Here is a 288,358-nt window from a genome sequence, read left to right as displayed (position 1 = left end):
CCCTGTAAATCAAAGGAACATTTCTCTACCTCATACTCTCAATATGTGTCTTTGAGAGAAGCCCATGTGTGAGAGAAAACTTGAGTTCTTGTACAAGAGGGTTAACAAACAGGTGTGAGGTATGCAGCCAGTATCAGAAGGCCTGAAATTTCATCTCGGTTTTACCAGTAACAGCTGTGTGGAGTATGAGGCCTATTATTTCGCCACCCTGAACTTCCATTTCCCCAGTTGTAAAACAGAAAATCGAAAGCCTAACTATAGCATCATGGTCAAATTTAAACAAACAAGAAAAAAAAAAAACCTGAACATACTCATAATCTCACAAGGCAATGTGAGTGCAAGGTTTGAGTTTTGTGAGCAAGTGCGTAGAAGGTGAAACTGGAGCTCTCACCTGTCTAAAGTGAAACTTCTGTCAAGTGAGATCTACAGTGATTCATTCCCGCCACACTGAGTCAGATCTAACAATGAACAACAAATCAGAGGGGCCTCCCCCCTGAATGCTAGCTGCTTAGTTCCCAAGATCAGATGCATAAATAAGAGAAAGAACCAAAGGGGATAGAAATCAGAAGGGGAGAAATCAAAGTACCTCTCTTTTGCAGGTGGCATGATCCTATCCTTGAAAGACCACAAATGACTTCACCAGAAAATTCTTACATCTTACAAGCCTGTTCAGCTAAGTAGTAGAATACGAAACCAACATGTGAAAGAGCAGGTTTGTTTCTATATAACAAAGATGATCTTGCTGAGAATAAAATAAAAAGGAAATCCTCACTCACATTACCTTCAAATAAATAATAAAGTGCCTAGGAATAAACCCAACCAAGGAGATGAAAGGGCTCTATCATGAAAACTTAAAAACACTGAAAAGAGAAACTGAAGAAGACACCAGAAGGTGGTAAGACCTCCATGCACCTGGGTTGACAGAATTAATATTGTTAAGATGACTGCATTACCAAGAGAGATTTACAAATTCAGTGCAGTCTCATGTATATTCCAATGGCATTCCTCATAAGAAATAGAAAATAAACTCCAAAATTTATATGAAGCACAGAAGTTCTGAAACAGCCTAAGCAGAAAGAGTGATGCTGGAAGTCACAATGCCTGATTTCAAGTCATACAACAGATCCATAGTAAGAAAAGCTATATGATATTAGTCCAAAATAGAGCATTTGGGTCAACTGAATAGAATAAAGACCCAGAAAAAACCCACATAGCCACAAAAAGTGCCTAAAACACATTCTGGGAGGAAAATCCTCTTCAGTGCATGGTATCACCAAAGGGAATTTCCTACAGGTATCAGGGAAACTGGTACCCAAAGAAGAATAAAATGAGAAACATCACTTTCATCCTGCACAAAACTTAGTTCAAAATAGATCAAAGAATTTAATGTAAGACCAGAAACTTCAAAACTACTGGTGGAAAATACTTTGAGATACAGCCATATTCAAGGGCTTTGTGAAAAAGACTCCCATAACCCAGGCAATAATCCCAGGAGTTGACCAATAGGATGACCTTGAAGCATTTCTATACAGCAAAGGTAGCATTCACCAGACTAAAGAGACAGTCTACAGACTGTGAATAAGTCTTTGCCCACCACATCTTAGACAGAGGACTAATACCTAAGATATATAAAGAACTACAAAATTAAGCACCAAAGAATTCTAAATCATCCAAATAGTGAATGACCTGATGAACTGAATAGACAGTTCTCAAAAGAATAAATGTAAGTGGCCAAAAATATCTAAAATTATGTTCAAACTAATGATTCCTTGAAATCTCAATTCACCCCAGTCAAAATGGCTAATGTCAAGTGTCAAGGAAATAAGGACTACAGAGGGAAAAGGTAAACTCTTACAGAGTGTTGGTGGGAATGTAAACAAACATAGCCACTAGGGAAGTGAGCATAGAGATTCCACAAAAACTAAAACTAGAGCTCTCTATAAGCCAGCTACCCCACATCTGGAAATATACCCCAAGGACTCTTAAGCCAACATATCAGGAATATTGTACATTTATGTTCATTGTTGCATTCTTCACAATAGCTAAGAAACAGAAGCAGCCCAGATGTCCATAAACAGAGGAATGGATAAAGGAACATCTAGACAATGCAATATTAATCAACTGTGAAGGACAATTATATCATAACATTTACAGAAGAATAGATGTGATGGATCATTATGTTAAGTAAAATAATCCAGACCCTGAAAGACAGATATCTCATTCTTTCAACTGTATCTGAAATATAAAAATGTCTGTGTGTGTGTGCGTGTGTGTGTGTGTGTGTGTGTGTGTGTGTGTGTGTGAGAGAGAGAGAGAGAGAGAGAGAGAGAGAGAGAGAGAGAGAGAGAGAGAGAATAAGAAAGGAGATCATGAAAACAGACAAAGAGAAGAGAAGAGTTATAGGAAAGAGAAGGCAATGGAATGCATGTGACATCAAAGTTGAAGGGGGCTCTTCTGGGGGCAAGAAATGAGACCAGCAAAAGAAAATCTGGGCAAAAGGGTGAGGGGCAGCAGGTCTGAGAGATAGATCATAGTCCATTGGCTTTTATGCATGAGAATGCCATAAGGAAGCATAACGTCTGTGACCCATTTTGAATTAATTTTTGTGCAGGATGGAAGTGACAGTCAAGGTATTTCACAGACAGGCAAGACATTAAGTCCCAGAGAGGTGTGGTGGGGACCCCTCTGAGGCCAGGCATCATCAGGTGCTGAGTGTTAGACCATCAAGGCACTCACATGCAAGCCAAGAATGGACTTTGCTGAGTATGACCTTGCTTCTAGGTACACAGAGACAAAAACACTAAGTCAAAAGCCAAGGTACAAGACAAGAGGCAAAGGCCTGTTACCAGAGGTCAGGTACAAGGAGGCAAGTACTATGATGAACACGGAAGGAGTTTTGACATTGAGCAACTATTTAGAGGTACCTCAGGCAACCTTGAGCAAATACAGCTCCAAGCTGTGTACACTTATGATGATATCTGTGCTGAAATGTGATTCTATTTGTATGTTAAGAAATAAAGTTGCCTGTGGGTCAGAGCTAATAGCAAGCCATAGCAGAAGCCAGGCAGTGGTGGTGCACACCTTTAATCCCGATCACATGACAAGCAGATCTCTGTATGTTCAAGGATACAGCCAGCATGGAGACACACACCTTTAATCTCAATACCAACCATAGAGACCAAGAGGTCTGTATAGACAGGCAGTGACAAGGAGGTTATGTGGTTGGGTTTACAACCAATGAGAAGGCAGAACAGAAAGTCAATAAAAAGACAGACACACAGGAAGTAGGCCTCTTTCTGAGGGGAAGGACGGCAGCGGCAGGAAGGGTAAGAAAGGGTTTTTAGTATCAGCTCTTAGCTGCTGCTCTGACCTCTTGGGCTTTTAACTCTGCATTTGGCTCTGTATTTCTTATTTAATAAGACTGTTACCTCAACATGCACTACTATCTTGGAACACTGAACTCTCCTTCTGGTACAGTTGTCTTTCCTAATCTTAGGTGCCAGAGGTTATGTTTTTATGTATTAAATATCATCTTGTTTGGGGGAGGACAATCAATCCAGCCTTGTCAGCGTCTCTTTGAGTCCTGAGTCTCTCATCCAATTAATTAGTCATTGCCCCCAGCTCCATGTCACCCTCAGGTTTGATGAGTGTGCTTTGTAAGCTTTGCCACAGGTTGATTCAAATTTGCTCAGAAGCCCCTGGCACATGCCTAAAAAGTGCTCCTAGGAGACAACTTGCTTCAAAGCCACTTCATACGTCCTCGGGGTGTCCTTCTTCTACAAGGGCAGCAAGATAAGTACTGCCATCAAATCAGATGTCTTTGCCAAAAGTGGGAACATACTTAAAGCCACAGTACTGCTCCTTGTTGTTGGGGGATTTTACTCTTTTGAGAGGCCTGCCACCAAGCTCCCCAATAAATCATACACAGAGGCTTATTTTTAATTATTGGCTTAGTTTCTAGCCAGCTTTTCTTAAATTAAATTATCCTATCATTTGCCTCTGGGATTTTCCTGTTCTCTTACTTCTGTAAATCTTACTCTTATTCCATGGCTTGCTGTGTAGCTGGGTGGCTGGCCCCTGGAGTCCTCCTCCTTCTCTGGCTACTAGACATTTTCTCTCAGATTTCTTTCTCTACATTTTCTCTCTGCCTGCCAGCCTTATCTTTTCTGCTGTTTTGCTATTGGCTGTTCAGTTCTTTATTAGACCATCAGATGTTTTAGATAGGCACAGTAACACAGCTTCACAGAGTTAAACAAATGCAACATAAACAAAAGTAACACACCTCAAAATAATGTTCTACTACAGCTCCTTTTCCACTGCATTCACCTTTCTTACATGCTTGCAAATATTTGCCTTCTCCTCTCCCCTTTGAGATGTAAATACAACCTCCTGGGTTCATTTAGTGTCACTCATATGTATATGCTCTTAGGATTGCCCACTTGGTATTAGACAATCAGTTTAGGAGGTTCATGCCTGGAGAAGACCAATTGCCCCTCTCTTTACCATCATTAGTTGCCTATAACTCTTGATCTAGAAGTGAGGCCCAGTGAGCCTTCCCCTATCCATGTTAGTATTCTCATTTTTCATATTTCTCAATAATATTCTTGAGAGTTCATGGATGCAAGTTCCCCACCATATATAGAAGGGACAATCTCACAGAAGATATCTTGGTCCTCTGGCTCTTACAGTCTTTCTGACACTCCCCCCATGATGTTTTCCAAGCCTTAGGTATAGGGGTCGTGTTTAGATTTATCAACTGGGGCTAGGCACACCAAAGTCAATTGTCTTCTGTATTTTGATCAGTGGTAGCTTTCTCTACTGGTTTGTATCAATTGCAAAAGGAAGCTTCTTTGATTAGCTACAAAAGATACATGCATTTGTGAGTATAATCATGAGTACTGAGAACAGAATTAGAGATTATAATGGTTTGGGAAAGTGGCAATGGTGGGTTCTCCTCAAGGTCCCATGGCCTCACCAGCCATGGGGAGTTAGCTAGATTTACAGCACCAGGCTGGTATTAAGTTTGATTAGATAGCTGTTGGTTACCTAAATCTATAGTAGTGCAGATGTCATTTCCCTTTCAAAATCTTATCTTCAAATGTATACCTCTGAAATATACTTTCTCTCCTGACTATTAACTGGGACATTTGCCTGTCCCAGGCTTGCTGCATCTCTCTTCATAAATCCTCCAAAGCCCAAAGTAGCTTGCCTATGATACTGCCAAGTGCTAAGATCCTTCTAGAATACAGTTTGCCCAAGTTTTAACCAACTCTAGGGACAGCTTGGTGTTTTCTCATTATGATTTCTCTACCTGGGTTCCTGTGCCTTCTTCACTGTGTGTTGCACTTGGTCATTTGAAGATCATTCTTCCTGATGGAAATACCAGGTGAATCCAAAGCTGGGTGGTTGTTTTCTGTCATAGACGATATTTGCCGCTGCTCCATCAAGTCTTATCCTCACCTTGTCCTTTCCACTTACTGTAAGCATTTTGAGGTTTAGAGTTTCTGTTTCCATCTCTCTCCACTATAATATCCCCAGCCCGGCTAACAAGCCCCTCTTCAGTCTTGTATCCCAGCCCACAGAAAAGCAGTGAAAGTACAGAAGAACAGAGAAAGCTAGGCTGTCCTGTCCTGTCCTTGTGCAGTCCAAACAGAAGAAGCAAGACAGGTATCAGCAGGACTCAAAATCTGAGCACGGGGTCTCAGTTGCTGGAGAAGGCAAGACCCAAGGTTGTTGACCGTCCCCTGTTGAACCACAGAGATGAGTATTTAACTACTTACCTGATACAGGAACACTTGGATTTTATTTTATTTTCATTTTAGAGTTGCCTTATCTTAATTCCCAATTGTTATTTCATCAACAGTGGTTTGGAACACTTCAGCTTCTAGTTACTCAGTAAGTTAAATATTTAATGAACTATAAACAAACACTTGAGAAGATGCTACTTAAAGGAACAAATCCCTCTGTCCTTCATAATGTGAATGAACTCACCCTTGAGATTTTATTGCAATTTTCAGCTAAGGGCTCTGCTAATGTGAGGAAACAGGAGTAAGGGAAGGAGGCATCACTACAGATCACACTGGGGATTTTAACCAGGGCCTCTACTGGAGCACAGGCTCTCTGGCCATTGTAACTGGGATGCACAGTTAGAGAGTAGGAAGAAGAAATAAATGAGGTATGTATGGGAAAATAACTAAACCACCTGCAAATGTGGACTGAAATAGGTTGGAATCCAGCCAGAGAAAAGCCAGGGTAGGAGGGAGCCAGACACATAAGGGAATTTGTAAGCAGAAGATCACAAATAGAGCAAGCACTAGAGGCAAGTGAGGGAAACAGGACAAGACTGAGTTAAACACCTACACACCCTTGTCACGTTCCAGATTCCATGGCCACGCTTGTTTTCTGAAGGTTCCTGTGTTGGAGTGCATCCTTTAAAATGAGGTTTCACTGGAGAGCTCACTGTTTGATTAGATGACTACCTTTTCTCCCTCATTAGGAAGTCACTCTCCAGCATGCCAGAACATCCTTCTTGTCTCTTTAGGTTTGGGATTTGTTTGTTTGTTTGTTTGTGAGCCACCTCTGCTTCTTATATCTTTTGTGGAATATTGGCTTTAAGAATTAAGATACTGAGAAATCTACCTCTTCCTAGGAGTCAGTGTTCTTTTCCCTGGCCTTGAATATACTGACAAATGTGACTTTCACTTCAGCAATTCCGTGGCCTACATTCATTGGAACTGGGTTAAAAGTGGCAGCTCCCACTGTCATGAAAGCAAATCAAATATTTCTCCAGTGTCCTTCTTCCAATTTGTTGTTATCTTGGATTATTATCTCATCATGTTTGAATAAATCTTAAAATCAAGGTTCGCATCCTCTCCCTCAACAATTATTCCAGGTCATTCTTACCTTGAGATCAGGAAGGTAACCACAGTTGTATCAAATCCAAGCAGACTCTGTGGTCAACGAAACCATCTCCGCATCTGCACAGATAGCACCATGAATTTCCAGGCGTCTCTATACCTGTCAGGGAGCCAGAAGGTAGAAACTGGTAGGTAAGGCTGGGGAGACGATTTAGCAGTTAAGAGGACCTGAATTTGGTTCCCAGATCACAATCGCTTGCAACTCTAGCCTCCAGGGGAATCCAAAATGATTTTCTGTTCTCCAAGGGCACCAGCATGCATGCACGCACACACGCCTCCCATACACATGTAAACATACTTTTAAAACAAACAAAACAAATCTTTTTTTTTTTTTAAATGAATGAGAGAAACAAGCAGACCACTTGTGGTTGAGGTCACTGGGAAGCAGTCCAAACCCAAAGTGACGATGGAAGGAGAGACAAGTGATGAAAGGTGGAGCAAAGTCAACAGTGCTGATGTGCAAAGATCCAGATGCCTACAGCAGAGACTGGAAAAGCATGAAGCAGGGTGTGGTTCCCAAATGGTGGTGCGGAGGGGAATGTTTAGATTGGGAACTGGCAATTCATGGGGGTAGGGTGTACAAAAATATTTGGAGCAAGCCAAAAGAGTTTGCTTTGAGACTCAGCTTTGATCCTTCTCGGTCTGTCATTTTTACATTCATGAGAGCAAGTTTTTCTCTTTGTTCACTGCTTCATCCCTAAGGGCTTTGCACAGTCCCTGAATGTGGGAAATTAATTACTAGAAATTAGTATGGAATCACTCATACATTAGTGTGTTCCTGAATCTTTAACAGATCAGCATGGGTGTGGTACACCATATTAAGAAATGATTTGAGAAAAGCTAACACCAGAGCACGAGTTATAATGCAATACTGAGTCAGCCCTTTGTGGAGGAGGCTGTCCTTCATCAATTACATCAATAGGTAACTTGCCTTCTCATTCAATATTGCTCACAGACACAAGCAAAAGAACTGGGTGTAGCTATGGGTTTGACATTGAAACAGCTCCCGTTAGAAGGAAGAAACAGTTCAAAGGCACGGTGCTTGCCTAGCATGCATGTGTCCAGTCCCCAACACCACAAAATAAAACAAAAGCTAGAAACTAACATTGACTACAGAGTATGGGAGGAGGAATACTAATCAGATGTGGTCTTACTAAGGTAATACCTTTAGGAGTTAAAACAAGTTTTGAATCAACCAGAAGCTTCCAAAGAATACTTTTCTGAAAGGTTTTTCCCAAGCAAATCAATCTGAAAGCTTAGATGACACAATTAAGCACATTTTACCTCGGTTAAAACTGTTATTAGTGATAATGCTTAGGGAGGCGATAATGGATTCTTTTTGGTTCCCATGCTGCAAAAATGAGTGGATTCCATTTCTATGTACACTATGTAACAACAGTTGCTAGATTTTTTTTTAAAGCCCAAACTATCAGGCAATGGTTACATTGTCAGTGTTTATGTTGAAATTTTCCCAGTAAATACAAAAGATTACAGCTTGTTATAACATTGCCAAAAGCAACAAGTTTTGTTGCTTCATCTTGGAAGAAATAGAATGCTAAAAGTCAAATCCTCGGTAACAATGGCACATGCTGCCCGAATCCCCACTTTCATGGCAACCTGTGGGCATTTTTTGTGCTTCTTTGCCTATCTCCTGGACTCCACGAATATAGGACTCAAGAGAGCATGGCATGGTGGGGGCACTTTGTAAATCTCTAGAGGATGCGGCATGCAGCCTGACCTATCTGCACATCTCCATTGAACAGTTTACCTGAGCTCCGCTCTCAACTCTTAACATCAGAGAGCTTTAGAGTTGATAATCAGGTGACTAAGCCCAGAGGAGGTCAGCGAGGGTCAAGGGTATGACCTTAGATCACCAGTCTTACACATATTATCAGCAGGGATGCTGAAGCCACAGACACATGGAGGAGTGGGTGAAAGGTCAGTGCATGGATATCATCATGGAGAGTTCTAATTTCATGGGGTGAGAGGGAAAGGCCTTCAAGCGGGTCTTCGGACACTGTCCCCTCTAAATTTTTCTTGTTAGGCTCATACAAACTGCTGGGATTCCATGTGTAGCTCACAGATGCTCATGGCCATTGATTTCCCCCACAGCCTCCCTTCCTAGATCTCTGACCTGCCAAGGTCTCCTGAAGATGTGGCGGTTATTGGTGTAGCAGCAGTTAGCTAGGTGTTGCTTGAGGAGCAATGAGGAGTGAGACCTGAAGCCTTGCAAGGGGGGAGACAGGAGTGCTAATCAAAGAGGCAGTCACCTTCTACCTGAGCAGGCAGGAAAGTAGGCCGACTTTAAATGTTCCAAGGCCAACGCTGAGAAGAAACATGAGCGCTGATGCTCAGGTCCTAAAGACTGTGAACAGGAAAAACTCAAAAAGAGAGCTGAGGATATCCAGACCAAATTGTCCCTTGACACAAGTCTACAGGGAAAGACTATGATAATCCATGTCTCCATTTCCATAGGAAGAAGACTAAGTGGGAGCACATAAGGACACCATGATTCTGAGGGAGATTCAAGGACTGAATGTTTGTACTCTTCAGGTATAGGACCATCATCAACTACTCTCTGCCTGCCTGCCTGCCTGCCTATCTGTCTGTCTGTCTTGTCTCTTCTTTCTCTCTCTCCTCTCTCCCTCTGTCTGTCTGTCTGTCTGTAGATGGTTTGTGCCAGGACTTTTAGGCCTCAGAAAGACAATCAACACTTTGTCCAAGTGGGCAAGTCACTCACTTTACTATCTTAAGCATGTGTAGGATCTAGAGTTTGGGCGGGGGAAAAAAAATGCTACTCTTTAGTGTCTCTGATCTGTGTTCAAAGAAGTTTTTGTTCTAAGCAAGAACAGAGAAGTGAGCTAAATGAAGAATTTTTATCTCTCTGTGGAGTTTATGACATTTGAAGACTTATGTAGGTTATTGCTAATGCTGCACAAGCGCTCTGAGAAAAATGCCCCGAAGAGAGCTGCATTTCATGTGCATGAAGACTCCCAACTTCTGCCTTGCAGATCTGAGTCATGGGCAAAGGATAATTGTGGAAGTAGAGCAGGAAACAGGAGAAAGCACTTACGACATCAGAGAGTGTCAGAGCTGGAAGGTTTCTGAGCATGGGAAATAGCCAAACAAAGGTGGATTAGTGTCTAAAACTCCCAGCGAATTATTCATAAACCACTCCAGCCTTGGAGATGTTCTGTCAAGGTTCCTGCCTCATGGGTTATGTGCCAAGTGATTGTCCAGTTGCAAGTTAACAGTGCTAAAAGGCTATCGAGAAGATGAGTGAGGATATAAAATATATTCTGTCCTATTCTCCACTTTGAATATATCTCTGGAACAAAACTCGTACTTGAAATGAAATGGAGAAATATGATTTTATATGAGTTATAGAGTTCGGTTTTTTTCTCTTTCACACCACTCACAAAACAAAAGCATTTAGAGAAAGACAGCTCAATGCCATGTGCATACTTGCATTTGTTTTCACTGCGGTACATAAGAGACATAGCTAACCCCCTCCCTGACTAAAAGCAGGACATTATTTAAGCTCTGCCAACACACTCCAATGCTTTTGAATGGCTAAAAGAATTTTGCATTCCTTCCCACAGGACCTGTAAATGCAAAAGGAAGGATTCTCCCTCAACATGCTCTATCCATAAATTGTGTCCACTTTGCTTCTGAAGTAGTACCCTTTAAAATATGTACGCTTAGAAAAAGTGAAAGAATGGAAGGAGGGCCCCCATTCATAAACTGTGCTCTTTTTATTCATACGATTTCTGAGACCAGGAAAATTATCATAATCTTCCTGACAGAGATTCACAATTCCACCTAAGAAGTGCCATTTCCCCAGACATCTGAAAAGCAAAGTTTCTGTTAGATGTAGAGATGAACCATTTGTATGTGCTCACGTGTGCTCCCAGGCCATTCCTTGTCAATCAAGGTTATAAATCATTCCCGAATTCAAGTTTGTGCCGGTATTCTAATATGGATGATTTGTACTCTTCGGCTGGTGTCTGTCCCTTAATTTAATCATTGCCCCATACAGGCTGGCATTAGTCCATTCAGAACATTGAGAGGTCCAAGCCACCATCCCAGCAAAGAATATCAATTATGTTTTGAAAGCAGACAATTTGATTGGTGTACAAACCACTGTATGCGACTTGTGGTGTTTTCATAAATAAACCCCTCTTATTTACTCTAAACAATGTCATGCCTTTTGATGTCAGATCTGACAGGAAATGTTTAACCTTTTAAAGTCTTTTCTAGAAACATTAAAGAAGAAAAGAGAAATTTGGCTTCAAAATGTGTTTCTATCAAAAAGAAAACTTCAGCTCCTCCATGAAGGTAAACTGAGGCAAAGCTTCAGTGCTGTTCTGAGGGCAATAAGTACTGGGCCATGTCAGATTCAGAAATAACTTTCCACCAGCTGAGTGGATGCTTCCCAACATTTCCCCTTTGTCCAAGTCTGAAAATGGTAATAGACTAGAACAGTGCAATTTTCTTACCTGAGGCCTGTTTGCAAGAATGTGCCCCAATGTTAGCTGGATGCTTGCTCAGTTCTCCTCTTTCACTCACTCAGAACCCTGAAGGGCTAGCTCTGGACCCATGGGGCTCCCTATGCTGCCTGATTTTTGGATGTTCACAGAGGCTTAAACGGATCCATCATTAGCTCCACCTCCAGGGACAAAGCAGCCTGCCTTTGTTACCTATTATGTTTAAGCCATTTGATCCTGAACCAAATCATTACAATTTATTTACTCAGACCTCTGAGAGCACCCATGAAACCAAGTCTACACAGAGATCAAGTCTCTACGCACACACAAAGAGAGATTCCTGTCCTAGCCACAGTGATGCTGAGAAGGGCCACCCTTCCTTCCATATGCCCAAATGCCATGTGACAAAGACAGCAGCAGGGGAAAAAAAATATTCACCCTCTCCCCAAATTGGTCCTCATCCCTCCCTCCAGTGAAAATGGCACGTGCTTTTGCCCTGGGGATTTCCACATAGAAACCCAGAGAGCCGCTTTCCCCAGATACACACCCATCTGCAAATAATGAGCAAACTGTACTGGGGAGAAGACAGACAATCAAAGTGCAATTAGAAAACAATGCCGTGAGAACTCATCCCCCACGGGTACCATGCTCTGCCAGGGTCGGTGTAGCTGAGGGCCGGTCGCTTGCTGCCAGTCTCCCAAGACCAGTAGAGTCAATAAATACAGAAAATTCCTCCTCACATGTAACCAAAAGCAGAAACTGATCCACCCATGAGAGAAGATTGAGAAAATGTTCATTCTGGTAGCCATCCCTAGGAGCCCCACATGGAGAGATTACACACAGCTTCTTCCTGTCCTCTTAGGGTGGATTTTGAAACATTTTCAAATGGTATGAACCATTTCCCCCCTCACTTGCACTCTTCAAAGTAAACAACTATCTATCTTTATAAACCTTTCTCCAAAATTTTATAGGACTGTGCTTCTTTTAAAATTAAGATAGAAATATTTATGCTTTTACAATTTTTTCACTTCAATATTTTATGTTTCTATGAAATACATTTTAGTAAGAATTTTCTTAAATATTTTGACAGTTTTTCTCACATTTATTAACTTAAACATTAAACACGATTGTGCAGCCTAGAGACAAAGTTACGTCTGGTGTGAATCTGGTCAAGTTTGTATAAGTCTAGTACCCAACCAGCACCTGTGAGACTCATCTTTCTCGGTTTTACAAACCGTGCTTAATATACGTTCTGTTTTTCTCATTAATGATTCTCAGTTCTTGAAACGTATTAATTGGTATTCATTAAGTCTAGGTGTGATTCTAGCAGACTGGGCATGAAGGATTGACCTCATTCTTAAAGAGAAATAGACCTTTATTTTTTAAGAATTACAGTCACATTTTTATACAACCCTTGTGAGCACTTTCTCCTATGAATGTTAAGTTAAAAGGCATGAATAGAGCTTTTGCCTATTTCACTGTTAAACTCTCACCCTCTTGCAAAAACATCCTTCATGACAAAAGGAAAAGCATTAACCATAGTCATTCTGTTTTGACTACTTTTCCTTGGCCTTTACCTCTGTGGCCAGGGGTCATCCATTAAGTGGCACGTCCCCAAGCTGGAAATTCCCGTACAACACCATCCCTTTAACATCACCATGAGAATTGAAATAATTATAAAGTTTTCTAAAAGGCTGAGCCACACTTTAAACGTCTCTTATACATATGCATTAATGAAGTAAAACCATGCTAGGACATCTGAAAGCATATTCTCCTATAAAAGAAAAACTTTCCCTGCCATGTATAGATGGTAGTTTTATTGCCATGAACTAATGGCAGAAATAGACAAGGAATTAGTTCGGCCATTTCGGCATTAGGAAGAATGGGTTAAAACCAGTCTTTCTAAAGATAAAAAGTCATTATTTTTTCAGCTTGTGTCTAGTTCAGTTGGTCTGTGTTTAATCATTGTATTTAATATATTTAATAAACCATTTTTGTGGGTGCTTAAGACCTTGGGAATTTTACTTGGAAGTTCTGCTGGTCAATTTCACCAAGCCAGGTTTTTCTTGAAAAAAAAAAAAAGTACAAAGGACTCACTGTGACTATGACAAGCAGAGAGCAACTTTTTCCTTAAAAACAATATGTGGGTCACCGTGTGTGTGTGTGTGTATGTGTGTGTGTGTGTGCGCGCGCACACACACGTTCGCACATGCACCATTCCGTAATATAAAGTTCTGAGATATTGATAATTCTTCTGTTGTTGTTCATAGCCCAGATATACAGTGATCTATAGAAAATTCTACACCTCACTCATATATCATCTCAGTATACGGTTTTTTTAGCAGCCATCCATTGAGTTTTAAGTTTTAGAAGAACCATAAATAAGCCTGGCTGATGATAGGGTTGAAGCATGAGACAGGGAGACACCAGGAGAGAAGGAATCCTCACATCCTGAAGTCACTCAAGTTGGAGCTTCTGGGATAAAGAGACAAATGGTGTCCCAGGCAGAGGGATAGTGTGTGGAAACGACACAAGGATTAATTAATGGAGAAGCAACTTTCTGTTGTTGATAGGAGGGCAATGAGGGAGATGGGGTAAAGACAGCAGGAGAAGGGCCTGAGACATAGAGGAATAAGTCCTAAAGACATCTGATTTGTATTCTCAAGAACAGACAAGCTTATCCAAGGATCGCAAAACAGGGTCATACCTTCATATGATTCACCTAGTTCAAAGGTTACTTTAGAAAGCATGTGGACAGTGCAGCTGGCTGAACAGGAAGCAGGGAGAAAAGAGTTGAAGCTCTTAAAGCAATACCAATGAGAAAAGACAGGGTAAGCTGGGATAATGGGAACAAGGGTGCGATGAGAGGCGAAGGGTGGAATTACCAGAACAAGAACAGCATCAGGAGCAAATTTCTAGCTTAGGATGATGCGTGAGCGGTGTTACCAGTATGTAAAATAGGGAATAGGGTTAAAATCAGAATCTTTAATTTATATGAGAAGTCAAACTTGGCCATGATTAATTTGAGATACAAGCAGGATTTATGGATAGAGCTATGCTGTAGACAAATGGGTTATATTAATATGGTGCCTGTAAGAGAGGGCTAGGATATGGACATAGACCTAAGAACTGTCCACAAATGACAGATAAAGATGCTGGTTGAAAAAAAGGGATGGAAATCATGATTGATTAAAAAATCCCCAGGAATGATAAAGACTACATTGGGATACTTGGAACTAGGAGCCCATAGTTGTAAGTTAAGTGGTACATGGCAGATAAGAAAATTGCCAAGGCTTGGGGAATGCGTTGGTACAAACAAGCAATGCAGAAATGGGGCATCTGCATCTTAGCAGGTTTTTAATTATTGATACAGAACCTAGACATCTAGAAAATGAGTCAGGAAAATAAGTGTCATTGTAGATTACAGCTTGAAAAGTAGAAATTATTACATTGTCATTACTGAACTCAGTACTGGGGTACAGTACCTCAAAGAATAGCTTACTGGCCTTTAAAAATTGAGTTCATTTTCCCTCACTGGTGTAAAGAACAACGACAACGAGGACGACGACGACTACTGGAAATCTTAAGATAAATAGGGAATCAAAGAATCAGTGGTATTTTTATAACAACTTTACCATCAATGTGTTGGGCTCTGTGAAAACTGAAGAACGTGGTGGAATATCCTTGCCACCTACATTTTTGTAATTTTAATTTTTTTTACTTTTTAAAATTAAAATATCATTACAGTTACACCATTTTTCTCTTCTCTTTGCTCCTTTCACCCCTCTCACATACCCTTCCCCTTGCTCTTTCTCAAATTCATGGCCTCTTTTTCTTTACTTGATGTGCACGCACGCACGTGCACATGCATGTGCGTGCACACATACACACACACACACACACACCCCACATTCCTATACATATAAGTATGACCTGCTCAGCCTGCATAATGTTACTTTTATGCATATGATTTCAGAACTGACCTCTTATGACCTTAGACAAAGAACTACAGGTGCTGTGGGATGGTCTGTGTCAAATTGCTCTGATTGGCCAATGGCTAGGCAGGAAGTATAGGCGGGACTAACAGAGAGGAGAAAAGAAAGAACAGGAAGGCAGAAGGAGTCACTGCCAGCCGCCACCAGGACAAGCAGCATGTGAAGATACCGGTAAGCCACAAGCCACGTGGCAAGGTATAGATTTATGGAAATGGATTAATTTAATCTATAAGAACAGTTAACAAGAAGCCTGCCACGGCCATACAGTTTGTAAGCAATATAAGTCTCTGTGTTTACTTGGTTGGGTCTGAGCAGCTGTGGGACTGGTGGGTGACAGAAATTTGTCCTGACTGTGGGCAAGGCAGGAAAACTCTTGCTACATACAGGCATCTGAGAACAGGAGAAATAGTCTTCTCTAAGGAAGACGCCCCCCCCCATTGGTTATCCATTGCCACCACTTCTAATTTAAAACAGGCAGGCTTTCAAGACAAGGCTGATCTATTCCATTCTTCATGAAGCACAGCAATTTGAAACTGAAGATAATCAAAGCATGGAACTGTCTCTAGAAGCGGGTCCCTCCAGAACCTAGGCTTTTCCCTGCCTGGGATGTGCTTGCTGCCCTGAAGCAGAAAGGAAGAAGAAAGTAACCATGTCCTTTGTGTATGCCCATGAGGCAAGGCTGGCAATGAAAAGGATGGGGCATAGCTGTTCATTACCTTTGAAATCAATGGCCCCTGCCACTGTGAGAACTTTCACCCAAAGGTTGTTGGATTCCCAACCACTTGGTCAGCTGTAACTTTTCTTTCCAGAAAAAGAAGTGTGGATTGGAAGCAAAGTGCTCAAACCTATCATCTTTCCATGAGAAAGAAATAGAAAGGCCCATTTGTGGAAATAAGCGTTCCAAGGCTATGTCATGGAGCAAGAGGAATGTGCCTTAAGTGTGTCAATATGGGTGCCATTTGGAAGACAAAAATAGCATATCTTTGTGTAACCCAGGATGGAAAGTAAGGCCAGAGAACACAATTGCAATCAGTGATAAACTGCACTGACTTGCTCTGGGCTCAGATTCGCCCCAGGATGCAGATATTTTACTGTTAAAAACAGAACAGTCCTGGGCAAAGCAGAGTGGTCACTTGTTATGACAGATTTCAGGGCAATTGAAGAAGGCAGGAGTCAGAAAGCTCTCCAGAGACAGGAGACAATTTTACTAATGATGGAGATGCTCAAAAACAGGTGGTCCTCAGTGAAGGTGCCAGGAGGAAGGCCGTGGAGAGCCTTAACTTTCAAAGCCCATCTTGCCTGTGGATGCCAGTCCTTCTTACATGTATGAGCAGTTTTGAAATGATGAGATACGTTTCATGAGCCACCTCAGAAATGAGATTTCTTCCAAGCATCCTCAAACTGTCAGTATTCATAGCTTTTTTTCTCACAGTTGACTGCTCACAACTTAAAGCCATTACAGAAAGTAATACTGACATTCCAGCCCAGGGCCAGCCTCAGGATTGCACTGGAAAGGTCATAATCAGGGTCAACTCACAGAATCTGCCCCAAAGAAGTGAGAGTCACCTGCTGTCCTGCTCTTTAAAAAAAAAAAAAAATCTTATCAGAAATAAGGGAGTGAGTATAATGTGTTATAAACATATGAAAATACCACAATGAAACCCATTATTTTGCACAACTGATACATGGTAACAAAAAAAAAAAGCAAAAATCCCATATCCGAATAGAAAGATTACCAGATTGATTATGGGTCTGCTTAACCTTCCTCTTATAAATGTATTGGTTCATATGTTCCTTCCGTTGTGTATCTGCTATAGATGAAAGACAGATAGATTGATAGATGATAGATGAGATACATAGATGTGAGAATGTATGGTTAGCGTGCATGAGATACATATCACAGAGCAGAGAATATACTTTTAGCTCTACTTTCAACCCAATTTCTTTTCCACTCTATGCACCCCACTATGGGGTGCACAAACTTACATTCTTCTCATAGAAACTACAAATACATTTCGAGCAAAGTGTCCTCTGAGGGTGACTTGATTATTACTTGCAAGTGCAGACTGTGGGTTGAATTGAACTGTGGTTGGACTGACTAAAGAGAACTATGCTCACGCAAGTCTCTCTCAGTTCCTAGTAAGAGTGGCTTATTAAGTGTCTACTTCAATGTGTGAACAGTGGGATGGAAAACATCCCAAATTACACGGTCCTGTAGTCACACACTTGTGAGAAGATGGCTAAAATATATTTTTCAGAAATTGGGTAAATCTTATTTGGTGGCTAATAATTTCATCTGGTCACTGTTAATTAAGCCTGTGCACCAGAGGTGTGCTGGCTAGTTTTTTACGTCAGCTTGACACAGTTAGAGTCATTTGAGAAGAGGGAACCCCACTTGGGAAATTGTTCCCACCAAATTGTCCTGTATGTAGGCCTTCATTTATGATTGAGGTGGGAGGGCCCATCCCATTGAGGGTGGTTCCACTGGTGACCATGGGTGCTATAGAAAGCAGGCTGAGTAAGCCACAAGGAGCAAGCCAGTAAACAGCACTTATCCATGCCCTGTGCATCAGCTCCTGTTCTGCGTGAGTTCCTATCCTGACTTCCCTCAGTGACGGATTGTGATGTGGAAGTGAAAGAAGGAAATAAACCCTTTCCTTCCCACCTTGCTTATGGCCATGGTACTTTATCAGAGCAACAGAAATCCTAACTAAGACAAAAGGCAGGCCTTTTTTATTTTTTTTTCCCTGAAGAAGGTGATGTGTTCCCACTTATCAGCCACATTCTGGTTAGAATGACCACATGCTTCCCTTTACTCGGAATGGCCCCGGCTTACTCACAGTATCCGGGCATAATTACTGATAGTGCCCCTGTTGCAATGATAAATTACTCCATCACCCAGATATGGTAGTGAACACGGGCAGACTAGGGCCTAAAACTGGACATCCAGCAATACTTAATTACCCCTCAGGACCTTTCCTCTCTATTAGATTTCTTGGGTATAGACGTGACTAATCCAAGTCTCAAGGAGGCGTGTATGCCTCTGTGTGTACTGGAATATTTTCATTATCACTCAATCATAGTTAAAAGAAATATATGACTGCTTAAAGAGAGCCTCTTAAAATATAATTCAGACTCCTTTCTTCCATTGTGCCTTTCTGGGCTTTTCTCATTGTTATGCTTGTTTACCAATAGTAAGATAGAAGAAGATGCTGTGTGGCTGTGCTAGTGACTGCTGAAATTGGATATTCCTTTTGGCTCTGAAGCTGCCTGGCCCTGCCAGACTGGCCAAACGGACCTCAGAAAGTCCTGCAGGTTGGACTTCTTACAGAGACTCTCCTAATTTCCACTGTCAGTGTGGTTCACGGGGTAATGAGGGTAGTTTAGTGGCTAGATAACAGAAGTCAGGGCTACAAGTAACTTTGACCCAGATCTCAGAGACAGGAGACAAGCTCTGGAGCTTGGCCAGTTGGCCCCACAGCAAGGATGTTTGTGCAGACCAGAGAGCAACCGTAAAGCTGCTACTTGAGCTGCTAGTGGAAGTGTGTACCAATCACCATCAAGCCAGCAGCCTGCAATTAGCATTTAGGAGGGTTCTATAACTCAAACTCTTGAAATGCATGGCCTTAATGGCTTAGGTGTGGGAGCAGGATAACAGGAGAGGAACCTCAAACCAAAACTGTGGTTGGTCTGACATGAGATCTGGGCCTAGGCAATCATGAGCACACCCGGATGTCTCCTTTATAAGAAGCGGGGGGAGCTTTGAGAGAGCAAGCTCCTCCTGATGTTAGGGAGAGGCAGGCAGATGAACATCATCCAGTTAACAAAAGCCTAGTTGTAAAAGAGGAGATTATTCTAAATATAGCCATGGCCCTGACAGTCAACCGATCCTTATTGAGACAGTAAGTGAGCGAATGCATGAACAAGATAGATTCACACAACAGACCCTATGAATGAAACAGATCCAAGTAATGTCATAGAGCCACTGTCAGGGAAGGGAGGAGCTGCTTAGATTGAGTCAGAAGGACGGTCTCTGCAAAGCAACATGATGCTGCGTGAGAAGGTACAGCCATCACACTGGAGCCTGGATAGCATCCTTTGGGAGAGGCAGAACAGGGAACATCAGCTACTTTAGCAACAAAAGCAGTTTAGTGGAGTAGTGACAGAGAAGCCAAATAAGAATGGGTTGTTGATGTGGGGGACAGAGTAATGTGGAGGGAAGAAGTGGGGAACAGAAGCAAGCTGACCGTTTCAGATCCAAGGTTCTTGGAATTGGAATGGGTGGCCTCAGAGGCAGGGGCTCGGCCAGTTTGATGATGGACTATCCAAGAGCCCTGCCCAATGCTGAAGGAAGAACCTCATTGAAAAGGAGTGTTGGACATGCACAAGAGGCCTTGGGGCGGTGAGGACTCACATCCAGATCACAAGCAAAGCCTGGCTTTAATGTGAAAAGGGGCACTTCCTCTTCAGAGACAGAAAGCAAGGGTCAACTTTGACAAAACAAACAGTTCCTCCACAGGAGCAGCAATCAGGGGAGGGGCAGGAGCAAATAGAGAGTAGCTCTGTCGGCCCAACAGTGGAGAGATGGAGTCCCCATCTAACTGGTGTGTTTGCATTTTCTTAATGATACAACAAACAAGGTCATCAGCAAGAGTATACAAGACAAGAGTGGAGAGAGGAAATATCAAATAGTTCTCTTGAGAATGGTTGAGTTTAGTAAGGGAAACACTGTCAGGCAATGCCAAGAATCTTGAAGAACATTAAATAGGGTGATCAATTTATTTGATGTAACAATTAAACAGTCTGGGTTTCAGCTTTCCTCCATCCATCCACCATTGTCCAGTTTCAGGCCAGCTCCAAGAGAGCTAGCTAGTTCCAATGGGGGAGGGTAAGACAACATTGGAGGGGTGAATAAAGGAGCCACGAGTGTTTACAAGGATAAGAGTGTGGCTTGAATATAAACGCAAACTGCCAGCATGTGAGCTGGTATAATAATAAAATGGTGATGGCATTGATGGAGCCAGCATCTCAGTGAAGATGATGATCGTGGCAAAGAGTGTTAGGCTGCACTTTGAGAGTGAGATGGGACTCTGAAATTTTAGGGGTAGTGAGCTAACAGCATAAAAGGAAAAAGTTGCAAAGAATGGGATGAAGAAAGAGCAAGAGACGCTGTAGAACAGAATCATTCAGAGGAACTTAAGAGTTGAGTTCATTTCTGGGCTGTGAATCAGAGACCTCTTATCTGATATCAGAGGAATGTCGTCTGGCCATGCTTCGTGACTAAAGGTAGGCATTCCACAGCCAGACCTCCAGGCTTTAAATCCGAAGTTCCTACCTTTGTACAAGGCTATCGGGAGCAACAGCAACAGTAAACACTCAGGCGTGTTTAGTAAGCACTTCCCGTGTACCAATAGCTCACAACAACTCAAGTAGCTACGCTCTCTTCTGTTCATGTTACACAGATAAAAACAAGTTTCTTGGCCTCCGTAAACCTCATAAGGGTGTGATAATAATAGATACTGTCTTACAGGGTTATTGAGAATTTTCAAAGAAACAGCCTGTTAAAAATGATTAGCACATTGCCTGGCTCAGCAGAAGTGTTCAATAAATGCTAGCCGAGGTTATTAGATTAGAAGGCAAGGGTCAGCCTCAAAGGAACAGGATTTTTTCACGAGTAGGAGTGATGGCGTGGAAGCAACATTTGGAGGCTCAGGGGGCCCTCTCTCCACTTAGAAAGAATGGAATGAGAAATAAATAAATGAATGATTAAAAACTATCATGTTTTAAAAATAAACGCTGTGCCTGAAACCCATCGTGGTTTCTAAGAAAGAAACTGGAGAAACCATGGGGTGTCTGCTGATCTAGAGCCAGGAGCAGAGGAACAGGGAGAGGGGAAGGAGGCTGGGGAAAGCAGGCTAGGTGGCGGAGAGTCCCCTGGGTCTGCTCACACCCACACGTACCTGACAGGCTGACTGTGCATGCTCACCCTCAAGGAAGTGTGACTCACTGAATGGTCATGACTACAGCAGTTGCTTAGAGAGGAAGAGCAACTCGGAGAAACAGGAAACAGATGGCCTAATTTCAGAAACAGCGTAAGTGTTCATCTGACCAGGCAAGATTTGCCTCCACTAAAGAGGCGATGGCTGAAGCATCTACCAATGGTGTACGGTGATGCCTAAGCTTGCCATACTCATGAAGCATTACCTCATTAATTGTTACGAGCATAAATCAAACCATATAGGTACTCAGATTGCAAAAGCTTAATATTAAAACAGTGAAGTAATCAGCAGTCAAGCTGAAATACTTCAAGCTGCTTATTACTGGAAACATAATGGTTATGTTGGAGAGAGGACACACATAACACACACACACACACACACACACACACACACACACACACACACACACCCCTTCCCGTCTCTCATTTGTTTCTTTCATAAGTCCACATCCGGCTTTTCCAGAATTGCTGAATGGAGGCATATCTTCAAAACCATACCCACTGTGCTTTGTGGATAAATGAGAGAATTTTCTTAAGCAAAGAGGAACCACATTACCAAACACTCATAGAAGATGTGATTTTTTTCTATTCAAGAATGTGTGAGCTGTATTAAAGTGGCTCAGAAGTTAAAGGTACTTTTTTTTGCTGTTGCAGAGGACCCAGGTTCAGTCCCCAGAACTCACATGATGGCTCACTACTATCATTAACTCTAGTTCCATTGGATCTGATGTCTTCCTCTCACCTCTGTGGGGACCAGGTACATACGTGTTGCACATAATACATGCAGGCAAAACACTCATAGACATGAATTAAAGTAAACTTAAAAATTAAGTTATGAATGCATAGGGAAACCTTCCAATATTAAATTGGGGCTAAAGGCCAGCAGCAATGCCTTATAAACCATCTGCCCTAAAATAACTTTAGACATTAGTGCATGAAACAGTGATGCTTTGACTGTTTTTTAACTGATTTCTGTAACACACTAGAGGGTCTATTTCCTCACACTGCCTCAGACAGCACAAATCTGGGGTGCAAGTTTGAGCTAGGAAGGATGATGGGGCAGGGGAGGGGCCAGGAAATGGAGGAGGAACTGACTTGGCAATTGCTGAGTCTTGTTTGTGAGTATATCTGTGAGGATTTCCAGAAATTCCTGTGGAGAAGGGCTGGAGAAATGGCCCAGTCCCAAAGAGTGCACACTGCTCTTGTAGAGGGAGAGGAACTGGGTTTGTCTCTAGCCTCACGTGGTGGCTCATGATCATCTGTAACCCAGTTCAAAGGAATTGGATGGCCTCTTCTGACCTCCTTGGTCCCTGCATGTATGGGTGCACCTTCATGCTTTCAGGGTAAACACTCATATGCCTAAAATAATATGAATCAATCTGAATAAAAGTCAAAAGATTCACTGCAAAGAGTCAACATTTAGATACACTACTCCCTGAAAATGCATTCATAAGCAATATTGCTTCATGAGTAACGATCAGCTTTTACATCACATCTGTTAATGATGTTGACAGGCTCACATGGTAGGCATTATAAAATCTGAAATGCGTGTGGCGGACAAATATAGCCTTAATTTATAAAGTCTTCTGATCCTAAAATTCTGTACTGAGGAAACTCTACTTTCAATACCTGCCAGGAGGGAACATACAAATCATTTTCACAATTGATTCTGTCTCCTGGCTAACAAAATTGAATGCTTTACTAACTCACAATATGAGGAGAATGGGATGTCAGAGTTCTTTCTTTGACTCCAACACAACAGCTAATTTTCTCACCGTCTCTATTTATTCTTTTTTCCATTTATTGAGCAGCAACCCCCCTATCAGTTATTGTGTTTCCAGTCACAGGAATCGGAGATAAAGGTCTCTGTGCTCTAGGGGTTGGAAGGAAGGAAATCCTTTCAACAAAAAATGAAAAGCACTGCACACTAAGCCCAGGTTTTAAAATAAACTCATAAGAACAACAACAAACCAACGCGGATATTTCCCTAAGGAGCTCATGGCCAGGCTAAGATCTGCAGGAGGCACAGACGCACCACCAGGTAGTGAACAGAATGTGCAAAGACACAGAGGGAGGTCAGGACTGACCCTTCCACTAGCCCCACTGTTTTAATGCAGTTTGAGTGAAGTCTTCAAGGAAAAAATTGCCAGAATACAGTAAGAGTGGAGTGCAACTCTATGAACTTTTCCTGAATACCAAATGACTAAGAGTAGGTTTGTTTCCTCCTTTTTAGATTCCTTTTTTGTATTATGTGTATGAATAGTTTATCTGCATGTATGTATATGCACTACATGTGTATCTAGTGCCCAAAGAAGTAAAGAGGTGTCTGATTCTCTGGAACTGGAGTTATGGGTGGTTCTGACTTATGATGTGGGTGCTGGAAACTTAATGCAAGTCCCCCTCAAGAGCAACAAGTGCTCTGAACTGCTGCTAAGTCATCTCTCCAGCCCCATGTTAAGGTTTATCTTAAAAGATAATGAAGAACTATTGACAGTGTACACTGGAAACTTAACAGCATTGCTTGAAAAGTATTTTAGAAAAATTATGAATTCATGTGTGTGTGTGTGTGTGTGTGTGTGTGTGTGTGTGTGTTCAGGATGTGGGGTGCATGTGTGATGGTTAGCTTTAAATGTCAACATTAACATAATCTAGAGTCACCTGGGGAGAGTGTCTTCATGAGAGAATGTCTGGCTTGGCCTGTAGGGTTGTCTTGATTGCTTTGAAGTGGAAGATAAGCCCATTGTGGGCAGCACCATTCCCTAGCAAGGGTTCCTGGACTATATAAAGCTGGAGAAATCGAGCTGAGCATAGGCAACTAAGTGAGCATCTATACATTTATTTCACTCTGGTCTTAATTGTGGTTCTGGAATGATTACCTGCAGAAACTCTTGCCTTGGCATCTTCGTGATGATGAGCTACAGCCTGGAATTGTATGCTTACGTAGTAAACTCCTCTGTCCACTAAGTGACTTTTTATCATGGTATTTTATCACAGCAACAGGAATGAGATAAGACAGTATAGGGAAAGAGGAGCATATATGTCTTTCTGTGTGCTGGTCCATGTAGAGGCCAGAGGTCCATCACAGGTGTCATTTCTCAGGTGCCCTCTATGTTGAATTTTGAGGCAGGATCTCTCACCAGCCTACAGTTGGCCAAACAGGGAGACTGACTGGCCAGCAAGTTTTAAGGATCCACCTGTCTCTGCCTTTCCAGTTCTGGGATTACAAGTGTAGGTCCCCACAACCATCTTCTCTACATAAGTTCTGGGGAGCAAACTCAGGTCCTCACACTTTCAAGGCCAGGACTTAACTTACTAAGCTCTCTCTTCAGCCCCAATTATTACCTTTTAAGGTGAAGAATGTGTTAGGAGATCAGGTCTGGTCAAAACAGTAATAGAGTGACTGCTGATAATTGAGCCAATGACAAGAGAAAGGAATGAATTGAGAAGTTATTAAAGATATAAGGAGTCAGGACCAGGCATTGACTGGACCAAATGTGAAAGGAGAAAGGGAAGTTCAGGACTGACATGTACATTGAACTGGAGAGCACACAGAAGATGGTCAGGATCACTGAAGACTCCAATCTTGGGCAAGATGGGCCTGACATGCCTGAGATGTAGTCATGGGCAGCCTGGGAGGCGCAGCTGAGATTTAAATGTACATTTGAGTTGTGCAGGCATGCAGGGCTCACCTGAAGCCATCAAAATAAATTAGGCCGTTCACAGGAAGTTGAACATTGCAAGTAGAGGGTTTAGTACAGACTGCCAATCATTCAGAAGACAGGGGAAGGAGGAATGAGCCAAACACTCTGACATCCACAAAGCTTACCCAGTGAAATACAGGCAACAATGTTTCCTAGACAAAATGGTCAATAATGCCACACATGGAGAAAATGCCCGAAGAACAAAAGCTGAAAACTATCTTACTTAGCCTAGATGACCTTAATGGTTTGAGAAAAGATTTTACTGTGCTAAAGAACAAAAGTATGATGGTTATAGATTTCAGTCCGTAGTGTAGAATGAGAGCCTTTCAGCTGGGGATGGCAATGCATGGCTGTAATCCCAGCCCTGAGAAAGCTGAGGAGGCAGAGGGAGCCTGATTTCCAGAACAGCCTGAGCTGCATAGCCAGACCCTGTATCTCAAGGAGATTAGAAAGAGAGATAGACAAAGTGAGAGAAAGATAGATAAGGGAGAGAGAGTGTGTGTAAAGAAGAGCTCCAATGATAGTGCAGACAATTGAAGGCTTCAAGAAAGTGGAAACAAAAGCAAAACACAATTGGTCACTTCAACGTGCGCCAAGCACGTAGTGGCACACATTTAGAGTCTCAGTCACCTGGGAAGCTGAGTGGGGAAGACCACTTGAGGTCGGGAGTTTGAGAAAAGCCAGAACAGCAGTACGTGCAATGTAACCCTGTCATAAAAAGAACAATTACTCTCTCAGGGACATGGAGAAACAGACAAGGCAATAGAGACATAACTTAGCAGTCAGCACAGATTTCAGGTTACCTTTTCTGTGTAAGGATTAATGCTTGCACGGAATCCTCGTTGTATCAATTAAAACAAGACGGCTGGTTGCTTCTAGCTCTCAGCAGTTGATATCTCAGCTCAGGTCAATAGGCTGGTGGACTTTAGCAGAGTTAGCTCTGTTTTAATGTTTAGCTTGGTCATCTGGGGTCTAATGGTGAATCTTAGCCCAAAACAATGATTTTTGTCATTTCAACCTAACAAGTTATGTGATGACAGCAGATGGCATTAAGTTTCAGATGATGAAGTTGGGCAGAGAAAGTCTCCTTGGCAGGATTTCCAGTTTAAATGAGTTAGAAAAACAGAGTAGTGGGCAGAAAGGACTGAAGTCCATGGAGTCTATGGGGTATGTGTCTTTCCTTGACATACTTACATGCATTTACTCAGAGGAGTAAACTGAGAGGACAGAGGTCCCAGACACAGAGGCTGACGAGTGGTACACAATACTCAGACTCACATCTCACATATCTCGCTTGAGTTTTCTTTTACCATAAATGGCATGATTTTCCAAGACAATGGGATTCTTTTAAAATACTACAGATGGAAGACAGACCCAAGACTGTGAACAAGAAAACTATCTATTTGGTTTTTATTTTTATTTTTATTTTTTATTTTTATTTTATTTTATTTATTTATTTTTATTATTTTATTTTATTTTATTTTTGGTTTTTCGAGACAGGGTTTCTCTGTGTAGCTTTGCGCCTTTCCTGGGACTCACTTGGTAGCCCAGGCTGGCCTCGAACTCACAGAGATCCACCTGGCTCTGCCTTTCGAGTGCTGGTATTAAAGGCGTGCGCCACTACCGAAGGCAGTACAGCATAACCAACACAGTGCCCAAGTTTTTAAGAAAGACTTGCATTACAACACACTTCCACTTGTCCTTTTTCTCTTAACCTTTTCCTTTGCTTAATTCTCCTTTAATTGAACTTTGGTTATGTAAAAAGGAAGAGTAAAATAAAAGACAGAATGATTTAGATATGGCAGTAATGTAGCCCAGATTCAAGATAGATGGTATACAACTGAGGTCACTGTAGTATGCTACATGGTGATATGTTTTTAAAGGGAAAAAAAACTGCTTTGTATTTCCTCCATGTCTGTTGTTGGGTTCCTAGGGAACCACATTCCTCTGTGAAAACAATGATCTGAATCAGAGGGAAAAAAAATTCGGGTGAAACTTTCCCAAGAATTCATTGACAATATAATGTAATAAACTGCAGATTAATTTTGCCTACAAAAGAAATGAAACTGGACATCTCACCAAGAGATAAATTTGCTCAATATATTTTTAATGTTTCATTCCATAAATTACATGTGGCTACTTCAACTGGGCAAAAGATTAGTCAGAGTAACACTGGTACAAAATAATAGGAGCACACCAATAGGACCTGGCATGCTGTTAAGTATATACCATCTTGAGGTTGGTACTTTTTCGCCAAGGCACTTCTACAACTGGACTGTTTCAAGCTTGGATCCAAACCATTCTCTTTTTTACAACAGGCAAGAATTAGTCACGGAGAAAAATTTCTAAACATTTAACCTAATACCTCTTTCTAGTGTTTACAAGAGCTCTACCAGATTCACAAACAGAAAGCCTACACATATAATCTCCTAATTATAGTGTAATCCCTGGTAATAGAAAAAGAACCAGTAATTGTAAAATGGGCAGTCTATTGATGAACTTTACCCTCTAAAAACTAATGCCCATTTAAAGCAAAATATTTAGTTACACCTAAAATTCTCTTTTAATTACATTGCATTGGTGTTTATAAATGCAATGCATTTCTTTAAAATGAAAAATTATCTTGAAACTTTGAAAACAAGCATGAAAGGAGAATGGGGTATTTGTTATCTGATGTTTTCTTAAAATGATTGAATAGTTGTGCTTCTGTGCCATGAAGCAATAATTGTGTGTGCTTTAGTAAAAGTGAGTTGTCCTTTGTAAGCACATGCTGGCTACACTCTCAGCACAGTCCACAGTGTCATGAAACACTGGACAAGGGGAGAACTGGCCAGCCTAAGGGATGAAGTAACAGAACATGTCACAGAGGGAAACAAAGAGGCTTAAAGAAAGACAATTGATAGTAAGCTGTTATGTTAAAATTGAAGTTGGCTCTCTCTCTCTCTCTCTCTCTCTCTCTCTCTCTCTCTCTCTCTCTCTCTCTCTCTCTCTCCTCCATACATACACATGAGTTATGTTGAAGACAAAGGACAATCTTGACTTCCATATTGTTTAAAAGGGGGCCTCTGTGTTGGCTATGTGTACCAGGCCAGCTGGGATACAAGCTTCAAGGATTCTCCTATCACTGTCTCCCATCTTTGCCATGGGAATGCTGGGTTGCGAATGTGTGCTACAGCATCTGCCTGTACTTGGGTTCTCATGCTTATGCAGCAAGCGCTTTACCTCCTGAGTTACCTCCTCAGCCTGGGACTTCACTTTCATTGGCTTCTCTCAATCAACAAGCTAAATAAGCTAAGTAAACACTAATCATATAGTATTTGCTTTTTAATTGTTGAATTATAGTGAAAAGTATAAGCATTACCCCTAGCACCTCAACCGTCTTTAGGTATACAGTTTAGAAGCATCAACTATACTTTCGTTGCTCTATCACAGCCCTGTAGAACCTTCCTCATCCTGCTATGTACCTAATGAACAACCATTCCCTTTTCTGAGCCCACCCCCCCGCCCATCCCTGAAAACTACCATTCTACCTTCTATTTCATGAGTACATCTCACCTGAGTGGAACTCTACGGCATTTGGTTTTCACGTCATTTAATACCATGTCCTAAAGTTTACTCATATTGCACCATGTAGCCTCTTTAAAGCTGAATATTATTCCATTGCATGGAGCCTACTGTGGTGGCGCAAGCCTATCATCCCCAGCAGAGGAGGTCTAAGGCCAGATTGGACTACATCAGATCATATCTCAAAAACAACCAAATGTGTGAGTTGGTGGGGAGGGTTGACATCATGTTCCCTTGATCCTGTCAACCATGGATGGATCTGCCAGTCCTCTTTCTCACTGTCCTGAACAACACTCGAGTGCCTGTGGTTGGGCAGACACCTCTTCAGACCCAACGCACGATGACATTTTTTCACCAAATCATTACTAACAACATCAAATCTGTTTACAGGGAATGTCAAATGGACTCTATAATCATCCAACAGATGTTTTATAGAGAATAAGACATAAACTAAATTAGGAATGAGTATATGCACACACCATTTTATGACGACTGTTCAGCGACACTGGAAACAAATGAAAAGCATGACCTAGACATTGGTGAGGTTTGGCTTCTTTTATATCTTTTACACCCCTTTTGGTGCCACTGAAATTTAACAATTAAGGAGATTACTACAGCTTCGTTTATTAGCCCAAAGCAGAACATTTGCCGGAAGCGCACTCTCGGAGAGGCTGGGTTAAGTTCAGGCTCAAGCTGATTAGCTACACCAGACCTGAGCAGCTGAATTATCCCCGGAAGCCTGGAGGCAAAGGAACCAGGAGGGGAACGCAGAGGGACGAGAAGCAGCTTTCAGGAAGTTAGATTGTTTATCTGTTGAGTCAGACTTAGTTGTTTCTCATCACTCTCTAAAAACTTACTAATTTTATTTAGTTATCAAATGCAATCGAATTTTCAGATTAAAAAAGCTTATTTAATAAAAACCCAAATTTCATCTCAAAATATTTTAATTTTAAACCGAGACTCGTGTAATGAAAGGAAATCGACAGAAGCAAATTTTCTGAGCTGCAGCACTGCTAATTAACTTCCAAGAAACTATCTGTATATTTAAATTCAATGAAGACAACTATTCACTAAGAGTCAGAAAAAGATGTGTCTTTGTCCAATCGTACAGGCTTTCCCTCCACCTTGAATTTCAGAAGGAAGAAATACATAAACATTATTTTTAGGTATACAAAAAAAGCAGAAAACCATGTAAAACAGTGTATTGAACAAAGAAATATGAAAACAGGTTTAAAAATGGGTAGTGGTCACAGCCCGAATTTTTTCAAAGAAAAAGGACACTTCAAGCCTTGACATCAAAGAGAGGCCTAGCCAGGCAGGTGGAGGGCTTTCTGGTCCAGATGTACATCCTTGCTCCTGTGGAGCTAGTGAAAATGTGATGTTCACTGTGTGAAAACTGGGTCCTCCTGATGCACTATCATGACTTGCTCATAATAAACATTTAATGCTACAATCTTAGAGCAGCTAATACTAGTTTATTTTCACAGAAACACACACACACACACACACACACACACACACACACACACACTGTCCAGCAAGGACATCCAGAACAGATACTTGCTTGACTTTATGGCCTCCCAGAGCCAGGCTCATAACTGTGATGAAGCCACCTAGACATGGGTGGTCTTTCCTGTCTAGGCTCTAGTTTGGAATAAAACCAAAACACTGTGTCTACATGAAGGACCGTCAAGGACCATTCTTAAATACTTACAGGAATGCACTAATCATCTTTTCTGACTTTCTAGGCTGTGGAACTCTTTTCAGAACCACTTTGCCTTTTAACAGGTCTCAAAGTTAACAGAGAGGTGACACTTGCTTTGCTTTGCGGTAAACCAAGTAAATATAAATAAAGATGTAAGTAAAGCAAGCTAGGAACAAAAAGTGTGAGAATCCTCAGCTGAACAATTTAAGCTTATTTCTAAATATTTACCTTGGCAGTAAGGAAAGTCCTAATGTATTCCACATAAAGCATTCTTAGTGACTCTTCCCACCTTCTCTACACACATACTTGAGACCAAAGCCAAGATTTCTGTTTTAAATCTTTCATCAAAGAAAGATGTCAAAACATTGGATATTGTAGCGCTCCATCCCAGGGTTCTCAAGTTCTGCAAACGGTGTGAGAACTAATGGCATGGTTTTTCAAATGCTGCTTCACAGGGCTAGCCCTCAGGATCTAATGCAACAGAAATCCAATATGCATTAGTGCACCAAGTCATTCTCAGGCAAACATCTGGGGTACGGGACTGGTGTCACAAGCTGCAGAAAACGAGAAGGTAGGCCCATCCTTTAATAACAGCAGGAATTTCACAATGGTGGCAGCAGAAGAGGGAATGAGGCCCTATGTGACAGCACAGGACACAAGCCTGGAAAGCCTGCTGACCTGAGTGCGTTAGTTGGAATGTTCTTTGGACCACAAACCAGCTCCCAAATAAAGACATGGAGACTTATGATCAATTATGAATGCTCACCCTTAGCTTAGGCTTATTTTAGCCAGCTTTTTTCTTTGACCTAAACTAACCCATTTCTATTAATCTATGTGCTACCTACCCCACGGCTCGTTTACCTCTTCTATGTACTGTCCACTTTGCTTTGCTGCTTCCTCCATGTCTGTCTGTCTGTCTGGCCCCTGATGGGCTGGGCCCAGGCTGGCTGGTTCCCCTTTTCTCTCTGACAGCCAGATCCACCTATCACTCCTCTGCCTAATTATTAGACCAATCAGGTGCCTTAGGCAGGCAAGGTGAAACAGCAATACATCTTTACATAGTTAAGCAATTATTCTGCAACAAAACAAATGTAACACATCTTTACTTAGTTAAACAAATATTCCATTCCACAAGAGTTTAGAAATGCCACTCCAAGTAAGAAGTTAGACAATCCTGTAAGCTTTGGATGCTGAACTCAAGAGGAAGCTCCCCAAGGCCCTAAGAGCCTTTATCTATACAGAGAGAGAAGCCTAGCATGCTGTTTCTCTCTGATAAATCCTTGAAGTCTTAGGACCCTCTTCTAGATATGAATGGAAAATTCCTCCTTCATTATCTACTTAATTAAAATTTAAAAGTTGTGCAAAACAGTAGGTTTCATCATGGTATTCTCATACACGCACATAATTTGCTATGATCATATCCACATCGTTTCTGCTCCATAAGAGCCAAATAGTCACTTTTAAGGATATTTTCTAAAAACACGTTAGAGGGCCTGGAGAGATGGATTAATAGGTAATGTTCTTTCGGCACAAACGTGAGGATCTGAGTGTGGATTCCCAGCACCCATATAAAAGCCGGGTGCCGTGCATGAGGGAGGACATGGGGTTTAAAGGTCAAGAGCCCTTCCTGCTCTTCCAGAGGAACTTAGGCTTCCCAGGACTCATATCAGACAATTCACAGCCTGTAACTCCACCTTTAGGGGAATTTTGACTGGCCTGTGAGGCCACCTATACATACACACAAGTCCTACATTCATACAAACACAGACATATAAATACAAATAAATTCTTCTGGTGGTATTGACCTTTTGCCTGCATGCACATGCATTCTACACATACACATATATACATAAACAAACATACGTACACAAAAAATTACTTGGAAAAATGCATTGAAGAGTAGTGTGTCAGGAGCCAAAGTCTAGGCTGTGGCTGTGGCTGCTCATTTTTCTATGTGCTAGTGATTCTGTAGTTCTGCCTCATAAATGAGACATTACGAAATGTAAAGAGGAGACAGAGGATTGAAAAATTATATGCTGTGAAGTCTTTCTCTACCCACACACAGCCTTAACTACAAACTCACACAGTTAAATCCTCCTTGCCATATGTGAAAGGGAGGACAGGCTGGAAATGGCTGACTGGGATGGCCATGTTTCCTCAAGGACAGTCCATCTGGTGGCATTGAAAGACACATTAGGACAGAACTGGACAGTCCATGCTAAGATGTCAGTATTTTCCAACTGAATCACTCAGTCAAAATTGCAGTAATGATGTGGGTTACCAGAACATCATATGACCAGACAAGTCACCAAAGCCTTAGGCCAAGAGGCCTTAGGCTAGTGTCTGAGCACACAGAAAAATGCACGTATTTAGGTTACACTGCTCAACACAGAACAAGTGTGAGCAAAATGAAACTCAGCACAAGCCCCCCAGGACCTTGAACAGAGAGTCTAGAAGTTGTCGCTGGCAAAGAAATAAGATCCTTGTACTAAACCAGTCACGAAGGCAAAAGCCATGAGATGAACTCAAACTCTGTCAATGGTGAGGAGTGGGTGGAAATCAGAAAGAAACAAAGACGACGGCAACATGTCAGAACTGGCCTTTAGTCACAGAACGAGAAACATGGACGACAAAGAAAGGGAATGACGAATAAAAAGATAGAATGTAGAAAGACGAAGGGGAATTAGGGAGAAAGGGAGGGGGAAGGGAAAAAGCAGGGAGGAAAAAGAGGGAAGGAAGGAAGGAAGGAGGAACTGACCACATACATACAGATAAACATACATCTTGCTTTCTCTTGAGATAATAATAAATAAGGCATTGTTCTCATACTACAATTTCTCAAATAATTTCTTTCCTTTTCTAATTCCTTGAACATAAAAGGAAAAAATTCCCAGGAATTACAACTGACTATATTGAACCCAAATTAACCCAACACAGTATATTGAAGAATTTTTGTTTGTTTGTTTGTTTGTTTTTGTTTTTCAAGATAGGGTTTCTCTGTGTAGTCCTGGCTGTCCTGGATCTCACTCTGTAGACCGGGCTGGCCTCAGATTCACAGAGATCTGCCTGCCTCTGCCTCCCAAGTGCTGGGATTGAAGGCATGTGCCACCACTGCCCGGGGAAGAATTTATTTATTCTGAGCCCAAAGTACACCCCTGCATACTCCCAACCAGCATCAAGTGTGTCGCCCTGACAGACCACCAAGCTGTTTTCTTTTGTAAATGGTGTAAACAAAGAATATCTGAGCCGAGGTTTAGCAAGACAAATCTGTGAAATGTCGATGAAGTAATCCATAATCTGAATGCATCGTCAGTTAATGTCAGGGGTGGTGAATTTACAGAAGGACAGAAAAGTATGATAGTCATTTTGGAATATGAATGGGAAAATACGTATGATAGAAACAATTCCATATGGTTCTACCTGAATTATGAGCTTCAAAGCACGTGCTTATTTCTGCTCATTAGCAGCAACTGTTGAAGGTTTTTGTGAGTCCGTGGTCAAGTCAGGTCATTTCTCTGAACTTTGGTCTCATCCTTTATAAAATGGGAATAGCTTTGTGGCATTATCAAGATTACATTAGATATTATGATTATTTTTTAGGCCTTTTTGACTGCCAAGGAAAAGGAGATACACCTGATCACTTCTCTCTCAACAGCTACAATGTAAGCCTCTTAGATGAAAAAGCAACCAACCCCTACAAAGACAGCAGCTCCCTGCCTAGCAATCTTGATATTATTAGCCTTACTGGGTCTCTCAAGCCTCCCTTTTCTCATCCTCTGCCTCCTCCCTTTATACCAATTCCCTCCATTGATTCATGGCTTCTGCTTCCCTCTTTTGTATTCATGTGTTCCAAATCCCTCTCTCCATCTAGGTAGACATTCAATTTTTCCATTCAGTTTCTCCAGAGACAGGCACTGTTGGGGGATCATTAGAACCCACCCAAGGAGCATTTCTGTCAGGTCACTGGGTGTTTTATAGATGGTGCCTTCAGACCAGCATTTATTAGATAGATAGATCCAATTATTTATTAGATAAATGAGAGGCTACAATAATGTTCACTGGAAGAGACAGTTGCTGGGCAGGGACTTGGGCACCATGTCTCCCTAGCCTACAGAATGGGTAAGTTCTTAGCTCTGGAAGGAAAAACTAGTCAAAATGTGGGTCCTGAGCTTTGCAATAGTACAAATTAAAGGAGTGATGCTAGGAACTAGACATTCTCAGCTCTCCATTTTCAAATGGTACACCCAAAATCCTAAGGAGTATTAGCCATAGTGGATAATGTAAAGCAAATTTAAAAAAAAAAATGTGAATGATCTTCAAAGGCTATAAGAATGTAAGCAATTGGCCAAAAAAAAAATGTGAGCAGAACTAGATAAATAAATCCAGAACTAGACCAAGGTAAAACTTTCCTTGGGAAGGAAATATGAAACAGGACCCTAACGTCAAGGAGGAATGCCTCTCACAGCATCAGGCCAGACTACAAGACATCAGGAGCCTTGTTTTCGCCTTTGTCCCAATCAAATACACAGATGAATGGAGTAAGGAGCAGACAAGGGTCAACTGTGTCCCATTCCCCAGCCCTCCTTTGTTCTGGCCCCTCAACCTGCTTTTCTCTTCTGGTCTGAGTATTTCTCTGACAGAAGAACCACCTCCCCTATCAGCAGTTAATCAGGCAGAAACATTAGATTCTTGCTTCCAGTACACGTGGGAATCAAGGATATGATAAAGAGGCAGCTCAGAGAGTAAGAAAGGTGGATAAGTAAAGGCTGAGTCTTTCATCTTTTCTTTCTGCCTCAGCCCACATACCCACCTCGGCCCCTCACATTTAAGGGACATTGGTATGGAGAGATACATTGACCAGCTCCAAAGTGGAGGCATTCAATACCACCAGAACAAGACAGTGACTAATTGGAATAAGGCTAGGGCATTTGCCATCTTGCTTTACTTAAGGAAAGTTTTATATAGTATCCTATTTGTATTAGTCAGGGTTCCTCTAGAGAAACAGAGCTGATTGAGTGTGTGTGTGTGTGTGTGTGTGTGTGTGTGTGTGTGTGTGTGTGTGTGTGTGTGTGATTTCTTAGAGTGGCTCACAGGTCGTGACCCAACTTTTCCAACAATGGTTGTCTCCTGACAGAAAAGCCCATAAGTTTAATAGTTGGTCGTTCCACAAGGCTGGATGTCTCAGATGGTCTTTGATGTATACCAGAAACACCAGTGAAGGAATGTACTTGCCAGCAAGAACACGGGCAAGTAGGCAAGAGCAAGAGCTTCCTTCTTCTATGATCTAAGCCCTTTATATAGGCTTCCACTAGAAGGCGTGGCCAAGATTTGAGGTGGATCTTCCCACCTCAAAAGATTTGAATTTAGGTTGGGTCTTCCTACATGCAATAATCCATCAAGAAAATTCCCTCACACATGTATCCTGCAGCTTGGGTTTTAATTGATTCTAGGTGAAGTCAAGTTGACAACCAAGAACAGCCAACACATCATTCAAAAGATTCAACCTCTAAAAGTAAGTGGAATCAATTAAAGTGTTAAATGAATTCTTAAGGAGCCTATATCATTACATCTATGATACAGGGCACAGCTGGGAGTTGCCTACCACATATTTCTTAATGGTCCTCTGGGTATATGAAGCTCACCTGTTCATCTGGCCCTAAAAGTCCTATAAAAACTTCCCCTGAAAATTAGCCGTTTCTGAATCTCTGCTTTTTCCTTTTTCATCTTCCCTAGATTTAGACTTTTTGTTCCTTCTGAGGAACCATTTTGCTCTACCCAACTCAAATCAATCAAATCTACATAACCTCTTCCTTACACACTGTCCCAGCTCTGTACACTCAAGGATGACCTAGCCAAGGCTGTAAGGCAAGTTGTGGAGACTTAAGGGTCACATGCACACATCTATCATTTCATATAAGCCATCACATCTATTCCATTCTACATTGTGATTTAGGTTGCACTAGACAGGGGAAAATAAAACATCTGTCTCCAGTGATTCAGGCCCAAGGACCAAAAGTTCCCTAGACCCTTAGAAATTAAGCTTATAGAACCTTCTTTGGGCTCTTGGTTGGTGACGAGGAAATTTTGTTTCCCTCCTTACTTCAAGAGGGCACACCCAGTCAATCTTAACTCAAACTTTGCTTTGTTTTCATGTTTGAGAAACCTTACTATGCAAGGAGTTAATTTGAAGTAATGACTTTGCAGGGTGATGGTAACACATGCCTTTAAACAGAGCACTCAGGAGGCAGAGCCAGGTGGACCTCTGTGGAGTTCAAGGCCATCCTGGTCTACAGAGCAAGATCCAAGATAGGCACCAAAGCTACATGGAGAAACCCTGTCTCAAAAAAAAAATGAAGTAATGACTTCTGCCTTCTTTTCTACAGGAGTAAAATAGGAGGACTTGTCTGTCTGGTGTCTTGCATGAAAAGAAATAACAGCAAGCAGCCAGTCATGTCTTTAGCAAGCTTATCAACTAGCCTGCTGCCTCAACCAATATTCTCATTGAATTTTAAGGAAAAACAAACAAGAAACAAGCAGACAAAGCAAACTAAGCAGTCAGATGTACTAAGTGTGCTACAGAAAATCACAAAGTCTTTATGAACTTTTTACTTTACAGAGATGAATTGATGTCTAAACTTTATCAATCTAAATGTACTGAAACAATCATTTTACAAATATAGTTCTTGATTTTTTTTTTCTAAAAGACAAGAAAAGCCCCTCGTTTTTGTTCTGTTTGAGATTAGGTTTCAATATATATTCTAATCTGCCTTTTAACTAAGAGCAATCCTCCTGCATCTACAGAACAAGAGAGCTGTGGTTACATAAGCTACCATCCAGGCTAGGAGTGTCCACTTTGTTCTTGTATTCCACAATTGATCAGATGTATTACTTATGAAAAACACATCTGTTTCTAAAAAGAACATGGGGCATACAGCTTCATCAAGGTGCTGGGCTTTGAACATGGTTAGCATCCTCTAAAATGGCTGTCTGAGCCTGATACCCTGTGGGAAGAATTAAAAGGCTGGAAATGTAATCTTATTATGGCATTGAGAGGTGGTGTTCTAGGAGGTGGCTGAAATTAGCTGGAGTCATCAGGGTGGGGACCCATAACTAATTCTTAGTGGCCTTATAGGAAGCAGAGGCCTAGGTGAATCTTGATGATAGAACATTTGTCTAGTGTACATGATTGGTTCAATCTTCCATACACGGGCATTACCTGTCTCACCAGGAGATGGCTTATGCCAACCTAGGACTGCAGAAAGGGAAGCCTGCCACCAGTCTTGGCTCCTTGACCTTAACCCTCCAGCATGGTGAGCCAAAACTAACCTCTTTTCATTAAAACTTATTCAATTTGTCATTCTGTATAATGAGTAACAAAGTCCCAAAAGATCTGTCCTCTGTCCTTCTCTGACCTTGTCTCCCAGTGTTTGCACCTCAATCATTCCACACCTGTGCCACACAAACAGCTTGGTGTTCCTCTATAGTTCTTATGACTTGCCTGCCTTGGGCCTGCTGTACCCTGAACTGTGTCCTGTCCAAAACATACATGCTGAAGCTTTAATCCCAGTATGGCAGTATTTGAAGGCACAATATATAAAGTCAGAGTTTAAAGAGGTCTGTTGTAGACTATTATTTTAAGGTGTGTTACTTTTGTTTATGTTGCATTTGTTTAACTCTGTGAAGCTGTGTTATTGTACATGTCTAAAACAACTGATGGTCAAATAAAGAGCTGAACAACCAATAGCAAGGCAGGAGAGAGAAATAGGCAGGGCTGGCAAGCAGAAAGAATATATAAAAGGAGAAATTTGGGAGGAAATAAGAAAGAGCAAGAGAACAAGGAGAGGAGAATGCTAGGGGCCAGCCACACAGCCACACAGCCCCATAGCCAGTCACAGATAAGAAAGAATGATATACAGAAATAGAAAAAGGTAAAAGCCCAGAGGCAAAAGGTAGAAAGGATAATTTAAGAAAATCTGGCTAACAATAAGCCAAGTGAAGGCATTTATAATTAGGAATAAGCCTCTGTGTGTGATTTATTTGGGAGCTGGGTGGCGAGAGCCCTGTTTTAATATGATTAGTGTCCATATAAGAATTCTCTCAGTATCTACCCACCTCTCTCCCAGGTAGCAAGAAGGCAGCCATCCACAAGCCAGAAACAAGAGTTGTCACTAGACACCAAACTTACCACAGTCTTCACCTTGGACCTTCCAGTCTACAGAATTATGAGAAAATGAATATGTTTAATAATGCAGAGGCACAAGTCTATGGTGGTTTGTAGCCTCAAGTGACAGATTTTTGTAACCTGAAGTGGAACATTGTAACAAACGTGGAAACACAAAGGTAGCTCTGCAGCTGGGTAATTCTTAGCCTAGGCATCGAGGTTCATGCGTATAGGACAGAAGTTCTGAGGTCCATGGTTAGAAGCTAGGCACTCAGAGGTACATGTTAAAGGCTAGGAGTTCTGAGACACAGTCTAGAAAAAAAGCTGATGGTGCCATAATGATGCTGTTGATATACAGATATTAAAGGTGGTCTTGCTTAGAGTTTAGAAAGAGATTATATTCACAGCCTTATGAGCAGAATATCGGTGGGAATATGGATATCCAAGGCATTGTGCTGAGTTCTCATCAGGACAACAAGATAAGATTTTAATTTTTGAACTGATTCAGGCGTGTCCAATTCACAGCCCAGGGTCACAGGCAGCAGATGATTTCGTGAACTCGGCCTAACACCAAAACAATATGAAGCTCTCATGATTATTATTAACTCAATTGCATTGCACAGTTGACCATGTGCATGGTCAACATTCTTGACCATGAACTTTGTAGATAAGAATGTTATTTCTCAATGACAAAAGATTGGACACACCTTGGAACTCAAAACTTAACATATTTATGAGGTACAATGTGATGCTGAAATACATTTATGCAGTGTATAATGTTCAGAATATGGCAAACCTATTTATCTCCTCAAGTATGTATCTTTTCCCTATGGTGAAACATCCAAAATCCTTTCTTCTAGCTTCAAAAATAAACAATGCATTGTCTACTATGGTCACTTTATTATACAGTAGCACACCAGAACTTCTGTGTCCTAACATATTCTCTAGCCTTTCCCCCAAACTTCTCCTTTCTCCCAGCTTTGAGCAACTCTCCCACTTTCATTTTCCATGAGACCAACATTTTTGAGTCCACATACGAGTGCAACCATGTCTATGTGGCTTATTTCACTTAACATGGTGACCTATCATCTATTCATGTTGTTATACGTGATAGGATTGAATCCTTTTAATGACTGCATTATAGTCGTGTGTGTGTGTGTGTGTGTGTGTGTGTGTGTGTGTGTGTGTGTGTGTGCGTGTATCATTTTTTTCATAATCAATCAATCAATTGATAGAAACTTGGACTGTTTCCATTTGGGAGCTATTATGGATAAAGCTACAATAAACATGTGGTCTTTATGTGACACACTGGTTTCACTTCCTTTTGATTTATATCTATAGGTAGAACTGCTGAATTACAGGTAGTTTTTCTAAAAATTTTTACTTTGAAATTATTTTATTTTTCTTTGACAATTTCATAAGTGTATATAATGCATGTTAATTACATTCATCTCCTAGACCCTCTTAATTCCTTTCAACTTCTGTCTACTTTGTCCTCCCTTCCCTACAAATATGTTCCTATCATTCCTATCTCTTTTTTGTTTTGTGACCTAGTACATTTAACCAGAGCTATCTGTGCAACCGTAGGTTTGGAGGTATCCCTTGGAGACTGGTGGGTTCATCAATATGCGTACAACTGAAGAAAACCACTCACCCTTTCCCAGAATCTAATAGCCAACATTTCCTCATCCAGAGGTAGAGGCCTATGAGTCCCTCCCACAACAATGACTAATTGTTGGCAGGGCCTGTTTGTGCAGTGACCTCGGCTGCTGGGAGTTTATGCCTGCAATAGTGCCCTGCCTAAAGGATGGCATGTAATAGCAGTTCTCCCAGCTCTTATATACTTCCTGCTCCTTCTTCCACAATGTCCACTACATGTTAGATTAGTAGCATTATGAAGTGTGTGTGTGTGTGTGTCTGTGTGTGTGTCTGTGTGTCTGTGTGTCTGTGTGTGTCTGTGTATGCCTGTGTGTACTCACATGCCACAACACATGCATGGAGCTTAGAGGACAGCTTGTGGAGGTGGTCCTCCTTTCAGCATGTGCATCCTCGGGAGTAAAATTGGACTGTACAGCTTTTGATCAAGCATTCTTACCTACCGAGCCATCACACCAGCCCATCACTTGTAGTTCTGTATGTATTTATGTTTTGTTTTATAATACTGAAACTCAAACTCAGGTCCTTGTGGATACTACAAAAGCACGCTACCACTGGCTACATCCTCACCCTATCTTAAATTTTTAAGGAACTTATAAAGTTTTCCAAAATGGCTGCAATCATGTACATCTTCACCAACAGTGAGGAAAAGTTCTCTCTTCTCTGTCTTTGCTAGGACTTATCTGTTGCCATTTTGATATTATAATTCTTACTGGGGAATGAAGTGATATGCCATTGTGGTTTGTATTTGAAATTTCCTGATGATTAATATGCTGTTTTTCATAACCTGTAGGCCATTCATATATCTTACTTGGAAAAAGTATTTACTTAAAGATGGTGGCCAGTTCTTTATTTTGTGGAATTTTGTGCTGTTGAAAAGGGGTTTTTAAACAGTAAAGTGTTCAATGTGCAAACAGGAGTTCATGAGTTCAAATATTCAGCACCCAAGTCAAAAGCAGGGTGTGGCAGCAAGCTGGCTGGCCAGCAAGCTTCAGGGAGTGGGAGACAGAAAGATCCCTGAAGCCTGCTGGCCAGCCAGTGTTGCTGAATCAGTGAGCTCCCAACTCAGTGAGATACCCTGCCTCAAAAAATACGGTGGTGACTAATGAACAAGATACCCCCAAATGACCTTTTGTGTTCGGCTGAGTGCATAGCTATCCTTGGCTGCCTGTGCATCTGGGCTGTGAGTGGGACACACCCGAATCAATTCAAAATTTAAAGTCGTATCTTGTTGTCCTGATAGAAACATATACCGGTGAGACACTTCTGAGCAGTATTGGACGTTTGCTGAAAGAGAGGATAGTTATGAAGGGTTGAACTCTACAGTAAGGCAAGCTCCTGCTACAGCCCACAACTGCCTGAGGACTTTGCTCTACTAAATACCTAATTCCATCTCTTGATGGTCTTGCCTTCCACATAGCACTAGAATGAGAATAGAACTGCTCCAAGTTCTTTGCTGTTGTTGTGAGAACCACCTTCTCTCCACCTGAGAACTCAGCACAATGCCTTGGACATCCATCTTTCCACCAGTGTTCTGCTCATACAACCATATGTGCAATATTGTCTTTCTAAACTCTTAAAACAAGTAAATAAATAAGTAACACACTCTTACCAGAAACCTAAATCCCACCAGAATTTGACCTTGGACTTCTCAGCATATAGGACTATCAGAAATACATTTCTCTTCTCTTAAGTATCCAGTCCATGGCATTTTGTTACAGCAAACCCAATGGACCAAAACACTGAAAAAATGCTTTTTTCTCTTTGTAGGTGATAAGATTGATATAATTATTTATATATAATATTAATACGTATTTACTACATATATTTACCAATAATATATTTATATTTTTAGAAGATAAATATTATACGGGCGTGATATGTTATCATTTTTAAAAGTTGAGTATGAGTTAAAATTTTGCTAAGAATATTTTCATGATGGATAATATTGGTCTGTAATTTTCTTCTTTTATGGCTAATTTTGGCACCAAATGAAAAAGCATCTCAGAGAATAAAACAATAATTCCTTCTTAAGCTACTTTCTAGAAGAGCTAATGAAAAAATTGCATGACTATTTTCTTAAGTGTATGGTAAAATTTATTAATGAAAACATCTTGGAATGGAATTTTCCTCGAGAAAGTTACAAACTACAAATTCTTCTCTAAAATTAATTTCTATAAGCTCAAGCTATCTGTATTTTCCTGGCTAATCTGTATTGTTGGGATCTTTTAAGGAATTTGAACATCTCAATTAAATGGTCAACTGTATTAACATAAGTTTAAATCTGCAGATACAACTCCTTTAACTCATGCTACTGCTGTGTGTGTGTGTATGTGCTATTTCCTTTATTTTTTTCTTAATGACTGTGGATTTTCTTAATGACTGTGGATTGAAGAGTATCAGGTGTTTTATTTTGTTTTATTTCAAAGACGTGCTTTGGATTACAGTGGTTTTCACTGATAATTTTTATAATTTTTAACTCATTTATTCTTCCCATTTAAAAAAACTTACTTTGTCTTTTATTTATTTTTGAAGTCATTGCTTCCAGCCTTTTTTCTTATCTAACATAAAAACTTGTGCTAGACATATCCCTGTAAATCACATTAGTGCCTACCATAATTTTTATTCAATTCAGAACGCATAACATTTCTTCCTCCTCTTTTTCCCACTCCTCCTCCCTATCTCTCCTTCCCCCCTCCTCCTCCACTCCCTTCTCCTCCTCCTACCTGTTTAGGGGAGTGTTACTCAGTTTTCAAATATTTAAGAATTTCCCATATATCTTTCTATTATTAATTTAATTAATGCTATTGACATCATAAAATATACTTGGAGACTAGGGATGTTGCAGATGAATGGTCTTGCCCCACATTGGGCGCCAGGATGTGGCTCAGTTGGTAAAGTACTTGCCCAGCATGTACAGATCCCTATATTCAATTTCCAGCACAGGATAAAGGAGCGTGATGGCACACGCCTGTAATCCCAGAATTCTAGAGGTGCAGGCAGGTGATCAGAAGTTCATGATAATGATAATCCAGGGTCCTACAATTTCATTTCAGAAAAGAACTTGCAGTTTGCAACTTTTCACAAGAAAAGATACTCTCGATTTATTTTATTTACTGGCTCTTTCAGAAAATTGCTCAGGAAGAAATTATTCTTATGTTCTGAGATGATTAGTGTCCGATACCAAAATCAGACCATTAAGAGATAAAAATTGTACACCAGTATTATCCATCATGAACATAAGTGGAAATATTATTAGCAAAATGTAGCTAAAGTATTGAACAACCTATAAAATGATAATATATTTTTATATTTATTTTGTGTGCATCAGTGTTTTGCCTGTGTGTGTGTGTGTGTGTGTGTGTGTGTGTGTGTGTGTGTGTGTGGTGTGTGTGTGCCATGTGCATGCCTGGCACCTATGAAGGCCAGAAGAGGGTGTCATATCCATATTTCCTGGAACTGGAGTAAGGGACAGTGTGAGCCACCATGTGGGTGCTAGGAACAGAACTTGGGTCTTCTGCAAGAGAAGCAAGTGTTCTTACCAATGACCTGTCTCTCTAGTCCTAAATAGTACATTTCATACAACAAATTCAGCTGTGTAGTGAGTTCGAGGCCATCCTGAGATGACACAGGATCCTGTCTCAAAAACATGTGATAACTCTGCATTATTCTCACCTCTGTGTCTTTTAATGTTTTTTGCCCCAAATCTACTCTATCTGAAGCAACATAGCCAAATCTAACTTCTTTTAATTAGTGCTACTGTGTCCTCTCTTTTCTCACAACTTTCCTTCAAATCTCTCTGTGTCTTTAGATGTGACATTGTTTTATAAGGCAAAGATAATGAGGTCTTTTTATTTTTCTTCTACTGTGTAGATCTCTGCTTCTTCTTTTTTTTTTTTGTTTTTGTTTTTTGTTTTTTTTGTTTGTTTGTTTGTTTTTGATTTTCGAGACAGCGTTTCTCCATGTAGTTTTGGTGCCTTTCCTGGAACTCACTCTGTAGACCAGGCTGGCCTCGAACTCACAGAGATCAGCCTGGCTCTGTCTCCCGAGCACTGGGATTAAAGGCATGCACCACTACTGCCCAGCAGATCTCTGCTTTTTAACTTGGATAATCAAACCATTACATTTAACGGCTCTTGATGTGGCTGGTTTTAAACTGATCACACTGTTGTTTTCAATTTCTCCCTCGACTATTTACTCCCTTCTTCTTTCTCTCTCTTCTTTTGTATTTACTAAGTTTTTTTGGTTCCATTTTAATCTCCTTGGTTGATTTATCAGCCATAAGGTTTTGCTTTACTTTACTAGTGGCTTATGTTTTATAACATGTATCTATAAATTATCACTTCAAATATTTTACTATCTTGTCACCACATATGTTCTGATAATGTAATATACTTACGCTTCTTTTCTCCCTGTCTGCATGCCATACTTGATATCCATTTTATTTCTGTATATGCCATATGCCCTACAATATATAGCTATTATAATTGCTTTTAACAGTCAGACATTGTGTCAATATATAGAAGAAAACAAAAAAAATAAAGATTTTGTTTGGGGTAGATTATTTTATTTAGTTTTGAAAAAAAGTTTTATTTTGTTTGATCTAATCTAATTTTTTGAGACAGAGCCCCTTCATCTAGCTCAGGCTGGACTTGAACTCACAATCCTCTTGCCTCAGCTTTTCCAATGCTGGAATTATAGGAGTGTGTCATTTAACCAAGGGTTTTTCATTTTTCCACATAGCTAGCATTTCTAGTTTCCCTCTTATCATGTGATGAAAATTTTATCCAGTTCTTTTTTTTTTTCTGCCAGTAAGCTTCTTTTACAAATGTGTATGTTATTCTTCTACAATAGCTCTCCCTTTTTCATAGCCCAGCTCTGCTTTAGCCACACTGGCTTCCTGTCAGGTCAGCTCCTGTCAAAGTTTTGTACTTGATCTATTACTCTTTGCAGCCCTTCCCCAAAGTGTCGCTCATCTTGCTCTCTCATTTCATAGAAGTCTCTCCTCTAACATCACCTGATAAGAAGGGGCTCATACACACACATATAAACATGCATACACACAAACAAACACACACACATAAACAAACACACATGTACACACACCTTCATGCACTCACACATAAATTTTTATATTTAATTTTGTTTTCCTTCTGTTCCATGCACTTAAAGGTACTTGAAATCGTATTATGCTTTTATTGATTATCTATCATAATTTTTATGCTTTATCTTGCTTTGTTTCCTGACAGAGCACTTAAGGCTCTTCAAAATTGTATTATGCTTTTATTATATTTAACATTAGAATTAGACTCCAGAAAACATAAGGACTTTTTGTTGTTTTCACTCAGGTATTTCACACACCCTGAACCATGGCTAGTGTATAGAACTAGTTTAAAACTAAAGCTTCTAATAAGTTATCTGAGTTCATCCCGATGGCCCACATTATCTTATATTAAACAAATTTTGAAACAAGAAGATAAAATGCAAATTATATTCTGGATATGATTCAAGAATGATTGCAGTTGCACTTATTCTAAAAACAGCCATTCCTTTCCACCAGTCTAAATGAGTTGGCTTTGCATTTCAAAACTATAATCAAGCCTCTGCCTTTGGGACAATAGAGGGCAAAGAACAAAGGCCAGGAGAGGTTCTTTTCCATTGGGTTCTTCCTTCATCCTTCCCCGAGCTCCACGTGGATCTGGCACACAAAGGCATCAGGAAGGCAGAAGGGGAAGACAGGAGGAAGCGCAAAGAAGGTTCACTGGCAGAAGGAAGAACTTGCTTGTCCCTCCTCAGCCCTCAGGACCCAACAGGTCCAAGCCGATTTTAGAGACCAATGACTTTGGAGGAGGAGGAAGTCTGTGGAGCATGGAGTAGCTCCATCTTTGTTACTTTATCTACCCAACTGGCTAGTGTTGTGAGGAAATAAGCGGGAATGGAAGCCGAGCTTATTGGAAAGAAGCCAATGGAAGAAGCAGTGCTGTGCCCTGTGGTACCTCTGCTTATCTTCCCTGGGGTTTGCTACCGAAGACTCATTCCAAATGAGGGGTTCCTGGTTTACAGTTAATACTTCTAGCTTACATCACTTTCAGTCGCCATGTTCTTTGACTTATGGAGGTGACTTTATGCTATGTAAATTCCATCTAATGCAAATGACTTCCTCGTCTATATTTTTTATCCACAAAAATATTTATTTTCACAACCAAAGGAAAGCCCATTATAAACTGTTACAGCTGTGGGACAAAGTAAACAACGATTATTGTCCAAATTCCTTTTACCATGCTATATTTTCATAATTTATATTTTTCAGCAATAATATGCAAATTAACTACAAGAAATGAAGATACCAATGCCATAACACTTCATTTTTGAGATGGCGTCTTATTACATTGCCCAGGCTGAGTGTGAACTCATGATCATCATGCCTCAGCCTCCAAAGCTGCTGGGATTACAGGGTGCTTAACACCATGCCCAGCTCAAAATACATTTTTATGATCCAGGTCTATTCATTATAGTAGCAGTTTAGATAGTTTCACTATCCTAATTTGTAGTTGCTTATAAATTATCCCAAACAATTCAAATCCAACTCACAGTTTATCCTTAAAATTGCTTTGAAAACAAAAAAAATTATCTAAAGTACTTAACATATAACATATACCTAACATATGATGAACAGTTAATAAGTATTAGATATTATTATTGATTAGTTGTAATATTCAACTTACATAGACTGAAGAATACTGTAATGTGAATTCTCAAGATACTCATTACAGCTTTTACAAACTTAAATTACAGTGAATGGCTTGACCAAAACAATCCACAGTGGAAGACATGAAGTGATAGGCCTTTCTTTAGTTGCAACAATAATTTTAATATTCAAGATACTTTTATTCAGCCAACAATTATGAATTAAGCATCTGCTACAAACCAGGTTCAAAGGCATAGACAAGGACCCTAGCAGGTTCTCAGTTTCTTTTGAGTTTTCATACCACAAAAAGGGGTAAACGGTTGCCTTGTCACTGTAGTGAATATTGAGAAATGCAAACAACTAACAGGCCTCTGGACTCGGTGACAATCTTTGTCCAGAAGGGAATCAATGAGGAAGAAACAGTATGGTTTTGTCTTTTACCAAGTTATATAAAATGGCATTCTCTTAAAGAATTTGGAATATCAACAAGGAAATTTGCAAACAATGTATAGAAATAGTAATTATAAGACAGACATCTTGAACAGAAAGTAGATTCGGAAGTTCTTAGTTTTCACACATAGTTAAAATTGCCTTGGGGGAAAAATTGTAAGTTGGCAGAGCAGAACAGTCAACGCAGTAATATTTATATAATATTGACAAAGTTGAACTTGAGTTGGGACCTGTGCTCCAGAAGAACAGTGGAGGTTAAGAAGGCACCTCCCTTTTGTGCCCTGGTAAATGAGTGTCCTTTCTCATCCGACTTAGGTTAAGACCTCCAGCTCCCCTTATTCACCTTGTGTAGAGATGGGCAGAGACTTCCTAGCTTCTCTTTCTTCACCTCATAAATGATCAGCAAAACTGCTCATCCCACTGGTCAATGGAAACAAAATGTTGGCTGACCAGAGTTTGGATACCAAAGGTCCTTGAACTTTGGCTTGCCTTCAACCAGGACCAGCACACAGGCCCTTCAAAAAACCTCACAAGAAGACAGGCTGGTCTCCAGGTGAGAGCATCTCTGATACGCTGCCATGCCCTGCTACCCTTTCATCCCCCTCCCTCAGCCCACAGACACCCAGTTCTTTCTCACTTCCTCTCTTCAAGGACATCACTGCTTATTGCCAAGTCTTTTCCTCACATCATGACAATTCTTCCAGTAGACACCCTCTCCACCACACTATAATTTGTTTTCATACCGTATATAAAAACACAGCATCATTCAGTAAGACAACACAACTTGCCCCCTTCTGCATGCTATTTTTTATTTACCTTAGACTGAAGGAAAAGAGAGAATAGAAATTCCTATTATTTAGGACTCACTTGAAAGCATGTATCCTCAGTCTGAGAAAGGATGTAGGATCTTTTCTACATAGTTCATACACTTTGCTTTCGATCTTCTTGGTCCTCCCTTAAATGTCCAGGGATCTCTAATCATGAAGCCTATAGTGAGGGGAGTATGTTCTGAGAAAAATATGGTTAGGCAATTTTCTTGTACAAATATCACAGAATGTGTTTACATAAACTTGAATGGTACAGGTAGCTATTCAATGTGTATTCATAATATAATTTTAACGTAAGATGCACGAGGTTAATGGACATGGTGGTGCATATCTGTGCAATGTCTTGACATGACAGCACTTCTTTTTATATAAGAACATACTTTAAAAATAATCATAACACATATCATATATTAATATATATTAAACACAAAGACCAGTAACATAGCTGTTGTTTATCACTCCCAAATATTATGCATGGAACTTAAATGTAAGTACTGCACTCTGGTGATTACACAAGACCCATAGGTCTGTTTGCACCAGTATCCTCACAAACACATGAATAATGTGCTATGTGAAGACATTCGATGGCTACTGTGATGTCACCCAGTAACAAGAGTTCTTCAAATCCCTTATAATCTTCTGGGACAACGCTATTTGTCCTCCCCCCCCCTTTTGTCTTTAACTGTATTTCAAAACGATTATCTTGGAAAAGTATGATGTAGTAGTAAAGATGAAGGCCAACTTTTGGGGAATTGGAAGGATCAGGCTGACAAGCAATGTAGAAAGATTTGATGAGAAAGATCAGTTCTCTCACCACAATTTCCGGATTGCTCTATTTGTAACTAGGGAATGAGATCTCCAAGTGTTTCTTAATGAACATGACACCGGAGTTTAAAACAAAGTACTTGATTCAAAAGACCTGGAATGTATTAGCTGTATGACCTTGAACAGGTGATTGATTTACATATACTAATTTTTGATTTCTTACTATCAAGTGGAAGCAAGAATTCTTCCTCTGCCTACCTAACACTGTTGACATCAAAGAAAATAATATACCTTAGAAGAGGTATATAAACCTTACAAGTTAATAGTGAACAAACTACCTCAACACCAGGTCCCTTTCACATGCAGAGTATTTGCCTGCAAGCTTTCTACTTCTAAATAATAATTGTATATGTTTAGGCATAGAACATGATGTTTGACTACACACAGGCGTGAGATGACACACTAGTTAAGCAATTGAACCTGCCCATCTCACACAGTAGCAGCTTATATACACTTACAACTTTCCAATACATTACAGTATTTTAACCATAGTTTTTATGCTACACGTCAGGTCTCTATATTTATTCACACCACATCACTATATCTATTCCTTTTGACTGACATGTTCCTATTTGTCCCAATTCCCAGTCCTTGTTCTCTGATCCAGCTTTTAAAGATTTTTTTCATATATAATTGCAGTCACACATCCTTTCCTTGTGTGTGCCTATCTCATTTCATTCACAATAATGTTTTTCGGGCTCACCCATTATTTTACAAATCGCAAGATCTCCTTTTGAAAGACTGACTACTATTGCATTTTATCTACATCATAATTCTCCCAGTTTATCTGTGGACAGACCTTTGTTTCTATATGTGGGCTATTAAGAATAATGTTGTAATGAACACTCAAGGCCAGATGTCTCCATGAGATACTGACTTAATCTCTTGGAGATATATACATCAAGGCCATAGATTACTGAATCATATGGAAGCCCCACATTTTTGAGGACCCTTCAGATTGATTAGCATAAGGCTGCACCAATATGCACCAACAGTGTACTGCTGTTCACTTTGCTCTACCCTCTCACCAACATTTATTGTGGTCTCCTTCACAATAGCCATCCTATTGTGTGTCAAGTATTGTCTCCTTGTGTTACGATTTTTATTTCACTGATGTTCCGTGGCATTGCAGTTTTTTCATATGCTTCCTGGCCGTTTGCTTGTCTTCCCTAAATAAATGTCTTTTCAAGGAGCATTCTAAACAATTTTCTCCAAGCTGATGGAGAACTTTAGTCACATAGCCAGAAAGACAAAAAGATAGGAAGAGCTGGAGAGCAAAAGAAGAAGGAAGGGAAATAGAAAAGGGGGGGATTTTTAAGTCTTCATCTCATTTTAAGATTCGACCAGTTGCTGTTTTTCTATTTAGTTGTTAGAATGCTCTCATATTTTGGCTAGTAAACCTTTTTTATGGTTTGAGTGCGAAATGCCCCCAGAGGCTGTCTTTGAATAGTAGTCCACACAAGCTGCTTGGAGAGATTTTGTAACCTTTAAGGGCAGCCCCGCTGAAAGAAGTTGATGACTTTGGGAAGATGGGCCTGGAGCATTTAGTCCAGCTCTACCTTAAGTTGACCTCTCCGCTTCCTGAGGATCTCTGGGTTGGGGTCCTCATTCTGCCGTCCCGACCATGATGGCCCTTAACAGCCTGAACCATGAGCCAAAATAAGTCCCTTCCCTCGGAAGTTGCCTCTGTCGGGGGTTTACTCACAAGATGAGCACTGTAAGCAGCATACCACTCATGAGATAAGCAGCAGCATACAATTTCTCCCAGTCTGTCGTCAGTCTTTTCATTTTGTAGCCACGAGTTTCCTGCAACTCAGGTCTATCGCAATCATTCATGGCAGTACAGCGTCTATAAATTTTCAGGATGCAAAACACCTAGGGATGGATCCTCTCAAACATTAATCAGCACAGAATAGTGTGGAAACACTTGGCTAACCATAAATTCTGACTCAGGAGGTCTATGAAGATGCTTCCACATGGTGCCCAGGCTCTTCAAACGGCAGCCTGGGGCTACACATGGGGCAGCTTGCTAGAAATGCAAACCAGTGTCTCCCAGAGCTCCAGAATCAGAATCTACATCTTCACTGGGGACCTACATGACTGATCCACATGCATCGGTATAGTTTAAGAAGCACACTCCTAGCCCAGAGCCATGATTCTCTGGGTTAGAAATGCACACTCTGGAAGGCCACAGAGAGACTTGCTGAATTGAAACTGGAGGGAAGAGGGGAACAGCTTTTTGCATTCCCCTTCCCTGTTTTGTGACCTCCCCAACCACCACTGCCAGATAGTTATTGAGAACCACTGGCCTAGAGTATTAATTAAATGTACAGATTTCCATGTCATGTCTCTGGAAATTCTGACTTCACAGATCATGTGACATTAATCATCCATTCCTTATAAATCTTAAGTCCAAGCAAATTTAGGAAATACTGCATTAGCCCGAAGGTCTCACCCTCTGGGAATTTTCACACTGCTTTACATTAGCCTTGGTTTGGGGCCCCTGCTGTGAACTACCTGTTCTTCTCAGCAATCCTTTGTTGAGCATCTCCAAGTCAAATACCCGTCCCTGAGGCCTCAGTGCCAGTCCTAGGCCTCAGCAACCCTCCAGTCACCGGAAGAGAATCCCTTCCCAAGGAGACTTTGTAATCTTTCAGGGTCTTTAGCGGTGCTTCATCAAGACATTTGATGCTGCAGGGAGGCCCGGATTTATACCCTGGGCACAGCCTATTTGTGAGTGAAAAAGAAAAATTTTGCTCTCTTTCAGCTGATTACAGATTAACTTTCCCTTTAAGGTCAGAAGAATGAAATCAATCTACTCCCCACCTCAGACTATCCCCTGAGATGGTGAGCATTCCCTGATCTCTGTGTCCAGTCACCATCCTTCACACAGGTGTGGAGCAACTGTGAATGGCCAAGTGTTAGGCTTGGAAAATGCCATTGGCTTTTAAGACTCTAGTCTGAATTAGGTGGAGCTACAAACGTGCAGGTTGCACCCTATGAGTGTTTTGTCCTCTTCAGCTGGGACTACCTCTTCCTGTTCCATGGAGGGTCAACCAACATACTCTCAGAAAGTCCAAGCTTAAGAACTAACTAGAACAAGAGCTTACATCATGTTCATGACCATGCACACACTCCCTCTTATATCTCAGACAGCGGTCTTTGCAAATTAGCATCATGACAGAGAGAATCATTTTCTCTGGCAAAATTAGTAGCTTTTCAATTAGCATAATGGATATTTAAAATGGACATACATTAGTGAAATTCGAAGTGTGTGACTGGAATGGCATGTTCTGGAGCCCTCTCCTGAATCCCACCCTCCATGTTTGCATGAACAAAGCACACGGATCTGGCAAACAGCTCATCTTGACCCTTCTCTGTCACCCTTAGGTGATGCATGACACTGAAGACTCCATGTCCGGTTGGGCTTGAAGCTACTCATTGGTTCAGACTATGCCAACGTCTGACATCAATCATAAAGCTAAGCAAAACTCAACTCTGAAAGGATGCTGCCTCTTCTTTCAGTGAAAATGTCTTTCTGGGATGTAATTAGCGCACACGAGAAATTTCAAAACTGAGAGTTCTGATGAATTTACCAGAATGGGTGATCTATGCTGAGTTTTGACATACATGTTTCATTAATTACTGTTTGGGTGGCGATTTTTGTTTAAGGCGAGCTGTTGTCATCATACAGAGGAGAGATTAGGGGAACTCACAACCATCTCATTCTAGCCATCGGTTAGCTTCTCTTCCAGTCAAACATGAACTAACCATGATGCTTCTCCAGATTGGTTTAGAGCAATTCTTAATGGGAGTCATTGGCGAGCAAAGCTAAACAAAGCTCCGTCCACACGGAATCTACTCTCTGAGAAACAAGACATTCATCACACATCAAGCAAGCAAATGTTCAATGTGGCCATGAGTATCACAGATGGCTCGCTGTTTATAATGGTTTCCCTCAGGATTTTTCTACTTTTGGAAAAGTGTCAAGAGAAACACGTGCATTGGGAACCAGAACTTGAGATTTGAACTCAGACCATGTAAGAGAGCATCTCTCTGTGCTTGTACAATGCTGGGTACCTGTGAGCCAAGGCTCTCGGTCACCTGACCATGAGCATAGCCAACTGATACTTAACAGCATGCTAAGTGGCCAAGCTTGGCCATTTGGTCACTTAGGTAGAGCAAGTGAGTTCTTGTACGTACCACGCAGTTTAAGTGAGTGTACTGAGAAAGTACCCCTGTGATAAGGTTTTTAAGAAAGAACACAGGATGATGATATTATAAGAACATGTAATGGGAATTCTAATCCTTTCTGGGAGTCTGGTTGATCAATTACTAATGGATTACATTATATCCCCTCTAAAATTCTTAGCTTAAGTCTTAAAGCTCAATGTGATTCTATTTGGAGAGCACTGGGGTTAAATAAAGTTCTGTGAATCAGGCCCTAACCCTACAGGATTGATGGCTCTGTTAAAAAAGAAAAGCCTCTCTCCATTTCTTTCTTCTTTCCCTATGTTCTGTCCTCCTTAAGCATCACTAGAGAAAGACACAACTATGCTCCAGGGCACCATGAGAAGCTGGCCACATACAAGCCTGGCATCACCCAAAATGAAATTACAAGCTCCTTTCCAGCATCCAGGACTATGAAAAAATAAATTTACACTATTTCACCATTTTATCTCTGATTTTAAAGTTTTTAATTCATTTTTTTAAATTTTATGTGTATGAGTGTTTTATCGACATATATGTCTGTGAACCATGTGCATGTCCAGTGTTCACAGAGCACAGAAGAGAGCACATAGTCCCCTGGAACTGTAGTTACACATCATATGCAGGTCTTCCATTAAGTAAAGAGCAGATGGGGGAAGGTAAAAATGCAGGGTGACCAGACATTTTTTTCTAGTTCTGGTGGGTTAGCATAGTAGCCTGGGTCAGGAGGCTGGTACTGATGGTAATACAGAAGTAAACAGAGTCTAGCAACACTTAGGAGGGAAGCCAAGCAATTCAAACAATGAAACAGATTTCAGCATCCAGAATCGCTGAAGATCTAGTCTGGACTTATGAGTAGATGAATTATTTCACTATTGACCTAGAAAGAAGGTTTCCAGTGAGAACCAGAATTAGGAGCTGGTTTTAAATTCCATGCTCATTAGGTTGTAAGTAATATAAATTACCTCTAAATATCTCAAAATAAGGAATGCAAGTTAAAGACAGTCAAGAGCCAATTAATCAGCTCTGGAACATAAGGGCTGGGCCAGTAAAATCCAGATATCTAGCAAGCAGAAAGCATGTGAAACGCCCAGCCAGAACACACCCCTGGCCCTACAAAAACCATGTCACCAAAGATTAGGCCCAGTCCAACCTTCATCTTTATGTTCCCTAGTCAAGTGTCCTGTCCCTCACAATAGTTATTAAACAAATGGAATGCTTACTCCTTCACTCCAAGGGACAGGGAGGAGCGCGATGCTCTAACATCTTCAACATCAGCAGTGAGACATGGGGCATGAATCACCCACCAGACTATAATCATTAAAAAATACCACTAAATAGAAATGAGTTTAAATGCTGGATTAATAAAAACATGAAATGCCAACTATATGTCACCTTTTTGTAAACCAGCATGCGCTCTTTCGCAGACGTCTTCTCAAAATCACACTCCCCCAAAGTTGATTTTCCCTAAGAGAATGAATGTGTTGGTCATATTAGGAAACACAACCCTTTGGTGAGTGGAATGACCCAAATCCTATCAGTTACTACCTCTGGGCATAAATTTGCCCCCCACCCGCTCTGTCCACAGCAGTTTAGGTGTTCTAGCCACACTGCTATCAGTATATAGTCACTTTGTTTGAATTCTTCACTTGTTCCCACAAAATTATCTCCCAGACCTTGAGTAGAAAGTATCTCTTTTGCTGGTGTTAAAAATTACAAAGATTATTAAGTTAAACTACTTAAAATTACAATTCACAATATCAAATTTGGATGAGGGATGGGAAGAAGCACCTTCCATGGAAGCACCCCACAGAGAAACCATAAACCTTTCCTAACTTTGATGCAGCTGGAAACCATTGTTGCCACTTAAACTAGGAATAAATACTCAACAGTTCCCTGCCTTTGGATCAGTTGCTCAAGAATCAAAGAAACAATGAGAAAGGCCCTTGTTTTGTGCTGTGGCCTGGCTACGTTGACCATGGGGCAAAAGACACAAGACTCTTGTCAAGTAAGTAGTAACTGAGTGAGAGCTCCCTCTTACCGGGACTGCAGAATGTTCCCTAACTTGGAAAGGAAATGAAAAGAAGATGGCCAAGGATGAAGTAGATGTCAAGAGACATGTGCTGAGAATTTGATGTTTGGACATACATACAAACACAAAGGTGACTTGATGTCTAGGTTTGAAACCTGAACCCTGAACCAGTAAGGCTCATATGAAAATGAAAACATTTTGCATATATGTGCTAAATGGAGCAATGGGTATAAATAGTATTTGTTAGGAAGGGAGTAAAATTGAGGAGATGTTAAGTTCTAGGACAGGGCCTTAAGGAAATGCACCCATTTAAAAGGTACATCCAGAGGGAGGCTGACCCCACAGCAAACAGGAACTGGCCAGAGAGTTTTGAAAACCAAGATGCTCTTGGGTCACTGAAATTAAGGGAAGACAGTTGCAGAAAGCAGGGAGGGACCATTATCATTGAAAGCTGAAGTCGAGTGACGTTGAAAAATTGTGAGGCATTTCCAACCTGAAGGGCAACGGTGACTCGATCAGATCAGTCTCAATGGGGTGACGAGGCCAGCAGCCGGGCTGGAGTTCAGCCGAGTTTGAGCGAGAAGTGCGGGATTGTGGACAGCTGTCATTAGTAACAACTGTTTTAGAGAAAGATGTGGAAAGAGAGGACAGGGCAGCACCTGGAGGGAACGATATTTGTTTTGTTTTCAGTTGAAAGCTGGCTATGTTTAAAGTCGAAAGGCAAGGCAGAATATAAACAGAAAATGAATAATACATAGTATACCATCACAGAGAAGTGAGGCCGCCGTAAATGTCTCAGCACAGGTGGCAAGCTTGGCCTTGGCTCCAAGTGCACAGCCCTGCTCTCGTAAGAGGAAGTGAGACTGAGTGCAGAAATCTGCAAGTGCTTTGTATTTGAAACAGAAAAGCTGAGGGTGCTATTGCTCTGTCCAGGAAGGCGAGCATATGGTAAGTATGAAGAGCCTGGGGGAGGGCTGTCAGAACCTCGGCATGCTGACATCTTTTACTGGACAGTTCCGTATTGCATGGGGCTATCCTGACATTTACCCACTAGATAACAGGTCTCTAGCTGTCTTTTGACATTATCAACTGTCCCCCCGGTGTTGGGACATCATTGTAACCAGCGCACTGGAATCCAGAGTAGAGGAGAATGGAGAAGCCCCGACAGTGCTTTGCAGAGTAGAAACATGGCTGGACCCCATAACCACAGGAAGGATGATCGGAGCTGATTTTGTTTCATTTTTAGTTATGTGTGTGCACACAGGCATGTGGGGGGAGGGGTACATGGGTGCATGGAACATGGAACCATAGGGCAACCTTAAGTGTCAACCTCAGGAACACCACACTCCTCCTTTGATAAGGCCTCTCATTGACCAGTTCAGCTAGACTAGCTGGCCAGCAGTCCTCAGGGACTCGCCTATCCCCAGCTCCCCAGGACTGTGATTTCAAACAGGAACCACCATGCCAGCATTTATACATGAGTTCTGGGGAGGCTTCCAAGACAAGCACGTTCCTGACTGTGCCATCTTCCAAAGTCAGCCACTGAGGCTGCCTTGAGCTTGTAGGGAAATCATCCTTTGTCACTAAGGCCGGGCCCCCAGGTTGAAGATAATGACAAAGTAAATGCTTGGGTTCCCTAGGGATGGAGATTTTGCCACATAAATGTGATGAAAAGGCAAAGGAACCAAAAATGTGTGGCAGTGGAAATATGCTTATTGAAATTGGCAAGGCATTTATTGAAATTATGAACTACAGAATCTAAAAAGGTTGGAGGGCATAGGTTAAAAAAAAAAAACAACTTTTCTTCAAAATAGGATGCTGAGATAACTTTGAGAGCTTGAAAAGCTTGAAATGAAGCTGTCATCCAGACATCTTTGCGACACTCAGACATAAACAGGCAAAAACACTTTTTCCCAAGACAGTTTGTAACATTCTTTTTTCCCTTTTGCACTGAATGAAGATGATAATAGAAAACAATGTGCTCTATTTATATTGTAGACTAATTCAGACTTATTGTTTCCATAGTATGTAGTTTCTCACTCAGCTCTCTGCTTCCCTTCCTGACTGCAGGTGATATACGAACAGTGAGGTATTGACTTTGGTTTTACTAAAACAGAGGTCAACTTAAATGTTCTATAAGACTCCTGGAAGGCAGTGTCTAGAAGAAGCCATCACTGAGTCTTCTTTTGTCTTGAGAGAGGGTCTCACATAGTCCAAGCCGCCTTGAAACTTGCCTCATGGTTAAGGATGACCTTGAACTCATATTCCTTCCTACCTCCACCTCCAAACTGGTGGGATTGTAGGCATGCAGCACCATGCCCAAATTATAGGGTGTTGGGGATCAAACCTCATGCTTCTGTGCATGCTGGGTTAACACTCTAGTGAGCTATATCCCCCGTCCTAATCATTATCTTTCAGGAAAAGCAGTGGCTGAGGGGAGAAATTAACAACAAGAAATCTATTTTTGAGAGTTGGAAAGAACTAATGATCCAGTGTTTCCTATCTGGATATAGTATGTGGAGGGTAAGACAAAGCAAAATGAGAAAGCAACCGAACATTCTTAATTGAATTGAAACTGCCAGGCAAAGGGAAGAACAAACCAAAAAAAAAAAAAAAAGGAAATTCATCTACATCATTTTGGTCTCCCAAAGCTTATAAAATTTAAATCTGCTGAGGACAGCAGAATAGGCAAGAAGAAAGAAAGCAGAGCCATGGGGAAGAAGTCCCCTACTCCAGCTCCGATGATTAGTGTGTCATGGCCCTGTGGTTTGAGAAAGAATTAAAGAATTATTCCTGGATATTTAACAACTTTATACTTGGCATGTTTCAGTATTTTGAATGACAAGGAAAATACAAAAAGATAGTCTGTTTATTTCTATGAGGCAAGCATAGATAAATGGTTTATTTTCTCTATCCTTAAAGTTTGTATTCATCCCAATATTTTTACAATGACTGTCCTCAGTAGAAAAGAGTGACTCCCTTTCTATGACCTGGCACCAAGGGGAAGTAAAGAGATGGTTAAAATAAACAGAAGCATATTTGGTTAGAAAAAGGAGATCTGGGCAAGAAAGTCTCCTTCCCCACTGGTGATCACTTCGTAAAAATGAGAACATTACTTTTAGCAAAAGCATTACACATCCCATCTGCCTTCAAGGTCAGGGAGGGAAAAGAGCTATTACTCATTACAAATACTTTTTTTTCTGTAAGAATCAGGGAACCAGGAGGAGGAGGATTCCAGAAAAAAAAATGCTCCTTTGAACACACTGAAAGCATAACTACACTGCTTTGAAAGGCATATACAAACAATATTCTAAGAATTCTAAGCAATTTCCTTCTTAAAGGCCGATGTATTTTGAATTTTCTGTGATAAATATAGATGGTACATTTATGATAAGAATATAAAATAATAAAGAGGCAAAAGGTACCCAAACACCAATTTAAAGAAGAAGAAATGATGGTGTGAGTACTGTACACATGCAGAATCAAAACACAGGATGCTCTAGTACTGATATTACTGAAGGATCACAAGACGGCGTTTTCTGTTTTGATAGAATCAGTGAACAAAGAAGACTCAGATACAGAGGTTCTGCTACAAATGTGATATTAGGTCCTATGAAATATTCATATTCCTCTTAGAAATAGACCAGTAAATTTTAAAAATATTTTCACTTTTTGATCTAAGGATATTGAAGACACATACACATTTTATCCACTTGGCCTATTACTACTGCCCTGGGATTCTGATGGTAGATTTCTCTATGTGTTTAATAATAATATTATTATTATAATATATAATATTAAATGGTTCTTATTGTGATTAAAAAACAACTATTCATTGTGAGGCCTCACTGCCATACAGTCCTCAAGTATACATAGATATTTATTTTGATTTTCATAATTGTTTCAGTTGAAAGAAATCCCAAGTAATTCCAGAAAAAAAAACATTGTCTTAGCTGGTCGGTGGTGGCACACACCTTTAATCCCAGCACTCAGGAGGCAGAGGCAGGTGGATCTCTGTGAGTTCGAGGCCAGCCTGGGCTATCAAGTGAGTTCCAGGAAAGGCGCAAAGCTACACAAGAGAAACCCTGTCTCGAAAAACCAAACAACAACAACAAAAAAAAATTGTCTTTCTGATTGCTAATGCAACTCCTGTCTCTGCATCATTTTGCTTACAAGCTGCAGACCACAATCAAGTTCTCCTGGAAACATCGTGCTCACCACAATGTGGGGCAGTACAGTTAACAGTAAGTCTTCGTGCATCAAAAATGTGAGTAGTATTGCTTGTCTATGTTTTATTTAATAAGGATAAGTGTACAGCATGAAAGTGATTCATAACTTTTAAAGCAGTCCCTTGGTTTGGCTATTCCAAAAAGATATATATTTCTCAAGTTGAGAAACTGGTGATTTCTTCTGCTTGGGGAAATGTTCCTTTACTTATTAGTTCTTGGGCTGTAATATATAGTGTTGCTATTTAGTATGTCAACTTCATCTCATTATGAGATATATCATGATTCTAAAGATTCTTATGAGGCAATTCTAAAAGGAAAACATTTTGAATATTTGCTGAACTATAATATACATATTTTTTAAAAATCCTAAAATTGAATAGATATTTTAATATATTCACTGTCAGGCAGGCACCACTGTCCATAAACCCTTCCTTCCTTCAATGCTGACTCTCCATCTTTCTATCCCCTCTGCCCCAGACAATCAGTCATCAACTTCCCATGCCCACATACGTCCCTATTCTAGACATTTCCTGTGGTCTTTGTAATAGCATCTGAGGGTAGTATGGCCAAAGGACATCCTTGTGACAGCAGTCCTTTCTTTTGCTGAATACTTTTTCTTGTATGGATTTATATTTGTTTATGCATTCATCAGTTGGTGGACATTTGTGCTGTTTCCACATTTTGCCTATAATGAATAAGGCTGCCATGAGCTTATATACACAGACTTTTGTGTGCACATATATTTTCAGTTCTTTTGGCTGTATACCTAGGACTAGAGTTACCAGATCATATGGTAACTCTATATTTAGCCTTTTGAGGTGCTGCCAGGCTGTTTTCCAAAGCAGCTGGGCCATTTTACATTCCTAAAACATTTTAAAAAGAAACAAAAACGATGAAACCACATACAGTTAATAAAATCCACTTAATGACACACTATATGTAACCTTGTAATAACTGAAAGCCTTTACAAATTTGCCTTGCTTTTACCATAATTTATTCTACTCTATAATACCTATGCAATAAGTGAAATTAGTGTTAGGTTTAGTAAATTCTTTATAATGCCTACTTTATATATATTAAATTAATTTCTTGCTGGACATATACACAGATTTTAATATTAACAATGTGAAATGAATGGCATTCAGGGGCACTTGATTATTTTCATTTCTTGTTGATTACTATTGAGGTCATCATAGTATTATAATAAGAGAATGTATTATATCTATTTAATATTTGGAGTAAACTTGAGTGCCTAATGAATGAGGTAATGAGTTGCATTTATACTCCAGTGATATTTATTAACTATATGAGACCCTGCCATTTCTAGTCTGTTAAGTCTATGAGACATATGGGTCAGTGACTTGGACTTCTTTCTCTTTGGTTTTCCTATGGTAATTTCTATACACACACACACACACACACACACACACACACACACACACACGTATATAATCATCGCCATAGTCCAGAACAGTCTTCATTCTACCAAATGAATAGTCTACCAATCACCAATTCAGTGGGTACAATTTTCTCAGGCTCAGCCTGCAACACAGATGCACTATGACTTCATCTCTAAGTGAATCTAATCTATATGTTGCAGAAGACATGAATGAACCAGAGGAACTTGAAAAAAATAAGGTATATAGGCAAAGAACCACAAGTGAATTCTTAGTCAAAATTCTATCTTCAAGGACAATAAGAAAGACTGAACACACTTTACAAACAGCATGTTTATTTTGCAAAAAAATGGGGGAAGCCAAGTGATCTCGGGCCATGCTTGTAGATAGTTTCTTCAAACTGAGCACATGTGGTTTCATTTCACTTTATTTCATGAAAAATATTTCAATTGGACAGAATAATATATCAAAAATATTTCATTTCTGAGTTTGTTTTCTTTTTCTTCCTGGAAGAACATGTAAACTTTTCTGTAACAGAGAATGAAATAAATGTTATTTTTAATGGAAAAAATATTTTAAACTCTATCTAATGTATTAAAAACTAAGAGGAAAGATTGTCTTTCTCTAGTCTTAAAGGGTTGTTCTTTGTTTCACTCTGTTGAAATAGTATCTTCTCAAGTCATAAAATGCAAACACTTTATATATAGAGGTTGTTGTTAACATCCCCATAGGAAGATGTTCTGCCCTGAGTCCTGAGCTTCAGAGTCTTCAAGCACTGCCCTGAATGTCATTCTACCCATTTGTGACATCACTCACATTTTCTCAGGGTTTGGGGACCTTTATAATTGGTCTTACAAAGAATGGGAAAATATCATACCATGCTTTCCCAGGCACAACTGAGTGGAAGTGGCCATGTATCCATCCCTTCTTCTCTGGTGGAAGTTATTCAGAGAACAGGAGTTGAAAAAAAACAAAAACAAAAACAAACAAACAAACAAACAACCCCCCCTCCCCGACACATCCATAATATCTTTTCTGCCCTCTTATGATCCTCCTAGTGAGAATCCTACAGACATCATTCCTTCACCACTCCTAATATTTAATCCCTTATGAGGGGAAGGGAGAAATTTATTTAAACTCCTTGAATGCCTACTGGGCCAGATATTACTTCAAACATTTTGCTTAAGCTCCACCACATTGCTGTAGATAAAATACGAGAATCACAGAACATAGGTAAGTCATGTGCCTTGGTCACACAACCAAGGGCATACGATGTCTTCAATACATATGTCCTCATTCAAACTTTACAGATTTATTTCCTTGAGACCCTTTGTTAAACTCATGAAAACGACATCTGAGAATTTCAATACATCATTCTTACCCTGAAAGTTGGTTTAGAACTTCTCTGAGACTATTATTACATCTCTTCTTTCAAGTAAACTTCAGCTTCAAGCACTCACATTCAAAATCAATGAAAACTTGCAATTTAATGCTACATTGATCATTGGCAATGCAACAGTATTTTGCTCCAACACTTTAGATTTCTGTAGGACCCTACATCTTCATAGAGGAGACTGGCAAGACAAAGCACCATTTACAACTTCCTTTCCTGTTCCATGGAAAGTTCCTCAAAACCAATTGGCAAATATTTGTGGTATACAATGTCTTAAAACTAGGGACTGCTGATATCTATACGTAAGTTTTCAAAACAAAATCAGGTATCTCAACATGGCCTTGCATGAGGATTCAACCTTGCATAGATAGCTACTTCTTCCCTTGTTTCCAATGGGGACAAGATTTCTATGGAAATATTCTACTGCTCTGGCCATCACAAAGTCAATTTAGGGGAGGAAAAACATAGCAAAATAAATAGACTATAGACTTCAATTTAAATACCAATATTACTAATCATTCCTTTTAAGTCTTTAATTAATTCCCTTGTTACAGTTAATGTAATTTTCAGTTGTCCTTGGAAGTATTAAAATGTCAAGATTAACATTCTCAATAAAGTATTTTCTTCATATTACATTTTATTTTTCAAATAAAAGCCAAGACCCATTCTGACCTGGATTTGAAGTGAATTAGAAGCTTGATTAATCCGGGATTCATGTTAACTTGCTAGAAATACTCAGTAATTGTTATCTAAATTAAATTTATTTACTTCATTGAGTTGTATTTTATTTTTTAACCCAAAACAAACATTAGTATCTTTAAAAGAATTATTTCATAGAATTCTAACTTGAAGATCATAGAAAATGTGCGAGAAAGATTTTTGTGATTTAATTTGTAAGAACCCACTGATTTTTACAAAATTATTAACTTATCAGTTATTAAAATTTTGCCACTTTGGCCTCTGTAGACATGCTCATAATTAACATACTGTGAATGTTAAATCTACCTTTTATTAATTTACTTTTGAAAAAAATTGAAATTCAAGCAGCCAAATTAATCAGAGATTGCTTTGGGTTTATCTCTAACTACATCCAAGTTTTTTTAAAAAAAAATAATATTATTCTAAAGTGTATTTAAAATCCGAAAACACAAATCTCTACAACTTGTTAAAGTAATACACTGAGACAAAAGTACTCAAAGAGAGGGGCAAAGTGAGAGTTACATTTATAGGTAAGTGGCAAACTGTACATGGGAGCTTTGCCTCAGAAGGATTAGCTGATCAAATTTTAGAGAGAGAGAGAGAGAGAGAGAGAGAGAGAGAGAGAGAGAGAGAGAGAGAGAGAAGGAAGGAAGGAAGGAAGGAAGACAATCCCACAAAATGTTAAAGTTGCCAAGTTTATGCTAGCCCATTGACAAGGAGGAAACAGCAGTCCTGTCAAATACACTGCATTCACCAAGACCAAGGCATTCCTTCAGGTAGGTAAGCTAGAGTCTTCATTCACAAAGACCAAGGCACTCCTTCAGGTAGGTAAGCTAGAGTTTACATTCATCAAGACCAAGTCATTCCTTCAGGTAGGTAAGCTAGAGTCTGCATTCACAAAGACCAAGGCATTCCTTCAGGTAGTAAGCTAGAGTCTGCATTCACCAAGACCAAGTCATTCCTTCAGGTAGGTGAGCTAGAGTCTGCATTCACAAAGACCAAGGCACTCCTTCAGGTAGGTAAGCTAGAGTCTGCATTCACCAAGACCAAGGCACTCATTCAGGTAGGTAAGCTAGAGTCTGCATTCACCAAGACCAAGGCACTCATTCAGGTAGGTAAGCTAGAGTCTGCATTCACAAAGACCAAGGCACTCCTTCAGGTAGGTAAGCTAGAATCTGCATTCGAAAAGACAAAAGCACTCATTCAGGTAGGTAAGCTAGAGTCTGCACTGAAGGGACAGAATCCAGATTCACAGCTTGAGAAAACAGAACTGGTCACATTCATTTTTCATTTGCACACTTTTTTGAAGCAGACTGTGATGAGGTTTAAGCACCATGATCAAGGCACAGTGCCAGCCTGCTTCCATACCATGCTAGTTCCTACCTGCTGTCTGTGTTCTGCTTCCACACATACATGGGGTCTGGGGTGGCTATTTAAAGAGGTTTGCACAAAAGATTTGATTAGCATGTGTCTTAAAATAACTTCTCTGTGAGTCTGTTTCAGGCTTGCTCTAGCCCCAAGTATGGGCATTCTCATCACATTCTCAACCTGCCTCACACAGACGGGCATCCTTGAATGTAGACTTATATTCAACCACACAAATTAACTTTTCACTTAGCAAATTACCAAAACCAAGCTTTGATTACAATAAACCGGTGTCTAATGATAAACCAGAAAAAAAAACACAACTTTACAGTAAGCGTCATAAAAGTGAACCAAAATAAAAAGAGCAGTCACATTAAAAATTTAGGGAAAAAAATATATTATGTATATATATATAACTTAAATTTCTAAAAAGGAAATTAACTTTAAGTCTGTGTGCAAAAATATTTAATGCTTCCACTACAGACACTATCCTAAATGCCCAAATTAGTTTGGCATCAAGACTAAGGAATTTAGAAACAGCATTAGGTACGATATCTCTGTCATATCCTAATATATGTACTTAAAGGTGGATTTTATTACTTTTTGGAATACATATTTATATCAACTTAAAATGAATGTTCACAGGTATTTCTGTGTCTGTAAAAATAATCCCATTCTTAAAACATAGTTGGAAAGCTAATGACCCCTTCCCCCAGATGACCAGGAAGCAAACAGTTGGCTTCCTTGGGAGTTTGTCCCAGTTTCTAGGGATCTGCTTTCTCTTCTGTGAGGCAGCTCAGTTTCAAGGGTCTTGCTGAGAATAAACACTATTATTTCACAGTGATTAAGTTTTCAGCCTACCCACAACCTACAAATATAATTTGAAACAAATTTACCTTTCCATCATTAAAAGAAAACATTGTTGCTTTCATTTTTATAGCTAAATCTATTACCCTGCTTGGATATGCTGCACTCTTCTGGGCATAGAATTTCATAGCAAGTATCCAAATAATCAAGCCACGAAGTCGGATCCATCAAGCCATAATTTCTTATTAACCAGAACTTTTGAACGTGTGCCTGGCACATTTTGCACAAAACCAATACACAACAAATAATCATGGCTAATATTAATAATTAATACTTAAACGAAAAGTGCCGTATGATTTCTGACTTGGTTTTCTATTTTCTCATACAGCCCAACACCTGGAAACAACTGTACTGTGGGCACTCTCCTGGAACCTGCCAGGTATTTTTGCTCCGGTCTAAGACAGCAAGCAAGTAAAGGGCAAATCAAAATCACTTTTCCGGAGAAGGTTGATGGTGAACAGCGCTGCCACCGAGCAGCTTCCAGGTGTGGGAAGTCAGTCAAATTTTCCTCTCCGGTGACTGTTTCTTGTTGGAGCAACAGGGGGATTCATAACACAGTTTGGCAAACGTTCTCTTGTCCCTTCACCGGGAGGTTCCCAACCAAGTCAAAAACGTAGATCTATGCAATATCAGCAGGGCATTCCAAGCGATGTCATGGGAGGTGGAGCCAGTCTCCATGACATTCCATGAGACTGAATACTGCAAGGCTGTCTTGAAAACAATCTCTATTGGACCAAGTCTTTCCTTCGCTGGGAGTTGTCGCATCCAAGACTTAATTTCAACAGGGTTCAATTTATTGCTTGGAGCTCTGGCAGCATAAAACTGTCTTCTTTGAATGGAAAATTTGACCAACAGCGATGAGGTAAATGAATTTCGAAAGTGGGGGAGTGTGGGGGAGGCATACAACTTTTTTTTTGGAAGGGGAAGAGGGTGCATATTTAAAGCCCTAAGCAATCCCCAAACCCCAAGTCTCCATGGATTTTTATGTTAGTGAGGCCAAGCCGAGAGCTTAAAAGCTCTGCGGGGGAGCATAGGGACTTAGGGTTTGAGAGTTACTGGGCGCCAGGGAATCCCTGTCTTGGGTAACAAGAGGTGACTGGAGAAAAGACGCGCTTCAAAACCACCCATTGCTCCGCAATCCCCGGTGTTCTCCTCGGGATCGCCAATTGGCGAGTGCAGGAGCATGCAGGCGCTACCGTGTTAGTGTAACACGGTCACTCGCGAGGATCCACCACCTTTGGGGCTCCGGACCAAGTGGGCTTGGGGCAGGGTAAGCTCGGACCAGCTCCGGCTCTGCTTCTCCGGACGGGTCTGATCCGGCTCCGGGGCGCAGCTCCCGCCCTCCAGCGCCCTGGGGAGCTGCGACCTCCCCGCCTCTGCCAGGCCCCCGCGAGGCTGCGCTTCCCGTAAACTCCCCGCCCTGCGCGGCCCCCTCCCCGCCTCGGCTCCACCCCCGCGGGACCCTGGGAGGCGTGAGATTGGCCCGGACGCGCTGTCACTCTCCGGACGCGTCACCGCCCTCGTTTCCGACCGCCCGGAGACCGGCAGTGCTATTAGTGCACGGCGGGGCCGCGGAGGAGGACAGCACGGTCCCTGGTTCGCTCGCACTCGCCGGCAGGTCGGCGCGCTCGCTCACCTGAGCCGTGTCCTGGGGCCGCAGGGCCACCGGGCTGAACACGCGCCCCCGCCCGCCCGGACACGCACCGAGATGGGCAGCGGGAGAAGTTGACGAGCCCCCCACGCACGCGGTGCTCTTGCTGCCCAGAGGTGCGCCGCCCCTGGCACCGAGGTGTCCTCGGCCCTGCCCCAGATGTGCGCGGGACACCCTTGCCTCCGCGACTGGAAAACTTCAACCCCCAAGTCCAAAGTGGGCTCCGAGGGCGGTGTCCGCAGCTGGACCGCGGGGCTGCCTGCTGGGGAACTGTCCTGCGGCTCCCCGGGCGAGGGGAGGGCGGGGACCCGCTGGAAACTTTCTCACCATCTTCCTAACCACTGCGTTTTACTGTCTCCTCTCCCCACAGGGGCTGCAGCCAGCGGTCTGTCGCGCGTGCCTGTTTGCCAAAGGAGCCACCCCGGCGAGGAGAGCCGGAGGGGAGCCGCTTCCAGCGGGGAGACCCGCAGCTCAGACACGCGCTCTGGGCGGCCTGGATGCGCAAGAACCGGCCCCGCAGCTGCTGACGGCCGGCGGCAGCGAAGTTTGGCTGCTGAGTGGCTCGGCGTCCGGCCCCTGGACAGACTGCCAACCGGCGGCTGCAACAACCGGAGCGATGCCCGTGGGGGGCCTGTTGCCGCTCTTTAGTAGCCCTGGGGGCGGCGGCCTGGGCGGCGGCTTGGGCGGGGGGCTTAGCGGCAGTAGGAAGGGGTCTGGCCCCGCCGCCTTCCGCCTCACCGAGAAGTTCGTGCTGCTGCTGGTGTTCAGCGCCTTCATCACGCTCTGCTTCGGGGCAATCTTCTTCCTGCCTGACTCCTCCAAGCTGCTGAGCGGGGTCCTGTTCCACTCCAACCCCGCCTTGCAGCCCGCGGCAGAGCACAAGCCCGGGCCCGGGGCGCGCGCCGAGGATGTCGCCGAGGGGCGAGTCCGGCACCGCGAGGAAGGCGTGCCAGGGGACCCCGGGGCTGTACTGGAGGACAACTTAGCCAGGATCCGTGAAAACCACGAGCGGGCTCTCAGGGAAGCCAAGGAGACCTTGCAGAAGCTACCCGAGGAGATCCAAAGAGACATTCTGCTGGAGAAGGAGAAGGTGGCCCAGGACCAGCTGCGTGACAAGGAGCTGTTTGGGGGCTTGCCCAAGGTGGACTTCATACCTCCCATCGGGATAGAGAACCGGGAACCAGCTGATGCCAGCATCCGCGAGAAGAGAGCAAAGATCAAAGAGGTGAGTGAGTAAACCCTGCCAGAAATCCCACTCATGCTGCTGTGTTTTTCAGGGAGGTAAGATAAACGGTTGGAACTTAGGGCTTCAACGTTATCACGCAGAGGCAAGAGAGGTCTGCGCTTCCACCGTTTGCCAAAGGCTGCACGTTTTTGTTGTGGGTTTTTTTTTTTTTTTTTTTTTTTTTTTTTAACTACCTTAGGAGATGTGTGGCCAGTTAGGATGTGAGGCTGAATGCGGTTGAAGTTACATGCTGCGGTGAGCTTAAGCTGTAAGAGGCAGGTGTAAGTGAACACATGTGCAGGTGATACCCTGCCTCCTCTCCAGCTGCGCTTAGTTCACCCTGAGATCAGTCACTGTGCTGGTCTTCGACAGCCCCCCTCACGAAGGCTTGCAGGTGGTTTTAAATTGAAGCTGACTATAAACGCAGGGCATCAATCACGCATGATACAAAGGTTATAACAGCGAGCCAATGCTCCCAGTGCTCAGTCATGTGGTCTTCTCTTGGCCAGGTGGCGTTCTGTGTGTATGTAACAGGCTGTAAACGGGAAACTTGAGACTTCCTGTCATGGGCCACTTACTATCCATTACTGATTTAAAACACGAGAAACACACACACACACACACACACACACAGAGAGAGAGAGAGAGAGAGAGAGAGAGAGAGAGAGAGAGAGAGAGAGAGAGAGAGAGAGAGAGAGAGAGAGGAATCTAATCTACTGCTTCCTGTATTACTAGAACATTTCCAGAAAAGGGGTATTTTCTCTATGATGCAACAGGTCTGCCTCCACCGTAGCTCAGTAACAAACCCAGTCTAGAACAAACATGGACTTTGGTAAGTCCTGTGGAATTTCTTCCTGGTTATTTTCACTTGTAGCCTGTGATTGGTTTCTCACAAGCTTAAAAGTGAAGGAACCCTAGGAAATTCTTTCAGGCTGTCATTTCAAAGGTGAAAGCTGAGGACTTATAGCTCAGGAAGCAGTTAGTGACCATGTTGAGACCTGAATGAGGAAGCAGAGGCTTCCACTCACCAGGCTCCGGCGACATGTCTTCTTCCAGGCTGCTTCTGTGTTTTCCTGGGAATCCAGACCTGCAGGACTATGCTAAAAGCATGGCATCGCAACTTTGACCATCCTCTAAAATGCATTATAAAAAGATGTAATACTTTTATGAAATTTTTGTTTTGATATTGGCTCTGTTATCAGGAAAGGGTCATGATAGCATTTTTTAGGGAGTGAATAGAATTTGGAGGCTGTAAAGAAATTTAAAGTGACTGTAGCCTGGAGATAGGTTGATGGCCTTATGATGTGTCTAAGGCCAGATGGCACTGGATAAGGTGTCATTGAGCAAGTTCAAGTGGACTGGGGTCCCTTTTAGATTTCTCTGAGGGTAGGCCCATGGCTTTGTTTGATCATCCTTCAAGCTTTCTGCTTTGCTGAGAGCCCTCCTCAGGCATGGGGGAGTGGGTTCTGCTCTCCTGAGCAACTTTTCCCAACAGTTTTCCTTCTCTGTGAAATCCTGACAGAACTCTCCTTCCTGGAGAATGGGACACACTTCTGCCTCTTCCTAAACATCTTCTCACCCTTACCTCTTCGGCTCCTTAACCAATACAGACTATTAGAAAATCGACCCTCAGATGATCAGTGTCTGCTGCTGCTGATGTTTAAAGAGAATAATGACATGCTTCTGAATTCATGTGAGCGACCAGTTAATGTGGGCTGTAGTTGTGGGAACCAGAGATTTTAAACACCAAGGCATTAAGAAGCTGACCATTAATGATGGAAAGTGGGTTTAGAACAGACACAATGCCTAGCAGCAGTCCAGGGAGGGCAGCATTTTCGCAGTATGTATATCCATTGGCTATTAGACCCTTCTTATCTGTGGCTCTAAGTCAAAGGAATTTAATTTACCATGTCAAGGAAAGTTACGAGGCCTCTGTCATGTGGTGCCAACATCTTAGAACCTAGTCCAAACTGCCCAGTTGTACATAAAATGTGAGAACCAAACGTGTCCTTTAAAATCCCATGCTGTTTTGAAAACCCTAAGTAGTCAGCATGATTTGCGTCAGTATTTAGTCAAAGGCCAGCAGGATGAGGGGAGAAATGAATTATGATTTTTCCATTAGAATAGTTCAAGCAAACATAGTCCTTTGTAAACCCAAACCAGTAACTTACGCTAGTCTCTTTTGTATTATTATTACTCTTTGATAACTTCACACATGTATGTAATTAATTTTAGGGTGCCACCCACACCCCCTTACCCTCAACTCAAGCTATTCCAAAGGACCTGGTGTTTGGTCCTGGAGAGGAAAAGTGATTGTCACTTAAAGATGACACATTAAACTTCAATTGTATACAATTAGGTTCTGTTTCCTACACTACAGGCTACTTGCCTCGGCCCAGGAGCTCTTTGCCTTGGTTCTGCTCCTGTTTCTATCTGTTCAAGTTGTCTTTATACTTAAGGTCCACGTTGTACTTGAACGCACTAAAACTTTTATAGTTACAATTTAGAAGCCACAGGCTTGAATTTTAGTCAGGCTCTTATTTTGGAAGTTTGGTTCAAAGGCAATTCACACTATTTTTATATCGCTGACATAATTGTGCTGTTGGTACCACATCGGGTTTTTAATACTTTTGTGTCTTAGGGGAGGTAGGCTTGTAATTTGAAACAGGACATTGCCTCGACAAAAAGGTATTGAATGAATTCTACTAATTCCAATCATGAGAGATTTGATGTAAAATTTCCTCTTCCCACCCATGTGAAAACCTTGTAAAACCACTTACCCTGGAATTTTTCTGGTTTCTGATATATGTCAAATATCTATTTGTTGTCATGAATTTGATCTCCATAAAATTTTACTCACGTTATCCTGTACTTTAAAACGAAGGTTTTAAAAGTGAAATAGCTTCATGGAATTACCAAGAATGTATTCTATTTTCCTTTCTACTCCATCTTTTTTTTTTTAATTTTAAATTGGCAAGGTGTTTAAAGCTTTGTTGAGGGGGGTGCAAAATAGTGAACCTACCCTGTACCTTAGACTGGAGGCCCTAATCAACTTGAAACAATGAACATTTTATTTTTCATTTTCCGGAGTTATGGGGCATTCTGAGTGATAGAAGAAGACAAGTAGCCCTTCTCAGACTGGAAGCCCCCGACAACGTAAGAGGGCCATGGAGTTCTGCAGGCTGGCATTCTTGGGTCTGTCACTTGAGGCTTTGGGACCTGTCAGCTACAGTCACAGCTGTCGTCTCCAATTCTCCAGAGAAGGACTTTCAATTGGAAGTCCAATTCTCCAGACCTGTTTGTATACTCAGACACATAAAGAAAGATGCATGTTGGGGCCTAATGATTAAAACACATTTTATTACATTTTACACTAGCACTAGTGGTGTGTGTGTGTGTGTGTGTGTGTGTGTGTGTGTGTGTGTGTGTGTCCATCTGTCTATCTGTCTGTGTGCACATATGCCTGCATGTGCTTGAGCACAGTTTACAGTTCATGTTAAATATTAACTATTGCTCTTTGGCTAAAGATCACATGTGAGACTACGTTACCTTGACAAACTGAAACAAAAATACTTTTATTTTGAAACTTAACTTTCCAGGTGACTTTTATGGGTTTTATTGTGGAAAAGAACATTTACAACATAATGAAGCTGTCCTTTGAAACCCCAGGCCAAGGGGCTAGGACACTTTGGGTCTGTTTGCCTGTCCACAGCACACACCCGCCCCTTGAAGCTCCTTATTAAATAGATACTAGTGCAAGCCTGTCGCACCCAGGGATCCCAAATCGAGGGAGCTATTGAGATTTGCAAAGCGTTCTGTCTTCAACAAGACAATGAATAAGTCACACATTCAGCAGGGTAAACACTAGAGTAGGTGCTAACGGTTGAAGTTATATAAGCAAGATTGTGAGTAGAGGGAATTGTCTTCGTTTTAATTTTCCGAAAGCTATTCCTTAAGTTCTCTAAAGGGAATACCTTGATTTCACCCTATCAGGCAGCTAAGAGTCACATAAAGGAGCTGTGTGTAGGACTTAGAACCTGGTAAAAGTGGTGAAAGCAGTTTAAAAATAGGCACCCTGTGTGGAAACCCTTGCAGCAGTCCTCAGGTGAGCTAGTCCTCAGGTGAGCTAATCAGCTAAAACCATCTGGAAAAATCGATCCTAATGCTTCATGTCAGTAAAAATGCCTTTCTTTCCAAAGATCTTACTTTCTTGGAATTTACTGCAGAACTTACATACTTGAAGTATAATGTTTTTAAAGCCTTGATATGTAACGTCTATACTAACTGGGGCTCTCGGGATATGTGTCAAGGTCACGAGGGAAGAATATGTACAGATGCCTATGAAGGATGAAAGCTAAAATGTAGAAGGGATGGGAAGTGCCCAGGACCAGGACCTAACTTACATCCCCTAGCCAAATAGGCTTTTAATTTATTTTATACCAATATAGGAAACCATGAACATAATATGTTTTGACTAGCCAAAATAAGATCCCAGAGGTAACGGAAATGTTTGGCAAAATGTCCTAAATAGATTTAAAAAAAAAAAAAAAAAAAGGAAAAGAAGAATACGTTTAGTAATTTAAGGAGGATTAACTTTTCCCTCTGTTGATAGCCTGCTGCCTCACCTGGTGGTCAATATCTGAGCTCCCTCCCTGCCCCATGCTCTCCTACAGAGCCCTTATAGAAATGCTAAAAGCTATTTTTGGGTTACCAACAATCTACTAGGAAAATGCTAACCTTAAGGTTTTTTTTTTTTTTAATTTTAAAAACTAAACGTATGTATTAGATCATAAAATAGACCCGAGTGGCTTGGCTTGTGTACTCGCTGGCAGAGCATCCAAAACCTCAAGATTTTTCTGGAAATCACCAGTCAGTGGCAGAGTTGAATTGAGAATAGAAGTCCTGATTCTTGGTGAGCGCTGTTCACTGCTCACCCCTCAAACTTAACATCCGAAATGAAACTCCCAAGGTGAGTGTTAGCAGGCTGGCCAGTTGTATTTGTTCTCTGCAGACCCTGATACAGAACGAGCATAAAACACATGAGACCCAACTCTGCCCTATTGTGAAGTTTACGTGATTGGTTTTCAGTAAACTGTAGTAAGTTTAAAAAAAAATGTTACTATGGACGTGACTCACAGGACTGTTTTTAAAGTTACATAGCTCAGTGTGATGTGCTGTGTTTTTCTCTGTTCATAAAGTTTGTTTTTTAACAAGAGTAGAAGCATTTGTAGCCACTACACTGTATACAGTTGTGTGGAGAAGTGGTGAAGAAGAAAGGAAAGGGAGAAACAAAGAGGGCTACAATATATTAAAAGATGTGGGTACCCAGAGATGAGGAGTGCAATGATTCCAGGGAGCTCTTCAGACCATAAAAGTATGTGCTCTCCACCCATTGCTTTATAGACGGCAGGAGAATTCATAGTTAACCTGAGGACTCTATAGGTTTTTGGAGGTATATAGACATTAAAAAACATACAACAATCTGTGGGCCTTTCTGTCTCCTTGAGGAGGCCTGGAAAGTCTGCTTGAGGGCGTTGTGCATCCCCTTCTTCTGTCTGGTCCCCATGCAGCAAGGTGAGAGTTAGAACAATGGATACTGGACCCAGATTATCTGGATCTGAGTTAGTCCTCATCGTGCGCTAGCTCTGTGACCTTCATCAAGTTGGTTAATCTCTCAGAACGTCATTTCTCTCCTTTGTAATGTGAGGACTATATTAGTAGTACCTCCTTGGAGGAACCTTGAGGTTTAAAAGTGATCTTGCGCATAAAGCTTAACATGGTACCAGGCATGTAATTGGTATACAGTAAATGCTCCTTGTTCTTACTTCGTTGCTGTTACTTCCAAGAGGACATTATTTCCTATGCTGATTAATAAGCCAGGATATAGTGATGGAATTTCAAAAGAGAGTAATAGTAGTTAAAATTAGCTTTTGATGATTAAGAAGATACACGTACAGTTCATCCAAATGATCTTTCCAGATAGGTGTGGTTTTTAACTGTGCTATGACCAACTCTGTTTTTCTTAGTTTGCCAAATTCCAACAAACCTTGAGTATCTTTAAACTTATATACTCACTGCATATATTTCTGTTTCTGTACTTCAGAGCATGTGTGAAAGATGAACTCATTTCTACAGTCAGATGGGCTTGCTCTCAAGTCCTGTCCTCAGGGTTGTCCAAGTCAAGCTGATTGCTTTAAGTATTGACATCAGTCCTCAAACTAAACCGAGCAAAGTGAGTTTTAACTTGTTTCGTCCTCAGAGGGATGTTGTAAAGAAGTAAGAAGAAAATTGTATTTTAGATTTGGCAAAAATTGCGTAACTATGAGAAACCCTGTAATGAGAACTAAGCACCTGATACTCAGAGTTTGGGCAAATTGGTTATATTTTGTAGCTCTTGGCTTTTATTTATTTATTTATTATTTTTTTTAAGAATTTCATATTGAGTTTAGCTGTATCAGGTTTCAGATCCAAAAGGCCCTCAGACATCTTGAGGCTTCGTACTCGCCTTACCTATTAGCCACGGGGCTCCATTGAACTTCATGAAATGCCTGTAGTGTCCAAAGGATGGGGTGTAGCAGTGCAGCTCACTGCCTGAGTAGGCCAGTTCACAGGGTGATACCCAAACTCCAATGGGAACCCGCCCTGGGGAGACTGGCTGGTTCTGCTGTGGCTCTCTTGTCCCCTCAGTCCTGACTGGCAGGCCAGCAGCCAGCAGCCCTGCTGAGAACATCTTGGAGGGTGATGGAGCAGCTTCAGATATTCTGTGAAAAAGCGCTGCTGGCTGATATTTGCTCTAAAGATGACAGAGGCCACCCCACTCCACCTCCACAGGGTCCTGATAAAGATTCCTGTGATCGTTAGGAACCTGAAAGAAAACCAAATGAGATTAGGGCTTAAGAGCATTTAGGAGTCCGTGCTTGTCTCTCGTGAATCCTCCAGCAGTTGCGTAAGGTAAATCAGAGCCCAGCAGTCCTGCATGTAACTCAGATAGATAAAATAAAAAAAGCCCAATAGTCTTTGCATTTCTTTGGCATTTGTTAGGAGAATGGCTCAAGCGCTCTCTCTGTCTCTGTCTCTCTGCCTGTCTCTGTCTCTGTCTCTCTTCCTCCTTCCCTCTTCCCTCTCTCTTTTCAGTCTATCATCCCAGATCATAATTTAGCAAATCCCCAGCCCCCATGTTGCTGCCCGCTTCTCTGATGTCAGGCAATATGATAGAAACTTTTATTGGCATTTTTAATGTAGTTCTGTGTCGATTTTTTTTTTCTTCATCAGATTGTGTAGTGTCCAGGCCCTCCTGTGAATGTTTATCAGGAGAGCTTGATGTGAAGGTAGGTTTGAAAATGAGATGGAAACTAAGTGAATAACACCCGGTTATGAAAGAATAAAGTTTAATAATACAGTACAACATCCTCTAAAACATTTTTTATTGCCACATGCCTGGGGAAGCCTGTTTGCATATGCCAAGAGTTTATGGGAAAGGGTGTGTCAGTAATTGATACAGAGGCCTATGAATGACTGTGGTTGAGACACGAACTCATGGCATGCAAGCACCACAGCTGTTATTAGAGCCTCTGTCTCTGAGAGATCCTTCTTAGTTGAATGGTCTTTTCGGATCTCTCGAGGGACATTATCACCTAAGGGACAAGAGATAAACATCGAGCATGCCTGGCCCTTTCTGAGGCTGACAGTCTAGATTCCTGAACTGAACTTTAGGCCGTGATGGTCTGAACTTAGTTTTCCTTTCAGGGGAATAGATATGCTCAAGCTGCTAAAAGCCTGTGCTTATTCATCTTATCTTTGTCAGGGCGTAAGTGAAGGAGACAGAGTTGTGGATGCCTGAAGTAGCACCTGGGTGTGCACCCTGTCTCCGATTCTCATTTCCAGCTGTGGAAACTTTACCCTTCTTGGATGTGGAGCATATCGAAGGCCACATCCTTGAATGTGCTCGGTAGAAACTGGTGCTCTTGGAGATTTGTTGAGCAAGGGGAAAGTAAATTGCAGAAGCAGCTAGTGCCTTTCCTGTGCTCTGTTCATTGTGAGTCAAGGCCTGTTTTTGCAGAGACCGTTGAAGTGTAGGTGAAGGGGGTAAGTAGATTCGGTACCCCATGTCTGTCTGATGTGTTTACTTATTCACAGTTTTGACCATCCTATAGATACATGCTTTTATTGTTTAAATTTCCTTCTGTTGCTTTCTGAAAGCATATTTGGTTGCAGAAAAGCATCATGATTTACTGTTTCTTTGAACCTGAGCATTATTTTTTTTTCATATAAAAATACTAAGATAAGCCTTTGTCTGGTAACATTACCTCATTTTTCCTGTAAGTAAGTTGGACTGAAAGATCATAATACATTCTAGTTGTATTGCCTCTCAGAGCATCTCTATTTTCACCAATGGTAGTCTATTGAATCCTTATATATTTTGTAGGTGATGAGACTGTATTTTGAGTTGGGTTGTTCCACTTTCCATAAGCTGAGCCCCAGTTTACCAGTTGGTCTTCATTTTCAAATTGAAGTTGGTTATTTTCTTCATTAGTTCCCAGATGATGCTCTTTATGTCTCTGCCTGTCTGTGGATGGTGGGAGAGATCTTCCTTGGTTTAGATTCATTTGGAATGTTAATATTTGAAATTATAGGTGAAGGTTAAAAATAGTCCAAACACCCTTCAGAATGACTTTTTTTATGCCAAAAATGGAAGGCCTTACAGAGTTGAATTCTTAAGAAAACTTACCCAAAGGATACCATTTACACCTTGTACCTTCTTATGTTTCAAAGAGCAGGCTAATCTTTTGTGAGTTAGAGATCTTTGGTGGTGTAAAGAAGCATGCTTTTTATCTAAGTTATTTCTAAATACAAGGAAAGCCTGGTGTTAATGGAGTTAAGGATCTGTCTCTTTGTTTTGATTTCTGCCTGATTCCTTCAAATCAAATGTTTGTAGTTGCAGGATAGTTAAGAGCTGCATATTTGAGAATGTGCCTGTGTTCATTCAGACCTTGAATAGTTCATACAATCCTGCTAGACACCAGAACTACTTAAATTTGGCTTTGAGACTGTGTTAACATGAAGAATAATGATTGACATGAATGTAGTATATTATTTTCATAAACAGTGGTTTGAGATGATGGTAATTTTACAATCTTTAAGATGCTGATCTCGGAAGCATGTTATTTTTGTAGTCAACTGGCAGTGTTGAATGTTGTATCTTGTTAACTATAGATTTTTAGTTCATAATTAGAATGCCTGAGTAGTCCATATTCTGATTTAAGGAGTAATTAGCACAAGTCAGCAACTTTATAAGGGATTCTTATTAAGAATGTAAGGGGACCCTTATGTAGTATCAAGGATGCTCTCTTTGATGGTTGGCTGAGAGTTAATAAACTGTACACATTCACTCATATTAAGCACTTTGGCTAGTCTTCATTATGTAGTCCTCCTGGGGTTACTCAACATAGAATGTGTTTAGAAGAACTGAGTAGCTTTAAATGGGAAGGTCAGTGGATTTGAGGAGCATAAGAGATGAAGATGATTTATTAACTGCAATTGAAAACTGCATTAGCAGATAGAGCGAACACAATTATGATTTATTAGGTATTGTATGAGTAATAAGATTAAAGTCAGTACAGGTTAGAATTCCTTGTCTTTGGCTTACTTTAAGGATACAGAATTTCTGTCACATAGGCTCTTTATGGTCATTAATAGATTCTAGAACTCATGCCGGGAGAAGGAGAAAATCTGTTACTTATTCTACCAAATGACAGCCATGTCGCCAACTCTGGGCCTTGCCCTGAATAGCACCCACCAGATATTTATTAAATGAACGCGTTTTTAAACAGATGCAGCAGCGGGAATAACTCCGATTAATCGACCTCCTTTTAAATAATCACGAGAGCCCTCCTGGGCTGCCAGCCACTGTGCATGGAAGAGGACCTGAGTTTTGTTTTGGTTTTTCCCCAGCCCAAAGTCATAAGAATCAGATCTAGAAGATGAAGAGAATAATGAATATAGAAAATGACCTTTTCCAGTTTTAAAGCTATTTCTCAGAATGATTTATACAATGAAAACTGTATTTGTTTTATTATGTGACTTGTAAACTGGCTATGAAAGTGGTTAAAAAAAATCCTTTGAGCAAATGTAGCATCACTAGAATAAATGATGTAAATGACTGAGATTCTGGTAAAGGTCAAGACTGTTTCAGAGTAAAGAAGTTATAGACTCAGAAAAAGTCACTTTGCCTTCTGTTTTACATTCACCATTTTGTTTTTCAGGTGTGTGGGTTTTAAAGAGTCCTCAGTCATTTCTTTTCATTATTTTCTTGGGTCATGACTATATTTAGTAAGAGCTGTCATTTTCCTTATATTTTGATTTTATGCATGATACATCTAATTAAATTTTTCTTTTCCATGCCTAAGAAAGTTTTTGAGACAAAGATATTTTAATAAGCAGTGCTTACAGTACCACAGTGGCACTATAAAAATCTTGGATTTTCCATTCCCACTTTAAAAAGATAAAAAGTTATAGGTGAGGTTTTTTTTTTTTTTCCAACAGAGAAATCAGAATTTTATCAGTGTATCCTTCCTGTAAGAAAAGTATGAGAGACACTTAGTGTTTTCCTTCCCAGATTAATGTTGTGCTTCCTTGAAAAGACTGTCTCCTTTTAACAATTGCATGACCGAGCTCTGTGAAGTGTATGGATTTCTCTTTCTAATCCATTCGACCAGTTCATCTTCTTAAAATATCATTTCTCTCCTGTTGCCTTACTAAGGGCTCTGATAGTTCTGTTTCTCTTAAAGAAGTGATTCAAGCTGACATATATCAGAATTCTCTGGAGAATGCATGAAGGCAAGGATGGATGGATGGCCTCTGACTCCTGAGTTTCTCGTTCACTGGGACTAGGTGGGTATTTTTAGCATGATCCCAGGTAATGCTGAAGCTTCTGGTGAAGAGACTGGAGTCTGAAGAACAATGTTCTAGAATATTGCTTTCTTTGCCTAGGTATTACCGTGACATTTGCCTCATTTCACCTCTTCGGTCACTGGGAAGGACTCTACTTTTACTGAACCTGTATAGTACTGTTTCTGAAACACATATAATATAGGATTTTGCTTTATTTCATTCCTCTTGAGAAAAGAGCATCCTCTTGCTTGCTCAGACTCTGCGTTCTTCGGAAACTCTTGCTCCATTGTCTTTAATAAGCTGTCTTGTCTCTAAATTGCCACATCATTCATTATTTCTTTCCTTGAACCTGCTCAGTGTCAGTATTCTATCGATCACCTTCCTATGGACTTCAGAATCCTTACAGGTGGAGACACCTTTTTTTTCCTGGCCCATAAGTGGATAACAGAAAGTACTTCATCATAAATATAACCAAAATGAGGATAAACTTAAGCACAGGGCCAAAAATCTTTCCGACCTAGTGAGGCTGTATACCAGAGTGGAATCCTCACATTACCTTCCTTCCCACACCTGTGAAATGAGGCCAGTAATTCTCTTTCACAGGATGGTTACAAGCATTGAAATAGAAAAGGTATATGAATCTCTCAGCGAGATATAATGTAATAAACAGCATTTGTTTGTTAGCGAGTAGGAATTGGTGAGAATAATAAGTGTGGACTTTTGTTAAGAAAAGCATTTTGAACCCAGGATCATGGCTCATGCCTGTAATCCCAGCATGCCATGAGGCTAAAGTAGGCCAACTGTTGGGAGTTTGAGGGGACTCTGGGATGCAAAGTGATACCTTCTCAACACACACACATCCACACACATAAACACACAAACACACACATGCACATAATCACAGATATACACAGGCGAATACACACACCACATATACACAGTCACATACACATACACGCACATAGACACACTCATACACACCACACACATACACTCACACACATAGACACACTCAGATACACACACTACACACAGAGGCACATACACATACATACATACACACACACACACACACATCTATGTAGTAAGTAAATTGAGTATAGGAAGTTATTTACAGGCTGTAAATGCAAGTTTTTGCTACAGTGAATTGACCAAAATCTTGAATTTTCTGTTCTCACTTTCATTTTAGTTACCCTTGCCCAAATACTTGCTTCCCATGGCAGGAAAAAAAAAAAAAAAAAAAAGCATGGTTTGCCCTGATTCCGCTGTTATTTCATAGAAACAGTACTCATCCTCAGGAAAACCACACATGGTTCTGGATCAGTTTTCATCTGTCCCTCTGTGTCCAGTCACCTCTGGCTCCTTAGCCTGATGTTGACATCTGGAGACAGAGGAGAAGGCCAGGAGAAGGGTGAATCTTGATGACACTGAATGGACGTCGGAAGAAATATTCTGTGAACTGAAAAGCTGAGGGTATTTTAGCTTTGTGCATAAATTTAGCTCAGTAAATAGGTCTGTGTGCTTTCAGTTTAGAGTGTATCTACGGCCTTTGTGATAATGCATGTTCATTATTAGTGTTGCTGCAGCTCTAACCACATTGGCAGCAGTCAGTTCTAGTGCATTTAAAATAGGAATTAAAGAGTGAAATGGAAAACTGCATTCATAATTTGGTTAGCTTTAATCTGCTCATGATGAACCTTTGTAGTTTGTGCCTAAAAGACTAGATTTGAAAACAGAGCATCAACAAATAGTCTCAAAGTTTACTTCCTCTTAGTGAATGGCACAGTCTTGAAGAACACTTGACTCCTTTGGTCTTAACAAAAGACGGGACATATACGTCCTTCAGATTCAACCTAAAACAGTAGAGAGCTTTTAATCTATAGCATTACTGTTTGTTTTTTATATTGTTTGCTATGAAAATTCAAAGCATGTTTTTTTTTAAATTGAAAAGTGACACAGAAAAGCAAAACGTGTTCTTTACTGGTGACAACTGTACTTGGTCTCTTTTTTCCTAACTGGACTTGACCCCTCCACCCTGAGTGTGTATTTTGCAAGCTTAGAATTTTGAATGTTTGTCCTCGGTAGTAGGGGAAAGAATTAAAAGCCGAAATGAAAGTCTCTCTCTCTCTAGTTCCCTGTCCTGTAGGAGTGCTGAATTTCCTAAACTAAGAAAACAGTTTAGATTGTAAGATTCCGCTTAGTAAAATGAAGTCAGCTGAGGTGGCTTAGAGAGAGCTGCATGGCGGAGGGAGACCAGTGCCGTCCCTGTCTTTCTCGAGGCTTCTCTAAAAGCAGTCCACAAGGGGCCTTGCCTCCAGGTCTGGAAATTGGTGACTTCGATTCTACGGTTGTAGCTCTCCACCCACCTGTGAGCTGCAGAATTACACTCCAGGTTTCCTAAGGAAGACAGTACAGTCAGGGGTTCACAGAGGATCCCCTTGAGGACTAGCAACAAGCTTTGCACACCGGCGGCATGCCGGGTAGCGATTTGAGTTAACCAGCTGCAGAGTCTTCCTCAGGCCAGCCACTCTGGATGGATGTGCTCCTTAGAAATTTTCACTGAATCCCCTGCTTTTCACAGATGTAAAGGGGTTAAAGGTTTTGTAGCCCAGTATGCCAGTGATCAGGTACTGGTTTTCATTTCCAAAATGCTGTTTTGATTTCGTACTGGCTGCCTTGCTCTGTCCTACGTTACCCATGCTGTTCATCGAATCCCAGCCTCTGCACTCTGTCTCCAGGAGAGGAGGTGCAATGGCTTGAAAATGCATGGCAGGAATAGCAGGCGTGAGGCTGTGCACTTTACCCCTGTCAGATACCTAGTCACCTGAATACTAAAGGCCTGGCTGCGTTTCTCAGCGGGGACTGGGCCGTGCTTCCCGTTCTGGAAGCCAGAGAGGGGAATTCCAGACACGCGATGTGTACAAAGACAGATCACCATTCCCTTGACCTGCAGGGCCTCACTGTGCTTTAGAATTCCAGAGGGAGAAAGCTGTCAAGGTGCATGATTGGTTAGCATATCCGTGGCCTTTTCTTTGCCATGGAGTTGCTTAAAGGCCGTTTCAGGAAGCAGTGCCTCTGATTGATTTGAGATCTTGTGCATCACCGTAGTGTGCTTGGTGTTTCCCAAAACACTCGGGATTTTGGCAGTTGGAATGTTCAAGGGCTGGCAGGAAGGAGGCAGTCAAAACTGGCAGGTTGGGAAGGGTTTTTTTCTCTACCCTCAGGAAGCCTATGTCCTATATTCCACTGTGGAGTATTTCACAAACCCCAGGGGCCACCGAGTACGTTAGTGGCTGTGAAAGAGACCATCTGTATGTTTTCTGCGTTCTAAAATTTTCTCATCATTATAGAACAGGAATCCAAGTTAGATTTATTTATTGAGATAAGGATTCATGTAGTCCAGGCTGGCCTCACAGTTGGTATGTAGCCAAGGATGACCCTAAATTTCTGATCCTCCTGCTTCTGTCACCCAAGGGTTACCATTCCAGGTGTGTGGTACCATACCTGATTTATTAGATGCTTGGGGTTTTATCGCAAGGTTTTGCTCGTGAGAGGCACTCACTCTACCAACTGGACCTCACCCCGAGCACTATGTCTCTTTTTAAAAATATGTTTTTTAATTAAAATAGAATTGGCCACTTTCCCTCCTCCCTTTCATCCCTCTATCCCCTTCACGTACCTTCTCTTAGACCCCTGCCATATCCCCCCACAAGTTGATAGCCTCTTCTTCATTACGATTGTTCCATACATAAAGATGTGTATGTATGTATATGTGTATGTATGTGTGCACAAACATATAATTATAACGTGCTGGGTTCATTTTCGTTGTTTGTGTGTATCTGGTTTCAAGGCTGACAGTTCTGCATTAGGCAACCAAAGAAGAGGTCATATCCCTGGGAGAGGCTAATTCTCCCTCTCTCAGCTGTCATTAGTGGCCTGCAGGTTTTGGTCTAAAGGTGGGACCCTGAGAAATGATCAAGTTTGCCTTGCTGTTTTAAAAGTATTTCTTAGTTGACTCTTAAGTGTCAGCTTTTATTTTTCAGGCATATTTGGTTTAAGATCACAACAATGGCATTGCCCGACGATGTCGTCTCTGTGCCTGGATTTAAAAGCCAGGTGGCTATTAGTACCACACGCCTAATAAAAAGGCTTTTCCGTCATGCTCCCCAGCAAGCTCCACTCTTCTAATGGAATTGAGTGTGCTGCTGTTTTCTTAACTCGTGTCTTGTGTAATGTGGTCTCTATGAAATTAAAGCAGACAGTGTGTCTGTTTTAAATTGCATTGGATAGATTTGTTTCCTTTGTATCTGTCTGAAGAGGGAGAAAGGGAAGTCAGACATGAAGGGATGCCACTGTCTCTATCCCATACTTTAATTATAAAAGGAAAACCTATGATCAGTTTGTTCCAAAAAGCCTCTCTTGACAGTAATAGCTTGCTCAACGTCAAGTATTTTTTATTAGTGTGAATATATATATGCATATTATACCTCAATTATATGTGTATGCATAGTAAATACATGGGGTATGTATTTGCATAGTAAACACATTGGGTATGTATATGCATAGTAAATACATGGGGAATGGCTATGCATAGTAAACACATGGGTTATGTATATGCATAGTAAATACATGGGACATGTATGTGCAGAGTAAATATACAAAATATGTATATGCATAGTAAATACATGCAATTTTAACTCTGGACTGGTGAAGAATTATCAGCTAACAGCTGTGTCCCATTGGTTGAGGATTTATGGAGGCACTATGCCAACTTTTTACACTTCTTATTTAATTCTTGGAAAGCCATGTGAGTTTTGTATTATGTTCCCCTTCTTACGGTTAGGAAGTTAAGGCTAAGAAAAGTCATGCAAATTGCCCATGGTTACGTAACTCCTGTGTGCCTCACTATAGATTTGTCTGGCCCCAACGCTCTTTCTTCTCTCCTAAGCCTTATGTCTGCTGACTGCCCTCAGCACCAGGGCTTGGGTCTCTCCAGGGTCTTGTTTACCTTGAGGAAAGAGTTAGGTCGTGTGTCACAGTCACCCCTCTGCCTGAGAAGGGAGAAGGGGAAATCAGACGGGAGGGATGTCTCTGTTCCATACTTTAATTGTAAAAGGAAAACCTACCTTCAGTTTGTCTGGAAAAGCCTCTCTTGAGAATAATAGCTTGCTCAACATCAAGCATGTTTATTAGTGTGAATACTTATGTATGTATGTATATATATATATACCTTAATGACATGTATATGCACACCTTAATGATATGTATATCTGTTATATCCATACATATCCATTAATGATATGTATACATAAGGCCCAGAAGCTTGAAGACACCAAATTTTAAGGGATAGTATATGCATGTTTAAAGCATTACTTTAAATAATTATATGGATACATTATATCTAAATATATTTAAGTAAAATTATTTAATGTAATTAATAAGTATGCATGTATTTAATTATTTAAAGAAATGCTTTCAACATTAATGAAAGTAATTGGGTGCTCTGGATAGTTGTAGCAAAACAAAGAGAAAGATGATAGACACCCAAAGAAACAAAATGGGACAAGTGTGATTCTTGAACTTTAATAATATATAATTATTAAATTTTTAGCCAAGAGAATCAGCCTATAAAGAATGATTATATTATCACAAAGTTCAAACTTTAAATTCATGATGAGGTATGTTACCCCCACCAAAAAAAAAAAAAAAGAAATCTACAAATTCCAGAGATAATGCTCCTGGCTTGGGGTTGAAGTTTTTGATACTGAAGGTGGGCTGGAGCATAGTGGTAGAGCACTTGTCTGGTGTGTGTGCTGCTGCGGGTCCCTCCCTGGCACCTGCATAGAAGCGACAGCAAAGACCGTGCTCTGTTCCTCATAAGAGATGCATCCAGACATTATAGAGCTTTTCAAAAATGTGTAGAGTAAGCAATATACTAATCATTACACTCAATTCTTTTTGTTTAATAAATCATATTAGGAACCACTGCCAATACTCATATAAACATGGAAATTACCACTCCGTGGCACTGGAAAGTCTGTAGTAAGCAAGAGGGATGCAGTACTGCCACCATGGGAGGCAGAGGGCAGGAGGCACAGAGGCAGTGTAGGAAGTGCTGTGGTGGGGCAGGTAGATGGCCAGGGTCATCACCAGATGTTCAGACCCTATGCTTCGATCACTGGAAGTCTTGAGATGGTTTTAAGTGGAGACCTTCATGTCACATTTTCATTTTCCACAAGATCTAGAGTCAAGAACATGTCCAAAGACTTGGCAGTGATACAGATGAATGTGGTGATATATAACTGGGTGGTGGAGATTAAGAAAGTAACGTACCCTTCAAATATTTAAAAAAAACAAGATTGTAGAATTTGGTGAGTGCCAAAATGAGAAAATGAGGAGAGGTAGGGGAGTGGAAAATGGTAGGTTTTGCGTTTTTTTTTTTCTTTTTTTTTTTTTTTTGCAAATGATGGTCAAGATCACAGGTGAAGGAAGGGGTGTGTGGTTTGTGTGTGGAGACTTGTGGTCACTGTGGTTTGGGGGATGCTTCAGACATTCGAAAGTTACCAAACGGGACCATCTCGAGGGGGGTTCTCCTATGTATCCAAAACCGAAAGAAGGCACGTGGTCCCCAGGGACTTTTAGATAACCTAATGTAAGGGGTTGTTTGTAAGAACATACATCCATTCAGCATAGGTAAAGAAGAAGAATGGTGTTGTATGATATAAAGGAAAGAATGGCTGTTCTATGAGTCCAAGTCAAGAAGAGCAGAAAGACATCATAGGGCCTGGCTGAATCTACAGATCTGGAATGCAGCAGGACTTAAGGTCACCTTTTTCTTATCTGGGGGATTTTGGTCTTTTGTGATTGGACACCACTGCTTTAGTCCTCTCTGTACAAGCAAGCTGGCTATGAACACGTCTCGGAGTTTGTATGGCCAATGAGTTCAAGCTCTGTGCTTCTCCAATACATATCTCTAAGATTCAATTAAAAATTCCTAGAATGGAGCATTTAGGCCCAGGCTTCCTTAGCTGCCTAATCAGGTACGATTGGGGGTAGAGCAATGATTCACAGTACTGGTGGGTAGCCACGGTACAGTCTCCTGAGTAATGATGAGCAGAGGGCTGCATCTAGATACCTGCTTTGTTCCATGTATTGTACTGGGAATGTTTCTGGTATAGACCTACTTGTCAGAATCACCTAGGCCGGGGTTCTGCAATGTATGTACTATAGAATATCCTGAAACTGACAATTGATCAGCATTAACATCTTTACATTATCCCATTAATGCTAATACAAAGAAGTCTGGTCAAATACCAGTTCATGAAGCAAAGTTATGTCATACTTTGCTTTCTGTTGCTGTGATAAATATCATGACCAGAAGCAACTTGGGGAGGAACAGGTTTATTTTAGCTTATACCTTGTAGCCTATTGTTAAAAGGAGACAGGAACTTAAGGCAAGCATAGAGACCGGAACCATGGAGGAACGCTGTTTACTGTCTTTGCTCCTAGGCTCATGCTCAATTCTCTCTCTTATGGAACCCAGGTCCACCTCCTTAGGGATAATACAGCCCACAGTGGCATGGAACCTCCTATATTAATGAACAATCCAGAAACCCCTCCCACAATACATGCCCACAAGGCATTCTGATGGAGGCGGTTCCTCATGTGAAGTTCCCTCTTCGCAGTGTGTCAAGTTGACAACCGAGATGCGAGACATCACACATGGCCACCATGTAACCCCTTCTCCTCTTGCTGTTTCAGAATGTGATGGACAGTCTGAACTTTAATGGTGGCCAATTGATGGGAACGCCCACAGCCCCATTTATTCCAACTTTACAAAATAATCATGCCTGCTTGGCCTCTTTTGAAACCCTACCTGTCTGTCAGGATTACATTTCAGTCTTATCAATTCCATGCATTTTCACCTGTGCTCTTTCCCAGCCAGCAGGAATCTTTTCTACTTTTTCTTTAAAAAAACAAAAAACAAAAAACCTTTATTTTTTAATGATTCTTTGTTTAAATGCCTCTCTCTCTCTCTCTATATATATATATATATATACGTATATATATATACATATATATACGTATATATATATATATATATATACGTATATATATATACATATATATACGTATATATATATATATATATATATATATATATATATATATATATATATATATACACATACATATATATCATTCTTACTGTTCCAGGTGCCACATGCACAGGCCGTGAGACGCAAAGCTCATGCTTGGCTTTGTCACTTATTAGCCGACCAACCCTGTGCACCTTATGATGCCTTTGAACCTGAGTGTCTCATCTGTGATGTCATACTAATAACTGTTTCAGGAAATGTAGTAAGGGTTTGAAAGACCAAGCATCTCAGCCCCGGTCTGCTGTGTTGACCACATACATGACGAGCCTACTAGTCTCTGCCTTGTCTTGAACATGTTGTGTGGTGTGAGTATTCTGTCACTGTGGTAACCAATGATCAAAAAAAGCGGTGCTAGCTTTCAGCCATGTCAGTTACCACTCATGGTTCTGTGGAGTGGGTGTGGCTTGTTTGGTTGTCATAAGACTCAAAGCAAGAGGTCAGCTGATCTGGCTTCTCAGCTAGAGGCTAGAGGAGAGAATCTACTTTAAAGCACATTTGGGCATGTTCTATTGGGTTTTTTGTGTTGAGAGCAATGAAATTGTGTTTTAGAAGTTTGTATGGACATGATACTTATCTGTACTATAAATCCCTTAAAGAGATGGGATGCTTCACACCTTTTTTTGTGTCTTCTGTGTGCAGGATTGTATCTCCATGCATTATTCCAGTTGTGTGTAGGAGGTGCCGTGGTGGGCGTGTCCCTGTGCTTTCGAACGTCAGCGTCCCATGAAGCCCTTGCTCAGCTCATTGTTGACTTTCCCTTCTGCAGCATCTCCTGCCTCCACCTGACGCCTGCTGTCTATTCTGAAGGGCTCATGTGATTAGTTTGGGCTCACCAGCATACTCCAGGATAATCTTTATGTTTAGGTCAGCTTAATTAACCGCAAAGAAGTTTGCTCTACTTGCTAGTGTCCTTCTGCCATGTAAAGTAGAAGACAAGTCTAAGGATTGCAGTGTCATCAAGGGCCACTCATGGTGGTTCCCCTTTCTAAGCACTTCTAAGTGTATGTTATATGAAGTCAGGCATAGTCCCCTGCATACACAACTACTCAACAGCCATGGCTGACTGACTGTGCAGCCTATACCTGCGATTTGCACTCACCCCAAATAAGCTATTACCCAAGAGCTATTTTGTGCCTCTAGTTATAGGTAGGAGTGACCTGAATCAAAATAAGCTCACTTACAAGTAGTGCCTTTCTATTGCCAACAGCCACTGCTGTGTATGCGGCTAACCAGAAAGGAAAACAAAGATGTTAGATGTTATCCACATATAAATAAGCTGGGAAGACTACGCCATGACTTCCTTGGCCTCTTAGTGAAGCCTTCCCAGGTGCCCTTGATAAAGTATCTTGTCTTAATCATGTTTTTCACATGTTACAAATAGGTGTTCTGAACTGAGCAGGGCTACTGAAGTTGTCAAAATTGAACCCTAACTCTGCCTAGCAGGCGATGGTAATGTAGAAGTTAGGAGGGTAAATTCTGGAGCCAGACTCCCTGAATTCGGTGACCCCTCTGCCACATGTATATCTGATAACCTGTGTTCTCATCTGTAAAACAAGAAAATGGAGGCCGTATTTAATGCAGCTGCTGTTAAGGATGAATTACGTGTGTGCGCAAACACACCTTAGGAGGGCTAAGAACTGTGGCTAGTGCTGTATATTAGGGTTATTATTAGAGCTGAACAGTTTGCTTTGTCTCTCAACAAGTGCCATTTTGACCCCCAGATTACATTTGGCAATGACGGTACGTAGCAGTTGTCCACATGACAGGATGGGGTACAGGCATCTATCGTGTAGAGGTCGGGGAAGCTGTTAATCAAATCATCTGGCATTACCTAAACCTCCTGCTCAGCCCCGCCACTGAATACACATCCAAACAACAAAACAAAGGATTACTCACTTCAAGTCAAATGTCAGGAATGATGAGATTGAGAAAGCCTGTTTTAAATCAGCAGTTTATTATACTTTCAGTTATTAAAAGTATTTCATTTGCAAATATGATGTTTAGGTGTCCTGAGTGATTTTGAATAGTAAGGATGTTCAAACTTAAAATCACAAGTCACTGAGTCCTATGATAAAATTTTTAAAAAAGAATGAAAAAAAAAACCTTTTTTTCTCTTTTTTTGGTGATTAAAAGAATAATTTCCTCCCTGTAGCTAATTTTATATGTAACACAGAAAGCATAGGACAAGAATATATTTCATCTCTTGAATATACATATAGGGGTTAAAATACTCTACTCCTGATAAATATTGAGTGGAGTGTCTAATGTCTTAATCTGGCGAGCTTTCTTCTGAGGATCATAAAGAAAGAAATTACTTGGATTTGGGAACTTGCTGTTACTCTGTGTTTTGTGCTATAGTCAAGGTAACTATCATAGCTAGCACAATAGGAACTTACAGTACATGAGTTACAAGGCCTGAAGCATTTTGCCAAGTTCACTCTTTTTATAAAATATTGCATAAGGCTTGTGTTTACTGTCTTCACGCCCTCTCCAACCACAGGCTTATCTAATGAGTTAGAGCCGTCCTCAGCTCTGCCTGTCTCCGCACAACCTCTCACCCCCATCTCATCTATTCCCTCTACCTCAGGTTTCGCTATTTGTGTGACTTCACAATCTCCACACTATTCATCCATTCTTGGGTTCATAGCTTTGTCCTCTAGATGACTGGTCACTTAGTCATCAGCACCTGCCATGCCATAGAGTACAGAGAACTGGTCCGGGCCTGTCCATCCTGTTATCTATGATTGCATACCTTTTTGTTGTTGTGAAGTTCTGGAGTGTTCATTTGTAAAGTGTAGTCAGTGTGTTGTGTCCCAGTGCCAAAAGCCCAATGTGAGAAAAAAAAATCTAGCACGTCTCATCATCTTTCATTCTGCTCTCTACTCGAGGAAACTAAGAGCCACATGGCACATACACAGCAGGAACCTACACTTCAGTGTGGGTCCAAAAGAACCCTGATGTTCTGGGCATCAGATAGATGCCCAGATATGCCCAGTGATTGATTCTGTGATAGCTGTGAACTATCGATATAATATAAGTTTGTGGTTATAAAATAAAAGAGGGACTTTCGTGCTGTGGTATTTAGAAAAATTCTTGGCTTACATAAATATTCTCAGAAGGAAAATGTTGTAACATTTGAGATCAACATGCAGTGCTTTGTGAAACATTATTCACAATTTTGAATTTAGAGGCATAAGGGGTAATTGTCCATCTGCTTAACTTAAAAAAGAATAATAAAACACTTTTATTTAAATAATTTTCTACTATATTTTAACATCATGGTTAACTGAGGAAAACACTTCTAGTTTCATGTTATGATGTGATCCTTGTTAAATGACTCTAACTTGGTTTTGTGACTCTCTAAAATGAGAATCGATAACTACTTCCTTATAGACTCTGTGATTAAGAAGGTTCAGGTATAAATGTGTTGAGCATCTTCCAAGGATTTGTGCCAAGTCTCACTTGTTTCCGTGATCTCGGACTATTAGGAGGGAGAACTTCTGGCAGCTGTCACCTTGATACAGATTCAGCTGCATGCTTGAGCTGTACATCAAAGATCTGGAGATCCCGAAGCTGTGATCCAGTCTTATTTCAGTACGCTATCATTCAGTACCTTGTGAAAAGACCTGAGCTTCAAGAGCAAACTTCCAGGACTATACTTAAGTGCTAATTAGTTGATTTGGGTGGAGGAGGACCTTACATTGCAGTGAGTCAGCATTAAGTATGCTCTGCGAGAGTAGTGACTTTTATAAACGGGAAGGGCCTGGTGGCCAGGATTATAAGCCTGGGGAACTTGCCTCCTCTAAGTATATATAATAGCCTTGTATAGCGACAGTCTGGGCCATTGGCTAGAGTGGCCTACAAAATCAAGACTTGGGGTCAAAAAACAGCCCTATTAGAAGAGGTTGCTGGATACCAAGTCGTCTTGAGATGAGACTTGAGATATGAGTTTCTGTGATGACCATTCAGATGCAGCATGTAATCATGGCTACAGTGAGCAAAGCCTGAGACCAGATGCTTCGGGTTGGGGAGCAGAAGCAAAGCATGCCTTGTTGTCCCTGGCAGTGCTGAGAGCTCTCAGATACACAGCTGTGCACCACTGGCCCTTAGGACAGGAGCAAATGCCCGATGCCTCTAGGGAGGTATTTTGAAGACATGGCAGAATGAACAGGGCATCCTGGTAGAGGTGAGATTTGGCCTGGAAAGCCCAATATTAAGGCAGGTTCACTCTGCTACAACTTGGTCTCATTGGGGATTTACTTTTTGTGGGGCTGATGAATGTGTGGTCTGTTTCTCTTTGTAAGAACATGCCCAGCCAGCCTCTGCAGTGGAGGGCAGAGGGCCCTGGAACCAAACAGCATCATGACTCATCGTAATCATCTGTGGGTCATGTGTTTAATCCACTGGACTTGAGGACTTAGGTGACTTGTCAGTAAAGTTCACAGGGGAGGAGTTCGTTCCTGGGAGAGTGACCTCAGATAGACCAAGGAAGTAGGTAGGATGGACAGGGCCCTCATAGATTCTGACAGCCTCCTGAGAGAAGGAAAAATACTCAACTGCTTCGAAGGAACATTTTAAACACAGATATTTTAAGTCCCAAGTTGGATTCCTAAACCAAGGACAATGTTTTATATTCAGTGCTGGGAAGGGAAAGTCTGTCAGTGGTAGAAGGTCATATTTCTGTTTAGAACAACAGTATTGCTTCCAGAAATGAAGGATATGGAATTCAAATATCATTCAAACAATGAAAACACAAAGTCTAAGAGTGTCGGTTTATATGGAAATCAGCAGTGTGAGATCCAAAAATCTACTGACCGGTTTTGAATAAGATGTGGGGTGTGTGTGTGTGTGTGTGTGTGTGTGTGTGTGTGTGTGTGTGTGTGTACATACATACAAGTTGGGGAGAAAGCTTTCAAGTTTTTTCTGTTCACATACACATGAGGGAGAGAAGTTTTATATCTATGAAAAAGAGAAATTGTAATTCTGCTGTGATATACCATAAAAGTAGATAAATATTTCATCTAGTGCTATCAGGTTTACAAGTCAGAAGCACAACATTTATAAAAGTACTTGGTTTGTTCATGTATATTTGTGTGGTGTGCTTATATGAACATATGTGTGTTTACGTGTGTGGGTACATGTGTATATGCAGGTGTACATATATGTGTGTATGCATGGTGTGGAGGCCTGAGGTTGCCTCCAGGTGCCCTCAATTGCTCCTTCCTCTTCTATATTAAGATGGGGTCTCCCTGACCCTGTGGCTCCCAGTTTTAACTAGTCTGGCTAGCCAGCTTCCTCTGGGGATTCTCCATCTCTACCTCCCCTACTGAAGGCACAAGTAGGCCCCCATGTCCACCCACCTTTTTATGTGAGTTCTGGGGTTCTGAGCTTTCGTCCTGACACATCTACAGCAAGCGCTTTATGCACCTAGCTATCTCCTCAGTTCTAGGAATACTACTTCAAAAATTAACTTGTCTTCTTTCCGTGAAGCCAAAGCTGTTTAACAAAACAGGATTCAATTGAGGGGTACTTCAGTTGTTACTGACAGTGTTGAGTAGATGATAATACAGATGATAATTTAGTTAACATTTGAGGTTGTCATCCCCAAAATATAACATACTCTGCATCTCTGATAACAGGATTTTCTTTAGCAATATATTCCATTCTGAATATGTATTTTCCTTTTATCCAACAAAGTAGAGGAAAATTGCTGAAGTTGTTCCATGATGTTTACTGAGTGAATCCAACTTGATATCCCTTCATTTAATCATATGCCTTCCCCAAGCCCCACACAGAAGTCATTTAAAACTCGATCAACTACCACAATTTCTTCGGCAAATCAGACGTTTTATTGTTACACAAATGAAACCTTAAAAGTAATTTCAGTCAACACGTAACATTTCCAGGAAAAAAAAAAAAAGGCAGAGGAAAATTTCCTCTCTCCAAATGTGTATGTGGTATGTAGATGTAACCAACCGTCTTATTAAATAAGTAACACAGAACCAATACAAAGAAGAAAGCCAAGAGGTCAGAGCTAAGACCTAAAACCTTACCCTTCCTCTTGCGGTGGTCCTACCTCTCCAAAAGAGAGCTACTTCCTGTGTTAAAGTCTTTATATAGACTTTCTGTTCTGCCTTCTCATTGGTTGTAAACCTAACCACATGACTGCCTCCTCACTGCCTGTCTGTATAGACCTCCAGGTCTTCGATGGTTGGTATTGAGATTAAAGGCATGTGTATCCAATACTGGCTGTATCCTTGAACACACAGAGACTTACCTAGCTCTGCCTACCAAGTGCTGGGATTATAAGCGTATGCCACCACCACCCAGCTTTCCTATGGCTTGCTAATAGCTCTGACCCCCGGGCAACTTTATTTATTAACATACAAATAACATTTTAATACAAATAAAATATCACCATAGTGGTATGAAGTCCAATTTTGACCTGGCCACTCAACTTTTACAGATATCCGAAGGATTGCTACCTAAACTCAATAGTAACAGACGAGTCTTCATTTGACCTTTTGATGTTGCCACCGCAATGCCTCTGGCCTTGTGCACCCCTTTACAGGAGCTGAGCTGTCAGTGTGATGGCACAGCTCATCTACATCAGTTTGGTTCAAGGCCAAAGGGAAATAGAACACCCGCATACCTTGGCAAATGGCCCATGGCTAGAACCTCAAGCCCTACGGAGGCTGAGAAGGGAAACTTTAGCTTTGACAGTTTCTATTCCACTCAAGGGACAAGCCAAGTGATGGGAGCCTTGGGTGTGGGGTGACTCGATCCATGCTATCTGCAGCGGGGTGTGTCCTTTCCCCACCTTGCTATTGGTTTACATGTTTGCAGAGTCTACTTGAACAGTAAAATAATTTGGCCTCTCCTGACAAACTTGGCATATTTTCTTCTCCTTAAGTTTATGGGATCTTTGTCTGGTTTTAAAGCAGAGCAAATTTGGAAGCCGCCGCACTCAGAGCTAATATGAAGCAAGGCAGTCTATTTTAACAGGTCGCTGAATCCGGCATATATTTAATGCTGGGTACATGCCATCGAACAAAAGTGAAATGAAGGATGATTTTCTCTTAAATAGGCTTTATCAGATTTTAAAGCTCTAACAGAATGTTTAGAGTAATGCATTTTCAGGCTCAGGAAATCTGTACACTCACTCAGAGAATATCTCCCATGAACTTTAATCCCAAGAAAATGCCATTTACAAGGTAATAGCAACACAAGTGGATTAGTTGTTACTGCTTGCCTTAAAAAATGATGTCATCCAAAATAATTTGCCATTTTCAATAATCTAAGTAAAAGTCTTAAAAATGGGTTTTGAAAAGTAACGTGTGTGTGTGTGTGTGTGTGTGTGTGTGTGTGTGTGTGTGTGTGTGTGTGTATTAAACATGGGTTTAACAAGAAATGTGATGTTGCCAATTTGTGATCAATTTTTAGTGTTATTAACATGTAGACTAGTGTATCAGGCAATCTCTGTCTCTCTGTCTCTGTCTCTGTCTCTGTCTCTCTCTCTCTCTGGGGGAGGGCAAGGTTGGATAAAGCACAGGGACAAATAGCCAAATGAATGGAAACACATGAACTATGAACCGGGGCCCCCCAACTGGATCAGGCCCTCTGAATGGGTGAGACAGTTGATTGGCTTGATCTGTTTGGGAGGCATCCAGGCAGTGGGACCGGGTCCTGTGCTCAGTGCATGAGTTGGCTGTTTGAAACCTGGAGCTTATGCAGGGTCGCTAGCCTCACCCTGAGAGGAGGGGGCTGGACCTGCCTGGACTGAGTCTACCAGGTTGATCTCAATCCTGGGGGAGGCTTTGCCCTGGAGGAGGTGGGAATGGAAGGTGGGCTGGAGGGAAGGAGAGAGAACGGGAGCGGGGAGAACAAGGGAATCCGTGGCTGATATGTAGAACTGAATTGTATTGTAAAATAAAAGAAAAAAATGAATATATTAAGCTGTTATGTTGGTGACAAAATGTCACCTGTAAGAAATGAAGAATAAAGATTATGAAATAACCAGGCAGGGTGTCCACATCCAGATGAACAAACACCTTTCAAGGGAGAAGAGTTTTCACTGTTAAAGTCTGCATAATGTCTTTTTCAGTGTATGTGAGAGGACTTATTCTGGCTTTCTTTTCTTTAATCCATCCTTGAGCTAATTTTTTCTGTGTCTACAATGTATTAAAAGAAAAAAAAATCAAAAGTTGGCTCTCCATGTTGTGCCTCTCAAAGTATCACTCTCAAATGTTACATTTTCCTCCAGAATTACTAGGTAACAAAAATACACCTCGGTGTGTATCCACATCATGCCATCACTTCATTTGAGTGTTTCTTTGGAAGGCACAAGGGTATTTGGCTCAGGACAGGGAACCAATTGCAGACTTAGGGGTCAGGCAGAATTCAGAGCCAACCTCCAACACATGCTAGAGGTGTGGCCTTGATGGATGACTCAACCTGTTGAGTTCCTTCCTTGATGTGTTGTGAGCAATTGAAGGGAGAATGCTTCACATGCTTTCTGCCATGTGATGTTCAATAAATACTGGTCATGCTTATGGTGACATAATAAGGAAGCCACTTTGGGGTGGACCAGTTTAGTATGTTAAGTTTTATAGTGCCGTTCTTTGCTCCCCTAGATCATATTTTGGAATCAGAGTTTCTAGTTATAATGCATTAATACTACATTTGGTAAGTAATTTTAGAATACTTGCTTTTAATACATTTTATTTCATATTCAAGACATTTCTAAAACTGTTATCTATAGTATGTAAATTACTGTCGGACTCTTACCTGATATGGGTCCTGGGAAAAGAATAGGTATTTTACTAATAATAAAGAATTTGGAGAGTAATTATTTCATAAACTAAAATAACCAAGTTTTCTAGAGTGTGTGACATTTTATAACCAATCTATTTTAATGTATTAGTTATAATTCATAATCCTTTGTTTCAGAAAATACCGATTTCTGGTATCAATTTGAAAAAGAAATGCTTGTGCTCTGTGACTGTACTCTTCATAACAACTTCCTTTTTTTGTCTAACAAAACCAGGAAGAGACTAGGATATTGTTCAGTAGGTATCCGGGGTAAAATAGGACCAATACAAACAGTGAGACGTTAGTCATTACTAAAAAGAGACGAGCCACTCTTAATGTGGATATTACGAGCAATGGCGGAATCAAACGTGTATCACCAGTGAAGGAAGCCAATCATTGCTGCTGCTGATTCCAAGGATGTCGTATTCTGAACAGAGCAGCAGTGAGGCCATAAGGGCAATGGTGGTTTGAGGGCTTTTTGGGGGGGAAGAGCTATCAGGCACAGCAGAGAGCATCTTGGGATCCATGGAAAGACTTATCTATAGTGGTGAATGTACACATGCTATTGTACATTTGTCAGAAGCCATGGAATATTCAGAGAGGGCACCCTAAGGTAAACCACAGACTTTGGGTGCTAATGGTGTGTCACTGTAGGCTCGTCACTTGGAATGAATGTGTCTCTCTGCATGGGGTTGAGCTAGCAGAGCTTGTATGGCTTGTTGGTAAGGAGGACATAGGGGAACTCTGTGCTTTTCTGTTTAGTATTTCTATGGCCATAAAACTGCTAAAAAACCTCCATTTAAATAAAAATAAAAAACTGAAAAAAGAAATAAAGAAACGCATGTACCCCTTTCTTCTTGATAGCCAAAGAACAGAGTTCTCTGGGGCTGGTTGTGTTTTTTTTTTTTTTTTTTTTAAATCAAGTTAATCGTAGACTTTTTTGAAAATAAAATTCAAGTTATATTTAATTCATGACTGTTTTCATAACTAGCAACTTTGCTGTCAGTAACTGTTCTCAATAGTACCGATGGCTTTATAGTATTTGTGAAGTTAAAAAGGGATCTAAATGAACAAAAGTTTAGTCTCTATGAGCTCAACAAACCCATAAACAAATTTCTTTAAAAAAAAAAATCACATATTTCAGCATGCACATGCGCTCACAGGAATTTGAGAGTGTATGTCTTAGGTATCTCTGATGCTCAGAACCCAACCAGGGCTTTGCACATGCCAAACAAGAGCTCTACCACTGAACAACATCCCTGGCCTGAATATTTCAGTCTTGCAAATAATCACGTGCTATTACTGGAAAAAAATATTAATATCTTGATGGTTGCATGTTAAAAATGGCTGAGCCTATATTTCTGTATATATGTCTCCATATGGATGCATATGTGAGTGATGGTGTCTATGCACATTCTTGGGGAGGACAGGGGTTCACATTGGGTGTGTCTCCATATGGATGCATATGTGAGTGATGGTGTCTATGCACATTCATGGGGAGGACAGGGGAACACATTGGATGTCTTCCTAGATCATGCTCAACCTCATCTTTTTAAACAAGTCTTCTCACTTAAACCTGGTGCTCACAAGTTGTTTGGACCAGCTGGCAAGGAAGCTCCTGGGATGTGCCTGTCTCCCCAGAGCCCAGCCTCCAACCCCCAAGCTAGGGTTACAAATACTCATGATCTGAACCCAGGCCTTCATCCTTGTCCGGCCGGCACTCTAGTGACAGAACCATCTCCCCAACCCTAGACTTACATCTGTATTACAAATTCAAGAACTCAAAAATAAATTCTCTTTTGCTATGAAAATAGTGCATACAAAATAGGTTTTTAGATTTTAGAATTAAAAAGGAGCACCATGGGATGCCAGCGGAGGATACCAATTTCTATGGATTGATAAAAGAAACATCTTCAGTTGCTGGTGCTTTCCACAAGTCATCCTTGGTCTTGGTATAAGAAACAGATAATGGAGACCAATTGGTATCATGGCCCACAAAAGGCCCTCTTTCTGGCTTTACATTGACTACAGAGGTTCTAGCTTGGCTAGTCTAATGAACATGGTTTTAGTGTTAATTAAAAATCAGCTAGATAAAAAGGCCCAAAGCCCTGAGGGTGAACCTTGAAACTGAAGTGGCAACCTTTGTATAAAGAGAGCAAGGTCATTAACCAGTAGGCAGGTGTTTGGATAGGAAATAGCGTGAGTGACAGCTTCTCCTCAGCTGATGCAAGATTATCTCATGTAAAGAAACTGTTTGTGGCAGCAGGGCTTTGCTCCGGAAAAAAAAAAAAAAAAAAAAAAAATTGACCAGACATACGTACACAACAAGATGGTTACTGATCTCTAACTTTGAAGGAGCTGAATTATTACCCTTTGAATATTTTTGAAAATTGTACTTGAAACTTACTCAGGTTCTTGGTTTTTGGTGTGTGTGTGTGTGTGTGTGTGTGTGTGTGTGTGTGTGTGTGTGTGTGAGAGAGAGAGAGAGAGAGAGAGAGAGAGAGAGATATTTTGCTATTGTTTTTCTTTGCTTGTTTGTTTATTTTGTTTTGTTTATGCCTTGAACTCTCCTAAATGTTGTGAAATAACATTAGAATTTTTTTTATCATAAAGAGAACCCTTAAATGTACATGACTTTTTTTTTTTTTTGCTAGAACTATAAATGTTGGCTTTTTCTTAGGAGATGGAGATATTGCTCCAGTCAATTTGTCCTTCATAAGTAGTGATTACTAGAATTCTCTCTTTTTTTTTAAAACTGGCTTTATCAGGCATTTTCTTCCTAAAGAAATTGCCATTGCTAACCACTCTCATTTCCTAGGGTAATTCATGGCAACCCATTAAGATTCATGCAGTAGCATTAAATAATTACTTCTTTATATATCTCCTGCTGCCTTTTTTTATAAAGTATATTAAAATTGGCTGGGAATATAGTCAGGATATAGAAATCTGAAGAAAATTCACGGGCACACAAGTCAACTTCTGCAGACGCAGCCCCAGGATCCAGTGATAAACAAACTGTGCCCATAGCAACCGAAAGAGGAAGTCTAGTTCTGTAGAAAAAGTAAAGAAAAACTAGTGTAGATGTTGCCTGAGGGTGGTGATAAACCTCAGGAAATACCATAGCTGAAAGGAACTGTCCCACAGTGGGCAGTCAGCAGCTTGGCATGGAGGAGACGGATTCCCGTTTTTCTTTAAATCCATGGCCAGGCCTGCTAGGGTAGAAAGAAGCCATTTTGTGGCGCTCAGTGCACGAGGCCAGGCCAAGAGGAGTTTTAGTGTGGACCGGAACCAAGAGCTAAAATGGAGGGAAGGGAGCATCCTGAGACTTGAAAGTGTCGAGGCAGGACGGGAAAGGCTGTAGTACGAGGCTCTTTCCTCCAGCCTCGGCTTGCAAGCTCACAAGGCATGGTGTACTATGCTTCCCTGCCCCAGCAAGGGCCTCCTCCTATGTGGGGAGCAGCCAGAGAGCTCGGCAGCTGCAGAGGTTTGGAAGCGGCTTTGGAAGGGTGCGAGGGTTCGCAGCTTCGCCCTTCCTCTGTGCCACGCTGGGGCCTCAGCTTCTGCAGCTGTAAGATGTAAGATCCCACAGGGTGGGGTGAGACTTCCTTGTGCCAAATTCAGTCAAGTGCCTCTCACAGTTCAATGTGGTAGGTGTGTGACAAAGCTTACTCACTTCCTCCTCTACAGCTCCCCAGCTCTAAAACCCACAGCGACGACGGCTCGCACGGTTTTATTTGTAGAACAGACTGTTTAAAACCCTAAATGCTATCTAAACTGTGAAAGTGCTACTCATCCACAGAAAAGAGAATTGCCCAGAAGTCTGGGCACACATGCCGGATCTTAAGGACTTTACTAATTTATAGCAAAAGGAGCGCACGGTGGGACCAGAGCAGTCTGAGATTCTGGCACGCTGGAGGACAGCCTGGACTAGGAGCAGATGAAAGTTACCTCCTGAGCTGTGGAAATTTGTATACTATTGGAGAAATTATTTTGGCCACTCCACGTAGTTAAAAGGATATTTATTAAATGGCGTAACTCACAAATTAAGTAATGGGTAGGTCACAGGGTCTGGGGAAGGTGTAATGCAGTCTAGCGGTGTTCTCCGGAGCTCTGCACAGTCAATCTGCACCGGTCAGCGTTCCGGCACCGAGAGCGCGCCCAGAGCGAGCGCTGGCCCATCCAGCTCTCGGGTCCCCAGGCGCCTCCCCTCGCCCTGCCTCGTAGGCGTGACAGTTGCCAGAGTCTCAGTGGGGGTTGGAACTTCCAGAACCAAGCTGGAATGGCTACCCACTACAGTATACCCAGAGACTCACCAACAGACCTGATGCCTATAAACCCGAGGATGCAGTGTGAACTGCTAATGCTGATGTGGGTGTCCTTACGGATGTATGGGAAGGCACATGTATGTGCAGGTGCACACAGGTGCACATGTATGTGGCAGTGTGTGTGTATTGGGGTAAGCATGCCCTTGTGGAGGCCAGATCTCATCCACCTGTGCTGCCCTCTAGGAACGCTTAATCTTGCTTTGTGTTTTGAGATGGAATGCCTCATTGGTCCGGAGCTCACCCATTTGGTTAGTCTGGCTCCAGGGATCCCTCCATCTCTTGAGATTATAAGTGTGCACTGCATGCCTGACTTTTTATGTGGATGCAGGAATTAAACTTGCACCCTCGTGCTTTTATGACAAGCACTTTACTGAGCCGTCTTTCCAGCCCCAGTATAGTATGTTTAAGTGGCTTAGCCAGGGCCTTGGCTCTCGTTTTACGCATCCCCAGTTGCTCTGGACCAGACCATTGTATTTTACCCAGTCCTTTGATTTTATCCTCTTTCTCGGTCCAAAGCCAGGCAAGGGTAACAAGTGTGGGATCTTGTAGAAGAAACCAAGGTGGGTTTCATCTATCCTCTCCCCGCGACCTCTGTGAAATGCAGCACTCTCAGTTCAATTGAATTCTGATAAACAAAAGTTTATTTTTTAGTGTGATATGTGTAGATTTGCCAGGTGAAGTTTACTCTGTGTCCTCACTCTGGCAAACCTCCTCTGTCTCCATTTATAATTCTTGGCTTGGCAGTACTGGGTACTCCATAAGTTGAATTGTCATTTGTAATATTGGGCAAGAGAACCTTGGAAATAGAAGATTTTAGTAGCCTTAGGGAAAGAGAGAGACAGCTAATGGATTTCAGAAATTCAAAGAGGAATTGAACACAGCATATGAATAAGTGTTTTAACTTAATGCAGGGTAAAATTGGAAACTACTCTGGCCAGGAGGGGGTTTCCTCTGTACAGCAGGATGATTGCTAGAAGGTGACGAGGGTGGGGGCCTCCCTTGTGGAGAGCTTTCTCCAGACTCCCAGGTGGCATCTTGGTACCTGTTTAAATGAGGGTGCTAAATGCTTCTGTATTAACCATGATGGACTCTCAGGCCCGCAGTCACAGAATGCAGAGTCATACCCCAGTCTGCATTCTGTCACCTCTAAGCGACATTGGCCTCTTTTCTTTTCTGTCCCATTAATTTACTTCTCCTTCAATTGCCCTGACGGCCCTGGCTCTGAGTTTCCTCGGTGCCTGCTTGCCTTTCCCAGAGTGCTCTTTCTTATCTCTGCCCAGCTCCAGAAGCCTGGGAGGAGAGTGAGAAGCTGGCCTGAGTGAATAAAGGTGAGCATGTCCCCGGGGAATGGACTACTAGCCTGCTCATTTCTACTTCTGACTCCTGACTGTACTGTCAAGGAGATTCCTACCACCCCTACCCCCACCCCCACCCCCATTATGTGAAATAAAAGTTTTAGGTTCACAGTTAAACTGAGCAGAAAGGATTGAAAGTGCTCACTTTGACCTCTCCTACAGTCAACACCTTATACCACAACCCACCATTTGTAGTAACTGACTCTTCATTGTTTCTTTCTTTCCAGATAGAATTTCTCTATATAGCCAGGCTAGTCCCAACTTGGAATCCTCCTGCCTCAACCTCCCAAGCCTTATCATTTCAAGCGTGTACCACCACCCCAAGCCAGGATTACTCTTTTTGAAGCACGAGAAAGCAGAAAGGCTACCCTCTTAGACAGCAGGGCGCATGTGCTCACTGCTCAGCTGCTCTGGCTTTATCTGTGCCTCTGCACCTGGGCTGCTGCTCCCCAGGGCCCCTTGTGGGTGATACGCCTCAGCTGGGCGATGCAGGGTGAAGGGACAGGCCAAAAGACGGCTGGCTAGATTGCTGCCCCTCGCTCGCTTCCTTCTCTGGAAATTCCGCTTGTGGGATAAGGAAGTAGCGAGGAGCCATGCACTTTCACTTTTCTCGTCTCATTTTCACCGAAGACAGAGGAGATGTTGACAAAATGACTTAGAGATGCTTTCTGTTGACGTTGTATCTCAACATTCTGTAAGTTATTTTTATATGGCAGTCAGGTCATTTCTGGCAACGTTTGGGAGGAGGAGCCACAGCCTGATTTTATCTTCTTTTTTTTCCCCCTCTATTGGCAAGATTTTAAGTTATATGTTTTTCAGAGAATGGATCCCAGGCATAATTGAAGATGAGGCTTGGAAAATAGCTCAGTCTATGAAGGCTTGCTGTGCAATTGTGAGGACCTGAGTTCTGTCTTCAGAAGGCTCGCTGTAAAAGGCATGATGTGATAGTGTGCATTTATAACCCCCACACTGGGAGGGGGGACAGCAGGATCCATGGGGCTCCCTGGCCAGCCAGCCTGACCTGCTCAATGAACTCCGGGTCCCAGAGAGGGACCCTGTCTCATAAAACAAACAAACAACAACAACAAAAAAATATGGTTATCATTGGGTTTCCACATGCATGTGCATGTGATTACCCACATAGGCTCATACCCACCTTATCCACCAGCACACACTGGCACATAGTTGTAGCTGTAACACCTCCTGGTAAGTTAAATAGATCTCTTACCTTAGACCTCCCCTAAACCACAGCCCTATGTAGCTTCTAGAACAACAGGAACAGGAAAGTTACCAGAGGACAAAACATCTCTTTAGTGCCACACAGCCTTACAAGTCAGCAAGGGTGGCTTTGGGTTTCCACCCCCATGCTGCGCTTCATTCACTGTATGCTGATGCCCATTAGCTCAAGAGCCCACTGGTGTGAAACTCAAATTTTTACACATCTAATTGTTTTTAAATAGACTAAGCAAATGTAGCCACTGGAGCCTGCTTGCTTTACACAGTCTGTGAAACTGTACCCAACATCTGTGGACTGTTTTAGGTAGTGGCTACTGCCTTTCTAAGTTTTCTAGCTCAGAGATCCCTGCCCTTCTTCTAATGGGCTCCCTTGATCCCCAGCCCCAGTTCTAGCCTTTCCTCAGAACCCTTCTCTTCAAGGAGTTCCTTTACACTCTCCTCCTGTATGGTGGCCTCTTGCCCCGAGCCTCTGGGTGACCTCATAATATAAGAATTGTTATCTCCAGAAACTCTAAGTACCCGTAGTCCCTTACCCATCTCGAGTTCATATCTTCTTCCTGGATCAGCAGCCAAAAAACCTCTTAGAACACATGCCCTTCACAGGCTTATCCATGGAAACAAGTAGATGGGACTTCAAAGCTAAAGACTGGCTCGTTGCTCTACTCTAGAAAGGGCCATTTCCATTCTTCATCATTCCTTCTGTCTCTCTTTGGATAGCAAATTGTTGTGTGCACTTTTAAATTTTATAGAAAACTCAGGTGCAGTACATGTTTGCCTGGTCTGTGTATATTTGTCCTTTCTGTTTGTGTACTAGGAAAAATTGTGATGACACTTTGAGATTACAAAGATCAATGACATATTTCTCTTTTTCAATACAAATGACTATAATGCTTAAAATGCATTGAGCGCTCACAGGGTGTTGGGCTGTATGTTCTTTACATGCATAATTTTATTTAACCATCTCAACCAATGAAGCTATACTTTTTGTTCTTTCACATCTGATGGATGCAGAAAGTGGGATCAGAGAGATTAATTGCCTCACTAGGAGTACATCAATGTTGTCAAAGCTGGCATAAGAATCTACTTTGTAAGGTGCCTATGACCTGCCCTTGTGTATCACTCCTAAAAATAAGAACATGATTTTCTGTAAGGACACACAGAAAAGTAAGCAAACAGCCTCGTCAGACAAAAAGCCACACTGCTGAGAAGAGAGGATGATATTTTGACAACATTCAGGAATCAACAGCATCCTTTGTAATTCTGCAATTGCTCTGCTCACAGGTCCACCACATAGGACTGAGCACTTACTTCATTTCTGCCTTTCAGCCTCCTCTTCCTTTTCTCTCCAGACCCTCTATTTTCCTCGTGGCTTTGACTGCTTTGTGACCCCATTTTATGACCTTTCTTTGTGGATACGTACATCACTGCTTCTCCAACAGTTGCTGGCCTCAAGATTCTCTCAGAATCTCTCCCTAAGTATCCCAGGTAGAGATGGTCGGCTCAGCCTGGCTCCACCCATGAGTAGTGAGAGTGACTTACAAGAATACCTCACTTCAGAGACTTATGGCCTCCCCCACCTTTCTCTCTTTAAATCAAGTACCAGGCCCTGGATCACTTGGTATGCCAGGATCAACCCCCAATTTACAAAGAGTTGCCAGGTATGATGGCACCGAACAGAGGCAGGTGGATCTCTATGAGTTAGATATCAGCCTGGTCTCTATGGTGAGTTCCAAACCAGCCAAGGCAACATAATTAGATGCTGTCTGACTCCAAACAAACAACAAAAGTCAAAGTACAAACTGGAAGGGACTTTAAATGGGACTGAAGTCACAAGTGTTCTGAAGGAAGAAGTGACACCCCAAAGTCTGTATAAACCTGACTGGCAAAAATGGGGAGATTTTGAAAAGATACTTTTAATTGTCTATCCTGAAAATCTTAAGATTATATAAATAACAGAATTATTTCCTAAGGTAGTTCCACTAAAAAAAAACCAAACACACACAGCTATATAATCTACCTAGAGCTCAGGGGAAATACAAGCATATTTATTGTCTTTCCACTGTCCTTGGAAAGACATAGCCTTTAAGACAAATTATTGAACACAACTGTAGAGCTGTACACGGTATTTTATTCCTCTTATTGTTCTATGTTTATAAGCTTTTATTGAGGCTGTATATGGGACTGCTAAGCTTCCACACAATATCTGTTAGATTTTAGAAGAGATAGGCTTGTCTGCTTTCTTTTGAATCCTTTAGCATCTTATTATTCATAGAGTAACAGACACTCAATAAATGACATTGCCTAATTACTCAGCCCTGATGTCAACTGTAAAGAATAGTACAAATTGAGAAATCCTTTCCATGAGCCCAGAGTCAAGGAGAAGTAAATGCTTTTTTGCATATCTTATGCTTCAGTTCCTTCCTTTCTGGGTCAGGACAATGGATTGCTGTTGTGAATTTTTGTGTCCTTCCTTTATTTCTATCTATACTCTGTGTTAGCTCTGCTCTACACCAATGCAAATTCAAGTCCGGTTTGCCTTCCATTCCTCTTGTGAGAGTTTCAGCACTGCATTTGGAGACCTCATCAACCCCCGGTTTAGCCCGATTTTAATCCTTCCTCTTAGAATGGCAAGCTATAGAAACCTAATTAAGTATATAAAAGGCTACAAAGCAAAATAAGAGGCCTGTGAAGGTGGGGGGGGGGATCAATCCTATTCATGGACATCTCTGGTGACAGTTATAGAAGTGACCTTGTTGTCTTCTCAGCGTGCTGCAACACTGAGTCTGGAGAGATTGAATGTCTTTGTCCCCATGGTCCTGCAGCTGGCTGTGGCAATACTGTGGAATGACAAATGTTTCTGTGTTTTCAAAGAGCTGTATAAGTCATAAATCTGAAATAACAAATTGATTTTATGTAGCATGGTTATGCTATGCATGCACATACCCTGTCCCATATATACATACATGTATATGTATGTATGTGTACATACACACACATATAATCTTACAGCTTGATGTACTATGGCAGATCATTTCAACCTAAGGTGATCGGCACTGGAGCCCATCAACAATATGGTTGTTTCCCTTCATTGTCCTGAACACTGAAGAAAGCACCCATGATGTTCTACTCAGGATATTTGATCACATTAGTATCTTCTTTTCTAACCTGAACTCATAGAAGAGACGAGAACTCATCAAGAGATGAGAAAACCATGTTGGGAAAGATGCAGCAACTTATGACATATCAGCAGCTAAGAAATTAAGATCTGATCTTTCCTTGGGGGGAAAAGGATAAGAAAAGCTAATAGATAGGTTGGTAGGTGGGTGGGTGGGTGGGTGCATGGCTGGCTGGCTGGATGCATAGATGGATAGACAGATAACACTTATGGGGATTATGTGATACTATACATTGTATAAATGATAGTCTTATGTAGCCAACAGGCCTCAAACTTATGTAACCAGGCATAGCTTTGAACTTCTAAACCTCCGACCTGCGCCTTTTGAGTGCTGGGATTTCGGGTGTGTATCACCATGCCTGGTTTTGATGATTTTTGACAGGGTAACACTTTATCTGTAGTAAAGCTATATGCTGGTTTTACGCCATTAATAGCACTCGTTTCCATTCAGATTCAAAGCCGAAACAATAACTATAACGTGTTTTTGTTTTGTATGAGGCGTTTATTCCAAAGCTCTTGAAATTTTAAAGCATATTTGGAAATTGTCAGGAATGAAGTGTTTAGGAGAGTGCTGTGATGATATATTGTGCACCTTAATAAAATTTGCCTGAGGATCAGAGGACAGAACAAGCCATGAGATTAAACCTAGAGACCAGGCAGTGGTGGCACAGGCCTTTAATCCTAGCATTCAGGAGGTAGAGATCCATCTGGATCTCTGTGAGTTCAAAGCCACCCAGGACTACATGACATGAGATTGACTCAGTCTAGGAGAGAAACAGAGCCAGGCAGTGGTGACACACACCTTTAATCCCCGTATGTGGAAAGTCACATGCCCTCAATCCCAGCAATAGAAAGTAAGTAATATGGTGGGCGGAGAAAGGTATATAAGGCGTGAGGAGATTGGAACTAAAGCCTTTTTGGCAAAGGAAGCTCATTCAGCTAGAGGCCTATCGGCTGAGTTCTTTCAGGCTGAGGAGCTGGTGAGGTAAGAGGTGGTAGCTGTGACTTAACTCTGCTTCTTTGATCTTTCAGCTTTCACCCCCGATGATATCAGGCTCCGGGTGTTTTATTAAAAGAACTTTTAACATTCGAGTTACAAAGTGCTGTGCATTTTGATGGAGGGTGGGCATCAAAACAAGTAAAACTGGGATACAGCCTCAAGGGGATTTGTGGATTTCATACACCTATTCTTTCCAAAGCTCATTGGTTTCTATTTTCTGTGATATGAACACAATTGGCTTTCAATATAGGCTTAACATTTATAAACACGTAGCTACATGTCATTCATCAGGCACTGTGCTATGTGCAAAGACACAGGCCATGCTTCTAGCATCCTGCCATGAACCCTGTGAAAAATTGTCATCCTGAATTTTCGGATAAGTAAAGGTGGTCTCAACAGAAGCCACCCATTCAAGCATGTGTGACCAATCAGTTGGCATCATAAGCAAGAGAAGTCGGGTTACCTGACCTCAAGTCTGTTGCACCTTCTAATAAAGCTAATCTATGCAAGAAAAACCTTGAGAACATTACCTTATGCACATTTTCCGATCACTGGAAGATCTAGTCTGGTACTTGAAAGAGAGCTATTCTGTTACAGACTCATTAGAGTAAAGTGATGAAATGTACAGGTTCTTGCCCTCAGGCTTTGGAGCCAGGCCAGTATGGGTAGGCAAGCTGGATCCTTGGCTGTAATGTCATGACTCTGAGTCAAGCTTTATTTTGGTTTTAAGTTCTGAACGTCGGTTGCCTCATCTACCAAGCCAATATGGTTTGAAGATAAATTATAAAGCGTTCTGGAAAAATTAGAGCACCATACAGAAGGGAAACAGTTAGCCAGAATCCCCAGGAGATAGTTTAGATTCTTGGTGGCTGTTAGTAGTAATATGGGTGAGAATGGGCAATGAAATAGGAGATAGCTAAATGAAGGTTCTCTTTATTGTGTTCAGGGACATGTATAGACGCTGTTTTGAGTCAGGTTGATCTTATTGAAGACCTTCTGTGATAACTAGACCTTGAACAGTATCAACAGTTTTATGTGATATTTTGCAAGAGCATGTTTAGATTCATTTATTTTGTGGGTGTATTGTGTATATGTATGTGCATCATGTTCATATCTAGTGCCCAAGAGGGTCGGAAGAGGGCATTGGATCCCCTAGAGCTGGAGTTGTGCATACTTGTGATCCACTATGTTATCACTGGGAGCCAAGCCTGGGTTCTCTGCAAAAATAATAAGTGCTCTTAACTGATAAGCTTCTCTCTAGCCCTGTATGTGATGTTTTTAATGGTCCTAAAAAAATACAGAACAAGATGAGAACATTTTCGTATTATTTCCATATTTTGGTTACTGTTACTGTAAAATAGTGGCATGAATAAGCATGAATTGAGCAGTCCTGAACTCTTTAAAATCTCTATATATAAAAATAATTATAGTCCTGGCTTGGTAGCACAGGACTATAATTCTAACAGTTTTGGAGGCTGAGTCAAGAAGATTGTGAGCTCAGACTGGGCTACATGGTGAGCTCAAGTTCAGTCTGGGCAATTTAATGAGATCCTGTCTCAAATAATCTAAGAGGCCTAAGGAAATGGATCAGTGAAGGAGTGCTTGTCTGGTGTGTAAGAGGCCTTGTGTTCAGTTTTCAGTCCTTAAAATAGTAATTATTACACACAGTCTTTGAGTCATAAAACTTTTTTATTAAACTAATTTATGGGACAGCTGGTTATATTTAAAAATATTTTTGGTCTCTAATTTGTGAATAGATAGACTCTATCTCCAGTTAACATATGTGTACACAAATACATATTTTTATTAATGACTGACTATAATATCCCAAAGGTTTTCAGTCTCCTGGCATAACTGTAAGATTTCTTTTTCTTTCCTGTATTTATTTCAAAATACTCTTTCTTATTTCTTGGTCAAAAAGCACTGAATTATTTAAAGTGATAACCTGGAATATTTGTCTATGTAAACAAAATAGGAAGGACCTTGCACAAAAATATGAATTCAAAGTTTCTAGATCTAATATTTTATGAAAATGAAATAGATAAATTTGGTAATGATTCATCATTTTAGGATAAACTAAATTTCTGTTTTTGGGGACTGACTTTTTGAAGATGATCAATATATCAATAATCCTATCAATAAATAGAATTGAGTAGGTTCCAAGAAGGAAAATTTGTATTTTTAAGCATAAAGAAATAATGCATGTGTTCTGTTCATGTCTGTCCTAATTTATACAGCTATCACTCTCTTAATTAATCATCAGCCTTTTAGACTAAGCACTGAATTTTAATTCTGTAACCTTCAAATCCAAAGACTATGATCTATCTTGTAACAAAAACATCCCAGTTCAAATTGTAATCTCATTTTTATCTCTGCTCAGATGATGAACCATGCTTGGAATAATTATAAACGCTATGCCTGGGGCTTAAACGAACTGAAACCTATATCAAAAGAAGGCCATTCAAGCAGCTTATTTGGTGAGTATGATGTGCTTTGATTTGAGGGTTTTTTTGTTTTTGTTTTTTGAGACAAGTTCTCACTCCCTTAGCCCTGGCTGGCTTGGAGTTGAGCACAGAGCCCTAGCTGTCCTTGAATTTACAGCAATGCTCCTGAGTTAGCCTTCTGTCAGAGTTACTTTTCTGTTGCTGTGAAGAGATACCATGACCAAGCCAATTTATAGAAGAAAGGATTTAATGGGGCTTGCAGCTTCAGAAGGTGGTTCGTGATCATCATGGTGGGGATCACGGCAGCGGGAGGCAGACATGGCGCCGGAGCAGTAGCTGAGAGCTTATATTCTTACATACAAGCAGAAGACAGAGAAAGACTAACTAGTAATGGCATGGGTTTGGAAACCTCAAAGCCCACCCCCAGGGACAGGCACACCTCATAATCCTTCCCACACAGTTCTACCAACAAAGTTCCATGTATTAAAATATGTGAGTCAGGGCGGGGGCGGGGTGGGGGGGGCCGGGGGGGGCGGGGTTGTCATTCAAACGACCACATCTTCCTAGAAGTTATAATTGTGAACCGACATTCCTGGCTTTTTATTGATAGTCTTTTCTCCGAGTTCCCTGAACTTACTGATGGTCAAAAAGCTCAGTGGGGTTCTGTGATTCTCCAGGCCCTCTGTGTTGCTAGGAAACTTGAACCCCTGCTGGAACTGTGGAAAGATTGCACATAATGTATCTTTTAGAGAGAACATCAGCTTTGTGTCAGAGGGACCTGTGTAACTGTAAAACATATTGATGCCCAGGGCTGACTTCCAGGCATGGCGTACACAGCAGGGTTTTAAGTTCTGGGGTGATTCCTGTAGAAGAGTATTTAGTTACCTGCATTAAGGGCTTCCTGATGCATGAAGCCTCTGTCTTTGTACAGGAGCTTGCCGTGGCAATGGCCCATGATGCTCCCTTCTGTCACTCGGTTTTGGCTGTAGCTTTCTGCTGTTTGTTCTGTGAAGACAAGGCCAGCAGGTTAGGCCAGCTCTTTGAACTCCCAGCTATCTGCTTTTTTTTTTGCTGCCCTTACACTTGGTCCTCACAGAACATTCTGATTGGTACTGTTTGTATTAATAATGCTCTTATTGTGGGAAGAAGGAAACCACTAGAAACGTTTGATGGATTCCTTTGAACAAAGACCTCCTCAGGGCCCACCTCCTGGGCTTGATTTCTTTCCAGCTCTCAAAACTTTTAACTGTAAGTAATGGGGTAAAGGAAAAAAAAAAAAAAAAAGAACTCTGTGACTGCTGAACTACCTCCCAGCATGACTTTCCATATTTTACCAGAATACCTTAAATGGTACCAGTTCATATAACGAGTAGCAATTTCTGGTGACACTTATGGAGCCATTATTGTATAGTGCCACTCTGCCACATATCATTTGATCTCATTTCTCTGTACATTTTTTGGTGAGGGAAAAAAAAAATAAAGCACAGAGAAGAACTTTCTCAAAGATAACCACCTATGCAGTAACAAGCAGAACAGGAACTCCAGTGGGACCAACTCCATGTTCCTAATCCTGGTACCCTGCTTTTCTGTTTCTTAAGGGTTTTATACATGTAGTTCTGCTTCTGTCACTGGTGTTGAAGGAGACACTCCAAGTCGTTGCAAGAGTTGATGGTCTAGTGCAGCTGACATGCATGTAAACAGTGAGTCGTCAAAGCATGAGGTGGTTCAGTAGACACACCACGGAGTTCCAGGAGCCTTTGGGATCTCATGTAGAGGGGGCGGGGTATTGCAGGGAAGAGTGGACAAAGACTCTGCTCTGTCATGATAATGATTCAGTTCAGAGACAGGAACTTATGCTGGGAGTGCCTGCCACAGAAATGGTTTCAGATGGAGCTAGTCTCAGGACGGTGACCAGGTCCCATGAAAGGGGAGAAGTTCCAGTTTAAGAGAGAAACTGAAATTTCATGGTAAAGTCAGAGGGCCTTCCCTTTTCAGTGTTTGCTATTGTAACTTTTTATTGTATTTTTTTAACCTGACTCTGAGCTGGGTAAGGGGCTCAGCAGTTGAGTGCACTGACTGGCTGCTCTTGGAAAGGGCCTGAGTTTGATCTCCAGCACCCACATGACAGCTCACAGCTCTAGTTCCAGAAGATCTGAGGTGCCCCTTCTGGCCCCCACAGCCACTGCACATATATGGTTCACAAACACACATGAAGGCAAAAACACTATATACATACAATAAATAATAAATAAAATTTTAAAAGTTAATTACCCTATTTTTACTCTCCTCTTAGTGAAACTTGATCAGAGAACTCAGTTATGTGTTAACTTGCCATAATCGTCATTAAACAGATCACTTGGTTTTCAGTTAGTAGACCGATGGTCTTGACAATAAACTTTAAAACATTCCAAGTCTTTTTGTTTTTACAGTTTTCACTGGATTTATCAGTAAAAACCAGATAAGTACTTACTCTTTACAAAAGGCCTCAAATATTCATATGGCAAAATGAACTGTTAATCAAATGGTATCTGTTTCCATTTTCAAATTAGAATAGGCTATGGAAGATTTTCTTGTATAATAAAATCAACACCCGGGACTTACTGCAATAATTGAAAGTCCTTAATTTTGAAAGTAAGGAAAACTTTTAATTGCCTTCCTTAGATGTATCTGAGCCAAATTCTTTGTCTGCAAGTAGTATAGCAACCTGTGTGTTCTTTCAGCAAACCCTTGAAGAAAGGAATATGTCTTTCCCATCCCCCCCCCCAGTTTTTCGGGATGGTTATTCATTTGCAGTGGCTTTTTCAGAATGTGGTCCCTCAGAGCAGCCTGGTTTTCAGGAGACATCTGCTCTGTGAACCTCGTTTTTGCCAGTCCCTAGCATCAGCCCTTCAACACTGATCCTTCTTTCTGTGGCTATTTCTTTCCATTTACTTCAAACTCACCTGTTTGTCAGGGAAAGGAAAACTGGATCCTTCCTTGACTTCAAAACAATGCTAATGAACGTGAGAAGTGACCTGGAGGAGTGGCCACCTCCCAGTTCCACTGTATAAAAGAAAGCAGAGCTAGGGTTTGACAGAATCGCTCCTCAAAGGGAACCATTCGTGTTCCTGTTTGATCAGTTATATTCAGTGTAAAGTACAACAACAAAAACAACTCTTAACGACTGGGGAATTCGAAATCAGTCATCATATGAATCTGGTGTCATGTTTCAAAATGTGACCTGAGAACATTCCCGTTAATGTTTCCCTTGATTCCATAGTTTTGTTTCCCAAAAAAAAACCCTGTATTTTTGAGAACATTGGATTAGAATAAAGTATGACACGAGAAGTTTTCTAACTTTCGTGTCTTTATCATTATGTAAGATTCAAATTTAGTCTGTTTTAGAAAGTTGCATATTTTAATATTCTATTACTTCTAGTTTCCTAGTGATAGTTTCTCAACTTGTTACTTAAACAGTGTGTGCATTGAAGTCCGTTCCATTTTTATTTATGGAGCTGTACTGAATAAATGTAGTACTCAGTCTTTCAATGGCCATTCATGGAACATCACTACTACAGTCATAAAGGGCACCATGGAGAATGTGGAATGAACAAAATGTAATCTCTGTCTTCGGAGAAGGTTTGTAGACTAAAGGATGACAGACAGAACATGGTGTGTGCCTGAGAAGTGTAAAATCTACATACAGTGGGAGCCCAGAGCAAATAAAGAGAACCTGAGCCTGGCTAGACAAGACATGGACATTGGAATCAGTCACGATGTTATCGACAGTGGAGATTACATATTAGAGAACAGAATGTCTCCTACTTACCCATGCTTTTGTTTTCGGGATTTTAATTACCCGTGGCCAACCGCAGTCTGAAAACATTGAGGAAGATTCTAAAAATAAGAATCCTTATGCTTTAAATGGTCATATCCTGAAATTGTGACCACCTCCAGCTCTATCCTGGCCTGGATGGTACTCACCCTGTATCCACGCTATGTGTTAACCAACTGTCCATCATTTGGTAGCCACTTTGTTTCATCTCCCTTGGCATTTTATTCTTTGTATCCAAGTCACCCTATTTCACTAATGGTACAAAAGCACAGGAGAACCATGCTGACAATTTGGGTGTGCCAACAAGAAGCCCCAAAAAATTTCTTTAACAATGAACGTACCTGATATTCAGCTTAATATGGAAAGGGAGTGGGAAAATCTTATGCTGAGGTTGCTAAGAGCTACAGTCAAGATGAGTCTTCTGTCCATGGAACTGGGAAGAAAAAAAAAAAACGAAATCTGAGCTAGTTTTATTGTCCCACATCAAACTGCGAAAGTTATGGCCACAGTGCTGAGGTGTTAAAATGGAAAAGGCATTAAATGTATTTATGCTTAGGAAAAATGTGGTGTAGATGAGGTTCAGTACTATCTGCTATTGCAGGCATCTCCCAGGGTTCTTGAAACATACTGTCTGCAGATAAAAGGTGACGCCGGCAATGATTTAAAAGAGCTAGCACGGTGATAACTCTACATCTAGCAAACTTCTCACATGTGCACGCCAGGGCCACTACACAAAAATAATGGCAACCGCCCCTTAGCTTCAGGCTCGTTCTTTCTTTCCTTGTTAGAGAATGCAGTCACAAAGGAAGTTTCCAAGAGTAAGTTTAGCTTTGACAACTCGGAGCAAATGTTAAAGATTAGTGTTCCGTGCCGATAGCCTATGGAAAAATTTAGTTTGATATGCTGTGTTTTTTATATTTTATTTTTCTGAAGGAAACTAATACTCTTTTCAGTATGACTGTTTGTTAATGAGCTGAGGATCACTCTCAGCTTTTTCTAGGGGTGGTCAGTTTGCATCTACCTCGAAAATGTTGAAAAGATATTTTTGGTATTTTTTTTTTCAGGCAGCATCAAAGGAGCAACGATAGTAGATGCCCTGGATACACTTTTCATCATGGGCATGAAGACTGAATTTCAAGAAGCTAAATCATGGATTAAAAAATATTTAGATTTTAATGTGGTAAGTCCAGTTGAAGTTGCTCATAGAGTCCTTAAGTTTTAGCTTATCCATACCCTGTATGGGACACATTATTTATTATAATCTGTGCCAGTAGAAAAAAATTCAACTTTTTTATGTATGTGTGTGTGCATGTTGATATGTGTGCGGGTGTATGTGTACATGTGGGAACTAGAGGATAATGTCATTGGCTGTAATTCCTCTGGGGTTATTTACCTTCTTTTCTTCCTTTAGTTTTTGACACAGGGTCTCTTACTACCTAGAAAATGCCACCTAGCCTAAGCTGGTTAGCCAGAAAACCTGAGGGTCTGCCTGTTCCCATCTCTGCAGCACTGGGATTACCCACACATGCCACCACATCTGACTTTTTGACATGAGTTCTGGGGATCAAACTCAGGTCCTCCTGCTTAAGAGGCATGCACTTTGCTGAGTGATCTCTACTCCTCCAAACGATGCAACTTTAAATAGTCAAGACACTCTCATGTTCTATGCTTCTCAGTTATTGTACATGCGTATGTCCTCTTTGTCAAATTAGGGGTAAATCAGAAGAACTAAATATTTACAGTAGCCTGCATTATCCAATCTTCCTGTTCACAGCAACCCTATGAGATGGATGCTGAAGCCCCTTCGTCTTATTCCAGAGCATATGGCTGGCTGCATGTTGGAGCCATGACTCTGTCATAGGACCTTGTCCCCAATACTCAATCTTGACATTGTACAAGGCACACAGCATTAGGAGCCACTGTCACTTAACTAAGGCTTCCAACTTTGTTGCTCTTGTATGTCTGTTCATAAAGAAAATAGGAAAAAGAAATCACCTACCGCTAGATCTGTGTGCAAAAATAACATAGTCTTCAGCTTTTGGTGTATGTGCATTTTTGGCAAATAACCTGAGACCCAGTGTGCTTTGAGGAAACAGTGAAATAGAGCGAGACAGGTCCAGTGTTTGATGACCATGGCTGGGGAGGACTGTGTCTCCTTGGATCTAACTGGACAGTCATTGTTTCACTCCATAAGGATATGGGCAAGGAATTTATTCTAAGAAAAGGAAGCATGTCAGCCCTGGCTCTTTCAAAGTCCTTAATATATGGTTGCATTATTGGTATTATTTTAAATCAGAGGTTACTTTGCAGAAATCGTTGTAAGCCTCTTGTGTAAGCTAGGAAGTGTTCAGTGGTGTCTGGGCATCCTCACAGCCAAGGTGGAAGAAGAAGCATAGTTCGTGGTGACAGGGGATGAAGGAAAAGGGTGCTCCTGCCCACCCTGCTGAACTGTCTGTCACTCCTCTGTCCCCACGAAGAGTGGACACCAGAGTTAGCCAGAGCACTCAAGATTACTAAAGCAAGTCCTTGTCTATCACTTTGACTTTAAAGCACATATAAATGATGAGTTTTGATATTTTGTTGCTCCTTCTTTGATTGGTTGCTAGCTATGGTACATTTAGAAGGTCTTATCGACAGAGCGAAGTTTATGCTTGGTCTTCCTGCTAACTGACTCTAGAATATGAGAGAGACAATATTCCAACACTACGGAACTTTGCAGATCAGGACTAAGCTCTTATTTTATTTTTAATTTTTTAGATCTATTCATTTTCATGTGTATGAATGTCTTACTTACACGTATATGTTTATGTACCACGCATGCGCCTGCTGCCCAGGGATGATAAAAAAAAAAGAGTTGTATCCCTTGGAACTAGAGTTGCCGATGGCTGTGACCCACCATACGGGTATGAGGAACTAATCCTGGGGCCTCTGTAGAAACAAGTACTCTTAACTGCTGACCAGCCCTAGGCTCTTTCATTTTAAATGTAGAGAGAAATGGGTATAAAGAGCTTGGTGGTTCAAATTTACAGAGCCATGGGAAGGGATGTTACATGGCAGTTCTAATAATACCAACAGAACTAAACATGAAAAGTTAGGCTAGAAAATTTTCTCTTAGTAAATGTATTCCCTTAGGAATACTTAGTAAAAGTAAGTCTTCATGTGTTTGCTTGCTGACTTTTATGGTGCTGGAGATCAAATCCAGGGCCTTGCATGTGCTCAGCAAGCACATTGAGCTATAGTCCGGTTGTCTTAACAATGCCTATTAGTAGGAATGAATCTGGTTATCTACCCCATGTGCTCACCTTTCAGCTACAGGTCATGGCTCTTCCACACCTAGAAACTGTAATGACACTAGACCTATGAGTAGTCCCAGGCCCCTTTTCTGATTCTTGGTTTGGTCAATCTGATACATTGTTGTCTGAAACCCCCCTAAATCCCACAGCAATTCTTTGCTCTCATGATGAGCCGTATTCTGAGCTCTGAACTTGAGGGAGAAGAGACCTGGAGGGTTGCACTGTTTTATTTTTCGAAACTCAGTACAGAGGCCTCTCAAGGTAATAGACAAAGTGCCACTGTAGTAGAAGCTGATTGGCTAGCCTCAGGCCACTAAGTAGGTGAAAAGAATATTTCTGTGGGTGGAGAAGGCAAAACAAATCTAAGTAGGAAATATAAACCAAAGTAGAAGCCAAGAAAAATATGTCACTTGGCCTCCTTGCTGATGGGGTAAAGGAGTTAAGCTATCATTAAATGTCTATTAAGATGTTGACTTTTAAACTTTAAAGTTTTATATAAAACATGCATTTTAGTACTATTGATAATCTGGCTATGCTTTTCAAAATATACTCTAAAAATTGTAGCCATGTGTCTAAGATTTATGTTTATTATGTTATCTCTTGCTCTTTCTTTTTCTGTGTGTGTGTGGGGGGGTATTGTGGTAGGTGTTGTATATGTGTGCAAAGACACACAACGTACATGAGAAGCTACAGCAGGACGTTGTGTGTCTTCCTCTACCACTTCTTACCTGTTGCCTTGAGACAGGGTCTCTCGTTGAACCGGAAGCTTGCCCTTTTGGCTAGGCCGCCTGACCGCAAACTCCTGTGATCCTGCCCCCACCCTAACCCACCCACCTCCACACACCAAGTACTCTGGTTACAGGTTTGTGCTTCCATGCTCTGCTTTTTAAGTGGGTGCTTGGGATTTGAACTCAGGTCCTCACTCTTGCAGAGCAAGTGCCCTGACCCAGCGAGTCATCTCCCTAGCCTTATTATATATACTATTCATAGCATGAGAAGACTTGACACATTTACTGTGCCTCTTTCTATCAACATTACCATATTTCCCCGTTATAAAAATACATTATCAGGAGGAAAGTATAGCTTAGTTGGTAGAGTGCTTGCATAGCATTCACAAAATCCTAGGTTATTGGTTAAAATATTAAGGGAACTCCACGTAGTTAAAAGGGAGGTTTATTTTGTGGGATAACTTACAAGTGAAGGGATAGGCTACAGGGTCTGGGAAAGACGTAGCGCAGTCTGGCGGTGTTCTCTGGAGAGCTCTGCTGGGTCCACCTCCAGCATCCAGGGTCCAGGAACCAAAAGAGCCAGCCCATCCGGATGGGGTCTTCAGGGTCCTCTCTCGGCCCTGCCTTGTAGGCGTGACAGTTACCAAAGCCTCAATGGGGGTTGAAACTTCTAGATCAAAGCTGGAATGGCTACCCACTACACTAGGTTCAATCCCAAGCACCATATAAATACTGGGCACATGCCTGCTAATTCTAGCACACGGGAGGTAGAGGCCTCAGCAATATAGAGTGTGGAAGCCAGCTTGGGCTATGAGGCCTTTTTGTTTTAACACATGTACCAATAATACAGACGTAGAGTTTCTCATATTAAAAAGAGTAATGTATAAGTTCAAGAATGGTGTGTATGTGTGTTTTTTTTTCTTCTTTTCACTGCATGATAACAGGTCTTCAGCTCAATGTTCTCTAGTTAGTTTTCTAAACCACATCTGCAAATTTATCCTCCATCTTCACACTCAACCCAGAGCTTCATGTGATTGTTTCAACGACTGCTTGATTCTCCTTGAAAAAACACACCGAGGATTTATTTTTGCATTCGTGTTAAGGGAGAACAATAAGCCTTACCTAAAATAAAATTTTAAAAAAATATATTTATTTTTAGGGACATCATGTAATAGTGTAGCCTAGAGGACACACCACTGCCTGCTGCATTTAAGTCAACACCTTTTCCTTATAAAGTATTTAAACTCAAAGTCTAAGGGTTTTCGGTTTTGCTGTTCTTACTGTTTGTTTTTCAAGGTAATGCATATAAATGTGTCCAATGTTACTGCAAGGGGAGAGGAACTAGAACTGAGAGAGAAACACTGTTGCTGGGGGTTTAATCCTAGAGTTGCTAAGTGTCAATAAATCCTCAAGTTGAGAGTAAATGTGTGCACATGCAGAATGCTCAGTTTATATCACTTAAAATTTACTTTAGCAAATGCTTTTCGGTGGGTTTATATTGCCATTCATGCAAGCCTAAGAAGTTGATTCGTTTGGTAACACAGAATCCAAGTGTCTGTTAGGATTGATTTTAAATAAATCATTCATTGGGTTAATATGATTTAGGGAGTAAGTGCTAGGGTTCCATTGGTGGAGCCTGTGTTCAGCTTAGGCATCCTCAGGCGGACAGGTGAGATGGAAAACGTTTAGTAGACTCTGAGGAGCTTCCTGATTTCCTGATTTCAATTCAGTGTAAGCCTAGGATAAAGAATCAAGATTTTTATTTATTCATTCATTCATATGCTAATTACTTCCCAAGCTCTTCCTAAGGATCAGTGACTTACACTTCAGGAGCTTCTCTAGCAGGAGAAATGGACACCTTAGCTGGAGCTCGGTTATCTGAGGAAGACGAGGAGGAAGGCAAGACAGGCCAGTGAGCTGTAAGAGTTTAGCACCCGGTGATTGATTGATTGATTGATTGATTGATTGGTGCTGATTGGTGTTTTGCATAGGTTATTTCAATTTCTGCAGAAGAGTAGTGCTATTTTCTTTACTTTTATAGATGAACGTAATTAATTCATCTTTCCAAGGTTCTGCAGCAAACAGGAGCCGTGGTGAACAAGGTCTTTGGAATTCTTTCACCTTGTTTTGTAGTGGCGAAGATACAAAAGAGTTGATGCATACACATCCTGAGCACCCGAGACTGTGGCTTAGGCATGTAATCTTTATATCACTGTGCTTATTCGATTCTGCCACCTAGTAAGAATTCAGCCAATGCCTGTGGAACAAAGGAACTGTCTGTCTTGTTCTAAGTCCTGACTGAATGGGGGAGACTGAGTTAGAAGGCATGATGCCCATGGAATACGACAGTGGCTGTGCTTTCATTTTTATAGAGTTGGAATGCAAGTGCAGGTGATCGACATGACATGAAGCTACCCCTACATAGGCTTGTGGTGGCTCCTGCTATAGGAATAAGCTCAAATAAGGAAAACGGCACAGTTCCACTGTGAGTGCCACTCAGTTCAATTTGGAGCGTCTCATATTGCCACTTTGAAAAAAAATACTGTATTAACTAGAGGTACTGAATATTATCGTTAGTAACAAAACTCATTGGACGTGTAGAAATTTTCTCCAGATAGTAATCCCTTACACGAAGTGTCTGAATATGAAAGAAAGCTTGATAGAAGCTGCCCTTACAATGTCTTTCAGCGCTACAGTAAAGTAGTACTTGTGTGGGAGCTGGGGCTTTCTTTGGTAAAGACAAGAACAGAGTAGATTAGCTTGGTCCAGACACTAACACTGATGCAGGAGATGCTCAGCAGAGTGCCAGGGTTCTGCCTGTGATGTGATGATTCCCATACATTTTACATGATAGAGGTGTTGGTGGCAAGGTGACTTTTTGTCTTCTTAACTTAAAGGTCTACACTTTAAACATGTATGCCAAACAAGCTGTGGGGGTCCTCTGGGAAAGATGTGGACATTAGCCTCAGTGCTGTGTCTTCTTTTACGTCTGGATGAGTATTTGACTTACCTACCTCACAGTTGCATGCCATGAAGCATGAAAGACATGACATTATTCTTAAACTTGCTCCCAGAAAAGGTTTGTTTTTATACAAAATTATATCCTGATTGGTGCAGATCTCTAAGTTAATTTTCCTGCTGAACGGAATTATGTGGTGTTTACCATTTGATGCTGAGGGATACCTGGCCAGGAGTAATTATTTAGGTCCTGGACCTAAGAGGAACTTGTCTCTTTAGTAGTGATTACTGATAGATTTGTGCCACTACTTGGGTCCTTCCTGGACCTTCGTGGTAAAACCAGTCTATTAACATAGACAGCGTGGTTATTTGCTCGTCTTCATAGATTTAAGAGTTTAAACACTGTTACCAATCTTAGGAGATGTATTCTGCAATTTATGAAACTAGGAGCCGCAAGGATACACAGTGAGGAACAGTAGACACTACACTTTAAGTTTTACACTTACTCTTAATCCGTGAAGTGTGAAGCAATAGACATTCTGAAGTAGCATTCTTTGAAGATGCATAATTACTGGTAAACATGGGCTGGGTGTATAGGCAATTCTTTTAACTAGAGGCCTTGCAAGGTTTTCTATATAAGCAGTGTTCTCGCATGTGTGGGTACAGTAGCATTGCTCCTGGACATAACTGCTACAGTGGATTGTAGTGGCGAAGCTGTTATTAATCAGAGGCATCGCACTCGTATGCCATGGAGCAGCCATGACTGAATCTTGTGTGTGTGTGTTGTGTGTTATACTAGCACCGGAACCCCATGCTTGCAGATCTCTGAGTGGAAAGCTGACAGAGTTTAGTGGAATCGTTGGTAAAAAGAAGAGTTCCTGAATTTAGGGATCAAATGTTCTCTTCCAAGTAATCTTTTCAACTCAATGAAAATGTCGCACTGTGTAGAATCCTAATAGTTAAAATCTGAACAAGGTTTATTATAAATAAATATCTTATGGCCTAGAGACTCAAAGAAACAAATTACCTTCTCAACGGAAGCTGATGATTTTGTAGTTTCCCAGGCAAATGGGAGCTAGGGCAGATTTTGCTCTAGAACCATCATATCTTTTTATTCTCCTGGCCAAGCCTCTGATTTTGCTTACTGGGCCCTATTAAATATCACGCTGTGGATAATTTTGATGGATAAGTTGCTCATAAAAATGAAACCTAACTGGAATTTCTTGTGCTCTTTAAAATGATGTCTTGCCTAGTGAACGTCTCTCAGGCAGTCATTTTAAAGGCGGTTCTGAAGAGGTTACTTAATTTTTCACCAAATTAGTATTAGAGTCTTCACATCCGTGGGTTCGGCACATGTTGACTAAGATGAAGCTTTTCCCAGCACAGCTATGGGGCAAGATTTTAATTTAAGGATTAGGAGAGGAGAACATGTATTTTCCCCCCATTTTAGCAATCTTTGTCAATTTATCTCATAATTTTAGATGTCTTATAAATTGAAGATAAAAAAAAATTAAGAGAATTTGTGAACTTGAAGTTGAACTTAATGGTCTAAGGGTCCCAAGTTATAGGTACTTTCCTGGTCAGGGTTACTATTCCTGTGATGAAACACCAAAAGCAACTTGAAGAGGAAAGGCTTACATATCTTGAGTCACAGTCCCTTAAGGGAAGCCGTAGCAGGAACTCAAACAGGGCAGTGTTGCCGGAGGGCTTCTCTCCAGGTTCCCCAAGCCCCGCAGTCCCACAATCCACATATAAAATAATCACTCAGACGCTTATATCACTTATAAACTGTATGGCCGTGGCAGGCTTCTTGCTAACTGTTCTTTTATCTTAAATTAACCCATTTTTATAAATCTATACCTTGCCACGTGGCTGGTGGCTTACCAGAGTCTCTACATGCTGCTTGTCCTGGCGGTGGCTGCAGTGTCTCCCCGCCTCAGCCTTCTGCTTCCCAGAATTCTCCTCTCTCCTTGTCCCACCTACTTCCTGCCTGGCCACTGGCCAACCAGTGTTTTATTTATTGACCAATCAGAGCAATTTGACATATAGACCGTCCCACAGCACTTCCCCTTTCTTTTTTTTAAAAGGAAGGTTTTAAGTTTTACACATCTCCAAAGTCAGCTTGGTATATTTGGGAATTTGGGCGTAGCTTCTCTTACTACTTCCTGCTGGAAGAGGGCGCTGTATCTTATGGGGACACAAAGAAAATTTTAGGATCATGGAGTAGTCCGTGAGACCGTATCATCTGAGCCAGTTGCCTTGAAACGATTCTGGATGCTGGATCATCTGGGCCATGGTGTCATCGGAGACCTTTCAGGTGGTCTTGGCTGGTCAAACCTGATGTATCTTAATCTGGAACAAATCCATAGCCTCTGGCTTTCTGTGGAAACAAAAGCAGAGCCTCCTTTCCAAAGCAACATATCCTTACATCCAAATTTTGAAGTTAAGGTACCTTTAAAACACACATTTTGGCATAACTCAACAGCTTTTGCAATCAAATGTTTCTCTTCAGTTACGAATATCAAAGAGAACATAATCCAGATTCTCTGTGTGGTAGCCATCTTTATGTGGCTTATTTTTTATATTAGCTTGAGCCTATTGCTTTTAATTGCAGCCTTTTAAGCCTGAAACGGAGCTGTGGCTGCTGGCTCCACCCACTTCAGCTTTCCAACATGGCGGTGGTACGTTTTCCGCCAGCTCTGGGAGTCATCAAGTCTCAGAAATAGTGGGTCTATGCTTCTTATCAAAGCAGCGTGTAGCCCAGAAACCTCTTTTTGTTTTGTACTAGCAAAGGCTAAATCCACCATGCAGCTTAATGTGCCACTTGCAGAGGCCTCATTCCCGCCATACTGCAGGTCAAGCTCACACGCTAGGAACCCGCCAGTAGCTCAAACCGGCAGGCTGCCGCTCATTTGAGAGAGACAATTAGGAAGCTGTTTTTAGTTCCGTTTTAGAATCTTTTCTCAGGTTTTAGGTGGAAACTCTTGCCCCACGTTGGGCGCCATTTGTTGCCGGAGGGCTTCTCTCCAGGTTCCCCAAGCCCCGCAGTCCCACAATCCACATATAAAATAATCACTCAGACGCTTATATCACTTATAAACTGTATGGCCGTGGCAGGCTTCTTGCTAACTGTTCTTTTATCTTAAATTAACCCATTTTTATAAATCTATACCTTGCCACGTGGCTGGTGGCTTACCAGAGTCTCTGACACCATGGCCCAGATGATCCAACATCCAGAATCGTTTCAAGGCAACTGGCTCAGACGATACGGTCTCACGGACTACTCAATGATCCTTAAATTTTCTTTGTGTCCCCATAAGATACAGCGCCCCCCTCCAGCAGGAAGTAGTAAGAGAAGCTACGCCCAAATTCCCAAATATACCAAGCTGACTTTGGAGATGTGTAAAAGTTAAAACCTTCCTTTTAAAAAAAAGAAAGGGGAAGTGCTGTGGGACGGTCTGTATGTCAAATTGCTCTCATTGGTCAATAAATAAAACACTGGTTGGCCAGTGGCCAGGCAGGAAGTAGGTGGGACAAGGAGAGAGGAGAATTCTGGGAAGCAGAAGGCTGAGGCAGAGAGACACTGCAGCCGCCGCCATGACCAGCAGCATGTGAAGATGCCGGTAAGCCACCAGCCACGTGGCAAGGTATAGATTTATGGAAATGGATTAATTTAAGCTATAAGCACAGTTAGCAAGAAGCCTGCCACGGCCATACAGTTTGTAAGCAATATAAGTCTCTGTGTTTACTTGGTTGGGTCTGAGCGGCTGTGGGACTGGCGGGTGACAAAGATTTGTCCTGACTGTGGGCAAGGCAGGAAAACTCTAGCTACAGGGCAGGAACCTGGAGGCAGGAGCTGATGCAGAGGCCATGGAGGGGTGCTGCTTACTGCCTTGGTCCTCCTGGCCTGCTCAATCTGTTTTCCTTATAGAACCTAGCACCACACCTTCAGGCTGTGCGGCAAAACCCACAATGAACTGGATCCTCCCCATTTAATCACGAATTAAGAAAATTCCTATAGGCTTGTCTACAGCTTGATCATATGGAGGCATTTTATCAGCTGAGGTTCCCTCCTCTTGAATTATTCTATCCTGTGTCAAGTTGACAAAAAACTAGCTCTTGTCAACCTGACACACAAACATATCACTGTTAAGCCATAACCTTTCTTTCTTATTCATCCTCAAGATCACATATTAATATCAACATTACAATATAACATTCAAAATTTTAAAAGACCCACAGTCTAAAAATTTAAACATTCAAAAATTAAGTCTTTCTAAAAATATACAGCATCTTCTAAAATTCAAAGTGTAAAACTCCAAAATCTCTTTAAACGTCCAAAGTCTCCCAAATGTTGGCTCTGGTAAAATCAAAAATAAATTAAATACTTTCTTACTTCAAGAGGGAAAAACCAGGGCACAGTCACAATCTAAATAAAACAAAACCAAACTCTAACAATGTAAATAATTCAATGTCCAATGCCCAGGATCCACTGACGACCTTCTGGTCTCCTCTGAAGGGCTGGGATCACTTCTCTGGCTCCAATCTCTATAGCACACACAGATTGTCACCTAATATCAGGATTGGCTCCACCCCAAGGCTGCTGCTTTTTTTTGGTGGCCATCCCATAGTACTATCATCTCCAAAATGCTGGGGTCTCTTGCTGCAGCTGGGCTGGACTTTCACTCAATAGCTATTCCTGGGCTCTCTTAAGGTACCCCAACTCTGCCACATAGTGCCACACCTCATCTGCTCTCCTTGACCCCTCATGCCTTCAAAACCAGTACCACTTGGGTGACCTTTATACTACTGAGTATGGCTGCCAGCACAAGGTACAATCCTGGCTGCCTTTGGAACACAGCATCTTTGTGATAACTCTGAGGAAACACTTCCCAGAAGATTTCACCCCTACAGTGCTGGTCTTTTCTTAATCATGGTGAACTTCTCAGCTCCAGCTGACCAGAATCAATTATCTTAACAAAGCAAAGGTTTCATGTTAGTGGTACTGGTATCTTATTAATCATAGCCAGTTCTTCAACCCCAGCTAACCAGAACCACAGATTCTTAGTTCAAAATATTGAGCAGCCTCAATAGATTGACTCTCAAAATTCCCTCTGGAATTTAACAAGCCAGGCCTCCATCATCTCATTTCTCTCAACACTTGTCTTCCAACCTTTGAGTACTCAATGGCTTTTCTAGCCTCAAAGTTCCAAAGTCCTTTCATAGTCCTCCAAAAAACAAAAATGAAACAAAACAAAACAAACAAACAAAAAACAGGGTCAGGTCTGTCACAGCAATACTCTACTATCTTGGTACCAATCTCTTTCTTAGTTAGGGTTATTATTGCTGTGGTGAAACACCATAACTAAAAGCAACTTGGTGAGGAAAGGATTTATTTGGCTTAATGTGATATAGTGTGTACCCTAATAAACTTGCCTGAGGATCAGAGTACAGAGCCAGCCACTAGATTAGACATAGAGATCAGGCAGTGGTAGCACACACCTTTAATCCCAGCACTTGAGATCTTATGCTTTTGCTTAGGAAGTACACACACCTTTAATCCCAGAAGGTAATATGGCAGGGCAGAGAAAGGTATATAAGGCGTGATGAAACAGGAATTCACTTTCTTTAGGCTGAGGATTTCGTAGAGGTTAAGAACTAGTGGCTGACTGTTCTGCTTCTCTGATCTTTCAGCTTTCACCCTGATATCTGGCTCTGGATTTTTTTTTTTAATTAAAAGACCATCTAAGATTCAAACAACAGCTTAGATATTCTGGGTCCCAGTCCATTGAGGGAAGTCCAAGCAGGAACTCACAAAGAGAGCTGCTTACCTGCTTGCTTCCCGTGGCTTGCTCAGTTTGCTTTCTTATAGACTCTAGGACTACCATTCCAGGCAGGGTAGGCACTACCCACAAAGGGATGGACCCTCCTCCATCAATCAAGTGATTAAGAACATGTGCTACAGACCTACTTACAACCTGATCTTATGGAGGCATTTTCTCAGCTGAGCTTCCCTCCTTTCAAATGACTCTGGTGTGTGTCAAGTTGACATAAAAGTAATCAGCACAAGTACCAAGAGAAGCTCATAACCAAAGCATACTTTCTCAATGACCTACAGTACTCGCCTCCTGATATTTTCATGTAAATTTAATTATACCAACTATTTTATTAAACTTGTGCATGAATCTGTTGGAGTGTGTTCTATGATTGTATAGCCATGGCTAGAAGAAAAACAAAGAACAGTCTCATCAAGACTTGTTTAAGAGTATATCATATCTTCAGATATTTTCAACCTGTAGTTGCTAATCAGTATAACATTAACAGGTTCATGCAGTTTAAACAAAGGGCTGAATATACTTCTCAAACTGGGAGTCCTATAAGACTATACACTAGATACTACAGAATATATGGGGTAGAATATAACAATGCAATCTTAAATGGAATATTTAAGGGGACAGTTAATTTACTTTTACATGTAAGTAGTTGGCAAAATCTTATCCTTTGTATATTAGGAGATTTTAGTGTTATAGGTTGCTTCTTCTACAATCTTTCCCATGCCCTGTCTACACTTCTGTCCTTCGGGTAAGTGAGTAGAAAACTTGTTTAAAACATCTTGATGCGTGAATGTTGAGAGGAGAAATGTGAGGTTCAAGAAGACTCATGACAATAAAATAGTATTGGAATGATAGATCTTCCAGTAAGCCCATGGAAGGCAGGCCCTTGTTGAGGCTACAATGACACAGGGAGCTAATGGCAGCCGCTGACTACTGCATGTGTCGTTCTTTCCAGGGGCTGTGTACTGACTGCCTGACGTTCATGGGCTCAGAGCATCTTGTTGGGAATTCATTCCTGTCTTTTACCTGTAACAGCACTGGTGTTCAGAGAGAGCAAACCAGTTCTCCAGGATCTCACACTCAAAAAAAAAAAAAATCAGCCTTCAACCTGATCTTCCTAATTCACACCAGAATTTTTAGTTAATTAATTAACTAATCAATTTATCAAGGCATGTGTGTACATGGCATGGGGCATGTGTGTGTGTGTGTGTGTGTGTGTGTGTGTGTGTGTGTGTGTGTTGCATGTACAGAAGTATGTGGCTATCTTCTATGACCCTTTACCTTATTCCCTTGAGAGGTCTCATTAAATTGGAAACCAGCTGCTCTGGTTAGGCTGGCTGGCCAGGGTCAGGGGGCTCCCAAGCCCTGCCTTTCTCTGGCCCCCAATGCTGCACTTACAGTCACACATAGCCATGCCCACTCTTTTGTATGGGTGCTGAGATTCAAACTGAGGCCCAGATACTTGTATACAAGCATACAAGCACTCTTACCCGCTGAGGCATCTCCCTAGCCAGCATTTTCATAGCTGCTAACCATTTTGTTATAGTATGAAATTTTATCATACATGCCCCCCCCCCCCCTTTTTTTTTAACCTAAGGTTCGGTAAGGAATGACCCAAAGTGTCTAAATGCAATCTTCTGGCCTAAAAGATAATATAACCTAGAATATTATGAGAGCTTAAACTAAGGTTTGTAAATCATGTAACTTTGGAAAAAATGAGGCAGAAGGAATGGTAATGTGTGTGTGTGTGTGTGTGTGTGTGTGTGTGTGTGTGTGTGTGTGTGTGTTCAGATGGAGTTCTAGTTTCCAAGCACAGGAAGATGGTGACAGTTTGGAATTGTGATGTTGTGATATTCTTGAGCAAGAGTTTCAAAGACAAGGACTTTCTAATCACTGGGAACCTGCATGGCTTCAACGAAGAGTCCAGACTTTGCCTCCGGCTCCCTAGATGATTCAGTCCCTGCAACTCAAATGTCCTAGCCGCTGACCTTGAGTACAGCACTTTGCAAGGTTATCTTTCAGTATCTTATAGCAAAGCAAGATAAATAGAATGCAGGTTCTGAAATACACACAGAGCTGGATCAATAGCTGCTTGAGGAACGGCATCCAATAAGTGATGGATGTCTAGATTGAGATATATTTCTGATTTCAATTGACATAGCTCAGTTCCCTACCTTGCAATAATTTTTATCAGATGTCTATAGAAAGGTCTTGACTATCCAAAGTTTTCATAGGAGGAACAGGGAAAGCATATGTAATGAGCCCAAAGCCTGAATAAGGAAATAAAATCATCTCAATAAGCTTCAGTAAGTGAATATAAATATAAGGACCTGATTTTTGGTTTAAAAACTAAAATATACAAGTACAAACTGAGGCAAATATGATACTTAAAATCATTAGATTTTATTAGACATTATTTCTCTTAGATATAAGAGATAAGTTGTATGAGCCAAACTAAATTAATAAATTTTCCCTTTTCCTTATCAGAGATTGTGTGGACTAACAGCAGTGTTAAATGATCCCCATTCACTGATACACTTCAGTGATAAGTGGCCCAATACAGAGGGTGTTTAATCAAAATAGATAAGTTGCAAATGACAAATTATTCAGTACAATTAAACAAACTCACAGCATGGTTTGATCCAACTTTATCTAACAGTTCTCTCTAACTTCTTTTCATAAGTTTTCTTTCACAGGAAGTTTTCTTAATTTATGTAGGATCTTCAGTTATTAGATCCCTATCCTTTGAGGGAGCCCATGTAGAAATAAAAACATATACCTCTTCTTTGTTTCTAAAAATGTTTTCTAAAACGTAGACTCAGTGAGTTTAAGGAGCGTGTCAGTTTTCATTGCTGTGTTTAAGGAACCTAAGACTCGGCCTGGCATATAGTAGTTGCTTGATAAATGATCCCTAAAGGTGATACCATCTGAAATGATTTTTCTGAGTTCATCTGCCAGATGCTGGCTCCATACATTCTGTTTTGCTCCTAGCCCTTGTTTTTGCCTGTGAGTGGTTTGGTCTTGAACAGAAGTGACAGTTACTTAGTAGGTCCAATAAAGTATGCCTTATATCTACTATATAAGCTGTGCTAATAACCTAATTACAAACTACAAGACAGATGCACTTAGCAGTCAAATATTATAGAATCATAAAACTATTGGCAGTAATTACTACTTATGCATCACAATTATTCGACCATTAATAATAAGAGATGGTACCATAGTCTGTGAGGTATCTGTAGAGGTCAGAATAGACAAGTTTTAAACCATGAATAAACACACTTCCATTCAAATCCTAATTCTACTCCTGTTGTGGGAACTTCAAAAGGTCATATTAATCACTATAAGCCTGGCTTGTTTCTTCATCTGTAGACTGGACAGAGGGATAGTAATTAATTCCTAAGATCAGTATGAAGATTAAAAGTCATAAAGAGATGGCCCAAGCCTCTGCCACACTGTAAATAATAAAAGCGAGCTACTATTGATATAAATAAGAACCACACCAGCAATGACAGCTCACATGATCACAACCTTCATGCCAAGACAGAATGTCGTCTCAGAGCTGGGACTGTGGGAAGACAAAGGCAGAACACAGTACTGGAACTCAAGTCCCTGGCTTTACGTCCATTAGCATTCTGCCTATGCCGCTTTCACATAATGGGAAAAGATTGCCAGCCCTGTGTGGAGCTGACAGCCACACTACAGTCTGATTGGCCTTTCAGGACGAAGAAGCAGGCAAATGAGTGAAGTCACGAGAACACAGAGTAGGAAAAAAAATAATAATAAAAGCCCTGATCCCGTTGCATTTGTACAGATATGGAATATCAATTATTCAGTCTGCTTCTGCACACGAGAAAGGAAGAATTCCACTTTATAGTACTTTTATAATTTTGCTTTGAGTCAAAATTATTTTTTTTTGTCTGCTTAACCACATTTTGACACCATTTATAGGGACTTGCTCTCTTGTGTATAGGGGCCCCTGGACAAGCACACAGGTCTGAACAGACTTTAAATTAGTGCAGCTTCTCATAGCATGTACTTTGGCTATGTGTGCTATCATTATGTTTAAACCTCCTCATTTTGTTTCCATAGAATGCTGAAGTTTCTGTTTTTGAAGTAAACATACGCTTTGTCGGGGGACTGCTGTCGGCTTACTACTTGTCTGGGGAAGAGGTAAGTCTCAAAGTGGTATAGGAGAGCGAATTATGAAATGTCTCCAAATGACGCTCATTGTTAAATATGCCATTTGTGGCATGGATTTAGGGAAAATCGACTAAATTTTCATGTTCTGATGCTCAGTTTTATTTCTCAAAATATGTGCTAAGTAAATGAACAAGCCGGGAAGTTTGACAGTTCATATTGCCAGGTTAAGGTAAGCCTTTAAAAAGGCATGGCTCCATTATGCTGTGCATGGTATGATTAGGAGTACAAATTCCACATGTCTACAGGCCTATTAAAGGTGTTTAGTGTAATGGCAGGCTAGTGGGTGAATTTTTGTCTTGAAATTTATGTTAATGTCAGTATGTAAACTTAGTAAAAACTTTAAGTGAAGAAAGCATGACAAATAAGATATGAAAATTATAGTACTTGTGAAATTGAGGGGCTGAGGCTCTGAGCTTGCCAGCTCACAGTCCTGCAGGCCAGTGTCCCTGTGAGAAATGCTTTGTTCTCTTCCTGAGTCAAGGCTTAATGAATTATCTGCTGCTTGGGGCAAAACAAGGAGTTGTAATTTCCTTTTTTTTTTTTTTTTTTGGTAGATTAAAGACTTTTGTATCATGCCCATAAAGGACACTGATGCTATTTTCTTGGAAGCGTTTGGATAACTGTGAATTATGGGAAGTGTCCACTAAGAGTTTTGGGAATGGACTCACCTGTGATACTGACAATGTTAAAAGCTGACATCAAGGAAAAACAGTCCCATATTTCAACTGCATGCCAATCAGATTTACGTTAGCCCCAGCATTCTGGCTGGGGGAAGAGCAGATCTTAGCCTGTGTAGTATTTCATGTATTTCTGTGCTTCAAACAGATTTAAGCAGGGTAATAAATGTTTAATGAGACAGGCTGCTTGACTTTGCTCGTGTCTCCAAGGTGCTTTTCTAATCATAGCGGCCACACTCTTCTGTTGCCTCTCTCTCTCTCTTTGGATTTTATTCTACCATATCTCTTTTTTCTTTTTAAGTATATAGATGGCCCCTGAATTTCCCTGTGCCATTCTGTCTTAAGCATCTTTCCAGCCTGGGAAACAAAGCCCTGTGCTGTGTATTTCTCCTTCCTCGCTTCCCCCAGATTTTCCCGCTCTGTTATCATCAGTCCAGTCTAGTTTAACATCCCCAAGCTGGAGCACTGCTATTTTTAAGAAGCAGTGCTCAAATGAATGTTTTCCTAATAAACAGGTCTATGAGCATCCCAAGCCTAGATCTTCTCATTGTTTTTGACATGGTGTGCTAGGATGACCTTGCTTTTATGTTCCTTCATAATTTACATGTAGATGTCATAATTTGGAACAAACAAGAACTGCACCCTTCTGACTGTGAGTTTGATGGAGTTATGGGGAATACAGAAAGAAATGAATGTGTATTTCTTCCAAAGATGCATCCTTTTTCATTAGGCTTTTTTTTCTAATTTTTACTTATTGTTTTAAGATGCTATATGTATGAGTATTTCTATTTCCATGAATATTTGATATTTATGTGTGTACTTATCTAAATGAAATGTCCACAGACAATGCCATTTGTCTATAATTAGAATAGTTAGCTTAAGGACTTATAAGAAATTTTATTTAATTATTTCTATTTTTTGAGATTATAAAATAACTGCATCATCTCCCATTCCCTTTTCTCACTCTGAACTCTTCCTTATACCCCTGTTTCCTTAAAATTCATGATCTCTGTCTTCAATAATTGTGATTATACACATATATGTATATATACATATATTTGTGTGTGTATATATAATTACTAAATTTACACATATACATAAATACCACCTGTTGGGACTGTACAATGTTACTTGTGTGTATATATTTTTCGGCCCACCATTTGATAACCATCAAATAACCAATTGGTGTATTCATTTCTGTGGAAGACCATTTCTTCTACTCTCAGCATTTTTTAGTTGCCTGGATAGGGTTGAGGCCTCCTGCACCTTCCCCTTTGTAAACATATTACAATGTTTATTAGTGTGGTCCTTGTTCAACCCATGTTTAAGCATTCAGATCGAATAGACATTGTGGGTGTAGCTTCTGTCATTTCTAAGAGACATAATCTCACAGCAAAACCTGTTCTTCTGGCTCTTTTACAATCTTTCTGCCCCCATGTCTGGGATACTTTCTGAGCCTTAGGCCCAGGTGCTGTTTTGTCGATGTATCAGTGGGGACTGGGCTCCACAACTCTGCGTTTTGATGGGTTGTGGCTTTCTGGAATGATCTCCCTCTGCTGTGAAGAGAAGTTCCTTTGGTGAGGGGCGAGGATTACATTAATTTATCCGTAGGTATATGAACACATATTTGGAATTAGGGATTATTCTACTTTAGGAGAGTGGCCGTTGTAAGTTCTTCTCCAAGATCCGTGACTTCACTAGCTCTAGGTAGTTGACTAGGGTTCCAGTATTAGGTGTGATTTCCCTCTTGTTGAGCAGGTCTTTAAGTCCAATTAGAGAGCTGTGGTTACCGCCAAGGTATGTGTGCCACCACTGCACCCTTGGGGGTTTTGTGCCATGCTGGTCATTGTTATTGGTTTGTAGGTGTAGTAACTTGGTAGGACTCTAGGTTGCTTCCCTCATTTGGAAACTTGCTTGGAGCCTTCTGGTACCATGAAAACTAATCCTCAGAAGCTTGAGGCTTTCCGGTCAATTCCAGCTCTGGGGTCTCTCGGCCCTGTGTCTGAAATGCATGGTATCTTCAGTAGTAGAGATTTGCCCTCTACTTCTGGGAGAATATTTGTTGTTCATGTATAGATTGATAGCTACTTAATAAAATGCTTGCAACCAGAATACAGACACACATCAAAAGGATTGTACACCACTACTAAGTTGGTTTTATCCCTGAAATGCAGGTATGGTTCAACAAAAGCAAGGTAATATTCTGAATTTCTTCAGTGTCTGTTTCCCTGTTCATTTCTGATTCTGTTCATCTGGGCACTCTCTTTCTTTCTTTTGGTTAGTTGTGTCAAGGGTCTATTCATGTTGTTTATCTTCTCAAAGAACCAGCTCTTTGATTGACTCTTGATATTGTTTTCATGTCTCTTTCATTAGTTTCTACTCTGATTTTTATTATGTCTTGCTATCAGCTGGGCTTGACCTTGATTTTTTCTTGTTTTTCCAAACTTTTAAGTTATACCAAGTCATTTATTTGTAATCTTTCAGATTTTTTTAATATAGGTAGTTAGACCTATAAAATGTCCCTTGTAAACCTGCTTTCAGGTCTCAGAGGGTTGTGTTGTATTTCATTTTCAATTATTTCCAGGAATCTTTTTCTTTCTTTCTTGATTTCTTCTTTGACCCATTCAGCATTCAGTAGTGAGTTGTTTAATCTCTGTGAGTTTGGGTGTTTGCTAGAAATTTATTTGGTGTCAATTTGAAATTTTATTGAGTTGTGGCCAGATAGGATACATGAAGTTATTTCAGTACTTTTTAATTTATCCATATTTGTTTTGTGTCCCAGAATGCAATCTGTTTTATAGGAACTCTCAGTATGCTGCTGAGTAGAATGTGTAGTCTTTGATGTTTAGGTCAAATATTCTATAGTAAGATATCTGTTAAGTTCCTTGGATGTATGATGTCAATGAATTCTGATGTTTTATCCAGATGACTTATTTCATAAAATAGATGATTATCTATTAATGGGCTGATGTTAATCTGTGTCTTTAAATGTAGTAGACATTTTTTTTTAAATATAATTGTGCATACCAGAGTTTGGCCCATTTGTGCTTAGGATAGCAGTGTCTTTTCAGATAACAATTCCTTTGACTAGACTGAAGTGTTGCTCTTTATCTTGCTGGTTTAGTTTGAAGTCTATTTTGTCAGCTATTAGGATAGGGATGCCTTTTTGTTTCCTGGTCCCAGTTGACGGGAATACTTCTGTGCATTCCTTTATTTTAAGACAGTTCTTATCTTTAAAGCTAAGGTGTGTTTCTTGTAGACAAGTAGATGGATTTTGTTTTTGTGATCCCTTTTAACCAGCCTGTGTCCTTTGATTAGAAGAACAAATGCCATTAATATTTAAAGTTATTGTTGAAATGTATGTATTAATTATTGTCATCATGTTTATTTTTGCTTTTATTTTGTGTTTTACTAATTGTGGATTCATGTTTCTTTCCACACCCTCTTGACTATGCTCATTTCACTCTTCAGCCCAAAATATTGATTCCTGTATCTACTTTAGATTGATTTGGTAGGTACAAACACACACACACACACACACACACACACACACACACACACACACACACACACATATTCTATTCATGTCTGTAAAGATTTTCTCTTGCCTTAAACTACAGCAGGTAGTTTTGCTGGGTATGTTAGTCTAGGTTGGTCCTCCTGGTTTGTAGTACTTGTAATGCATTCTAGGATCCTCTAGCTTTCAGAGTTTCCATTGAGAAATCTACTGTTATGCTGATGGTGTTCCTTTACATGTGACTTGTGTTTGGTTTTGTTGTTTGTGTGATTGGTTGGTTGGTTGGTTGATTGGCTGGTTGGTTGGTTGGTTGATTGGTTGGTTGGCTTGCAGAAGCTTTCAATACTCTTTCTTCATTTGGTATAGTGTTTTAACTATAGTACCCAGTAGGGACATTCTTTTCTGGTCTTGCTATTTTCAGTTTTGTGTGCGTCTTGTATCTGTATGTTTTTCCTTAGTTTGGGGAAGTTTTCTTCTATGATAATGTTGAAGACCTTTTCTGTTCTTGGGGTTATTCTCCCTCATCTAGTCTATAACTTGAAGGTTTGCTCTTTTAATGGTATCACACATCTCCTGTGTATTTTTTCCTAATATTTTTATTTGTTTTTTGTTTTTTGTTTTTGAATATTCAATATTCCTTGCTTATTTGGTCTAGATCCTCTTTTTCTTCTGCTTGATCCGACCCACTTGTAAGGCTTTCCTTGGAGTTTTCTAGTTGAATGATTGGGTTTTTCAATTCCAACTTCATTTCAGCTTGAGTCCCCTTCAGTGTTTCTCTTTATAGAATTCTGTTTTCAAGTACTGGATTGTCTTTTTTTTATTTCCATCAGCCTTATGTTGTTATTTCCTTGGAAATCACTCAGGTACACATTCTCCTTGAGGTCTTTCTCCTTCATTTCACCGAGCCGTTTCTTTGTGTCTTCTTCACACTCCTTGAATTCTTTGATGAAGTTTATGATTCCTCTTTTACATTCTGTGTCCTGGGTTATCTACATGATCCTCTTTTGGCAAACATTTCTACAGGACTGCTGGATTTCATACCAGGGGAGATACTGCTTTTATCTTTCATGTTATTTGTATTTTTGAAATGCAGTTTGTGCATGTGGGTTTATTTTATTAGTTCTGTGTCTGATATGGACAGAGTAGGTTGAGGCAGAAGAAAAGATGTGCAGTTTGGGTTTGGCCTAGATGTTGGGTGTGGCTTAGATGGAAAGAAGTCAGGTGGACACAGGGGACTGGACTGGGTGTGCAGTATGTACATCCTAGTTCAAGTCTTGAGTGTGGAGGTATATTTGGGGTTTGGGGTGGGTTTGTGGAAAACAGGATCAGGCAGATTCACAGAGTTAGACCCTGGATGAGTGTATACAGTTTCTGGGTTGGAGAGGTTTGATATGGTGTGGCAGGAGCCTGTGTGTCAGGCATTGTGATCCTGGGGGAAGCCACGCCGCACAGGTAGGGTTGGCCAGACTAGGCTGAGGCACTGGATATGGGACCCAAGCTACATATGGATGTGGCATGGGAGGAGCCCATAGGTCAAGGCTATAAGGATGGCTTTGAGGCTATATTTGGCTACCTTTAACAGAGAAAAGACAAAGAACACATTTGTTGTAAATAACTATCATGGCTCTGTGTTTACTTATCAGTTTTACTGTGTAAAAATTAATTTGTTACAGAATTTTTTACATTTTGTTTTTTTAGGATTTTTTTCTTATATACTCTTCTATTTTTAGAGAATTTTTAAATGTTGGTTCTTACCATAGTTTTTGAGTGTTCTATAAACACTAAGATTTAGGTTGTTTCCAGTATTTCTGTTTTGATTAATATCGTAATAATCTATTAGCATATAATTACTCTCCAGTGTGTGGTTGCCATCTGAGGAGTATTTAGTACTAAGTTGGTTGAACAGATCCCCCCCCCACCCCTGTTCCTCTTCCTCCTAACTACCTTGTCACCTGACAATTGCTTTTTGTTTCTTCAATGCACTCAGGAGAAGTGCCTACCAAGAATGTGACCAGGAAACCTTCTTCCACCCTAAGCCAGTTATTCGACTTTGTTTCAAAATGAAAACATAGTTGTTTCATAGAAATATCACCAACATGGCTAAATTATTCATAACTTAGCTTCATATGCCTCTAAAGTTCTGTACATGCACATGTAGATCAAAGAATTCCCTAGAATTGTCTAGAAAAAAATCATCTTTATAAATTAGGTCATTGAGTTTCTGAGCAGACATAGTTTAGACTTCTGATTTCATGACTGAGGGTTAGGGTTATTTTGAAATTTATAGCTCATCATCAGATAGATATATGTAGCCCTACACGGACATCAACTAAAAAATAGTTCTGAGAGTTATGCTGTGAAAGTAGGGAAGTGGCACCTCTGGTTTGGGCTGTACTCCACGGAAGTGGTATCATGAAAAGCAAGAAACAGGAAGTACGGGTGTAGGGAAGCTCGAGTCGATGCTGTGTGAGCGGGACAGGAAGCACCTGCAAGAAGCTGGTTATAGACCCATTCAGAAATGTAAAGTGTCTTAGCTCAGTCAAGAGAGTGCATAGTAACATTAAGTTAGTCCACAACGTTTTTCACAGTCCGTATACACTAGTGCATAGTAACATTAAGTCAGTCCACAACGTTTTTCACAGTCTGAATAAGGAATTTAAACAACTGCAATAATTATACACAGATAAATAGCGATAATATAAATACTGAGAGAATGATCTTTATTAAGAATAAAAGCTGCTGTGCATTGCTCTCAAGCACACTCCAGGAAAACGAAATCCGCACTCGTGACAGTAAATATACAAACATTTAGAATGTGCTCACCAGAATCTTTGAGGTGGCAGGATAAATCTGTAATTTTTGTGTGTACTAAAAGCTACGTTCTATATATTTCTTGAAATCTCAATGTACAGAAATGGCCTAATTTTCCCTTGACCTTGTATTTTATACATTTAATTAACTCTAAACTTCCATTTTTTAATATGTAACTTGGGCTAACACTAAGGTAGAACTATCTCCGGGAACAATTTTTGGGAACTGATGCTGTCGAATAAGATTAATCAAAGCAAAAAAAAAAAAATTATACTGAAATTTACAAATACAGATAAATAAAATAAACTAAAGAAAGGCATATCAAAATAAGTGTCTACATGTAGAAAAGAGAGAATATGAACATTACATGTTGTGGCAGGAGAGATGACTCAGTGTGTCAAGAAGCTTACCATACAAGCCTGATGACCTTAGTTCAATCCCTAGATCCCGCATAAAGGTAGAAGGAGAAACTGACTCCACAAAGGTGTCCTCTGACCTTAACTTACCTCATGGCATGCTCACGTACACAATTACACAGTAATAATGTATTTTTATATGTATATTTACCTACATGCATGAATGTGTACCGTATGCATGTCTGGTACCCACAGAGGCTAGAGGAGCGCATCATATTCTCTGGTACTGGAGTTATGGGTGGTTGTGAACCACCATGTGGTTGTTGGGAAACAACAACCCCAGATCCCCTGCTAGAACAGCAAGTGATCTTAACTCTTGAGCCATCTCTCCAGCCCCAGGCTTTTTAAATACACTATCTCATATTTGATAGGTAGATAGAAAGTACCAATAACTATATTGAACCAGAAGTGAATTTAATAGGACAAGTTGGCACTGGTGCTTTCTCAGAGAGAAAGCTGAAGAGAATCTGGACAAAAAAGTCTCTGGTTGCCTTAAAACAGTGATTCTCAACCTGTGGGTCGTGCCCCTTTAGGGTGAAATGACCCTTTCACAGAAGTCACCTAAGACCACCAGAAGACACAGATATTTACATAATTATTTCTAACACTAGCAACATTGCAGTTATGAAATAGCGAGGGACATAATTTTATGGTTGGGGGGTCACTACAACATGAGGAACTGTGTTAAAAGGCTGTAGCATTAGAAAATTTGAAAACCACTGCCATAGAGGATTTCTTGACTACCTTCTGAGACATCACAAATTAGGAAACACACAGTTTCTTCCATTCTTGTCTTACTTTGTTCAACATACATAGTCCCTGGAGGAATAAAAAGCCAGAAAAAAATGAAAGAATTGAGATGATGAAAGGATTGTGGTAGAGACCTTCACTGGGTCTGGCAGAACACTGCCAGGACAGACTATAACAAAGTGTAGATAATTGCTGAACAGAAATGAGGTGGCTGTTAGAAGAGAAACACATTTAAATAAGATTTAAACCCACTAAGGTGATTAAACCTGAGAAAGGACAGAGCCCAGCAAACTATTAACTTAACGAAACACCTACCTGATTTGAAAGCCTACATTATTCTTTAAGGAATCACATTTAGAGGCATTTAATCCTGAAGGAAACAGTCTGGTAGTGAATCTAAACTAGACAATCATAACAAATCTCCTGAATACCGAACTGACAGAGGACTATCCTTCCATGACAGGAAAGCTTTTCTTCCGTGATGGGAGGGTGGACGCTCCTTCCATGAGAAGAGGTAGAGGGTATTTGGTCCAGGACTGAAGAAGCGGAGGGTGATCTTTATTTTGATGGCAGCAAAAGTCCCCTACACCTCATCCACCATGCTACAACACCAGTACAAAACATTGCTGAAGACTCGTTGAGTAAGAGGAATGACTTGTGTCTCCACGTCTTAAGGGCACCAAGGAAACTGGCAACCATGGAGGAGGGTGAGATTGAGAAGCTGAGCAGAAAGAAAGACTGGGATGTGCTCTTCATTGCAGAGGGCCGTCTGGCGTGATGAGATTCAGACATTTGGAATGTTTCGAGGGTTAGAGATTGTTTTTGGAATGTACTTTCGTGGTGGATAATCACACAATTATTTAGAAATCCCTCAGAAAATTAGGATATATTGATGTTGTTTTATTTCACACTCAGCCTGTCACAATCTGCTTGCAGGAGATGACTCCCAGACCATCCGTCTGTCTCCTGCATCATTCTGCAAAAAATGAAAATGACTTACAGAAAATGTGCATGATCAAGCAGAGCTGTGGAAAGTCAGGGCATATGATAGCTGCAGATAAGATTAGCACAGATTCTGCCAACTTGTTAATCATCTAAGCGTTGGACAGAAAATGTATCTGCAGGTTTCCTAGCGACCAGAGCAAAAAAAAAGAGAGAGAGAGAGAGATTTAACAGCAATTTGGTTGTTGTGTTTCTGAAACTAAAATTTGATAACATAACATAACCCATGTATAATTTTAAGCAATGTAAATACTAAACTTTCCATAAAGCAAAGAACAATCATATACGCAAACAAAAATCTAATAATACAATTGGATCCACTTTAGCCACACTCAGAAGATATGGCTTGTACTATTCAAGTTTGGGCTCAAATTTATCCTTCTCTCTCAAATATATGAAAGATATTTTAATTATGGTCTCTAAAAATGTAATTTCGATGCAGAAATACCAACAGAGGGGCTGGTGAGATGGCTCAGTGGTTAAGAGCACTTGTTCTTGCAGAGGAACCAAGATCAGTTTCTGGCACCTACATGGTGGATCCTAGCCATCTGTAACTTCAGTTCCAGGGGATTCTGTGCCCTCTTCTGACTTCCATACATACCAGGCACATGCCTGATACGCATACATACATACATACATACATACATACATACATGCAGTATAAACACTCATATAAATAAAAATAAAGCTAAAAATATCAGCAAGAGGCATAATTGTAAAAGAACTGCAAAAAAAAAGAAAACCTGATTTATAACATCCTGAGATGAAAATGAAATGCAGTGAATAATTCAGTTTATGTAATACAATTAAAGGTAAGGATTAGCATGATGTTATGATATATAAAAATATTAGTTCATCAAATTTTTATAGTATTTATCATACAGTAAGAATATTCTAATAATGTAAACATTATGTTGCCAATCCTAAAATTAGTAATGTGCACACTTTTAAGATGAGAAAACAATTTGAAATTTTTAAAATCAGCTTTAATAACAAATAAATCGGGGCATGAATCTATAATACAAAAATTAAGTACCACATTAGATTTTGTAGTCAGTTTTATAGACAGAGCTTTAAGTATCTATACTAAGAAAAAAATATATATGAAGTTCTTTAAGTATTTCAGAATTAGAAAAAAAACAACAGGAAAAAAAGCAACATCATTAAAAATAAGAGCATAGACTGTAAAATGAAATTCTGGAAGCTCCCTCTCTATCTATCTCTTCCATGCACATTCTTGCTGAGATAATTGTCTGGAAAAAGCTACAGAGCAGTAAGAACCAAATATGCACCTACTAGGAGACTGGAAGTTGGAGGTTTCTATTTGAGTGTTTCCTTCAAGAGGAAGGTCTCACAGGTATATTTTTAGGGCATCTCTACCCAAGCTCACCATGGTGGTGCTATTTGGGCAGGACGGTGATTGGATGAAGTAGTGAGAGATGCACTCAAGGACCAGTCATGATGTGGGTGCTGTGTAACAACACTTTTCTTTGGGAGATACAAAACACATGTTTATTCACTCCAGACAGGGAGGAAACCCATGACAGACCAAGGTGCTGGCACCAGCAAAGTCCGGCTTGGTGAACCAGGAAGTTTTACTAGAGCTACTTACAGGAAAATGGGTGAAGGATTATTTACAGCAGCCCAAATGACTCAAAGATGGTTGACTCACCATAGTCCACCCCAGAATGGGTGACAGCTCCCAAAGCTGGGAACCTGGAGCCCACTGCACAGCCTGGAGGCCGCTCCACAGGTTGGAAAGTGTCCTTTCCAGGTGCCTCCGTTAATCTAAATCTTTTCCAGGCAGCTCAGCTGGCTTTTGCTTCTTCCAGGCAGCTGGTCTAGCCTCAGAATCTTCCTTTCAGCTGGGCTTGTCTGAGAGTCGTCTTTGCAACTTGATGGCTTACTCTGGAAGGGAGGGAGGGGCTTAGTGAATCTCATCAGTTTTAGGGATTTCCTGAAGCCATTTTGAATGTAAGGAGTTTCCCTGCAGGATGGAATGTTTCCATGTCAGGTGAAACTGTTACAGGATAGTGGGAGAAATCACTTATTTCTCCAGCAGACTGTGTCTTTTGAGTGCCAAGCCGTGTGAGACTCTGCTCTGAGTCCAAAAGGGCCCCTGTGGACCTTCTTTTTTTGAGAAAATATAACTTTAGAATCCCAAACTAGAAAACTTGAACAAACATATAAATAAACAGGTTTGCTTGAGTTTGGGTATGATGCAACAATAAGCCAAATATCTAACTGAAGGGGTCCCTCCGAACTGAGGGGCCTGAACCCTTCCAGCATCTTTTCAGTTTCTCACTTTGACACTAAAACAATGATGTGCTTATTTATGCCTGTCTTACATCAATTAGCAAACAAGCAAATATCCTACAGACATGTTCATAGGCCCCTCTGATGGAAGCAATACCTCACCTTCTCCCCAGGTGTGTCTAGATTTATGTCCAGCTCACAAAAGCTGACCAACACACTATACTTCCCCAATACCATGAATATGATTCCAAAATAAAGATTTAAGTCTCTGCTGCTTTTATATTGCTTTACTTAGTAACTTGGGCCTGGTACTGGAAAGCATCTAGTAAGTGGCCATTTTCTGAACTCCTCATTAGATTTTCTGTGACATTTGCATGTTAAAATGCCAACAGAAATTATTTTCAATGACTTTCATAGTAGAATTTGTATATTGATAAGATGAATAAGCAGCTGGCCTAGAAGCCTTGGAGAGGTGAGTGGGGAAATATGTGTGACCACCAGTTCCTTTACAACAGTGGTTCTCAACCTTCTTAAAGCTGAGACACATTGATACAGTCGCTCATGTTGTGGTAACCCCAACCATACAATTATTTTGTTGCTACCTCATAACTGTGATTTTGCTACTGGTATGAATTATCATGTAAATAGCTGTGTTTTCCCATGGTCTTAGGCGACCCCTGTGAAAGTGTCATTCAGCCACTCCCCAAAGGGGTCGGTCATGAACCAGAGGTTCAGAACCACTGTCTTAGAAGATTCTATGGCTCCACCCACCTCCACCTCAGTCAAGCTCCCCCCCTCCTCCCTCCAGCTCCAGCCTACACCTCCTTTTTTATCTGTTGTATGCATGCTGGCTCTCTGAAAGAGATGAGTTTTGAAAACCAGTGAGCTAGAGAGTCTATCTAAATTAAATCATTATTAAATATACTAGGTCATTTATTGTGGACCTTTTAAATTGAATGGCATTGTTGGGGCATTTTCTGAAATTACAAGCCTAGGAGAAGATGATAGAGAGTAAATGTGAAAGGGATTCCACACGTTGTCTTCAATCTAAGGGAAATATCCGATCCAGACAAAATTTTCTAAACCATTTAGTGTCACATTTATGTTAATTTCTTGGAAAGGAACAATTTTAATCCCATTTATCAAATGAAGCTCTTTCTTTGTTGTTTTGTATTAATGTGTTTAGCCTTACAATTTGGTAGACATTTCGATTGGTCTCTGCACAAACTTTATTAGCTTAGTATTTGACATTCATTACTGAAATGTTTGTAAAAATAGCTAATATTTTCATATAGAAAGGTTTAGTTTAGCAAACCATATTAGAGAATAGTCACTTTGCTTATATTTATAATTAAATTTTCATGGCTGATGAGTTATAGCTGTCACACATAGAATATCCCATTATAATTGGTAAGTTTAATTTGTACTTTAAAAGAGATATGCCAGGATATAGAATTGACTCTGAAATTACATGCATTTTAGTCAAAATGAAATTACTACCTTGTCTTGCCCGAAATTCCAGAAATCATACCTATTTGTTACTTTAGTTTTGTTGTATTTCAGAGTGTGCAAACCTCACTCCTGTATTTATGATCGTTTTTGAAAAGCTTAAAAGTTTTATCAATGCGAGCATTTTTACCTCAGCTATTTGTGAAGCATTCTGCATCCAGCTCATTAGTAATTCCACCTGTGGAACTTATTTATACTAATCTGTAAATCAGAGAAGTTGGCCCAGCCTTTAATGTGGCTGCCAAGTGCGTACTTGACACCTTCAGGAACGGGAGTCAGTGTGTGCCTTGATGAACTCTTTCTGCACTTTCAGTCAGCACAGTTCCTTGCACATGGAACTTCAGAGTTGGACTGGTACAAGTGGCACCCTCATTATGGCTCAGTATCTGCCTCACAATCAACCTGGGTTGTGACAGTCTGCTTGGAAAATATCCCATTGGCTTTTAATCCTTCCTTCAGAAAGACAGATTGTCTTAGTGAGGGTTTTTATTGCTGGGAAGAGACACCATGACCATGACAACCCTTAGAAATGAAAACATTTAATTGGGGTGGCTCCCTTAGAGTTTCAGAGGTTCCATCCATTATCATCATGATAAGGAGCACGGTGATGTGGAGGCAGATGTGGTGCTGGAGCTGAGAGTGATGCATCTTGCAGGCAACAGGAAGTCAGTTGACTGCCACACTGAGGGAAACTTGAGCAAAAGAGATCTCAAAACCTGCCCTCACAATAACACACTTCCTTCAACAAGGCCACACTTCCCAATAGTGCCACTCCCTTTGGGGGCCATTTTCTTTCAAACCGTTATACAGATCTTAAGCTCATTAGCCAGAGCAAGTAAGTCACATGGGCAGTATAATTTAGAGGGTGGAAGATATTCAGTTATTCCCAGCAAATCCTCCTTGAAGCATTGAGCAGCATTCACAAGGTTAGAGCAGGAGGAAGGATTGCTGTTGTTTCAGAGAAACGATGTCAGTGACTCCCAAACTGGAGTCAGTGAAGGAGAGGAGGCATTGGTTCAGGAGCACCAGACAAGGAAGAGTGGAAAGCCATGGTTTGGCATAGGATGTCATGCTCATAAACTGTCAAGGGAAAGGCTGCTCCTCTAGCCTGTGCTTACAAAACTCTGCTTCTTCAAGGAGGACCTTCTGCTCTGTGGCTTCTCCATTCACCTTTCAGATTTTCAATAGTAAAGCTGACAATGTTTTTCTCTGATGTACCCTGTAGAAAAGAAATTTCAGTACCGCTGTGGTCAGATTTCACATTTCAGTTCTGTTTGAATGACTGTATAGTTCATAATGACTATTGAAACCAATATTTCAAATCACTTTCATTTATATTCTTTCTACCTAAATCATATTGATATGGGTTCCTGGAAGTGGGTTATTGTTCCTATGAGTATATTTTTTAACAGAAGTTGTTTTCCAGAAATATCTTGTATATTCTTCGTCTTTGACATTGTATCCATTAGATGGGTGCTGTGACATGGCAATATAAAAGCATTTAAAATTTAACAGGGCTAGGAGAAAATGGCTGAAGATTGCAGTAATTGCTCACTCTTCTGCAGTGACCCCTGTGCCTTGGAAGGAGGGGATTTGATATAGATGACTGCAGGAGAACCTACTACTACTGTCTTCTGGGGGTCTTTTTGAGGGAGCAGTGGGATAGAATCCAATCTGATTCAAGTGAAAGAAGGCGGAAGGTCTTTAGTTCAAGGTCTTTAACCAGATAGAGAATGTGGGCTCCAGAAGACAGATGGCCTGGGAAAAGAGCCCTTCTTCCTCTGAGTATAAGAAAGTGCAGGAGAAAACAGGCTTTAAAGCCAGTACAGATTTAGTGATAAAATTATTATGAAATTATCTCCTTGAGGACCCTGTTAACTGTTCAAAGAACTGCATGGCAAAGTGACCATCTGCGACTCATGGGGAGAAGAGGGACATTTGAGATTAACATGCGTGAGTTGACATCGCTCTTCTAGAAGTGTTTCTGGGTGCTAGCTCGAGTACTAACCATGAATTCTCTCTCAGGCACTCACTGCTCAGCACTTCAGACACAAGCATGGAGATGGCAATTTTAGTTGAGTTTTGGATGGATTTGAAGGTATTGAAAAAGGTTATCGCAATTACAGACAATGAGAGACAAGATGAGCAGAGGGAGTGGCCGGGATAAGGCAAGCTGAGTAGCTGTGGAAAGGGGGCTACTTAGCCTGAAGTAGTATAGGAGGATTGGAGTCATTTCAGGGGACTGGAGCTGTAGATGGCTAGGTTATAAGGTAGGATGTATGGATTGGAAGACATTTAAAAATCAGGTCAGTTTGAGTAGTTCAAAATCCATGACAGAATCATGAGACCATTGATCAGAAGGAGAGTTCTATCAGAATCTGTCTGAGTGGCTGATTATGAAATATATTGAATTTCAGAGTTACCACTGAAACAAAAGCAGAGAAAATATTCATGCAGAATGAAACTTAAATAAATGTTTGTTGGACAAGCATTCATGACTTGGGGCTTTAAAAAGTTAGTACATGTGATTAGAGTTGGCAGAAGAAGGTAGACCAAAAGCTTATCTGCTAATGAGCTGGATCTAATACAAGTATGCTAATCCAGGGTTCTTTCTCTCAAATTGTTAGTCCTGGAATTTTACCTACGTGGATGATTCTATAAAATGTGGTAGTGATGCCAATTTGTTTTGATTATTTTCTACAAATTACAGCTTACCTAATTTATAAAAGTATCTACAAAATTTTGTTTTGGTTAAAATTTTCATGATTTGGGAATTTGGTTCCTTCTAAAGTAAGTCTTCTAAATGTTTTGTTTGCAAAATTGTCTTTAAAAATTATGTCACAAACCTAGTTTATATGTTTCTAATTAGTTTTAAAAACATTTTAGAATATGGATCATCGACAGACCTTAGGGTTAATCATCTTATTTACTGAATCCATGTCTGCTGCATTGTGATATGTTTCTGCGAGAGGTTCGCTGCTATATCACAGTAAGCCAAACAGTTCTGGTCTTACAATTTAGCTGAAAATTACTTTGCATTGATACTGAAGTAAACATAAGTGTGGAGAGGAATGTTTCATTTGAAACATAAGAAGTTGTGTTTATCTTTCATTGAAGTATCCCATCCTTTTGAAATAGCACTGTTAGACTAACTCTAGGGTCCCGGCAAGAGCTCTAATGGACCAGCAAGCGTAGGGGAGAGTGCAAGTTTTCTACACTCCTCACTCTCAATGTGTTTGCTTTTCATTCTTGCTACTCACTGGAAAGAAAGGACAAGCAGAAGAGACTGTCTGTCTCGTTTGGCTGTCTGAGCATTATTTAGGTTGACGGATTTGCTTGCTTAACCTAGTCTGCCAGATTGGTGAATGCCCTTGTTGGAGCCGTGGCTGAAATTTCCTTCTCATTTATAATCTGTTGCCCACTTCCAAGTTTTAATATTTGGTTGCTACTTGGCATTACAGTTATTAAGTAGTGATCTCGTTAGGTACTACTGAAGTGTAGCCTAGGAGTACCGTGTATACTCAGGTATTTGAGGCCCTGGATTCAATTCGTAGGCAGCAAAATAAAAATTAAACAGCTTCATCTCAATAGTTTTTTTCTCATACACTTCATAAGATAGAAAGCACACTACCTTAGTCGGATCAGGGTTACCTATCCCTTCACACAGCCACTCCAAGGCTTGTGCTGGGTTTTTTTCTATTTTAGATTCTGACCAGACATTAAAAAAAAAAAAAAAACCAAACAAACAAAACAAAACCCTCAGAGTTGAAGCTTGAAGAATTCATTGTGATTGGCTTCCCCCTCTTATCTGATCAGACCCTGTGATTAGCCTGATTATGCCTTTTTCACTCATTATTCAGCAAACATGTGTTGAACATTTATTGTATGCCAGGCTATGTCCTAGACTCTGGAGGATTCAGCAATGACCAAATTAGACAGAGCCCTTACTTTCATGACATTTTATGATAATATATATATAATTTATATATAATATTAAATATATTCACATGATAACATCAGACACCAGTGTGTCTGAAAGACTGTAGAATTATGTGGTGAACAGTGATGAGCAGTCAATCAGGGAGCTAAGGAATCTTCAACCTTAGGTGAAACTGGAGTCACAGTCTGAATGTCATGGAGCCGGCCTTGGGAGATTTGGAGGAAATCACTTTCTAAACAGAGGCACACAAAGAGTTCTGAGTTCAGAGTTGATGTTTTTAAATGTGGGATGAAGAACCAGAAAAAGGAAGGAAGTCATAATGGTGGAAGACTATGTATTATGAGGTAGCTGTGTGTGTATGTGTGTGTGTGTCTGTCTGTCTGTGTGTTTGTGTATCTGTGTGTCAGTGTCTGTGTGTGTGTCTGTGTGTGTTTGTGTATCTGTGTGTCAGTGTCTGTGTGTGTGTGTGTGTATGTATGCATGTATCTATCTATCTGCACATATACTTGGTTTACAGTATCAGCACTGGAAAATTATATAACCTCTATATGTTGTAGTTGCACTGAAACTCTTTTTAAAGCTGTATTAACAAGTCAATAACCTGGGACTAGATCTTGATCTAAAACTCATGGCCCTGAGCACATATTATGACCAAAACCAGTATTAACTGTGGTTGGTGCCATGAATTTTCTTTACTTGCCCATTGTTCATTACTCAGCATCTAAACCTTATAAAATAAGATAGCAGAAATCTAAAGCCAATAAAATCCACTTTCTCATCAACAAAGAATAATTTAAGAAAACTAATCATCATATAGTCAAAGCACTTAAGAGTTAGTAACATACTTTTTATCTAAGTTGCATCTGAAATTATTTATGATACTTAAGCCTGTTTCAAAACTCAGAGACAGAGGGCTCCTTGAATTTTTCAGCAATCTGTGAACATTCTCATTTTCTTTCAGTGTTTTTATACTTCACCCCCCCTTCATCAATAGGGTAAAGTGCTTTCATTGTCCAATAAGCACAAGTAGCAAAAGCTTACACTATGTAATTGTGATTTCAATATGTGAATGTGCTTTCAGTATGTAAATGTGATTTTAATATGTAAATGTGGTTTCAGTATGTAAATGTGATTTCAGCTTTGCAGCTGCCTTTCTACTTGGAATTAGGATCAAGTACAATTCAAAATGTCAATAAAATGTATATCTGCACTGTGAAAATTAAAGTATACATTCAACCTTTTCTTTGTATGTCGGGTATATTGAGAATGAAGGTAATTGTGAGTATAAATGATATGGACATATACAAGTTAGAATTACCTCAATGTTTGGGCTATATTTTCTGAGAAAAGAATATGAAGGGGAAAAGTAGTACCTTTGCATTTCAAATGAAAATAAAATAGTTTGCCTTTATCAATAGTCATAAATACAATACAGGTGCTATGCTTTTATGTAATTAGAGAATTCCAGAAAGCATTTAGAAATAGCTTATAAATCTACCATATGTTGACAGCGCTTCAATAAATATCTCCAGACTGTGAATAGAAATTTGGAGTCCAGTCACCTATTTGCTTTTTATATTATTTTCACTTACAAAAAGTGAGAAAGGAAAACTCATATTTATTATCATTTTATGAAAATAACTGCCAAAAAATGACCAAATGTCTACTCATCTTAAAGATTAACAATAGACATTTAATGCAGTGGTTTCTTTGGATGCTGTTATTTGTCCTCAAAAGAAAAGGTTCAAGCCGGTGTCCCTGTGGTTAAACTAATTAGATGCCAGGGTTTGGAACTGTTGAAGTTTTTCACAGAGGTGCATCCCAGACCACATTTCTCAGAAGACAGAGCTTAGTGTTAGCACTGGAATGAGTGGGCAGGCCCACAATTTCAGGCTCTGTCCACTTCTCTTGTTATTCTTCTGTTTTAATTTATCTGTCCATTGCTGCCCTCCCAGACAGATCCAACATTCGCAATTACTTGCCCACTTTACAGATATTTTAAATAAAACCTCAGTACTTAAGACTGCCATCCCTCCTAGTCTTCATTCTTACCAAATTAACAAAAAAATAAAACTTTGTACTTTCAAAGCATAAAAATATCATTTTGAATAATAAATTAAAAAATAAACTATGGTAATCACCATGTTTGGCAAGAGGAAAGCAAAGACTTACTCTCGGTCATGTCTGGTAGAAATAGAATTTGCTGCATTATTCTAAACCAGTGGTTCTCAACCTGTGGGTGACAACCTTTGGGGTCAAATGACCCTTTCACAGAAGTCACCTAAGATTATGGTAAAACACAGATAGTTAAATTATGATTCATAACAGTAGCAACATTACAGTTATGAAGTAGCAATGAACATAATTTTATGGTTGGGGGGGGTCACCACAACATGAGGAACTGTATTAAAGGATCACAGCATTAGGAAGGTTGAAAACCACTGTTGTAAACTATTGAGGCCATAAGGACATCTTTGGTAAAAGTGTGTACTTAGGTTTGGTTATTCAACATTGAGGAGTATAGCCAAAGGAAATACTCAAGATGTCAAACAATCAATGAGTGTGTGCTCTCACAAATAGAAAAGTATCCAAAATATTCCATACAAAAGGAATGGAAAAGCAAGCAAATCGTGGACTACTAAGCATCCCTTAAAATGTATGCTTGTCAGTTTACTTAATGGCATAGGCTAGTATCCATGTAATAAATAAAGCAAGCTACAAAACTCCATGTATAGTATGAGTTCAGCTGTGGAAGACAGAGAAATGCGTAGGAAACACTACTGGCCATTGTGCTGCAATGATCTTCCCCCTGTATCTTTATTTTCTATATCTGAATTTCATAGTGGAGCCATAACAGACACAAAAATAGTAGAAATCACAACAGGCTTGGAGGGGGAAAACTTGTAAACTTTGACTCCAGTCTTAGCATTCTATTGTCCTCACCTTTTCAAGATTTGCTTTTTCAAACTTCTCTTACTAGGGTATAAAGCATAAAGTCTTGAAAGTCACCTTCCATTACTCAGAAGGGGGGGTCCTTTCTGAGAAAACGACTTTACTTAATGATAATTGAATTCCCTTCTTTATAGACAGTTTATAGGTTTCTGATTCAGAAGGCTATTCATCTATAGCAGTATGGAATGACTTTTGATAGTATCCTCACTTCACATGAAAATGAATAAGAAGATTAAGTAAACAGATTGGTCTTGAATTCTTGACCTATCTCAGACCCAACCACTTAGGCTTTGAGTTTAACAAAAGCAACTTGAAAAGACAAAGGAGGCTTACAGTCATGTGACTCTCATTATACGTGCTTACACATATGCACGTGTGCCAACACCAGATATGACGTGATATACACTGAAGCCAGAGTTTTCCTGCCTGGCCCAAAGTCAGGACAAATCTCTCTCACCCTCCAGTCCCACAGCCACTCAGACCCAACCAAGTAAACACACAGAAACTTATATTGTTTACAAACTGTATGGCCATGGCAGGCTTCTTGCTAACTGTTCTTATATCTTAAATTAACCCATTTCTTTTAGTCTATAAGTTGCCACGTGGCTCATGGCTTACCAGTACCTTACATCTCGCTTGTCATGGTGACGGCCGCTGGCAGCGTCTCTCTGACTCAGCCTTCTACTTCCCAGAATTCTCCTCTCTCCTTGTCCTGCCTATACTTCCTGCCTGGCTACTGGCCAATCAGTGTTTTATTTATACAGAGCGATATCCACAATAACACACAGTACATATAATATTCTTAGTGTGGCATTGAAGTCCCTCTGCATATTCCTTTATTTAAAGATGAAAGGAGTAGAGTTGTTTTCGAAGGGTGTTTAGGCTCCAATAATGGCAAAGTTAGTATTCACTGCTACTGTGGAAGGGTTTGGGGGACACTGAGGCATCTGGCACCATCTGTGACTTTGTCTTTCCCTGCAGGATATAATTGAAAGGGAAGTGTTAGGGAAGACACACTGGTGAACTTTTTTCCTTTTGGTACACACAGGAAGTGTTCCTTTAAGAAACTTCAAAAGTAACACATGCTTGCTTGAGGAGGACGCCAGTGGGAGAAAAGCTGCTCAGTAATAAGCCAGGGAGAAAAGGAAGCCTGGCCTGAGAGATAAAGGAGGTGCCCATAACAGGGGAGGACACAGGCTACCAGAAACTGGTGCGGCTTCACACATCAAAACCTGGGCTGCCTTCACAATGGAAACTCAACGTATTTAGAAAGTGTATTTTTTTTTTTTTTTTTTTGGTCAAGCCTGTAAGATTTTATTTTGTAAATGCAAAGCAAATTTACAACTACAAGACTGCAGTGTGAATTGGTAGAGCCAGACTACAGGTATAAAGACTTGGGGGATTTTTGGTTATTTTTGAAATATTTAAATATGTTTTAGGGACTCTCTCAATGTGACTTTCAAAAAAAGTCAGCAGTCTCCTCGTTCACTGTGCTTCTCCCACCCTGAGTGTTATGGGATGTTAACCACTGGAGAATTTGTAAGTGGAATAGACTTTTAAGTAATGATCTAAAGCTCTTTCAACCTCTAATTGTATTTCCAAAGGAAGTTGCCCAAGTTTTGCCTATAGATAAACCATTTGTAATTAGTGGGCTTCTTAAAGTGTCATTATGAGGGGAAAGTCACCTAATGAGCTGAAGAATATCTCATATGAGTGGGATGGGCATGGCCTCTAGGTCCTGAAGTCTTGTCTCCCAGGCCGTGCTTGATCACTGACTTGCTGTGTTACCCAAAATAAACCCCGAATTCATACAAAGATCTTTTTCACTGATTTAAAATAATGGAAATCATTGTTTGTTTTTTTTAAATATCATCATAAATCTGGTTTTCTGAAATTGTGATACACCAATTTTCAAGTTCTTACAATGTTATAAAGGATATGGTGGAAGAAATATTCTTCCTATACCTAGAACTTCATAACTTATCTTGCTATTAAAATAGTGATTCTTTCTGAATAAACTATGCTACTCATTCTGTAATGCTTAGGTAATATGTAATACAAATATGACTTTACTTAGAAATGAAAAAAGACTTTGAAAAGTTGACCATTCAGCAATCCAACTTGTGTTCTATGGACTAGGACTAGAACCTGCCTAGTTAGCAGAATGGTGATGCTAAAGAAAATAAGCACCCATCGGAGAAAAATGGTTAACTGTTTTAGCTACAGCAGTAGTCAGGGACATGTGCTGATTGTTTACTGGTGAAATGGCCACAGCCTTGACTCTTTTCTTACCATAATAATCAGTGCAGATTGCATTCCATTACAGATGCATTCCCATTGTAATGACCAACTCAAAGAGAATTCTAGCAGCTGTGAAGAGAATGAGAAAGCATGAATTTTATACCCAGTGAAACTGACTTTCTGGCATAGAGGGCACAGGCAAACTATTATAAACATGTAGAAAGTCTTCTTTCTAGGAGCCTTTCAGCTGTCTCTACCAGAGAATATGCTTCAAATAGCCAATGTGTGTGGAGGGGGTGTGGGTGTGTGGGTGCATGTGCGTGTTTGTGTGTATGTGTATTTGAATTTCTCTATGACTCATAGGATCCTAAACTGGGCCTGTTGACAGTGACAGTCTGTAGATTAGTGATTGTATAGGCTGCAAGGGCTGAGTGTAAATAAGGAGTGAGTGCTCATAAATACAGTGATTCTTCTCTTAAATTGATCTTGGTGGGTTAATCTAATGTGAATATACTAAATCTACCAAGATACACACTTTTAATGGCTGAATTATATGGCAAAGGTATTAATATTGTTAACATAATTCTGAATTTTAGTGACATTTTTATTATGAATATATGAGGTATTCTATCTAAAGTTGTGCAAATGTGTATACATGCATATGTGTGTTTGTCTTTCAAAAAAAGACATAGGGGTAAAAAAGGTGAACTGAGGATATAAGAATTTTCTAACATGCAGGTCTTAGCTTGACTTTGCTTGTAATACTAACCAGCACTTTGTCATGTAATGACTGAAACTAGAAATGTAGAAGATTGGTGTAAAACAGCTCAACAAGCCGGGTCACCAAGCAGCCACCAAAGATGAACTGCAGTAGTGTCACAAGACTCAAGAGTCAACTGGAAGAGACCAGAGATAAGGATTTTGAGTTTCCTTAAAATCTAGACATGTAGCAGATAGAACTCATTACGTCTGTCTAAGTCAAATTGCAATAATATTGAAAAGTGAAGGGAAATGATCCCTCTCAAAGGATGACTGTGAAGTAACTTGTTACCTTGAAAACAGGTCAATAAGAATAATGAATCTTTTTTTCCCCTCTATCAACTCTCCCCCCAGGAACCAACAGTAAACAGCAAACTGTCTCTCAATTATCCCTATTCATTAGTGAAAGTGAACCATGAAAGTAACTTACTCATTTTTATAACCCAATACGAATAGCTACTGTTGTCTCAAGACAATCAACCACCAAGATCAGCCTTTGGTCTGTCAGATTCCAGTATGTATGTGCAACCAGGAAAACACAGGTTGTGTCTCCTGTAGTTCAAATGACCTTTGTGCAGACAAATTATAAGGAAAAGAAGGGGGTAAACCAGGAGCCAATGAGCTAAAAGAGACTGAAGCCAAGGTTTTTTTTGTTTTGTTTTGTTTTGGGGTGTGTGTGTGTGTGTGTGACAACATCTAATAATCTGTATACTAATGTAGAATTAGTTGGTCACACTCTAAGGAAATAAAGACAGTAAATGCCAGAATGTGAATTTTATGTGGAGAACAAGAAGGAACTGTGATTGGGACAGGGCCCTTGGCAGCTCCTAGAACTTATTTTGTATCTCTGTCTGTCTGAGAATGTTTAATTAATGTTTTATTTATATATATATATGATTTATATTTGTTTAACTAATTTGATATATATAAATCAGATTATACTTCAAATCTAAATCTTCAAACATGATGTGTAAATACTCTGTATGCTCTGTATGTCATAAAAATACATCTATAAACATGTGTGTGTAGGGATTTTGGTGGGTATAAATTTTCCACTCTTGTAGGTAAATGCCAAAGAGGATGAGAGCCAAGATTGTATGCTAAAATTGTGTTCAGTTTTATAAGACATTACCAAACCACTTCCTAAAGTAGCCTTACCAATATCAAAGAATACCAGTTGGTAGCAAGACAGTCAGTGTGGCCAGTGCTGTAGGTTCAGGAGATTCTAATCAGTATGCTTTGGTATCTCAGGTGTTGATTCCATCTTTCTAATAATTTGGAAAGCATCTTTTCATTTGCCTGTTTACTGTTCCTCTTTCTTCTCTACAGACATTGTCAACTAAAGTCTTTGTCCCACTTGTGAAATTGGAATTTTTTGTTCTATTATTATAGAGTAAATTGATCACAAAGAAACATAAAGTAACATGAAGGTCACTAGAGATTACTAATGGGAGACAGAGAGGTGCTATTGAGAGAGGAGTAGTGGGTACCAAAATACAGTTCAAGGGAGGAGATTTTTTTTTTCTAGAATTGTACAGAACCATAGGGCAATGAGAGATGAGTGACTTGTACATCTCAGAATGACTGAAAGGGAAGACTTGAAAGGTCCCCAGCATGGGACGTAATATTTAAGAAGATGTTCATCACCTTGGTTTTGTTATTATACATTGTATATTTGTATCGAAATATATTATCAATGGAAGTTATGTCTCTTTTTATAAATGTTTCCTAATTACATTGCTCTGAATCTACAGTATTACCATAGCTCTTGTGGAAATAGTTTTATTTAAAAAATATTTTAAGCTTGTATGACTAGTACTATGCTAAAATAGAATTCTTTTTACCTATGAATGTCACAAATAGATAAAATAGCTACTTTACATGCAAATGGCCTTTTAAAACCAGAGACTATTAGATGCTGATTTGCAGCATAGTCTGCCTGAAGTGAGGGGAGAAGAAAAAAACTAATAAATGCTGTGTTGCGAACCAATAATTAGATTCTCATTGTGGGACAAAATACTCACTGGGTTTTCCTTCTTGGCCTCATAAATCTGACCATATCTTTTCATTCTAATGCTATTAAGTGATTTAGAGACATAACTTAACAGTAAAATAAATGCCTGACCCTCAATGGCCAGCACATAAAACCTGAGATTTCAGGGTGATGATGTGCCATTCACTTAGGAAGTAGCTGTGCCATTTGCTCTTAAATGTAGCAGCCTGTTGTGAAGCTACAAATTCAACATCGCTTGGCTCCATCCTCTCGTGCTGTTTGCTAAACCTGAAGATTGTTAATACCATTGCTCTGTCACTACAGAGGCAGTGTGGTACCGTGTGCTAGACAAATCCCATTCAAGTATGGTTTCTAGCCAGTGTATTTCCCATCCTTAGGTTGTAAACCTAAATCTGCTGGGTTGTGTGGATCACCATCTGTGGTCTGTATCACAATCCAAAGGGAGAGGTAGAGGAGATGTTGAGAAAGAAGTCATGGGTTCCAAAATACAGTTCAGTGAAGAAATTTTTTTCCCTAGCATTGTACAGCACTGCAGGGCAATGAGAGACACAAGTGAATTGTACATCTCAGAATGACTGAAAAGGGAGGATTTAGAAGGTTTGGCATCACGTGGCTTGTTAAAACAGAGATGTCTTCCTTCTCACAACTTCTAGATCTGTTGATCTGAGTAGAACCTTGAAGTGTTCATATCTTCCAAGTTCCCAGGTAATGCCAATGCCAATGCTTCCTTTCTGAGGACCATACATTGAAAACCACTGACTTGGTATCATGAAATCCCCAGTCTTCAACTACTGTATGCTTTTCTCAAAAAAAGAGCTAAAAAAATTGCTGTCAGAATTTAGCTGGTGCCATTGTGGAGGAAACTATGTACTAATTTACCAGGCCAATTAATTAAGAAGAGCATTTCTTGTCTAGGATATTATAATAAAGATCTTATGCTAAAATCTAGGAACAATATATCTATTAATAGGATATTAAACTATAAGGGGTTTTATTTACATTTGAGAGAATGCCAGTTAAGCAAATAAATAAGATAACAGACATCTTCTCAAAAACCCTGAATAGTTTATGACACAAGTTTCTATCATCATTAATGTGTAATGAACAGATTATTTTTCTCAGGATTTTTACTCATTTTTTTCCCCAAGAGTGCTGGCTTAGAGTAACTAAATTTAATGCCTGAATGACGGTGCCCTGATTTTATTCTGTTTTACAGTAGATGGAATTTCCAGCATCCATACTGAGTCTTTCACTAGTACATCCATAGTTGTTTAATATGGAAATCACTGACCCCTGTGAATGTATTTGCACTTTATCCAATGGAGTTGATATGATGTTTCTGTACTGTAAATTTTTAAAAATTAATTTTCTTCCTATCAACTTCCTTTCCCTGCCACTCCCATCCCTCTTTCCCCCTTCCTTCTAGTCTTTCATTTGAGCTGGAGATCACACCCAGGGTCTTCCTGATTTTTGCCCTTTAAGCCACGAAGGATGATTGTCAGATGGAGGATGCTGACCAGTTCAGCAAAGATGAATGTGTTTTATGCATTAGTCATATTGGTAGGAGTCTGCCTGATCTAAAAACTGAATTTAAGATCCTCAGATACACATAAATGATAACTTCCTCTGTAGCTTTTAATAGAGTTGTCATTCTGTAAGTCTGTGATCTGTGATCTATTTGGCAGCTTTCTGTAATGAAACCAAGGACGAGGATTTGCCTGATTACTGCAGGATGTACTCAGTGTTGGTCTTCATTTGCTTTTGAAGAAGAAATGGAAGTTGTTTCCTGGTCCTTTTCTGTGTATCCTATAGTTCCACTCCTTGGGCTCGTTTCTGTGTTACCATGAGTCACTGACCACAGCTGTCCTGTTTACTTCTATATTCCACATGTCTCATGCAGCCTGCACGGCAGCATATCAGCACTCAATAAATATTTGCTAAGTAAATGAATTGACATTTTTAAAAGGTCACAGTTGTAAAAGAGGCTCCTCTTTGAAAGTTTACAATTTAGGAAATATAAATTATGTTGAAATGGTGCATGCGATGGGTTTAAAGAGCATTCCAGAAAAACAAAACAAAATTGTCAGTGGGCGCATGAGCGGCTGCAGTAGACAAAGAATGGTGATTTCTTTGGTTGTTATTCACTTTCATTTGTTGAAGAGGAAAGCTCTTCTGAAATACTTCAATTTGATATTTTTTAAATTATTTCCTACCAAGAAATCCATTGAATTAGAGGTTATTTTGATCCTGGGGATAGCTGCTGTTAGTTCAGGGCATTGTGTCGCTGAGCCTTGTAGGATACTCTTAGAACATATATCAAGCACATATGCAGGGTTGTCATGAAATAAGATATGTGAAAATCTCATAAACCCTTTTAATCTAAATGAGAAAATTTAAGATGCTGTCAAGTAAGCTGACTTCATTCAGGGACTGGCAAAATTCAGACACACTCGTTTATTTTACTTTTTGCCTGTGCACTTTGACCTTGCAAATAGTTAGTAAATGAGTGACTGAAGGTCCTCTAACCAGAAACTCCACGTTCAGACAGTCCTCAGCGAATAGTTATGTTGGTAAAGTGCATGTATATAAGGATCTGTGGAGACCTTAATTCCCGAGTCATTTTTTATAATCAAAGCAGTCAAAACCTAATTATGAATTCATGATGTATAAGCTACCTAATTTCTGTTGTAAAAGTTCTTTTACTGGTGTGCCATACAGCAATTGTGAACAGCTATTACAGACTTGGAGGTATAGCTCCATGGTACAGCTCTTGCCTAGCATGCCCAAGACCTGGGCTTGATCCCCTGCACTAGCAGTAGAAGGTGGGGTATTACAGAAATGTATCTGTGGCCTTAAAACAGCAGGCTGTCAACCAAGGCAGCCCCGGGCTTGTTTTTGAAAGAACTAAGAATGGTTTTTACATTTTAAAGAATTATAAAAGAAAACAAACATGGGACAGTGAGAGCATGTCATCGCCAAAGCCCAGAAAACCTCCCATGTAAGTCTTTACAGAAAATGTTTGCAGACTCTTAATATGGAATGCTATGTAGGGGGTAAATTAAGTTGATGGGAGTAGATTTAAAGCATACAGCATAGTATATGTGGTACGATGACATTTCAAATTGTATTCAGTACTATTCAGAAGAGATACCTAAGGTATTAAAATGTTTGTGTTAGGAAGACAAAATTAATAGCATCCTATAAGTGAGGGCCTCCTTAATTTTATTATTTTTCAATAATGAAAGTGAATTCATCTTGTAATGGAAAAATTAAAATTTTAATTTGGGGTGGAGGAAAAATGAACTTATCTAAGTTGTATTTATCTAAGATGCAATTCTCCATTTCTGAAATGAGGAGGTGAGGCTACAAGAGGTAAGTTAAATTGCATGAAAGGACACAAACTAAGACAAAAATAGTGTCACTACTAGATTATCTTTGTAGTGGCATCACCAGATGATAAATTAAAATATCCACCCATCTTCTTCATGAAATTATAAACTTGATGCCCCAAATCAATCTAAGTATGGTGTATGAGGAATGAATCAAAACCACAAGACCATTGTGATGACCGGCAAACAGACAGATGTGTATCCGCTTAGGTAGAATAGAAAATGAGTAGCTTAATACTGTGCATTTAAAAAAGTAATTGTAGCCGGGCGGTGGTGGCGCACGCCTTTAATCCCAGCACTCGGGAGGCAGAGGCAGGCGGATCTTTGTGAGTTCGAGGCCAGCCTGGGCTACCAAGTGAGTTCCAGGAAAGGCGCAAAGCTACACAGAGAAACCCTGTCTCGAAAAACCAAAAAAAAAAAAAAAAGTAATTGTAGCTGGAGAAGGTGGTTCATTAGGTAAAGCATGGAGGGAATAAGCCTGAGGACATGAGCTGGAGTCCTCAGAACCCATGTCAGAAACTGGGCATGGCAGCACATGCCAGTTGTCTGTGCTGGTGAGGGAACTTGTTGTCTAGCCAGCCTAGCCAAACTGGTGGTGAGCTCCATGTTCAGCGAGAGACTCAATCACAAAAAAAAAAAAAAAAAAAAAAAAAAAAAAAAAGGTAGAAAGCAACTGAAGAAGCCGCCACCCTTGACCACTGACCTGTATACATACCTGTTACATGTGTGACCTCCATTCACATGGGCACATGCAAACATACATGGATACACAAATACAAACCAAGCCAAAATCTGTGTGTATAGGCATTTCACTTTCAAATTTCCAAACTGTTACTGCAAATAAGTATAGCAATTCATTTCATTTCATACCTGCCGAGTTAATAGTTCAAAGTGTGGCATGAGCTCAGAAAGTCACGTGTTCTGAAGCTCGTGCCCTTCAGTATGAAAGGAGACACAAAAGAAACAAGTGACTTATCCCCAGGCCCTTGTGCAGACAACTGTTCACATAAGAAATCTGCAACTCAGAGGAGAGCAAATAAATATGCTACCACATGAGAAGTCTTTATTGTAATGAACTGATAGCTAATAGCAGAAAGAATGAGCAGGGCCATAGAAAACAGGCATAAAAGCTCAGCAGTTTTTGGACCATTTAGTGTGTGTACGAAAATCCTAATACCGTCTATTATTCCTGAGGGAGCCACTATCGTACAGCAAAGAAAGATGATGGTAACTATTATTGCCCTTTAAAAAGCTCTCGTGCATTTAATCACAGCCATCTTCTGATTTGGGAAAATGATTCCCCATCCACGTACTTAGAAACTGAGGCACCAAGGGGTTTCGATGAGCATTAAGGATCATACAGACCGTTCAGGTGAGGAAACTACATCACCTGGTCCCTATTTAGTAGCTAAAGAGGATGGGAATGCTGAGTCACCAAGTCGGGATAGCTGTGTCTCATTAAATCAAGAAGAGCAGATAGACTGGCTTTTAAAACTGATATAAATAAAAAGGTGAGGTGAGGTTCACTGGAAAAATTCACTGGCGTGGAATGCCTCATAACTCAAAAGTGTCAGGGACTACAGGGATGAGGCTCTTGGCTTTCCATCTCATTTTATCAAATAAGTATTTACAAGCCCAGATATGTATCTATATTTCAAATAGCTTGTGATGCCTACTGTCAAAAGCACTGGCAAGTAGACCAGTTGGCATGTCCATGCTAATGCATCCAGTAATAATCGCTATAGGGTAGATTCCATAGAAATCTACTAGAAGTTATCACTAAATAAGATATGAAGTTTCATAGTTCTCTGTTGCTGTAGCAGGCATTATATATTTTTTTGAAACAAGGATGTTTTCTTTTGATGTAAAATGTATGATTGGAAACTATTTGCATACTTAATATTAAGTGCATTTCCTTGTATGCCGTGTGTTTTTCCAAACACCGTGTTGATGATTTGCCCTTCTTTGAAACATCAGTTGTGATGGAATGAGCAATTTGACAGCCCGTCTTTAGATGCAGCAATGGCATTGCTTCTCACGCCAGTGTTCATTTTTCTTTTTATTGTTTATTACTTATTACTCTCAGAAAGTTTTTTGGAAGTTGAAAGTCTAATATGGAAATAATGCAATATGAAGTCCCAGAGTAATGCTAAACCCTGCATCGTTCCTTCGCCTTTTCTGTGCAGTTGTAACTTTCATATTGAATACAGATTTGAAAGACAGATAACATTCATCACACCGCTTCCTTCCAGACCCCATTTTGAGTAAATGCTTTAAAGGATCCTAACTGGAGCCAGTGAGATGACTCGGAAGGTAAAGACACTTGCCACACGTCCTTCAAACCTGAGGAACCCACATAAAGATGGAAGGAGAGAGCCCCAACATGCACACCCATATGCACACATCACACACACACACACACACACACACACACACACACACACACACACACACACACACTAAATAAACTAAATTTTAAAAAAGGACCTGAATTGCTTGTCAAGATTTTACATCTATCAGATAGCCCAGAATTTTCTTGGTATTTCCATCCATGCGTGTTTATAACTCATAGCCGATGAGAACGGCAAACTTGCATTTTCCTGGAGCCTGATGATCCAGACATCTACTTGCTGTAACTGGGAGGCAGTGAGGTAGAAAATGGACTTCCAAGACACCCAACATCCTCCTTTACCAACTCATTGACTTCCCTCCCTGTTAAGGACATTGACTGGTTTTATCTGATCTGTTTCTTTCTGGACGTTTTCTGACCTGTCACTCATATTCACGATGTGCTCCACAGCACAATGAGCTGTGTGTGCCCTCGTTTCCTCTTCTGCTTTATCTCATGTCCTCCACATTGAACCCAAAGATGTGTGCAAACAAGTGTATGTCCACCCCGAGTAATGATGCAGCTGCCCATGCACTAAGTTCCGTATCTCCAACCTCTCTCTCTCTCTCTCTCTCTCTCTCTACCAGTCCTCTTTCATTGCCACAATAAAGTTTGTACCATTTAATTTTATTTTTGTCCTATATTTGGGTTTACTTTATATCTTATGCTGTATATTGATGCTTCTGTGATTTTGTGTAAATCATCAGACTTACCCTCCTGCTTATGAGTACCCTTGAATGACGAATCTTGTTTTGCTTTTATTCTATCTCTAATAGTCTTCATCATACCAATAATCAGGGCTATAACGAATCTTTCCCTGTCCCACCAGCCATCTCCTAAATAATGACACAGAGACTCTTTATTAATTATGAAAGTTCAGCCTATAGCTTAGGCTTGTACCTAACTAGCTCTTATAACTTAATTAAACCATTTATGTTAATCTATGTTCTATCACGTGGCGTTACCTCTCTTCCGTCTTGCCCCTCCTGTTTCCTCTCTGTGTCTCCTGGTGTCTCCCGAGCACTTATATTCCTCCTCCCCTTCCTTTCTCTCCCTGGAAATCCCACCTATCTCTCCTGTGTAGCTATTGGCCATTCAGCTTTTTATTACACCAATCACAGCAACACACCTTCACACGGTGCACAAACATCCCACCACACAGGCGTGTGTGCTTACTGTGTCTCAAAACCATGTCCTATACAACAGAAAAATAACCCACAAGTTCTTCTCTACTGTCCTCGTTTGACAAAAAGAAAAAAAAAAAAAAGAAAAGAAAAGCAGCAATCAGACCCCTCTTGTCATATTGAGTTAGTGACTAGCAAATTCTGAACTAGAGCCCAGAGTGTCTGATTCCCAGTTACCAGGCAACCTTGACATGGTGCACTCAGGGAACCCACAGGACTTGTTTCAGGAGGAGGCAACAGGGAGCACTGCCCAGGTGATGTAGTGGGAGCTTGCCTGCCCTTGAACAGAAGATGGAATTCTCACCAATATTTCTCTCCTTTTCCTTCTTGCCCCCTGACTTTAAATCCTCTCCACTTAAGTGCTAGGCAATGAAATCATCCTCTTTCAGGGAAAAAAAAAATCAATATCCATGCAATTTTATTCATTTATCAACATTTATTCATTTTTGACTACAGGAAAGCATAAAAGCAACTTCGTTTTAAAACTTCACTAGCTGTTAAATTTTTTATGAAAAAAAGAATATCTTTTCTAGATCAGGTTAAGGAAATAGCTCACTGGTAAAGAGCTTGCCTAGCATGTACAATGCCTTGGATTAGACCCCCAGTTCTGAAGAAATCTAAAATGCCTGCTCACTAGAGTATCTGCATGTGTATTTTTATATTAAAATCTGAAGTTTCTTATTTCACTTAAAACTTTGTACTTTGAGAAATATCACATCTAAGGGATTCTAAAGGATTCTCTTTGGTTGTGACTCATGCTTGTGGACCAAAAACCATACACATCATTTCTACGGAAAGTTGAAGAGATATTAATGGTTTAAATTTTCAGGAAAATGAACAACGCTCTCTTCACCTGATTACGCAAAAGCTAAAAATTGAATTGTCGCATAGGAAAATTACAGGAAAGCTTAACAGAACAGTCGACCAACCCCATCATATGGTTTTTAAATGAAATCATAGTATAGTTTAATAAGTAAAGCTTTTCGTTTAAAAAAATCTCCAGCTTTGGGTTTTGATCAACTAAAGGAAAGGTACGGAATGAGGAACACGTAGGTGGGACACACACGGGATGGTCCCTGTGGGTCAAAAGAATTGAAGGAGAGCCAGGGAGGTGACTCAGTAGATAAGCCATTTGCCATGCAAGTATACCATGCAATTGTAAAGACAAGTTCAGCTCCCCAGCATCCACATAAAAGCTGGGCAGGTGTAGTGGCCTGCCTGTTATCTCAGGGCCCATGAGGCAAATACAGGATTCCCAGGCAAGATGACAAGCTGGACTAACTGAATTGGTCAGACTTAGCCATGTAAAGAGAGAGCAGTGTCAGCTAGATCACCAGGGAAGGGCATTTGCCATAAGGCCTGATCCCTGGAACCTACCTACAAGATAGAAGATGAGAGCTCACTCCCACAAGTTGTCCTCTGATTTCCACACTCACACACGTCATGGCACATGTGTCTAGGTGCCTGCACACACACATACACACTTAAAAAATGTTTAAAACGAAGTTAAATGGAGAATGATCAAGGGACCGACATCACCCTCTGGCCTACATATGCACACCCACACACACCCATATGTACACAGACACACATGTGAACATGCATACACACATGCACATCATATTAAAAATGAATGACATGAATTAGGGATGGCTGTGCACTGATAGAGTTGTGAGCAGACTATAGAAACATTTAAGCTGAATAGAAGGTCTTTACCTATAAGAATACGGAGACCAATGACTTCTGACGACATTGAGTTTTAAGTTCTGCTGAATTAGCTCGCCTATGTGTCTTTATTATAATAGTTAAATCTTTCAAAGTTTAACCCTAAATAAAAAAATCCAGAGCATCTTCTGAGTACAAATTGGTTGAATGGCTGAACTTGGCTCATTTTTATGTGCAACTTAATCACCTCACTTAATGATGTATCAGTTGACTTATTTTCTGCAAGGTGATATTTGTCATAGGTGTGATGACACCTTTTCACTGAAGGCTGTATGAAGTAAAAATGAATAATAGGTAAACTCTGTTTGTGTTAATGGAGAATTAGTGTTTGATCTTTTGACAGGGAAGTTTTCAGCATGAGCATTTTAAGAAAGGCTTTGATATTGTGTGTACATTCCAAACTGGAGCATGCCGGGGTAAAAGTGTTCCCTTCTGCAGCCATCTGTTCTTATTCATCTCTTCTTCCCTTACTCTTGGCTCTGGAGTGTATATTACTGTCCTACAGTTCTTCGGGGAACTGTAGACTTAGAAAGACAAGGAAAGCAATACATCTTGTTTATAGCCTTGTCTGATCCTGTCTATAAGGGTAGCGTAAAGAGATTAATGTTTTACTTGATGGAGTTTAACTTTTCAAGTTTTTTAAACATTGACCCAAAACTCCAAGAGACTATGGTGATGTTCCTTAAATGTAATGAAAAGATGCAGTTTTGATGTGTTTGTTCTGGAATTCTTAGCTCTGGGCCATGAATGTTCTTATTTAAAGATATTTGTTAGTTACATGCCTCAAAGCTTACTTGAGAAGCTGTTTCATCATATCGCTGTCCTTCTCTCAGCAAATTATATTGGTTTTGACTTTTGCTATGAATGCAATCAGAATCCCTGTAACACAAAATGCTTTTGAAAACTCTTGTTGGATCATGAGATGTCTGCCCGTCTCAAACTGCTGGGTGCTTATTAAAAACTGTTCTCTTTTAGTGGTCTTTAGGAAAGGAAGGATGAGGAAATAGAAAGTCCTCGGTTGTAAGCAGGGTTGCATTTTATGAGCTGTCGTCTTGCCCTCTCCATTTGAATCTTCCCTGACACATTTAGTGCCAACAAACCTTGGAAACCAAGATTGACTCAGAATTTGGTGGTACATTAGGGAACCTTTTTTAAAAAGTTGACATTGATTTTGCTTCTTATTTACACACACAGATACATGTATGGTCAGAAATATAGTTCTAGTTTGGTGATGGCTAGGCAAGAGTTTCTCCTAATGATAAAACAAACACCAAACTTGTCAGTCAGCTTTCTTGTTATATTGGGGAAATGAAGCCAGACGCTGAAGCAGGAGCAGGGTCAACCCTGGACCCCGGGTACTAGGAACCAGCCCTCTTTGTGCCATTATGATGTGCCCCTTGAAGGAACACCAAAGTTCCTTCTGGTGTGCTTTGTAATAATTTCATGTTCAGCACATCACCCGAGACGGGCCACTTACAGCTTAATTGCCCTTTAGAATGATTTGTGATGTGTCTCCCTCATTCTTTTAACAGTGTTAATTTTATAAGCTAGTTTTATGATGTGCACATCTTGATAGAGAGAAGGATGTTCTCTTTTAGAGTCTGGATTCTTCTTTCGGGTGCCTTTTCTCTAAATAGCAGGAGGAGAACTAGAGAGGTGAATCAGCAGCTAAGAGCACTCCTCAAGGAGACCTGGGCTTGATTCTCAGCACCCGCATTGCAGTCCACAATTGTTTGTAACCCCAGTTCCAGGGGACTTGTCACCTTCTTCCAGCGTCCAGCAGCACTGACCACATATGGTACACATACAAAGTGCAAGCAAAGCCCCCCCCCTCCGTACACATGAAAATAAATTTTATATTTAAAAAATTTAAATAGCAGGAAATAGCAATGAGAGTTGAAATGGAGTATCATTGATTACCTAAAGCATCCATGGGGTCATTAATTTTTTTTTTTCTCCAAAACTGCCTTGTCATTTTCCCCTAATTACACCCAGAGTTGAGACTCCAGCATTCCTGAGATAATTTATTTGATGACAGGAGCAAACGGACCTGTGTTGACTCCCATTGCAAACACTGTAAAAAGCCAGTGGTGTCTTACCCCTGTGCTGCCTCAGACATGTAAGTAAATTAACCTTGGATTCAGTCATTCACTTACTAAATGGGCAGTTTGAATCCCAGCTCCCGCGTTGCTGTGGTGTGGTGTTTCATTTTATTTCAGCCCTTGCTCTTCTTATGCTGATATCCAGTTGGGTTGTCAAAACAACAAACAAGAAAGCAAACAAGTAATTATAGCGTGATAAGTAGGTACAGAAGCTTACACAGTACTGTGACACACACCGAAGGAATGTGGGCAACTTTGGGAGGGGCTGTTTGGAAGAACTCTCTCTTTTTTTTTTTTTTTTTTGGTTTTTTCGAGACAGGGTTTCTTTGTGTAGCTTTGCGCCTTTCCTGGAGCTCACTTGGTAGCCCAGGCTGGCCTCGAACTCACAGAGATCCGCCTGGCTCTGCCTCCCGAGTGCCACCACGCCTTTAATCCTGCCTCTCTTGAGCGGGATATTTAAATAGATTCCTAAAGATAAGAAGAAGAAGCTGGGCCTTCAGAGAGCAGACCCCATGAAGACCAACATCTGAACTGGGAAGTCACCACTTTCCTATCCATGGACTGAGAACAAAACTATCTTCCTGCATATGAATACTGTGCTGCTCTTAATATATTTAAATGCAAAATGATTAAATTTGGACTCGCTATAAAACAAGGAGTGAAGGCAAAATGAAATCTCTCTACTTTCAGAAAAAATAAAGAAAATTATCAGGTGCCATGAAAGTACAGGAAAACATTTAGAGATCTATGGCGTGCCTTTGCAAACACCTCCTTGTGTGACATAAGCTCTCAGAGTTGGCATGCATGGGAGGCAAAGATCTTGGAGGCGAGAATTGGCTTGGGCCTTGGAGAAGGAGTGGATTTGATGGGCTGAAAGGAGGCAGTAAAATCAGAGAACTGACTAAGCGAAGACGATGCCACTGTCAGACTCTGAACAAAACTTTGTGACTGTGAAGTCTCACAAGTTACAGCCAGAGCAACCTCTGAGGGAACAAAGATGATAGACAGACCTGATTCATAGGAGTTGTTACTAAGATAGTAGAATAGCCAACATCATTCTGGTTTGGTTTTTTTAAAAAACAAAAATGTTGCCGGGCGGTGGTGGCGCACGCCTTTAATCCCGGCACTCGGGAGGCAGAGCCAGGCGGATCTCTGTGAGTTTGAGGCCAGCCTGGGCTACCAAGTGAGCTCCAGGAAAGGCGCAAAGCTACACAGAGAAACCCTGTCTCGAAAAACCAAAAAAAAACCAAAAATGTTAAAATTATACAGCTTAATGGAAATGAGGAAACCTGATGGCTAGGATAGAAAAACTTTTTTTATAATCATCCTTTTTATTTTACCTGGTGGTGAGAACATGGCCTATACTTATCTTCAGGTGAGCTGTGCACAGGACACTTCAGAATTAACCCTGCTAGGCCTGGTGATGAGTAAAGGTTAATAAATCAAACACCAAGTCCAAGGGATTCGCTAAACATCATCAGTGATGGAACTAGGCAAGTTTATCTGGGATATTCAATTACTAACTCAGTGTGGGGCAGATTAAGTTTCAGAAAACAGCAAGATACCCAAATTGTGATGTGTTCTAAGGAATAGAAGGGAAGAGCCAAAGAAAAGAGTGGGAAGAGTATGGGAATGTGATTAGGGGATGAGAACATGGAGCTTAGCTCTTGAGCTCATAATTAAGCCTTGGAGGTGGGGAAGTATAATTCTGACCCAAACAGGATTATATAAAGAAACAGCCTCAGACAGTAACTATGGAAAGCCCTTGGAGATGTATGTAATTATGATCATCAAAACTACACCCAACTTATAGAGTGAGCACTATTTGTTCTAAGGTCCATAAATGTAATAACTTGTTTATGTCTCTCCACAACTTCCCAAAAGCAAATGCTGCTGTTATCTGCATTTTCTAGGCAAGAAATCTTGGGCACAGAGAGATTAAGCAATTGGGCCAAGATGAATCAACCTGAAACAGTATAGCAGAGATTCAAACACAGGCATTGTGCCTTCAAAGCCCGAGCCTTTAGCTCGCACGCCATATGCTTATATCCAAGATGGTGTTTTAATTGCATAGTTTGACTTCTATCTTATGTAACTGTCTTGAAAAGGAGTTAATTAACAGTTTTAAAAATTGGGTGGAAACCAGAAAGTCCACAGATGGCCAGGCAGTGGTAGCATAAATTCTTACCATGGAAGACAGCCTGGAATTCTCAGGGAATGGGAAGGAAGAATGAAACCATGGATCTATTTTATAATATTTATTATTATTCTTTTCTTTCCATGTCTCCTTTGGTGACAGTTGGTAATTTGTGGGGTGAATGGCCTCTGTTTGTTCTTTCTATGAACTAGAAATATGTGTGCTTTTATTTGTATACAGTGTATGTCGGTTTGCCTCAGTTGATTGCTGGAGTTTTCATTTGCAACTTTCCTTCTAACTTTCATTATTAAATGAGACTTAGACTCTGAAAGAGTCGAGTTTGTGTGGGGGTCTCCATGTTAGAGTGAGTAGGTCACCCCTCCTTTCCGGAGCCCAAGTCCTTGGTTCTCTCTTTAGAGAGGCTCAGGTCTTGGAGTAGGAATTGTGAGGAGCTCTTCTCTCTGGGGAAGAGACACAGGACTTCCATGACAAGCCCTGTGGCCAGTGTTCATACGTTGGTGGAGGAAGGACCTTGCTATCATTCTCCATACTCCTGGTTCAGTCTTCTCCATGTTGAGGAGAAAGTAGGGGTGAACAGTGCACCAGACGAAGTCACACAGTTTGAAGGTGAGGAGACGAGGGACCAGTTTGGTGTCATGGCTGCTACAGAGAAGGTGGTAGCTGGCCTTCCTTCCGTGAATCTGCCAGTACTTTGATATGAACAACTGACTGAACAAATGTCATTTTGATCAATCCTCCTAAAGCACAATTCAGCCGAATTTGCTTCCAAACACTTCATTATTTTAATTTTAACAACAACAACAACAAAAATCTTACTCTTGAATTTATGATTCTCCATGATTTTGGCCTAGACTGTGGATACCACCCTAGCTGCCAGTTTCCCCATTTGGTCAGACAAGCTACACTGTGTATCCTGCAGGTTCATCATGCATCCATCTGTGTTAGACCACGGCCACTCCTAATAGCTCCCCCATTCTCTTAGTTAGCCCCAGGTCAATGTCGTACCCACTCATCTAAAGGCCATCTCCACAGTAGAGCCTTGCTGACTGACATGAACACCTGGAAGAAGATTTGGCCATCCCCAGCACTTACTTATCTGTGTTCTGAGAATTCATGGGAATCCTCTTCCTACCACACTCTGGGAAGAATCTATACCTCATTTAACTTGCACCTATTTCATTTACTCTCCTAGAAAGTTAAAACATCAAGGGCTTAGATAACATACAGATTATGTCTTTCTAAAACTTCTTTATGCCTTACGCCCCAGTAAGAAACTGCGTCTAAGGGCAGATCATCTAGTTCTCCATCTAAGTAATATTGTCCAAAACCAGTGAGTTCGCCTGCTGGCACACACGTAGAAATTACTTGGATTATCTATGATGCTTTCAAATGCCCGAAACAGCAGACTCAAACTAGAAATTAAGATTGAGGAAGTGAGACACACATGTCTGAATTGTGCTACATTCACTCGCTCATACTAAGGTATAACTAATGTTGGGTGTAAGAACCCCCACAGTGCATTGGCCCCTGGATCAGTTCATACTCTAGTAGCTGTTGTTTCAGATGAGTTGCAAAGTAAAGTGCTAAATATGGCTAATAGTGGAGAACATTATGTTTTACGTGCAATAGTAGCTTACATAATTGTTTAACTTTTCAGATATTTCGAAAGAAAGCAGTGGAGCTTGGGGTAAAATTGCTACCTGCATTTCATACTCCTTCTGGAATACCTTGGGCATTGCTGAATATGAAAAGGTAAAAGTCTTCATTTTCAACAACATACTTTAAGGTGGACTATCTGAGATTGTGGCCTCGTAAAATGGTTAATTACATGCACTTTGCTGACAATGGACCCCAACTGAGTGTCTTAGAACTGTGTTGGAAGCTCTTGGCCCTTCAGGGTTCTATGGCCTTGGATGGGCTCCTGTCGTGAGCTACATACGCCTAACAGAATCATGTAAAGCAGACTTGAGCTGGAGTTGTCTCTGTTTTATAGTGCCCTTGTATTAGTGATACTGTCCCACTCCATAAATACTAAGAGCAGTCGGCAAAGCATTACACTTAAGCAAATCCCTAGGGTTGTTTACTGTTGGAGATGGAGATGTTGCAGAGAAATAACACTTAGACTAATCAGACATTTAAAAGGCTGGTGTATCTGAATACATGAGGCGGGGAGCAGCTAAGACCGCCAGGCCTGCAGCTGTAAAGACGGAATGGGGCAGGTTCATTGACAGATCAACCAGCCCCTTTGCGTAAAGAAAACTGGCATGCTGTCTCAATCAATTAAAAACAAACATACAAGCTGACCGAGTGCTTTCTAGTGTTCTCCCAGGGAGTGGGTTGAGTTTTCATTGTAGTTTTAGTATTTCATCAATTAAATAATTTCGTTTTAAGCTGTAATGACCCAACATAAAATGTAATAGGTTCTTACAGATGTTGCACATGTAACCCTCAGAAGAGCCCAATATACTCACTCCAATTGTTTCTCCGTTTTGTTCATAGGAGTCACAGAGAGGTTTGAAATCTATGAGAGCAGACAGGAAGTAAATGACAGAGCTAGAGTGTGGGCTGAGGTGTTTGTGTCTACACACATGCGTGTCCACAGCAACACTGCAAGGATCACACAGAGTAGTTAGACAGAACTAGAGTACATAATTACGCATTGTAGTGACACTTCATCCCTAAGTTAGTCATGAAAAATCATAGAAATTAATCATTATGCGATTGTAAAAAAAAATCAAGATTCTGTGTTTTGTTTTCATTTATAAATTACTAACCACATTTTGAAATTGTGTCTGACTTAAGTGAATCTGTGTGTCTATGTATGAAGCAGGTTGGGGCATGTTGAAGCAGAGAGCCTGGGAAGTCACACTATAGGGCTATTGAATTATTAAGTATTATTAAGAATTATTAAGTATCATTAAATAATAAATTGAGCTAGTTTCTCTACCAGCTAGTGTGCTAGCTCAGGGTCTGTTCTCCCCGCCAGGGCTTCTGAGGCTCTGTGTGGGAACTTGCATTATCTTGTCGTGTTCTGCATTATCTCGAGGCAGGACTGCAGCTGAGCTTGGCTTGCAGCAGCTTGGTGTTTGGATACCTTTTGCATTTAGCTCTTGTAGACCATCTCTGTTACCTCCTGTATCTTCAGACTTGATATTTTTAGGTAACATTCTGACCAAGATAATATTTCCTTATAGCCAATAAGATCTGGTCACAAAAACCCCATACAGTTAGCTCCTTTTCCCTCCCCTGGCCCTGTGAGGAAGCTGATATGAGCATAATGGTATACTAATTGATTAGCAAGAGACCTGCTTCTAGGTTTTCTCCAGCCCCTTCAAGGCTTTGTATCGAGCCATCTCTTTAAATCCTGCAGGCCCCTGTATAAACTGAAAGGTAGGCTAATTCAGTAGTTCTTTGGTGACTTTGGTTTTCAGGTTCACAAACTAAGATCTGATCGACCAACGGGAACCTCTTCTGATGAAATGTATATTCCTTAGAAAATCAAATGATACCAATTTCCAAAACCCTAACATGCCTTGGGAGTCCCCCTAGGACCTGAGGCTTGTGTTTAAGAACCTAGAGTAAATGATGGCTCTAACTTGTACTAAGATTCACTGGAGCCAATCCTGTGGCTGTCTGCAGTTGAACAAAGATTTCCTAAAACCAGCAAGTAGGGTTGCCGAACTGGGTATTATAGCATTTAATTGGTTGTGATGGCTCTTGAAATAATTGTAAATATTATTAACTCTACTCTATTTCATGTTTTATTTCTAATAATGAAGTGGATTTTTTCTTAAAATCTATTTTTAGCGTACTACAGAAATATTTTTTCAGTACACAAAGAAATACTTATTAAATTGTGAGTGTGTGTGTGTGTGTGTGTGTGTGTGTGTGTGTGTGTTGTTTATGCTGGTAAAGAATTCATTATCTGGGACAGACCGATTTTTCATAATACCATCCCTGTTTTGAACAATATTTTGCATCAGGGCATCGCTTCAAAGATTATAAAACAATTGTATATGTTTTTTAAAGTGATCATTTTCATTTATATATTCCCAAATGTTTTCATTTAAACTAAAGGAAATTGTGTCATAATCTGGCAGCTGACAGGAACATTTTTTGTTTTTTGTGTTTGCTTTTTTGTTTTGTTTTGTTTTGTTTTGTTTTGTTTGCCAACTTAGATGAGCATTGTTATTGTTGTTTTCACCTTTAAATTTTTTTTTATTCCCTCTCTTTCCTGTGTACCCGATAGCAATGGCGTAACCCAAATTCACAAAATAAGTGTTGGCAAAATTAGAGTAGGACACTTCATATTCATTTGTCTAATTAAAATACATTAATTGAACCCAGTCTCTTTCCTGCTGAAAAGCTTGAGTTAGCACTGAAAAATTTTCGGATAAGGGGGAAAATGGCATTTTGCATATACCTGCAGCATGCTTTCACAGTGTGATTGCTGGTATTTATCAGTGTGCTATTTCCTGAGCCTCTATGTTCACGGTGAGGTTCAAGGTAAGGGACAGCTGGCAAGGGGCTTTTCTCCTTTTTGAAGGCTGTCACTAGTAAATGTTTTAAAGGAAAAAAATGGGGAATCAGGTCCAACAAAATCATATTTTTTAAATTATCTTCTCAAAACAAGAGAAGGTTTGGAGGATGCCCAAGGTATGTAGATGGAGAAAGGGCTGGGGGAGTTTGGGGACACTTTGTAGAATAGAAGGGGTCGTCATTGTTGACTGGCTTTGAAAGGCAGCACGCGCTATGCTGAAGGAAGCCTTGAGTGATAGCTCTGCTCTTCTCATGCAGCGCTTCTCAGTGTTGAAAATAGGAATGCTGTTCTTTGCCAACACTCACAAAAATGCGAACTTTTTGCTATTACTTGTGCACGGTCCTCTAATATCCAGGTTGTCGCCTACAGATAATTGGTTTCTTTACTTCTCCTTTGTCAAAAATAAGCGTTTCTTTGTGTCTCTGCTGTGATGGTATTCCGTTCTAAATCTTGGGAAGATTTTCTACTTCTGTTCACTTGGTTTTATTGAAGAGGATGACAGACAGGCCCACTCCCTGAGGATTCGCAGCCTGATTGTTAGAGCAGAATATATATTTTGTATGTGGTATTGTATGCTAACATTTGTAATTTACAAATACAGGATAGTTTTTGCCAAGCAAAGATAACTGCTTACTGGGCTGAATTTAAAACAAGCAGTATTTTGGATTGGGGAGGTTTATATATTTGGAGCCAAGATACCAATAGGCCAAATTGGATTTTGTTATTTATGTAAACTGGAAAATATGTAGAGAACCTAATTTACTTATATGCTGTCTGGGGAAATCTATCCCAAACATTACTGTGGTGGTGGGGGGTTGGGGGGGGAGCAGCAGACTTTTCTTGCACCTGTAACAAATTCTTAATTCAAGAGCTTCATTTCAACTGTGAATTAGTTGGAATTGTGATTTTGTAGCTAGTCGTCATTGGATAGATAGCCTAGGTGTTACAAGAGCTAACTAGACTAGGATGCCTGTGCCTCCCCAGTACAGAAGGAGGCTATGTAAGGCACACAATGTCTCTGCCAAACGAAAACCAATGCCATGCTAGCAGATTAGATTTTTGTATAACCCAGTTTCTTTAATGACAAACTGTCAAAGTTTGATGTCTGATCTCGTTACTACTATTAGCAAGGGGACCTGTGCATTTTTTTTCCAGCTTGCCACAGAGAACTCACCTATGTGGTTTGCAAAACCGAGCATTTTACCATTTCTTTATTTCTAGGCATAATTCAAGCTTAGATGTAGTGAAGACTTATATTAGATTTTTGGTTTTCTAAAGTGTGTTCTTAATTTAAAATAATGTAGTTAATGTGCCCATTATTCATTTCTATCACCAGACATACAGTCTGGGCATTCCTAATAATTATTCTGTCTCTCTTGATAAATGAGTTAGTTTTAGCCATATTGTTTTATCACTTCTCTCTCTTTGTGGATTTTCTGAACCGACACTTGCAGGGTGGGTATATTAAGTTAGTGGGACTGTCTGCAGTGTGTGTGCTTTATTGCTCACCATCAGGGGATGTGCTGGGACCTGACTGCTCTCTCTTTAGAGTCTCATTAGTCTGCAAGGTGATAAATGAGGCACAGCTCCCTCACCTGTTTTTCCCCCCTGCTTGATAAAGCTTTATGTATCCACTATTTTAATTATCTGACAAAGCACATACTGTTATGAGTTGCATTGTAGTTTATATTCTTATAATTAAATTATAAATTTCTTTGCCTGAAACACGGTCTTAATTAGAAATAATACATAGCTTAATGTTTTCTAACAAAGAAAGATTATCCTCTATGAATGGTGATAACCCCCTTACTAAGTTACTGAAGTGGTACTTGAATGGTGTAAAAATACATATATATTATACTTGGGAGTTTTAATAGACAAACTATGGAAGACTGCTTAGTGGTCTAAATAATTTTAAAATGTTTTTTAATATCTTACTATGACTTTACTTGGCAGTTGGCATATATATTTCAACATTATTGTATTTGAATCCCATTTTTTAAAGTTTCTGGTTTCAACTTTAAAAGAGTGCATTGTGTTTTCAAAATGAAGCTGAAGACAGTTCCATACTTTAACTTCATAGGTGTGATATTAAGGATATCCATAAACATTTTCTGAGCAGAAGGAGAGCAAGCTGACTTAATGACTTCCTAGTATCTTACCAAACAGCAGATTGCTTAGTTATCCTGCGGTGGTTTATACCAGTGATCTAAACATGCATATAAACTCAGAGCTTTACCTGACACTTCATGCTTTATTTATGTTCCATGGATCCTTTAGGAACTCAAAAACAAGTTCTACCAACTCCAGAAGGAGTTTTTCTAAGTATTTTAGGCGGACCTCCTCTTGTGAGTGTGTCTTTCTCCAGATTGGCTATTTTGTTATACTAGGTTTCTGTCTTTTCACTCTTTAATTTACTTAGCCATTGCTACTTCCTAGAAAATACAAATCAACCTTACTTGAAGATGTTTAAAGTGGTATGTCTAGTGATGGTGTCACGAATTAGAATATTACAACTCTTACCACCAATGTTTGGTTCTGCGTAACCCACACCTGCCTGTGCATAGGAGAGGAGGGTGAGTGGGAGGAAATCCCTGAAGCTGGTGGTCATGGAAATGGCCAGTTTCATCCTAACCTTGTCACAGAACTCAGATGTATACAAAGGTTCCTATGAAGAGGAATGCAAGTTATAAGTGAAGTGATGGGCAGGAAGGCTGCATGTGAGTCAGGCATCTCACAGGCTGTTTTTTCTTTCTCCCAGTGGGACTTTGTTGGGATTATCCATAGCCTCAGCTCTTGAGCCATCCTGTAATTCTTCTGAATACTTTGTTCCCATGCAAGTCAGGCATTCTTCTTTTAATCTGAGAATAGGATGGGCAAGTCCTTGGCCCATAGGTTGATATTATTTGAAGAGTTCCAAGTAGTCCAGGCCCTGAAAAAAACTAAGAGTCTCTGATTAGCAAGCCTGGAACAGTTAGTACTTACTCATCAGCCATTTGAAGGGATTCTTTTCTTCTTCTCTTGGAGTTGAGACAGAGTTTCATATATGAAGCTGACCTCGAACTGCCCATGTGCCCAAGGATAACCTTGAACCTCTCATCCTCCTAGCTCCACCTCTGCAGTAATGGGATTACAGCCCAACACCACCACACCTGGCTTATTGAGTGTTGGGAACATACTAGGCTAGCATTCTCCCAGCCAAGTTGCATTGCCAACTAAAGGATTTTTTTTTTCTCTTTTAGAAATTACAACTCTAAGCAGAGAATTGCCAGAGACAATTCTGTAAAATAGAAGTAATCTCTAAAATGGGGGGGGGGGGATCAAATGGCAGCCTCTTCTAGCTGCTACTTTGCCATAGTTAAAACTCGTATTTATTGACATTTGCACTATGGCTTAAAAACTTGGGCCATTTTCTTAACTCTATTGAGCTTGTATTCTCATAACTAAATCTAAAATAACAGCAATAATGATGAACTCAAGATTTTTGTGGATCTCTGTATCTGCTTCCATCAGTCATTGGAGAAAAGTTCTAAGATGACAGTTAGGGTATTCACCAATTTGATCTCTGGGGCAAGTCAGTTCAGTTCAGGCACCCTCTCCACTGTTGCTAGTAGTCCAGTGGGGTCATCCTTGGGGATTCCCAGCAACTTCCCCAGGACCGAGTTTCTCTCTATCCCCATGGTGGGTGTCTCTCTCTATCATGGTATCTCTTTCATTGCATTTCCCCTCCCCCCCTGTTCCAGCTCAGCCATCCCATTCCTTTATGTTCTAACCCCATCCCCTACCCTCCATTGCCCACCCCATCCCCAATTTACTCATGGAGATCTCATCTATTTCCCCTTCCCAGGGAGATCCATGCATCCCTCTTTAGGTCTTCCCTGTTAGTTTCTCTGGAGTTGTGGGTTGTTGCCTGATTACCCTTTGCTTTATATCTAGTATCCACTTATAACATGCCATGTTTGAAGGAGGTGGAAGCAGATACAGAGATCCACAGCCAGTCACTAGACAGAGCTCCAGGAGTCTAGTCAAAGAGAGAGAAGAGGGATACTATGAGCAAGTGTATGAGGATCATGATGGGGAAACATGCAGGGACAACCAAACCAATCTAAAGGGATCAATGGCTGTGGAGCCTACATGGGACTGGACTGGGCCCTTCGCATGACAAGACAGTTGTGTAGCTTGATCTACTTGGGAGGCCCCCTGGAGGTAGGATCAGAATCCATCTCTGGTGCATGAGCAGGCTTCTTGAAGCCCACTACCTACGATGGGACACCTAGTGCAGCCTTGAGGCAGGGGGAAGGGCTTGGATTTGCCTCTACTGAATGTGCCTTCCCATGGGAGGCCTTGCCTTCTTGTGGGTTGGAGTGGGGGGTGGGTTGGGAGGGGGAGGTTGGGGGGTGGGAGGAAGAAAGAGGGGGATCTTTGGTGCGTCAAATGATTGAAAAAATTTTCTTAATAAAAAAAAGGAAAAGAAAAGATTTTCGTGGAAACCCAATTTATACATGAAAGAAATGCACATTGGATTCATTCCTAATGTATGGCCTTACTCTCAGTATTGAGGATAATGGTATACATAAAAATGGCATATAAAGTGAAGTCATCAAGGACATAGTTCAAAACTACTCAATTGGCATATTAATTGTTTCAAGTCAACTTCCCAAGGAACAGGAGGGCCAGCTGGCCTGTCTTTTCCTACATGCAACAACCTGCAATAATTCTTTGGGAAGAACTACCCTCCACATACAAAGGGGGAAAACAGTGTTAGTCACCAGAGAATGTTATTTTGTGCTGAAATGAGCCTAAATTCATGGGAATAACCCGCATACCCAATTAGTGTTTCCTCTCCTCCAGATGACTCAGTGAACCCCTGAAACTGAGTCCCCTAGTCAAGAGACCCACTTGTCCTGCCGTTTCTTTACTTTTTACCGTTTTCTCTGGAAGGTACAGAGCATCTTGTTTTAGTCCTTATGTTGGACTTATCCTTATGTAAAAGAGTTAGTAAAGACTTGAATGCTTTTTTCCTGTCCGTTACCCTTGTATTAATGGGTTTCCTACATCTAGTCAAAATGCCCACATAAGAACTAAGGTGAAGGACAGAGGGACTCTTTTTTCCTCTACAGTAAGTAACATAGTGTCAGAATTAAGTTGGTGGTGATGATCCTTTATGACAACCTTCATCTTCCAATCACCCAGTGCCCCTTTCTGAAGCACATTCTCCTTCCCTTACCCAGGAAAGGGGCTGATAGATCTAACAGGAAATGCAGAATGGGAATCTCTGTGTGGTCCATGCGGCTCCATGCTCAAGCTCTTAATATTTGTTGTTGTTATTTTTAGGTCTAATATATGAGATCAAGGCTGAAGTTATTACCTAAATTCTTATTTGTTTTTTTTTTAATTTTCTTGTCTCTATTAATTAGCACTGCTAATTTAAAGTGAGTTTGAGGCAATAAGTGGTATGCTCTTTTCCCATCCAACACCACCACCTCTTGCCTAATTACTATGGTACAGACTAAATTGCTGAGAAGGTGTGTGTTGTAGCCTTAAATACACAGACCTATTTCCTAGTTATTAGGTTATGCTAATTCTGCTGTCTAACTACAGTCACTGATTCTCAACTTCCCCAGTGTTTCAGAATTGCTTGGAATTTTTTTTTCTTAGTTTTTCGAGAGAGGGTTTCTTTGTATAACAGTCCTGGCTGTCCTGGAACTCACTTTATAGACTAGGCTGGCCTTGAACCCACTGAGATCAGCCTGCCTCTGTCTCTACCTCCGCCTCTCAAATGCTGGGGTTAAAGGGGTGAGGTGCCACCACCCAGCCTAACTTGGAAAATATTTAAGCTCTGTCTCTGTCTGTTGAAGTCAATTTAGGGTAAGGTCCCTGTGCTTAAGGGCATCCTAATATGCAGCTAAGGATGAGAATAGCTTTGTTTCCTATCTCAGCTGCCTTTGAAGTTTTTTTCTCTATTCGTTGGCAGTCAATTTAATAATGGAAATATACAAATACCAGAAAATGAGAGCATAAAAACCCAACTTTAGTGGAACCGAACTTTTCAAGCTTTACAGTGTGTGTGAGACTTGGAGAACCTATTCAAGTGCTGCATCCCAATGCCCACTTTATGAGCTTTTTAGTAAGGCTTGATAACCTGCTTTTCTAACCATGTCCAGTCTGATTCAGGAGCTGTTGATCCAGGACGAGACTCTGAAAACAAATCATTATAATGGAAAATGCTGAAACCTCAGTGGCTGTTAGACTTTAACTTCCCAGAGCGGCTCAGCAAGGTGGCATCTCCACTGTTTGAGGAGAGGCGGCATATTCTGGATCTATGATTCTATTGCTTCTGTTAGTATTTCCATTTACCTCTAAGCAGTGTGTTGCTTTTTCTTAAAAAAAAAATCCTAGTATTAATTTTTTTCCAAACATTTTACTTGTCCTGCACTGCTCTTATAATTTTTTTAAGTTCTATGTGAAGACAAAATGAAATTTGACCCATACTGGCATAGAGAAAAAAAAAAGGAAAGTTATTTTTAATTAAATTTAATTAAGAACTTCAGGGTAAGTGTTTAAAAGCAAAGCACCTTCCAGAAAAACATTGCTGAGGCTTCAGGCAATGGGACTTGATTATAAGCAGTGAGGAACCTGGAAGAAAGGACCAGAAGAGAGGAAAGCCCCCTCCTCCCTCCAGATGAGAAAGGGGCCAAGATCTCTGTGAGAACAGCTAATCCTCTCACTGATCATTACATCTCTGCCAGGCATTCCGAAGCTTCACCAAACTGAAGGCATTTATTTATTACAAGTGGCCAGCAAGGGTAGTGGCATGTGATTTCAATGTTCTTTGTGTACAGCCTCCTTCATGGAAAAGTAAAGAACACACAGTCTGAACACAGACTGCTTTGATGTGGCTGGTCACCCAGTGTGAAGCCGTAGGGACCTGAAGAGCCTCCGGAACCTAAACTGTTTCCTTTCTTCCCACCTCTGTCATCATTGAAGTTAACACACAGGTAAATGGATTTTAAAGTGTGTTTTTTTTTTTTTTTATTCTCCAGAGGAAACAGCAGATGCTGTCGGCCTGTGAGCACAGGCTTGGAGATGCTCAGTTCTTGTGCACCCCAGCCTCCCTCCCGACTGCCCTCCCATCCTCACAGACACCTGTTATTCTTCTAGGACCACAGAAGCATTGGCATCTGAATGCAGTGGCTAGTTGGTGCTCTGCCCAACCAAGAATTAGATGTTTTTAAGTGTTTTATGAACTTCCAAAAGGAAGTGCACATTTTAAGGATAAATATGAGTACTTAAGTGTAGAAATGTATCACAGATGGTATGTAGACAGTTTACACACTCAAGCTTACTCAGACCCCTTCAAAAAGTGCTTGTGTATCAACTGAAGGACAGAAAGCCAACTACAGAGAACCTTGTTTCAAAACACAGGGGAGCAGATTGTTAAGTGTGGCTAGTTCTTTTCCCACAGTATTTAAATAGTTAAATTGCCATATATGTTACATAACTCAACAGTTTTCACATGTACAGATCTAGTATTTCACAGCTTCGGCTTGGTTCACTCTGTTCACACATTCATACAATTGCTAGCAAATCAGCCCTGGCGCTTTTCAATTTATGCTGTGTGTAGAACTTAGATTATGCTCAAGTCACAACACATAAATTCATCCAGTGCCTTTGCAGATCAGCAGTGGAATCCACTTTTCAAGGAATTGACTTCCCAGGGTTTTTAATGAGCCAACAGTCAATTTTCCTGTAATTGATCTCAAGACTAGATTGTTAGTGTGGGGCAAACCTTTCAAATATCCACTTAATAAAATGTAAAAGTTTATGAAGGAGTTTAAAAAGATATTTGAAAATTACGCCTGGCATAAAGGTGCTTTATCAGCCCTTATGATTGTTAATCATTGTAAATAATCAACTGTCCGCATTGAGTCTTTGAGTAGAAATTGAAAGCGAGATATAAAATACTTAAGACTTCGGCCAATAATTTTTAAAGGCCTCTCTGTCCCACTGGTGCATTAACTGCACAGTGTCTCCTGTTTGTGCAGTGAAAGCTTCAGCTGATCTGTTCTGGAAAATGGGATGAATGATAATTGATCACAGTGTCTTATTAACTAGAGAAGGAAAGTGATGGATGGGGCAGCCCTAAGAATTAATTGTCATTTACGAATCTGGAAATCAGTGTGCAGCTGGGCATGGGTACAGGCGGAGCAATTTGGTGATTTTGCAATCATGACAAATGATCTTCATCTGTGAGGTAGCGCGTTGCTCATGTTCCTTTTGGCAGTTTTGAGGAGCAGACCCCATTCAGGAGGACTCTGGGAATGCTCCTGTTGCCCTTCTGTCCTGAAAATGTCAATGGGAGTGTAACATTATTAATTAAACAGCACTTTCCCTCTTTGTCATACCATGCCATAGATTTTATGGAACATTTGTACAAAACAGTGATTACTGGTAATTGACCTGCATGTGTTGAATAATTTTGAGATGCAACTGAGAGTTTAATGTACCTTGTAAATTGAGAGGCTTCCAATTAAGTCGAGTTCTTAAGATAATCACTTTCAAAACTAATCAAGTAATAGGACATTAGTAAAGCTCGTATTGACTTAATTGTGACAAATTAATAAACAGATCCAGTGCAATTACTGTAATGGCTTTATCAGTGAACAGTTGTCCAAAATTTAGGAATAAATCTGTTCTCCCCCCCACAACACACACACACACACACACACCCCTTGAAGTTCAGTAAAAATTACATAAGATGCATGCCATTTCTGATAGCTGTGTGTAGGAAGTTGCACAAGTAGCCTGGATGTATTTGTTTATTTCTCTTAAGCTATGATTACATGTGTTTATTCGAAGGTCACGGAATCTGCTTGCTCTGCTCTTTGTAAGAGATCCTCCTTGCTTTTTGGCTAAACTGTTACAGGTTCTTGGGGTGCTCTTGCCTCTGCTCCTCTGTGTCCTATGTGTCTTCTCCGACTCTGTCCCCTAGATACATCAATTCTGTACCTTTTTGTACCTGGCAGGCACTCTGCAAGGGGACATTGGAAAATTAATCAATTGTCTATTGCAGATTTTCCATAATTTTAAAATATTTGACAGTGCCAATTCCTATAATGGTGCTGATTGTATTTGAGAAAGATCAGCAGAAAGAAAGGGCAGCAAAAAGGGCAGGGTTATAAATCAAAACACGCTAAGCCATATGGAAGATGCTGCTTTATTGAATATTTTAAACGTCATCTCAGGCCTTGCTCTAAGCTGTGGTTTTCTTCTTTGTGGATGTAGGATTGATATGTCATATCAGTTTGACAGAAAGAATATTTATAACAGGACCTTGAAATTTAACCATGAGGAGAGCCAGCAAGGTATGGGAAGGGTACTCTTGGAGACCCAAAAGAATAGTTCACAGAGGAACGTCAGGTCCCCAGGTGGTTGTGGCCAACTCAGCATCCTTTCCGCTTTCCCAGAAGCATGGTGGAGTCATCCTTGCCTTTGGCCCCTCATTAAAAAAGTGTGTGTGATGTCTGCATACATTTGTAATTCTAGCAGTTCTCCATGTACTCGGCCTATAACACACAGTCCTCCACAAACCAGGCAACATTGTAACAGCCCGGGAGTAATTGTTATCATCTGGGACAACAAAGGACCGTGAATAATGAAACCACCCAGCTGAAGAAGGATTATTGTAAATTATTGAAATACTTTGAAATGAGACTGGAATAAGGAATAATGTGACAACTTCCTTTATTAGGAGGTATTGAGTTGTGTTTCTTAAATTTAGTAGGAAAAAAAAAGAATGTTAGCACGTATTAAGGAGAGCACATTTAGCTATTTATTTATGTGTGAATTGTCTACAACAGGTTGATATAGCAGGTTGGCACTCCACAAATACAACAAGACCATGAGCAGTAGTCTTTAAATTCTCCCAGTAGCTATCTTAGCGGTGAAATATTTTTGTGTACTCATCCAAAAATACAAACATGTCTTTGTATTGATGAGTTATGTATATATACTTGTGTTACACTATGCCAGGGTTATCTTTAAACTTTGCAAAGTAAAACTGTAAAAGGTTAAGCCGTAGCTGAAGAAATAGATACTTATCAACTATATTAAGAATAATTTTAGGGAAGGCCTTTTAAGTGGAGAATGGGTTTAGAGAGGGCCTTCTTTTTAAGTTTTTGGTTGTGGTAGTGAGTGATTCAAAGCTTTTATTTTCTGCTTATTCCACAACACGGCTTTAACCTCTGTCCCAAGCAGAATGGATAGAAGGGTATGTCCATAGAATGAGCTATTTTGCCTTTACACGTGGTGAAAAGTCAAAAGGCATCTGAAGATAAGATGGGAAGTCGCCTTCACATTCTAATCTGCTCAGTCTACCTCCTCTTTCCTGCTTTGTCTGCCTTCCTCTGCTTCTTCTTTTTTTTTTTTTTTTAAAGTGGAGAGAGTGAAGAGTTAAGGGATGGTTTCATTGATAAAAATGCTTGCCACCCAACCATGACTATTTCAGTATGAGAACCCAGCTCCCACATTCCAAGCCAGGGCAGTGGCACACACCTGTAACCCCAGCGCTGGGGAGGCAGAGGCAGGCGGATCTCTGGACCTTGCTGGGCAGCCAGTCTACCCAAGTCACTGAGACTTGACTTCAGTCAAGTTCAGGTTCAGTGAGAGACTCTGTCTCCAAAAGTAAGGTGGAAGACACACCTGCTGCCGACCTCTGGCCTTTGCATGCACCTACACACGTGTGCGTGCTCACCCACACTTGTAAATAGAAAATGTACAAGAAAAGTGGAGGGCTGCCAGGCTTTCCTAAAACATGTATATTTTCAAGTGATCGTTTTTTCAAGTTACACAAAGAATTTTCTTGAAAATTTTGCTAGGAAGTTTCACTCCTGATAACTGCTCACTCTGTAAATTAATAGGTAAATGGTTTGTGTATATAATTATAATAAATACCTATGTATATACACATACACAGTTTTCAGAAATGAAATCAGAAAGCCTTGAAATACTGCCTCTGAAAACACAAGGCAGGAATTTCTATTTTTGAGAATACATTTTTTTTAAAAAAATGAACTCCCTCACAAAACATTTCCATAAGCACCTGATTTCAAAGTATTCTTTTCTTAGACTGATTTCCTCAATGGCCATTTATTTTATTCATATAAAATTGCAGCTTTTATTTGAAAGGGCAAATGTATTTTCCTCCTTTTTCTTTTCTTCGTTTCAAACTAAGCTGCTTACCAGCAGCCACACAAAAAAATAATAAAAGAACAAACTTGAGAACACTTTTCTTTTGAGGAGGAGGGAGGGCACGTTTTGAGACAAGGTTTCTCTGTGTAGCCCTGGCTGTCCTGGAACTCACTCTGTAGACCAGGCTGGCCTTAAACTCAGAGATTCACCAGTTTCTGCCTCCCAAGTGCTGGGATTAAAGGTGTGCACCACCACTGCCTGGTGAGGAGACCTTTATTGTGATGTGGCCATTCTGGATTCAGGAGTCCTCCTTATGATGACCATAAACTCCCATTTGATGCAGAACATTATCCCTGGTCATCATCCTGCTCTTTGGGAAGCTCGGGGTCCTGTGATTGTTCTGCACATCAGATGTCACTGGAAGCTGTAGCATTTTGCCCATTTCCAGTCATGTCATCTCTTTATGTTGTCTCTCTCAGACTCACCCAGGGACAAGAGAAGTGCATGTCTGAATATTTCATTTAACGAAGCTATTTTTTTTCTTACTTTCAGATTAAAAAATTCAGAAATAGCGGCTTTGATAGTTTCTCCTTGTACTCTAATTAAAAGTCTTGCACTTGGCTTCAAAGGCTCCTGCCATAAACAGTAAATATCCAAGTGTCATTTACCTTTAAGCTCAGACCAATTTCTCATCACTTGGCAGTCTATAATGGCTACATTGTCTCATTATGTTAAGTGGCCTTTGATCTTGTTTAGATTACTCTTGAGAACTTTTTTTTAATTGGCTTAGAGGAAAGTCCTAAATTACTTTTAACTTGATGTAAATATTACAAGACTAAATAATCTGGTGTCACATTTTCTTTGACTTGTCTTAATTTTATCCACTTTGAAGTGGGCCATCTGTGGTGGTGTGCTCGTAAAGGTGGTTGATTCCACAAGGAGTCTTTCTTGTGTTGTTTTCATTTGAAATAGCCCAGAAAGGGCTTAAACGCATAACCATTTAGTATTGTTGCAGTAAATGGTGAAGGATGCATGTGCTAAGTGATGTTTTAAATTGAACGGCAAAATTGGTGCTAGTGTCCACGGTTTTTGCTACGGTTACACTATCAAACTCCTAACCTGAGTTGTAAGTACTAACTTCATGTCTATGTTAGAATAGGAGCTTAAGAAATAGAATCTATAGAATGAGCACAGCCCTTTGTAGAATAATCTTTAAGAATTATCCATTTACTTTGTGAGTTTTCCTAAAAGACGGTGATAGTGCCTAGGTTCCTTCCTTTCCAATATAAAGGTGCAATAAATACATTTATTACTCTGTTGATCCTAAGATACTGAGTGCAAAGGGGAGACCATGATAAGTATACAAACCACAGGCATCGGGCAGCTCGTATTAATGCCTGATTCCATTATTCTCTACAGTCTTCAAAGCCTTTCCACAAATTTGTCTTTTAAGGTCCTGTTAATTTAATTTATTGTAATCTGGTAGGGAAATAAATGTCCAATTCTGGAGAAGTGTTGGAACTAAATTTATTTTGTGCCTTTTGACTTCCCACTGTCTGGGGGAAGATGGGAGGAAAACATTTTTTGGGTTTCCCTGGGACTGGGGGCTTCCCTAGTGCCTGTCTGCAAGTACTGTATTCATAGTTAAGTACTTTACTGATTATAAAAGGGTTTCCACAGATTCAGCTGAAGTCTAACTCGCAGAGGTCAATTTCATCAGCAACCCTAAAGATTACTGTTATGCCATTAGCTTTGGTTATACCCACTCTCATTGCTTAAAGCTAAAAGCAAATATACATTTACAGAGTCTGTCCTTGAGTTAAAAAATATGGGCTAGCGAGATGGCTCAGCAGTTAAAACAGTATGCTACTCTGGCACAGGGCCAGAGTACAGTTCCCAACACCCACATCGGGCAGTTCGAAATCACCTGCAACTCCAGCTCCAGGGAGATTCAGTGCCCTTGACTTCCAATGACAACCACACTCATGTGCCCATACACAGGCACACACATACACAAAAATAAATCTTTTTTTAAGTTAAGAATAGAAGCTTTTTCTAGCATCTTTCTGATCTTAATATTAATGATAGGATTATGAAAAGCTCTTCGATCTCTCTTCTAGAATAAACAAGCCAGAATCTTTGTAAACGTCTTCCGTAGAACTGGGTTTCCTTCCTCCATGCAGTCTTCTTTGTAACTCCCTCGCTTGTCTTTTTCCTCCCAGTTGTGAGATCTGATCACACTTTGGAGCTATCTTCAGCAGGAGTCTTTGTGATGGAAGGAAACCATTTTCCCTAGTGTTCCGTCGCTTCCTGCCAGGCCCTGCCTGTGTTCAGCTGACCCTCTCCCTACTCTGCCTACTCCTCCAGGTTCCCGTTCCCCACAGACCCTCCTTAAAACAGCTCACGTGTCCCTTCCTCCCCATCACTTTCCACACACATCCATCTGTGAGCTGTCTCCGGTGAAACCTCTCAGCTGCTGTAATCCACCAGTCTTGAATTGCACACGTCACTTCCATTCTGTCCACTTACCTCAAACAGCGTGTTTACTGCCGACCCTTGTTTTCCTGAAAGACCCTCCTTACAGACTCTTATCCTCCCAAAAGCGTGTGCTGTGGCCCTCTTCCCCCTTCCCACCATACCCTTTTTCTCTCTTGCTCGTTCTCCATTGTTTCTCGTTACTCCACGGCTCCCCACACCTTCTCTTCCCTTCAGTTCCCCTCGCTCTTCTCCAGAGGTCAGCAAAACGATGAGAAACAGAAGTACATGGGAGAGAAGGTTAATTGTGGGAATTGGCATATCCCACTATGGAGACCAAGAAGTCCTTACAAGGCTTCCCTGTGTAAGCTGGAGACCCAGGAAAGTGGCCTGAGAACCAAGGGAGCCACTGTGCAATGAGAGCAGTTCAAAGGCTGAAAATCAGGAGCTCCCACATCCAAGGGCAGGAAAGGATGGATGTCCTAGCTGAAAGAATCAGAATTCAGCCTTTGTGCACTTATTTGTTCTATCCAGGCCCTCAGAGAGCTGGGTGGTGCTCACCTAGCAGATGGGAGAGTATCTACTTCTAATCTTGATCTACTCCAGGAAGGAACACTCTCAAGATACAGCCAGCAATATCTGACTAACTATCTGGGTATCTCAACCCAGACAGGTCAACACATAGAGTTGACCATCATAGGCCCTCATTATGATTTACCTCAACAAATGCATCTTCCTGCTGCTGGTTTCCAAGCCATTTCTCAATCCTAGACTATTGAAAGGTTTTTAAAAGAAACCTATTATCACTTTCTCATCTCATCCTTAGTGTGTAGTTGGTGCCTTACTTATGAAATCAACGTTACCTGGCAAAAACACTACATAATCTATTCTTCTTGATAGACAAATCTCTGCATTTTCTCAGTTTTGTCTTAAGTCTGTCTCTTCTGCATATTTATATTCTTCTGTCTAGAACAGCCTTCCCTTCTCACTTTGGCTTTAAAACTCATAAGACTTCGTCACTTCCAAGGAATTTCCCCTCTCTACTTGAATCTGCTGTAACTGGTAATGTACTCATCCCTCCTCATTTCCCTGATGGTGTAGACTTTTCTTGGCTGTTCTTCACCAGACCTGGGATGCTCTCTTGGTTCAGGTCATTGGGACGTGTCCAGATTGTTTGGTGTCTGACTGAACATGGCTACCTCTGAGCAGCAGCGAAGGACTGTGGCTGCCATCCACATGAGGACGGTGGCACGCATGGTAATGCAATGCCGGAGCATGGCAGATAGGTAGTGCAGGGAGTAGCTGATCTCCACCTCGAGTCAGGGTAGAATCAAGAAGTGAGGGGACATGGGGAAGCTTCAGCTGCACCGGCTCTCTTGGACCCTCGGAAGCCAAAGCACGGTGGATCCCTCTACCATGTGTAAAGCACCAACACTCCTTATCCCAAGCTTTAGCGCCACCTTCGTAAGTCTTTAGACCCAGCTGCGTCTGAGGTCGCTTTTAAGCCTAACCTGCCAGTGCATCGTTTCAACCCCCACACCCCTTCCTCCCAGACTGATCTTTTCTTCTACCAATACCTTACTTAGTTCAGTACCCCGAGGTCATCCTTAAATACTTTTCCCTGGCATCCAGTGTATCATCAAATCCTGTCCACTACATTTTTATAATACTTTGATACGTCTTGTAATCAGGTTTCGTTCCCATTCCCCTTTTTATTGCCCCATCTCAGCCCCTATCAACTCAGTTCAGAATTTGAACAAAAGCTCTGGAAACCATCTCCCTGCTGCCAGATTCTCTTCTCTGTCCATTTCAGGTGCCTAGATGTAGGTATACACATGAGTGCACATACACACAGATGCTAACTATGTGAGATGATGAATTTGTTCTAGTAACTATTTCAGTGTGTGTGTATGTGTGTGTGTGTGTGTGTGTGTGTGTGTGTGTGAGAGAGAGAGAGAGAGAGAGAGAGACATATAAAAATATTTTGTTCACCTCAAATATAAATGAGAACTTCATTAAAAATAAAATATAGACCTATTTTTGGCAAACTGATCTCAATAATTTGTTAACACTCAAGCATTTTAATTAAATGCCTGGGTGGGAAATAAGAATGTTTAACCATGAGTCTTTTGTCCAGCAGCATATCTAGAATGATAAAGTGGAGTCTCCTCGTGGAACAATATGGAAATGTTCCCGAGTCACCAACACTTCCCACTGCCAACAGTGTACATCTCTTGCCTTTGTTTTTAAACTATAGGTAAATTTCTTTGTGTGAAAAATTTAAAGTCCCCAAAATACAGTTTTAATACTGGAAAAATTTGAAGAACCATTTTCCTCATTGTGCTGACAGGCCTCAAATGTTCCCCCAGAAAAGAAACCAGCCATGGAGTCGAAGCCATGGAGCAGGAGGGCCTGTGACCTGGGTACATTCTTGGGGCTATTACCTGAAATTCAGTGTTCTAGTCCTAAATGCTACAGTTACATGTTTTAAGCCAACAATTGGTTGGCTGTTCTTGGGTTTGGTTTAGTTTGGAGCTTGCACTCTGTATATCCCAGTCTCTGGGAAATTGTGGCTTCTGTGCTAATCTCTGAGATGGGCCTTGCCAAGCTGCTTTCGCTGTGAAAACTATTTTATCCGGAACAGCAGATGACATTCTGATCTGCATTCCCCGACTCCTGGATGCACTTTGGTAATCATTAATTTGGATGAGTGCTGTTATATGTCCTTCCAAATAGTCATCTTAGTGACTATATTATCCTGAGAATAAAAGTCTTGCCCAAATATATTTAGAGGTAATTTGGAGATAAGTCATTTATGTTATATACTAATGAGAAGTCTATATACTAAGTAATATAGAAAATAGAATAATCTCAGAGTTCCCACTGCAGACATTTGTATTCTTGCTTGTTTAAGCTTTTTTTAAATTTATTTATTTATTTATTTGATCAGGTTTACAATTGGCTGATGTAAAATCATTGAATATAGGAGTGTGATAGGGACAGAGGTAAAATGATACATACTTAACACATGTAAAATAGTATGTATCCACGTATTCTCTCCTCTTTTGTTCTCTTAATGAGGTCTACAGTTTACAAAACCTTAAAGCCATCTTCATTGATGAGTAGATATATCATTTGCATCTAATTCCATCTTCATTAATGAATATGTACACCACTGGTATCTATGTAAAGAGTTTAATATGCCATTCTCTATTGGTTTTATAAAGTTGTTTAGAGTGTCAGTTTATAATAACTTCATGACTAAGAAAGCAGGAGGTTCTTTTTATTTTTTACAACAGCTTCTTTTGTTTTTCCACTTCCTTGGCTAGATTTACTCCATGATTTTTTAATTTCATATGTGTGTGTACTGTATTTACATAATTCCCCCTTCCTTCAGCTCTCCATGTCCCCCTCAAATCCATGGTCTCTTTTTGGTTCATTGTTGTTATTCTATGTCTATATGAATAAATATAACATGCTAAGTCCATTTAATGTTATTTGTGTATATATGTGTACACACAACACACATACACACACACACACACACACACACACACACACGCACGCACGCACGCACGCACGCACGCACGCGTGCGCATTCTTAGCCTTGACCATTTGGTACTTGATAACCAATTAGGGAAAGACATAGTTTCCCTAGTCCTTCATTGAAGAATGGGACCTTGTGAGACCCGCCCCCTCCCCTCCATCCACATTGGGATGTCAATTGGCGTTGTCACTATTCAGGTTTTGTTTAAGCAACCACATTGCTGAGAGTCCACGGCTGTGTTCCCTTTCATAAATATTTGTCATAACCCCATAGCAAATGTCCTAGCCCGCTGGCTCTTACAGTCTTTCTGCCCCCTCTCCCACTATTTTCCCTGAGCTTTAGGTGTGAGAATTGTGTTGTAGATGTTTCCGTTGGGACTGAGCACCCACCCCATGGTCAGTCATCCTTTACATTTTGACTAGTTGTGACTTTGTGTAATGACGTGTGTCTGCTGCAAAAAAGAAACTTCTCTGACAAAGGATGAGAGTTAGTTACACTTGCGTGTAGGTGTAAGGGTAAAAATGTCAAGAATGCAGTTAGAGGGTGTCACTTGTTTGAGGAAGGGCCAGGAGTAGATGCTCTGGGTTCGGTGGCCTAGCCAATCACAGGTTGTTGGTTGCATTTAGGGCACCAGTCATGAATTCCCTCCTTATTGATAAGACCTGAAGTCCAATTATAGCTGTTGGTTACTGCCAAGTTATAATTGCCACTATTGTGCCTCTGGGGACACCTTGCCATTTCGGGCCTTTGCGATTTATAAGTGTCACAGCTAGGTAGGACTGTTTAATTACTTTTCTCCCTTGGCAGCTTGCATGCTACCTTCAGATACTATGAAAGCTAGTCCTCAGAGAGACTTCCTGATCAGCTCCAGCTCCAGTCTTCCAACCCTGTGTCCAACATGTGTGGTGTCTTCAGCAATAGGAATTTAGCTTTAAATTCTGAGAGGCAACCAAAGGCACCGGCAGTGGACTATAGCATTTTGTGATCTCTTGGACTCTCCTAACTAAAAACTGGAAGGGAAATTTCTCATGCCTGTTACTAGAGTTTTTTCAAGTGGAACTTTATCACCTCTAGTATCATAACTCTTACTTAATACACATGCACGCACATATATATCATGTAATTTTAGTTAAACGTAATATTATGATTCCTGCAGCTGTTTCAAGCATTCTTAGTGTTTCTTTAAAAATCTAACCTGTGAGACAAATGTGAGGTGTTTGTTATTCATAGATCTCTCTTTTCCCGAATAACAAGAGTCTTATGTATTCTAATAAAGTATTCCATGATTCACACTTAAATGGTAAATTTAGATGGCTAAATTTCCCAGGGAAAAAAATGGCAAAAGGAAAAAAGTTAATAAAATGATGTTTAAGAATGATCAATATATATTAATAAAAAAAAAAAAAACTCTTGGGTCGATACCACAGTGTCGTGGTATTTTCGGTATGATCATTCATATTGACTGAAGCTTTCCTTCCTTGTAAACATGTGAAACACCAGTAGGTTAGGATGGAGCTTTATCAGATTCTTTCTCTTGAGCCAAAGGTAAAATTTTCTTCAATTAAGTTAACAAGGAATAAATATGCTGGTGAGCAATCGATAAGTAATTACCAAAGAGCTGTATTACAGCAGCGCTCTGAACTGCACCTTTCACAGGTTTATACAGCAACATTGTTTAACTTTTAGTTACATGCATTAAACTAAATGCTAAGGAATTGAACCTTTTCATAGCTTTTTTTTTCAGTTATAATTTATATACAAAAATCTGCGCATCTGAAATATAAGTCTCAATGAATTTTGCCAAGCTCATAATACAATCAAGATACACAACTTTGTGTCATCCACAAAACTTTCCAGAGGACATGTGCCTTCTGTTTATCCCACCCTAGGAACCACCTTTAGGGAAAAGGAGCTGTTTACTCTATTTTCTATCTGGTTTCTATTTACAGAATAGTTTTAAGATTCATGAATGTTACTATGTATTTCATAGTTCTTTTTTGTGGGTGAATAGTATTTCATTGTATACATGGACCATCATTTCTTTAGCCATTTGCCTTTTTTTATGCACATTGGTGCTCTTTCCAGTTTTGGGGGATCATAATAATGGTTCTTACGAAAGTTCCTTTTCATATCTCTATGTGAACATGTCATGTGTTCATTTCTCTTGGGCAAACGCATAGGAGTAGAATTCTTGATCATGTGTTGCTTTTTTTTTATTCTCAATCTTTTTCAGTGTTGACTACAAGGTAAACAACTTTAGAAGATGAAATGTCTAAAATGCCTTATGGCAGTGAGCTGGGTTTTTGTTGACAGTGTTTTCTTCTAGACAGATTGACTGGTCGGCTAGTAAGGACTTAAAAGGCTTTAACATAGACTAACTATAAACCTCCAGTAGCCGTGCTCACCTTGTGTGGTGCAGGAGACAAGGAGAGCTGGGGGGAACAGAAGCTCACACCACCTGCAGTTCCCCAGTTTCTTCTTTCCCATATTGATCTGTTATTTTAATCAAGTATTTTTACTATTTTGTTTTTAATTGATTTATCTTTTGATGTGTTAATTGTCTGGTGTGTGTGTGTGTGTGTGTGTGTGTGTGTGTGTGTGTGTGTACTTTTGTTTAAATGCATTAAACTAAGGGCTAAGGGATTAGATCTGTTTTTACTGTAGGAGTTGCAGCCTTCATAGAGTCAAAACTGAATTTTAGGTAAATTAGAGGACCTTTGGAATAGGATGTTATCTTTAGAAAGGAAAAATTCAGAAACATTAGGTAGGTATGTTTATACAAGGAAGGAAAAAAGACAAAGGAAGGAAAGGAAAAAGAAGATAGATAGATAGATAGATAGATAGATAGATAGATAGATAGATAGATAGATAGATAGATAGATGATAGATAGATAGATGATTGATAGAAGATAGATGAATGATAGATGATAGATAGATAGATAAATACATACATGCATACATGATAGATAGATAGATGATTGATAGATGGATGATAGATGATTGATAGATGATAGATACATACATACATGATGATAGATAGATAGATAGATAGATAGATAGATAGATAGATAGATAGATAGATAGATAGATGGATGCATGGGTGGATGATAGAGAGATGATAGGCTTCATGTTCACTCACATAATTTACTATTTCCACCATCCATAATGCCTCTCACTTTTGGATGAAAGTATCTTTATAATTTGAGGTACTTGTTTTTCAGATTTTTAAATTAATTTTTAAGTGTGTGTGTGTGTGTGTGTGTGTGTGTGTGTGTGTGTGTGTGTCTGTATATACTCTATATGTGTGCAGTACCCACAAAGGCTAGGAGAGCTCCCAGATCAATGGAAATGGAGTTACACGTGGTTGTCAGCCACCTAATAATAGGTGATGGAAACTGAACCTGAGTCCTCTGTAAGAGCAGCAAATGCTCGTAACCCCTGGGCCATCCCTCCAGCCCCTCATACTGGCTTTGTAATCACCCTTCTGAAGCAGCCATTACTGTCTTGTCGCCTCCAGCGTTTTCTACTAAGAATAAGTGAATCTTGTCAGTTCCAGGTGGACAGCATGTTATTCGTTTTCTGGCCTCTTCCAGAATTTTCTTTGGCTATCAGAAGTTTGACTTTGATGCCCCCTGTGTCAGCTAAGCAGGGGCCTCTTCGTTTTCACTCTGCTGGAGTGTGTTGGGGTTTTAGGTAGCAAATTCTAAGGAATCTATAGTTCTCACCGTCATGTGTTCAGATGGTTTTGGGTTTTGTTGTTGCTGTGGTTTAATGTTTCCTTTCTTTTCTCCTCTCCCGGGACTGCAGTCATACTTTGACCGGCCTCTTAAGCATTGTTCATTTATATTTAATCTCTTCTATGTTTTTCATGACCATTTTTATTGATTTCTTTCAACATACTGTTGCTTCTGCCCATTCCTTTAGTATATTTCCCTTATCTCTTCAAAGGTATTTAAAGAATTGCTTTGAAGTCATTCCTAAATCTGACGTATAGACCCATTGACGTCCGGTCTGTTAAATATCCATCTGCCCAAGCACAGGTCACGTTCTGCTTCCTTGCTTGTCTGTGGTCTGGGTTATGATTCCATTCAGCAGCAATTCACATGTTCCTCCAAGGGTGGCTGGATAGTTTGTACAGCAGGCAGCTAACTCTCAGTGCCAACCATCAGCTCCGCCCTGTGTCCCGTAGCTGCAGATACATCCATCCACTTAGTCCTTTCCATCTACAGCTGCCATTGTTTCTGAGCCTGGAATCCTGGGGATCCCCACTGGACTGTATGGCTGAGCATTCCGTCAAGGATCTGAGCAGGGTTTGTCTGCCGACATTTCAAATCACTCAGGATTTAGCTCTTCGCCTCCTCAGCTAGGCTGGCTTCAGGAGGGCCAGCAGCCAGAAAAGCACCAGACTCACACTCTTTCTCTGGTGCGGTTTGGTATTTCACTGATAAATGGCCCTCTGGTTTCTGTCAGCTGTTTCCCAGAAAACCTCGGGTGCCACCTCTGTGTACACATCTTACTCAGTGCTCATGTGAAGATTATACTCAGGTTGTTGTTCCCCGCCCGTCCCGTGGCCTACTTATTTCTGAGATCCTACCCTATACTCCTTTGTTATAAAAATTAATTAATTAACTAGTTAATTAATTAATTAAAACCCTCTAAATTTGAATTTGTTGCAGTTACTGCCTCTCAGTGGTTAATGCTCTGAACTTATGCCTGCTTCAGGTCATGTTCCAATGCCTTTAAATAGCGGTAGGTAGCCAGGTAGATATCCAGATTTTCCTTCCATGAGAACAGAAGTCTCTCCATTTTTCTTTAATATCATACAAGAAACTGTCTTACAAGATTATCTGCAGTGCATACATATTATTAGATCTTCTCTATGGGTGTCACTTTTAACCTGGTTCTCATATATCAGACACCTCTGTTAGCTCCTATTCCTGTTGCTGTGACAGAAGCCACCTCAGGAAGGAAAGGCTTTGCTCTGACTCCAGTTTGAAGGTACAGTCTCTCCTGGCAGGGAAGGCATGGCAACAGGAGCAAGAAAACTGGTCACGAGATCGCCACATCCGGAAACAGATCCCCTCCCTTTTTAATTCAGCCTGGGACCCCAGCCCTGGGAGGACACGCCCACATTTAGAATTGGTCTCTGACGCCAACCCAATCTAGAGCCTCTTTCACTAAGGAGGTAGTTATTGTCGGTCTTCTAGATAATTCTAGATTCTGTGAAGCTGACAATCTTAACCATCACCGTATCTGAGCTCCTGAAACTATCAGACTTAAAAATAGCGAAAATAGTACTGTAACGTACAAGCCAAGTATTCGTACTTGAGATTATAAGTATTTTTACTGAGGAGTAAAATTATCACAATTTAAGGTCAATTACTGAGAATGGAACTATTAATTCAGTGACTAAGAATATGACGAATACTTTTGGTAATTGTACTAAACGGTCCTACAAAATGGCTGTCTGAGTTTTGAAGCAAGATGACTGTACATTTATTGTAGGGCTGGATAACGTTTGGTGGTTTTGCTAATAGAACTGATTAGTTCTATAAAGCCAAATAACTATTCCAGAATCATCTCTTCCAGGAAACTCTTTGGCCCTGCTCTTCACTCTGGCAGGTCACACTTGGAGTGTGATTATGTAGCCAGGATAAGGGGAGCGGGGGCCTTGGCTTTCTTAGTCCCTGGTCTTCTATATCGGTAAATACAAACCATAAGACTTTTTAAAAATTCTACTCTAAGGAACCAGTTCTCTTTACAAGATATTTTAGAGTGAGTTTATTATTAATATTTTCCATTCTCTTGCCACTTAAGCCATGCTTTTGATATACAGTGCATGTACTATATGGTTAATTGAGAGATACAGATACACGGGTCAGTGGTTCTTAGTATGTTCACAGAGTTGTATACCCACCACAGCTCCCTGTCCCTTTGGTATAATTATGGAATAATTTGAGAAGGCATGCTGGCAAGGTGAGTGAGTGGAGGAGGAAGTTCCTGCAAAAATGAGAGCTAGGGTTTTTCCTGCCTTCTCTCTAGCTCGGCCCCACGAGTTTATCTGCAATACATAAGTAACATTTTAAGGAAAATTTGTGTACGCTAAACTATAGGAAGCTAATCGTGGCAAATATTTCCTATGTTAGCATGAAAGTGGAATTGAGAAAATATGTTTGTTTGCTTTTTAAGGTGAACTGGTAATGAACAGCCACAAAAAAAAAAATAAATAAACACAAACATTGTAAGGCAAACATCTGATGTTGTTTAAGATACATTATTTAATCACACACCCAGACCTACAAGAAAATGAGCTCTGTAATGAATATTGCTCACATTTGGAGGTGGGTGAGGAAGACATGAACATGAGCTAAGCGTGGAATAATATGAGGAAATTCTGAATGCTCCTGTTTGCCATATATTATCATGACTACAGAAAATGTGCCTTCTTTTGAGAGATGCATGTTGAAATATTTAGTGACTTGATATCTGTAACTTCCTCACAATCATTTCCTAAAACAACATTAATAGGTTCACATGTACATAGTCAAAGGAATTACAACAAAAGTAAATATTATTATTTGTCAAACCTTGGTGGTGATTGTGGATCCAGTTAAACTGTTTATTCTCTTCACTAGATCTTGACTTTGCCTTGTCTGTGCATCTGAATTTTTAAACAGTTTCAGAAAATAGATTTGAATAGTCTAGACAAGAAATTAGAATATTATCTCGATATCATATTTAGTCTACTAGTATTTATGTAAATGAAGGTATTTACTCATTATTATAAGCATACAAATATCTTTAGAAAGATTTTTAAGAAATAGGTTACAGTGATTGTGTGGAGAAATGCCGGCCTTGTGGATGTATATAGTAACCACTTTTAACCTGATGACAGTCCATTTAGAATTTGCCTCAAGAATGTTTAAAAATTGAACTTATTTAACTTTATTACTACATGTCAGCATTTTTGCCTGTTACTATCTCTTTATAGTATTTCTCATTGGGTGATTTTATTTCAAAGGAAGCTATATTGTGAGCCCATTTTGTGTGTGTTATTTTCTTCTCAAAATGGCATCCGTTCTCAAACAAAAAATGCAGATTTGTGATATCTCAATTTTCAGTGCTAATGACGTCCCTCTCTTAGAGCCATGAATTTAAATGCTAATTTTCTAATGTAACTGCCAACCTAGATTGGAGCAAGAAAAATGGCGCCACATGATATCTGAAAAGAGTACAGGTTGTAGTACTCGAGTATCAGCCCACCCTGTCCTTACCACATAATAACTGGAGCAAGTCACTTGACCCTGCTGAGTCTCAACCTTCCTGTGGGTTAAGACTGCCTACCGGGGTATTGTGAAGAGGAGCTGAATTATAGAAAGGAAGTCTCATGTATGGTGACCTCATTTCAATGCAACTGGCTAGTGGTCCTTTTTATGGTTTCTGGTGGTGGTGATGGTGATGGCCATGTTCATTGTTGAAATGTGGATTACCGATCAACCTAAAAAGGAGCTAGCATTTGTTAACATTGTTATATATTTACTAAGCTACTCATAGGCAATTCACATTTTGATTTGTGTTTTCCTTCTTTTCATGCAGTCCTGGGGAAGGAGCCCAAGAGCCTCCCACATTCTAGGCCAGTGTTCTTCTATACTATGTCACTGTCCCTATTTATAGGCAAATCTAGTGAGAAGGAAACTTAATTCATTTCACATGCAAATAGGATATTTTGTGAAAGTGATTTTAATTAGCTTAAAATTTAATCAGTTCATCTTCAAGCTTGCCAAATAAAAAAATTTCCTGATCTATCAAACTTACACTTCAAAATTAAGCTTTGAACTTCTCTATTGTACTTAATTCATTGATTCATAGGTGATTGCCTCAGTGGCTCTGAAAATCCTAAGGTTCTTTAGAAACATGATGTATTACCTATAGGAGAACAGTTGAAATAATGAACATGTTTGGGCCTACAGAGCATTAATGTGGTACACTTTTGGAAGCCACTCTGAAAATGAATAATTTTGTAAAAGCCTTATTCTAATGGGGGATAATTTAAGAAAATATTTAGTTTCCTATTTATATAGCTATTCAAAAGAACATAGATTTTTAACAGTATTTTTAATTCTTTGAGAGCTTTATATATTGTATTTTGAACATACCCCTCCCCCAACTCCTCCCATAACCACTGCCTTTACCTTCCCATCCTCTCCCACCCAGTAGACTTCCTTTTTGTTGTTATTTCTTTGCTTATGGAGTGGGTTTGTGTTTCCGGGCTAGTCTTGGGAGTAAGGCCTGCCCTAGCGTGTAGTCAACCTACCTGGGGTCTTAACAGTCAAGAAAACTAAGTCTCCCTCTCCCAGCAGCTATTAAGAGTATCAAAGCTCCTTGTGTACAACCTGCCCTGATAGGTCTGGAAAACATTTCCTTCGATGTTACCATATCCACCACCTCTGTCTCTAACAACCTTCCCACTCTCTCTTCTATGAAGATCCTGGAGTCTTGGTGGGAGAGGTGTGGTGCGCATGTCCACTGTGGGCTGAGCATTCCACAGTCTCCAATTCTGAAATTTCGGATCAGAGCATCTCTCAGCACTCATCAGAGAATCTTCCCCTTGCAGTAGATGCCAATTAACACAGAGACACTGCCCCCCTCCAAACCAATGTACAGGAAATAGAGTTTTAAGCAATGCTTCTAAAAGTAGTTATCATTGGTTATTTAGCCATCTTTCACAAAGGATATTTACCTGTATCAGATAGGATAAGATTTGTATTAACCTTTGTGGAGAAAAATCTCTGAACAAGATTTCCCTGGCACTTTCTATAAATCATTTAATGTGTCAAGAATATCTATAGGTATCTGTCACAATTTGAAGTATTTTAATTACCTCTTTCTACAGATTTAAAAGGCATTTGAGCTTTCTTAAAAGCTTACATACTGGTGGTTGTATACCAATTAAATTGCTTTAAGAAAATTGGCTGTTAACAGTTAAAATTTGTTAGATTTCTGAATCTTGGGAATGCCTGACATTATTTCATTACTACTTGTCTGTAATTTTGGTCTCCAAGTGAACATTTGGTGAATTTATTTTTATTGAGTAGACATCTCTAAAATTGAAAAGAAAAAACCAAATTTTTTTAAAAAGGACTTTTTTTGGTTTAGCTAAATGTCAGTTGCTTAATCTAAAAAGATAAAAATATTTTTTCTGGGCCAAAACATGTGCGATTCAAGGCATTCTCTGTATGTGTCCTATCATTTAATCACTATAAGAGATCCTGAGACCCTACAAGGTAAGGTAGGCCAGTATAACAGTAGTTTATAGAATTGTCACTCCTGAGATGCTCTAGATGCATAAGTAACATTAAATGGTGATCTGCCTGTTCCCTGATTGACCATCGCTTCCTCTGTGCCCTTCTGGATATAACGTTTTCCACTGTTCGGTGCAGCTTGGTTTTGTCTCTACTATTGGGAAATGTTGATGAAACCACTACATCTCAAGAAAAAAGAAATCAATCAGTGAACTTCTTTAATAAAATCTAAATAAAAAAAGGAATACCAAAAATAAATTAAAATACATAAACGGTTCAGCATTCATAATTAGCAAGACTATTGAACAGGTAAGCATAATGCATTTAAATACATTATATATGGAAAACAAAATACATATAGCTATAAAATATCAATTTATACATGTTCTTGTCATACTACTATAATTTTTGATTTTGTACCTAACTGAAAAGAGAAATTGTTTCCCAGACTTTTAGGATTTTGAAATATAGTTTTGGCTGTAGGGAAAGGGCTTTCTAACTGAAGAATAGAAGTCAGAATATATACAGTGCAGGGAGGAGATGTCAAAAAAACTTACTATCTAAAAATTAGTTACAGCAAAGATAAACCTGAAGTCAGAAGACAACACATTTATAAAACACCTGCAAAACATAGGATGGATAAAAGATGAGTTTCTTCTAGAAAATGCTCTTTATGGGAGGATTACAATAAATATTCATGTCTCATGTGGCATGATTATAGCATTTTTTTTAATGAGAAAAGGTCTACCTTCCTGTCAGTCCTGGATGGGTTTAATAAAATGTGATTATGCACTTTATAGAATGTTATTATATAGCTATTAAAAGTGATTGTCTCAGAACGATGTTTGTGAAGAGCATTAATGGAAACAGACATGTGACTGAGTATTGTACATAATATAATCCTGACAATCTTGTGTGTGAGGAAGATAGGGTTTCGTTGCTGTGACAAAATCGTGAGAAAAATCATACAAGAGTCAAGACTTATGTTTGGCTCATGGTCTAGTCCAGGGTCGGCTGTCTTTCTTACTGTGGGCTTGTGACAAAGCCTATCGTGGTGTCCAGAGTACAGTCACAGACAACTGAGAAACAGAGAGATAAATAGCACAGGTAATATGTACTGTCCAGAGACATGTTCCCAGTGACATGCTTCCCCTGCCAAGTCCTAAAGCCCTGGTTTCCATCATACACACACCCCAGTGCAGTGGCATAAAATTATGAATCCACCAATAGGTTAATCTTTAATTGGATCAAAGCCCTCATTATCGAATCCTATGTTTATCCAAACCAACAAACACCTCAGAACGTTGAGTTGGGGACCAACCCTTCATCGTATGTGTCATGTCTAAACCATAACAGTCTGTGCTAACCCTGGCCTTTAGGATCATCTCAGAATGGAAAGTGCATGTAGTCCACCTCCAGAGTTCGAGGCTCAACAGTCCCAGCATTGCTCTGAAGGTCAAGCTCAAAGTCTCCTCTGAGACTCAAGGCAAACTCTGCTTCAAACCCAAAGCAGAAAAACAAGTTAAGTATTCCCAACATACAATGTCATGAAGCAAATATTTCCATCTTTTAAAGGAGAGAAATGGGACATAGAGAGGAGTATGGGGTGCGAAGCAAGATTGAAACCCATCAGGACAAACATTTAAATCCAGCAGCTCCACGTTTGGCACCCCAGGCATCCAAATGGACCTACTAGCTTCAGCCTACATGGCCGCTCTCCTGCACTCGGCCTTACTAGTTCCCTTGTCTCTTTCTCCTGGAAACATTCCACATTACTGACATGTAACTTCTGGGGGTCTCCATTGCTGGCTGATTTTCATTCCCATTGCTTTGAGCATCACCGTCAAAGGAGATGCCTACAGGCTGTCCAACTTGGCCACAAGATGCTTAGCCTCACAGGCTTTCCTTTGAAATCTGGTGGAAGCCTCCATGGACCCACACCATGGACCCACACCTTTTGTGTTGCATATGCCTACCATCCCAGAACCGTGTAGCCAGTCCTAAGATCTGCCACCATCTGAAGATAGAGACAAGCGCCCTCCCCCTGAACCATTGCTATAGTGGCCTGTGAGTAGCTGGGTACGATTAAATAAATCCTGGAAAACGAAATCCTAAGCATCCCAGTGGCATGTTCTTCTTACAAGAAAGTTTTTCAAGTTATTTATATTTCAGACATTTTATGAGGTGGGATATTGGGGAAAATTATAAAGGCCACTCCACGTAGTTAAAAGGAAGATTTATTTAGTGGATGACTTACAAATGAAGGAATGGATAGGTCGCGGGGGTCTGGGGAAGGCGTATCGCAATCCAGCGGTGTTCTCTGGAGCTCTGCACAGTCAATCTCCACCATCCAGGGTCAGCGCTTGCCCATCCAGCTCTCAGGTTTCCAGCACCTCCCCTCGCCCCGCCTCGTAGGCGTGACAGTTGCCAGAGTCTCAATGGGGGTTGGAGCTTCCAGATCCAAGCTGGAATGGCTACCCACTACATCTCCCCCTTTTTGTCTAAATAAGAAGGTTCTAAACTAATACAAGACTATATACAAAGGAATGGTTATCAAATATTGTCCAGAAATAATGAGGGATAATGACCTAGATAAGATGTAACTACAACCAATGCAAACAATATCAAGCAAGAAACACATTCTAAAATCCAGAGAAGTATAGAGCATAGGTAAACGGCATGTTATAAAGATCATTCAAAGGTGTCCTATCCTAAAGAACCTGAATCTAATACTTAATATGTTCTATCTAAGATATTATATATACTAAGTTGTAACTATAACTGCTAGCCTGTGAGTAGCTGGGTACGATTAAATAAATCCTGGAAAACGAAATCCTAAGCATCCCAGTGGCATGTTCTTCTTACAAGAAAGTTTTTCAAGTTATTTATATTTCAGACATTTTATGAGGTGGGATCTGCAGAGAATTCCTCAGATACCCTCTAAATATCCTTCCTATCAGCCTGCTGAAAAGGATAAGGCTTTTTAGTGGCATGAATGTCTTCAGCTGAGACACTTTCCTTGGCCCTTGATTTACTCTCTTATTTTGCAGCCAAACTGTATTTAAAATATTTCTACTCTGCTGTTTGTTTATGATTCTCACTGTAAATCTGGGTAAAAGCAGCCAGTAATACCCATGCTGTAGCCTTGACTACTGGACTGTGTTGAACGTTTATGCATCAGATTTACGAGTCCACCCCCTTTAAATGTAAACAAAGTATTGGGATATGGACCAAGTATATATAAGTTTTGTTTCGTTTTGTTTTTCCAGAACTTGAATGCTCTGTACCTGCTTCCCAGTAGTAAATCTTGCACTCCCATGTAAAACATCATGAATATAGTCTTTATGTTTTTGTCTTAGGGTTTTTGTTTTGAAATGGGATCTCATGTAACCCAGGCTGACTTCATACTTACTCATTAGCTATGGATAACCCCGAACTCCTGATGCTCCATTAATTAGGCTTGAACCCTCATGATCCAGTCATTTCCCAAAAAATGGACATTACATTGGAGGCCAAACATACTTGAGCCTCTTTTAGTGGAAAAAGTATTTCCAAACTATGACAGTACATGTTAATCAATTTGTCTGAAAGGTCAATAGGTAGCACTGTTATGTAGAATTGGCTGGTGAAGGTACAGGGCTAATAACAGATAAGGAAGAATATAATACTGGTCTCTTCCAAAATCATTTGTTCATTGTCTCACTCACTAAAATAAGTATTCTGTAATTTTTGAAAATTGATAAAGAATTTATTAAAAGAGGCACTAGTGCCTATAGGAAAAACGTTTTTAAAAATAATTCTCAAGAAAGGAAGTGCATTGTCCATTAAACATTGGAAGATTATAATAAAGAAATCCAAGTCAGAAAAGCACTAAAGTGTTACTTTTTAACCTACAAGACTGAGAAAGTTTTTAAAATTAGTTAAATGCTGGCCGGGTGGTGGTGGCGCACACCTTTAATCCCAGCACTTGGGAGGCAGAGCCAGGCAGATCTCTGTGAGTTCGAGGCCAGCCTGGGCTACCAAGTGAGTTCCAGGAAAGGCGCAAAGCTACGCAGAGAAACCCTGTCTCGAGAAAAAAAAAAAAAAAAAAAAAAAAATTAGTTAAATGCCAAATTAATGAGCAGCTGGACCATTTTGGGGGCACACTTTAAAATAGAAGCTGTTGAGTAGGGATCACTAAATTTTAAATGCATACTCTGTGCCCGTAATTCCATTTATGGAACTTTATTCTGGAGACCTACTCAGTGGCAACATTATCTATGGTAGCAAAACTTGGAATGAAAAATGTCAATGTTGCCGGGCGGTGGTGGCGCACGCCTTTAATCCCAGCACTCGGGAGGCAGAGCCAGGCGGATCTCTGTGAGTTCGAGGCCAGCCTGGGCTACCAAGTGAGCTCCAGGAAAGGCGCAAAGCTACGCAGAGAAACCCTGTCTCGAAAAACCAAAAAAAAAAAAAATGTCAATGTTGGAGAGCTTAGTCTTTAATAAAACGTTTGCCACACAAGCATGAGGATCTGAGTTGGATCCCCAGAACCCATAATTAAAAAGTTGATCATAGCGGCACGCGCTTGAAATCCCAGCACTGGGGAGGCAGAAATAGGAAGGTTACTGGGGATTGCTGGCCAGCCAGCCTAGCCTAATTGGCAAACTCCAGGCCAGTGAAAGACCCAGTCTCCTAACACAGGACACATAGCACATGAGGAATGACATCAGAGGTTGACTAATGGCCTCTTCATGCAAGAAGACACATGTACAACTACACAGGTCAGTGCATCCTCAAATGCACATGCGCACGCGCGCGCACACACACACACACACATACAGAAAAGTGTCAGATTTGCTATTTGTGCACGCGAGACTATCACGTGACTGTAGTGAGGTAGACTGGGAAAAGCACTCCCCTTTCCCTGAAAATGCCATACACTGTTGACAGTCTGCATACATTTGCATTTTAACTTGTCTGCTGTGACTTGACCATGCACTAGGAAACTGAGAGGGAGGGATTTTGTTCAAGTGTTGGCATGTACTCAGAAGTGACAGTGGGATCTACTGGATGGGGCAGGTTCAGTTGAGTTATGTCATCAGTTTTCTGCCATTTTGCATGTTATTTTCCTTATCCTTAGATGATTTCTGAAAAGCTGTTGCCAAACTAGGGTCCCTCCAGCTGAATAAATTGATCTTTGTAAGAAAACTGAACAGGGAAAATTTTAAGTGCACAAAGTTGGATTTATACTTAAAATTACAAATGAGCTTTTTGTAGAAAATCTAAGTCACAAAATTGTCTTTGTACTACTTATAACTACCTCACTCTTCCTTTTTCCAATTTTTATTTTTTAGTATTGGGTATTGAACCTAGGATCTTACAAATGCCATGCAAGCAATCTGCCTCATTTTACTTCATTTTTTTTTTTTTTTTAATGGAGGTCTTGATGAATTGTGCAGCCTGGCTTTGAACTTGTGATCCACTTGTCTCAGTTTCCCAGGTAGCCAGGATGACACATCAATCCAGATTTCCCCACCTTTTTAAACGGGGTCATTTTACCCATCAGCTAGAGCCAGAATAGAGGAAAGCACTCTTGATTCTTCTCTTCCCTGGACCCTGGGTCTAATTCTTCCTGGAAACTCACAGCTGGAATGTTAGCTCCAGTCTTCTTCTTTGTCTGTCTCTGTAGCTACTAGTCCAGGTCCCCATCTGTCTGCTGTCTGAACAATTTTCATAGTTACTTCCTGTCTTGCTTTCATCCAGCCCCTTCTTCTTGTATTCCATAAGATAGATTTTAAAATGCAGATCTGGTTTTTAAATGGCTTCCAATGGCACTTAGAATCAATGCCAGATCTAGCCCTGGACTCAGGGCTCTCCATTATGTGTTCTTTTATCAGCCTTTGTGGACCCCTGGTGTTGGATGCCACCACTGCCCGTCTCCTTACCATGCAGCCATTTGTACATTGTTCTATTTTGCAGTTGTGCCCTCCAGAGAACATGGGGAAAGCCTTGCCCAGGTCTGCACCAGCAGGCCCATGTGATGACCAGCATGGAAGTCTCCCCTCCCAGGGGCTCTTTCCAGCAAGCCCGTCCACAGAAACTGCCCGTCAGGCTCCATCACATCATCCTGCTTTATTTTCTTCTTAGCATTTCACATTACAAGATAATTGTGCTATTTTTCACATTGGCATTCTGCTATTAACTGAAGTAGGTAATCTGAAATTCTAAGAATGTACATTTTCCTCATGGGATCTAAGAAAGCATTCTCATTTTGAATGAAGGGAAAAAATAGCCCATAAACACCATTATTGTTCTTAAATTGACATTCAAGGAAAAATCAGGCACTTATCACAATCATAAGATATGTTGTACCAGGAGCAGACCCAACCTGTGAAGCCCAGGGTGCCTCCTGTTCACTTTATTTCACAGCAGTCCTTCTCTAGCTAGATCGATATGCCGAAGTCATGTTGGCTTGTTAGAATTTGTGCGGAGTTCACCCTTGCCTTTCCACATGCCTTAGAACTCTGCACATGACCAGTTCACATCCCCAGAGGTTAAGGGCCACAGTATCAACATTCCCACAGCTCTTGCCTTTACCATGTGCTCTTACCTAGTATTACGTGAAGACCGAACTCCATTCGCAGGAAATATAGGTCAAGGACTTTTTTTTCTTCCTTCTGTTTTCTTTCTTATCACAAGTTAAGCATAAAAATATTTTGATGGTTCGTTCTTTGTAGAAGTATTTGAAGCTCAGTTACATTTCTTTGTTTTGTTTTGTTTTGTTTTGTTTTTTTAGTTTTTTCAAGACAGGGTATCTCTGTATAGTTTCAGTGCCTGTCCTGGATCTTGCTCTGTAAACTAGGCTGGCCTCGAAGTCAGAGATCCACCTGGCTCTGCCTCCCAAGTGCTGGGATTAAAGGCATGCACCACTGTTGCCCGGCTCTCAGTTACATTTTAAAATTTTTCCAATAATATGAAGGATCTTTAATCACTGAAAATATGTAAACTTATAAATTAAACATGTAAGTCATGCGTACATAGACAATATGTTAGCTGGGAGTAATAAATCTTGTTTGAAATACTTCTTAAATTTGATAAAAGCATTAAAGATTATGTTAGAAGTGAATTGATTGCTGCCATATATAAATGCAACAATTGTTCAATTTTGGCACCTATTCTGAGAATGTCTATGCAGAGGAGACATGGGGGTAAAGAAAACAGATGTGTCCTCCTGTCTTTAATCTTATTCTCCAGTTAGGAGGTAACGTAAGCATGAAAAATTAAACCCACAAGGTATCACAAAGCTATGTGTGTTGTGATGCATGGCAGACTGTCCCCCAGCACTGACTCTAAGTTATGTATGGAGGTTCCTATGGGCAAAGCAGGACCCATTGATTGTATGCTGGGACTTCACATTCTGTTGAGAAGAATACGTGTATTTATGATTGTGCTCTGTAGTATTCATTGACCTCTTTACTCTTCATTGTAATTTTTGTCTAAAATTTTGGTTGCCAAACTGTTTCATAACATCCCAGTGACCTCCAAAGTATAAGTTGTAGGCAGCTCTCAATATCTATCTTCCCCATCGTGTGTGGCATTCTTTTGTGGGGCATCCATGGGCCGCAGAGAGGGCGCCAAGAGAAAGTGAGACAAATAGAGCTTAAGCTTTGAGCTGTTTTCGACAAGAGTGGATACAAATGGTGCTAGAGGAAGTTAGTTTAAGCTGTTAATGCAGAGAATAGATACAAAGGCCAGGAAGCTAGCTTGAGTTATTTGTATGGAGATTAGATACAAATGGTGAGGAAAGAAGTTAGTTCAAATAAGATACTAAGATCAGGAGATGATGTCAAGGCATAAACAACTTGTAAATAGGGTGACCTTTAAAATGATTGGTTGGTTCCTTCACCCCCTCCTAGGGTTCTGAGGTTTTCTGGTATAGAAGAGGCTTACTGCCTATCAATAAGCCTCTTGCTTGACCTGACTCCCCACTGCTTCTGATTGTCTCTGGGTAAGAGGGAGGCTGGGAAACGGACAAGCAGGGCACTTACCTTTCCTTGGTTCCAGATCACCTCTTCACGGGTGACTTAAGTTCTCTGGTGGGTGGGGCAGGTCCCCACATTCTTTACCACAGCCAGCTTTTTATGTAGTTTCTAGGGATGCAAACCTGGGTCCTCATGCTCAGAAGACAAGCACGTTACCAACCAAGCCTCTCTCTGGATCTTTTTGTTCCTACCACAAACAATGCACATACTGTGTCTTACTTCCACATAAAAACTCAAATCTAAGGAAAGCCACCATCTGAAATGATAAGATAGTTTGATTAATGGTTCTGTTTCATTTCTTGGTTATATTTACATTACATGTTAACAGAAATGTCTAAGCTTGTGTAACACAGCTTAAAAAGAACACCCTAATTACTGGTTCTGATTATCTAAACATCATCTGTTTTCTTGAACCATTTTTTGCAATTCATCATTTGTGAATCTAAACAGCAATTGCAGGATTTACATCGACTCACTCTAGATTCTTTAATATTCACTTTACTGACCTTGCCTTAAAAACAGTTTATCACCCATCTCATTTTGTCATCAAAGAAGGAATCCTCCTCTATTGCTCCCCAAAGTCTAATATCTAGAAAAGACCAACAGTGAGGATCAGCTGAGTTCAATAGTAAGGGATCAGAATGATTTGTGGAACATTGAGAAAAGCTCACTTTTATAAAAAGTTAGAACCCACTTGATTTCACAAATAAAGGTCTCAAAAAAATGCTTATAGAAAAGACAGAAATGATTCCCCCAAAACTGTGTATTCAGCTTATCTGATTGGACAAAAACTGAATTGAATTGCAGTTGAGACTTCAACCTTCAACGTTTTCAGCAAAGGCCAGATTGGCTTTCAAAATGCCCAGGTGTATTTCCCATGGAGTTTGAGGATGGACCACGTGCTAACTGACATAGAGTAAGTACTCAGCAAGTTAGATGACTGACTGACTGAGTCTCACTCTTGGAGTTTGGCAAGGACCGTTGGCAAGTGCTTATTTTTTAGCCTGTTGAACAAAGTTATTTAATAGTATCCTGATAGATCACAGATTTTTCTGCAAAAGACTAACATTAGTTTTGGCGAAAGTGATAACAAACTATTATTTCCAGTAGTAACTGCTCCATTGCTACAGATATCCCAAAGTTAATAATGCCAGACATTCAACTCTTATGAAACAAGTAAAATGCCCCTAATTATTAAAAGGCATAGTAGACATGGTCAAAGCATATCATATGCATTTATGGAATTAGCACAGTGAAGCTCATATATTTTTACAACTGATGCAATTCATAATTATGTGGAGTACATGATCCAATAAAAAGTTGTCCACTCTAGCAGCTAAAGACAATACTACAGAATTTGGAGAATTGTTAGAAGCCAGGAATCTCTGCTAATTTCACAGTTTATCCCACAGCTGAGCCTTGGGAGAGCAAGCATAACCAAATTTCATGGCCATTTCCCTGTCTTGAAGTGTGGTGTGTGTAAAACAGAGCAGTGGAACAATTGTCCTGAAAACCCAAGTATGAGCGAATTCTAAGGGGCCGAGTGGATAGCCGCTTGAGTAGGAGACTGTTTTCAAAGGATGGCCTGGAGCACGCTTCTGCTCCATGCTGAGGTGTACAAACGAACAGAGTGGCTCGTTCACCTGCTCCAGTTGAAAGACTTAGTGCCATGGTTTACACCAGATGACGTGAAGACATCCCACAAATCCTGCCTTTCCCTCCATATGACAAGACGTCAGACTAGCTGTTTGCACCTCTGCTACCTCCCCAAATCGGTCCTCTTTATCAGCTTAGACAATTAAACTAACATCTTCCAGGTGGAGGTTGTGTAGTCATTTCTGTTTGAAAATGGCTTCGTTTGAAAAGGTACAGCTAGCCATATTATTGAATTGGTAACAGTGGCAAGAAGTAAATGTGTTTCAGTGTTCATTGGCAGTGTGTGTTTTAAGTCAGTCACATAAACCAAAAGTAGTGACATAAGACTTTAATCTCGAGACTTACTTGAGAGGTACAGGCGGGTAGACCTGAGTTCAAGGCCAGGCTGATCTACTTATTGAGTTCCAGGCCAGCCAAACCTACACAATGAACCCTGTCTCAAAATAATAGATAGATAGATAGATAGATAGATAGATAGATAGATAGATAGATAGATAGATAGATAGATAGATAGATGATAGATAGATAAAATAAAGAACATATCTACTCAGTAAGAAACCACACTCATCAAAACAAGTATGTGCCTCATTTGACATACAAGATGAAAGGAATACAATGGAGAAGTACTTAAAGCAAGGTATAAAATATGATCCTGTTTTTCTTTTTGGGGGTATTTTGGGGGTTTTTTGTTATTGAAGAAAAGTTTTTTGTTTTCATTTTACATACCAATCCCAGTCTCCCCTCCCCCTCCCCACTCCCCCATCCACTCCTCAAGGGTAATAAGGCCTCCTTGGGGAGTCAGTAAAGTCTGGCATACTAAGTTGAGGCAGGACTAAGCTCCTCCCCTGTGTCAAGGCTGAGCAAGGTATCCCACCCTAGGAAATGTATTCCAAAAAACTATTTCATGCACCCAGGATAAGTCCTGGTCCCACTGCCAGGAGCTCCCCAATCAGATCTAGTTTTTCTTAAAATAGAGAAGTATACCTGTACACTTAGTACATCCTACATGCACCAAAATGTCTTCTCATGAGTTCTACTAGCCCTTATGGTAGTGTTTCATGAACCCAATAATAAGATATACCAGTTTACCTAAGAATCCGGAGAAAGCTGAATTTACCTAATCTTCTGTTGTCACTTGACTGCAGTATGAGATCCTACCCAGGGCATAAACAGGAAAAAAAGCCTGATGGTACCTTGGGATCACAGAAGAAGGTTATTTGAGAAGTGTTTCTGAGCTCCTCTGTCTTTGCAACTTACCATCTCCAGCCCCAAAATTTAGATAACGAGACCCAAAGAAGAGTAATAGGAATCAGGATAGATTAAAACCACCTCAAATAATTGTATCGGCTGACATTGAGCAGAAAATAACAAATTTCAAGTGTTAAACATTGTGAAAAGTCTTCTGTGGAAATTCTTGAGAGTTGTAAGCACCTTCATGCTGCTACTTAGAGGTGGCAGCTGAGATTTTGAGAAATTTGGACAAATGTCCGCCTTGAATCAGCTACCCCTCTGGGGGGCGGGGGATGGTCCTTTCTATTGAATTTTCTATGATGGACTTCGGGACAATCTTGGACCTGTGTTACCATGGCAGCCCCCTGGGATGCAGCTCTCACTGAGCTCTCAGCATTTCTGAGCCCTTCGCAGGAAGGAGACATCAGTACATGCAAATGAAATTGCCATGTCTCTAAATCGATTAGCTTTGGGGATAAAGCTAAATGAAACAATCATTGATGAGATTTCCAATTATTCCTTCCTAATTTGGGCTAAAAGTCCAAAAGGAGTAATATCAGATTAATTTTCTCTTTTGAATTCAATATCCCTGTGGGCCTTTCCATTTGCATGCATGAATAAGGCCTTAGTAAGATATATAGGATGTGGGGAGCTTTTCTTCCAAAGACTGATGATTCCATATCCCTAAGGAGTAAACTGTATTATAGACTGCTAACTTAAAGGAAGTTTATTCACTGATCAGCTAATCAGAAATCATTCAAGCAAGAATACTCACAAAAATTATGGGTTTTATTCCTTATTTTTTAATGAAAATTGCATCGTTTTCCATTTTGCATAGAATCGGAAGCCGCAAGGAAGGGCAAATTGAAAGTCATAGCTAATGGACACTGTATAACTGTTTAATGCTTTGTTTGTATATTCATCTGGCAGTCTTAGAGGATCATTTCAGCTCTATAAATTCTGCATTTGTTATATTTGATCATGCTGCATTGCCAACTCTATGTGTTCCTGATCCAAATGATATCTGGGTAGTGACTATAACATATATGCCCCTGGGTTACCTCCATTTAAGATTATTTTGAAAGGCTGGACCATCAAATCAGAACGATCCTCCAGCTACTTACATTGTTTCAGGCTTTAGGAAGAGTTAGCATATCTCCCATGGGACTCACACAAGAGTAGAATGCGACCATTAGTGATGTGGCTCCTTCCTCTGGCCTTGTTACCCATTATTCCCAGGCAACAGAAAAGGCACGTGAAACCCATTGTACATCAGAGCTACAAGGCCAGTAAATAAACACCCTTTAATGCTTTGAGTCCAATAGAGTCAGGGTATATTGCCACTGCTAATAAACTGTATAAACGCTATAAAGAAAATAGCATTCCACGTTTTCCAAAGGACCCAGTGAGTGCATTCTTTTTTTAAAGAGCATTTCCCATTTTTACTTGCTGAAGTCAACTATTTCTGCATGACTAAGTTTTATTTTCAAGTAATAATGACCTTAGTAGAATATTGGAAATTGAGGCTAAGTAAAAGTTGAAGCATACATATTGAATAATATTCTCATTTGTAGTGGAAGAACAAGACACTGGAGGGAACAGAAGTCTGTGAAACTAGAGTGCCAGAGCAGTTTGAAGTTCTCTTCCAGCATTCTTTGGACCGAACCTTTAGCAGCTGTCCAGATCACGTTAATTGCCTTTTTGTATATACATTTCTATACACCAACTCATCATTTTGGCTTAAAATGTAGACATTATAACAAAGTTGGAAATATTTTAAATGGCCCTCCCTTTCAGTGATTGTCTTATGGAGCTCATAATTTTTTAACACAAGCTATTATTTTGTCTTTAACATATTTTTCTAGAGTAGTATTCATGTTTGTAGGACAAGCCAAATAAAGACCATCACAACAGCCTTTAAAATACCCTGGTAATGTAATAACATTAAAAGCATTTTAAATCCCCCACTCTATAGATAAGAGTAATTTTGAACCAAAGATCTAGAATATTTGGCTTATGCTAGCAGGATACCCACGGTACCCTAGCTTCTAAATCAAGAGAGCAGATCTCTCCCTGAACCCATTTCCCCTGTCACAGCCCCCATATTTTAGTTCATGATCCATATAGGAATTTTAGCTTTGTGAGTGCATAGGTTCATCACTAGACTCAAAATTTGGAGCAAAAGGGATCTTATAACTAGGCATGGTGGTAAGTGTCTGTAACCCAGACATTTGGGGAACTGGGATCACAAGTTCAAAGCCAGGCTCATCTTCAAAGTGAGTTTCATATCAGTCGAGGCTAGGCCCTGTCTTTTAAAAATGTTAAGAGAAGCAATGTTAGAAAGTTTTTTGTTCATCCCTCTCTGAGTGACCAAAATTTGGATTTGGCTTAGTATATGGTGTGCCAGAGTGGAGGCAAGTATCTCCGCAGGTCACATGGGTCACTGTCACATGATATGCTCTCCACCCTCTCCCCGGGCCAATCTGCTGGTCTTTGCAGATTTCTCAGTGAGATCTGGGTGGAGCTGGGCCCCCTCTGACTTCTTCAACTACTTTCCAGTAGTATACTTAAGAACCAGCACAGCTATTCATCTTGTATGTAATTATTACTGAAATACATTAATTCTGTGTGCTGAAAGATAATCACATCAATTCTTTCATATTCATACCTATCCTAAACCCAGCTGCCTTTCTCTTAGCATGATGTGTGGTTTTCATGTTCTTCCTCCTTATGTAATTCAGAAGAGAAAGAAAAGAATGTCATTTTCCTTATCCTGTGAACACCAGAACAAGGATCAGTATGTCGCCGGTTTTCTCTTGACTCGTCCCATAAATTGCTAGGAATAAATGTATGGATACTAAATGAACTTGAGTTTTATTTAAGTGCACTTAGATGGTTTAATTGGCCCCTCTGAGTCTGCACGTGTTCTAATCTCCTGAGCTGAAAAGAACCAGTTCCTTAGATTCCGGGAAGTAGGCTGGATCCTGCGTCCTGTTTACTTCCTTCTCCAGGGTGAAGCTGTCAGTCTGTCTTCTCCTGATATGGCCTTAGGATGCAAATTAGTTTTTAATGTTTCTCCACAACGGGGGAGGATTTTGTAGTTTTGCTTAATAGCTTTGACTTTGTCTAGTGATGAAGTGTTTAGAATAAACATGTTGGTATGCCGTGACAAGAAATGACCAATGGCTACACACACTGGCTCTCTGGCTATGAGTTAACCAAATTTGAAGGTAGTTTTTCCTTGGGTAACTCAACATTCCTTTTATTGAACTAAATATAAAATAAGACTAAGTCATAGTCCAAGAACTGAAAACTTAGGACATGGTCTAAACTAAATGAATGGGGAAATTTTCCCTTTTCTCTGTTTCCTTTGATTCGGTATATCAACCATACTCGTGAGCTTTAAAACAAAACCTGAATTTGGCTCCGAAGGGAAAGAGAGTAAGAGGGAGGCAGGCCCAGAGTTTCCCCACACCCAGGTTCCCCGTCCTTTAGTTTTCTCATTCTTCGGCAGCCTGGCATTAGAGGCGGTGTTAGGGCTGTAAGGTTTACCTATATAAAGGGGCGTAGCTTGGAATGCTAGGGGGCACCAAGAAGAGCACTTGAAAAGAGTCTGTCTTAAAAGGAGGAAAGTCAGATTTCCAGCAGACCTCTGGTCCCAGGCTCAGGTGTGACAGCCATGGTACCTGCCACCTCTCTCCCCCATAAGCAATGTCAGACGCTGCCCCGGTTCCTCCTGCTGTGGGGACATGCCCAGCTTTACCTTTTCATTGCTCTTTCCTCCCTATGTCTTATTCTTTAAGACTCAACTCTGGGCTTTCCTCCAAGAGGAAGCATCCTGTGATGCCTATGATGCCACAGTGGAGATCCTTGTGCAAGATACTCCGGGATTTCTTCTTGCGTTGGCATTTACATACCATACTAGAATTTATTTCTGCTCAAACATTTGCCTCCAAATTTCGCTCTGTAGAGTCTTTGAGGAAAGTGAATTGTTGTCACAGCATGCTTGTAACCCCATGCCATTCAGTCGCTATTGCATATCAAATAATGTGCAATAAATATAAGTCTGCAAGATGTGCATTCACAGACATAGGAATGTGAATTATCAGTCAGGAGTCCATTGGACTTTATTCCTTAATTGAATTATCATATATGTTTTTAAGTTTTATAGTTTGTTTTCTCCAAAAACAAACTATACTCAAGAGTCTGATCATATCTCACGGTTCATGTGTGGGGCTGGGATGGTGACTCGGTGGGTAAGGCCACTCGCTGCACCAGCATGAAGACTTGAGTTCAAATCCCAACCGTCCACGGAAAAAGATGGCTGTGGCTCCATAGTCCCATGACCCCAGTGCTGTGGGGAAGTAGAGGATCTCTGAGCATCCTGACCTCCAGCCTAGCTCCAGCTTCAGTGGAAGATCCTGTCTCAAAGGCCGTAGGCAGTGAGAGTGATGGGGAGCAGCACCTGATATCGTCCCCTGGATACGTGTTTTGCATTTAGGGGTACATGTACGAGTGGCACACACAGAAACCATACCCAACACGCGTTTGTTTTTTCTTTTTTTTTAAATCTCTTTTTAAAAAGTATTTCCTGAGATAAACCACCCAACAATACATTTGCAGCTCCTGCCTTTGAGGTTTATATAACATAATTTATATTCTTAAGCATAGATTAAGTAAGACAGGCAATGAGTCAGTACCTTAAAAAATAAGATATAGTGTGAAGATACGTGTAAGGAAGTCTAGGAATTGGAGGGAGGATTTGGAAAAGGACGGAAGTGCTTAAGTAAAGAATCTTTGAAATGTTTCTCCTATCCAAATAGATTTTTGAGTATAATATAAATATCTAAAACTCCATGAAATCTCCATTGAAATGTTTAAGAGTTGTAATGTGGTAACAGAGCACAGGCAGAGGTTTGGGGGCCTGATTACATGGAGGAGTATGTGTACATCACTGCACAGCACCTGGACCTTCCAAAATACGTCACATGGAACACATAGTGACTCCCTGACTAAAGTCAACACAAGGTTCAGGTTGAAGATAAAAGTTAAAGCTGAAAACCAGTTTCCTGAAAAAACAATGGGTAATACATCTAGAGTCGATCCCCTTGGAGACGCCATTGAAGAGATATGAGCTTTCCACTTCTGCTGAATGGAATTCACCTGACCTGTGTCTTCCTGCGTCTTCTCTTCCTTAGTGGAATTGGTCGGAACTGGCCCTGGGCCTCTGGAGGCAGCAGTATTCTGGCAGAATTTGGAACTTTGCATCTGGAGTTCATGCACTTGAGCCACTTATCAGGAAACCCCATCTTTGCCGAAAAGGTGAGTCTTGAAAACACTTGTGGAAAGTGAGTGGAAAGTAACTAGGTGTGTGTAGCTGTAGGAAACTTTGTAACATGCCTTATTTCACTTGATCAGACTGTCAACCTAAGTCTTTCCATGATACTGTGTAATTCATGGTGAGAGGCTCTGCCTTCCCCCATGAGGCTAGCTGTACATTAAGTTACTTACCTGTTTGGATTTTTTTTTCCATCTAAAAATATGTAATACTGTATACATTGCATGAAGCAAATATGTGAAAGGTTAAAGTGTTATGTAAATATGACATGGCAGTGAACTAGATCTGTTTGCAAGAAGCCAGTCCATCCATACTACATTATCTCCCCACTTGGCTTTCAGCTTTTACCTCTTTCAAGCAAAATTCCTTGAAAGAGTTGTCTTTCACTTTGTAGAAATTTTCCTCAAGCACATCAGTCTTCCCAGACCACCTGACCATCAAAGTACAGCCTTGCCACCTCCCATCAGCCCCTGTCCTGTTAGTGTCTGCCTCGGTGACCTCACACATCCAATAGCCAAAATCTCCCAGGAGGAGCAGCTCATAACAGAACCTAAGTTCTCACATTGTGGCCACCCACAGGCCTACAGTTAGGATTTGGATCAGGAAGATTTCATTCCTAGGTCTCTTGGCTTAGAAGTGCTCCCATAACCTCTTGGGTGTGCCTCTGCAAAAGGGGCAGGAGGCAAGCGGGGAGAAAAAGGACTTTGTCCTCCTGAGTATCCCTCAAAGCCCCAACTCCCCATGCTCTTGCACTGAGGGGTGGAGCTCAGTGAAGGAATTTGCATAATTCCTTCTCCTTTTTTTCATGGCATTTTCTTCTCTTGCCCTACTATTTATATTTGTTTGTTTTCCTTATCATCCTAGTCAAATGCACAATTCCAAACGAGTAGTTAATAGTTTTACACATTGATATAGCCTTAATATGTAGATTGAGGTCTGAATTTGTGATCTGGGGTTCTATATACATATGACTACATGCATTTACCATTTTTAATAAGATGATCACAACTCTCCTAATTCTGAAACATTTTATCAACTTTTTTTTTTCTATCCTGACCAAAAAAAAAAAAAAAAAAGGAAGCTAGAAAAAATGGCATGTGAACTTTTTCTTAGATTTTCACGTTAACGTTCCTTTTCTTTTATAGGTAATGAATATTCGGACGGTGCTGAACAAACTGGAAAAACCAGAAGGCCTTTATCCTAACTATCTGAACCCCAGCAGTGGACAGTGGGGTCAACGTAAGTCCAAAGCTAAGCAGCCCTTCTCGCTTCTTGGTACCCAGCACCATGCGAGCACAGAGGACAAGCGCAGTTCTTGTTAGGGGATGTTGAGAAGGGAAATGAGTCCTAAGCAGCCTTAGACAGAATGCTGCCGGGAAACCAGACAGCTTGCTGTCACAGATAGCATAAGTCTGATGGCATTATTATCAGCCTATTTGAAACCACTAGTCAGAAAAGGAAGAGCCATTGTGTGTGTGTTGGGGGGTGGGGGCGGGGAGGCCTCCTCTTGTAGCAGGCTGGCCCTGTGGTTAGAAGGAAAGCAGGGTCCTCTGTGCTGAAGGCCATGATGCTGCTGCCCATAGTAATAACTTAGACCACTCTGCTTCTGGCAATTTCTACTGTGAGTTGGGAAATGAGAAGCACAGACCGAGATTTTTCTCTTCGTGATGTTAAGCTACCAGATAAAGATTTCTTGTGAGTGACTTACCTGTAGCATAGAAATAAGTGTCAGCTGAGATCTTCTGATGCCAGAAGCCCTCACTTCAGATGATTTTCAACAGAGGTAGAAGAGCTTGGAATTTGGAAAAAGAAATGTTCTCAAGCTAATTTGGAAAGAATGTGAAAGGTTAAGTAGCAATTGAAAGCAAGTGAGATATCTAGCTATGTTGAAGGTATTAACACTGCCTCAAATTTCTACTCTAATTTTGGCTTTTTCTTTATATTAAATAACAGATTCTTAGATAATTAGGCCTCACTATTCTTTCAGAAGTACTTCTTTTAAAGAACAACTTAATAAGAAGGAGGGGGGGAGCATGCTAAATCCCATGTCTCCTGGTGGTAACAGCTAGGAAGAACCTGGATCTAGTCACCTTAGAGCTACTATAATGAAGCCCTCCACTTGGTCTACAAGTTTATGACGGCTGGGGCATTTTGCCTTTTTCCTGTGCATGTTTGCACTTAACATTGAGTGAGTCATCGTGGCTACAGCTCAGTAAGAAAATCAAGACAGACACCCAAAAGTACTAACGCTCACTGTAATTTCTACCACAGTGAAAACATACCAGTTTCACTGATACATGTTTAATGAAGCAGAGGAATCACTTTTGATTCTAGTAAACAACAACACGCAAGTCTATGGCAGTGTAATCACGTGGGTGACTTCTTGCTGTGACAAAATACTTGACCAAAGCAGCTCAATGCAGGGAGGGTATGTTTGGACTCCCAGTTCACGAGTATAGTCTATCATGGTGGCAAGAGGCTGTGACAGCTTTCGAAGTCGAGAGACGTTCCGCTTTCTTTGTTCTCTTTATTCAGTATGGAACCCCAGCCCGCAGGATGGCACCCTTCACACTTAGTTTTTCCCCACTTCAATGAACCCCGTCTAGAAAATCCCTCACAGGCATGCTGAGACCTTTGTTTCCCAAGTCATTCTAGATCTTGCTGAGTTCCCCATCCATAGTAGCCATTCCAGTAATGTTCTGTGTGAGGAAGTGAAAGTACACAGAAGTGTTTCTGATATATGGTGGAAAATAACAGTTGGGGGGGAAATCTTGGGTTTCAAGATAACATTATCACAGATATTGTTGCTTGCTATGAGATGGTTGCGATTATTCTTTCATGGGTCACCATCTTTACATGAAAGTACAACTAAAAACAGCTAGTAATTCAGATCTAAGTAGTGGTTCTTTTTTTTGGAAAGGGGGGGCAAGGTTTCTCTGTGTAGTTTTTGGTGCCTGTCCTGGATCTCGCTCTGTAGACCAGGCTGGCCTCAACTCACAGAGATCCACCTGGCTCTGCCTCCCAAGTGCTGGGATTAAAGGCGTGCACCACCACTGCCCAGCAGTAGTTGGTTCTTAAAGATGAAAAAAAAAATGGTGTTGGTACCAGTGATGGCAAATTTTTAGTTTCTAAATAAAAATTAGAATTTTAGAAAGCTTGTATATATCACGATGAGCTGGACTCCATTAGTTCCCCGATAACATTGGCGGTGACATTAACAAAGGTGTTTTTGTGTTTTTATTGTGTAATGAAATATGTCAACATGGCATATCTGCATAACTCAGGGAAAAAAATCAATATTTTCCAAATAACCAGTTCATGCTCTTATGAAATCATGCATAACAAAAAGATCACTAAAAGTACAGGATAGTCGATAGGTTTTAATGTAACCGCATATTAAAGTTTATTGAGGGGCTAGAGAGATGGAGTCATGGTTAAAAGAACTTGCTCCTGTTGCAGAGGACCCAGGTGCAGAGGACCCACCTGATGACTCACACTGCCGATAACTCCCATTCCAAGAGGCCTAACATTCTCTTCTGGCTAATGAGGACACTGGGCATGCACGTGATATGTACACATACCTGTAGGCACTCCCACAAACGCATAAAATAATTAATTTTTTTTTAAGTTCCTTGGAGTAATTTGCAATCCTACATTGTAGCTAGTCTTTAAAAAAACACGTTAACCTTTTAAACACCACATAAGTTTTGTTGCTATGTCAAAAAAATATATTAAAATAACTGCATGTGTATGGGAGGCTATACGCCTGTGCATGCATCCAGCTCTGTGTGTGTGTGTGTGTGTGTGTGTGTGTGTGTGTGTGAGAGAGAGAGAGAGAGAGAGAGAGAGAGAGAGAGAGAGAGAGAGAGAGAGAGAGAGAGAGAGAGAGAAAAGAGGCCAGAGATTAACCTGAAGGTTCCTCGGATTCCATCCACCTTGGTGTTTGAGATAAGGTTTCTCACTGGCGTGGGCTCCATGGACTAGGCTAGCTGGCCAGGAATGTGCTTGTCTATGCCTTCCCCGTGCTGGCATTACAAGCGTGGGACACCATGCCCACCTTTCTTAATGTGGGTTCAGAGAGACCAGACACAGGTCGCCATACTTGTATGATGAACTGATGAGCGCTTTACCAGCTCAGCTCCATCTCCAGCCCCTGAAGAGATGATTAAGATATGCCCCCCTTTTCCCAGGTGCACAGCTGTCTGAGATGAGACTGACTTTTCTTAGTATACTTTAGCCAAAGCAGTGTATACTGACGGATCAAAGTTGGATCAGACAGGAGCATCCAGCTGGAAAAGCAAACAGTAAGGAGATTGGCAAAAAAATGTAAAATAGTGTCAGAGTTCCCACTGATTTGTTTAATTTATAAAATGATATTTTTCATAAAAACATCACTTGTTGTTGTAACTATTACTTTTAATGAGTCAACAAAAATGTTACTGAATTCTGTTTCAGTTTTCCAATGTGATTAATACTGTTAAATAATGCTCAAATGAGTACCTTCTTCAGAGGTCTTTAAGATCTTTAAGAGTGTGAGGGGCCTTAAGACTAACATGAAATATCTGAGACCCACTAGAATATTGGGATACAAGACATTATGATATAATTTTCTAAAAAGGTGACCAGTGTTAGAGTTCATCTCATATTTCAAAAGGTTAAGAAAAGTCTCTTCGGTTTCTGGCTTCCTTTCTTTAATTTGGGATTTAGAAGTCACTATGAAGAGGGACATTAAGAGGCAGTTTCCAGAACATTCTGGCTTCACCTTCTTGGTCACCCACATGCTATGTATTTGGCTCTGTTTCCTGGTACAAAGAGTCTTTTATATTTGGATTGCTTATCAGCCAGTTTTTCTGATGGAAAAACAAACAGGATTGATGAGTCTCGTGTTTGCTCGCTCCCATCCTCCCACCTGTGTTCCAGCCATAAGGAAGAAATACTTCTATTTTTATTTCTTAACCTCAGCCTACTTGGCCATATCTAGGTCTTGGCGTTTTGTTTGTTTGTTTGTTTGTTTGGGGGGGTTGTTTGTTTAGCTTGTTTTGGTTTTTGTTTTGCTTTGTTCTGTTTTTTGTATTTTATACTATTTTATACTACACCAAGCTGCAGATCACATGCCTTTTTTTTTTTTCCAGAAGCCTCCTTCTAGGCTCTGGAGACAGTTTGTCAGCATTCGCTACACCTCTACTTCCTCTCCAACACAACACCCTGAGTTATTTCTACCCACAGTCCCTTCCCCGATGCTCACGCACACCCAGCTTCCTAGGGAAGGTTTAAAGGTTGGTGAGCATGCCGTGGGTTTGTTTGCTAACCTGGAACACAGTACTTTGTACCGACGCGGTGATCGTTTACTGGAATGTTTTGTGTGTTATCGCTGACCTTTTTATTCTTTCGACAATGGTTCTGTTTACCCTTCTGTAAACAATTGTCCCTGCTTCTTAGCCATGGCTAAAGAGTATCCCAGACTACCCACAGGCAAGAAACAGGCTTTGTGACCATTGCTCTAGATGTGAGGTGTCGTGTGGTTGTGTGTGTGTGTGTGTGTGTGTGACTACCAGTACTAAAATAATGCTTTGGACAGATAGATTCAGATTCATATGAAGCCTATTAAAAAGTGAGGAAAATTATTAATATTTTTGGTCCTCTGGTATCTTGATTCCTTTACTATTTTTGTTGTTATTTTTTTTTCTTTTTTTAGATATTAGGCATCTTTTTATGGGACCTTTCATAGCAGAAATCATAATTTATCCTTTTAGAGAAGAACATAAGATTTCAGTAACTACTCATTACTATTAGAACTGTGAGGCATGAATTTCCCACCTGTTTGTTTTTCTGGAGTTGGTGGTCCTGTCCTGAAAACTCTAGCCTCCTTCTCTCCTGTACCCACAAAGAATTTACAGAGAACTCTGTTACCACACAAACTATCATCCAGACCTTGGAAAACTCAATAAATAGATACGAAACTATCAAAAACATGATGTACCTTTTATTTTGATAGCCAGAAAACATTTTCATTAACTAACACCAAGATTAACTGAAATAAATGTGTTATTATATAACCCTTCTTTCTCTAAAATAATCATCCCCCGATTATTTTATTATTGTTTTAAAAGAATCCCCAAGCTTGTTCTTCCATCATAAGGGAATTGGAACCCAGCGGGGCAATGCCAAGCTGCTCCTGGCTGTTAGTTTTCCACTCCCATTGCTCTGCCTCTGAAGGGCACGTCTGGATCGTGGCCATCATTCCCTATAACTTCATTTGGCCCTTGTTATTTTGACAGTAACCGGACAGGGATTTGCTTCACCATGCATCACTTGCTCTTGTCTCCTACAGTCATGCTTACAACAGCAGGGCTTATTATTGATGAGATCCTACTTAGTCTATTTAGTTTGTAAATGTCAGAGGTTTCTGTGGTAATTTATTTAGGAAACCGTAAAGGTCATGTGCTGCTATTTTAAGAAATCAGGCTTACAACTTGAAAAACATATTTTCCCTAAAATTTAATTCAAATGATTCTGGACTATTCGTAATAAGGAAATTGCATATTTAAACCCTTAAAATCAATCCCTGCAAGTTGGAGTAGGTGCAGTCCTTATTAACATTGACGTAAAAGACATTGGTATCACTTAGTACTGAAGGGCATGAGGCTTTCCAAGGCCCACTGTGGACGGGAAACATGAGGAAACATCTCTGCTCTCGTAGATTGCAATTTGGTAAGAAGGCAAGGTACTTTGACCACATTCTAGAAGGAAAAGTGCAGAAAAAGTGTGCTGTCCAAAAGCTGATGAAGGAGGAGACCTTGTCAGGTTGTCAGGAAAGGTCTCTTCAAGGAAGTATTATGTGATCCTGGATATGGGGTATGTCTGTTTACTCAGAGAAAACAAGGCCTACAGAATCCCTGAGGGAGATAGATGGAAGCTGTTCACTTTGAGGACCCAAAAGGTCTGTTGACAAGCAAGCAGAGTGCAAATGTCCAATGGCATGGAGAAGCCTGGGATCATAAAGACCTCCCTGGTCTCCAGCAAGCTGGGGTTGGAGGGCTTTGAGTTAGTGGTGGCCAGTCTGGTCTGGGAGTAGGCTGACTGGCAGGAGTGTGGAGAGAGGCTGCCATGCTTCTTGGAGTGAAGAACATGCTGACTTCCTGTCCAGCACAGTGACAGTGCTGAGCACTTTGACAGTGGCGGAACTGACCTTGCTGTTCAGTTTTACTAAAATTAAATAGAGACAGCACACCCTATAAGAGTGAAAGCCGAAATGAGATAATTGGCCCCTGCAGCGACAAGCAGGAACTGTTCCTATGTCCTTCCTGTTGCTGGGATGGAACACTCTGACGCAAAGCAACTTAGGAGGGAAAAGCTTTGTTTGGCTCACTCTTCTAGGTCACAATCCATCACTGAGAGTCAGGGCAGGAACTTGAAACAGAACACCATGGAGGAACTATGCTTGCTGGCTGGAACCCAGGCTTGAGCTTAACTCTCTTATACAGCCTAACACCACCTGCCTAGGGTGCTAGAGCCCATAGGGGGCGCTCCAACACCAAAAGGGTCTTTTATAGATAAGCCCACAGGCCAATTTGACCTGGGCAATCTCTCATCAGAGAGTCCTTTCTCAGGTGACTATAGGCTGTGTCAAGCTGTCGGTCAAAGCTGACTAGGACAACAGTAGTGGTAGTTTGAGCCAGGGTCACAGGGTGAGAACTGAGGGGAAGAGGGGAATTCAAAAGATACGTGGGAGGGATAGAGTGTAGAGGTCAGAACCCACTGCCTGTGGGAAGGGTGGAGTCAGACAAAATGGTTTTATGAATGAGTATCTAATGGCTCTTGGTCATTGGGGTTTGTGTTGCTAGGAAACTGAACCCAGAGCCTTAGCTTATGCTAGGCAAGTGGCCTGCTGAGCTACACCCCAACTTCACACACACACACACACACACACACACACACACACACACACACACCGCATTCGAGTGAGTATGAATGAGAGGATGGAAACCTTAGCAGGAGGTGAAGTTGAAGACAAAAAAAAAAGAGAAAGAGAGAGAAATGTAATTTCTCATGTATTCAATTTTTAGCACCCATGCAGATTCCAAGTGGAGCTGTTGGCTGGGCAGCAGAACAGTTCAATTCTTTATATCTAGAGACATGCTAATGCACTCCTGAACAACCAAGTCAGGAAACAGACTGTTAATTTTAGATTTAGCTTTGTGTTATGACACTCCACAAGGCCATTTTGTTAATGTTCAAGTTCTCTCCATTCTGGCTGTGGTGTTTCCAATTGATTGTGTTTGCGGTTTTGGAAGTAGGTGTGCCTTAAAAATGAAGAGTCGTTTTATGATGTTTTATGATGAAAAGCAAACACCCAAAGGCGCCCCCCGCCCCCATGGCCTGTAGAGTAGACTGGCTCACACTGTGCTCGCACCTGGCCTAGATGACCAGCTTTCTTGTGGTGAGTTTGAGGACACCTAGACGCACTGGGTGATCTCTGCGGGAGACCGAGCACAGTCAATGGCAGTGGAGGTGGACTGTGGGATGAAAATGTCAGAAGACAAGCTGTTCTTCTTTCATCCTCCTCAGGACACCTGGCCCGTCCTTTCTCCCTCAGAACACTAGGAAAATGATCATAGAGTCTTAAAAATGGCATGAACCTAAGCAGCCTGTTGTTTGCTAACAACTTTATGTTTTCATGCCTAAAGCAGAGTTTTATATTTGTAATGTACTCAGCTCTAACCTAAATTTTAAATATTTAAACATAGACTCTGGAACATTTTAATTTGGTTGGTTGGTTGCTTGGTTTGTGGGAACTAGAGAACCAGGTTTCTTCATTAAAAGTGACTCCACATAATCTCTCATCGTGTGTGCTAAAGTCCCCTGGGGGGTTGTAAGGGTGTGTCACATGAGTCCCCAGCCCATCTGCTCATTTCAGAAGGTCTTCCTGAAGCAGGGAATTTGTTGGAATTCACGCGTTCCATTGAACTGCAGCTGACGGCTTTCGAATGCTAGTTGCTAATATGATTTTGCTGCATTATCTGAATTAAAGGCTGAGTCACTCCGAAATCCATTTCCCTCTCTTTTTCAGATCATGTGTCCGTTGGAGGACTTGGAGACAGCTTTTATGAGTACCTGCTCAAGGCATGGTTAATGTCTGACAGGACTGACGTGGAAGCCAAGAAGATGTATTTTGATGCCGTTCAGGTAGCCCAATGTTTAAATTGCCTTCGCTTGTCAGCTCGAACTTAAAACTTGCATATTAATCAGGCTTTAATGAAAAAATAGAGTACCCCGTGAGTGGCTTGCAAAGTATTTCCAGTTAGAGAGAGCTCAGTGTCTGCAGTGTATTTATAACAATAGTAACCATACTTAGGATTTTAGTCCTTAACAGAGCAGTGAAAGTTATTATGTGGTTCGTTCTCACCTGAGAGTCATGTATATCTAGTCAGGCATAGTGGTAACCCCCTGGACTTCCAGCCACTGTGGGGTTGAGGGCAGGAGGACTGCTTTGAGTTTAAAGTCAGACTGGGCCACAGAGCAAATTCCAAGTCAACCTGAGCTATAGCCACCTGTCATAAGAAAGGTGGTCGGTCATGGAGCAGTTACCATTCTGGCCAACAGCCCCTCAGGTGGAAGGCAGTGCTCCCTGAAGATGATGCTGTCTCCTCACATCATAGCAGTGTCCCTGTTATGTCCACACGGTGACACTGATGAAGGACACATTGCTTGGAATCTACCCCTTTCCCTAAGCAATGTGACTATGTTCCTGTCTTATCGCGACATTTTACATTATGAGGAAGGAACTCTGGATTTATTTTCTGAAAACTAAGTTAAAATTGCTGAAAATCACTGACAGTCCAGTGCTTCTATGGTTTGAACTCATCTCCAGAGATCTAATAAAATCACAGCTAGATCCAAAGAAACTTAACTGTTTTCGTAAATGCACAGAATATTTTTTATAATTGATACTATTAATTTGTAGGAAAATTTTTTTTGTTGGGGAGAGAAAATTGAAATAGACTTTCATCTATCCTACTATGGCCTGGAACCATACAGCCAAGGATGACCTTGAACTCCTGATCATCCTGTTTCTACCTCCCAAGTGCTGGGATTTCAGGCACAGACTGTCACACCTGGCCTTAGAAATGTCCCACACCACTTATTTAAAGTCTTTATCCTAAAGGTGTTGGCATCTCTAATAGGTCTGCGTGATTTTTTGTTGTTGTTGTTTTTGTTTTGTTTTGGTTTGTTTTGTTATGTAATGTAGCTTGCTTTGACCTTGCTAGCTGGGTTGAGTATTCCATTGTTTCCCTCCCTAGATCAGTTGAGGGCTTCAGAAAGCAAACTAGAGGCTTCCATTCTCAGACACAGGCCTCAGAAATTCCTTAGGCCCCAGAAGAGCACCAAAAGAAAGCTAGGCTGTGGTCCTGACAGTCCTGTCCTCATTTGGTGGCACCAGAGAACTCAGATCTCCCAGGGTTACTTTTCCTCCCTCCCATGAGGTTTCAGGTATTGATCCTAAGAATTCTTTTCAATATAATTTGGCTTGCACTAATTGCCATCCTAGCAGACATTTTAACTGTTTTCATTTTAAAGTGGCCCTCTAAGGTCTTGATATGCCATGAAAAGCCATTTTGAAATATTGTTTGAAGTATCCTCCCCTCCCCGCTGCCCAGTTTCTAGAACCGTACCCACCTAACTGTTAGTGGATTCTGTTTAGACAAATAGTGGACAGGAAAATCCATTAAGAACAAATGAGGCAAAGTGTTTCCTGTGACTCTTAATTACAAAAAAAAAAACATTTTCAATCCACTGTATATTTTCAAGTTGCAGAGCAAAGTTAGAAAAAAAAAAAAAGTTGAGTTTGAAAGCAGTGTTCTCTTCCAGAGCAAAGTTTCTCTTACCGAAGTTGTGCTTCTGTGCACATGATCGATATTCCCCAAAGGATTGGGAGGGACACACAGCCCCCTGCTCCCTGCTGAGGAGCAACTGACAGTTGATGGCTACAGGAGCAAGAGTCAGTAATGACTTCACACCCATGTACACAAGGGCAGCACTAATTAGACTCAGTGGGTCTTGGGGGGGTTGTTTGTTTGTTTGTTTGTTTGTTTTCTTAGAGAGGACATGAAGTAGGGAAGGGAGGGAGAGAGCATCTGGAAGGAGTCGGGGAAGAGCTTGGAGAGTAATTATGATCAAAATACATTGCATACATGTATGAAACTTCAAAGTATAAGCAAAACACATTTTTTAAAGATTATGATGAGTCAAGGCAGAAATACACCTGAAGCCTAAGGCTCGGTTGACTTGGGGGATTCAAGGCCAGCCTGAAGAACAGAATGAAAACAAAAAAGCTGCCTGTATCAAGAGGAGGATACTGTGTGTTATTGTTCTGAACTGTTGAATCACTGGGGATGTGGTCACTCGGTTTTAGCTTTAGATGGACTCAGATAGGATGTCTCGCAGTGTGCTTTAACTATACAATACTTTGATCTCTCAGCTGCTTATTATGGCCTCCCTGGACACTAAGAACCCAAAGTGGGGCAAGATACATGGGCAGGTGAAGTATCATTTAGAAGTTCAAAGGCCTCATCAAATTAATACAGATATGGAAGAATTAAACCACAGAATATATCATGCTCTTTCCCCTAGTCAATTTACTATAGATTTGACACACAAAAAAAATATATTTATTAGAGTCATAGTAGGGTATATTTACATTTTTCCATTTCCACACAAAACCATTGCTTTGGGCACAGAACTTCATCATAGTTTGTTTTAGGAGGCAGCAAGTTGGTCAGAATCATGCAAAAATAATATAGTACTTTATTCACTCTCCATAACAGGGTAATAATGTTTCTTTAATCTGTGCTCAAAAGCTATTACTCTTGCCATGTAGAAAGAATAATTTCTTGGGTGATGAACAAGTATCTGCTTGAAGGACTTTATTGCAATTTGTGTTATGAGAAGTGTAAATAGCTAAGATGTTCGGTGGTATTAAATGAGAATGAAATATTAATGTAATAACTAAACCATCAATAAAATTAGCTTAACCACAGCTAATGAGCACAGCAGTTGTCATTTATTTCCTACTGGCTTGCTCTCATTTGTTTATTTCTAATAAAGGTAGAGAAGGTCTCCTCTGCCCGCAGATCCATTTCTGGCCATTCTTCTCTAGCTCCCCAAATGCGCTTCCTGAAAATCCTCCTTTTTCTGACAGCAGTGATTGCTACAGACCCCATCCAAGCCCTCTCCTTCCTGGGTCATGATATGCAAATCATTCTCTATCAAAAATAAAAATTGGAAATTAGTAATTCCAAACACGCTTCATACTTTTTGATTTTTTTAAATACAAGGTTTACTTCATTCTAACCTAGTTTTTGATACTATCAATAGTTCATTCGTATAAATAAAATATGCCATATAAGTCATTTTTGTGAATATTAATTTTTATCCTAGCTTTAAATATCTTCATTTGTTTTAAAATTTTTAACGGTACAGGAATATGTTCTTTAATAGAATAAACAAGGGAAGAGCTTGACTTAATTTTTCACGCATGTGTGGATGCACATGTGAGCACGTGAAAGCCAGAGGTAGCTCAGGGGTCATTCCTCAGGGGTCATTCCCCTCAGCTTTCTGTGTGTGATGTGGTCTCTCATTGGCCTGGAGCTCACTGATGAGGCTCCCCTGGCTGGCCGGCAAAGTGGGGCCCAGGCTTCCGCCTATCTCCTCCCCCGCACTGAGATTACAGCCAGGGCCACCACTCCCAGCTTGTTTCCAGGCTTTACTGGGGGTGCCATCTCCCCAGGCCCTCCACAGAAGAGATGTAAATGAGTGACTTACCAGAGCTACTTCCAATACGGACTTCTTTAAACAAAATGCTTCAGAGTCTTCGCAGTAAGATGACATTGTTCCCATTTTATGGATGGATTTTTTTCTGTTGAAGCCTATGTGGGAGAAAACAGTAATGCCACCATGCTGGATCTAAGACTCTAGCACATTCTGTTCTTCTTCTACAGTGGGGCCTGGGCTTTGTAGTGACTCACCTCAGACATGGCCTCGGCGTCCTGTCTATGAGAAGGGAATAGCGGTTTAGCAAAGGAGAACTGCGTTTGGTCATGGAGCCACACAAAGCCAGTGGGGCTGGAATACTAGAGAAAATTCTAACCAGGTGAATAGATGAAGCAGGGAGTCGAGGAAAGAATACAGAAAGCCGTAACATTTCAGATCCAGTTAGATTTGTGATAACAAACTCAAATTGCAAGTAGTATTTTCTATATGTATATATCTATACATATATATGTTTTTAATTATAGTATAAAGCTGAGAGTGTTGTTGGCACATACCCATATCCCAGCACGCAAGAAGCTGAGGCAGGAGAATTGGAGAATTGCTGTGAGAGGCCAGCCTACCCTACATAGTGAGTTCAAGGCAGCCAGTGATCTGTGGCAAAACCATGTCTCATTAAAAAAAAAGAAAAAAGAAAGAAGGAAAGAAAAGGAAACAATTGATTATGAAGTAATATAGAATTTACTATAAATTAGAGAAAAATCACAGACTATCAAAAATGTCTTTTTCTCAGGCCATTGAGACTCACCTGATCCGCAAGTCCAGCGGGGGACTAACATACATCGCAGAGTGGAAGGGGGGCCTCCTGGAACACAAAATGGGCCACTTGACGTGCTTTGCAGGGGGCATGTTTGCACTGGGGGCAGACGGAGCGCCCGAAGCCCTGGCCCAGCACTACCTTGAACTTGGAGCTGAAATCGCCCGCACCTGTCATGAATCTTACAACCGCACCTGTGAGTACCTGTTACTCTTCCTCCCCAGGCCATTGCCCCTTGCTTTGATTTCATTCAATAAAGAGCTTTGCCATAGCTAGCATCAAGAAAGAGGAGGAAGGAAGGAAGGAAGGAAGGAAGGAAGGAAGGGAGGGAGGGAGGGAGGGAGGGAGGGAGGGAGGGAGGGAGGGAGGGAGGGAGGGAGGAAAGGAGGAAGGCAGAGAAGGGAAAGAAGGAGGGAGGGAGGCAGGGAGGGAGAAAAGAAAACCACTGTGAAATTTGCTGATACTAATATCTGAAAGGAATTTAGGTCTTTATTTAAAAGTCACTGATTTTATACAAAAATACACATCTTAGTGTGTCTGAGTCACAAAAAAAAAATATAGGCCATGCAAGTTAAGCCAGCCTCATTTACTGACCTTTGATTTACCTCGGTAACACTGAGTAAGTGTCTCTGATCTGATACAAAAAGAAACTTCCCCAAAGTCCCATAAGGAGATTATATGTCTGGCTTCCTATTTATAAAATAAGCATTGAAACACAAGGATTAAGTAGCTGGCCTTTTGTGACATACTAGGAGAATTCTCAGCCACCAAGCTTCCAGCCACCTAGCAAATGTCTGTGGTGCTTTATAAACACTTGGTGGGTGTTCAATAAATCAGAGTTAAGTGAGGGAAAGAAGGAAAAAAGGCAAAAGAATTGTTGCCATTTTCTAAAATAGATTCTTGTAGATGACTCAAATTTGGAAATATGTTGAGTATTGTGTGTTATTTGTTGTGTATAACTAGCCCTTAAAAGGGTCACTCTTGCATCTGTCTTCAGGATGGCCAAGCACCTTACAGTTTTGTCCAGATTGTAGCCTTACTCAGGAGGTAACCCCTGTTAACTGAGCGCATGTGTTTTAGTCATGAAGCTGGGACCAGAAGCTTTCCGATTTGATGGCGGTGTGGAAGCCATTGCCACGAGGCAAAATGAAAAGTACTACATCTTACGGCCGGAAGTTATCGAGACTTACATGTACATGTGGCGACTGACTCATGATCCCAAGTACAGAACCTGGGCCTGGGAAGCCGTAGAGGTGATGTTTTCATTTGCATGTTTATTACAGATCAGTTTCTTAGGGGGAAAAAAAAAAAGAAAAAGGAAAAAATGTTCAACAGTGTCTGTAAATCTGTCATGGCAACTTTTCTGCGATTTCCGTAGCTCTATCAAGTTTGTTCCGTTCAGGACCGGCTGTTTCCGGTTAAGTTGCTCGGCACCGTGGGCTTTAGCTTTGCTTTAGGGAGCAATGATGTAACTGTATGGCAGGTAGACTTGAATACTGGACGTTAGAGGTCTAGACAGAAAGATCTGGAAAGGCGTGTGACGGGAAGAAGTTACCCTAACCATAGAAAGAAGGGTTGCTTTATTCCACCGGGACACTGGGCAGCTTCTGAATGCTCAGCGCTGTTGCTATCTGCTTGAAGTCCACGGCTTCCGAATCCATGCCTTTCCCATTGGTCTTTGGGCTTTAACGACACTCTGTGTTTTCACCTGGGGTGAACCATCTGCTTAAATCTAGGAAGAACTCGGAGAAGAGTGTCCCTTGGGCAAGGGTTCTTCACCAGTCGGATCTCTCTAATCAGTCTCGGTGTGGCGCTTTAGCGGTTTTTCTTGGGTCCCTTCCTACCGCACGTGGAGCATTATCCCCCTAATTTGTTGTGCTCTGGGTGCCAGAGGAGCCCTCGACTACATACATCCAGCCATATCTAGTGTTAAAGGCTCTTGTTCTAAAGGAGGGCGAGGAAATGTGGAGAAGAAGAACAAGCAAATGCTTTAGTTGGCTCTGTTCTCTCCATTCCCTGTTAGAAAGCTAGCTGCCATCAACAGTGATCTTGAAAGGACCTGCCTCAGAAGTCTCGGGAAGTCCGTGCAAGCTTAGCTGATACCTTAGGAAGTCCTTGATGAACCTTCCTGACTACTCTCTTCACTTAGTGTGTCTGTTATCACTAATCATCAGTCCTTTTAGGTAAAATATTCAGTTTTCTAATTATATTCAATCAGTAGTGATTCCACTGGTTGAAATTTACATTTTTCCCCCTCTGGAAGCAAACGTGTTAAAAGTGAATTCCGAATAAGCTTCGGGGATAAGAGGCTGGCTGTGACGGGGCCTGCAAAGGCCTTGTGAGCTTGAATTGCAAATACTGGTTTAAATTGGAAACATCGAGAATAACCGATTTCATCTGCTCTGACACCGGGGCTGGGGGGTGTGGTTCCGTTTCCAGAATGTTTGCACTGCAGCACATAGGGCCTGGGTTCTGACTCCGGGACCAATGCACTGGGCATGGCAGTGCACACTAGCATCCCAGCACTCCAGAAACAACAGAAGCTCGAGGTCATTCTCCGCTATGTGCTTAGTTAGAAACCACCTCTCGCTACCTGAGCTCCTAGCTCAAAAAGGAGAGGTCACTTACTGTGCAAGCGTGAGAACCTGAGGTCAGATCCCAAACCCGCATATAAAAGCCAGGGAGGAAGGGTTGATTCTGTTATCCAGGCTGACAGTTTAGAGGTACGGTCCATGGCAGGGAGGTCAACAAGGCTGCAGTTTGAAGCAGCTGGTCACACTGGTGAGAAGTGCTGTTGTTCACTGACCTTTCTCTACTTACATAGTCCAGGATCCCGTCCAGGGAATGGTGCCGCCCACAATTAGGGTGTTTGGCCATCCCATCACCAGAGTAGGTCAGTCCCGGCTGTCTCTCGGCCATTGCCAGCAGTCTTTTGTGGGAGTATCTTTGTGGATTTCTGTGGGCCTCTTTATCACTTTGTTTCTTCCTTTTCTCATGTGGTCTTCATTTACCATGGTTTCCTATTCCTTGTTCTCCCTCTCTGTTCTTGATCCAGCTGGGATCTTACGCTCCCACAGGCTCTCTTTCCCTCAACCCTCGCCCTTCATTGCCCCCACTCATGTCCAGGCTGTTCATGTAGATCTCAGCCATTTCTCCGTCATTGGGCGATCCCCGTATCTTTCTTGGGGTCCTGTTTTTCAGGTAGCCTCCCAGGTGATGTGAGTAGTAGTCCAGTCATCCTTCTTCCACATCTAGTATCCTCCTATGAGTGAGTACATACCATATTTGTCTTTCTGAGTCTGAGTTATCTCACTCAGGATGATTTTTTCTAGATCTGTCCATTTGCCTGCAAACCTCATGATGTCATTGTTTTTCTCTGCTGAGTAGTATTCCATTGTGTATATGTGCCACATTTTATTTATCCATTCTTCAGTTGAAGGGCATCTAGGTTGTTTCCAGGTTTTGGCTATTACAAACAATGCTGATATGAACTCAGCCTGCTTTCTTATAGAACCAGGGACCACCAGACCAGAGGGGTGCCATCCATGATGATCTGGGCCCTCCCCCATCAATCACTACTTAAGAAAATGTTCTACCATCTTTGCCTATAACCTGGTCTTATGGGGGTAGTTTCTCAGTTCCCTCCTCTCATATTCCTGTAACTTCTGTCAAGTTGACATAAACCAGCCAGCACAAATATTGTGCCTATTGCCCGAAGAGAACTTACGGAAGGAAAAAGAATGACTGTAAAGAAAGGTGACTGTGTGCTGTCTATATACAATGGTAACCCTTTATCTCTTTTCTTTTCCTGATTTTTTTTTGGGGTGGGGAGCATTGGTTGGTTGAACAGGTAGATGGCTGGATGAGCAGACAGTTGGGTTTTTGTTGTTTGCTTCACACAGAGTATCATTAGGTAGCCCAGACTGGCCTCAAACACAGTCCTCCTGCCTGAGTCTCCTACATGCTGAGATTAGAGGCATGTGCCACTGTGTCCATCTGCCAACTCTTTACCAAATGAGAGAACTCATGGAAACTTCCATAGACAGAAAGAATAGCTAATCACTGTGCCTGGCTGGCTCAGATGATCATCACCCAAGAGCTTCAAGGGAATAACCAAGAACACGTTTTGTGATTAGGACAGTTTTAAGGAAATATCTGGAAAGTGGGTTCCATTATATACCAGAATAACCTCACCTGTTTCTCTATTAAATGCTGACCTTTTTCCCCCTTTACAGATAAATTTTGGCTTAGTCCATGTATCTAATACTTGGCTATTTTTGATAGCCCTTTCTATCAAAAAGGGGGAGAAAAATAATAGGAATTGAAAGTTGCCTTGAGGGTTCTCCCCCAATTTTGTCTTAGTGTATAATATTTAGAATTTAATTGAAGCATCTTTTTAATCTTATCATTTTCATTTCCTAAAAAATTTTTTTAAGTACTAAGCCATGGGGAATTTGTCTTTTCTTTGTTCATATAGCACGCTGGCTGGATTTCCTTTCACCTAGCAATTAAGTGCTTCTCCTCGTGAATCACTGCTCTCTTTTCTTCTGCCCTCTGTCCCTGATATGAAATCCAATGGCCTCGTTATCAGTATCTGCTGATTGAGGCTGAGCACTGGGTACAAAGTCCCTGCTTGCTCAGGAACCATCGTGGCTGCTACATGCTTTCTCTTTCTTCTTTTCTGAGCTCCATTTTAAGGCATGATTTTTTTTTTCAAACCCCTTTTCTAGCTAATGAAAGTTTTTCATAACTAACATGAAAAGACATGTAATGTTGGGAGGTATGGGATATGATTATAAGTGTAAGGAAAAAGCATAGCCAGGGAACAGTTGAGTTAGCATGGTACTTGCATCGCAAGCATAAGGACCTGAGTTGAATCCCCAACAGTCCCACAAAAAGCCAGGCTCAGCAGCATGCACATGTAATTCCAACATTGGAGAGGTAGAAACAAGGGGATCCCTGGGGATGGATAGCCAATCAGTCTAGCCTAATTGATTAGCTTCAGACAAATTAGAGACTTTGTCTCAAATGAGGTGACTGTCTTCATAAGATTGACATTTGAGGGAGACTGTTCCCCAGCCTCCATACACACGTATCTACCCATACATGATCACACATGTACAAACATATGTAAATGCAAGACAGGATTGTGATTCATAGTGTAAATAGAAATTAGAATGGGCAATTAAGAGTAACTTTACCTAGGCCGGGCGTTGGTGGCGCACGCCTTTAATCCCAGCACTCGGGAGGCAGAGGCAGGCGGATCTCTGTGAGTTCGAGGCCAGCCTGGGCTACCAAGTGAGCTCCAGGAAAGGCGCAAAGCTACACAGAGAAACCCTGTCTCAAAAAACCAAAAAAAAAAAAAAAAAAAAAGAGTAACTTTACCTTGCTTATATACCTTTCACTATTAATCCTATTAATCTTATGGTATTATGATTTTAATCTCAGTCTTTGCTTTTTGTGTGTATACAGTTTTATTAGTTGTCTCGCTGCTTTGCAAAATAGCCAACAAAAGCAACTTAATGCAGAAAGAGTTTAAGATCATTGTTTGAGGATGTAGTCATCATGGTGGGGACGGCATAGTGGAGGGAACTTGGAATGGCTGTTTATGTCCACAGACACGATTCAGAGAGAAATGAATGCTTTCTCCTATTTGTTGGACCTGCATCCATAATACCACACACAATGAGAGTGAGGCTTCCCTCCTCAATGAAGTCCTCTGAAAACGCCCTCACAGAATGCTCAGAGGTATCTCTCATAGGTGATGCCCAATCCATTCAGTAGACAGTGAGCCATCACAAGTCCAACCTTTGACAACTCAACTTGATACTCAGACACACTTTAATCTATAGTATTTTACCCCTGAAAAGGCTCGTGGCCATCTCACAATACAATGCCTTGTTTACCTCCAAGAATCTATCTCCTAAGTTGTAACAGCTCTAGCTTTATTCAAAAGCAGAAGTCCAAAATCTTGAGACTTAAGGCAATCTTTTAACCATCACCACCTCTAAAATCAAAATTCCATGTTGTGTACCTCCAATATACAATGACACAGAGGAAATGTTCCCATTCCAAAAGGGAGGAGAGGGAGGGTAGCAAGGAAAGACCTTGCTAACAAGACCAAAACCCAAGGGAGAGAAAAACAAAACACCTCCAGCTCCATGCCTGGCCTCTAGGGATTTCAGTGACATAATCTGGGATCCAAAAGCTTTCATTAAGCCTGCTTCTTGAGTTTTACAAACTACAGCATATGTACCCTCACCTTGGACTTTTTCACTCAAAGCCTACTGTTATCCTCAAAAGATGGCCAACGGTCTTGGCAACTCCAACATCATGGTATCTCCATTGCAACTCAGGCTTCACAGCTCTAAGCAGTGGACTCTCAGAGCCTCCTGGGGAGGACTCAACTCTGCCAAACACTGCTAGCCCCAGCCACTTTCTGGAGCCTTGATGTAAGACTTAATTACCCAGGAATTCTTGCATTTTGCATGCCTGTAAAACCACCAATATGTAGACAATGCGGCTAAGTTCTGCTGCCAGCTCAAGAATTATCTAGCTCCCCTGTGCCTTAGCTGTAGTGACCTTTATGTGTGTCGGTGGCTGAGCATGGGGGAGCATTCTCCAAGGCAGTTATTTTGCAGTGGATGATCCCTTTAGCAACATTCTCAATTCAAGCTTTCTCCTTCTAAATTAATTCTACAAATTCCAACTTTGGATGATGAGTCTTGCCCTCGGGGAACCTTTCCTATAGTTTCAGGGCAAAGTGTGAAATTTCTTAGATATGTTAATCTGGCTAACATTTTTAAGGTCTTTCTGCTGAACGTTCTGCTCTTTCTCACTGTAAATCTGGATACATGCACTAAGAAGTAATCACAGTCCAGCCTACATGTTATGCTGTCTTCGGATTTCCTCCACAAAACAATTTACTCCACTGTGCTTAAATTCCAGGCTCACTCAAATTTTCTGGACACAAGAACAGTGCAGCCAGATTTTTTGCCAGAATATAACCCCAATAACTTCTAGAATAAAACTTGTTCCTAGTTTTATTTATTCTTGTTCCTTTCTACGTCATCATGAGTTGGACCTCCTCTGTCTCCTTTTTTTCCCAGAAGGACCCATTAAGCTTTGCTTATGGCACTGTAGGGCTTTCCTATCCAATGTCTTCATGTTCCTCATAGCCCCCCTACCAGCCAGTTCCAAGAGCCTACATGCCACATGGCCAGGTTTATCACAGCACTGGCCCATTCCTCAATATCAGTTTCTCTGTTAGTTACTGAACTTGTTGCTGTGAGAGAAATACCCAACAAGTATAACTTAAAGCAGGAGGGTTTATTTGGCCTCCAGGATTGAAGGAGTCTGTCATGGGGGGAAGTCAGGGCAGCAGAAACAGAAGGTAGCTGGTCCCACTGCATCCAGAGTCAAGAATCAGAGAGCGATGAATGTTGGTGATCATCCTTTCTCAGTCTGAGGTCCCACCCATATTCATCAGTGAACTCTCCTCCTCAGTTTCCTTCTCTGGAACACCTTCAGAGGCATGGCCAGGGCTGAGTTTCCTAAGTGATTCTACATCTAGTCCTGTTGACAGTGAGGATGAACCATCTCAGCTTTCTGTGAATCAGGACGAGGTTTCAGGTGGCAGTTTTCTGCAGAGTGTGAATTTTTAAAGAATTAAATATAAGATCTGAAATAAATAAAACTCCTGGAAGAAAATGTTGAGGAAAAAAATCTTCTTGCTATAAGGTTGTCGATGGCTTTATTGGATTTGACACTCACAGCACAGTAACAAAAGTCAAATAAAGCACACAGGACCCTATCAGCCTACAACATTTCTGCACAGCAGAGGAAACAGGACATGGAAATTATTTTCAGCCATTTGCTATCACATAACCACATGCTGACTTTTCTTTCTGACCGTATTCCCATAAGATGTTATTGCCTCATAGTGCTATGGCTGACTTTTTGTTAGTACACTCTGTGACTGTATCTTATAAGAAGTTAATATTTAAAATGGTGAATTCACAGAACTCAGTGATGAGAGATAACCCTTTTTGAAAATGGGCAAAGAATCTCAGTAGGCTGAAGAATCTCAAAAGAAGGCATATAAGTAGCCAAAAACTGTATGAAAAAGGTCCCAGCATCTCTCATCATAGGGAATGCAAGCCAAGCCAGGGTTGAGACCACCTCACTTCTCTGAAAATGGCTATTATGAAAAAAAATCAAGAGATTACCCGGAGTGTCACAGGTGTGAAAAAAAGGGGACCCTTGTGTTCTGTCAGTGGCAATACAAACTGGTATGACCATCATGAGAAATAGTGTGGAGGTTTCTTTAAAAATTAAAAACAGCCGGGCAGTGGTGGCACACGCCTTTAAGCCCAGCACTCGGGAGGCAGAGCCAGGCAGGTTTCTGTGAGTTCGAGGCCAGCCTGGACTACCAAGTGAGTTCCAGGAAAAGGCGCAAAGCTACACAGAGAAACCCTGTCTCGAAAAACCAAAAAAAAAATTAAAAACAGACCTGTCATAAGGGGAAACAGTCCCATTTGGGGGCATATATCCAAGAAAATACAATATGAGTTTTCTGCAATCTAATCTAAGGGTTTTCTGCAATCCCCCATTCAGAGTAGCCAACCTATAGAAGCAACCAAATGCTCCTCAGCGGATGGAGAAATGAAGATGTGAGACGCACTTCCAATGGTGCTGAAAGATAGCACCTCCATGTAGCGCTTAGGATAATTAACTTAAGAGGAGTAGCGAACAGAGGGACCGTTACCAGGAACTCGGGAGGAAAAAGAAAAGGACATTTACTGGTAAAAGGGTTTGAAAATTTCAGCTGAAAGATGAAAGCATTTCGGAAGCTTACTATACGGCGTGGTGACGATAGTGAATAGCAGTGTGTGGGTAGCGCTCAAGGATTCTCACCACAAAAAAAAAGAAAAAAAACCACTCGTGATGCTATGGATATGTTGATTAGCTTGATGGTGGTAGCTGTTTCACAATCTGTACATTAAGCAGCACACTTATACATCTTAAATGTATGACATTTTTGTCACCAATATATCAGTAAAGCTGAGAAGTAGGAAACATGGAAAAATAAAAACAAAGAGAGCTTCTGTAGAAAAAAATCTACAAACACTTGTCAGTTCATTGACATATAACAAAACGGAAGGGGTGCCTTGTAAGTTTTTACAAACATTTTCATACCTCCGCTGCCAGCCCATCTCTTTTCCAAATATTCTTTATCTCCACACAGCTACAGACCGTGTCTCTCTAAGCTTCTAGAGTCGTCAGTGAATTCATCCCATTTTCTTCTCTATCATGATAAAGAAAGGAAAAAACTGAGTTTTGCAATGGATTCCAGCCTCACGTTTCTCGCAGCTTTCTATCTTTTCAGTTCTATCACTAATATCGTTACTAGTTCACTATACTCTACTAGGACTTAACTGGAAAGACGTAGTTAATATATTCTGATCGAAGTAGAAGCTTCTGGGGTCCAGCACACTTTCTTGACCAGTGCTTTACAGCCCCAGTTGACACTGAGAACAGGCCTAGACAGAGATCAGCACACTTGTTCTATAAAGGGCATGCAGAATTATATCATTTCCACCACCACTACTCACTGCTGTCATTGTGGTGCAAAAAACAGCCACAGACACTATGTAAGCAAGTGAAGAGAGTCTAGCCATTGTTCAATAAAACTTTACTTACAGAAATAGACAGTGGGCTGGACATAGCAGGTGGGCTTTGATTGGCCTTGGCTTTAGAGCACTGTTTCTCAACCCGTGGGTTGCAACCCCTTTGGTGGGGTCAAACGATCCTTCATCAGGGGTCACAGAAGACCATCAGAAAACACAGATATTTACATTATGATTCATAACAGTAGCAAAGTTAACAGTTATAAAGTACCAATAAGGCAGTGGTAGCACACACCTTTAATCCCAGCACTCAGGAGGCAGAGGCAGGTGATCTATGTGAGTTTGAAGCCAGCCTGGTCTCCAAAGCGAGTTCCAGGAAAGGCACAAAGCTACACAGAGAAACCCTGTCTCGAAAAACCAAAAAAAAAAAAAAAAAAAAATAGGCAGAGACAGGAGGATCTCTGTGAGTTCAGGGCCAGCCTGGTCTACAGAGCGAGATCCAGGATAGGCACCAAAACTACACAGAGAAACCCTGTCTCAAAAAAAAAAAAGTACCAATAAAAATCATTTTATGATGGGGGGATGTCACCACATGTCATAAAGGGTCGAAGCATTAGGAAGCTTGAGAACCACTATGGGTCTGCTACTGTTAGGAACTGCAATGTAAATATCTGTGTTTTCCAATGGTCTTGGGCAACCCCTGGGAAAGGGTCATTTGATCCCCCAAGGAGTCGCATCCCACAGCTTGAGAGTCACTGCTCTGGACCAAAAGTCGAAATGCTAGAAATGAGTACAAACTTTAACAAAACCAAATGTGGAAGTGCTCTTTTGAGGCAAGATATATAATGCATAGGTCATAATTTTTTAAAGTTTTCTATCAAAATCTCTTATAAGCTCTCATTCCCTTTGAAACCTTGTCTTATCTGAGTCTACAATCTAATAAAAAATGCTAATAATAACTTTACTGATTTCCCCCCTCTTCTTGGCAATTCAGGCTCTGGAAAGTCACTGCAGAGTGAACGGTGGCTACTCAGGCCTACGGGACGTTTACTTTGCTAATGAAAGTTATGACGATGTCCAGCAAAGTTTCTTCCTGGCAGAGACACTAAAGTGAGTACAACTGTCCTCAACCTGTGCTAAGGCCCCTAAGGAGGTCTTCTCTACAGATGTCTTCACGATGAACACATTCACCATAGACCAAATATGACTGATGTGTGATCTCCATTCCAGTTCGGGTGTGTGGACATCACAGTCTGTGTCTCTGCAGGGACCTCTGGTCATTGCTGAGTTGGTTGACCTGGAATTACTCCGCATGGTTCTCATACACTAGCACCCAAAGCATGACTAACGCCATGATAAGGGTGGTGGGCGTTAGAATCGACTGACATCTGTGGTTCTCTACAAGAAGTATAGATGTGTTTTGTGACATACTTTCTTGTGCCTTATAGTCTCATTTTTTTTCTCTCCAGGTATTTGTACTTGATATTTTCTGATGACGATCTTCTTCCACTAGAACACTGGATCTTCAATACCGAGGCCCACCCTTTCCCTGTACTCCGAGAAGAGAAAAAGGAAATTGAGGTCAAAGAGAAATAAAAGACATTCTCTATTTCACTCTGCTTCGTTCCCTCACTGCATACCTTAATAATTCCTTTCCTGGTCATCAGACACATGATGAACTCTTATTGATCTATAAAAGTCTATGATTATCCTAAGTTCTAAAATTGTTTTGCAGTCTTTTACGTTCATTATCATAAGCCTCAGTGGACCTCAATTGCTTATTACTTTGTTATCCAGCTAGTGGATCCACTGATTTTGTTTGTCTGTCTTTTTTTTTTTTTTTTTTTTTAAGGAATCTATTGTTTCTGGAGTTCATGAAGTTGTGACATCATTTTCATGAAAATGGAATAGAACAGTCTACCAGTGACCTCTTAATTACGATTTGATTTGACTGCAAAACTTTTTCCTCCTCTATGAGGAGATGGTGTCTGCTTTAAGCTGTAATGTTTTGCCATGTTGCAAAAAGCCATAATAATAAATTAAGTATTAAAAAAAAGCTTTTTTTTTTCCTTTTCAAGTTCATGTTAATCTGGTTTGTCTACCCACCAGAGACAGATCTTATAACTGTGACAGCCTCTTAGCAGGTCTATCGTTATTTGATAGAATGTCCTCTAAAGTACTCCATTCACATTACAATTCAAATGAGAAAGTCATCCCAGAAGAGGCAGCCACACTGACCTCATTTCATTGCAAGCACAGTGTGTTTTAGTTTTTGATTATGTTAGTGTTTCTGCACTTTGGAATTTCTTCCCTACTTTTACTCTAAATGCCCTGTGTCGTCTCTGTGTCACGCACCGCTTAATTTCTTCCATTCCCCACTGCACAGCAAGGAGAGCACGTGAGTTCTGCAGAGGACCCCTGGTCCTGAATCCATTGAAAGGGAAGCGATGTAACTTTTAACCTGCCAGGTTTTGCTCTGAACTGAATCCGTCCCGCAGTCTGGTCTCTAAAAGGAGACTGAGAATTTCATATGACTAGTTCATGTATTTGCATTTCATCTCTGGCTTTTCTTTAAGGAACGGAAACATTGCACTTGGTTCAGATTGGCAAAGGGCTCTTCCCAGATGTAGGTAATTACTTCACTTCAAGCTTTCACCCAGTGAAAGAAACTTTGCCAATTTATCTGTTCGTGTTCAACTAAGGAAAATCTAATTAGCTCTTAAGAATACAGTGTGCTTAGTGTGGTTCCATTCAGCATAAAGATCTTAACTTAGAAATAATTTATAGGAATGGACACACCCCCTCATAATTTGATCTGTAGCAGATCAAAATGATTATATGATTCTTCCACACCTTTTCTTGAAATATGAAAGATTTTCCCAAGAACAGATTTAGTGATAGCTTTCATTACTGCACCTGCTCTTTATATGAAAAATAGATTGTTATTATGTGTGTACCAAGGGACAAAGACTAACCACCTCGATTTCAACCTACTATTGTCAACAATGATAACAAAACAAAGAGTACAACCCCTTGGATTAGACTAAAGTATAGATTCCTGTGCATTTATAGTCTTCCAACTTTCTAATTTTATTGGGTTTCATGTTGTTTGACCTATTTATTTAAGACAATTATTTTGTTAAATCTCAGTAGACAATAGTTTTACCCATTTCAGCTTTAGGGAGGGTTTCAAAAAATGCCATTTAGGATTACCACCTGTGTGGCCAGGTTGTTTCCAGTATTGTACATTAGAATACACCAAAATGCATAAACTTGTCAAATTAGTCAATGAAAAAGAGCCTTCAGTATATCCTGTGGCTGTGTGAACCTCTGAGACCCAGAGGAACTTGTGCCCATAATCTATTTAATCTGTGGAGTTCATGAACTTGTGATGTCACTTTCATGAACCTAAGTAGAAGAGGCTCCCTTGACCCCTTAATTACAAACTTGATTTGACTGTAAAACTTTTCCCTCCACTGGGATCAATGAGTGAATAAGAAATCTTTCTTTCCCCAGAGCTCTGAGGTAAAATATTGAAATTTGCTGCCAAAAAATGTGGCCATATGTATTTTGATTATAACTTTCACTGTCCTTGGATTATTTAATTCATTTTCTTTGTATTGTGATTTGAAGGAGCACACAAAACTGGTGAGTATTTCTGCATCCGGTGGGATTTTAAAGTCAGGTCCTGTGTACCCACTACGCTCTGATGTACCTTTGGTGTCCTAGTGTAAGCAGGCAAGAAGCTGAATCACAATGTTGCTCTCCAATGGCAAGAATTGCCTTTCAGTTTTAAAACATGGATTTTTATTTTCTTAAATGCTAGATTCCAGAACACCAAAAATGTAAACAAGATAAGAGATTAATATTATAGTAATATCATTGAATTAAGCTTATATTTTGTGTTAATTTTAAACAATTGAAGTCACCAAGTAGATACCAACTCATTCTTTTTCAACAAAACTGTGCAGTTTAATTTACATGTATAATCCACATCCTTCAAGGTGAATAGTTAAAATAGCACCTTCTTTTGTGTTTATGAAATATGTTTTGATATAGTTTGTGCAGTTAATATTATAAATATAAGTTGTATGCCAATTTATAGAACTCAATGACTACTCTATCAGGATTTTTTTTTCATGTGTATTATCCATTTTTACATTGATTGTTTTTGATTTGTTCATGATTGCACTCTGTCATTTCCAACTTTATATAAATCTCTGATGTTATGGGAAACAATAGATTGACACATAATTTTTAAAGATTATATTTGTAAAATTTCTCTATTGTGAATAAAGTCTTTTAATATATCTTCTCCTGTGTCATATATTTCTGACTTTAAGGCTACGTCTGTATGTGTATATAGGTGAGTGTATATGGTTGCAAATGGAAATAACAAATTCTACTAACGATTACATACCTTGACAAGGAAACATTTCTCGTTAAAAAGTTTATATTGAGAATTATTTGGTACACACAGCCTTTGGCTAGTTGGGTTAGCGTACTAGGAAGCTAACCTAAGTTCAGCGCCAGGGCATACAAGGGAAAGGTAGCAAACTCATGTCAGAAAAGGCACAGAAAGTGTGATATGTGTTCTTAAGTTTGCGACCTGGTCAAAAAGATCAGACTAGCTTTACTCCATTCACCCTAAAGCAAAATGGCATTTAATTGTGGTCATCACAGATTAAATTCTTAATCATCTTTAAATTAAGGGGGTAAGGGGTGAGCAGGATCTCAGAAAGGCTAAGTAGAAAAGAAAATGTAGCTGTTCATGGAAAAACCTAGGTTTGGAACCTTATATTGTGTTCTTCTCGGATAATGTGGCCTCTGCTCTGTTGGAACACAGTCCCAAGAATGACCCATGGTAAACAATGCCTTGGGGAACTGTGACAGAGGCTCCGGGAAAACGGCAGAGAAGGCCTTTGACCTCAAGTGCACTTTGTTTCCTGGGTTGTTCTTGGACGTGATTTCATGCCTCCTGTGACAAACATTTATATTCAGTTCATAAGCCATGCTTATTCTTGTTGGATGTCAGAACACAGCTATAGAACCTGAATCGGGATATGGCCTTCTGCCTTGCTTGCTTGCTTCCCCATATATAACCTATAGTGCATGCCAGATAATTGTACTTAAATTGGTCTGTCCTAAGAAAGTTCTGGAAAAGGGCTGTTCTGTTAATATTTAGTGCATGCTTCCTGGTATTTATTTCATGGGTTTTGTTTTTTGTTTGTTTTTTGTTTTTGTTTTTTTAACTCAAGCAACCTTCCTTGGATCAGTGCTTTCTTTGTTTCATTTGTGTATAAAAGTCTACTGAAGCCAGGCAGTGGTGGTACATCCCTTTAATTCCAGCACTCGGGAGGCAGAGCCAGGTGGATCTCTGTTGAGTTCAAGGCCCACCTGGACTACAGAGTGAGTTCCAGGAAAAGTGCAAAGCTATACAGAGAAACCCTGTCTCGAAAAACCAAAAAAAAAAAAAAAAAAAGTCCACTGAAATTGAAGTATTGAATATTGTCTACAGCATTAGACTGTAGTCTGCCCCATTCTTTCAGGCCCTCAGATCCCAGGTCCAGCAGACAAGATCTGCACAGGTCGGTGAAAGTCGGCACCCCTTTTGTTACATGGAACTCTTCACTGTTACCATAACGTGTTCCTCACCCTATTCCCATTTCTCCTCACCTCCTGCCTTATCAGACAAACTATGATAGCAATCCCCTTCAGCCTCTGTTCCTTGCTCTGTTTTATTCTTTAAAACCTATTACACATTCATGTGAGTGGATCTCATGGTCCTCACCTCATACAGGAAAAAAAATTAATATAATAATGTTAATAGCATCAAACAGTTTTAGATCTGACATAGTCAAATGGGAGCCTTTTGAGTTCATTTATTAGTAACACACAGCGTCAGTTGTGTTTACTGTGATGGTGGCAGATTTATTAAAATTTGATCTAAGCATGATTTTTACTTATTCTGCTGTCCACACAGAAATGGCATCTTGGCAGAGCATCTACTTTCTGATAATGATATGTATGCAGTGGCTTACAAATTTTAATAAAAGTAAACAAGATAAATCTTTTCATTTGGACATAGAGTTTATGTGTCTAATTGTCATTCTAGCTTCCTAGCTGATACCTGAAATTAGGGGTCACATAGGGAAACTTATTGGAACTCCTTAACTGATTTAATGGTCCCAAGGTCAATATCCATTTTTCCCAAGCTCATTCCATCCACACTATCCAATATGTAAGTCATAATTCTCAGGAAATACTTGCCAGACATCAGATGTGAGTTTAAAAGTATTAGAACAACATGGGAGTCTAGACAGAGTTTCACCCAACTTTGTTACTTTAAAGATGAGGATTTGCGGAGGGTTTTTCACCATCAGGAACCATTTTCTCTCGTACCCTGCTACCAGACATAAGGGAGTGGTAAGGTATTATGCTAAAGAGAAAAACAACAGATGAGCATCCAGTCAGCCACTCCAAGATAAAGGTGTCGAGTCAAGAGTTCACACTAGATGTATCTATCAAGATGTGGGCTACAGTTGACCTATAGCTGAATTACATGGAAAATGCAGACTCCGTGGTCTTCATCCAGTTTCAACAAAACTGTGATGTCCTGGAATACCTGCCTTCAACTAGCTCTTCCTCTTACCCCTTTGCATACAGCTCCTCAAGGATGGAAAGCCAAAAAGTGACAGAAAGCTAAGGAATTTGTGCCTTGTGACAAGCACATAGTTCTGTTGATTGACACTTCAGTACACTTTGACAACTCAGATCACTTTGGAAACAGTCACTCTTTCTACAAAAGCATTTCTGGGCAATGAGTGATGAATTTAAATTTTTTAAACAGATTCACACTGGATTTTTAAACGTAATTCTTCTTAGGGGAAATCTGTATAAAGTATTAACTTCAGTTACCCCTGATATTACTAAGTGATCATTTTGCTAGCTTTCTTCTCCAAGGGCTGCTTTTAAAGTCATTTCTCAAATTGTTACTCACTCTGTTCTTGATTTTAACATGGCTCACTCTCACAGGGTCCATGGGACTCCTCAGGTAGCTATGCATAATGTCCTGTATGAAGTGTTTGTGGGTATGAACACTGTAAAGCACCTTCATTTCCTGCCCCCTCCACCTTACCGAGTCCTTTTAAATTCCATTTCCAGGCTGATCATCAAAAGATTTGTTGGCATGCCATTATTTTGATCACTTTGAATCCCCTTAAAACATGTCATTACTTACTGAATAAATTAACTTAAATTTGTGTCACAGATCCATTTAATTCCCCAGTGAATGCAAATTACCATGAAACATTTGAAAACAGTGATAGATGTATAACTTTTTAAAAGACTTTTCCACATACTGGGGTATATTGTCCTTAGGCTATGAGAACATATTAATTCACAGTTCTAGAAACAGGGCCATAAAATGGACTGTGTTGCAAATAGCATTTTTCCAAAATGACTGGCACCTGTGAGTTTTGTTTTGTTTTTAAACTCCTAGGAGAAACAAATGCACTCATCGGTAGATTCTGTGAGCTCTTTATTCTTGACCTTGCAACCTTTGGAAGTCTCTATGGGAAACAGAAAAGGTATGACTTGGAGTCACCTTTTGGAACCAGCTCCTTGAGGCCAGCAGGTTCCATTTCAGGGATGACGTGGCTCTAGTTGGTTGTAATTCAGAGGCACATTTAGTAAGTGGCCAAAGGAGAAAGAAGCTGACACTTTCTTCCTTAGAAGCAGTTCTTAAAGTGCTTCTAAGTAGCACCTTAGCATCCTTCTTAAATGAACCCTAAGAGCATTTCACTTTTTGTCATTTTCATTTCCCATCTTGCATTTGCCTACTTGATAACTTCATGATTCACATAGTCTTTGCCAGGAGCTACAAAAATATACACCCTAAAGACCCCATTAAGAAATATATTAGGCCCTTCTAGTCTCTTTTCTATGTGCAATATAGTACAAAAGGGGGAGGAAGTAGGAACATTTGGGGCAATGGGAAATCAATTTGATGAGTAATCAAGATGACTGGATCCCAAACTGAGACGGACCGTGTGATTGGGAATGAGCATTTCAAGTTCATATCTCAGTCTCTTTGTAAAATAAAGTGTGGTAAGCCAGGTGTAGCTGCTAGGCTGGGTACTCATACAAGAAAGAGCACATATGCTTCACATCTACCCGTGTGCTAGAGACAACTATGCCCAAAATACAAGCTATCATAAAATAAGACTTGGAGAAAAGACAGCATCTTCAACAAACTGGATAGCTATGTGTACCAGAATGAATCCAGATCCTTATATCTCACCCTACACAAAACTCGACTCCAAGTGGATCAAGAAAGACCTCAACATAAGACCTGATGACCCCCTGAATCTGACAGGAAAAAGTAGGGAAGTGCACTTGCACTTGTTGGCAGAGGAAAGGACTTTCTCAATGGAAACCAATAAAATGAGCATTAAAACCAAAAATTAATGAATGGGACCTCATAAAAATACAAGGTTTCATTACAACAAAGGACATCCTCATTTGAGTGAAGGGGCAGCCTAAATAATGGGGAGAAACTTTACCAGTTACATGTCCGACAAAGAGTTAGTATCTAGAATATATAAATAACTAAAAAACATAAACAGCAGGAAAACAATTACTCCAACTAAAAACTGGGGCATCAAACTAAACAGTTCTCAAAATAAAGAAAAGAGATATAAATGACTGAGAAATACTGTTTAAAATAGTCAACATCCTTAGTTGTCAGGGAAATAGAAATTAAAACTACTTTGAGGTTTCATCTTACCCCAATCAAAATAGCTAAGACCAACTAACAAATAAAACAAATGAAAATAAATGCTGGCATGGATATGGACAAAGAGAAACCCCTACCCACTCTTGATAAGGGTGCAAAACTTTCCATCCATGTGGAAGTCTTCAGGAAACTGGAAATAAAGCTGCCATATGATCTAGTTATGGGCATATACCCAAAGGACACTCTATCCTAATACAGAGATAATTGCTCATTCATACTCATTGCTACTTTATTCATAATAGCTAGAAAACTCCCAGTCTTTAATCCAAAACACTAGATGTCCATCAGCAGATGCATGGATAATGAAAATGTGATACATTTACACAATAAAATATTATTCATGTGTTAAGAAAAACAAAACTATAAAATTCACAGGTAAATGGGTGGCACTGAACACAGTCATTCTGAGTGAGGTAATCATTATCTAGAAAGATAAATACCACATGTTCTTTGTCATTTGCAGATGCTAGATTTGAATTTTTGAATATGTATGTTTAAATAGAGATACTTATAGAAGTTAAGAAAGTAGTAATGGATGAACCCTCTAATTAGTTAGCCAACACAAAGGGGTCAGTACTGAAATCACACAACAAAAATGGGCTCAGAGGGTTACTTATATATGTATGCATACATATACAGAAATGTAACAATAATAAGGAAAAATGCTGCCCATCTGAGAGTGGGGGGGGGCATGAGTTGGAAAGAGGGAACTTAGGGAGGAATGGGAAGGGAGAAAGTGATGTAATCATATTTTAATTCATATGTATATGAAAGAGACTAACAATTAGGGTAGAAGATAAGATTTCAAGGCAAGAAGCAAGGACACAGATGCTATGAAGGGGAAAGGGAGAATAATGGGGGAGGAACAATTAAATGGAGTGCAGAACTTGAGGGCAGGCTAAAGGAGGGATTATGAGGAAGATTTATCAGCACTGAAGATCTTTCAAAATGCTGTATAGAAATCTACTACTGCAGAAGCTTCCTGAAAATGTACATATATAAAAGGAATTTCAATGAAGTTACCATTTACAGAGGATGCCTTTCCTAGACACAGGCAGTATCAGATGTGAGTTACCTCTTTTCAAATTGTTGGTCAATGTGGTCCTATAGGCAGCCCCAAGTGTTACAGACTATTGCCAATGCTCTTGGTTGCCCTCCAAAACTTGGTGGTAAGACCCTATTGCTAAAGACACCACCTGCTTGAGTCACTGGACTTGGAGAAATCAAGTTTGTACCAACCTTGAAGCTTCATTCCTACTGGGTAGCTTTCATAGTGCTAGAAGGCTCAATACACTGGGATCTGTGCACCCCAAGGCTTTGAGGGGTGCACACCAAATTAAGGGGGCTGGAAAAGCTCAGGTAGCCTACCTGTGTTTCCACATTATGGGACATGGGAAAGCTGAATGGTCACTGATGGGGAACAAACTACAGTCTTGTGAGTTCCAGGGAAAGGGAGAGAGCCAGGAGGAGGCAGTCCATGGCAAGCCGCCACAGGGCTTTGGAGCAATCTGAATGGAGGTGGAATGGAAAAAAGGATCTCAGGTAGCCAACTGTGTCTTCTTTATAAGTCTTAAATCATGTACCATTATGAGATGTATAAGATAATCTTGCATGGTCCAGCTCCATGTGTATTTAGGACTTGGTACTTACTCATCTGTCCTTTCAGGTAGGCGTTTGGAATCACAATGTCACAGTGATAGTTTGAAAGTAATTGGCCTGCATAAGCTCATGGGGAGTGGCACTATTAAGAGGTATAGCTTTGTTGGAATAGGTATGGCCTTGTTGGAGGAAGTGTGTCAATGTGGGGGTGGGCTTTGAGGTCTCATATATGCTCAAGCCATACCCAGTGTCTCAGTTCACTTCCTGTTGCCGTGGATCAAGATGTATTACTCTCAGCTCCTTCTCCAGCACTATGTCTGCCTGTATGCCGCCATGTCCCACCACGATAATGGACTAAATCTCTGAAACTGTAAGCCACCCAATTAAATGTTTTCTTTATAGAGTTGAAGTGGTCACAGTGTCTCTTCGCACAATAGAAACCCTAAGACAATCACCCCCACAGATATAGGAAACTACTCTGACTCAGTAGTACCCTTTTGTCCTCCACACAGGATGCCCTATGATGATCTGAAGAGTGAACAAATTATTAAGGAATAAAAAGAAACCCTCAATCTTTTTGTCCAAACACAAACATAATATTTATCTAAACTGTACCTACCATAAGACATAGCTCTAACAAAGGTCTGCTAACTCAGTGTGATATTTCAGGCAGCAACATTGAATACAGACTATTTTTAGTGAATAATCTTATGTTTACCTTAACTATGAGATACCTAATTATAAGCTGTCATTTGGGTAAAAAAATTATTACTATACTTGCAAAAGCAAATTTAACCAAAAGTAGGACAGTTTTCCCACTTTTTGAGTGTTTCAAGCATATCAGCAATCTAGGGAAAGACCTTCTGAATGCCAAGCTCTATTCCCCTGTCACAATTGACTACAGCTTCACATTGTTACAAACACTTGTCAGACTCCACTCCATTGGAGTCTAGCTTTGCTGACAGGGTGGGAGTTGGCATTATGCTTGACCACTATGATAATGACTGCAGCTCGCCTTGCCTGATGGAGTACTTGAAGGACACTATCAGTGATGTAAATAACAAATGACTTCTGTAGAGTGACTGCAACCTTTCTGTAATCCTCTCTGGAAATGGGACAAAGGATTCTAGGGCTGAAGGAAAGCCATTAATAACTGTGTTGTTACATTTTTTTTCAAGTAAGTTTCGCTTCCTTTTCCTCAGCTAGGCTTTCTTCAGCCATTCTAACCAGTGACACAAATGACTGATTGGAATTTCACTCTCAGCCACCTTATCTTCTTGTCGCCAACCTCTAGAGCAGGTGCTAATATAAATGACTAGAGAACAAAGAGGGAGAGGGAAAAAAACAAAGGATTTTGGAAGTATTTATCAGTCCCTACAGAAATCTGAAAGTGACTTTTGTCACTATTATAAATTAGTATACAGAATTTCTTTAAACACCCGATAAAAACCATATAATATGTCAAAATCATGATTAAAACATAGATAAACATAATGAATTTTAACAAGGTCATCAGCTTCTTTGGATGCCTTAAGAAAGTGGGGTAGATTGCTTTCTTCTTTATGGTCTCCTTCACACAATGATGATCACATTAAGAGATGTCTCTAACTTTCCACAGTGTATATTTGGGCTTTTAACCTCTCCCGAAGATCAGATAAAAACCACAAAACCAAAAAGCATTTTTGGCTCACGTACTCAACTCATTCTTTAAAGGAGAGCTTCAGCGTGTTCAGGCAGGAGCAGAGATGTCTTCAACATTTTTATCTATTGATTAACTGTAGAGGGCATTCTGTTTGAAACGCAGCTTGAATACCTGTTAAAGTAAATGTTCTTTTCCACTTTCAGGTAAAGGGCGTGAAGGGAAAATAAAACACACCCACCCCTCCTTCACCCTAGAAATATAATTCACCCATGATGTGGAAGCAAGAGGAGAAAAAAATCCACTTAGCCATAGCTGTACGCTTTTCTCCTCAGAGGAGAAACCAAACCCTACTCCCAGTTCCCAATGCCCTGGGCAGAAGTCACTGGATGGCTCCCTAGTGACGCTTTTGTAAAATACACACGGGCCTCGTAATTGAAAAGACGTCAGAGAAGCCTTTCTTTCTCTGTGACTCTCATGCTGACAAACGCACTTAAAATTCCTAGACAAAAGTTGGAGGACCGCGCTTAACAGTGTAAAGGTTGGCTTGAAGTGGGGATTCCTCTACTGCTGTGTTCATTATCTTTATAATTTCTATAAGGAAGCCTGAGATTGCTCAATCTCAAAAACAAAAGACCTAACCCAGGGAAGTATCCGCAGGTGATAAAGGGATAGAAAGGCTACACCAGGTGGAAGCATGAGATGACAATTCAAAAGTCACTCCATCGAGTCCACACTGGAATCCACAGGTGGAAGCTGTTTTACCACACACCAGAAATAAGGGCCAAAACATGAGTTAGAACTCTAGTTGCCCAGTTCCCGGTGGGGCTGACACCGCAGAGGAAAGAAATGGCCCAAAAGGGCAGTGTCCTTGAAAAAGATAAAGCAGATGGAGGAGAAAGACTTCCCGTGGCTTCTCCCCATCCCGGCCCTGACCTCTTCTACTAGTGCCTCCCATTGGTCAAGACTACCAGGCGGCATAACAAAGGAGTCTGGGAAATGTAGTTCCTGCCTTGTATAGTTTCAAGTAGAAATGAGAGGTAACGGGTTATGTCTGGCAACCTGCACAAAGGTAGCCACTGTTTACCATTTGGGCCCTCTACTTAGCTTGTGAGGCCTTGAGCAAGATAAACAAGGCTCAAGTCCGCAGCTGCTGGCACCTGATAGATTTAGCAACTTCATTGCGATGATCTACATGAGTCCTTTCTCGGCTACAGCAAAAACACTAGACAACGTTGTTGAGCCAATATCTTTTACATCCCAACACTCAGCTTAACAGGGAGAAGGTGCATTCACCTAGAAAAGTCGACAAAAGGATGTTGTTCTTTGTTAACAACTGCTTTCAAAGAACTGGCTTCAGAGAAGGAAATTTACGAGCCCATAAAGCACTTGTTCTCAAGTTAGAAGGACAGATGGAGGTAAAATAAAGCCTACAGATGGCATGGCCATCAAAATGACCATCTTCGATGGCCATGATAAAACTTTGACCACTCTGCTTTGAATCCCAGCTGATCCTAACTCCCAGTTTTCTCATGAGTGACGGCAGAGCTTTGTTAAGCCTTCCTCTCCCTGACCAGACACATCAGCCAAGGTTTATATTCTACTTGGTTGAGCATGAAAAGATGAAAGTTAAATGATCATGCCAGGAAGAGACTGTGTATTGCTTGAGGATGCTGGCCTTAGCAGTCTGGCACTATTCAGCAACAAGCATCCCTGCATCTTTATTTTTATTTAATTACTTTTTAAAAAGACATTTTGGGATATTGGTTTTTGTATTCCTAAATGGGCTTTAATGGTAAGGTCTATTCTTTCGAGATCAGTCTAGTTGTTATCTTGCAAGCTTTTTCTGTGTTCCTCCCTTCTTCTCTGTTAGCCTCTAAGGTAAGCATTTGCAGGTGTGTTTAGGGCATGTATTAGGGTTCTCTAGAGTCACAGAACTTATGGAATGAATATATATAGGGAATTTATTGAAATAACTCACAGGCTGCAGTCCAACTAATCCAACAATGAGTGGAAAATCCAAGAATCTTGTAGTTGTTCAGTCCCACAGGGCTGGGTGTCTCAGCTGGTCTTCTGTATAAGCTGGAATCCTAAAGAAGTAGAGTCCAATGCCAGTGAAGGAATAGATTAGCTGGCAAAGCAAGGGTGAGCAGAAGGAAATGTTTCTTCTTCCAGTAACCTTATATAGGATTCCAGCAGAAGGTGTGGCCTGGATTAAAGGTGTGCCTTCCAGCCTCAAGATCCGGATCAAAGGCTTGTAGTCTTCCTGCCTCAAGATGCGGAGCACAGGTGTGTCCTCCATTTCTGGACTGTAGTTCATTCCGGACACAGTCAGGTTGACAACCAAGAACAACCATTTTGCAGTTATGCATTGCTAGTCTATCTCTCTCCCCTACTGAAGACAGAAGCCATCAAAAGCAATTTAGCTTTCAAATTGGACAACTGTATGTTAGTCAGCACCACAAACTGGTGAAATGTGGGTAGCCCTACACACTGTTGCTAAGCTTGATAATTTGGAGGCAGAATGGGGATATTGGATGACACTTTCAGAATACAGAATTGAAGTACTTTTTGTTCTTTTTGAAAAAAATAACATAAAATTGGGGCATTTCCTATTTTTTTTATTGCTTTGTTTTTAGATATAGGTAAGTAACAGCTGAAATAGCCAGCTTAGGACACCGGCTGAGGCAACAGTTCAGGAAAGAAATTAGGACAATTTTAAAGTACAAAAGTGATCATAGGGAAAATAATATGTCAGTATGTTTTCCTTTCCGAGAAAAACAACTATGCCTATCTTCCACCTTATTTTGATCATAACACACACTGATCATCTAATAAACTAGTAAGGACGTAACTTTTTATTGTTTTTCCTTCTCATTCTGCATCAATAGATAGCTCCAGGTATTTTAAGCAGTCTATAGATGTGTCTCTATTGGCTTGTCAGGAGTCTTTATCAACATCTTTAGGTTCTAGATCAGTGGTTCTCAACCCTCCTAATGCTGTGACCCTTTAATTTTGTGGTGACCCCCCCAACCACAAAATTATTTTTGTTACTCCTTCATAGCTTTAATTTTGCTACTGTTATCAATTATAATGTAAATATCTGATATGCAAAATGGTGGCCCCTGTGAAAGTATTATTTCACAAGGTCATGACCCACGGGTTGAGAACTACTGTTCTAGATGACTGCACTAGTTCAAACTTGACTCTACTAAGGTAACATGCTATTTTTCAATATAGGAGCTATATGTTGTCCTTTGGCTACTGTTCTCCAAGACTCCTACCTGCTTCTTCCATGTCCAGTTTTTCTCATCCCTTTCCTCTTCCTCTCTAAACATTCCACACAAATCTCATTGGACATAAACCTAATGCCAAGACAGTTATCGCTTCATAATCATTTACTGACCTACTCTAAGAATTTCATTTGGACAACACTTTTGAGGGCTCTTCACATCTGAGTTGAAGATCATTGCAAAAGGCTCTTGAGTAGTTATGTGATTCCAAAGTCTCGTGACAGACATCCTTTATAGCCACTCCTAGAAAAATGTTCACTGGTTATTTCCAGTATATGCTGCAGGAGATGTGAAACCTAATTTGGTATATAATGAACATTAATGGTCTATAATCAGTTTATAATAAGAAATCAGCAAAACAAACAAGTGCTTGGCTTGCTTAACACGTAATTAATAAAATTATTAATTCTGGTCTGAGTGTAATTAATTTTGACAAGACCTTGGTTGCATTAATAGGAACAAGTTACTCAGAGTACTGGAGAGAAATGTCTCCTCTCACATGATGCAAAGGCCCTCACACCAACTATAATACATATGCATACAACAGTACCTTTCTTAATGAAATGCTTTTTAGGATGTATCATTTGACTGAAACAAGAATTAGGAGGTATTTGGGGATTATTGTCATGGAAGTTACAGTAGTTTCCATAAAATGAGTTATCTGCTACAACATCATCCCAAAGCTTTGGTGTTAGGTTTACTTTAAGGTTTATTGTTTTATTATTTTTAATGTGTGTGTGTGTGTGTGTATCTTTCTCTAAGTGTCTGTGTGTGTGTGTGTGTGTGTGTGTGTGTCGATGTGTGTATGTCTGTGTGAGCATGTCACATGTTTATGGGTACCCATAGAGGAGGACACCAGATCCACCGGACCTGGAGTTGTAGATAGTTGAGATCCACCCAACATGGTGCTAAGAACTATCTCAGGTCCTCTGCAAGAGTAGCAAGCACTCTTAACCATTGAACCATCACTCTGGCCCCTAAAGTTAGAGTTTTAAATGTCAATGCAAATAATGACACCAACATTCTCATGCTTAAATTATTTATGACGTATCTTCACATGTATTACTTCTTTTATTCATTTTAGTGGGGAAATATATCCTTTATATATGTATGCAAGGTGTGAATATGTTCAAAATAAGCAATGTAATTATAAGGACAATATATTTCTGTCATAGTATCTTAGTTACTTTATTATTGAGATGATAAAGTACCCTAACAAAGGCAGCTTGAGACAGAAAAGGTTTGTCTTGGCTTACAGTTCTAGAGGGATACAGCATACCATGGTGGGAAAGAGGAAAAGAAGCAGGCTGGGAAGGTACGTTGGCAGGAGCAGGAGGCTGGCTTGTCACATTGCAACCATGCTCATGAACAGGCAATTAAACCTCCCAGTGCTCCTGGGAGCCCCAACCTCCTAAAGGTTTCACAGCCTTCCCAAATGGCACCACCAACTGGAGACCAGGAATTCAAATATACTAGCTCAGGGGACTCGTTTACATTCAAACCACAGCCCCAAGTGTCAGGTGAGTGAGAATAGCAAGGACTCATGGACAGAGTCTCGGAAAGTGAGGCTGCATAAGTAACTCCTCAAGAATAAGGAACCAAAACTTGAACCAGACTCTTAAAGGAGGAAGCTGTCCCCTAAAAATGATGGGAAACCACGGTTGGAAGTAGATCCTCCCTTTCAGAAGCAAGTACATGCACTTCCGGTAGTCCAGGGGTTTCCTGCATGGAGCTGTACCGCATGGTTTAGATATGCAGAATTGGGCTAACATTGCTCATTTTTCTTTTACACTTTCAGTTCACGTTCACTGAGCACCGTGAGCCTCCTCTTTAGGTATTTAGGACCTTTTATTGGAAGCAGGAAGGAAGAGTTGCATAGATGTAAAAGGAAGTTGCTATTGTGTAGACGACTGCCCAGCGAGTTCTCTGCTCATCCAGTTGACTTCATCAGTATGAGCTGTGGACTTTAAACTGGGGAATCTGTATTCAAAATACATATTAGGACTGGCTGATTCTATTAATTTCTGCCTTTATAATAACAGACACAAAAAATAAAATAATATGCTAATACACATGCAGTAGAAACTACACTTTGAATTTTGGAACGTTGGTCCTTTCTTGGGGGTTAGTGATGCATGGTATGATGCTCTCACATGCTGAAAGATGCAGCAGAGGCTACACATCCCAGACAGCCACACCATCACAAGAAAAGCAGCCACCCCCTACAGTGTGCTAACAAGTGTTATTTATTTGTCTTGTTATGTAAACCAGGTTGTTCATCTGGTAGGTGTGTGAAATGCATTTTCATGCAATTTATGATAGGTTTTGGATGCCCTGGCCCCAACATAATTCAAAGTGTTCTTAAATATGCTCTTATCCCACCATGGGATGTTTCGTGTACATTTTAGAGGACCAAAAAGTAACAATATAAATCTGGACACACGTTAAAATTTCAAAGCAGCTCCTGGAGGGAAGATGTCTATGCAAGGGGTACAAAACTAAGAGATTCATCTACAATTAACTAAAATAATGCCACACTCATTCTGAGTCCTGAGACATTTGCAGACATCAACTACTTGTGGGAAATGATATAGGAAGCATCTGTTTTCATTAGGTCCATTCTCAGAGCCTTGTTTGCAAGAACATATATTGGTTTCCTGTTTGTCATCAGCCCAGGCCTGATTTGTGTTTGTGTTCTGATTTTTCTCATCATAATATTCCCCCAAATACTTTGCTTTATAGTTATATGTGCAATCGATCTTCATACAGAGATTTATGTCCAAATAGATGCCACAAGCTAGGAAACGCTAAATTAATCCCATTACTCTCTTTTGTGGGAAAGAAAAGCTTGTTTTTGACTGAGTACCAGCCTAACTGGATGCTCACTGAGTAGGTTAATATGTTCCAGAATGCTATTCCTGGCCATTTGGACTCTTCATTAAAACATTAATCCCCAGGATGTCCTAGAAACTAGCCACAATTCAGGAAGTATGAGAATAAACTGGGTATTCCCACCTAGCAACTATACAATGGGTAATATTTTTATTACCAAGCTATTGATATTACAATGAAAATTGTTCTTAATGCTAGCATAAATGAAGCCAGCTAGTAACAAGAACAAAAGCAAGAAGCAAACAAAAAATAGAACCACAAGCAAAATACAGGAGGGTCAGGTGAGCAGAGAGACACTATACGAGGGACCTAACTTAGAGATAAATAGCTAAGCGTTTGCATTCTTAGGCCTAGTAGACCCCCAATTGGTCCAATTCTGCCTTCAAAGCATTGGATTTCTTTACCATAAATCACTTGAATCCCAGAGCCTTATTAAAAACAAAGAAAGGGGTGGGGGCTGAAGAGATGGCTCAGCAGTTGCTCTTGCAAAGGACACGAGTTCAGTTCCCAGCACCCACATCGGGTGCCTCACAATGATCTGTAACTCCATTTTCAGGGGAATCTGACATCTCTGGACTTTTAGAGATGCATTCGTGCATGCACGTGCACACAGCACACACACACACACACACACACACACACACACACACACACACACACACACACTTTAAAAAGTAAGTATTGCTGGGCAGTGGTGGAGCACTTCTTTAATCCCAGTACTCAGGAGGCAGAGGCAGGTGAATCTCTGAGTTTGAGGCCAGCCTGGTCTACAGAGCAATTGCCAGGACAGCCCGGGCTACACAGAGAAACTCTGTCTCAAAGAAAATCAAAAAATTAAAATATTTTAAAAATAAATGAAGGAAGGAATAAATGGCAGGGGAAAAAGTACTACAGTAGCCCAGAAATGTATTTCTATGCAGAGGTCCAGCACCCAGGAGGATATGTAGTTTCCTTGCCCCCTGGCCTTTCCTCTCCTCTTCCTAGCTCTGTCAGCCCTAGCCCTTCAAGTCATATCGAACAAGCTCCAGCTGTTTCCCTCCATCATTTCCTAGGGAGCAAGTCCTTGGAGCTGAGGCCAGGAACCAACCCTGAGCTTGACAGTATCAGACTTGGCAGGGTGGGAAGCATGGGACTTGAACATGCTGTATGCACCTGAGCGCTTATGTGCTGTTCTCAGACAGGGCTTGTTTGGGACATATCCAAGAGCTACGCACAGGAGCATATGATGATGCTGGCAATGGGTAGGTCCATGGAGCAAATCAGTCACACACACACACACACACACACACACACACACAAATAAGGCAAAACCTTGTGTCTACTCCACTACAAGAAAGTAGGCTAATGGAGAACAGGCAACAGAGTGTTTCCTATTTAGCCAGATCATGGGTTCTGTGATGAGAAGACAAGCTGTGGAGTCCGAGTCCAGCTCTGTCTCTTGTGAGGTCAAAGTGAGGGTGACATTTCATTCATTGAATTGATTCTTCAACTATGCATTCGGTGCCTGTCACACACCGACCCCTATGGCCGTGCTTGGAAAACGTCAGCGGACAAAAGAGATCAAGTTCCCTGCTCCTGACAACCTTACATTCTAGTAGACAGTTTAATGAGTACGTGTTAAAAGTTGACAAGAACTATAGAAAATCTTTAAAAAGGAGACTAAGAAAAGACAATCAAGACTACCAGGGATGTGGACAGTGAGCCAGTTAGGGGATTAAGAATGATCAGTCTGGATGGATCTCATCGAGAATGCGAGAGTGGAGAAAAGGCATGACAGATAGGAAGAAGTAGCCAAGCAGTTATTCAAACTACCCAAAGGAGAGTGCTGTCTCGATAGGATGAGGTATGAAAAAAACAAGGAGCAGCAAAAAAAAAAAAAAAAAAAAAACAAACAAACAAAAAAACACAACAGGGCAGTAGAGGACTGACCAAGGGCATAAAAAGACAACAGAGGACAATGAGGAGACAACTGTCAGGATCAAGCAGCTCCTCCTTACCCCTTATTTCCTCTTCTGTAAGGAGCTGTGAGAAGCTGATAGTGGGTGAAGGGTTTGTGTAGCTCCATAAGTGTTAACAGTTTTCTTCCATCTCTTTACCCCAAATGTACCCCAAATTCAGGCTAAATAAAGTAGTGCAGCATGCAAACATTCTTTAATAACATGCTTAAAGTTTTCTTCAAATTTGAAGTGGGTGGGAGGGGGTCCCGTGTATACACTTAGATGGCGAAGATTAACCTTGGGTGTTGTTCCTCCAGAGACATCCTCTGTTTGTTGAGACAGGGCCTCCCAATGGGACCTGGACCTCACCAATTAGCTAGTGAATAAGCCCCAGTGGTCTGCCGGTCTCTGCAGCCCTAGCCTCAGCATTACGGGCACACAGCACTATGCCCAGCTTTTCACATGGGCACTGCATACTGAGCTCCAGTCCTCATGCCATGCAGCAAACACACCGCCAACAGAGCTTATCCCTCCTCGACCACAACCAACTTGAACTTTTCCTTGCTCTACACTCCCACCTCGAGCCAGCAGCCCACATCCAAGGCCATGTTAACTCCCTTCCACAGCTGGAGATGAGACAGCCTAGGGAACCAAGCTCTCAGAGGGAATCCAAGATGGAGAAACACTGGTTCACAAGGCATTCCTCTGAACCCGCGCCCCATCATCTCGCATTCCAACCTCCATGGAAGCCCATAGGTCTTGCAACATACGGTTCGTCATGTGGACCTTCGTCCTGGAGGGCTGTAGTGTGCCCCTGAGAGTTCTCCACTTACTTCTTTGAGGAGGGAAGCAAGTACGAGTCAGCACATTCTTGGCGACAATGACGTCACCCCTGAGCAGAGGAAGAGAGCAGATAAGAAGCATCCCTGAAATTTCGAGCAATGCTTTGCGCCATGGCATCTGGAGTGCTGTGACTGTGCAAGCTTCATGGGGAAAGGAAGCCATTGCAGCCACCAACTCTTCTATCTTATGACCAGGAAGAGAAAGACAAGAGAGATAAGCCCCCTCTTGGAAAATGTGTGGGTGGTTCTTGAAGGAGCCTATGGAAGACTTGCAAAAATCACAAATGCCTATGGGAAATATCCTTCTCCACACAGCTCATATCCCTAGGGAGCCCAACACAGAACACAGAGAAGTGTTGTGAACTCTTTCCCAGATGCACAGTGGGCTATGGTTTCCTTTTCAACCCAATTTGGGGACAAAAAGAAGCCCTAAATCCAGCCTCCGAGGGAAAAGAAGGTCATGGGAGGAGGAAGGAACAGGAGACTGTTGTCTCTCACGGAACCTACTGTGTCTGTCTGTAGATAAGGTCTAGAAACATCAGCCAGCAGCTGCCCTGTTTCCCTTTCCCTTGGAAGAAGTGGCTGCTTGTTCCTCTTCACTAAAAGCGGGGTGACAGCTAAGAACACAGGTCTCCTACCCAGGAATTCCCATCCCAGGGAAGCTCCGCCCTTTGTGTTTCTTGGTTGTTGTTTATACTGTTGTTTTGTTTGTTTTCTTGCTTTGGCTTTATCGCATCTATCTTACTTTATTTTTAGTCCCATAAGCTCCTGTCACCCTGCCATGCACTAGAACTTCATCTTTCTGTTTGACTATGTTTTGCGAGCTGACATCTGACTTTTCTATGTGCTCCCCATGACCCTCTGGTCACCACTCTTTACTTCTACAAAATCCAACTTTCAGCTCCCACAAATGAGGGAAGTCGTCAAATATCTGTTTCTATGCCTGGTTTACTTCACTTAATATAGTATCATTTAGTTCCACCCATGCTGCTTCAAATGACAGGGCTTCATCCTTCTTTGTGGATAATAGTCTATTGTGTAGATGTACCGCGGTTTCTTTGTCCACCCATCCCTTATGCCACTGTACTGGTTTCCAATATCACTGGCTATTGTGAGTCATGCTATAATAAACATGGAGGTGCCAATGTTGCTTATCTGTATTTACCAAGATGGGGATCAGGGAGAATAGGCACCCTGACTTCAACACATTTTTAAGGCTGGAGGAAAACCATGTTGACATGAGAAAGCAGAATGTGCTTCTGGGAGAGGCAGGCAGGTGACTGATTTTCACTGACCATCATAATCGGGGAGAACTAGAAAGCCTAGAAGAATCCATGGAAGATGAGCATTTTAATGATGAGGCCCATCAGATCCAGCTAAGGAGGGGCTGCTGAGGACAAGCTAAAAACAACTTGCATAAGCAGGGTGGGGCCAGACTGAGTACGGGTGTCGAAAGCCAGAGGAACACGAGAATTCTCCATCTAAGAAATCAGCCATTAAGAAACTCAGGGTCACCGGAGGTTTCATGTGCTGTGCTGATGTGGATGGTGAAATAACAGCTGTACAGCTCTCTCAACTCCACATCACACACAGGGCCAATGGCACCCACCCAGGTCATCAGCAGAGCACAGGCAGCCAGGATCCCACTGAGTGCTCTGCCACAGAGAATGGTCTTCCTGAGTGGGTCAGATCTCTGGGGAAGCTACTAAGCTAACAAAGGGGGGGGGAGAGATGCCAGGTCATGGGGAGTTCTACACATGAAAGTAATGTCAGCCGCTGGAGGGGAGATTGGAAGAAGAAAAACCACTCTGAAAACGCACATATGGCAAGCACAGGCTGCAGTGTTGGGCACCTCACGTTCTGGTTCTTTCATTTGGCGTGTCCAGGATCCAGCCACGGTGGCTTGGGAAACATCTCATGCTGGAGAGCTGTGATAGATGAGAGGAGAGGGACAGGAAGGAAGGAAAAAAGGACAGCCTCCAGAGGTCATTGCCTACACCTCATGTAATGTCCACAGGCAACCACCAGACACTCACAGCCTCCACCTGTCCTCTCCTTCAGCTCCTCCTCATTTTCACCCACCCCACAAAGGAAGGCAGAAACACTCTCCTTTCAGTGTTTACTGTTCACTCTCACCCTCTTCCTTCTCTATCTGTTTGGCATGGCTTGGTGTCAATAAATAAGCCAAAGCCAAACGGAAGGAGACAAAACAAACAGGAAATGTATCTCTGTGATGTTATCCATGATCTTGTGTTAATCTGTGATGCATCCCTTCAGAGGGTAGACATTAGGGTCCAAAGGAAGGCCGCTGCTGTAGGAAGAATACTGATCCACACTCGAGCATGCAAAACACTTTTACTTCTCTTCCAGTGTTCCTGGCAGAAGAAGTCACTAATTGCTTTTTTTAGTAAATAGTTATCATGTTCTTAGTCTATGATTACATGATTATGCTGAGGACTATCAGAGCTGCTGTACCCCAGTAACTTTCAATGCCTCCACCCAGCACCCCTCCACCCATCTCCCATAGTAGTATGGAAGATTGTGTCCTATACGAAGTCCTTGAAGGAGGTGTGAAAAAAGCCATTTGCAAAGAACCCATCACCCACCCAATAATAGCTCTACTCGGGTTTAGCCTTCTACTCAAGACACAGCCAAACTCCCAACCTCTGCATCTCCAAGCACAAACTACACCACTGTGTAACTAACTATGCCATTTGGCTGACTATCAGGGAATTAAGAGGGGCTGCAGTCAGCAGGAAGTCCCACTGGAAGAGGTGGGAAGCAGCGCTGGCCAGAACAGCATCTATTAAGGCAGGCAGCAGGCCTGGTCTGGCCACAGATGCAGTGAGCATTTGGTGAAAGCTGGAAGCGAGTGCTACGTGGAGGTCGACACTCTCAAGGAGATCTGCTGCAGGCCCTTGCAAGCTGAATTCCTGCTGGTGCTGAACTTGTCTCTTAGGGGGGAAATCATTGGCACCTATTAAAGCACAGGTTAGGCTGGGAGAAGTTCCCAACTCTACTTCTGAAATATATTCTTAGGGTTTTAAGGACCAGGCCCCCAGGTCTTGGCTTCTCTGCTTTCCAATCAACCTAACTCTACTCCTGCAAGATGCCGGAGGTACAGATGTGATACCTTCAGCATGGAGGAGCTGGCTCTTACTAGTTCTCAGGATCTCCCCAATATGTATATGAGCTGCAAGGATTGTTCCCCTGATATCTTTAGTCTTTCACAAAAACATGGTGTTGTGCTATGTACCGCAATATTCCAGAGTAATTTGGCTCAACATCACAGAGTGTTGGCAGTATTTAACAGCCTTGTAAAAATATATTGGCAAGGATTGTTGGCTATGTGATTATTTTTTTTAAGCATGGTGTTTGGGCTACAGTTAAGTGTGTGTCACTTATTTAAAGTCCGTGCTATTAATTAATAAATGCCTGATTTAATCTTGCCTGTCATCTATTTCCAGACTAAGAGTTTCTTTGATTCTCAAACAAAATGGTCTCAAAGTGGCAAAATAAACTGGTTGGCTAGGAACTTGAGCACTTTGGCCATTTCCATCAATCTCCACTGCCCATGTCTCTGCTCATCCCACATCTGAGGCAGGCACATTCAGCACATCACTTCGATTCCCTTGACTCCCTAAGGACTTCTTTCTGCTGGGCCAGCCGGTCTCTCAGGGAACTGAAACATCATCAATGGAAAAATGAGTGTTTGGCACTCAGACTCTCTTGACCCTCTAGAGAGCCCCCAAAGCATCTTGAACTCTATGCTATACCATGAACTATGTCTCCCACATCGACACCCTTTTATGGTGTCAACTGGGGAGTTAGGCCAGTGGGAGGGGGATTTACATAGGTGTCTGTGCATAGCTCATAACAAGTGTTTAGTTTTAACCCATGGCAATTTCTCTGTGGGTAAGTTTAAAATCTAGAGCCATGTAAGTCTTAGCTGGGAATGGACTGTTTTCCATCCAACAGTGTGCCTTCTGCTATGGTAGTTAGAGTATCATCTATATCCTATTAAGCTAAGATGTATCCATCATTTATTTTCACGGGGTATTTTAGATGGTAAGAAGGAAGGATGAGCCACTGCCCGGCACTGTGTTGATATAATCAAATTGTCCTTGAGTCTCTTAGACTCAAGTTGAAAGTCTTAGATGAGAATACAAACTCCTCTTGAGGGAGTTTCTAGGGCATAAACTCAGGGAGTTGGTTAGGTCAATAGGTGTTTAGGGTGACTGAAAACTATCATAAAAATCCACTTACCTTTTATCCTTTCCACTGAAAGAGCACACTCGTGAATGGACCCCATCAATCTCAGCTTTTTCAGAGCCTTTCCCAGGCTGTCATAGGAAAGTCTGGAGTGAGCAGAGTTTGCTGAAGAAGAGGGCATGGGTATTTTAAACCTAGCTGAAATAAAGATGCAACTCTGAAGATGCCCTTAGGCTACGGAAGTAGAAGTTGTTGGGTCATTGCATTAAAAAGGAGCAATCAGAAATAGTTAGAAACTGTGTTTAGCCTTAGCCAGGGTCACTAATGGCAGGCACAAAATAGCAATGTATGACTCAGATAAGATACCCTCAACAGTTTGAAGGAAAAAAAGAAGACATTTAGAAATCTAAACACACAATCAGAGATGAAATTTATGTTCAAATTTTTCACTGCAGTATTGTTTATAACAGTAAAAAAAAAGTTTTAAATCCCATCAGTAATAAACTGAAATTATAAACTAATAGTTAATAGCCTATATAGACTATATAAGGAGCATAAAAGCTGAATGCCAATAATAATAATAATCTGTTTTTTAACTCTAAAGAATGAAATATATACTTCCTGTGATTCCAAAAGGTGGTGAAGTATGAGATATAAATTGTGCAGTCTCACTAATCATTAGGGAAGTGCAAACCCAAACCGCAATCCTTATCCCAGCCAGAAAGGCTATCATCAAAAAAAAGCCAAAACTAACAAGTGTTGCCAAGGATGCAGGAAAGAGAGAACTCTGACATGCTGCTGCTGGGAGCGAAAATTACTGCATTCTTAATGAAAGCACTAAGGAGGTTCCTAAAATAATTAAAAGCAGAACCACCACGTGATCCGGTCATTCTGCTACTGGCTATGTATCCAAAGGAAATGGAACTTATCACAAGACAGGTACTTGCACGCCCATGTTTATGGCAGCACTATTCACTAAAATACAGACTCTGTCAATCTGTCCATCAATGGATGAATTGATGTCTACCTATGCACACATAATGGAGAATTGTTCAGTGACATAAAAGGATGACGTCCTGTTACTTCCAGTAGCGGGAATGGAAGCAGAGGTCATTATATTAAGTGAAATAAGAGACACAGAAAGACAAATACCACATGTCCTTACTCATTAGTGGAAACCAGAAAGTCAATCCCACAGAAGAAACGAATGAAGGAGTGGTCAATGGAACAGGGGAAGGTGGAGAGAGGTGAGGGAGCAGTTCAATACGGGCCACTAAAGTACAGTGAGAGAGCAAGAATCAATCCTAGTTCCCCTAGAGTGAAGCAGGGGCAGCCACCTATTAGAACCATCCATGTTACATTCCAAAAGTGACTAGAAAAATGTGCCAACACACACAAAAAAAAAACAACTAATATCGAAGGAATAGACATGTTTGTGAGTCTCATGTCATTATTTCACATTATACACGTGCCGAATTACTGTAAATTATCCCATAATGATATACAATTGTTGCCCCTAATTTTTCAGTAAGTCGGAATGTTGAGCAGCCATTGGAAAGGATGTTGACGGGTGGGGGAGGGGAGAGTAGACCCCACATAATATGAAAGTAGAGAAGGAATACAAAAGACGGCAGTGTCAAGTGTAGGTAGAGGCAGAGAGATGAGGGAGAGGAGGAGGTGGGAGTAATACAGAGGGTAGGAAAGTTCTAAGCAGGTGTGGGAACAGATGGGTGAGGGAGTGTTAACCCAAACTGGAGGTGTTTGAAAAGCCGTATGGAAACTACTAATGTGCAAGCTAATTTTTAAAATGTCATTTAAAAGAAAGCGAGTTTGAATGAAGGTACCTGCATGGAGAGATATTGCTGCTCTGAGAAGCCATGGTTACTAAATAAAAATTCTAGGGGAGGCGTGGGTTACTTCTATATGAGTTACTGGTTAGGATGTCCCCAGAAGCCCTCAAAACAATATAGGTTGTTACCATTGCACTTGGTTTCCCACCAAAACCTGATACTAAGACCCATTTGCTAAAGAGTCAATGAATTTTGGTTATAGGACATAAAGAAATCAAGCTGGGACTAACCTGGAAACTTCTTCACTACTGCCAAGCTTTCGTGGTACTGGGAGGTGCTGTACAGACCACTAGGAAAGAAAAGGCCATGGTCTTACCCAGTGCTACATGTTATAATATTCTGACCTGCCAGGAAAGATGTGCCCACTGGTGAATAATATGTGAATGTTTATAAGGATAATCAACCACTTTCTAATTAGATTTGAGGGCCACTCCACGGGAAGGAATTCATGCACAGTATTGTAACTCTGGTCAAAAGGCCATGACTAGGGGGAACATAGGTGTTAGCCGGGGAAAGCTACTATTGTCATTTTGCTGAGTGGACATGTTATCCAACTGCCTTCTAAATATTTATGCTTATGCATGTAGATGGGTGCTGCTCTCAATCTTGGTTGGAGATGCTGCTTTGGGAAGTAGGCAACAGTCACTGCAGAGACTCACAGTTAGTCAAAGTGCTAAGAACAAGTAACTTCCTAATGCTGAACCCTAAATGGGACATCTACTTCAGCCCTTGTGTCAAGGCTCGGGAACGTTGAGGAAGATGGAGCTGAAGGAGTGGAAGATCTGGAGTATGGGGAGGAGTGCCAGGAATGCTGCCTTCTAGACATGACATGGGTGTTACATTCAGGAGCTCAGAGCAGCCGTGGTTGCCTGAACAAGATCTATGTACAATCCAGCGGCCAACATTCTAGCATGACTAAAGAGGGCCTCATGAAGCCTCAGTCTTAGCTGAAGAGGAGAAGGAGAGTCATTTTCATTCAGGATGCAGCCAATGTTAAATTGGCCATAATCCAACAAATAACCACACATCCATGAACTTACCAAGCAACCCTAACTAAACTCAATGGGTTATATAGAAAAAAAATAATGAATGGATGGATGGATGATAGATGGATGGTTGGATGGATGGATGGATGGATGGATGGATGGATGGATGGATGGATGGATGGATGGATGGATGGACAGATAGACAGATGGATGGAAACCTGCTAGGAAGAAGAAGGTTCCAGAGTGAGTGAGAAGTGGATGGACAAGAAAGAGAAATGAGGGCAGATATGATCAAAACACATTATTCGTGTATAAAATTACTGACCCACGTGTTAAATATCTCCTGGGCGCTAAAAAGAGGAACAGAAATAACAAATACCCTCTATGATCTTGCTGCGAGAATCTGCTGGGAACTGGTGGTAAGGAATAAAAGGCAACCCTCCCTCAAGTAAGCCAGAAGGAGAGGCAGATAGACTAATGGAAAAACAGGCTATAACCAAAGAGCCGACACTCTGCTTAAGGAAGGCTGGAGAGTGGGCTAGGAGATCTACAAGGCTAAGGGAAGAGAGGGCAACAGGCTCAGGCAGAGGGTCACCCTCGGCCAGTGCAGGTCAGCTCCTTAGGGTTTCTTTCTTTGCACTCACACTAACTATTTCACTCTTCATCCTACTCAAGAGGTTTCAGCGGCATTCAAAACAGGTAAGTTCAGAAGAGCTCAGTTTTTCATTGGAAACAGAAAAGACTGAGTTTTTCCTGATCAAACTCTTCCAATGCTGAAGCAGAGGAGTCCACAACTCTCACTTGAAAACACTGAGGAAACCTGATTTAGCGTAACCACAAGGAGAGGAAAACATGAGAAACAAACCAACCAACCAACTCCACCTGGACTCCAGACAAAGAAAGCCTCCCTGGTGATGTCTGCCTTCTGTCTCCACCTTCTCTTTCTGCCCCCTAGATGACCTTTAAGTGTCTCAGGTAACACGTGGGTAAAATCCTTTGCTTAAAGGACCTGGCAGAACAGAGTATCTGGAGAGAAGATCCCAGAAAGCCTAGGTAGGACTACAAATTTGAGTTGGAGTTTTTGGTCAAAGCCAGAGACCATTGCCTACCCTCATCCACTTGCATGAATTGGCAGCTGAGGGAACCCGTTGCTTGGTGACCAGTGTCACTGCTGTTGTCCTCGCTTTTGTCACAGCTGGAAGTGTGACAAAATGAGGTGCACCAGTCACTTTTCTCATGGCCATGGCAAAAGATCTGACAGAAAGGAAATTAAAGGAGGAAGGGTTGATTGGGGCTCATGGCTTCCGGGCAAATTCCATCACCGCAGAGCAGGCGCAGCTGAAGGCAGCTGCTTGCTCACATCTGGGCAGATCCAGATGCAGACAGACAGGCATGCTGGTGCTCAGCCAAAGCTGCGCTCTTCTCTTTTCGTTCAGCCTGTGAGTTCAGACCAGGGGATAGAGCACTGCCTGGGTTCATCGTGGGTCTTCCTTCCTCCATTTCCATTCTGGAATCACCTTCACAGAAACACCCAAAGCTTTGCCTCCTTAAAGACCTAAGTATTTCTTTTCTTTTTCTTTTACTTTTCTTTCTTTTTTTTTTTTAATTTTTATTTTGAGACAGGGTTTCTCTGTGTAACAGCTCTAGATGTCCTAGAACTCAATTTGGAGAACAGGCTGGCCTTGAACTCACAGAAATCTGTGTTCTTCTGCCTCTAGAGTGCTGGGTTAAAGCCTTGCACCACCACCGCCACCCTGCTCCTAAGTACTTCTTAATTCAGTGAAAGTGACAATTAAAATTAGCCATCATGTGTGGAGACGTGGAATAGAAAATGGAGACGAAGGGTGTAAGATTGACAGGTGGAGACCAAGAGGTAGAGAACAGTGTATTAGTCATGAAAGTGGCCCTCACTGTACTCATACTGAAAGGACTCACCATACATCATGTCTTAGAAGTCTCAGTCTTTCTGATCATAACCCTGTAATTTAACTATTGACCTTTGAAATTTCAAGACTCACGGAGTCATACTTAGAGCTGAATTATGAAAACCCCCCTCTCCAACCTCTTGAACATATTTTTCCCAATTTTTTTTACTTTCTATGCACTATTAGCTATTGTGCATAATTTCCTAATTCTTAGAATTTTTTCCTTATCATGCATGTAATCAACTGATCAAAACCCTGTTCGACGGGAAGCTGTGTTATCAACAAATACATTAAATGTTGTCATTTAAAGAGGGGGAGCTGTTAGGACAGCTAGCCATTGTGTGATAGACTTTTCCTGGGCAGCTAAAACACACATGACAACTCACCCCACAAAGAAAAACCAATGACCAACCAAATGAACCATTACACCAAAGTACAACCTGGGAAACCAGGGAGTGTTTATTGGAGCCACTAACAGGTCTGTGGATGCTCACAGGAGCAGTGACTGGAGAAGACAAACAACTGTATCTTTACCCAGGCGATGAGACATGGATGGTAACTTATGAAAGCTGCAGTCCTGGAGCTTTCTACGTTTACAGGCCACTCCACAGGCCGAGAGAGCACCTCTCCCAGCTCACTCAGTCTCCCTTTCTTCCCCAGCAGTTGTTTGCTACTGTTATGAAGCTACAGAGAAACCTTCCAGGTTTCCTCTTTTCCAGATATGAGACATTTTGTTTGTCTCATGAGTCGCCTCTACATCCTGGACTGACTGTTTCAATTTGGAGGAAACTGCTATTCCACACTAACCCATTCTGTGTCTCAGCCTTCCAGGGGCAAGTTGGATAAAGTTGTGTTCTTCTGTAATTGAGTTTTAAGTGTTAAAAAAAAAAAAAACCATAGTGGTGCTCACCAAAATGAAGCGAGGCAGAGAATCATTGACATGCTCACACGTAGAGGAGACTTTTGTCTTTTTCATACACTAGTAACTCTGGGCTAGTTGTACCACATTCTTCTTACTGAAACACGATTTGCCTAGTTAACTGGTGAAAAATGATGGGAAAGTTGTCAGGTGATGTAGAAAGTAGAATTTAGTTCCCTTGGGCAGGATAAGGACACTTATGGGAGGTCAGTGGTTAAGGAAAAGTGGGAGGGGGATGGGGGGGATACAGAGTAGTTTCAAATGAAAAATTAATTTTCAAATCTAATTCAAAGCAAAACAGAGCAGCAGCTGTGGAGGGAGTTGAAACTCCTCCTTGGATTGTATCTCCTAAACTTCCCTGTACTTCCACTTAGCCCAAACATCATCCCATTTATATCAACTAGCAAAATTGGATTAATTAAGAAATAGGGGACTCCAGACAGTTCATTTCTAGGGATTGTTTGTGCACAGCATGTATGAAGGAAACACAACTTCCCTTTCTACAGAAAGACCTCCAAATGCTTCCTGCTCCGATGTTAAATGCCTGCTCTTCCTGTGGGGCTGCCCTAATGATCTTTATGTCCCAGAATCAAGTAATTAAAACACATATTTATTTTTACATCATTTATTTTTTACAACAAATACCCATTGCTTCATATGCAGTACAAGCTGGGAACTGGACTACTTTCCCTAACAGATGAGTGCTTTTAGAGATTCTGGGGGGCCTAGAGACCACTTGGACATCAAGATACAAAGCCAAGCGACAAGCCAATCATTCCCCAAGACTTTTATGCTGTCATCTAAATTGCTCTCTCTGTGCTGCCTCAGAAAAAAGTGTGAAAACTGTAGCCAGGGAGCAACCTGGCTATGTACATGGTGCTTTTCTTTTCTTTTTTACTTTTTTTTTTTTTGTTACTTTTTCGGGTAAAATGGAATTATATCATTTTCCCTCTTCCCTTTACTCTTTCCAACTCCTCCCATGTGCCCTCCCTTGTACCTCCTCTCACAATTATGGGCTTTTTTTCTTTAGTACACACACACACACACACACACACACACACACACACACACACACACCCTGCTCAACCTGCTCAGTTCATTTGATTTCAGGGCTGATCCACTTGGCACTGGATAAATTCAGACCTCAGTTATCATCAACATCTCTTTAATTGGTTTTAACTGGTTCTTGTCTTGATGTTATTGTCCGCTCCCTGGAGATACAGGAGCAAAAAACCAGGATGCTATGCCCCATCCCAATCCTGCTGGTTTGTTTTATGTTAACCATGGGCTGGCAACTGCCAAAACTTGCGATTTAACCAGAGTGGTGCCCGGTTCCTCTTTCGGCTTGTGTATAACCATCTTCCACATGCTGGGCTTTCTCTTTAATGATCTCTGTTCAAGGTGTTTCAATTTTGTGAAACTCCAAACAACAGCTTGATTGAAATCTGCTCTGGTATATTCGTGTGTGTGTGTGTGTGTGTGTGTGTGTGTGTGTGTGTGTGTGTGTAAGCATCACAGGAAAAAGCAAGTTCTAGGAAGCACTCAAGAGAAGTTGGTTGGAAATATGCCTGTGGAAAGGAGCTGATGTCAGTGGGGGAACATGAGCAAGATCACTAGCTAACATGGCCAGCAGTCATTTGCACCCTTGTTGGAGGCTTACTGGGTGCCATGCCCTTGATAACTACATCTATTTGCCAAGACTCCCATAAAGTCCCTCCAACGGGGTGGCTTCAACGTGAGAAATTTCTTGCCCCAATTTAGGAGGCCTAGAAGTCTAATGCAGAGCTTCCCAGAGCCAGCAGCTATTGGTGAAATTATTAAGACCACTCCACGTAGTTAAAAGGAGATTTATTTAATGGTGTAACTTACAAATGAAGGAATAGGTAAGTTGAGGGTTCTGGGAAAGACACAGCAGTAGTCCGGCGATGTTCTCTGGAGAACTTTCCTCTGTCCACCTCTAGCGCCCAGGCTCCCAGCAGCAAGAGAGCACAGCACGTCCCAATCTCCGGTCTTCAGGCCCTCCCTTGGCCCCGCCTTACCAAAACCTCAATGGGGGTTGGAACTTCCAGACCAAAACTGGAATGGCTACCCACTACATCTCCCCCTTTTTGTCTAAATAAGAAGATCCTAACTTAATACAAGACTATATACAAAGGAATGGTTATTAAATATTGTCCAGGAGTAATGAGGGATAATGACCTAGATAAGATGGAACTACAATCAATGCGAACAATATCAAGCAAAAAACACATACTAAAATCCAGAGAAGTCTAGAGAGTAGGTAAATGGTATGTTACAAAGATCATTCCAAAGGGTGTCCTATCCTAAAGAACCGGAATCTAATACTTAATATGTTCTATCTAAGATTATATATATATAAAGTTGTAACTATAACTGCTAATCTTCAATCCCATCAAAGACCTGAGAATGAATATAATAATATAATGGTACCTGAGAAACGGTAGATGGATGCAAGCAACTTTCGGGAATCTTGCAAGAGTAGACCAAGACAGCTGGCAGCCTGGACAGTCACCTAATGTTTCTCAGCATTGTTGGTGCATTCAAATTGGCTACAGGCCTAGAGTATTTGACAGACCATTTTCAGAAGCAGGAATTCTGAAAGACCATCTTACCCTGTCTTGGCAGAATACAGTGGTTGCTTTCTTTGTGTCCCGCTTGTCCAGGAAGGACAGCATTGCATTCGTACTGTCAATAGTGGAGGCAAGGGCAGTTCTTTGCCCAGTAGGCCATTTTGTGCCAAGAAGACAAACTTCCAAATGGAAATGTCTAGAAGCCCAACATTCTCTCGGGATCAAATTGGTGCTGCCAGGAGCAATTGTGTCTCATGTCAACAGAATTCTAAGTTATTTAAATGCCATATTCTCTAGGTCTATGAAGTGTTTGAAGATTATCCATCCGACCTTTGTATCGTAAATCTGGATAACCTAACTAACGTAACTATAGAGATGACAAGCATAGGTGACTATAAATCTATAAGTCTTATCTACTGAAATTAACCTAAGGACTAAGGTTTTATGTAAACAAGGTAAACAGTCTATAAGCAAATGTATGAAGCCTCGAACCTCCTCCTTTTCCACTGTACAGGCCCCCACTCTTCTGCCTGTATCAGGTACCAGTCTGTGGAGCTCCCTGGAGTCAGAGCAGGACAGGAAGGAATTCAAAAAATGGGGGTTGGCTCTGGTTAAGAATCTAGAGTAGAGGAAATTCTTTTTGGTTTGTTTTATTTTTTGACGTTGTAATATTATTATATCATTTTCTCCGTCCCTTTCTTTCCTCTCTCCAAACCTTCCCATATACTCCTCCTTGCTCTCTTTCAAATTCATTACCTTTTTCTTATGAACTGTTGCCACATACATAAAAATATATTAAATACACACAACTCACCACTGCTCAGTCTGTATGATATTATTTGTGTGCACGTTTTTAGGGCTGACCATTTGGTATTGGGTAACCAATTGGTGCGCTCTTCCCTGGGAAAGACTGTAGTTCTTTGGGTAGGGGTGAGGCAACGTGGGCTTTCCCCTATCCACTTTATCATGTCTATTGTTACTGTCCATTCATGTGCAGTTCATGTTTAGGCAGTCACTTTGGTGAGACTTTATGAATGTAGCTTCTGATATTACCAGGAGACAATGTCACAGCAACTCCCTAACCCTCTGGCTCTTACAGTCTTTCCACCCCCTCTTCAGCAATATCCCCTGAGCCTTGGGTGATGCAACTGTTTTGTAGATGTATCCATTGAAACTGGGCTCCAGAAATCTGCATTTTTGACTAGCTGTGGTTTTTTGTAATGGTCTCTGTTACAAAGGAAGTTTCCTTGATGAGGGGTGAAAACTACACATACCTGTGAGTATAAGGACAAATATTTAGAAGGTAGTTAGGGATTATCCTGGTTTAGTAAATGTGGCAACTGTAGGTTCTTCTCCAAGATCCATGACTTCACTAGCTCTGGTGGTTGCCTAGGTTTCCAGTACCAGACATGGCTTCCCTCTTATTGATCAAGTCTAAAGTCCAATTAGAGAGCTGCTGATCAAGACCACACTGCTGGGCTTGGGCTCATAAGTAAGAGACAGTTCCTTCTGAGCTGTGAGAACCTCTCTCCTGGATTCCGGGAGGAAGGTTGTTGGTTTGTTTTTAAGTCTTTGGCCTTTGTGGCTCGCAGATGCGTCATTCTATCTGTGCCTCCATCTTTACAATTTTCCATATTCAGATATCTTTCTTAGTCCAAATTTTTCTTTTTTGTAAGGACTCAGATCATCATCTTGGGCATTTCATCTTCCTCACTGAGCACCACCGGCAGGGCCATGATTATAAATGAAGACACCGAGGCTTCGAGAGCTTTGCTTGCCTTGTCTAAATCGATTGCATAAATTGCCTCACCGGGTTTGGGCTACAAATTCAAGCTGTCTTATTTGCTACCCTGTATTTCTAAAGGAGCCTGAGGACTTTCCCTCACTGAGCCGTACTCCGTGGTCATCCACTTTACTCTCCGAACTAGCTATCCATCTCTGAGCACCTATTGGCTATATTATTTCATTTAATCACCCTAACAACTTAGGAAAGCAACACATTTTATCTCGGCTCACAGAGAAGCAAATTGAGGAATAAAGAAATGAAGACCATTTGGCCAAGGTCACAACACAGCACAGATTGAAACAGGATTTAAATTGCCCCCTGATGCACCCACCTCTACTTGACCCTGAAGATCTATTTTCCCTTTGTGCTAAGCTGCCGTTCATATAGAGCCTGGGGACTCTCAGGCTATCATGAGGTTGCATTAAGAAATACAGAGTGCAGATAAATCCCCCAGCGCTCTGTTCCTAAAAGCATGCACAAAACAGGCCTCACAGCCAAAGACTTTGTATCAACCGAGAGAAGGCAGAAGGAATTATCAAATGTTTGTGGGATTACCTGGGCAACCTCACCAGTGCTATGTAAATGCATAGTGACTAATGAGGCAAGGCTGTGAAGGGAGTTTTCTAGATATGGGCATTTTTCATTTGTGCCTGTGATTTGCTCAGCTTGGTATGTGGAGACGGAAAGGGCTTCTATCTACTTGGCATAACGATGGACGCAGAAATGAAATCCGTTAGCTCATGTTTAGGTAAGGCATTTTAAACTTTCTTCAATCTAGGTGTGTCTATTTCTGTGTTTGTAGCACACGGGAGAGCAGGACAGGAATTTTCACAGGTGGAGAGCAAAGTGGGAGTCTGTAGTGGGCAGTGGGATGCTCCTGGAGAGGCAAGAAGGATCGCTGGTGAGATAATATTAAGACTTTCAGGGGACTGCGAACCATTACCAGTTTTCACTTTTCTGATACTCGAGGGGGGAGCAGATGCAGATCTCAGCTCCCTGGGGTTTGGCAGGTTGAGGCTTTCTAAGGGCATCTGCAGTTTTATAGTGCCATCATGTGGTTGCTTCTCAATTCGTTCAAAACCATTGCCAGAGCCTGATCTGAATCATGGAGACAGGCTCCATGATTCAGATGGCATCCGGTTAAGATGGCTAAGGGAAGCATCGGCGCCGCCGGCTGCTGTCACATCTGAACCACAGTGACAGTGTGTGCTGGGGAGGGGTCAGGGCAGGTGACACAAGGAGAGTGCAGGCCTTAGGACTGGATCCTGTAGTCAGGAAGCAGGCCGAGAGGAAATGTATCCACTGGGATTATGACCACACTGACGGGGCCGAGGAGCAGAACACAGGTTTAAAAGGATTCCACAAAGGTAGGAAGAAGCTGCAACTATCATATCCAGGATGAGACTGGGAAATGAGGAAGGAACCTGAGCTGAAATCCAGTTACACCTACTCTGGTCACTCAGTGGCTCTTAAGAAAACCTACTGTCCCTGGGACCTCCCTCAAGACAGTGCCTGAGTCTTCTGAGGCGGGCCTGAATGCTGCTCCTCTGGGGAAAGGCTCCCGCTGACACTTCCTGTGGTGTCCTTTACTTCCAACAGGGAACAGAATCTTCTCCACTGGAGACACTGAAGTCTGGATTTGCATTTTCCAGGGCCCTCTGACAGAAGGATAAGCAGGCTACAGGCTCTATGAAAACAAACAGAGCGGAAGCAAGCTAGAAAAGTCAAGTGTTTCCACTATCCCTTGTGTGTATGGGCAGACACCTCAATGCAGGTGTGAGTTGCTTTGTAGTAAGAAGAGATGGGAATTCCTGATGTCCTGAGGTGACTGGTGACTGGTGACATGAGGAAGCTTCCATAGAAGAGGCTAGAAGAGGACCAGTCTATGTGATTGGTCAGGAAGTTGGTGTATATTTGCTCTCTGAGACTGTGATTTTTCCTCAGTTGGAAGTGAGGACCAAACCCAGGGAACTTATTCAAGCCTTCTCCACGTGGGGCTGATTGCAGAAATATTGGGTACATCTTGGGTTTTCAGTAGAGATAGACTTGGCTTCCTACAAGTCTGACTTTATAGAAGGGCTGGTCCATTTTTATAGACAGTCTCTTAGCTCTAAGGGGCTATGACTCAATAATCTGCCTGAAAGCAAATGGTCAGTGCTGGGAGACCTCCTTTTGAGTCAGAGTTGGAACTGCGAGAAGACCCCGAATCTGTTCATTGCCATCACTGTGACATACAAGCTAACACAGAAACTTATGAAAAGGGAAACATGTATTTCAGCTCACAGTCTCAGACAATGATTGTCTACATTCGCCTTGGTCTCCTCCCTAAGGCAGTGCCCCAGCCAGCGGGGTCTTCAACAGGGACCTAAAGGGAGGGCCGGCGAATGAAAGGGACAAGGGACACAAAGAATGAGAGCAAGGCAGGACGTCTGATCAAGCTCCAAAATTTTATTTTTCTCTCAAAGCATATATAGGTAGGCAAAGGGGGTTGAGAGCAGGAAGGGACTTAATTATGGGGGTTGCAAGCAGGAAGGGACTTAATTATGGGCTGTTTGGCCAACAGGAAATGTTGCTCTGAAGGTTATCTATCTACTCTTGTCTAACTGCCTAATTGCTTAACTGCAGCTCATTCACCTGATATCTGAGAAGAGGTTCTGGTATCTGTGAGAAGAGGCTCTGGTGCTATGGAGACTTAAGCAAGGCCTAGATCTAAGAAAAGAGGAGAGAAGCCCAAATATGGCAGCTTCTGTATCAAGGGTCGCATGGCATCCCATCAAGGCAGGAAGCAGAATGGAAAAAGGAAGAGGCCAGAGCAAAATCTGGCCTGAGGATGTGGCCCTAGCTTCCTGTGAGTCACATTGTCCAGCGCCTTCCAAAGCAGCACAGTTAGCTGAAGACCAAGTTTTTAACACAGGAGCCCATGGAGACATTTCACATTTTACCCATAACATCACCCTAATAAAATCCCTGGTCAGAATCAAGCCTTTGAGTAGACAGGACCATGAAGAAGCCTGCTGGTAAATACCGGAGCTAAAATGGATTCACGCTAAACCCTCCCTGACCTCCTGACTAGTACATGGCTGGGCGGTTTGGTGATCTGCTGCCTGGGTCACAGAGGGGGAACTGTAAGAGATAAATGTCAGGAAAAGGAGAAAGTGGTTTGAGGTTGATGAGGTAGTGGTAGAGGGGCACGTTTGGTGAGCAGCTGTGGACCATGGGAGATGGGAAGGGAGTTTGCCAGTGACTTGTGGGTATCTTGGTGCTAGCCTGATCCAGTTAACAAGCTCTGTTTGATTTTCTAGCTAGGACCACAATCTGGAAAGAACAGAGGTGCTTGCACACGAGGCTGGAGGTGCACGTCTCTAAGGGGGAACTTTTCGTTTGCTTCACATTGCCGGGAATACAACTCCAGACCTACACACGCATCTCTGAGAGGGAATGCCATACGTGCTGTTTAGTAGACTGCATGATCTGAAATAATTCTAACCTGTGCAGAAACGAAGCTATGGTTCTTTCCTCTCCTGTTGGCAATGTTTATTCCCACCTTCATAGCATTCTTCAACTGGAGGTGGCATACCCATTTCTCATCTTATACTGACATTCAGTTGTCAATTTCTTATAAAGTGAGCAGTGGAACAGAAACCCTAGTTGTAGCAATATGGATTGTACCATAAACTATTTCGGGAAATGAGCAAAAGAGGAGTGAGTTAACGAGAAAGGAATTTGGTTCCAGGTAGGAGCATATTTGTTTTTAATTTCCAACCATTTTTGAATCAGCTCCTTGAGGGCTGATATGGAAAGAGAAAACATTTCACAAATCTCATGCATAATTTATGCTCTCTCTATACTCCACCTGAATAGTTCTTCAGTGTTTTACTTTCAATTTATTTCATTATTTTTATTAGACTGATTTTGAAAGGGAAAGTCTATCGCTACTGAAAATGGAATGCCGAGCCACATGTAATGTTTTACACCTATAACCTCAGCAATTAGGAGGAGGAAGCAAGAAGGTCATTGAGCATTTCAGACCAGCCTGGACTACATAGTGCACCCCCGGATAGCCTGGACTACAGAATAAGACCTTGTCTCCAAAGGAAACAATAGAGAAACAAAAATGGAAGACTAAATATAAATGCATCACAACCATTGTGTGAATATAATAATCACCCTCTTCACTCTAGACAGTCACACACACACACACACACACACACACACACACACACACACACACACACCTTGCCCAAACCTTCTATTCTACCAGCAATACTGGGAACACATTTAGAGACCTGCTCACGAAACAGTTAAGGCTCTGGCTCTTGTGTCAGAAGAACTGGGCTCAACTTTCAGTTGTAAATTAAGAACAAATATTCAGCCTCTGCAGACTTGAGGTTTTCCTCTGTAGAACCAAGTGTTTGCTTCACTGAGTTGATTCAGGGGAAGTGTGCACAAAAGATATAGTACTATACCTGATACATAATAAATAATAAATGTTAGCTGTCATTATCACCATCAACAACAACAATATCATAATTTTCTCTTAAAGCTAGGTTACCAGCACACAATTCTTTCTATTAACTAGTTTGCAAACCTTTCACACTGTAGTTATACACAGGAATGATGATCAGAACGTAGTGAGGGTGGGTGTCTCTAAAGATGTGCATGCTACTAAAATTAAAAGGCCCAGTCAATGGAGTTATTGGGTTCCATGTTGAAAACCCAAGTCACTAAGTCAGAGGCTAAGAACGCCAATCAACTTGGGGGTTTGATTTTAATATTGCCTGCTCTTTCCTAGACCCTGGCTCTCTGCAGTACTTTTTCTCCTGGAGTGAATCAATCAGAATCCCGACAGAAAACAGTGAGAACCCAAAGGAACTATTTACAGAGGTGGAGAGGAAAAAACAAGGTCATAGCAACCACCGGATGTTGCTAAAACCCTAAAGACAGGAGGGCAAAGGGAAGAAGCTGTTGCTGGAGGTCTAAGGTAGCCATTGTCCATTGTCATAAAAGGGCGCTGAACCTCATCCCCCTCTGGAGTCAACAGTGAAAGAGCAGAGAGAGGACCTGGCACAAATAGGTCTTCTGCTTGCCTGTCTCCTGAAATACCTCCAAGAAACTGAGACCAGGTATAATTTAAAAGGCAAGGGGATCGGGAGACACACCACACTCAGAGGTCAGCAGAGTGGACCAGAGTACACATTCATCCAGCATTATGATGTTTACAGATCTACGCTACACCGCTGGACACCTCAATTCTTGGTAGAACAAGTTGTAAATGTCAAATAAATCAAACTGAGAATGTATGTGTGTGGGGGTGTGCAAACAAAATACCAGATGCTCCACAGTTTATGATGGGGTCATAAAACATCTCTCATTAAGTTGAAGATATTGCAAGTAGAAAATAGATTTAGTACCCCTGATTACTGAACATCACAGCTTGACTTAACCTACCTTCATGTGATCAGAACACTTGGCCTGCAATTGGACATTGTGAAAGGTTACCTGCCACATATTGCTGGGGGGGGGGGAGAGATCAAAATTCAAAATACAGTTTGTACAGAATGTATACCTATTTTCCAGAACTCTAAAAGTAGAGCCATTGGAAGTTGGGGGGGGGGCATATATAGTGGCATGTACCAACCACTAGAGCATGGAGACAGTACCTCCAACAGGCCAGAGGATCCTTCACAAGTGCTAGAAGCTGCTCAACACTTAGCTCTCATATAGGAAGTAGAGAATTATGGGAAATTCGTTTAGCTAGTTGTCCAAGCAGCCTAATTTTGGAGGTCAAAGGGGAAGCATTGTGGGTTCCATCTTTACCTGCAAGCCAGTATAATTAGGAAACATTGCAATTTAAATCAGTCACCTAGTCACAAAGAACATCCACCTCTTTGGAGAGAACACAGCGCTGTCACAGGGGCAGGGACTGAACACCCGGGCCAGCTCCTTCTCACAAAGTTTGGAATAATAATGGCAGATGCACAGATAACAACAGCCCATTAACGTAGGCAACACTTGCCTTTGAATGTCTCTGTTGAGTGAAGTCCCAAGAAGGCAGCAGCAGTAGTCTTGAGTGAAGAAAGCAGCTTGCTCTGTCTTGCTACTTTCTCACAGCAAAGCTACGCTAACAATCCTATTATCAGAGCAAGCCCCATCTACATTTCTCTCAAGCTCATTCTTAGTTGTGATAAAACGCACATAAAATGTACTATCTTAATCATTTTTAAGCGTACAGCTGAGTCGTGTTAAGTACATTCTCATTTTTGTAAAACCAACCTCCAGAACCCTTCCATCTTGGAGAATGGACATTCTACACTCATTAAACAATTTTCATTTCCATCTGGCTTCGACTTCTCTACACCACTCACATAAATGGTGTTATACATTATTTTTGTGAGTGGCTCATCTTACTTAGCATAATGTTCCAATGGGTCATTGAAGTTGTTGCAGGTGTCCACATTTTGTTCATATTTAAGATTGAGTGATATTCTACTGTATGGTTACATCTTGTTTATCTGTTCACCCATTGCAAGATACTTGGGTAGTTTCTGCTTCTTAGCCATCAGTCATAATGCTGGGACCATGTATACAAATATCTCTTCAAAAACCTTTGTTTTCAGTTCGAGTATGCTCATAAATTGAATCACTGTTGTATGAGCTTTTTATTCACTTAGAATATAATGTAAGTCATAGATTAATTGTTTTGTTTTTTTCTGAACAGGACAATGTGGGTTCCTTCTGTATTCCATAAAACAAGGTATTGTGGAGGAAAGAATCTAAAACTTGACATCATAGCTTTTGGATATCAGATGCCATTTTAGGGCTGAAAATGTGTGTGTGTGTGTGTGTGTGTGTGTGTGTGTGTGTGTGTGTGTGTGTGTGTGTTAGAACATTTGCCTAGCAAGTGTGAAACCTTGGGAAAATCCCAAGGGATGGCAGAGGAGGGGGCAGGAGAGCTGGCAGTGGAGAAAACGAAAACAAACCGATTTTAATGCTGTAAAGACTATGTATTCTTGGATATGTTCCTTAACATCCCAGCAACCTGTGTTGTACACTCATGAGAGTGGACTAACTTATATGATTGATCTCCTAGGGGTTTCATAGCAAAGCACCAACAACCGTGTGTATCAGGCCCTTGAAATGTACTTTTTCACAGATCTGGACACCAAAAATCCCTAATCAAGGTATCAGAAAGATTGGTTCCTTTTGGAGAACTCAGAGGAAAAAGGCTATGCCACACTTCCTTCTCTCTGTTTCCTGTGGCAGTTTTTAGAAGTCTTTGGAGTCCTTGGAATGCAGCTCCATGACTCTGAAGTCTGCACTCTTCCTCCTGTGTGCCTGAGTGCTCGTGATGCATCCAATTCTCTGGGATCACCTAAATCCCCTTCATTTTACAAGGACACCAGTAATTGAATAAAAGCCACACTATAATAAAAGTTCTAGAGAGATAAGGGACATAATTCAACACAATAAAGGTAGTTTACAGCAAGCCCATAGCTAATATCAACTTAAATAAAGAGAAACTCAGAGCAATTTCACTAAAATCAGGAACAAGACAAGGATGTCCACTCTCTCCATACCTATTCAATATAGTACTTGAAGTCTTGGTGAGAACAATAAGACAACTGCAGGAGATCAAGATCATACAAAGTGGAAAGGAAGAAGTCAAAGCATTCTTATTTTCACATGGTATGACAGTATACATAAATGACCCTAAAAATTCCACCAGGAAACTCCCACAGCTGATAAACACTTTCAGAAAAGTGGATGGATACAAAAGTAAATAGCTATCCTATACACAAATGACAAACAGACTGAGAAAAAAAAAAACAGAGTAACAAGACCTTTCATAATAGCCTCAAATAAAATATCTTGGAGTAACACTAACCAAGGAAGTGAAAGACTTGTACAATTAAAAACTTTAAGACATTGAAGAAGGAAACTGAAAAAGATATAAGAATATGAAAAGATCTTCCATGTTCATGGATCAATAGGATTAACATAGTAAAAATGGCCATGCTACCAAAAGCAATCTACAGAATCAGTGCAATGCCGATCAAAATTCCAACACAATTCTACATAGAATTTGAAAGGACAATTCTCAATTGCATATGGAAATATAAAAGACCCAGGATAGCTGAAACAATAATGCATAACAAAAGAACTATTGGAGCTATCACCATTCCAATTTCAAATTGTACAACAGAGCTATAGTAATAAAAAATGGCATGATATTAGCACAAAAATAGACACATTGATCAACGTAATCACAATGAAGACCAAGGCATAAATCTACACACATATGAACACATAGCATTGTCACAAAAGCAGACACATTGATCAATGGAATCACAATGAAGGCCAAGACATAAATCCACACACATATGAACACATGACTCAGCCATTTAAAAAAATAAAATCACAAAATTCACAGATAAATAGGTGGGACTAAAAAAAAATCATCCTGAATGACACAACTCAGACCCAGAAAGACAATTATGGCATGTATTTGCTTATATATATGTGGACATTAGCCGTTAAGTCAATGATAACAAAGCTACAATCTGTAAAACCACAGAGGTTAGGTATAAAGTAAGAAGTTAGAGGGAGACAGATAGATCTCCCTAGGAAAGGGAAATAGAATAGGTATTTATGGATGAATGGGCTGTAGAAGGAACATGAGGCTCAAGTGGAGGGGGGTAAAAGGAGGATGAAGAAGGGAATATGTAGAGAAAGAGCTAAAACTAAGGGTCATCTGAGGGGCAATTGTCAAACCTAGTATAGAAGAAGCTTTCTAAATGAAGGCAATCTAAATGAAATCATCAAATAATGGGGCAGACAGAGCCCCATTGTCACCAAATGAAGCTTCTAGTACTGGGATTGAGTTACATCTAATTTAGTTGTTGGCCAAATGGGTCCCATGGGAACCCCCAAACAACCCAGGCTATTGCCAAGACTATAGATTGGTTTCAAAAACTAATGGCAGGGCTCCATTGATGAAGCCAACAAGTACACAACTCATTCTATATGGAGAAGTGGAGCTGCTGCCTTCACAGAGCCATCACACCTATGTGCTAGCATCTTTGGTCCAGGAAGGTATTCTGCTTGGTACCAAATGAGAAACATAAACAACAATCCAGCCACAAACCTTTTGATCTACAGTGGTGTCCTGCCTGTAAGATATGCTACTGCAATGGTGGTACAAAGTCCATGGGAATAACCAACCAATATCTGATTTGATTAAAGGACCATTACACAAGATGGAATCCATACTGGCTAGACATTGCTTGGGTGACTACAAATCTGAGACTAGACAGCCCGGGGACCTAGGGTAAAATCAAATGCTACTGTTCTAAAGAGAGTGAGAGAAAGGAAGGAAGGAAGGAAGGAGGGAGGGAGGGAGGGAAGAAGAAAGAGAGAGAAGGGAGGGGAAGGGAAGGGAAGGGAGGGCAAGGGAGGGGAAGGGAAGGGAAGGGAAGGGAAGGGAAGGGAAGGGAAGGGAAGGGAAGGGAAGGGAAGGGAAGGGAAGGGAAGGGAAGGGAAGGGAAGGGAAGGGAAGGGAAGGGAAGGGAAGGGAAGGGAAGGGAAGGGAAGGAGAAAAACGTGTAGCAATAAAATAACTCCTAATCTCCTAGTCACATCCAGCTATACTCACAGATCAGTGCCTGGCTCATCCATGATCAGACAAGCTTCCTCCTTCAGCAGATGGGAGCAAAACCAGAGACGCACAGCCACACAACGTGTGAAGTGTGAGAGACCTCTGAACACGCGGTCTTCAATGGAATGTCTCCATCAAATCCCTCACTTCAGGGCTCAGGGAAGCCTGAACAAGAGTAGGCAGGAAGACTGTCAGCCCGTGGGTATGGAAGACACCAAACACCAACCAAACAAAGCTCCCTAAATCAGCGTGATCAACGCACATACGAACTCACAGAAAATGAGGCAGCATGCACAGATTCTGCACAGCTCTGCACCAGTTGAGGTCCTAGAGCTGGAAGAAGTGGACACACGCCCCCCTCCCTCACCTAGAAACAATCTCCAATTGATAACCACTTGCAAATGAAAATTCTGTCTCCCCGCAAGGGAGTCTCACTGGGGAAACAAACTACTCTTCAGGGCAGGCTTGGATGCCCAGCAGCAGATCAACCGAAAACAAACTCAACAGCATCGTTGAAGGTTCCTTGTCTCATAATGCGTCAGGGCTCTTCCTTTTTTATCTTATTATTTTTATTTTATTTTATTTATGCATTTTTCTTTTCTCTTTTTACCTTACAGGTCCTTTGCACACTCTATCATGGCTTCCAGTTCAGTGTCTTTAGAGGACTCCTGAGGGTGAGAATGAGTTGGGCTCTGTTTCTTGTGCCTCCTCTTGGGCTCTTTTCCTTCTGTTCATTTCTTTTGTCCAATTCCAGTGTGTTAGTTTTTGTTTCATCTTACCATATTATATTATATCATATCATATTATGTTACATTATATTAAAATCCCAGGGAAGCCTGTTTGTTTTCTAATGAGAGACAGTAAGGTGTGAATCCAGATGGGAGGGGAAGAGAGAGGAGGATGAGGTTGGAGGAGTAGAGAGAGGAGAAAACATAATCAGGATATATTATATGGGAGAAAAATTATTTTCAATAAAGGGAAAAAAGATAATGGACACAAAGTAAAAAAATAAAAATAAAATCTTCCAGTGGCTTTAATTTTCTTTCTTTCTTTCTTTCTTTCTTTCTTTCTTTCTTTCTTTCTTTCTTTCTTTCTTTTTATTTTTTGTTTTTTTTCAAGACAGGTTTTGTGTAGCTTTGGAGCCTGTCCTGGATCTTGTTCTGTAGACCAGGCTGGCTTCGAACTCACAGAGATCCACCTGGCTCTGCCTCCTGAGTGCTGGGATTAAAGGTGTGTGCCACCACCGCCCAGCGGCTTTAATTTTCAATGATGAGATTAGGTATTACTCATAATTATCTACATTTACATGTAACCTGAAAATTTCTTGGAATCATTGAAATTTATAGTTTATTGCTAATTTGTGTAAATATTCAATAATTTATTTTAATTAAAGTACTTTGAAATGTAAAAGGGGGATGGGGGGGACACACAAAAAGAGCCATCCTAATCTAGTGTAAACTTATCTTAATTTGGCTATACCTGCAAAGACGGTATTTTGAAGAAAAACCTCATTCACAGATACTAAGGTTAAATTTTCAACATATTCATTTGTAAGGCATGACTGAAGTTGAAACACTCACCATCCAGAATTTCTTTGGGAATTCGATGATCTCCTAAGTCAGTGGTTCTCAACCTTCCTAATGCTTCGACCATTTAATACTATTCATGTTATGGTAATCCCCACATCATAAAATTATTTTCATTGCTACTTCATAACTGTAATTTTGCTACTGTTATGAATCATAATGTAAATAGCTGTGTTTTCCAATGGTCTTAGGTGACCCCTGTGAGAGGGTCCTTCAACCCCACTAAAGGTTAAGAACCACTGTTCCAAGTGCTCCAGCATCATACTGGATGGGAGACGTGATCACAGCTGACATTTAGTTTGTATATCTTCTGAATGCAGGAACTCCTTTCCTCCATACCGATTATGAAGCAATCTATCCATTCCTGTTGACTGAGTGCCACTTTGACTCCAACCGGGACTATATTAACAGTGAGAGGCTAAATGTTCAATATCCTTTTCACCCCTAGGAAGAGGAAGAATAGAGAGTGAACTTCAGGAATTTAGTGCGGTCCTTAAGTTTTTTTGGTCATTTGTTGGTCTCTGAAGAGCACCCTTCTGCTACTTTGCATTCACCCCTTGTCCTGGAAGACATGATGTCCCAAAGATGGAGACCACAAGATCCGTCCAGTCATGATGTCCTTCCCCGCATACTCAACAGTGATCACAGCCAGAAATACCACACACCAGAGAGGTGCAGGCTGCCTTGCTGATATATTGTCTTCAGATGTCTGCCCACATCCTGCATAATGTTCTGCAAGCTGGGAGACAGAACAGATTTACTAGAATGGGGATAAAAGTGATGAACTCTTTACACTTTAACCATATCGCCACTAAATGACATATTTGCCCATGTGCCCTGGGCACTAGAGGATGATCATTTTCTGACATATGACAGTCAACATTTGCAGAAGAATTAAAATTGGGAGGTGATCATTTGTGCCTAAAACGTGTTCATTATTTAATTCCTTTAAGGAAACACTCTAACCGAAATGGCAACTTAAGGTTTCGTTTACAAATTTCCCCGAGCTTCTCTATTGAAAAAGGTGTAGCTGACTGCCACGTGGCTTGTTTCCAGAAAATGTGACCGTAGGGCCTTGAGATGAACGTCTAATAGAATTCAGCTGAGGCCTTCCGCCAGCCTCCATCGTTCAATAGCTCAGCAGTAGTGCAACCTTGTTATTTGTCTGTTTGTTCTTTGGGGAGGGGTGCCACCCAGCTCCCAAACAAATCATACACAGAGGCTTACTCAGAGTTAGAAACACCCAGCCTTAGCTTGGCTTGTTTCTCGCCAGCTTTTCTTAACTTTAAATTATCCCATCTGTCTTGTGCCTCTGGGCTTTTCCCTTTTCTGCTCCTGTATACCTTTCTTTGTTTCTTACTCCATGGCTTGCTGTGTAGCTGGGTGGCTGGCCCCTGGGTCCTCCTCCTTCTCTGGCCACTGCCTCCCAGATGTCTACATCTTCTCTCTGCCTGCCACCCCCGCCTATCCTTTCTCCTGCCTTGCCACTGGCCAGTCAGCTCTTGATTAGACCGCCAGGTGTTTTAGACAGGCACAGTAACACAGCCTTGCCTTATCTTCTCGGCTTCTAAAGAATAACTCTTAATATATACAGACCTAAGCAAATGACCCAAGACACAAGCGACCACACCCTTCTCTGTCCCTGCCACCAATTCTCAGCTCTGTAAAGTCCACCTGGCTCCCACACATTCTGTCCGGCAGAACATCAGGGTGGCTTATCTCCCATTGTAAAAGCCTGCTTAATGCTACCAATAGCATAAGGAATACTGCCTGGGAGCCCAGGGAGGATTCTTTCATTTATTACCTAGTGAATCAATTCTGGCTTTAACAGATAATGGGTTCTCTGTAGTCTACAAAGCAATGCACAATGAAGAGCCATGTGTAAATCCTAGCACTGCTTTAACGCCAGGATCCTGAAAGGGAAAGAAGGACACCCCATCACCACCTCTCTTACATCCATTTATCTTTCAGCATGTGGGAAAGGACACTCCCAGCTTCTAGCAGAAACAGCCACTCTTCTTCCTCCGGTGCCCTGGAGACTGGAGCCCAAGGCAGGGAGGGAAAGGAGGAAGTCAGGTCATGTGCATTGTTGCTGGTGGCCAAATCATGCGGATGAGATCAAGCTGATTACAGGGACTGAAAGAAAGTGGAGAGCAGGGAACTGGGGGTGGCTGGGAGAGGGAGAAACACATGCCCTGTAAAGCTCCAGAAAGTGGATATTGTCTTCAGGGTGTCTTACAACTGCCCTTCAAGGAGAGGCTTATCCTCCCTCAAGTTAATGCCACTGCTTCTTCTCCCAGGGCACTCTGGCAAGTGGGGGAAACAGAGAGTCATTTTACTGAGGAAGCGAGGCTTGTGGGAAATGACCCACTTCCTCTAAAGACACTTGGCCAAAGGTTCATTCTCCCACACCGTCCACCTTCAGGCCCAAGGCAACCACGCAGAAGGGCAGATTGCCCCCTTCACCTTGGCTTCTTGAACATGTTAGCCTCTCACCTCCCACTCGAGACCATTGGCACACGGAACACATTTTAGTCTCGTCTCTCATCCAGCCCTTAAGCCCTCTGCTTCCCAGAGGCATGAGGTTCAAACAGACATGGTCAATTCATTTCAAATACAGCTGTCAGGACGAAGGAGCGAGCACCCAAATTCATACCAACTTCTAACTGCATCTCCCACAGCCGTGAACCTAGAGGGCTAATTGTTCGCTCGCTGTGACTCAGCCACAGGGCTTATGTTGACCCTTATAATCTATTTAAAGGAAAGGGGAGGGCCTGGGCAACAACCCTTTGTGTCTTTGCCATAACTGCTCCCCTACAGGAATTAGGAGGAGAAAGTTCGAGAACTTCAGCCCCTGATGGGGAAGTGCCAGTCAATTTCATTTTAAATGGGTCACTGAATATCCCCAGTTTCATATCTTAAATATGCTGTATTATGAAAAAGCTCAATATTGTAAGGGAGAGTTTAGAATCTTTTCCCCCAGAAGGCAAGAAGTTTCATATTTCCTCATTTCCACTTACTCAACTGAATCTTTTTCTTTGCTATAAACTGTGTCCGATGTGTCTTAAAGGGCCAGTCTCTTTTTCCCACCAGTAGTCCATAGACAGGAATCTTGCTCCATGGACACTCTTGGTGAAGACTTTCCAAACACTGGCTAGAATACTCTGAGAACTGTTAGTCAAGTATAATAGACTGAAGCAACACTATGTCTGGGCCCATTCCCCAGGAATGCTGGAAAGATCTGAAGGCTTGTCACATGGTTCCCTAATGAGGCAG

General features: G+C 40.9%; 1 protein-coding gene and 1 long non-coding RNA gene across 3 annotated transcripts; one reads left to right on the top strand and one right to left on the bottom strand.

Moving 5' to 3' along the window:
- The first annotated feature begins 65,493 nt into the window (after positions 1-65,493).
- Man1a1 (mannosidase alpha class 1A member 1) lies at positions 65,494-242,883 on the top strand. 2 transcript variants are annotated; one of them, XM_016007071.3, is made up of 13 exons: positions 65,494-66,027; positions 67,187-68,041; positions 109,373-109,469; positions 114,315-114,430; positions 130,156-130,236; positions 169,715-169,809; positions 215,220-215,343; positions 216,505-216,598; positions 224,430-224,545; positions 228,921-229,140; positions 230,025-230,197; positions 239,568-239,683; positions 240,043-242,883. In XM_016007071.3, the coding sequence occupies exons 1-13, from the start codon at positions 66,001-66,003 to the stop codon at positions 240,167-240,169; spliced, it is 2,241 nt and encodes a 746-aa protein (XP_015862557.1). In that variant the 5' UTR covers positions 65,494-66,000; the 3' UTR covers positions 240,170-242,883. The 2 variants fall into 2 exon arrangements, with proteins under 2 accessions (XP_015862557.1, XP_006988689.1); XM_006988627.4 differs by lacking the exon at positions 65,494-66,027 and adding an exon at positions 66,623-66,932.
- LOC143268868 (uncharacterized) lies at positions 227,399-228,309 on the bottom strand. The gene is made up of 2 exons (XR_013045008.1): positions 228,182-228,309; positions 227,399-227,622 (listed from the first exon to the last, which is right to left on the bottom strand). It is a non-coding gene; the product is annotated as an uncharacterized LOC143268868 (long non-coding RNA).
- Positions 242,884-288,358: the final 45,475 nt, after the last annotated feature.

Source organism: Peromyscus maniculatus, chromosome 16 (assembly GCF_049852395.1).
Source record: "Peromyscus maniculatus bairdii isolate BWxNUB_F1_BW_parent chromosome 16, HU_Pman_BW_mat_3.1, whole genome shotgun sequence".
Classification (NCBI taxonomy): domain Eukaryota; kingdom Metazoa; phylum Chordata; class Mammalia; order Rodentia; family Cricetidae; genus Peromyscus; species Peromyscus maniculatus.
This window is presented reverse-complemented; position numbering and strand designations above follow the sequence as displayed.

Bases quoted from the DNA above. Each gene is read 5' to 3' on its own strand.
- Man1a1 (XM_016007071.3), top strand. From the start codon at position 66,001: ATGGAAAATTTGACCAACAGCGATGAG. The intron at 114,431-130,155 runs GTAAGTCCAGTT...TTGTTTCCATAG, and splicing joins AATATTTAGATTTTAATGTG to AATGCTGAAGTTTCTGTTTT. The intron at 229,141-230,024 runs GTGAGTACCTGT...CATGTGTTTTAG, and splicing joins TGAATCTTACAACCGCACCT to TCATGAAGCTGGGACCAGAA.